Here is a 288,358-nt window from a genome sequence, read left to right as displayed (position 1 = left end):
AGTATTTCTGAATGTTTTCTTTATAAAAAAATAGACCTCAAAACTGTCTTGCCTTAAAGGAGTAGTTCACTTTAAAAAAACTTTAGCTGATAATTTACTCGCCCCCGTGTCATCCAAGATGTCCATGTCTTTCTTTCTTCAGTCGAAAAGAAATTAAGGTTTTTGATGGAAACATTCCAGGATTTTCTCCATATAATGGACTTCAATGGGGACCAAACGGTTCAAGGTCCAAATGAGAGTTTCAGTGCAAACTGTTCAAAGGGCTTTAAACGACTCCAGACGATGAATAAGGGTCTTATCAAGCGAAACACACCTTGTGCCTGAAGTAAAGCAGACGTGATTGCAGCTTCGATAGAGGAACATGAGGAATTGTGTAAATCCACTTGTTTGTCAAGTCACGTCGCCTTTATTTATATAGTGCCTTTAACAATATTTCACAGTGGCTCTACGGCGATAACAGGAGATTACAGTAACAGAGATTGTTCTGGCTTTACCGCCGCTAGAGTAAAGCTATTGTCCAGTTTTGATGGACTTCATGTGTTTGTAACCGGATTGATTGATTCTCCTGTGTTGTTAAATGAATTGATTGTGTTTTCCCGCAGGCTCTCTGAATGCCTTCGTGAAGCAGAAAGGTCAGTCGACTTCAGACGCGGGGCCGGTGTGGTCGCTCAGCGGGAACCAAGGGGACCGATGGAGACACGCCAAAATCACCATCCATCCGGTTTCATCCTTCCAGGTGCGGGAATACATCTCTCACATCATCATCATCAGTTTATTAGCTCTAGTGGTGATGAAGATGAGCAGAACTCAGTGGATGTGTGACTGGTTTTGTCCGTCCTTCTGTTGGACTCTCACACATGAATTATGTTGAATATCTGTCAGCTGTTCAATTAGATAATACCAGTTTAGCTCAACCAGTGACCAATGAACCACTGAACGTGTGTGTGTGTGTGTGAATGACAGAAAACACACTTCAGCAGAACATCATCAGCTCAGAGTGTGTGTAATGTGTGTAAATGTCACTAGGCGCGTTTCCATTACAGATTTGCGATATTTTCCAAATGTCGATAAAAAACTATTGCGAAATGACGGTGTTTCCATTAACCGATGTTATGCGAGTAAAACGTCTTTTTTTCCCTCTCGCGATAAGTCATTCCAAAAATCAAGGCAACGGACATTGGTAGGTTTATAACCTCTATCACAGCCATGCACCGCACTAGACATTATTATTATTATTAATGGACGGAGACGTGGTGTGTTATCCAAGCATTAATGGCAGAGAAAGACACAGAGTTCCTGGTGTTTCTCCCTTATTTCTGCTTCGATGTCTCGATGGCACTTCTTTGAGGTTTAGAGAGGCTATTCCTGTGATTATTGTTTCTTTTTTTTAAATGAATTTAATAAAGAACTCTATCTCGTATTATGTCCAAACGGTCAAATGAACGGTTGTTGTATTTTTAAAACAGTTGAACACCAACGTTTTAGTTTGACCACACCAATAGCTGCGTTATATACATCTCAATGGATTTTCATATATTTGTTTATGACTTTTTGCCCCCTTTAAAACATTTAAAATATTCACAAATTAATATGGGAAACATATAGATTTTACTGGTTTTCTACGGCCAAATTAGAACCTGGATATTTCTGATATTTTTCCCGCAGTGCTGAATAGGTGAGTTATTATAAATGCGTCTGAAAAAATAACGAGCTAAAAACATAATCTCCGGATGCACCTTTAGAGAGAACTGCACCTTTCATACGGATTACATAATCAGAAGGGATTAGTTTACGATTCGATTTTTAAAGTGGACATTTAAAGCTTTAGTCTATAAAGGATAGCCTATGTTTCAGTTCTCGAAGATCATAAAGCGCGCCTGATTGTTTTATGTTATTTTACAAAAGCACAACGTTTTCTTGTTATTGTGACATTACGCAAATAAAAGTAGTCGTGAATAATGTACTATTATTTTCCTTATAACCAGAAATGATAGACTATTTTAAGTTGATTCCACTGTTGATGGGAAAATGAAAGTGTTCACGGCGCGTCTGTCTTAAAAAAAAACGTCTTTAATAAAAGCGTCTTCTACATATGTAGCCTAATAAATGTTATAATAGGCTAATGATGATAATTATTATCATTATTTGCGGACACTCCGTCTTCTAAGTCAGGTGACCGTAAATGCGCAAAATCCGTTTCCATTGCAGTTTTGCGAAAATTGCCTGAAAAACCCCCTCATGCGAGCGTAAAAACTTTTTTGCGATAAACGGGAGTTTTTGCGAAATTGACGTGTTTCCATGGAGCGTATTTTCATTTCGCAATTTCAATTTGCGCAAATTGAAGGGTAATGGAAACGCAGCTACTGTAGTCTCTGTGTGAAGAATATGTGTGTGTAATATAGTGCAGTTTACTTTATTCTGCTCTCCTCACACACACACACACACACATGAACTATAGTGTCCTGATCACACTAGTGAAACATATCAGCAATTATATCTGGTGTGTGAATAATTATGGTTTGACTGTATACAGGTGAAACTCGAAAAACGAGAATATGGTGCAAAAGTTCATTTATTTCAATAATTCAACTTAAAAGGTGCAACTAATATATTATATAGACTCATCACATGCAAAGTGCGATATTTCAAGCCTTTATAATTTGTGATGATTATGGCTTACAGATATGAAAATCCCAAAGTCAAAAAGGTTTTCATATATCTGTAATCCATAATCATCACAATTATAACACATAAATGCTTGAAATATCTCACTTTGCATGTAATGAGTCTATATAATATATTAGTTGCACATGTTAAGTTGAGGTATTGAACTTTTGCACCATATTAGAGATATATTTCGAGTTTCACCTGTACATATAGAATGCATTATGGATTTGTGGTTTACAGCACATCCTGAAGAGATGTTGTCGAGGCTCGTGATGCAAGCGTGTGTGTGTGTGTGTGTCCATCACACAGGTGATATTCGAAGGCATTCGCGGCCCCGGGATCGAGGGGGATATTGCCATTGATGATGTCACGCTGGAGGAAGGGGAGTGTCCTGACCCTCCATCCAATCGTATGTATTTATCATGCATCTCTATGGTAACCAGGTCATAATTACGTGTGTGGCAGCAAACACAGCGTCGAGAGCTCAGTAATTACACCCGAACACACAGAGAAAGCAGGAGCGAGTGCAGGTAATGGGCTGGCATCGGCGAAACCGGCGCTGAGAGCGAGACGTGGCTTCACTGCTGCGGAAAATATCTGAACAAATGGAAAGCTTTCGTTCTGGAGCTGTAATCATCCAGTGAAGTTATGTGTTCATCATTATTATTAGGCTGGAATATTACACGGTTTCCATTATTATCAAAAGCTACGTGACAGTCAGAGACGCTCAGTGTGTGTGTTTGTGTGTGTCGTGGAAATATATGTACTGGAGGACGCTTGTGAATCACAGAAACACACTTTAGACATTTATGACCAGCCGTAAGGATGAAGAACAGGCGGATTTAATGCTCTTAACTGGCTTGTGAATGATTCCTCAACTCAGGGTTTTCACCCATTGGACGCCATGTGTATATTGGGTCCGTGGGTCCATCTATTCGACGTCCAAACTAGGGCTAGGACTGAAAAAATCCTGTTTGACTTCTGACACATTAGTGCTCATTGGATTGATTATTAAAAGTGATTTTCCATGTCTAAAGACGTTTCCATTTTCAACACCAGATACAGGCAAATCCACGGACACCTCACAGGCATTAGGACGAGCGTAAAGAGTCAGCGATATTCCTGATGATTTATTGGTGTGAAGTTTCGTCACAATTGCCTCGTTTCCGTCCACTTTTTGCGCTGTTATGTTATCGACAATGTGAATATGCGAAAAAAAACATGACGAAATTTGCCGTCTCCTGACTGTTTCCATTCAATTGACCTTTTACCGATAAGATTGTGTGCGTGATGACGTCACGAATGACGAAAGCGAATTGTCGCATATGTTTTGGTGTATCGCAAAAAAAAGTGACTTCAGCCGTTTCCATAAAAAAAAAAATTATTTATTTATTTTTTATCGCAAATTCTACCTTTTGAGTTTCCAGTCAGCACACCCTCAACACCGAACAAACAAGAAAATGGAGAGAGTATTCAGGCAGTTAATAATTTCACAAATAATTGCATGTGTCCGAAATATCAGAAGACGACGGCAGAATGAAGCAGTTGCTCATCTGATAGGGCTCGAAGTAACTACTCTTATGCGACGAAGCCCAAGGGTCTGGGAGAGACCACGCAATAAGGCGTTCTGGGAAGAAGTTGTGGAGAGACACTTTACAGAAAGTCCGAGTCCGCCATGGTGTTTGTTGTGACGACGACTGCACCTTGCACGTGAGGAAAATATCACGTGACACCACGTTTTTTTGCGTGAAAGCCCTTTTTCTCGACAAAAAGTGTTTCCAAACTAGTTTTTCGCGACATTTAAAATATCGGCATAACATTTATGCGCTAAAGTTAAACGGAAAAGGATTGTGTCGACATTTGCAAAAAAAATCGAGAATTGGCGTTTCCATCAGCTATATCGGTAAACATTTTGATGCGCAAAACCTTTTTTCGCAAAAAAACCCTTGGATGGAAACCTGGCTAATGACAAACAGGAGCGCAACATTCAGGGATTGAGATTAACACACTTGTGTGTGTAAAAATGAGTTTTGGCGGGAAACGCTGTCCAATCACGAGCCATTTCTGTGTCCCCTCATTTTGCTTGGGAAGTTCGTTTCAGAAAAATCTGTGCGGATTTAGTGCAAATACACAACTCATGATCTTCATGATATATTAAAATTAAATGCATCTTTGTAACAATTGCATGGAATATACGTTTAAGTGCTAAAAAATTAAGTTTTTCCAAAGTTTGCATGGCTGTAACTCAAAAAGAATCAAAGATATTTCAATGTGATTTTAGATTCTGGTTGTCAACTAACTTTTCTCTTGGACTCTCCATTTTCAAAGCCGTATCTGCTTCAGTCTCATAGATATGGAGATCTTAATGCGGCTCCATGCTCAATTTGTTGAATTTTACCCATTTTCGGTGTCCAAAATCTTTATTTTTAGCCGTGACTTCTGTCAGATTTGACATGTCAGTGAGTTTTGATATAGTTGTCCGGTTAATGTTGACGTCTCTCTGTGTTTCCCACAGCTATCAGAGGAGCGGCTCCACACACCGTCTCCAGTATATGGCCATTGAGCGTCACACTGTTTTTTACCGTATTCTTTCGTCAGAGGTGACGCTCCTCATGAGAAGAGACTCGAGATGCGTCCCGTAATATTTTATCACCAAAGATTTATGCTTTCGGATTGCTGAGAAGCCACAACACCGGGAATAACACGCCACAAACCTAAACAGAAAAGTGATAAATATTTTGTCGCGGCCGGGTGGTGGAAACCTCGTATCTCCATATTTCGTCTTTTTTTTAATTTTTATAAATCATTAGGCCTACCAAATATTTAACCAATGAAAACTCTTAAAAAGAGCTTGTGACTGAAGTGTGTAACTTAATTGGCTGTTCAAACTGTCAATCAAACCTCATAACTCCGCCCACCTCTATCATGAATGAAGTGGAGCGTCTCTGCTTGTTTGCAATGCAATGGTAAATAAAATAAAGACTGTGTTTGAATAACTAAAGCGTTTTCCTCACTCAAGAAACTCTATATATATAAACTCTATATATTTTGGCCAAATGACAGAAAAAAAACGTAACGCCCACATATAGCTACAGTAAACTTATAAAATGTAATTCGTAACACTTATTGGCTCAGATGCAGCCGTTTTAATGGCGAATAAAACATTTTACTGGTCAAAAACGTCGCACTCTAAAAAATGCTGGGTTGTTTCAACCCAAATTTGGGTCAAATATGGACAAACCCAAATGTTGGGTTAAAAATATAACTAACAAAAATTACAGTTGAAAGTGAAAGCTGAAGTTGGTTTAAAATTTTAAATTACATTTTTGACCCGACATTAGTGTTTGTCCATATTTGACCCAAATTTGGGTTAAAACAACCCAGCATTTTTAGAGTGCGACGTTTTTGACCAGCGAATGTCGGACATAACAACCCGATCTCACGGGAATTCGTACGAATTTTACGAGGCGGCTAAATCGTAACAATTCGTACGACCTCACTCGTACGAATTAGTACGATTTTGCTAAATCGTACATATTTTACGAATTAGCCAATTCGTATGAATTCGTACGAATGACCTACCCCTGACCCCGCCCCCAAACATAACCGTCACGTGGGTTTAGACAAATCGTACAAATTCGTACGAGTGAGGTCGTATGAATTAGTACGAATCAGCCACTTTTGAATCACTCGTACGAATTGGTCGTGAGATAGGGTAGGACATAATGTTTTATTCGCCATTAGAACGGCTGCATCTGAGCCAATAAGTGTTACGAATTACATTTTATGAGTTTACTATTTTATAAGTTTACAGCATTGTTTAGAGTGCATTTTGGTCAAGTGTTAATAATGTAATGACACAAGCAAAGTGTCTAAAACCACAACCAGTTTAAATATTACAGTGATTTTCCCATTTCCTGAAAATCTCGTGTTTTAGAGATACGAGGTTTCCCGCTCCGAAACCGACAAAATGCTCACAAAAACGATGCTAACAGGAGGATCTGAAAAGCACAGCGACTACTTCGCCATCTGGATGTGTGTGTGGATTAAACCGGAAGGGCAGCGACGAATCAAGGAGTGTTTCACACACACTTCCCTTTCCTTCACGATTCTCCCGTTTTTCATCTTGGTATGTTTTTTTTTCCTTGGTGATTTGGAGTACAATCAACACAACCTTTCCTCACATCTCTTCTTTGGTTTCGTTCGGCTCGGTGCTTTAAAACGCCAATAAAAGAGCGTTTACACCCCGACTCCAGTAGCAGCCTGACTCCACAAACACTGTGCTCGCTTTCCCAAGCGCAAGATGGACGCCGTTTCGTTGACGGTGAGAAACGCTGGTTAGTCGCCGTTCCCAGTACCAGTTGAGTGACAGAATATCTGCCATTAAAAAAAGAAGTGCCTTCAGGTTACAAACTGATCCGTTAGCCTGGCCATCGACACCAAACGCCAGCGAATCCAACATCTGATGGGCTATTTACTACTCGAGTCCGACGGGACGACGCAGGTGTTCGCTGAATGTCTCATGCATAACGAAACGCAAACGGGCCTCGGAACGGACCGGCCCTCCTCATGCCATTTATATACCGAACAATATGCATTCTGAGAGAACAAATGAAAGATTCATAAGTATAATAATATTTTATTACTCAATCCAGAATGTGTTTCAGCTTTTACACACAGTCGTTATACCCGAGCGCTCGACCGGCCGCTTTTTAAAAAAGGGTGTTGTAAAAAACAAACACACAAAAAAGGATATGAAAACGTTTTGACAAGAAGCTGTGTCTCGTTTCTTCTTCTTATTTACGTTGAAATGTTCCAAATTTGACTGTCTTTATTTCTCGTCGTCTCCCTTGCATTGCTGAAAATATCCGAAGTGGGCAGAAAAATGCCGACTTTGCTGGTTTGGTAAAGTGTACTTGTGTATGTAAAGAAGCTCTGTTCATTGAAATTTATATGAGATGTTTTATGTACGAGTCAAAGGAAGCACAACATCTATTACAACATTACAAATGCTGTTCGGAAAAAATCATATATGTGACCGTCCCCCTGCAAACCAGTGTGAGGTTAAAATGCACATATTTAAGAGTTTTAAAGGAATCTTACACGCTAATATGATGATCTGATGCTCAAGAAACGTTGCTCAAGTTTGTTTGATTATTGGAAAGCTTTTGATCAATTTAATGCATCCTCTCTGAATAAAAATATTCATTTCTGTTTTTAAAAAATATCAGTATATGCATATCAGATCCTCATATTAGAGTGATTTGTGAAGGGTCATGTGACACTGAAGACTGGAGTAATGATGATAAATTCAGCTTTGATCACAGGAATAAATTACACTTTACTATATAATCACATAGAAAGCTGATGATTTACATTGGAATAATATTTCACTATTTTTCCAGTATTTTTCATCAAATAGATGCAGCGTTTGTGAGCAAAAAAGACTGGAATCAGTTCAAATTAAATAAATAAAAATCTTCATTATTCCAAACATTTGAGCAGTACTGTATAATGGGACTACAATACTATAATAGCCTACTATTATGTTTAAGATGCAGGAAAGGTAAAGTATCAGAAACTGAATCCTCTCATTTCAATTCTTTACTTGAATTGCCAGAGAAATGTGTCCGTAGCTCAGTATCAGTTCATAATGCAAGCGTGCGATATTAACAACAAGAGGTTAATGAAGTCCTGTCCCGTAATCTACTGTATAAGAGACCCTAGTGAGCTTGTGGAATAGCAGGAGCCGGTTAATAATGAAGCTGATCCACTGGTTGAACTGGAGCGCGTCACATATATGTGCTGGTATATGCAGTGTCCCATAGGTCAGTGATGTAGAAGATTCCCAGAACAGTGAGTGACGCTCATTACAGGACTTCAGAAGTGTTTGAGGACGCCGGAACAGTGTTGACCGAGTCTTCGTTTCTGTATGATGTTCTACAGTAAAACAAAACCATACAAATGATGTTAAATAAGGGCTAACGCTTGTTTTAATGTACCACACACGAGCTGTTCTAGTCATGCGTGTAACTCGAGAGAACGTTTCGCTCGCATTATTTCTCGTTATTTCAACAATTCGCACCAGTGAATAAACGGCGAATAGCTAATTTGTACGAGTGACGTCGCGTGAATTCGTATATGAATTAGCCGCCACGTACAAATTCGTACGAATTGCCGTGAGATCATCGGGTTTGTTATTTCGGAAAGTTCTAAGAACGTTTTCTTTCTTAGTTATTAGAACTTTACGCAAACATTCCATTTCGCAAACATTGTGAGAACGTTACTTTCAATGTTTTCTGAACATTCTAAAAATCCTAGTTACATTTAAAAACGTTAGACGAAAATGATACAGAAATAAAACTCCTCGAACGATGTATTAATAATGTTTGTGCTGATGTTTCGAGAGCATTATGAAAGCTCGGATAACTCTGGAAGAACGATTGTTCATAACGTCGAGGGAACCTTGACACAACATGTTTAGAGCTGGGCGATTTATTGACTATTTGCGATGATTTCGCTGGTGATATTTTAAGCATTTGAAATGTTTTTAAAGCACTTTTTTTTATTTGGTGTTTTTGCGTGTGATTCACTTCAAACTGTTCATTCCAATAAACTGATTTAGCCATTCGTCTGAAAATCACTAAAGTCATTGTGTGGCATTTTTCATGCATTAAAATGATTTAGTAAATATTGCTGTTATTGTTTGTACAAAATGTTCTTTGTGTTTGTTTGGTGAGAAACAACACTTTGATTTTAACCACTTTTGTATATTGAATATTGTCCGAAAAATATCGGGATAAATATATCGCCCAGCTCGTATGCATTGATAAAATACATTTGATAAAGTAAAGTTGGATTACGTTTAAACTTGTGCTGGGTTAATCGCATCCAAAATAAAAGTTTGTTTACATAATATATGTGTATATGCTGTGTATAATTATTGTGTATATAAATATAATCATATGCACGTATAGGGTACACAGGTGAAACTCGAAAAATGAGAATATCATCCAAAAGTTCATTTATTTCAGTAATTCAACTTAAAGGTGAAACTACATTATATAGACTCATTTCATGCAAAGTGAGATATGTCAAGCCTTTATTTGTTATAATTTTGATGATTATGGATTACAGATATGAAAACTCCAGTCAAAATTAGAATATTGTGAAAAGGTTTTCATATCTGTAAGCCATAATCATCACAATTATAACACATAAAGGCTTGAAATATCTCACTTTGCATGAAATGAGTCTATATAGCCTAATATATTAGTTGCACCTTTAAGTTGAATTACTGAAATGTGTAATTTATTTATAAAATATTTATATATAATATAATTCATTTATAATACAGTATAGATACATGCAAATATTATACACAGTAGCCTACACACAAACATATTATCTAAACACAAACCAACCAGTATTTTGGATGTGATTAATCGCGATTATCCGTTTCCCGGCACTAATTTAAACTAACAAAAATATGTTCTGACAACATTTTCCCGACGTTAAGAAAATACTATTTCTGAAGAACGTTCAAAACGTCCACTTTCTAAATGTAACCTTTTTATTCTTGGTAAACAGATGAAACATGTTCGCAAACATTATAGGAACGTTACATTTGAACATTCAAACATTCTAAAAAAGTAGTAGGCCTTTAGTTGTAACATTTAAAAACATTGAACCAACTGACATGTTCCAGAAGAGCATTACATTTGCGCTGACGGTATTCATGACCAATGGGGCGTTACACTGAGAGGAAAAGTCTTGGAGAGCACGAGTGTGATCAGAGAAGTGTCCCGTGTTTCAGCGCTTCTGAAGGGCTTTCTGGCTGCAGATCATGTGTGTTAAATCACGAGATGATGATTAGAGGCTTTGACCCTGATCTGATGTCCTGTAATGATCTCTTCACTCGTTCTACTTATGTCCAATAATGCTTCCTTTTCCTGTATTTCTTTGGATTCACCATTTTTTGTGTCATTCTTGCAACTAATGATGAAAAAATAATAAAGAAAGCTATTTTACATCTGTGTCGGTGAAACGCATTGCGGAAAATCTCTGTGCCTGTTCTTGGAGGAATTTGCCTTCTAACTAGACATTATTTATCTATTTATGCTCATTTCTGTTCAGTCTCAAACATTGCAGACAGATATACTGAACATTTACGCTGTTCCTGCACACAAAACACAGTTTACTTTTTAACCGGGGCATGTTGTCACAGCGAGATTGTTTGATTGAAATATGAAATGGCCTACTATCAGGAGTTGAACAACATTTAAATGCTTTAGGCTATTTAATGTATTTTACCATGCACACACTAAAGAATAGAGAGAACTAAAACTATTTCAAATTGACTATTTTATGTTGAAAACGTTTTAAAAAATGCCGATATGGGATCCCTAAAAAAAGTTAAATATGCAAATAAAAAAACTAGGCCAATAGAAATAATTAAATGTACAGAATTTACCATTACCACTTATTCTGCTTTCTATTTTCTGCTTTTTAATTATTAGTATACTTTGTTATATTTTATGTTTCTCTTCAGGTATCTTAAAGTACAAAAGAAAACATATTTTTCAGATAATATTTAATTTCTGACAGTTTTTTACAGTACACTTGTTTACATTTATTGCTTTGATTTTTTTTCCACAGTTTTGGAGCAAAATGAGTTTTGGAAAATATTTATGAAAAAGAGTATTTTTGTGCATTTCTCATAACAATAAATTTAAACTTCTAGGCTGCAACATTTTTTTTTAAAAATAAACTTTATTCACTTCACCAATAATCTGCCTTGTGTCATCTTTAAAAAGAGAACAAGGTTTCAAGATTTATGAGAGTTTAAGTTTTAAATGTCGTGTACAGGTCTGTGCTCAAAAACTCAATGTTTAAAAACTGCAGAAATAACTTGGTACCATAAAATCCCCTAAAAATACAAAACAGTAAACAAAAAAACACATTATAGAGATTAACTTCAATTAAATAAAACAATGCAATGAGTACCGGAGGGTTTAACGCAATTAATAGACTATTATTATTAAATCTGGGTCTGTTGCACCAAAAAGTTTTTTCTTTCACTCATGCCCTGTTTGGTCCGGACTTTTCAGTTTGGACCGAATCAAAATTACAGAAGTGGTCCACGGTCGGCACCAAACTAATGAAATTTGGTCCGACATAAGGATGTAGTCTCGGTCCGGATCAAACTGAACAAAGGTTTGGTTCGTTTCTTGTGTGAAAGCATTTCTCTATGGTTCAGATCTTTTACATGAAGTTCTGGTGGTTCCCGCATGGCTGAAGAAACAGAAGACGGCACTTATTACTTCTCCTCCTTTCCTGCCAGCGACGAGAAAATATTCGCACAATGAGGACGATCATTTGGTGAATTTGATCAAGGTAATTATGCCATAAAAATAACAATATAGTTGCAACTATAAATTTTTCAACTTGTGCGTGTAACCCCTTTGAATTGTACAGTTATATATATATTTTCCTTTATTTATTTTAGTCCTAAAGTATTTATACCTGCTTTTGATTTGTAAGCCACAAAGGAACTCCTGTATTTTAGATGCAGTACTATCCTTAACCTCTAGAGGGCGATTTACGCGCTGGTATGTTGAGAGTCAGCGTATGTTGAAAATCAGATGAAGAGTACGCACGAGGTTAGCGTGTATTTTCAACTGTTATTCGGTTCAATTGTTCATATTCTTCTATAAAGAGTAGTATTAGTCATCGAAATTGTTTATTTATCCAGTTGCTGAGGAAAACAACCAGTGAAAGCTTTTGGTTACTGGTTTTTCTTTTACACGAACTCTGGTGAGTTTTGCTGCATTACTTCTACTTTTAAATTGATATTCCTTTTTCTTTATGCGTCTTAAAGCCAATCGGAGTTATATATTATGTTTTAGAATGTATTTTTTGTATGTATATGTGGTGAAATGAATACAGAGTCAAATCTGTCCGTAGTTTAACTGTTTAGTTAAATTATTTAATTTTCTTCAAGTGTTATAAATGCAGCAAATGATAAAAGAAATGTTGTACAACTGACGAAATATTCAAATAAGAGAGATATATTATTGGAATACTGTATTATGTGTTTAAGTTGTTTATTTGCACTTATATTGTCACGTGTTGAATTAACACTGGTGATAACGGACATTTTGTGCAGCTATAAGAAAATGTCAGTGTAAAAATTGTTTATATTGAGAAAAAATGTTTAATGTGACTGCATTGTTTTATGCAGATTTTTTTGAATGCTGATTCAATTTGATTGATCTTCCATTGAACAGCGAGCCAGACCCTTACCTCCCACTCACCATCACGGATGCACACAAGAGAGCTAAGCACATACACATTACCCGGGGGTAGCAACACAAAAGGCCTTTACACACAAATACATCGAAGCTCTTTACACACATACACATGACTATTGGAGCTTAACACATGGACATTTGAGGGTTTTTTTTTTTAATATGGACATTTGAGCACTTAAATTTAAACTGTTTTTTTGTTTCATTTTATTTCATTTTTTGGGTATTTACATTCAATGTCAGGTTTGTGAGAATATTGTTTATATATATCGAATGTGAATTATTTTAGATAAAATTGCCGGCTTTTTGATTTGAACTCGAGCGGAAGATTGAAGCGTCTAATTAGACTCGTTTTTGACGCTCTATTCGCGTTCGGTGTGAACACACTCGACAGGAGCGGAGTAACCCCTTCAGCCGTCACTTATTCACGATACAGCACTTGCCTAGAGTTATTGCTTTTATAAAACGGCTACCACACAATACAAATATTAAAGTAAAAAAAAAAATGCATTAGTGCAACTTTCATGAAGTAAATCACTAAAAGCCTTCCTTCCGCTAGAAAAAATAGTCCCTGACCGTGAACAGCATCAACGCTCCGATGTGTAATATATGCAGGAAAGCTCAAATAAACACAACATTGCGTCGTTGGGTGAAGTGGCCATAGCTGTGTTTATCGTGAATAAAGCGTCGCGATTGACCAATCAGAATCAAGGATTACAACTAACCCTTTTACAAGATGATACAGTTCACAAAGAGTAGTCCTAAATTCCTGCTAAATAGTCCTTTGATGCAGTAAAACCTATAAAGAGTAATTTAAACGCTTGAGTCAGCGAGACCCGAAGCTCCCTGACCCTGGTGTGTGTGTGTGTGTTTGAGGTGATCATGGGTCTTGGGTTGAGGGATTTTTAAGAGCCATTATCTGATATTTTCCTCTTGTCTGTATTGATTTTACATCAACACCTCTGTGTGAATTGATTTTATGATCTTATCAGAAACTGTTGTGCGTATTGTGCCAATATGACAGATCTGAGTGGAGCTGAAGTGTGTCATTTGATAGTATTGTGGTTTTCCAGTAACAAGCTCGTTTTCCCGTCCAGCATCACAAAACACAAATGCGTCGCTTTTTTATGTCACATTTTATTATCACGGGGTTATTTTTGTTTATGAAAACTGAAATGTAAACACACACATCAGCTCTTAACCTTCTTCCAGCATCCACAGCTTATGTTGTTGTCGTTTATGATTGTGTCCTAAAGCTGCGCTGGGAAACTCACAGTTGAGATGTAAACGCTTATTACGAGTCTCTGCAGGCGTATATACGGTATGTATTTGAGTTCGGTCATATTTCCTCACAGATGAAACTCATATTCGCTGTGAATGTGGACCTGGTGTCGCTCATGAACACACACTGATCCACGGTTCAGTCGCTTCACTGCGCCTTTAATCATGTCAATCATAATTATGATATACTGTGTCAAGTTAAGTATTACCTAAATTATAATTTAACATTTTTGAGAAAAATCTAAATTGACAAAGTTGAAATTATAGTAGATTATGACAGTTGAAATGACGACATACTAAATCTAATTTAACAAAAAGTAAAAGTAAAGTTAAAAAGTAAATTAGGAAAAAATCGAAATATGAGTCAAAACTAGGGATGGGCAACGATTAATCGCATTCAAAATAAAAGTTTGTGTTTACATAATATATGTGTGTGTAGTGTGTATAATTTTTTTGTATATATAAATACCCACACATGCATGTATATATTTAAGAAATATGTGCATGTATATATTATATATATATTTATTCACAATTAATATTTTATATAAATATAAATATTTGATATATTAATAACACATTTTAAATATATCTTAAATATATGCATGCATGTGTGGGCATTTATATATACAAATTAATTTTACACAATATATTATGTAAACACAAACTTTATTTTGGATGCAATTAATCACGATTAATCGTTGCCCAGCCCTAGTCAAAGATGTGAAATCATAATGTAAAAAGTAAATTATGATAGTCAAAATTATGAAAGTGAGTCAAAATTATGACAATCTAAATTACGATGTAAAAAGTAAATTAGGAAAAATCTAAATTGACAAAGTTGAAATTATAGTCAAATATGGCAGTTGAAATTATGACATACTAAATCTAAATTAGGACAAAAAGTTAGTTTTTACTTTTTTTACTTTTTGTCATAATTAGATAATTTAGAGCTTGTCATAATTTAGGTTTTTGTCAGTAAATTATGAAAAAGTCAAATTTATGACAAAGTCTAAATGACCAACTAAATTATGTCGAAAAAGTAAATTATGACAAAAAGTAAATTAGGAAAAATCTAAATTGACAAAGTTGAAATTATGACATATTAAATCTAAATTAGGACAAAAAGTTAAAGTTTGTACTCTTTACTTTTTGGCATAATTAGATAATTTAGAGTGTGTCATAATTTAGATTTTTGTCAGTAAATTATGAAAAAGTCAAAATTATGACAGTCTAAAAAATGACTCAAAGTAAATTATGACAAAAAGTGTAAATTATAACTTAAAAAGTCAATTATGAAAAAAATCGAATTTATGACATACTAAGTGAAAATTATGGAAAATAGTCGAAATGATGACTTGAAAAGTCGACAGCCTTCAGTAAAACCCTTCTGTGTGTGTACGATCACAGGTTTCGAGATTATAGAAATGACAACAATGATAACTGATAATATTCCAGCAGTATATTAGAATTATTTCTACACAGACTTCAATCTTGCGTCACATTTAGAAATATATTGACACAGAAGAAAACCGTTTTGAATGCAATGATCGATCCAGTCCGGTTCTGTTACACGGATCGATCCCAATCTTTGCTCGTGACGGAAATATAATAAATGTTGCACAGATGATCCGAGCGCTTCGGCACCAGTTCCCCGGTGTGTATCCGGAGGATTCTGACCCGCTTCCACTCCAGAACCGCGGGTTACTGCAGACGTTCAGGCCTCGTGATCCTCCAGGACTGATGTGCATGAACAGTGGAGCGTGAAGTTTTAATTGTATGTTGCGAGGAGATGTATGGATCGTTCAGAAGCAGTTCTCTTGGCCGATCGATGTGAGAGAGCTGTAATTAGTGTGTCAAGACAAGAGACTCGATGACAGGCTTTAATCGCTCTGTAAACACACACTCTCCATTTACTGTAGAAATATCTCTGGGGCTCTTTTTGACTGAGAAATGTTATATTTTGTTTGGTTTTATCATTTTTTTCTTCATCGGGATGGTTCGAATCTTGGTAAAGGTTTCGTCTTTTGCTGTGTGAACCCATAACTCATGGCTGTGATGTGAACAGGTTTAATGGTGCCGTGAACTCACTTGTGCTATCCCGATATTAACTTGTGTGTTTCGGTCACATTTCCTCTTACGATCTATTTTTGGCGAGGACTTTAAACTTGCGCCTCTCGTCGCTCTGCCGGCTCTGAGCGAACAAGCGTTGTGAAATCGCGTTTGCCTCGTACTTTTTGTCCCTCTCTGCTATTATAGTTTTTCAAGATGGCGGAACGAGATGGAAGCCTCGACCCGTCCCATGTATATAACGATAATAACGTCTTCGTTTACCAGGATAAGTCAAGGTATCTTTACACCACTGAGGACATATTTATGAATAAAAATATTGATTTTAAATAATAAAATACATAAAAAGTACAAATTGTCCCTTTAATATATTTTTATTTTTAGGAAAATATTATGAATTAAGCAGAAGCAGCTTGTAAACGATATCAGTAGAAAATAATTAAAATAACCAATAGAGCCAGACCGATATATCGGCCGATATTAGGCATTTTCCATAATATCGGTATCGGCAGTTATAATGGCCGATAAATGAATATTTAAAAAATAAAATAAAAACGGACGAAACGCGCTTTAATCATCTCTCCTTTGCCAGTTATATTGAAAATGTATGTTTTACAATTTGCAGTATGATGTTCTCTATTGCTAAATTATGGCTCATCATAGACTAGCTAACCACAAAGCTAGCTAACGCCACTATCATCAGTGGAAGACCGCTAACGTTAACATTAATGAGCTTGGAAACCACAATGAACTTTTTCTGCCTAAATAAAGTAATGATTACTGTATTTATAACTAGCATATCTCTAGTTACAGTCCCTGCAGTGTAAAATGTAAGTTATACTTGCGAGGAGTGAACATTTAGACATAGAGAAAAAGTATCATCAAACGTATCTTGTGCAGAAAAGTTCGCTTTTCTTTTCCATGTGTGTGAAATCCAACAATATTTAATTTAAAAAAAAAAAATATCGGCCGATATATCGGAAAAATTTCGGATTTTAAAACCCCAAAATATTTGTATCGGCCTTCAAAATCCTTTATCGGTCGGGCTCTAATAACCAATAAACATGAAAGTGTTATGTTATTATTTAAGACATTCCTCTATATAGAAAGTTTTCATTTATACAGCGCTTTTTACAACACAGCTTTACAGAGAATAATGCAATAAAGGGCTTCATTTCAGATGTAAAAAAGTTATTAATTTAGTTCACTGGAGGAAACCGTGACATCATCATCCAGCTCAGTTCAGCTCCTATTTTATAATGGCAATAATTATTATTTAGTTTAATATGAAACATTTTAATCAGCCATAAATATTAGTATTGTATTTGAACAGTTGTACAGTAAAATACATGTATTAAGTTTCTTATATATATATGAAGAGTTCAGATGCAAAAGCCTCTAAGTGCCATTTGAAATTTTCTTCTTTAATGATGATTTTTATCAAGCTTGTATATTTAAGTTCAGTAATTTCACTTAAATGGCAATGAAGATTAATTGTCATTCAAGTGAAATCACTGAACTTAAATATACAAGCTTGATAAAAAATGACCATTCTAGAAGAAAATTTCAAATGGCACTTAGAGGCTTTTGCATCTGAACTCTTCATATATATATATATATATATATATATAGTTTTACAGTGAAACATAAAAATACTTTTTATTTAGTATTTTGTTTAATACCTCTACTATACTAATGTATTAGTAGTAGGATTGTTATTTAATAGCAGCTATATTTCACTGTAAAAAAAGTAACATTAAAATATATGTAATAATATTTTTATTTAACAGTACAACAATAGAAATAAAATGATTACAAATTGTAATATAACTTTTTTTTAATACAATTATTAATGCAATTATTACTAATTGTAATATAAAAAATTATGGCTGTTTTGTATATTTTTATTTTATTTTTATTTATTTATTTTTCACGTTAAACAAAACAAAAAAAAGCTGAAAGTGTAGAAATGTAAAGCTGGATTTGTCCGAATCACGATCACTCTTTCACATGTAGATCTGAGTCTTGAGCGGCTCACTTTTCAATATGCCAAAAATAAATGTCACTTTCATACTTGTGGATTACAGGATTACGCTGCGAATCGAGTGCGTGTTTCATCTTTAATGGAGTTTAACTGAACGCACACGAAACGCCACTCGCGCGGATGCTCATGCAGCAGAATCAGTTTTATCGATAATCATTAACTTTATTTATTGTCTGCTTGAGTTTGGGGTCCAGAATCACATTACACGAACACACACTCATATATCAGCCCTGGCAGGTGTTTCCACTCAACACACACACACACACACACTAAATTCATCATGATTTCACTGTGTCCTCGCAGGTTTACACGCAGAGCAGTTTTGTGAGAAACAAAAACATTTTACAGAGTTGTTACAGACACACACACACACTTAGAGAGACAGACACACACACACACACTCACTTTCAATTTTTTCTCTCTCTCACACACACACACACACACACAGAGAAAGACACACACACTCACACTGTCCATTTTCTCTCTCTCACTCACAAGCACTCACTTTCAATTTTCTCTATCTCACACACACACGCACACACTCACACACTCACACACACACACAGTCAATTTTCTCTCTCTCAGTCTCACACACTCGATTTTCTCTTTTCTCCAATTACTTTCAATCTTGTACTGAAACATCTGAGCTCACGAAAGAAGAGCTTTATGTTTTAATAACTGTGTGTGTACATATCCGTGATTTTAACAGTAAAAAAGCTACAGTGCAAAACTGTTAATTGGTTAACAGAAAGTTTCCGTACTTTATACGGTAAATAACTGTGATCTAATTTTACAGTAAAATACCGTTAAATTTACAGTTTTTGAAAGTGAAAAAGAACAAATCGTTGTATAATTTACAGTGGAAAACCGTAAATTGACATTCCCACAATTCCCTGTGTGACACTTCACATTTGATGTTTTTTTGTTGAAATAACTATGGTTCATCGTAGTTTTATTGTTTTTTTCTAATCAGTTTGGTACATTAGGGTTTTATGTTACATTTAATGTTGTTAAATTAATGTTTATTGCATTTTTTTAATGTCATGTGTGTTACCATGATGGTGTTTAATGTTTGTGTGAATGACACTGTGCCGCTTCTTTATATAAGTATTACTTAAATAAGTAATCACTTATGATGAGCTGGGATTGCTCAAGTAACTTGATGGTTGTCGGTGGTCTAACACAGATATCAACATTTTATCAGAAAATAAAATACGGTTATTACTGTAAATTTTAAGTTAAGTCTGCAAAACCATTAACGTTCCTACCGTATTTTTAACGGTAAAGTTCTGGCATCCACAGCTGCCTTTTTTTTTTACCGTAAAATTTACGGTTTATTTTTTACAGTTATTATATTCAAAAACATTATATTATGGCAAAGCTGTTTGCGACGTAAGAGAAATGTTTGCGTTTGAGATGTGTAAAGTTCTGAAAAAGAGGCAAAGTTTGGAAAATGTGTGTAAAAGCAGTTGAAAAAAAATGTTATTGTGAAATTGTTCCACCATAAAAACCTTTATCTGACTGGAAACCTGTTTGAAAACAGTTATTTATTGTAAAAATACACAGTTCTCTCTCTCTCTCTCTGTGTGTGTGTGTGTGTTGGGAGTGTTAGTTAAGTGAGTTTTCTAATGGTTAGGTATGAATATCAAGCATGTTCAGTGTTTCAGGGATTGTGTTTCTCCCGTCAGGAGTGTGTGTCGTGTCCCAGAACTCTCTCCGGCAGTGAATGTGCACTTATAACACACCAAAAGAGGCTTTTGTCTGTAAAATCAGGCCGTAATTATCCACTGATTATAATGATCTGCTATTGTGAAGGGACAAAGACTCGTTTCAGTCTATAGTGTGTGTGTTTGGAGCGTGTGTGAACTCATACTGTGGAGTTTGATTGACAGGAGAGCTGGACACATCTGGGGAACGGCTGGATTTGGGTTCAAAGTGTTCAAATCAACAAACGTGAACATGCAAAACCAGCCGACAGGAAAACTAGAAATGAGCCTCAACATGAGACGCTTCGAGGTTCGTTTCTATTGCAGATGATCATCAGAACACACACGACCCGACTCATTATTTTTTTCAAAAAGTATTCTCGTCGCTTGATAAACTTATAGTTGAGCCTCTGTAGTCACATGGAATATTATAACATTTTCTTCATTGACTTTCTCTGGGTCGTCAAGTTTGGATCCCTTAGGAGCCTATAGCAGTGATCCAGCCCTCAGATTAATCAATATATCTTCATTTGTGCTCTGAAGACGAACGAAGGTCTTACGGGGCTGGTACAGCATGGGGGTGAGTCATTAATGACTTAATTTTCATTTTTGGGTGAACTAACCCTTTAAACAGTAGCGTTCAACAGTTTTGGGGTCAGTACAAACTATTATTAGGCCTATAAATAAAAAATCAACACTTTTATTCATCAGCGATTAATTAAATCGATCAAACGTGACAGTAAAGACATTCATAATGTTACAAAAGATTATATTTCAGATAAATGCCGTTCTTTTGAACTTTCTATTTAACAAAGAATCCTGAAAGAAAATGTAAATAAGAGTTTCCAACACTGATAACAATCATCAGATCCTCATATTAGAGTGATTTCTGAAGACTGGAGTAATGATGATAAATTCAGGAATAAATGACACTTTACTGTATATTCACATAGAAAACAGATGATTTATATTAATAATATTTCTGCTGTATTTCTGATCAGATAAACGCAGCTTTGGTGAGCAGAAGTAAGATCATTTGTGCATCTTTAGGGTTTGTTTTTCTTCCACCTTTACTTCTGAAAGCATCTGGTCAGCTTCAGGTGACGCTTGTGGACGCTCTCTTCCTCTGCACTGAAACTGATGCGGGCTGACGTCGCCAGGGGCTGCGCTTTCCCAGCATGCCTTGCACCGAACGGCATAAACAGGGCCAACCGTGACCGTCACACACAACACAGCTTTACTATTTATTACAGCTTTACCAGAAATCACTCTAATATGAGGATCTGATGATCAAGACACACTTATGATTATTATCAATGTCAAAGTCAGTCATATTTCTGTGGAAACTCTTTATTTTTTAGGATTCTCTGATAAATGGAAAGTTCAAAATAAAAATAATCTCCTGTAACATTATAAATGTTTTATGAATTTATGATGAACAAAATTAATGTTATTTTTAGCAGTAATGTGTGCACATGCTGATACTGGTTGAGTTCCCAGAACACACACACACACACACACTTCTCGATGGAAATGCCTCCGGTTAATTAGCAGACATCAGTGTCTCTCTGAACTGTCCTGCCAAACACTAATTTACCTCCTTGATCGCATGTCTCTGATCGCGAGGATCCCGATGACATGAAGAACTTGCTCTCGGCATAAAACACACACACACACACACACTTCTGTTTCTGCAAATGTGAGACATGCATTCCAGTTCGTTTTCAATTTTTGAGCACAGACCTGAAAATTAAATCTCTGGAGAATCTCTAACGCTTCAGAGCGACAGACTGAAGTTTGATCTCTTCTCGACACGACACTCGGTGGATTATTGCTGACGTGAGAAAAGTTTTAAAAAAATGCAAAAATACTATTTTCATTTTTATATAAAAATATATATTTTCAAAATTATTTTATTCTAAAACTGCAAGACAACCAAAGCCATAAAGCTGAAGTGTGTGTCCGCATGTGAGCCGATCTCTCCGTAAACGAGCGTTCAGTTCGGCTGCAGTTCCAAACGCTTCCACTAGAGGAAACTCTCCATTCATTTCTGACACGAGGAGCACAAGAGAGACTGTTGATCACAGCACCATTAAACCTGTTCACATCACGGCCATGAGTTATGTGTGTGTTCACACAGCAAGAGACGAAACCTTTAACAAGTTTTGTACCATTCCGATGAAGAAAAAAACTAAATTTACATCTTCGGACCGAAGAGCACCAGAGGATAGAACAATTCGTCAAAGTTATCTGGTCTTTAATAATGTTCTCGAAACATCAGCACAATACATTATTCAAGGAATCCGCAACACTATCTCACGACCAATTCGTACGAATTTGACGCATGATTAAAAAGTGTCTAATTCGTACGACCTCACTCGTACTAATTCCTACGATTTGTCTAAACCCACGTGATGGTTAGGTTTAGGGGCGGGGTCAGGGGTAGGTCATTCATACGAATTGGCCAATTCGTAAAATATGTACGATTTAGCAAAATCGTATTAATTCGTACGTGTGAGGTCGTATGAATTGTTACGAATTAGCCACTTTTTAATCATTCGTCGAATTCGTACGACTTGGTCGTGAGATCGGGTTGGAATCCCAGACACTAACATTAACCCTATGTTACCATCTGGGATGTTTTTTTCAGAAACATTTTAGTTGGGCATTTATCTAACATTTTTTTGTTTTTAATGTTACAAGTTTCGGAACATTCAAAGAACACATGTCAATTGACCTTATGCCCAGCTAAACTACTTCCTGAACTTCAGCCAGCTCCTTGTTTCCTGTCTGCCATTATTGGTCAAACTTGATTAATTCAGGTGTGCCTGATTATTGTTGCCATGACTACTGAGGTCAGGCACACCTGAATCAATCAATTTGACCAATAATGGCAGACAGGAAACAAGGAGCTGGCTGAAGTTCAGGAAGTAGTGCAGCTGTGCATAAAGCCAATTGCTGGTCTGACGAGCCAGGTATTACATCATCACGCTGGAAAGGTCATGCTGGACGAAGGCGTAAGCACCGCTCCATTGTTTTAAACATCCAGGATACACACACAAAAGGACCATTAACATTAACTGACACAAAGACAAAAATGTCATTCAACATACAATAAAACTTGAGCGATCCTCCTTCTCCGTGTTTGTAAACAATGGGGCGGTGCTTCCGCCTACGTCCAGCGTTTGCAAAACATTCTTTAATATTTTGTAGGTTATTAATCGGTGAGCTCAATAATTCTGTTTTTGAAAGTGAAACAACTTCATGAAGAGAGTTGAATCCACATGTACCAGATGTGGGCCGGATCTGGACCGACACCATGATGCTGTCTGGGAAACGCAACGAGACGAGCCTTTTAGATGTTTTCCCACCATTATAGACCTTATGCACCAGCGAAACATGGCCGCCGTCATCTTTAGAATATTGTCTTTGAACTTCCGGTTCTGTATATTTCTATGGCATCGCTGTCGAGGAGTAATTAGCTGGTGAAGCGGGTTAACTTATTGTAGCGTTTACAAAAGTTATCATGAGCATTGTAAAGCAGATGTCTTAACAAATGTCGACCGGGAATTTTTTTTACGAGCAGTTCATTCAAGATCGCTGTGAAAATACAGACCGGAAGTCAAAAGACAACGAGCGCAACGCTGATAGGGGCGGGGCTACATAAGGTCTATCCACAAGTTTCCGAGGGGCGCTCCTGTAAAAAATAAAGTGGGTGAAACTTCCGGTGACGCGAAGTATCATTCCAATGGTATTTTGTGTGTTAGTTAGCGAAGAGGCTAGCTGTTTTTCGGAGAATTATTTTACTATTTAAAGACGCAAATCTTTATGAGAGATGTCGTTACGAAGCTCAGGGACAACATGTGCTGTTCGCGGTTGTATGTATAACCGGACTAAACTAATTTAGTGGCTTAAACGGGATTGTTTTGAACATAAGCTGAAAACGAAATCAGAGTGATCCTGCCAACGACTGTAGTTTCCATCACCTCCCAAAAGACGACGAATCTTCCTGTGTACATTTGTTTAAATTCTTAATATTCTACAAACTCTATCAGCATGTGATTGGCTGTTCGCTACTGATGTTACACCTAAACTCAGGATCAAAGCCTGTGTTGACAGAATACCAAATGTGCCAGTTAATGTATTCAAGTAGCACATTCATTTATAATTTTGAATAAACTCCAAAGCACAATGACTAAGTGTGTATTTTTTATTTTAATTGTTTGTCAGCTCGCACAACTGTTTGTCAACATGCCTTGATGAGTATTGATTATTAATAATGTTATTATAATACTCCCAATCAACTACTGCGGAGGGTAAAGGTACTGTTATTTCACCCTTTTGAATTTCGTTGAGGTGTTCCCACATCGTTAGCTAGTTTGGATCGCTATAACTTGAATGACTGTCAACTGTTGAATGAACGAGTGTCAAGCATGTCAAGTAGCGCTTTGTTTACTTCTAACCGGAAGTCGCGCCCACTTTTGACGCAAGGCCTCATGGGGCGTAGGAAACTTGTGGATAATCCCTCCAGACTTCTTCAAAACGTCAAGATCTTGAGAAACACCAATGCGATCCTTCACTTAAAGATAGAAAAGAAAAATAGAAAACGCACCAGCTCAAACTGAAAGCCGGATGTAATTTCCGCAGCCTAATGAAGGAATGCGAGGTAAACAGCATTCGGATGATAAAGTAGATTAGCTTCAACAGCTGATCCGCATTAGTGTGTGTGATATTTGATAGTAAAAAAATAAGTGATGCAATCAGCATTACGCCACAAACGCTGACGATTGAGCTTAATTTATATGGTCTTTTTTTTTTTTTTTTTAAACGCACATAATGGACTGCTTCAGGATTGGGTTCGCACGTTCTTATCCGTGTGGAAAGTCCCTGAAGTTCCCCGTCGAAACAATCGCTCTCCATCTCCGCTCGGGAAATGAGCTTTAAATCGTGAGGAAAAGGAAGGCCGGTTTTGACAGCCGACGTGCAAATATGAGGCGATGGAATCTCAATGAGGCTCGAAAAAGGGAAATGCATAAATAGATTAGAGTGAATGTGCCCAAGCAAATCTAATTATGAAGCCGCCGGATCTCCTGATTTAGGAGAGAGAGAGAGAGAGAGAGAGTGTGTGTGTGTGTGTGTGTCCACACTCTTTGGCATGTATTTGATGAGATTTGTGACGTAGACAAAGAACTAGAGTCTCAGATTTCCATGTAAATTGGATGAGCTTCTGCTGCAGGTTTGCATGAGGAATCGTTAACAGTCTGAGATGAACAATTCAGCTTTCATCAAACTCAGGGACTCCAGACTTCACCATCACTCATCCATTACTGACGGTAAGAGTCCTCTAGTGCTACACCGTTAAACATTTGTGATCAATGTCATATTAAAATATATATATATTCATTTTTAAAAATTGCTTTAACTCTTCAAAATAATTTCACTTCACTGTAAACCCTAACCCTCAAAATAGCTAATTGGTTTGAGTAGAGCCAACTCAACTTTAGTTCCATCAAATTAACTTTTATGAGTATTTAAAACTTTATTTTTTCTTTTGAGTTCACAAAAGTAATTTGAATAGTTTTATGAACTTGTTTAATTTAATTTAGACAAACTTAAATTGAATTTCCCAGCATCCTTTGCCATGACCCTTAAAAGGAGGAGTAAACGCTAATTAAGTGTTATATAATGTTTCTGTTATGTTAGGTCTTTGGGGAGTGTTTGGTTTCGCTCATTTAGCACGTGCTATGCTAAAGCTATCATCAAACCATTGTGCTACCAATTAGCAAAGCAGCATTTATTGAATTAGCTGGTTAGCAAGCCAAGTTTCCACTACTAAATATATTTAAGTTGTTTACATGATAATCTTAAATTGTGTATGAATTAGCTTACTCAAATATTTTAAGTTAAGAGCAATTCAAATTTATGAGTACAAATAAAAATATTCAAGTTCTGCTTAAATGTTACATTTCTAATTTAAATTTCTTGATGTAAAGAATACCTCGAATTATTTGAGCTTTGTGAATTTAGCATTTAATGAACTAGCTTGTACAGCTAGCTAAGTTTTTTAAATAATAAAAATGTTCACATTGAGGTTATATGAAAATTTTAAAAAGTTAGGATTAGTGCACTCTTAACTTGAGTACAAAATAAAAATCAGTTGCATAAACTTTGAATTTCTTAATGTCATTTTTTTTTTGCAACTTATTCAGGTTTACAGTTCATGCAAGTTTAATAATGATGATTTTGATTAAACCTAAATTTTACGACAGCTGCTGAACTCAAATTTTAAAGTTGAATTAGGGGGAAATTGTTTGTTGTATTGCATGAAAAATTAAGTTTTGATGAATATTGAGTGGATTGTTCTTTCTGTAAAGAGAATATGATCAATAAGTCACGGCAACATTTGTTTTTCCGTTACTGTAACTCATCAAAATAATTTAAGCAGTTTCATAAAGTCAGGGGTTTTCAGCATCCGTGAAAAAGTCAATTTTTCAAATAAACAAATACATTATTAGTTATTATTGTTAAAAAATTATTAGTAATAAAATGTATTAGTTATTTATTCATCTTTTAAATAAATAACTCTCTCTCACACACGCACTCATACACACACAAAAGTAGTATATGTTGTATAATGTATAAATGATGTCCGGATATTTGTTTTTAATGACCCTACGACTAATAAACCCGTCAAAATATATGTTTTAAATATGAGGGAACAACAAAACACTTGGTAAAGGTATTCATGAGACAAAGAAAAACTGGCGGAGGAAATATGAACGGACTCATTTTTAGAGTCCGTGTGACAATTACAATTCATTTTACAATAATTAAATGGCATTAACTCAAGTGTAGTTCATATTGCTCACAGGCTTTGAACGACTCTACTGGACATGCATAATTAAAACGGTCCAGCATCTTAATAGGTCATGCAATTAAAATTATATTCATAGTGGCCTGTCGTAATTATTCAAGCATATTATAAACGGTCATGGAGATTATTAATGTTCACACTGACTGACTTTATCCACCCAATGGAAAAAAGCTGGTTTTAGTGAATATATTGTGAACTTGTTAAGTTTTTCATAACACATACCAGTCAGAGGTTTTGGATTGGTAAGATTTAAATGTGTTTAAAAGAAGTCTCTTCTGCTCACAAAGGATGCATTTATTTGATTAAAAGATAAAAAACACACTAAAATTGTTAAATATTATGACAAAATATTATTATTTTATTTTTGGTGGAAAGAAATAAAAGAAATCAATACTTTTTCTCATCAAGTGAAGACATTTAAAATGCTACAAATTATTACGATTAACGAAATGCTGTTCTTTTAAACTTTCTATTCATCAAAGAATCCTGAAAAAAAGTAAATAACTGTGTTCAACACTGATAACAATCATAAATGTGTCTTGAGCATCAGATCCTCATATTAGAGTGATTTGTGAAGGATCATGTGACACTGAAGACTGGAGTAATGATGATAAATTCAGCTTTGATAAATTGCATTTAAAATATATTTAAATGGAAAACGGTTATTTTAAATTGTCATAATATTTAACAATATTACTGTTTTTCTTATCAAATAAATGAAGCCTTTAAAATCATTAAAAATAGCACAGATCCAAAACTTTCGACTTTGAAACGTAAGTGAAATGACCTGAAACAATGATCAGTTGTAGAGTTTAGAGGCATTATATAGAAATATCTCCATCAAGAATCCCAGAGAATCATAATTTGAGGCCTGTGTCATAAAAACATCCTCTGATTTCTTTCCAGGAGACAGAAAATCATGTACGTTTTGGAGGACAAGAACCATCACAAACACACATTAGCTTTGGCTTTTCAAGGATGTGATGTATAATTCATTTTGGAGAGAGGAAAGGGAAGGTGTGGATAAAACATTTATTTCTCTTCCGCTCCCATAAACAGGCCTTTTAGCGTTTCAGCGAGTGTGAGGAGGATCAGCAAAGTCTGGATTCATTCTTCACGTTCAACCCTCAAATCAGAAGAAGAAAATGACATTAAATTATGTAAAAATAAAATTGATTATGCAAATGGCAAACATTTTTCTCTCCACATCGCAACATTTTAATCTTTGACTGAGTCGTAAAATGGTTTCATTCACTGACGTTGTTTTGTAATTTGTTGATTTACTCAAAGCTTGTTGCACTATTAATAAAACTGCTGTAATAGCACATCACAAAGCAAGCTGTTAAAAGTCACAACTAGGGCTGCATGGGCAACGATTGATCGCATCCAAAATAAAAGTTTGTGTTGACATAATATGTGTGTGTGTATTCTTAATTTAAGAAAATTATTAATTTTTCTTAAATTAATTATTCAAGAAAAATGTGTTAATATATAAAATATTAATATTTATATTTACTATAACTTATGTTTAAATATATTCATGCAAATATTTCTTAAATTAATTATTCTATATACATTCATGCAAATATTTCTTAAATTAATTATTCTAATTCTTAATTTAAGAAAATTATTCATTTTTCTTAAATTAATTATTTAATTATTCTTAATTTAAGAAAATTATAAATTTTTCTTAAATTAATTATTTAAGAAAAATGTGTTATTAAAATATAAAATATTTGTATTTACTATAAATTATATTTAAATATACATTCATGCAAATATTTCTTAAATTAATTATTCTAATTTTTTATTTAAGAAAATTATAAATTTTTCTTAAATTAATTATTTAATTATTCTTAATTTAAGAAAATTATAAATTTTTCTTAAATTAATTATTTAAAAAAAATGTGTTATTAATATATAAAATATTTATATTTATATTTAGTATAAATTATGTTTAAATATATATTCATGCAAATATTTCTTAAATATATACATGCATGTGTGTGTATTTATATATGCAAAATAATTATACACACGTCGCCCAGCCCTAGTCACAACAAAAATAATAGAAACATTAGGACATCTCTGCTGCTTAATTTATTCAGAACAGGGAGTTTTGATGCATTGCAGCATGAAGGTTTTTGTTGATTGTCACTCATGTTGATTGTTGGTGTCTTAATTTGAACAGTAGTTCAAAATACTTCCGATGAGATCAATAAATAAGGCCACTTCATTAAGATTTCATCATTAGTTAGTTATTGAACATTACCTTATCACATTTTATCTTGACTTTCTGAGCAACAGCGTATGTGTTTTACAGCAGGTAAAGGAGACAGAAACAAATAGTCAAGGTTCAAGAGCCCAAACAAATCAAACACTGATCACCATAAAGTGACTTCCAATAAAACTTTTAAGTCAATATGTGATGATAATTTTATCCAGACAGCAACATAGTGGATCCGGCCCACATTTGGTACCTGAAATTAATCAAGCTTTATGGTGAAAATAAGTTTTAAAAAGCTGAAAATGTATTTTATTGGCATATTTTAGCTTATCTCTAAAGAAAGCGTATTGGTTTGCCTATAAATCATCTTTTTACTTTCTATGGATGAATTTTGTTAAAATAAATTATTTTGATTGATTTTAAAAAGTGAGGTTTGAGTCAAACGACACATGTAATTTAAGGGAAAAATGTCCAAATGTGTGTGTAAGTTGGTCCACGTGATGTTTTCAGTGAAGATGCTGGTTTCTGCAACTCTTTTCTCCACGGAGATTGGTTTGAGGCCTGTGGTTATGATGAACTCAAGCCTAATCCCACATCAGAGAGTCGAGCCAATCCATCCAAACACCCACGGGGAAGGAGAAGTCTGCAGTAGATGAGGGAATCAGATCGGCACCCGAGGGCCTCGTCCTAATAACAACATTACTTATGTCTTCATGTCGAGTATGATTGATTGTTAGCAATTTGTTCATTTCAAATGTATTAGGATGCCCTGCATGCCAGCCCGAACTCAGGCTAGAGGATGCCGATGATGGGTATGAGTTTACCATGTTTATAGTTGGATATGTTTAAATTCATTATCTTGACAGGCAGGCCCGGATTGGCCATCATGCTAGAAGGGCCGGTGTGATTTTCTATTGTGTTGGGCCGAGACACAGATAGTTGCGTGTTCTGAGTCAGTTTAACACAGTCAGAGCGTAAAAAATAGCTACTTCACATGACTTCATAGGAGGCCTAGGGGAGCGCTGGGCACAATTAACGCGGGGTTAAATGTAACATGGACCGTATTAGTCAGGATCAAGCGGTCTCCTGCGAATTTGTGGAAAGTTTTGATTAAGATAGCCTACTGGACACCATGCAATAGCTACCTACATTTTTTTCATCATAGTTTTTTTTTTCGGTGTCTTGAGTTGGGTGTATATATATGTCACCAAATCTAACTTTATATTGCCTTACTAGCCTAACTGTCTTGTTGGCTAAAGCATAGCACCGTTTTGAAACATGTCAGCAAATCCCAGCAACTTTTAGATATAGGCTTAAAATATTTTTTTTATTAGCTACAGTGTTACAACTAAGCCGCCAAGTGTGTACAATGATGAAAACGGGGAGCCACACAACTTTTTAGGTTTGAGTGTTTAATTATATATTTTAACTTTGTTGGACTTTCACAAATAATGTTGGAATTATTATTTTTTAATTTACTTATAGGCTACGGGATATTTTTAGGGATGGCTGACGCGAAACAGACGTTTCGAAGCTTTGCGAGATCCCGAAGCGAAGATGATTCGAAACACGATCCGAAGCGTGATTCAAAACACCTACGTCACGTGACTACGGCTAAACGAAGCAGGTGGAGTGCTCCGCTTAATCAGGGTTGAAACCCGGTGGTGGGCCAAAGACGCTGCGCTTACAAAAGTGTTTGGGGATCCAGAAGGATGTCTTTACGTTGATCTTGTTGTTCACTCAAGGCCCTGAGCGAGAAAGACAACATGAAGCAGCCGACTGTGCACGCGTGCGAAGGCCGACGGTTACAGGGTGAACTAGGCCTGGCTATGCACTGGGACAAGCTGGAGGTACTGAGGATGGAGATGATGAGCAGACTGCAGATGAAGAATGGGATGTTGTGAACAAAACCTGCCAATCTTGCAGAAAACGTCCCATCTGTTGTTATTATGCCTCATACCATCTAATCGGACTTGGATACAAGTTTCTGTTAACTCTGTCTGACACAAGTTGCATGTGAGCGAATTAAGCTTTTCCACGCTACAATTCATCAAGAATATCACAGCGGAGGAGCATCTTGAAGCCTTTATGTTGATGGCAATCGAAAAAGAGACTCTGGTTTCTTTGGACACGGATTGCATCATTGAAAGGGTCGCGGAGAAGAGCGCGCTGATGCAACGGCTGCTGATTTCATAAGGTAGGTCATGCTTATTTTTTATCATACCCGCATTTTCCGCTCTATAAGGCGAAAAAATGTTCTAAAATTGGTCATTCGTTGAAGGTGCGCCTTAATCCGGTGCGGATTTTATTTTTTATGTATTTTAGAACATTTTTCATATGGTTATAAGGCGTGGGGTTTGACTGGGTTTGCGTTATGCATCCACTAGATGTGTTAAAGGGAATAGCGAGTGCGCGGCGCCGGAGGTGGGGCGTTTATTAGGAAGCGCGAGCGCGCTGGGGCGGGCACGTAACTTACATTCGCAGCACAGCATGTGAGCGGAGGGGAGCGCGAGCGAGCGGATCTTGGACACAGCGGCATTTTTAAAAGGACTCCGCTCACAGCACGAGAAAACTCCGCGTCTTTTCCCCGCCTGACTAAAGTTGCTTGCATTGTATTCAGCATCCCCAAGCGGGTCTGCGAGCGCAGTCCCTTTCTGCTTTCAAGAAACTACCGCATGTGTCTGAAGCCTCAGACATTGTCCAAACTCTTGAAGGTGAAATCAAAAGAACTGTAGGCTAGATAAGGACAGCAATTCTTCTTCTTCTGTCTTTTTTTTTTTAGTTTGAGACAATTTAAATTTTTTCCACGTACGTAAAAGTTCAGTTAGATATAAGTCTGGTGGCCTAATAGGCCTAGTTAATTTACTTTTTAATTTAACATGTTGATGAAGGCCTATAGCCAAATTTTTATTTATATAATTAGGCCCATTGATTCGTTTAATTTTACAGTTTTTTTTTTTTTGTGTGTAAGTACAGATGATATAGGCCTAAGCCGATTTATATAGGCTGGCCTAATAATTAATTAGCCTACTTTTAAACATTTATGTATTTATATTTTTTACGTTTTTGTTGATATAATTTTTAGTTATATTATTAGGCCCATTTATTCGTTTAATTTTACAGCAGTTTGTGTGTACAATGGTTATAAGCCCATTTACATTTTTTATTGTGCACATTGAGCAAAAGTGCAGTTATCAAAATTATGGTCTATAATTTACTTTTAAAACTTTTGTGTATATTGTTGTTTATATAATTTTTATTCATATTATTAGGCCCATTTATTCGTTTAATTTTACAGGACTTTTTGTGTATGCTACATTCCTGTTCTTACATATAGGCTAGTCCGAATTTGTAATTTGAAATGAAACATTTCTGTTTGGAAAATGTTGTTGTTGGTCTTTAGTTCTTCATAGGGTAAAGCCAAAACCCAAAAGTGAAATACAATTAGGCTAATGCAGATTTTTTTTTTTTTTTTTTTTTTACGTTTTTTGGAGCGAGGGAGGCGATTTGATAGCCTGGTTCAACCAGACTCTAGTTCATTTCATTTCCACATAGAGTCTGGAACCGCTCCATTGAGAAACGTTTCCTTCCTTGTAGGCGGGTTCACTATTAAAGTTCAAATCTATTGGATCTGCCCAAAGTCACTCACGATCTGCCATAGCCAATCGCTAACGGGGTGTCGTGAGTGACGTATGTCACGCGCCGAAATGGCTGGAAACAACAAGTTCGAATGATCAGAGGATTATGTTTACAATAGGATTTCAGTCAACGAGCGCCTCAGGTTTTGTTAATCTAGGAACAATTATTAATTCGAAATGTATATTTGACACGAAGGACAGTGATATATTCATTCACGGTGGAAGCTGTGTCTAATCATTACAAATACGCCACTGTGGTCGTTTCTGATCTGCCGCAAATGCTGTAGCAGCTAGTGAATGATCAGTCTGTCTCTATCTGCAGATGTGATAATAAACAACAATTTTTCATATTACGTCTTATTGTTTCTTAATTACCTTAATTATGGTCTTCAAAGTATGTGTTTGTACATTTTTATGTGGCATTTTTTTTTTGTAAAACAAATCAACCATTGCCATCTAAAACTGAAAATCAAATATCTTCAAAGTATGGTTTTTCACATTTTTATTTATGACAATTATTTTTAAAAAATCACAACCAATTTGTATGATTTACAACATGTAAAACTGACACACCAACCTCCTGCACGAGTGCACAAAGGGGCTCAAAATGTTCTATTCATCACAAGAATCAGTAAATATACAGTTGGGAATATGAGCGACCGACATGACTCCTGAGCCGATCTTCAACAATAGTTTAGCAGCCAGGACTAGCCAGGCTAGCGATTTGAGTGGAGTGCGAAGCAAACTGCGTTGAGCGCTGAACGGGGAGTGCTTTATGAACATTCTGTGTCGCGCGAGCGGCGCCGGGGACAGTGATTTGTACGAGGTTGAACTGGCCGTGTGACAGAGCGGGCATAAGATGGACAAGAGCGCGAGTTGGCGGGTGAATTTAATAACGCGGAGCGTTATCAACCAATTGATCCATATATAAAGCTCTCCGGATTATAAGGCGCACTGTTTTTGAGAAAATTAAAGGCTTTTAAGTGCGCCTTATAGTGCGGAAAATACGGTATAGGCTATATTCTATTGTGGTTTTGGTCATTTGGCCTTTTTCTTTATTAAGCAGTTGTGTTGTGTGCGTCCGGCCGCTGTGCCATGCTCGTGTGTGCGTGTGTTTTTGGCCGCTGTGCCATGCTCGTGTGTGCTGTGAGGGTCCGAAATAAACTTTTTGGTTCACCTGCCGGGGACTGGTAGATGAAAAAATCCACCAGCCAAGCATATTTTTTTTTACCGGCCAAAATATTAAACAGCCTTTTTGTGTCACATATACATTAATTTATGTAGGCTATAGGCTATATTTAAACATTTTTGTCATTATATTTCTGGTCTATTATTTTCCATTCTTACTTTTATATACACGCATATTACGCAATCTACACACATTAAAATAATATTTTTGTTGTTGTGGCGCCTATGAAAATAGAGCGGGCGACTTCCGGCGACACACGCGGTCGCGACAGTTGGCGACCGGAGGGGCGTGTCCAGCGAACCGACAAAGTCGAGAAATTTTTTACTTTATGCAAATTAAGAGAGATTTTCGCGAGCGACAACCAATAGGAGTGAAGTCTTTGGAGCGCGTCACTCTTCAGTGCTGATTCTGACTGAGAAGAATCATTTTAGCAGTCAGAAACTGTCCTATAATGGATGATATATCTCCGTGCACATACAGTGGTGTTCACCGTACTGACTCCGTGACTGAATGGTTTCGGGAACACAGATAGACCGGTATTTGCACGTTTGCTGCAGTTAAATAGCCGCGATGGCAAAGAGCCATGGCTTTCATATTATGCATTTTATGTACTGATTCCATTTATATTTCGACTTTTCCTTCCAAAATATTTGTTTGTAGCGGCAATAACACGCATTTGTTGTCTAACATAGAGTAACATCCGTGAATGTCACTCACAAACATTACTAGGCAACCAGTAGTGGGGAACGCCCTCCAGCGCAGACACTCGCGACCTGCAGTGACAAAGTCACATGTAGTGTTTTTTTAATTTTTTTTATTTATCTTCTGTTCATGTTCTGTAATTGTGTCCATGCAATAAGTCACATGTAGTGTGAACGGGGCTTTATGACATGAGATGATGTCATAAAATGTCAGAATTGAAATACAAAAATTTACAAAAACTCAACATTTCGAACAAATTATGAGATCAAAAGTTGAATTTACAATATAAGTCATAGTTATTAGATGAGGTCAAAATTATGACAAATCAAATTAATGATAAAAAGCCGAAAGGATAACATACATAATCGTAATTATGACTTAAGTTATAAGAAGTTATTTGACATAAAAAAAAATCCAAATTAGGATATACTCTTATATATCCTATATGAGAGTATATCATAATAATGATGACATAAAAAAAAAAGTCAACATTATGACATATGAGATGAAAAGTCAAAATTAACCTAAAAAGTCATACTTAATTTATGACACAAGACATTTTTTGAATATAATTACATTTTTGGGATTTAGCATGTCAAATTTATGAATTACGAGCCTATGTCATAATTTACCTCAGTTCATAATAATTATGATTTTTTTTAATGTCATTATTACAATTTTCCGGAGCATGATTTTACGTTCTAATAAAGGCTTCCATAAACTGCAGTTTGATGAATCGGTCAGATAAATGTCTATTTGAGATTACTTTTGGACATTTTTATATGTTTTGTGTCTCGGCTGCGTCTGATGCAAATCCTGCAGAAAGAACCGACAGTAGAGGTGCATCTGAAGCAATAGTTCACCCAGACATTATAAAGCAGATATGTCAAATTGCTGAAATCTTATTTATGGAAATGCGTGTTCAAAAATAAAGTGGTTTGAAGTGGCACATTATTGATTTGAAAAATGAGATTTCAGAGTGTTTCTCACACAAAGCAAAAGCTCACATCATTCTGTTATTTTACTGTGTATTACTATGAAGCTGCTTTTATGCAATCGGTATTGTAATAAAGCACTATAGAAATAATAAATCTGACTTGATCTTTTTAAAGATTAGGCTACGGCGTTGTGTTTTACAAAAAAACGAGTGACATGAAAGCAAGTAAATAACGAGCGACTTGTTTCTGGATGAACTAGTCCTTAGAAAAACTGTTCTTCTAAAAATAATGTTTTGTTGGACTGATTCCTGAGCTAATGACTGCATGTGTTTGAGTCTTCAACTGCTCTAATTTCTGGGACTTTATTGGAGCAAAATGAACAGGATCCCGTTGGGAAACACAGAGGCTCGCCGAGGACTAATGTTGTCTTTTGCTTCTATTATTGCACACAAATGAAAGTAATATTTCATAGTCAGAGTTGTTTTCTCTTCGCCGTGCTCCAGTTCATTCTGCAAACACCGAAACAGGACAAGATAAAAGTGCATCACAGAGGAGACGCATTTTGTTCTCAGCAATTAGGATGCACTTAACTGATGGACTGATCCTATACAGCAGCTGGAATACAGTATTTAGACTACACTCCTACAAAAAAAAAGGTTCTATATAGAATTTGATCAAATTTTTCAATTTTATAGGTCCTGTTATGATAAAAAGATTCTAGATGGATTCTCAGTTTTATAAAGATAAATATAGTTTTTATAAAGTTTTTTAAAGAACCCATCATGTCAAAATGGTTCTATATGGAACCCTTGGGTTCTTGACTCAGTTTTAAAGAATGCCAAAAAGGTCATATATTAGTTTTAATTTAAAGAAGCCATAATGTCAAAATGGTTCTATATAGAACCCTAGGGTTCTTGACTCGGTTTTATAGAACCTGTTACGGTAAAAAGGTTCTTTATGGAACCCAGAGGTTCTTGAATCAGTTTTATAGAATATGTTATGCCAAAAAGGTTCTATATAGAAGCCTAGGGTTCTTGACTCCGTTTTAAAGAACATTTTATGCCAAAAAAAGTTCTATATTAAAGAACCCATCATGTCAAAACGATTCTAAATGGAACCCTTGGGTTCTTGACTCAGTTTTAAAGAATGCCAAAAAGGTCATATATTAGTTTTAATTTAAAGAAGCCATAATGTCAAAATGGTTCTATATAGAACCCTAGGGTTCTTGACTCGGTTTTATAGAACCTGTTACGGTAAAAAGGTTCTTTATGGAATCCTGAGTTTCTTGAATCAGTTTTATAGAATATGTTATGCCAAAAAGGTTCTATATAGAAGCCTAGGGTTCTTGACTCAGTTTTAAAGAACATTTTATGCCAAAAAAGATCTATATATTAGTTTTAAAAAACCCATAATGTAAAATGGTTCTATATGGAACCCTTGGGTTCTTGACTCAGTTTTAAAGAATGCCAAAAAGGTCATATATTAGTTTTAATTTAAAGAACCCATAATGTCAAAATGGTTCTATATAGAACCCTAGGGTTCTTGACTCAGTTTTATAGAACTTGTTACGGTAAAAAGGTTCTTTATGGAACCCTGAGGTTCTTGACACAGTTTTATAGAATATGTTATGCCAAAAAGGTTCTATATAGAAGCCTAGGGTTCTTGACTCAGTTTTAAAGAACATTTTATGCCAAAAAAAGATCTATATATTAGTTTTAAAGAACCCACAATGTCAAAATGGTTCAATATGAAACACTTGGGTTCTAGAATCAATGTTAAAGAACCAGTGATGGTTCTTTAAGGAACACTGAGGTTCTTAACTCAGTTTTATAGAATATGTTATGCCAAAAAGGTTCTATATAGAAGCCTAGGGTTCTTGACTCAGTTTTAAAGAACATTTTATGCCAAAAAAAATCTATATATTAGTTTTAAAGAACCCACAATGTCAAAATGGTTCAATATGAAACACTTGGGTTCTAGAATCAATGTTAAAGAACCAGTGATGGTTCTTTAAGGAACACTGAGGTTCCTTAACTCAGTTTTATAGAATATGTTATGCCAAAAAGGTTCTATATAGAAGCCTAGGGTTCTTGACTCAGTTTTAAAGAACATTTTATGCCAAAAAGGATCTATATATTAGTTTTAAAAAACCCATAATGTCAAAATGGTTCAATATGGAACACCTGGGTTCTAGAATCAATGTTAAAGAACCAGTGATGGTTCTTTAAGGAACATTGGGGTTCTTGACTCAGTTTTAAAGAACCTCTTATGCCAAACAGGTTCTATGTATTAGTTAAAGAACCTATTAAGTCAAAATGGTTCTATATGGAACCCTAGGGTTCTTGACTCAGTTTTAGAGAACGGTGATATCAAAATGTTTCTTGATTCAGTTGTATAGAATCTGTTAAGCTAAAAAGATTGTATATGGAACCATGACTCAATTTTAAAGAACCCGTGATGAAAAAATGGTTCTTATCTGGAACTCTAGGTTCTAGAGTGAGAAATGTCTTAAATGATTGCATAATACTTCTGTTTAACAGGTTATTTTAATTTCTTCTAGTAAAAAAAATACATATTTATTTACAAATTGCTTAATTCACAAAGTTTAATGTAAAACTGGGGGGACCATTTTCAACTAAAAACTTGAAACTTTTTGTGCGTTTTGGCCGTTCGTACTTACTATAGGATTAGGGTAGTTATTACTATAGTAACTACATGTAACATGTTAAGAGTGTAGAAGATTACAGACACAGAGTTCAGAGTTTAAATAAACATTAAAGTCCAAAGACGGACGTGATGCAGAACAGAAGTGAGTCTACGCCTCCACAGGCCTGATTATACACTGAGCATTACATGTTCCTCCTCCATGACGAGGCTCATTATGGACCCTCATTAAGTCCTCCAAGCTGATCCCGTGATAACCTCGTGTGTGATCCGGAGGATAATGATGATTCCGGGAGCTTTTTCCACATTTACCGAGCGACTCGTTGGTTTAAAGATCAACCGGAGAGTTCGGGATGGCGGAGGACAATCGGTCAGCTTGTGAAACTTTAATAAAGGCCATGAATTAATCAATAAACGAGCAGGACAGATGAAGAGGAGTAAGTGTGTGTAAAGAGACTCTGTGGCTCTCCTGAATAAATCATTTCCCATGATGCTCTTGTGCTGTCCTGCTGACTGATAGCTTGTGTGTGAATACGAACCGCAGACGTTATTAGCATGTTTCACACACAGGTCAGCGGGGATATTATGTGCATGTCAATACTGCACAATTAATACTGAAATTTACAGCGTTTATTATGGGATTTAATTTGCCAAATATGTCAAAAATGAGGAAAATGTTGTTCGTTTGAAAACCTGCCATTCCTGAAGTTTTTAGAACGAGGGAAATGTGATTTCATTTTGTTTTATTTTTATTGTCAGCATTTTAATTTAGATTAGAGTATATTTGAATCACTAATCCCTGAAAAAAAAGTAATTTATTGAATTTTAATTCAAGTAAATTCACTTCAAGTTTATTTGTAAAGCGCATACGCAATGCATCACACATTGTGTATGCGCTTCACAATGCATATTGTTTCAAAGCAGCTTTACAGAAAGTGCATTACAGAAAAGTACATGGAAAATTTTTAAATATATTCCCCTTTTTAATAGTGCATTGCAAATATACTAACAATCTTTAAATATATTAAAGTATAATCATTCTTTTACCTATTTTCACAATACAACCTTTTCAACAATTGTACTTTAGCAAATTTATTATTTATTTTTTTTTGTGTGAATTTGCACTTTACTTAAATATATATATATATATATGAAGAGTTCAGATGCAAAAGCCTCTAAATGCCATTTGAAATTTTCTTCTTTAATGATGATTTTTATCAAACTTGTATATTAAAGTTCAGTAATTTCACTTAAATAACAATTAATAGGTAATTATCATCGCCATTTAAGTGTAATTACTGAACTTAAATATACAAGTTTGATAAAAATCATCATTAAAGAAGAAAATTTCAAATGGCATTTAGAGGCTTTTGCATCTGAACTCTTCATATATATATATATATATGAAATATCTCACTTTGCATGTAATGAGTCTATAGAAGACATTTCTTAGAAGAAATGGTTCTATTTAGAACCAGAAATGGTTCCATCCCCCGCTTCATATATGGAACTCCAAAATGGTTCTATATAGAACCATTTTTTTTGGTAAAAGGTTCTATTGGCAAAGTATGGAACCCCAGGGTTCTAGAACCCAGAGGAACCCTTTTTTTAAGAGTGTATTGAACCTTTTAGGGGTTCCAATTTAATATGTAGCGCTGATAGAACCTTTTAATGTTCTATATAGAACCTTTTCTTCTAAGAGTGTATATAATATATTAGTTTCACCTTTTAAGTTGAATTACTGAAATGAACTTTTGCACCATTGTTACAGCCCTCAATCCAGTTCAGCTCGTTATAAATTCTCACATAGATAAAAGACCGAACATATAGGAATCACAGACGATTTAGCGTTTCTGGCGTTAACACACCATATTTTTAATTAGACAGGCCTTGAGAGTTGAGTGGACAATAAATCATAAATTCAGCAAAATAAAGATAACACAGGTAGGGCCCATAAAGGGAAAACAGATACCCTTACTAACCCTGTACTTCAGTCAGGAGAGATCTTACCTGGCTCCCGAAAAGAAATAAAACGGGTGAGTCTTCCGGGCAGCTGCTTCCCTTCACTAAACTAAATAAATAATAAAAAGTGTACAAAGGAAAATAAAGCCACTACCTGGTTTAAACAAATAAACTAGAATCAAAAGAAAACAATCATTCGCCTCGCTCCCGCATGGCGAGACGACAACCCACAGGTGATCACCCCAGCTGGTAATTAGGCGGAGAGAAGAGGAGAGCGGGCTGTGAGAGAGCAGTGAGAGAGAGAGAGCCGTGACATCAGAACCGGCACCGCTTAAATAGCAGGAACTCCCGTGACGTCACTTTGCTTTTCGCTGTACAACTCTACCTCGCCATCTGTAACTCAAAAGAAATAGCACACACACTAATCGCTCAATAGTACACACACACACACATAACACCCTCACCCTTAAATGATTAATTGTAGGGATGAAATCAGCTTACCTCAGAATAACCTACAATTAATTCAAGTACGAGACAAAGCGTCAGCAATCACGTTATCCTTACCCCGAATGTGACGAATGTCCAACTCAAAAGTCTGTAAAAACAAACTCCAACGCATCAGTCGTTGATTATTGTTTTTCATTCGACTAATAAAAGTCAAGGGATTGTGATCCGTGTAAACAATCAGTGGGTGCGTAACAGAAGCAATGTAAACATCAAAATGTTGAATGGCAAGGACAAGGGCGAGCACCTCCTTCTCAATAGTGGAGTAACCTCGCTGATGTTTATTAAATTTGCGTGAAAAGTAGCAAACAGGATGCTCAACACCAGCCTGATCTAGTTGAAGGAGTACAGCTCCAGCACCAGTGTCACTTGCATCAACAGCAAGAAAAAACGGAGTAGAAAAGTCAGGAGCTGACAAAACAGGAGAAGAAACCAAAAGTGCTTTGATTTTCTCAAAACTCAACTGACAAGTCTCGGTCCATTTAAACGCAACTTTTGGACTAAGTAGGTCGGTTAAAGGAGAAGCGACGACAGAAAAATTTTTGCAAAAACTTCTGTAGTATCCGACCATTCCTAAAAATCGACGGAGCTCCCGACGCGTGGTGGGCATGGGAAAATTGGTGATAGCCTCCACCTTAGACTCAACAGGTCGAACCTGACCGCTACCGACGATTTTTCCCAGATAGGTGACCGTGGCGCGACCAAATTCGCACTTCACTAAATTCACTGTGAGGTTAGCTCGAGACAAACGACTGAACAGCTCCTCGAGTTGCTCCACATGTTCTGACCAAGACGCGCTGTAAATGACTAAGTCATCCAAATACGCTTCAACATTATGCATACCTTTGATGACACGATTAACCAATCTCTGAAAGGTTGCCGGAGCGTTTCGTAAGCCGAAAGCCATTACTTTGTAATGTAGGAAATGATCTGGTGTTACGAACGCACTAATCTCTTTTGCGCGATCTGACAAAGGCACCTGCCAGTAACCTTTAAGCAGATCGATTTTAGTGACGAACGCAGCATTTCCAACATGATCCACGCAATCTTCCATACGCGGCAATGGATAACTATCGGGTTTCGTTACAGCATTAACGCGTCTAAAATCAGTACAAAAACGAAATGTACCGTCAGTCTTTTTGACCAACAAGCAGGGGGAGCTCCAAGGACTAAAACTGGGCTCGGCGATATCATTTTCGAGCATAAAGTTTACCTCGTGTTGCAGCTGAGTTCTCTTTTCAGGGCTCACACGATATGCGTGTTGTTTAATAGGCAACGAATTGCCAACGTCGATATCATGCTCTATTAATGAGGTACACGAGGGAACATCAGAGAACAAATTCTCATACTTCCGAATAATACTAATCACATCAGCTCGTTCAGTTACAGTTAAATGTGAAAAATGCGAGTCCAAAGTTCGAATTATCGAAGAATTCTTCAACCTTCCCGCAACCAGTTCTGCAGCAGGAAACTCAACATCCCCTTCACAAGTGGCAACAGCAACGTTGTCCGATAAAGGACACTCTGGGCGGATGAAAGATTCAGCACTGGACAGCACCCCATCCTCAGGTACATCAGCACTGGACAGCACCGGTCCCTCGGTCACCGGAAAGTCTGTAGGTAAAACAGTCAACACAGCCGACTTCCTACCAGACCATTCTGGCGGTCTTTCGAAGTACGGTTTAAGCATGTTAATATGACAAAGACGAGTTTTCTTTCTTCGGTCATTCGTCGAGATAACATAATCAAGCTCACTCACCTTTTCTTTGACTGGGTAAGGACCATAATAACGAGCTTGCAATGCAGACCCAGGCACTGGCATCAGCACTAACACCTTGTCGCCAGGAGCAAAGCTACGAAGTTTAGCACAACGATCATAACGTTTTTTCATTCGTCGCTGAGAAATCTCCAAATTCTCTTTGGCCAACTCACATGCACGACGCAACTTGAAACGAAATCCTGAAACATAGTCAAGAATGTTAGGAGTTGGGTCACTAGTCCAATGATCTTTAATCACTTTAAGTGGACCACGGACAGTATGCCCGAACACCAGTTCAGCCGGACTAAAGCCCAACGACTCCTGCACAACCTCTCGCACGGCGAACATAACCATGGGTACCCCGTCGTCCCAATCCTTCTGAAACTCAAGACAGAACGCGCGCAACATTGACTTTAAAGTCTGATGGAACCTTTCAAGTGCGCCCTGGCTTTCAGGATGGTAACAACTTGACGTACGATGTTGTATATGCAACTGCTCCAGAGCTTGTTTAAACACACGTGACATAAAATTCGTACCTTGGTCCGATTGAATAGTACGCGGAAGACCAAACAGTGAGAAAAACTTTACAAGAGATTTCACAATCACTGGTGCAGTAATTTTACGCAGAGGGATTGCCTCTGGAAAACGTGTTGACGAGCACATTATGGTCAGCAAGTATTGATTTCCTGACTTAGTACGAGGCAAAGGACCGACACAGTCAATCATCACCCGCTCAAATGGTTCACTAAAAGCAGGAATTGGATGTAATGGAGCGGGTGGGATATTCTGGTTCGGTTTTCCCGTCATTTGGCACACATGACAACTTCGGCAATAACTCGCAACATCGGTTTTCAAACCAGGCCAGAAAAAATTACGGAGGATACGGTCGTATGTTTTATTCACTCCTAAATGACCGGCAAACGGGCTATCATGCGCAAGGCTCAAAATCTCAGAGCGGTACGAGGAGGGAACTATTATCTGCTTGACGACTTGCCACTCATCATCAGCAGATGCAGTAGGTGGTCTCCACTTCCTCATCAACACCCCATCTTCAACAAAGTAACCTTGCGATACCTGTTCGAGTTGCTCCACAGGAACAACAGCTTCAAAGAGGGATGACGTTTTCTCATCTTTCCTCTGTTCAACAATAAGCTGCTCGCGAGACAGAGACAATCCATTGAGCCCCATAGAGTGTTCATCTCGCTTATTAACGGCGAGGTCTAAACCGTCAACAAAGTCTGAACACTTAACCTGACAAAAATCTGCATTAGAGAGGAACGTATCACTCAAATCAAAATTCCACTCACTTTCTGATTCACAAAGATTGTTATCTTTCAGTCTCTGGGTCATAGCGCGAGTAACAGCACATGAGGGGAAAACCTCAGGATATGTCTGAGCTAATGCATCAATAGAAGTACCAGGTAGAGGAACATCAGTTACCTCAGGGCTAGCAAAAACTTTTCCTCCCGCTAAGTCATTTCCTAAAATAAATGTGACATCTCGAACAGGAAGACACGGTCGCACTCCAACCACAACGCGGCCAACAACAAGGGAAGACTCAATTTCAATCTCATGCAAAGGTACCTTCACAAAGCCCATTTCAAAACCCTGTACCAAGACGCTTGAACCAATAAAGCTCTCATCAGACAACGGCAATACTCCCTCCAGAATAAAACTCTGAGCAGCGCCTGTATCACGAAGTATCTTGACTGGTTTACGTAAATCATCTTTACCTGCCAAAGATACGAATCCGTCCATCATGAACGGCACATATCCCTCATCTTTCCACATGTCAGCATCAGAAGCCAACGACTGCAGTCCTTCCACCTGTGACGAGGACGTCATCAACAGACCTACTGGTTTAGGAACATTATTCTTCTTTTTGAGCACATTACACTCAGAAATAATGTGTCCACGTTTCTTACAATAAAAACAAACAGGTGAGAACACGGATTTATCAGAACTCACCGCCACTTTGTCGACAGGCAGAGGGCGTTCCAAGTTACGCTGAGAAGACCGATGACTGTTAACTGATGGAATCTTTGGTGTTACGCTAAACACATTTTTATGTGTAAGCACATATTCATCAGCCAACGCGGCAGCAGCGGAACATTTCAAAACTTTTTGCTCATTTAAATAAGTTACAACGCGTTCGGGTAAGCAGTTTTTAAATTCCTCTAAAATAATCAGTTCACGGAGCTCTTCGAAAGTTTTCACTTTCATAGAAACGCACCAACGATCAAACATTGACTCCTTCTCCCGAGCGAACTCAACGTAAGTCTCATTAGTTTTCCGAAGGTTACGAAATTTCTGACGATAAGCTTCGGGAACCAGCTCATACACTCTAAGAACGGACACCTTCACCTGATCGTAATCAAGACTCTCCTCAACTGATAAAGAAGAAAAAGCTTCTTGGGCTTTACCCACAAAAACACACTGCAACAACATGGGCCAAAATGTTTTCGGCCATTTCATATTGTTAGCAACGCGTTCAAAAAGAGCAAAAAACTTATCTACCTCTTGCTCTCGAAACTGAGGAACCATACGAATATTACGACTCACGTCGAAATCAGAAGTATCTGTTAAACCTCTTTCACGAGATTTCAGCTCCATTTCTTTCAGGCGGCACGCTTGCTCCATTTCTAACCTTTTCAACTCAAGTTCATGTCTCTCACGATTCATTTGTCTCTCTTTCTCACGCTCCCATTCTTCTCTCTCCCTCAACAAAACTCTGTCGTGCTCCTTAGCTTGCAGCTCCAATTTCTTAATCTGCAATGCAAGATCCTCTGAACCACCCTCAACTGAATCAGGATAATCCATCATCTTTTCCTCATCACCAAAAACGCCCAATTCATGCAATGAATCAAGAAGCAATATCTGTAACTCACGTTTAGTTATAGTTTTACGGAAACCAACCTTAAAGTGAGCAGCAATTTTCGTAAGATCTACCCTGTTGATTTTGAACAGCTCATCTTGCGTCGGATCTGCAATAAAGTTAGTTAATTCGAACATGGTCAGATCTAACGTTTGGGTTAAGAGAGGAAACAAAAAACGAGCACTACACGAGTAAAAAAAAAAATTCACGCCAATCGACTGTGATTATACAAAGTTACCGAAGTAACAACTACAAAGTGTGAGCAGATTAAACAAAGCCACACAAAATTCGTTCATCGATCCCGGACGAGCCCCCAAATATGTTACAGCCCTCAATCCAGTTCAGCTCGTTATAAATTCTCACATAGATAAAAGACCGAACATATAGGAATCACAGACGATTTAGCGTTTCTGGCGTTAACACACCATATTTTTAATTAGACAGGCCTTGAGAGTTGAGTGGACAATAAATCATAAATTCAGCAAAATAAAGATAACACAGGTAGGGCCCATAAAGGGAAAACAGATACCCTTACTAACCCTGTACTTCAGTCAGGAGAGATCTTACCTGGCTCCCGAAAAGAAATAAAACGGGTGAGTCTTCCGGGCAGCTGCTTCCCTTCACTAAACTAAATAAATAATAAAAAGTGTACAAAGGAAAATAAAGCCACTACCTGGTTTAAACAAATAAACTAGAATCAAAAGAAAACAATCATTCGCCTCGCTCCCGCATGGCGAGACGACAACCCACAGGTGATCACCCCAGCTGGTAATTAGGCGGAGAGAAGAGGAGAGCGGGCTGTGAGAGAGCAGTGAGAGAGAGAGAGCCGTGACATCAGAACCGGCACCGCTTAAATAGCAGGAACTCCCGTGACGTCACTTTGCTTTTCGCTGTACAACTCTACCTCGCCATCTGTAACTCAAAAGAAATAGCACACACACTAATCGCTCAATAGTACACACACACACACATAACAACCATATTCTCATTTTTCGAGTTTCACCCGTGTCCTGGTGAAAGTATACTTTTTTCCCACTAGGGTTGTTGAGAACCCTTGGTCTAGAACCATGTGATTCTTTAACTTTATAAAACACACACACACACAGAGAGAGATAAAATAGAGAGTTGGAGTGAGGGAAAAGGTGAACTAGATAAGGTTAATTTGGAGAAGCAGGAGCGTAGTCTGCACACTTTAACCTGGCCCTGGATCGCAGTTCAACGCGCTGAAGGATTTCTGCAAAGACGAGACGTGCGGTGAATGAAGATGAAGCTTATCTGCAGTCGTCAACTAATCGGCCTTTGTTGAATAATGCAGTCGTGTGTTCACTTTCACTCGGGCTCTTCTCCAGCGTCTACGTGAGCTGCTCTGCTGTTGAAATGGCTGATAGTTTAGACTTTGCAGTTAGCATCATAAATTCGTTAGGAGTTTGAACCCTTAAAGTCCCCCTGTGTTGAAAATCAAGTCTTAAATGTTGTTTATATGTAAATTTTTAATGCGCTTTAACACACACTGTGTGTAAGTTGATAAGTCGAGAGTATTTCCTCCTTAAAACTGCAGTGAACCTCAAAAACACGCTTTGAAATCGCTGGTGTTTCTGACGTCACAAACCACCTTGTAACCAATCAGATCAACGTTTCATCGACAACCAGTGGATCTCTGAGTGAGGGAGAGGGTGGGGGCGGGGCTCATTTGCATATTCATAGAACTGCGCATACTAAATGAGGCAAGTTACATTCAAGATACTGAAGGCATGAAGAATTTTTTTTTTCAAGGAAAATGTAATTTAAAAAGATTCAATTATTGACTAAAGGAGGCCTTTAGATATTATACTCATACTTTTGACAAAACTTTCTGGCAAACCACAGGAGGTTGTGGCCGCAGGGACTTATGGGAGATCAACACACACACACACACACACCTAAAGGAAAAACGCAGCTCTTCTCATGTATTCCCTGCGTCTTGCTTGATGGATTAGGCCATCAGTAAGAAATAATTACCGGCGCTCTAAAGGCCTGTCAGAGTGAATACGGCATCAGTGTGGGGTCAAAGGTCAACGACTGTTAGCAACAGTGTTTTCCCGCTGCCTTTCAAGTCTAATTGAAGTACATTCACCCGAGAGAGATGAGAACGACACCGCTGACACACATTTACACCTCAGAAGATCATGACGTCTGTCTTTAAAATCTTTATGAGTCTTTATGAGATCATGTCTGACTTTATAATCTTTGAGTCTTTATGATCTTTATAAGATCATGTCTGACTTTATAATCTTTGAGTCTTTATGATCTTTATGAGATCATGTCTGACTTTATAATCTTTGAGTCTTTATGATCTTTATAAGATCATGTCTGACTTTATAATCTTTGAGACTTTATGATTTTTAAAAATCCTGTCTGTCTTTATAATCTTTATGAGTCTTTATGAAATCATGACATCTGTCTTTATAATCTTTATGATCTTTATGAGTCTTTATGAGTTCATGACGTCTGTCTTTATAATCGTTATGATCTTAATGAGATCATGACATCTGTCTATCTTAATGAGTCTTAATGATCTTTGTGAGATTATGTCTCTTTATAATCTTTATGAATCTTTATGAGATCATGTTGTCTGTCGTTATAATCCTTATGAGTCTTTATGAGATGATGTCTGTCTTTATAATCTTAATGAGATCATGACATCTGTCTTTATAATCTTAATGAGTCTTAATGATCTTTATGAGATTATGTCTCTTTATAATCTTTATGAGTCTTTATGAGATAATGACATCTGTCTTTATAATCTTTATGAGTCTTTGAGTTCGTGACGTCTGTCTTTATAATCGTTATGATCTTAATGAGATCATGACACCTGTCTTTATAATCTTAATGAGTCTTAATGATCTTTATGAGATTATGTCTCTTTATAATCTTTATGAGTCTTTATGAGATAATGACATCTGTCTTTATAATCTTTATGAGTCTTTGAGTTCGTGACGTCTGTCTTTATAATCGTTATGATCTTAATGAGATCATGACATCTGTCTATCCTAATGAGTCTTAATGATCTTTATGAGATTATGTCTCTTTATAATCTTTATGAGTCTTTATGAGATCATGTTGTCTGTCTTTATAATCCTTATGAGTCTTTATGAGATGATGTCTGTCTTTATAATCTTAATGAGATCATGACATCTGTCTTTATAATCTTAATGAGTCTTTGAGTTCGTGACGTCTGTCTTTATAATCGTTATGATCTTAATGACATCATGACACCTGTCTTTATAATCTTAATGAGTCTTAATGATCTTTATGAGATTATGTCTCTTTATAATCTTTATGAGTCTTTATGAGATCATGACATCTGTCTTTATAATCTTTATGAGTCTTTGAGTTCGTGACGTCTGTCTTTATAATCGTTATGATCTTAATGACATCATGACACCTGTCTTTATAATCTTAATGAGTCTTAATGATCTTTATGAGATTATGTCTCTTTATAATCTTTATGAGTCTTTATGAGATCATGTTGTCGGTCTTTATAATCTTTATGAGATCATGACGTCTGTCTTTATAATCTTTATGAGTCTTTATGAGATCATGATGTCTGTCTTTATAATCTTTATGAGTCTTTATGATCTTTATGAAATCATGACGTCTGTCTTTATAATCTTTATGAGTTTTTATAATCTTTATTTACGAGTCTTTATGAGATCATGACATCTGTCTTTATAATCTTTATGAGTCTTTGAGTTTGTGACGTCTGTCTTTATAATCGTTATGATCTTAATGAGATCATGACATCTGTCTTTATAATCTTTATGAATCTTTGAGTTTGTGACGTCTGTCTTTATAATCGTTATGATCTTAATGAGATCTAGGGCTGTCAACTTTAGTCGTTTAGTCGACTAATCGGTCGATGCCGTCTTGGTCGACTGACATTCTTATTGGTCGACCAGTTGCATTTTTTTTTTTTTTTACCAATAGAAAGAATTTTTCAAAGATTTACTCCTTGATATTTATTCATTTATAAGCAGTTATTTATTACTGTATTCTAAATATAATTAGCCTATGTTTTGTTCCCAACTTTAAAATGCTTTAATTTAGGCTATTTTTGTAACTGCACCACAGTTTACCGCACACACTCGGGAACCGCACCTGTGGCTGGCTGCGCTGCTGCTCGCGCTCGGTAAGGGATCCTGTATTCATTCAGTTAGAACGCTGCTTGTTTTGGCTTTAGTCGACACAATGTCCAGGAAATCTAAATCTTTTGTCTGGCTGCATTTTAAAACAAAGACGACAAGACTGTGGAGGGAGGCGCTCGCGTTGCTCCATTATGAGCGCGCAAGTCGCGCGCCTACATTTGAAATCGAACTTGAGCGCGCAAAAGACGTGAGCAGCCTTTTAACGGCTATATCATGCTGACTCAATAGATTGTGTTTTCTTAATGTTTTCGTTTTTATTTGTACACTTGACGCATTTGAAAATAGCCTAAATAATGCAACAAAACGAAAATAAACCTATACGAGGTCCTACAGCCTATTATTAGGATTGCTTTTAAGTTATTTGGGTTTTTTTGTGTGTTGTTTAAAACGCCTTGATCGTCAGGACGAAAGTTAACCCATAGCTTTGAAAGTAAAGAAGAATATAAAGCCTGTATTTGAGCTTTTGTTGGGATTTTTCATTATGTGGCAGATAGCAGTTCTATTTTTTGCAGCGTGTGGTGTGGTCAGGTGCGCAATTGTTACTATAGACCTAGGACAGAGCTCTTCAGTTTTTGCAGTTAAAAAATCACTTAATTTTCAAAGAATTGTATTATTATTATAGTTTTATTTATTTGTGATGTTTTTTCGTTGTTGTTTTATAAATACTCAATGACAATTGTTTAAAAAATGTTTAATCAAAACATCACGTTTTTTTTTTTTTTTTTTAGTCGACTAATCATTGTGCAGGACTCGACTTTGGTCGACTAAGGATTTCTTTGGTTGAATACAGCCCTAATGAGATCATGACATCTGTCTTTATAATCTTAATGAGTCTTAATGATCTTTATGAGATTATGTCTCTTTATAATCTTTATGAGTCTTTATGAGATCATGATGTCTGTCTTTATAATCTTTATGAGTCTTTATGAGATCATGACGTCTGTCTTTATAATCTTTATGAGTCTTTGAGTTCGTGACGTCTGTCTTTATAATCGTTATGATCTTAATGAGATCATGACACCTGTCTTTATAATCTTAATGAGTCTTAATGATCTTTATGAGATTATGTCTCTTTATAATCTTTATGAGTCTTTATGAGATCATGACGTCTGTCTTTATAATCTTCATGAGACTTTATGATCTTTATGAAATCATGATGTCTGTCTTTATAATCTTTATGTCTCTTTATAATCTTTATGAGTCTTTATGAGATCATGTTGTCTGTCTTTATAATCTTTATGAGTCTTTATGAGATCATGACGTCTGTCTTTATAATCTTTATGAGACTTTGAGTCTTTATGAAATCATGATGCACGTCTTTATAATCCTTATGAGTCTTTGAGATGATGTCTGTCTATAATTTTCATGAGACTTTATGATCTTTATGAAATGATGTCTGTCTTTATAATCTTTATGAGTCTTTATGAGATCATGATGTCTGTATAATCTTTATGATATCACGTCTGTCTTTATAATCTTTATGATCTTAATGAGATCATGATGTCTGTCTTAATCTTTATGAGTCTTTATGAGATCATGATGTCTATATAATCTTTATGATATCATGTCTGTCTTTATAATCTTTTTGATCTTAATGAGATAATGATGTCGGTCTTAATCTTAACGAGTCTTTATGAGATCATGACATCTGTCTTTATGATCTTTAAGAGTCTTAATGAGTTAATGACGTCAGTCTTTATCATCTTTATGAGATCACTGGACTGTGACGCTGTGTTCTCCTGCATGGAAGAAAACTCTGTTGCATGATTTTGCTGTTACCTGTAAAGCTGCTTTGAAACACTAGTATTGTAAAACGCGCCGTATAAATAAATGCGACTCGACTCCCAACTGGAGTGTGTGTGCATGTGAACCGAGCTTCTCAACGCCAGTCGATTAGCAATTCAAATGCAGGCGGAACGAGGTTAGAAATTACGACTCTCTGACAGTTTAAGCACTCGTCAAGGGAGGGAGAGAGAGAACCAGGGCGGATTAAAACATACGCTAGTTGTAAAAGTTAAACACCCACGTGCGGTGCACTCCAGATCCTGATTCACCCACTCGCTGGCTCTTCAGAGACGAGGCATTGACGCATCTCAGGGTCCTTCAGTGTTATTATCACAGTCGGAAACGCGCGGCCACAGGCCAGCGCTGAAGCGGTTCGATGACACCATCGCGGCCACGGGGCAGATTAGCTCTGTGTGTTGGAGATTCGAGAGCTCCTCGACGGGCTAATCACCCTGCGCTTCATGCAGACGACAGCATACGAGTGCTTCGCAGACTCGTATAAAAGCGTCTGATTTTGAGTGATGATCTGTGGAACTGGAAGAGCCTGACGCCACGCATGACGTTCCTGAATCAATAGGAAAAGTTGGCTTTGGAACAACATTCCCATTAAACAACCAATCTCCGATTCTGGCATAGATAGACCTTTGACTATCGGCTTTTAGAGTGATTCTGAATTAGTTTTGTAACACAATCTGAAACGAGCTTTTGCTCTCTGTGCTAACGATTGTTTTCCAGGATTGGTTCAAAAAGGACCTAAACCTTAAATGCAATGCATGTCACCTTGAAAAAAAGCTGCCAAATGCATACAGGTGAAACTCGAAAAATTTGAATATGGTGCAAAAGTTCATTTATTTCAGTAATTCAAGTTAAAAGGTGAAACTAATTTGTGCTATGTACATTTTAGGTGCTATTATGTACATTTTAGGTTCTATTTTGTACATTTAGGTGCTAATATACATTTTAGGTGCTATTACGTACATTAAGGTGCTAATATGTACATTTCATGTGCTATTATGTACATTTTTAGGTGTTATTATGTACATTTAGGTGCTATTATGTACATTTAGGTGCTAATATGTACATTTTAGGTGTTAATATGTACATTTTAGGTGCTATTATGTACATTTTAGGTTCTATTTTGTACATTTAGGTGCTAATATACATTTTAGGTGCTATTACGTACATTAAGGTGCTAATATGTACATTTCATGTGCTATTATGTACATTTTTAGGTGCTATTATGTACATTTAGGTGCTAATATGTACATTTTAGGTGCTAATATGTACATTTTAGGTGCTAATATGTACATTTAGGTGCTATTATGTACCTTTTAGGTGCTATTATGTACCTTTAGGTGCTAATATGTACATTGTAGGTGCTATTTTGTACATTTAGGTGTTAATATGTACATTTTAGGTGTTATTATGTACATTTTAGGTTCTAATATGTACATTTAGGTCCTAATATGTACATTTTAATTGCTATTATGTACGTTTTAGGTGCTAATATGAATATTTTAGGTGCTAATATGTACATTTTAGGTGCTATTATGTACATTTAGGTGCTATTATGTACATTTAGGTGCTATTATGTACCTTTTAGGTGCTATTATGTACATTTAGGTGCTAATATGTACATTGTAGGTGCTATTTTGTACATTTAGGTGTTAATGTGTACATTTTAGGTGTTATTATGTACATTTTAGGTTCTAATATGTACATTTGGGTCCTAATATGTACATTTTAAGTGCTATTATGTACGTTTTAGGTGCTAATATGAATATTTTAGGTGCTAATGTGTATATTTTAGGTGCTATTATGTACATTTAGGTGTTAATATGTCCTCGGCTAGTGCTTCTGACGTTTGCCGCCGGCTCTGATGTCTCTAGTCTAGCGGATAAGATTGACATATCGTTCGTCTTGTGTAGAAGTCTGTCTTTGGTCTCATTAAACTATAGTTTGTTCCAAGGCAAAAAAAAATCTTTTGGCTGAGGGCAAAGAGAAGTTTCATAACTTTATATATTTAGGCTATTTAACTTTAACTTTGCCTATTAGATAGCTTACTTATGTTTGAACGGTTTGCCTTGTTTCTCATTGTAGCTTCTCTACCTTTTAGGCTAGATATTATTGATCATGAACCGGTATCGAACATTTTGTTATATGATACCCAGCCCTATTTACTGGTCACACCTGGGCGAATGGATGCTAAATTCAGTCGCACACTCTCACATTTTGGTTAAGTTTTTATAAGTGAGTCAAGAATCATTCATTCAAGAGATTGATCAGGTGCATCTCTATACAAGATCTTGCACACACAGTTGGTCAAACTCAAAAACAAACGACGCCGCATCTCATGCAACCTGTGAATTAGGATTCACACTAAACGCTGCGTTTTCACATGAATGAAGACCTTTTCAATCCGCCCGTCTCATTTGTCAGCAGGAGAACGAGGAGCGACAGGAGGAGTAAGTGAGCGCAGTTGAAATTAAACTACTCCCGCTGAACTTGATTGGGTCTGACAGAAGAAAAGGGCAGCTGTGGCGATCCGCTCTTTTCATTTCAGCTGAATATCAGTCGGCCTGAGACACACTCGTCCCCGAGCTCGCTGGAAAACAAACCCACGGTCTTCTCCCCGGAGCGGCCGGGTCCGAGTGACCTACTGTAGCTGAGGGCCAGATTCAGAGGAGGATTGTTTATTTGAAGTGATAGTGTGTGTACCCTTGGTCTCAGCTCAGATTCATCTTCACGAGGGAAAGGTCTTATTCAGTCGAGGACGGATCGCAGACGTGGAATATCAGGACTTAAAGGCTAAATATAATCATAGTTGTCGCTTGATTTATTGCCCCCTCGCCTTAAAAACATTCCTGACACCATTTCATCACATGATTTGCACAAATGCATTGATTTTCAAGTTTTCAGATATTATTTATTCATTGTAGTCATTTGTTGCCCTGCCTTTATATGGTAATTTAAAGAAATGCATTAGTCATTTTTATTTATTTATAGATAAACCCAGTCACTTACTGCCCTCTTTGCACTAAGATAACTGTTTTAATTAAATTTTACATTGTTTTTATTCTATTTTATTTATATATTTTCTTCTTTCTTTTTTTTAATGTACTGTAAGGATTAATTATTGTATTTATTGTACACACCCAGTGGAGAGCGCTCCTAATTTCGTTGTATTGTAAAGTACAATGACAATAAATGATTTACAAAAATCTGTAATACAATAAAAAATAATCACCCTTGAGAATTAAAAAACAAAATAATAAAAATTTTAATAATTAATCTACTTCATTTTTTTGATGCAACAATTTATTTTATATCTTTCAAATTTATAAGCTGAAATATTTCAGATAAACGCATTCCAGCAGAGCAAAATGACGTGCTCTTCTTATCTGATATTTGTTCAGTCATTGTGCAAAAGGAGGAAAGCATTTTTTTATCACAATGAAATCATGCGTACATGTGGAATAAAGATAAGCTCAAAAGGTCAAACCCCATCGTGAAGACCGAGAAACAGGAGCATCTTCATGTGCGTGTGGATATGAAACATGTGCAATGTTTCCATGCCAACCAACCTGGCAAGCCACATCAGAAATGTCTTGTTATCTCAGGAAGAGATGGCAAACCGAGTGAAATACGCCGGCAGAGTAAATCACACACACAAAGGGCAAGGCCTTCGTTCTGCTGCTACTGCCACACATTTAACTCTGCTTTCACTTTATGGTCATTAAAAATCCATAAATATCCTTCTACTGTACATCCATAACTGCTGTTCGACATCACTGTTCAGTTCGTTCTCCTGTAAGGTCACAGTTTGGATGATGAGGAACATTAAACCGCAGGTTACAAACCACTTTTATCGTCAGATATATAAACCAGCTTATTATGACTCACCGCCTTGTCACAATCAACCATGGATTTACTGCAACAATCATAGTTAAACCAACAATCATAGTTAAACCATAGATTTACTGCAACAATCATAGTTAAACCATGGATTTAGTGCATCAATCATAGTTAAACCATAGATTTAGTGCAACAATCATAGTTAAACCATGGATTTATTGCAACAATCATAGTTAAACCATAGATTTATTGCAACAATCATAGTTAAACCATGGATTTAGTGCATCAATCATAGTTAAACCATAGATTTAGTGCAACAATCATAGTTAAACCATAGATTTATTGCAACAATCATAGTTAAACCATGGATTTAGTGCATCAATCATAGTTAAACCATAGATTTAGTGCAACAATCATAGTTAAACCATAGATTTAGTGCAACAATCATAGTTAAACCATTGATTTAGTGCATCAATCATAGTTAAACCATAGATTTAGTGCAACAATCATAGTTAAACCATGGATTTATAGCAACATCATAGTTAAACCATGGATTTACTGCAACAATCATAGTTAAACCATAGATTTAGTGCAACAATCATAGTTAAACTATAGATTTAGTGCAACAATCATAGTTAAACCATAGATTTAGTGCATCAATCATAGTTAAACCATTGATTTAGTGCATCAATCATAGTTAAACCATAGATTTAGTGCAACAATCATAGTTAAACCATAGATTTAGTGCAACAATCATAGTTAAACCATAGATTTATTGCAACAATCATAGTTAAACCATGGATTTACTGCAACATCATAGTTAAACCATGGATTTACTGCAACAATCATAGTTAAACCATAGATTTAGTGCAACAATCATAGTTAAACCATAGATTTAGTGCAACAATCATAGTTAAACCATGGATTTAGTGCAACAATTACAGTTAAACCATAGATTTAGTGCAACAATCATAGTTAAACCATAGATTTACTGCAACAATCATAGTTAAACCATAGATTTACTGCAACAATCATAGTTAAACCATGGATTTAGTGCAACAATCATAGTTAAACCATGGATTTAGTGCATCAATCATAGTTAAACCATGGATTTAGTGCAACAATCATAGTTAAACCATAGATTTAGTGCAACAATCATAGTTAAACCATAGATTTAGTGCAACAATCATAGTTAAACCATAGATTTAGTGCAACAATCATAGTTAAACCATTGATTTAGTGCATCAATCATAGTTAAACCATAGATTTAGTGCAACAATCATAGTTAAACCATGGATTTAGTGCAACAATCATAGTTAAACCATAGATTTAGTGCAACAATCATAGTTAAACCATAGATTTAGTGCAACAATCATAGTTAAACCATTGATTTAGTGCATCAATCATAGTTAAACCATAGATTTAGTGCAACAATCATAGTTAAACCATGGATTTAGTGCAACAATCATAGTTAAACCATAGATTTAGTGCAACAATCATAGTTAAACCATAGATTTAGTGCAACAATCATAGTTAAACCATAGATTTAGTGCAACAATCATAGTTAAACCATAGATTTAGTGCAACAATCATAGTTAAACCATTGATTTAGTGCATCAATCATAGTTAAACCATAGATTTAGTGCAACAATCATAGTTAAACCATGGATTTAGTGCAACAATCATAGTTAAACCATGGATTTAGTGCAACAATCATAGTTAAACCATGGATTTAGTGCAACAATCATAGTTAAACCATTGATTTAGTGCATCAATCATAGTTAAACCATAGATTTAGTGCAACAATCATAGTTAAACCATGGATTTAGTGCAACAATCATAGTTAAACCATGGATTTATTGCAACAATCATAGTTAAACCATGGATTTAGTGCAACAATCATAGACCATGGATTTAGTGCAACAATCATAGTTAAACCATAGATTTACTGCAACAATCATAGTTAAACCATAGATTTATTGCAACAATCATAGTTAAACCATAGATTTACTAAAGTAACCAGTTAAACCATTTATTTATTTATTTTATTTCAGGTTTATTTAAAGGGACAATGCACACTAATGATACATGATTAAATGTACAGTGTGCCAGAATTAGCCAGTAGGCCAGTAGTAAGTTACAGAATTTTACATTTATTTTTATGAAAAATGTGCAAAAATACTATTTTCAATTTTGAATATTTTCAAAAAAAATGTTTTACTCTAAAAATGTAGATGGTCGTGACTCTGTGGTCATTAAAAACCCCAGGATGTCCTTCGAAAAAGAGTAAGGGTATAACCCCAAATCTGCCCATTAGCCTCTGTCCATCACAGCCTCCTAATCATCCCCATACACTGATTGGCTTCTTCACTGTCCTGCTCTCCACCAGTATGCTGGTGTGTGTGTGTGTGTGTGTGTGTGGTGGGCGTTCTGGCGCAATATGGCTCCCGACGCATCATCCAGGTGGTGGTTTAAGAGATTCACCCTTCCATGTAAAGCTTTGAGTACCCAGGAAAAGGATATATAAGGCAAGAGAAAAAGGGGACACCCCCAAAAGACTTGGAAGCAGAATCCAAAAAAATGGGACTGTCAAGGAGACAACTGGAGAAACCGGCCCAGGACCGTGAACGTGAAGTTACTAATCCGAAACTCTAACTCCAAAATTAACCATGGTTTTACTACAGTAACTATATATTATACTATTATTATTATAGATAGGTTTTGTAGTAAAATCATGCACAGAAAGTATACTGTGGAAGAAATAATAAAGCAGGATTTTAATTGTTTTCTTCATTAAAATGGCTTTTGCTATCACTTATAATTGTTATAACTCTCAGCAGTATGATTCGTCTCATAAGCACTAAGCTGCAGGCCAGTATTGGGTTTTGTAGAGGATATAAGTGTGATTGACTGTATTTTTGCAGCTGTGATGGAATAAAGCATTTCAACTCTTCAAATGTTTCACGTTTCTGCCATCTAGTGTCTGAGAACAGCTTTACAAACTGCTCTTGAGAATTCAGTTCAACATGATGAACAGTGGAATCTTTAATCTATAACTCAGTATTTCAAATAAATTGGATGAAATATTAAATGTAATTATACGCTATGCTACATATACTGTATAATTGTGTATAGCCCTATTGCATTAGATGGCATATTAAACTCAGCTAGCCTATATATTGATACCGTAATAGTTAAATATATACAAAAATTATTAAATGTTATAAAAAAAAACAGAAATGTAAATTTGTAAAATATAAATATTAAAGTAAAACGAAGATACGTTTCACACGAAAATACCATTTCAGTCTTTCTACTTAAAAACGTCATGTTTATTTCAAAGTTATTTGCTGATTCTTTATTTATTTGTGAATTTTAAGTCTATCTATCTATCTATCTATCTATCTATCTATCTATCTATCTATCTAGCTAGCTAGCTAGCTAGCTATCGCGACCTTCAAAGTCAAACAACAAAGAACTACAAACCAACATGAAGTTTGTTTTCCACAAATGTAAATCAAGTTATTTAAGATTCTATTCGTACCTTGCTCTGCTATTATTCTCCGTAACCAAGATCTTTTTTATAGATAAAAAAAATTAAATTATTTTGTCAACATTCGTGGCAAACGGTTATTCGCGCCACGAAAAATAGTTACGGTACACGAACACGACACAGGCCAAAACGGTGAAACGCGCGTTGTTCCGCAAAGGATTGAGTAGCCGAGAGTAATGGACGGTTCCCACTCACGAAAGTAATGGGAAAACAGTCCATTTGTTTGTGAATTAAGTTTATTTATTTTTTTATTTTTTACCGGTTTAAGAAAAAAAAGCATATCGAAACCCGTGTTTTCTAGCCATTTATTTCACGGTACCATCACATTGAAACAGGAAAAACTGCTTTTTTACTGGGATAAATCTGAGGTGGGGATATATAACAAATAATAATATAAATGTTTTCAGGGCAGCTTTAAATCCGCTCCTGCAGGCGTTCCTCATGAATATTAATTACGCATGATGACGGCGTCTGCGTGCCGCTCGGCGTCATTAGCCTATTAATATTCAATCATGACTCAAGAGTCGTGTCATTATGATCAAATCTTTAATATTTTTATGAAGCACCAAAAAATGTATGATAGAAGACGAGGTGGCCGAGTGGTTAAGGCGATGGACTGCTAATCCATTGTGCTCTGCACGCGTGGGTTCGAATCCCATCCTCGTCGACTGGTTTTGGGCGGGAATAATTACTGTTTATATGATTAAGATACTGTAAACTGTGTGGCCAGATGAATAAACACGGCCATTATGTTAAAACCAGCCGGGTTTGACCAACACTTAGAAGTAATCAGACGGTCACTTTACAATAAGGTTCATTAGTTAATGTATTAAACTAAGAGAACCATGAGCAATATATTGATACAGGATTTATGAATCTTAATGTTAGTTAATAAAAGTACAGCTGTTCATGGTGCATTAACTAACGTTAACAAGATTTTTTTTATAAGGAATGAACATTAACTAAGATGAATAAATGTTGTATAAGAGCAGTTCATGCTAACTAATGTAGTTATAATCAACCTTATTCTGTTGTTACCAATCAGCCTTTATTGGTATTAAATTAGACCAATCTGTGTTTTAATGTAACTGACTTTAAAATAATGATGAGCATGGATGTTTTTGTGCCACTTTAGAAAAAAAATATTTTGGCAAATAATTTTGACATGACACATCATGATTTTTTTTTTCTCATGTGGCATTAATGAGCAGTACTGCTTTATTTATTTGTATTCTATGATTGTATTATTGTGTTGTATTTAGGTGTGGAATGGAAGCTATATTAAAAACAAACAAACTCAAAATCATTAAAAACTGCAGTATAATTATATATATGGGAAACACAAACTAAGCCACCATGGTTTTATTTCATCTGCAGATGCTTGTCTATGCATTTATTTTTGTAGATTACTAATTAATAAACCAAAAGTCACTTCTGTCAGGCATTTGCTTGACTTGAGAAATATTTGATGCATTTTTCCTCAACATCCCTTTGGCCAAAATCATTTGTGTATTGATGTGCACTCTCAGTTTATATATCAAATATATTTAGAGAGATTTGCTAATATATATATAAATTGATCACAGCTTTAAATGATCACAGCTCAAGTCTCTGCAAGCAAACGCTTCATCTTTATTCCAATTATAGACACACATCATTAACTTTAATAATCTTCAGGAGAAACAGCTAGTTTATGTTGACAGAAACTAAGCACAACTACCAATAATCCCCTTTACTCGATTCAAAACGCTTCCCATTCCCTTTAAATCAACACGCATTGCAACTTTTGAACAAAAAAAAATCATGTTTATTGAACTTTCCAAGGTAACTTCATGACGTCAGGTTGATGTCGACTCCGCATCACGGAAGTTCAGCCGTCCACAGGTTTAGTCAAGCTGGATTCAGAGAGAAGACAAACCGGTCAGTTTTAGAAGTCATGCATGGGATAATGAGTAAAAATGCCAACTCCTGTCAGCTTGATCACCTTTTGAAGCGCATAGACACATTTATGCAGGAACGAAACACAATAAACATGCATGAAAAGTAAAAAAAAAAAAAATGGGGATACGGCATGATAAAAGCAGCTTGCCTTGACGAAGCCGATGTCTTTGGCGTACTGCCGGAAGCACTGGCGGCACATGTTGAGTCCGTACTTGCGGATCAGACCGTGCCGGTTGGAACACACTCGGCTGGAGAAACACAACACGTCAGAATAGAAATGCAAGCAAACACACAGTAACGTATGAATATTATAAAATAAAAATGTGCATTTCAAAACTAATTTGACAGATGACAAAACCAAAAGTGATTAGTGTAAACATACACAATCGCTCCTGACTCAAGCTTTGTGATTGAGTTTTAAAATGCATTCATAATTATTAAAAAAAAAAAAAAAAAAATTATATTAAATTACTTTTAGATTAATGATTTTAGGTCTGAATGGTTTTCTGTTTTTTTTTTATCAACAACAGAAGAATATGTAAAAGTGTAGACAAAAGACAATTTTTAACATGATAATAAACAGCTGACAGACTTTTACATTAATAACACGGTTAGATTCAGATGGAAAATATGCATTTAGTTAGGCGTCCATAAATTTTAATGAAACCACCATATTTAAATATATTGTCCATATCCTAATATATGCTTTGTTACAACTAAATCTATATTAAATTACAGGATCTAACTTGTGTTAACTTGGACATTAGCAAATGCAGCATTTCCATCAGTTTATTATCCCCATTCCTACCTCATTCATTTATAATATTCATAAACCACTTGAGAATATTTTTAACACAAAATCTGGTGCTCTATTGATGTTTAATGCAAACACACACACGCTATTTTCCTGCATTCTTCCACTATTAGCAGGATGGAAGAGCACATTGTTCTTAAACCGGTGTGCCTTCTACCCCTTTATACCCGGTCCAGTAATTTAATGACACGAAAGACGTTAGTTATACGTTGTAATCGTTCATAAAACACGTATTATACAGAAATAACGCCTTAAGGAAGCGCTGTTAGCGTTTCCCACATCTGACTAGATCCGCGAGCCGGACTCTGGCGAGCAGGAGACCCGCGGCCGCCATGTTTGTTCGCATGTGCTTCACATTCCTGAGGAAATAACAAACACACGACGGCCTGAGCGAGCCGAGCTCACGCGCACCCCGAACCCATCCCGGTAAACATGCCACAGAAGCACAACTGACCAGGATCGGGATCCCTGGCCGTATTTTCTCGGATGACTCCAGTAGAGCTGCTGATGGCCCATCTCGTCTCTCTCGATCGGGATGTCGAAAAGGAAGGAGAGTCGGTGCGCATGCGCAAAAAATACGCTCTTCTTCTACGAAATGTGAGGCATCCGGTGTAAACATCGAAGACTGCGACGCGTAGTGACCGCTTAGTGAAACCACATTTAGATTATTTTTATTATTATTTTTATTTATTTCGTGATATTCGTAAACGAGATACATACAGTAAACCATCATTATTTCAAAATAGGACATCTTCCATCTCTGCGTAAACTTTAGTGTCATGTCATGTGACAGACCTTTTTTCTTGTTTTATTTCTTTTTCTTTCTTTTTTTGTACAGACAGTGAGACCGAAATATAAACTGGAATAACGCTTGATGTATTTGTGAAGCATACTGTATAAATAATAAAGAAAAAGAGGTTTCATAATATTTTAAATTATTTTTTTTAAAATAGAAGAATAATCTATTATCCATCTGTTATGAGATACTCAAACTTTATTTTGTGTGTGAATGTGGAAAATTTAATTAGAAGGAAAACAAGTGATATAATTAAATTCCTTAATTTTGATAGATGAATTTATTATTCCAATGAAAGCAATAATAATAATAATAATAATAATTTAACTTTTATTGTACGACTTTTTATTATTTTGGAAAATGTTCATCAAAACAAGAAATAAACTATCCAAGATCCAAAACAAATTGTATTCATTTGCTCCAGGAGAGTATTGAACGGCCAAAAACGTGTAAAGTTGTTCCATTTTCAGTTGAAAACGGTGTTGTGTAAATGGGCCCAAAAAGCAATAAACCTAAATGTGCCCAAAAACAAAAACATTTCCACCTAGTGGTTGCGATGGCAAACTACACAAAAATAGACATTTATTATTAACTAATTAATTGATCTGGCGAAAAAAAATAAAATAATGTAAACTAAATATAAACTTATTTAACTCTACAGATAAAACCCCATAGATTGCATGTTTTCTGACAAGATGAAAATGTTGGTAGGCGCAATTAGACAAATTAGCGGAAGTGAAATGACTCTCATAATGATCGCTAAATATGTTTAATAGTCAACACTGTTTCAAAGCAGCTTTACATAGATAGATAACAGGAAAATAATGCGACAAAGTTTGTTTCTAGAAGAAAATAGCGTCACGCTCCAGCTTGAGTGAGTTTAGTGATGCTTCATTTTTGTTGCTAAAAAAGTTATTATTATTTTTTTAAAGTTATTAATTTATTTCATTTAATATAGCGGCTCTGGAGTAAACCGTGACATCATCATCGTCCAGCGCTCATATAATGCTGTCAATGCAGCAGATCTATAATATTGTTGAATGTTAAAATGAAATGTATGCTCTATGTATAATAATAAGAGCTTTATTGAACTATTTCTCTCAGAAGTGTAAAATGCGAATTGTGTGGGAATGTGACATCATCACGCGCGCGCTGACAGCCGAAGCCCCCCTGGAGGTTTGGTGAAACTGTGTGAGCCTGAGCAACATGACACACTTGAATTAAAATGCGCCTTTTATGTGGATATGACAGCCGCCTTACATGCCCACATCAGCGGTGAGGCTTTTATTCTCTTTGCATGTGTGTTTCGTGTGCATCTGAATGCGGCAGCTCAGTATTCTGCCTTACAATTCGATAGCAGCAAAGCTAACTAGTGTCAAGTGCATCATCAGAAATACACACATCGGCATGCATATGCACGCATCGATTATCTGCCGTCTGAAATGGGGAATATTAAGCAAATATAGACGTGTTGATGAATGCAGTGCAGTGTTTGTGCTTGTATGTGTTTTTCTGTCTCGCGCAGCTGCTTGCTTTAGCTCGAGCATGAAGCTGCAATGAATGCATGCGTGTGCACGAGCTTCCGTCATACTTTCTTATTTTTAAACTTTAACCAGGGCATATTAGTGCAGTCAAACTCGTTGGCTGTTCTGGGAGTCGCGTTAGTGAAGAGTCACGCAGATAAACATGGGCTCGTTTCTTCCGTGTTGTGCTGTTTATGCGCCTGGCCGTGTTTCCCGCAGCCGAGTTGGTCGCATAATTTGACTTCGATCAAGCACTCACTCCGTGTTTCATGCAGAAATCATCGGGTGTTTGTCCTGCTGTGCTGACTCACTGCGTCTGATTGTCTGAACTTGATTGATTCAACATGTTTCAGACACATCTGGTTTTGCCCGAGTCATGACTTGAGAGGTTTTTATGTTGCTGTTGATCACATTACATTGTTTTTTGTTGATCATAGACAGGGTTTACAGTCCAGATTAGACATTGACTGTGCAGACCAGAGTCAGTAAAGGAATGAACATAATATGAAGTATAAAATGTGGAATCTTCCATTTGCAATAATGACTTTCTATTTAATCTCTTGCCATGAGTATTGTACTTGTTCAACAGCTTAAAGGGTTAGTTCACCCCGAAAATAAAAGTATCTCATAATTTACTCATTTGAGTATATGACTTTCTTCTTTTAGCCGAATATGCAATCAGAGTTATATTAAAAAGTATCCTGGCTATTCCGAGATTAATGGTAGTGAATGGTATCTGAGATTTTGAAGCCCAAACAAAACTGCATCCATCCATCATAAAAGTGATTCACACGACTCCAGGGGTTAATAAACGCCTTCTGATGCGAAGCCATGCGTTTTTGTAAGAAAAATATCCATATTTATAACTATAATCAATGGTGACCTCTGACCCGACACATGATATCTGACCCGGTGTATGACCTCTGACCCGACACATGTCGTAGGAGTAACGTAAGCTCAGCTCATGCTTCAAACAACAAACTCAAGCCCCTCCCTCATTTCTTAAAAGACTTCTAATTTATTTTGTTTTTCTCAATCCTCTGCACTTCCACTTTCATCAGAACGTCATGTTCGGGTCAGAGGTCATGGTTTGGGTCAGAGGTCACGGTTCAGGTCAGAGGTCTTTTTTTCTGCCGGAACTAGACCGTAACCCCTGCAGCCGTACGGATTAATTTATAATGGAGGGATGCACTTTTATGGGATTCAAACACTCATATTACCCATTATAATTTTCAATGTTCTTAATATTTAATACATGTTTGGATAAATCCGTCAAGTCAAATGTTTATATTTAAAAAAAAAATTGAATTGTAGTAGAAATACAATTATGTAATCGTACAGTTAATATTATAATAAAACTTAATCTTTAATATTATAGTAATGTAGTACAAATTGACTGCCATGTATTGTTTTCGGCATTGGAGATTCTTTTCCCTCTCAGAAATAATTGTTATCGAATTGAATCGGATTCGACTGCAAGTTACTGAATCGATATCAAATTGAATCGTGATATTGTGGCAATACACAGCCCTAATAATGATGTCAATACGCAGCACATGATACAGAAATCTGTCTCAGTGTAGAGTTTAAACATTTTAAATTGTGTCGAATCTTTTTCGATTGGCGAAATTCTTCTGTATTTGAAACATGATGCTCTATATGTTATTGTCTGCAGTGTATCTATGCTGCACTGTACTGTTGTAATCTTCTAATTAGCAGCTCTTCATGTTAAATCCGAAGAGACCAGTAATTAGGTCTGGACCCCTGTGAGTTTATACTGTAGTTGCCTCAGAATCTAGGGCCACGTTTGTTATATTAATTCTTTCTTATGGCATCCTTATAATGTAGATCACAGATGTTGTTGCATTTGAAAAACCATCGTGAAGCTAGAAGTGATCTTAGAAAATGCCACTTGATTTTTCAGCAAATAATCCATTCTTGGAAGTTTTAATTGAACAATGCTTTGTAGATGCAGAGTTGTATTTTTGTGTGCACTTTGTAATTTTATGTAACGATGCATGGCTTTTCAAAGTTGCAAAATGTTTTCAAATGTTTACAATGAATAATAAAAGTCCCCCTGTAGGCAATAATTGTATCCCTTAAAACTCACCAAAATGACTTTTTTTTTTAATGCTTTAAAATATCTTGTATATAACTCAACACCCTCGCCTCATTTAGTATGCGCGGTGCTATGAATATGCAAATGAGCCCCGCCTCCACTCCCTCAGAGATCCACTGGTTGTCGATCACACGTTGATCTGATTGGTTACAAGGTGGTTTGTGACGTCAGAAACACCAGCGATTTCAAAGCGTGTTTTTGAGACTGTCTTTGGTTCACTGCAGTTTTAAGGAGGAAATACTCTCGACTTATGAATTTACACATGGTTTGTTTTAAAGCGTATTAAAAACACCACATAGACACTTAAACAACATTAAAAGCTGGATTTTCACCACAGGGGGACTTTAATATTTTGATCTTTTTTAATAATATGTTTAGAGATATTAAACTGAATTAGAGCCAGACCGATATTATCGGCCGATATTAGGCATTTTCCAAACTATCGGTATCGGCAGTTATAATGGCCGATAAATGAATATTTCAAAAATAACAAAAACAGACGAAACACGCTTGAACCATGTCATGAGTGTTGGAGTTGTATAGTTTGTCCACCAGAGGGCGCTCTACACCGTTCCTGTTGGCAACACTCGTTGAATTGTTCACGATACATACTGCTTGAATAACAATTAAAAGAACATCCCCATCAGTTCTCTTAGCTCAAATAAGCATCACAAAATTTGTGACTATCATGTCCAGTTTCAAATAAATAAAAATATCAGTGTTGTAGTCGAGACCACCTCACTCGAGACCGAGACCAGAGAGAGTCGAGTCCGAGTCAAGATCGAGTCCAGAGACGGTCGAGTCCGAGTCGAGACCGAGACCAGAGAGAGTCGAGTCCGAGTCGAGACCGAGTCCATAGACAGTCGAGTCCGAGTCGAGTCCGAGACCAGAGAGAGTCGAGTCCGAGTCAAGATCGAGTCCAGAGACGGTCGAGTCCAGAGACGGTCGAGTCCGAGTCGAGACCGAGACCAGAGAGAGTCGAGTCCGAGTCAAGACCGAGACCAGAGAGAGTCGAGTCCGAGTCAAGATCGAGTCCAGAGACGGTCGAGTCCGAGTCGAGACCGAGACCAGAGAGAGTCGAGTCCGAGTCGAGACCGAGTCCATAGACAGTCGAGTCCGAGTCGAGTCCGAGACCAGAGAGAGTCGAGTCCGAGTCAAGATCGAGTCCAGAGACGGTCGAGTCCAGAGACGGTCGAGTCCGAGTCGAGACCGAGACCAGAGAGAGTCGAGTCCGAGTCGAGACCGAGTCCATAGACAGTCGAGTCCGAGTCGAGTCCGAGACCAGAGAGAGTCGAGTCCGAGTCAAGATCGAGTCCAGAGACGGTCGAGTCCAGAGACGGTCGAGTCCGAGTCGAGACCGAGACCAGAGAGAGTCGAGTCCGAGTCAAGACCGAGACCAGAGAGAGTCGAGTCCGAGTCAAGATCGAGTCCAGAGACGGTCGAGTCCGAGTCGAGACCGAGACCAGAGAGAGTCGAGTCCGAGTCGAGACCGAGTCCATAGACAGTCGAGTCCGAGTCGAGTCCGAGACCAGAGAGAGTCGAGTCCGAGTCAAGATCGAGTCCAGAGACGGTCGAGTCCAGAGACGGTCGAGTCCGAGTCGAGACCGAGACCAGAGAGAGTCGAGTCCGAGTCAAGACCGAGACCAGAGAGAGTCGAGTCCGAGTCAAGATCGAGTCCAGAGACGGTCGAGTCCGAGTCGAGACCGAGACCAGAGAGAGTCGAGTCCGAGTCGAGTCCGAGACCAGAGAGAGTCGAGTCCGAGTCAAGATCGAGTCCATAGAGAGTCGAGTCCGAGTCGAGACCGAGACCAGAGAGAGTCGAGTCCGAGTCAAGACCGAGACCAGAGAGAGTCGAGTCCGAGTCAAGATCGAGTCCAGAGACGGTCGAGTCCGAGTCGAGACCGAGACCAGAGAGAGTCGAGTCCGAGTCGAGACCGAGTCCATAGACAGTCGAGTCCGAGTCGAGTCCGAGACCAGAGAGAGTCGAGTCCGAGTCAAGATCGAGTCCATAGAGAGTCGAGTCCGAGTCGAGACCGAGACCAGAGAGAGTCGAGTCCGAGTCAAGACCGAGACCAGAGAGAGTCGAGTCCGAGTCAAGATCGAGTCCAGAGACGGTCGAGTCCGAGTCGAGACCGAGACCAGAGAGAGTCGAGTCCGAGTCGAGACCGAGTCCATAGACAGTCGAGTCCGAGTCGAGTCCGAGACCAGAGACGGTCGAGACCGAAACCAGTGAGGTTTGATTACCTAATTTACTTTTATTTACTTAGAGAAATCCTTTTTTTTGTTTGTTTTACTGAATTTACTTAGAGTTTAAAAAATATGATCAGTTTAGGGTAAAAAGGCCACATAGTAGGTGGTGTTAAAAATTTGTCATGCGCAGTTGCGCACTAGAAAATCACCAATCACTGGGCGTGTCAATCAATTTAAAGAAATTTTATTAACATACATTAATAATCATGGAAAATATTTTAAATTGAACTCGAGTGGACTAGGGAATAAGTCCGAGTCCTAAAAAAAAATGTTCGAGTACGAGTCAATTCCGAGTCCAAATGCACACGAGTCCATGACAAGACCAAGACCATTAAAATATGGTCTCGAGACCGAGTCAGAGTCTCGAGTACTACAACACTGTAAAATATCGGCCGATATATCGGAATATCGGATATTAAAACCCAAAAATATTTGTATCGGTATCAGCCTTTATCGGTCGGGCTCTAAACTGAATGCACACAAAAAAACAGACCATGCTAATTAAATTCATTCTTTCCATGTATTTCCCTCAGGTTATAAAAGGCGACCAATTTGCCTCTGAGAAAATGCCTTATGGGAAACGCTATCATTCGAATACATTCCAGAATTAGAGGACCAAGAATAACCTGCATTTTCTATGATAACATTTTGTACCCAATCTGCTGGAGCAGACCTTTTTTGCATCGCCAACCTGCCGTCCGCGTCTCCAGAATCGCTTCACCGACCGTCCCGCTGGGCGACTGCCTATCATGAGATTCCGAATTTACAAGCGAAAGGTGGTAATACTGACTCTAGTGGTGGTAATCTGTGGATTCGCCGTCTGGAATAGTGGTAAGCCGAAGAAGGCAAGTGCCGTGTTTCCCAAGGATTCGGAGACGGGTAAGCGTAGCAGCGCCGCTGGTCAGGTGCAGGTAACGATCCCAGTAACCCGAAAACCCGTCAACGAGACTCTACCGGAAAAACAAGTAGTAGTCCCCAAGCCCGAAGTAGACAACACGACTCTCGTGTACAGAGGGATCGTGTTTCAGGTCAACTTTGACCAGACTCTAAAAAACGAGGAAAAGTTTCGCAACGTGCGCCAGAAGGACGACCTCGTCGTCGTCGTTCAGGTTCACAACCGCCCCGAATACCTACGGCTTTTGGTGGACAGCTTGAGGAAAGCGAAAGGAATCGAGAAAGTCTTGCTGATATTCAGCCATGACTTCTGGTCTCCGGAAATCAACCAGATAGTCGCGTCTGTCGACTTCTGTTTGGTCCTTCAGATATTCTTCCCCTTTAGCATCCAACTTTATCCTCAAGAGTTCCCCGGGAACGATCCCAGAGATTGCCCTCGAGACATTTCCAAGAAAGATGCCTTAACGTTAGGCTGCATAAACGCGGAGTACCCGGACTCTTTCGGCCACTACCGGGAAGCCAAGTTCTCGCAGACCAAACATCATTGGTGGTGGAAGTTGCACTTTGTGTGGGATCGAGTCCGAGTGTTGAAGGATCACCGAGGATTTTTGTTACTCATCGAAGAGGACCACTACCTCGCTCCCGACTTTCAACACCTTCTCAAAATGATGGTGTCCCTAAAGAAAGAACAGTGTCCCGACTGCGATATCTTGTCTCTGGGAAGCTACGGACACACCGGCTACTCCAGCAAAGCCAACAAAGTGGAGGTGAAAGCATGGAAGTCCACCGAGCACAACATGGGAATGGCGTTGAACAGAGATACCTACCAGAAACTCCTCAGATGCACTGATGCCTTCTGCACCTACGACGACTACAACTGGGATTGGTCGTTGCAATACCTTACCGTGGCGTGTTTGCCCACGTTCCTGAAGGTCATGGTGAGCGAGGCGCCTCGCGTTTTCCATGCCGGCGACTGTGGCATGCACCACAAGAAGTCGGCTTGCATGCCGACCAGCCAGAAGACAAAGATCGAGAACATTCTCCAGAGCAGCGGGAACCAGTTGTTCCCAAAACAGCTGCTCATCACAAAGAGACTCCCGTCTTCTGGAGCCAAAGGACTGGCTCCTCACGTCAAAAACGGAGGTTGGGGAGACATCAGGGACCATGAACTCTGCAAGAGCTACCTTCGATTACAGTGACTTCGTATTCTCTACTTTTTGTTGTTTTTGCATCCTCTAATGAAAGCCTTTAAGAGTTCTTTATGGACTACTTCTTATTGCCTGTTTTATTGAAATGTTCCAAATAAATTAAAAAAAAAAAGTATGTGACGTTTGGATTTGGTGGTTATGAGCATCATTGAAGTATTATCACTGGGGGGAAAGTGTTGTTGTTGTCACTCTTATATCTGCTATTAAAGATTAGCATTTTTGTGCCATTTCAAAGACAACATTTGTATATATGATTTTAAAATCAGCAAAAGCATGAACTTTCTTATAATTATGTATGCGTGTGTGTGTGTGTGTGTGTGTGTATAGATCTGCAGACAGTGTGCTTTGGATCATTTGGGGCTTTCGCACTAGATAGTTGTAAGAACTCAATTGTAGGAATTAGGCACCAATGTTGCCCCCCAAAAACCTAACGTTTCCCTATATGCATAAAATATATTGATATTTTTTGAGTTTCACCTGTAGTTTTTGAGTGGCAGTTCCCCAAACCGGAAGCCATAATTCTAAAGGCTCATCGGGAATAATGTGGATAGGCTATAAACCGTGTTTGTAAGGCTTTTAACAAATGGCGGGTGCCGATGTTTCGCGTGCGTTCAGCCAATCAGCGTACAGTTACGCCACTGGTAGTTCCTATTCTGCTGGGTTAGACCTTATCTCTTAGAAGAAAAGGTTCTATATAGAACTAAAAGGTTCTATCAGCGCTACGTATTTGGAACCCCTAAAAGGTTCTATACACTCTTAAAAAAAGGGTTCCTCTGAGTTCTATATAGAACCCTGGGGTTCCATACTTGGCCAAAAAAAATGGTTCTATATAGAACCATTTTGGAGTTCCATATATGAAGTGGGGGATGGAACCATTTCTGGTTCTAAATAGAACCATTTCTCCTAAGAGTGTACTCTAAAGTAGGAGTTAATTTAGTCCTCGAAAATGCGTTTCTATACGTAAAATTGTTCCCAGTTCCTGCGGTCGAACGGCACGCACCAAAAAGCGTGTATACTTCCGCCTTTAGTTCCAGGAACTTTGAAGACATTCGTCTGGTGCGAAAGCTCTTATAACTCCACCTTCTGTTCAAGATTATGCTGGGCTATTTTTGATATGCAGATGAACTATTTTCTATTTGCTTGAATGTGATTGACCGTTTTCAAGGTGTGCTTCATATTGAACATATTCCAGTATTAGAATGGTTTTGAAGATTTTGCAAGACATTAAAATTGCATTGACTATCTTGCAGTCCTCATTAGCCCCTTCTAGATGCGTTGTCCTATTTACACAAGCTTTCCAGATCTCTGGCCTCAATCTTTACAGATCCAACACTGTGTGAGAAAGAAAAGCCTTCGGAGCTGTTGGTCGTCTGGTTGCGCTAAGGTTTTACGCTTAGTCCGGTTGACCTGGGTTGTTGTTATTATCGTTAACTTAAACCATAACCATACAAAGACTTAAACCCCGTTGGCATTAAGTGTATGGACAAAACCGATTATTATTCCAAATTTGTGTGTGTGTGAGTACTTTAATTGAAATGGAACAACAGCCATAGATCTCTGCTTGTTTATTAAACATTTTAACATTTAATAATTTGATATTTTCAACTCAACTCAGATTTTATTAATATGTATTTATTAAGCACTTTCAAAACCATTAACAAAGTGCTGTCCATAAATAGTAAATAACTCTAAAATAACATCAAAATATGACACATTTTTTTTCAGCTGCCAGTAAGAATCACTTTAATACAGATTTTAAGTTCATAATGCTGTTCTCATAACTAAGATATGTTTGCAACTTTATAAATTGCAAGATAGGTTTCGTGGTTTTGAAGGGGTTCCCTCCTCCATTTGCTTGCCTTATACGAGAATCCTCTGCTTTAACGTCTTTAAACACTTCTCAAGATCAAATGAGCGTTGATTTTATAGCTCACTTCATGAGTCACAACTATTAAATCCTTTGGTGTTTTATTTCTCCAGAGGGATTTTAGGAGAAACATGACTCAATATACTCTTGAAGTAAATGCAATTAATAACAATGGAATCATCCAGTAAAAAAGGGAATATTGCACACAGATCTGTTCATAAATACACTGCAAGTCTTCTAATTACAAATGTTTAGTCCAGTGTGACCTTTGACCCGGTGCCATCATGTGCTCAACATGCACATGCACTGCCATAATACTAATGCATATAATAGATGAATGCCAATTTATATATAATCAGGGATAAATTAGTGTAAGTGTCAAGATATAATTATGTGAATGCAAATGAAATGCTCATTTAAACAGCATTGGTCCTACAAAAATGAAACGAAAAAGTATTTCGCAGGAAACTTTTTAAAAAAATTTAAAAATAAAACTGCAACGCTTTATCTCACAATTCAGACTTTTTTGCAAATTATAAACTCACAATAACTAAAGGGAGAATTGTGAAATTGTACAAATTGCGTGAAATTGTCAAAATTACAACATATAAACTTGCAAATATGTGAAAATCAGAAACTTTTGAAACTTTAATTGTGAGAAATAAAATCATAATTTCCAGAGAAATACAGTCAGAATTGCAAAAAATAAACTCACGATTGCATGACGGACAAAATTGTGAAACTCACAATTAATTGAAATAAATGTAGAATTGCAATTGCATGAAATCAGAATTTTGAAACTCACAATTGTAAGAAAAAAAGACAGAATTGAAAAATCGAATATTTGCATGGAATAAAGTCAGAATTTTGAAACTCGCAATTGAGAGAAATAGTCAGAATTGTGAAATATAAACATGAAATAAAATCAGACAAAAAGTCACAATTTCCTTTATTTTGTGGCAGAAACAAGCGCCTGGATGCCAGCCCGAACTCCGCCCACAACATTTTTGGGTCGGGAAGTTCGGTCTGGACTCGATCCATTGAGGAGTAATTATGATCAGGCAAAAAATGTTCGGGCCAATCAGATTGCCAGGGCGGGCTTTAAACGATGATGGACAGATGATCTGCAGGGATGTAATCATCACGTTATCAAAGAGCGCTTAACTGGTTTCCCTCAGAGATGACTGCAGCTGGAGAGTCGCGTATGTTTGTAAAATAAATGGACAGCGCGTTCATTTTAATAGACAAACAGAGGAATGCAATCAAGGCATTTGTCGATCGGAAAGATATTTTTGCCGTCCTTCCTACATGATTTGGGAGTTAAGAAGATGGGACGTAATGAAAAGCCTGTGGTCGTTGTGGTTTCTCAAGTAAAAGAAGTTATTTAACTTGTAAAATAAGTAAGTTCTGTAGTTGACAACTGTATGCAAAGTAGTTGACTTACTGCGTTGCTCTGATTGGTTGTAGGTTTACCGACTATCCAATTGAGTGCAGAGTTTTTTTTTTCCTGGTTCGGTTACGACACGCCTCATAATCAAAGCCCTATGGAGCAGATTAGACTCATCTTCCGACAAGAATATGAGTATGACGAAGTCAGCTAAAACACTTCAACAAGCTAACAAGCTTCCATAAAGAAAACTAAATGTTCAACGCATAAATGAGTTTGTCTTACATTTTATAAAACAAGAAAATGTCCATCATCAGTCCTGAATCAAGACCAGAACCGTGTCTTTATGGCCAAGCAACTCAAGAACATGTATCAATTTTTTGGTTTGAACCCTTGATCAAAACGCGTCTAAAATTCAAAGTAACATAAAATAACAAAAATAACATCCTCTTTGAAAAGTAAATGGTTTTTGTAGAGATGCAATACAACTATTTTTGGTTCCCCAAAGAACTGGGAAGAACTTTTTTTTTGCTACATGCTATTGGATTAATCAATGCATGCTGATGAATAGTGGTTTTAATGGACCAAATGCTTTCTGGGTTGCAGCATAAACACCTGTAATATATTAATAATCATTGCCAAGTTTCAGAATTTTCATGGATTCTGGACAGTAATTTTAATCTGTTATTTTTAAGCACTTTACAATTGAATTCTATCTATCTATCTATCTATCTATCTATCTATCTATCTATCTTTCTATCTATCTATCTATCTATCTATCTATCTATCTATCTATCTATCTATCTATCTATCTATCTATCTATCTATCTATCTATCTATCTATCTATCTATCTATCTATCTATCTATCTATCTATCTATCTATCTGTGTGTGTGTGTGTGTGTGTGTGTGTGTGTGTGTGTGTGTGTGTGTGTGTGTGTGTGTGTGTGTGTGTGTATAGACTCAACTGCATTTTATATTTACTTGGGTTATCTTTGTGTAATATTAAAATTTGTTTGATGATCTAAATCATTTAAGTGTGACAAATATGCAAAAAAAAAAAAAATCAGAAGAGGGCAAACTGTGTTTCACAGCTGCACATATAGCAACAATTTACAATAAATTTGAACATTTTAAAGCGTTTTTTTCTTCATGTTTTGTGGTACCATAACATTTTGGGAACTTTTAAACATTTAAAAAAATATTTTTAATGTTTTGCATTTTTATATTCTTGGTAACAATTAGAAAAAATTTTTTTTAACGTTTGTATATTTAAAAAAATTTTGAAAAACATTTGTTTTTTATTTACATTGAGGTTGATATACCTCGCAGATGCTTCTGGAAACTCCTCTGACACACACACACACACACACACACACACAGTCAGTCAGAGAATGTGCTGGAAAACAGTAGCGCCCTCCTCTGGTCAGGAAACCACTAGAAAGCCTCGAGAACTAGTCCGATTCATTTCCGCGTTTCAATGAATCGGTTCAAAAGAATCATTCATTCGTTTCAATGAATCGATTCAAAATAATTCCATTCTTTAATCAGCTCTACTAATTGGCAACATATATGTATGTGTATATATTTTACAATATATATATATAGTCACCTTGTGAATTCACCTTTTGATCAAACAAAAGCTGATAGTTTATTGGGGGGTGAATAAACTTGAGTGAACTTTTTTCTGGTGTATATTATAGCATACTGAGAGATAGCCTATACAAGCAATTTAAAGAGTTAGTTCACCCAAAAATGAAAATAATCCCATAATTTACTCACCATCAGAGTTACATTAAAAATATCCTGGCTCTTCCCATCTTTATAATGGGAATGGCTCTCCTGATTTTGAATCCTAAAAAAGGGCATCCATCCATCATAAAAGTAGGCTAATCCATACGGCTTTGATTTAGCAATGCGAATTGCATTGAAAACAATGTGTGTCATATTGACCCCTAAAGAGAGAAACCATTTTATTATTATTTTTTGGATCATTTCTCATGTTTCATATTATTTAGTCGCTAGCGGTGTCACTGAAGTCTTGTTAATTACTGTCGTCATGAGTTTGTTTGTCTGTTCTCTGTGTGTTTAAGTGTTTCCGTCTGTCGATCTCTGTTCTGTTGTTCTGTTCCTGCTCTTGGTTTTGTAAAGATTTGAGTTATTACTGCATTTAGATCTTCACCTCGTCTGCAACCTAAGAGGTTTATGTTTTTACATGACTAGAGTTTTTCATTGTGATGATTTTTGGCAAAACTGCACTGAACCCTAAAGAGATAAAAACTATTTTTTGTTGGAAATTTCTCATATCCCATATTAATTTAGTCATGGTTGATGATTTTTACATGACTAGAGTTTTTCATATCCTTGATTTGGTGAATTGCGTTGAAAACAACAGGTCAAAATGACCAATAAACAGATTTTAAACACAACAGTTATATATTTTTTAGTCTCTAACAACCTACATTAGAGGTTTATATATGACTATAGAGTTTGTCATAGCCTTACATTCAAAACAATGTGGGTCAAATTGACCACTAAAAAGAGAAACTATTTTTTGATTGATACTTTTTTCATATTTCATATTTATTTAGTCAGTACAATACAGGCTTATGTTTTTACATGACTAGAGGTTTTCATAGCCTTGATTTTGGGCCAATTGCATTGAAAAACAGTATGGGTCAAAATAACCAAGGAAGAGTTTTTTAAACACAAGAGTTCATGATTTCTTAAATCTTACATTTTTTTTAGTCTCTAACAACCTATGTTAGAGGTTTTATGTTTTTATGTGACTCGCAGTGTTGACATTTGCCAAATTATAACCAATTCGACACAAACGGCGTCATAAGGTGAAACTAGGCCTGCAAGTTCAGAGTTCCACCTTTTACAGAGTTTTATCTCTTGATTTCATTGTGCATTTGGGCACCTCAGTGATATTTCGCTGAATCAGCCAATGAGCTTTCGAGACTTCACTAGGAAGAAGTCACCGATGGACACACGTGCTATCCGGAACGTTCTTCCTTTGATTGACAGACACTTCTTGTGACTCCCTGCCCCAAAAAAGGACAAAAGGGGTCTAGGATAGCAAACACACCCCCTCACACACACACACACACACACACACACACACACTCGGCCTGGTGGTCTTACTTTAGCACTCCTATCTGTAGTGGGCATTCCTTCTGGAAGTTTCTCAATGGGGGTTTCGAGAAACTCGTCACAAGTATATAAAGCCCGAAGGCCTTCTCCTCGACAGATAAAGCAAAGCCAGCGACTAGAAGAAGTCAGCGTTCACTGAACTCAACCCGAACTCAAGTGGAGTAAGATCTCCATACGCCTGAGACCTTGATCTACACCCAAGACTATTATCAAGGTAAGAGGAATTACTCTCTATAAACTGAGTTTGGGATTCGCATTGATTTTAGATCATTGAGTGATTAGAATTGTGTTAATATCTGATTATTGTACAGCTTTACAGTTTCAGTCCATTTTATGACTATGCTTACTATAGGGTTAGGGTATGATTAGGGTTAGTTGCACGTAAATATGCATAATTTACTGTTATACCTACAGTAATTACATTTAACATATATAACAAAGACACTGCAAAATAAAGTGTTAGAAAATGTAATTTAAAAATTTAACCCAACGGGTGGGTTGAAACAACCCAGCATAGACTTAAATTGCTGTAAATCCTGAATGCTTTTAGAGCACATCAGAGCAATGTTGGGCCACTTTTGAAAGCAGGCGCTTGGAAGATTATTGTAGAAGTGAAAACATTTCAATGCACGCCAGTTCAATGGGTTTTATATAGAAACGAGGAGCACACGTCTGCGAGCGTGCCGACACAGCTGAGGCTTTTCAACCTGAGTAACCCAAAACAACATCCTAAAAATGAGAATATAGGTCAGATTACATTAGTAAAACTCTCCAAAATGTGCTAAAAAGGTTGCATAATTAAAGCATTTGCCTGAGGACATGTGACACTCCTCCCCCATTCTGGAGCTCATGACAGGTGCTGAACATGTGCTTTTACACATATAGAGTGGGGTTCATCAGCTGTCGCTTCATCAAAGCCTCGAGCACAGAGAGAAGAGCAAATCAAAAGTACCAAAATGTATTATTTAATATACAACTTTTTATACAAATTTTGTAAATCAAAGGAATTTAAGTGATTTAAGATGCAATTATAAAGTCGCAATTGAGTCTTTTAAAGTCTTGCAATTCTGCAAAACTTTTTTCTCGCAATTCTGACTTTTCGCACAATTGCAAGTTATAAAGTCCGAATTGCATAATATAAAGTCGCAATTCAGTCTTATAAAGTCTAAATTGCGAGATGTAAACTTGCAATTCTGCTAAACTTTTTTCTCGCAATTCTGGCTTTTTCTCAAAATTTTCGAGTTATAAAGTCCGAATTGCATAATATAAAGTCGCAAATCAGTCTTATAAAGTCTAAATTGCGAAATGTAAACTTGCGATTCTAACTTTTTTCTCACAATTCTGACTTTTCCTCACAATTGCAAGTTATAAAGTCCGAATTGCATAATATACAGTCGCAATTGAGTGTTATAAAGTGTAAACTGCGAAATGTAAAGTTGCGATTCTAACTTTTTTCTCACAATTCTGACTTTTCCTCACAATTGCGAGTTATAAAGTCCGAATTGCATAATATACAGTCGCAATTGAGTGTTATAAAGTGTAAACTGCGAAATGTAAAGTTGCGATTCTAACTTTTTTTCTCGCAGTTCTGACTTTTCCTCACAATTGCGAGTTATAAAGTCCGAATTGCATAATATAAAGTCGCAATTGAGTGTTATAAAGTGTAAACTGCGAAATGTAAAGTTGCGATTCTAACTTTTTTCTCACAATTCTGACTTTTCCTCACAATTGCGAGTTATAAAGTCCGAATTGCATAATATACAGTCGCAATTGAGTGTTATAAAGTGTAAACTGCGAAATGTAAAGTTGCGATTCTAACTTTTTTTCTCGCAGTTCTGACTTTTCCTCACAATTGCGAGTTATAAAGTCCGAATTGCATAATATAAAGTCGCAATTGAGTGTTATAAAGTCTAAACTGCGAAATGTAAAGTTGCGATTCTAACTTTTTTCTCACAATTCTGACTTTTCCTCACAATTGCGAGTTATAAAGTCCGAATTGCATAATATAAAGTCGCAATTAAGTGTTATAAAGTCTAAACTGCGAAATGTAAAGTTGCGATTCTAACTTTTTTCTCGCAATTCTGACTTTTCTCACAATTGCAAGTTATAAAGTCCGAATTGCATAATATAAAGTCGCAATTAAGTGTTATAAAGTCTAAACTGCGAAATGTAAAGTTGCATTTTCTCGCAATTCTTACTTATTTCTCATAAATAATATCTATCCATTTCCTTCGTTACGCAGATGCCTGAGAAAGCAGCACAGCCCGTGATGGAGGAAGACGTCGAGACCTTCGCCTTCCAGGCTGAGATCGCTCAGCTCATGTCTCTGATCATCAACACCTTCTACTCCAACAAAGAGATCTTCCTCAGAGAGCTCATCTCCAACTCTTCAGACGTGAGTTAATCAGAGAGATTTAACCTCATCTTTCCCTCACGGGTCAAAATGACCCGAAGCCCAACAATCCCTCTGATGAACAGTTTTTAAAACATTTTACTAAATGATTTTCAGGTCAATATGACCCGAGGGAAGGATGAGGGTTAACATCAAGCATTTGTTCCAAAATTCACACAATCCACCATAACCAAAGGCTAAATCCAATTGATTTGGTTGCCCATTTTTTAATGCATCTTCAAAACAGGCACTGGACAAGATCAGATACGAGAGCTTGACAGACCCAAGCAAACTCGATTCATGCAAGGACCTGAAGATTGAAATCACCCCCGATCTGAAAGAGCGCACACTCACGATCGTTGATACCGGCATCGGCATGACCAAAGCGGACCTCATTAATAACCTGGGCACCATCGCCAAATCCGGCACAAAGGCCTTCATGGAGGCCCTTCAGGCTGGAGCCGACATCTCAATGATCGGTCAGTTCGGTGTGGGCTTCTACTCCGCGTACCTGGTGGCCGAGAAAGTCACGGTCATCACCAAACACAACGATGACGAGCAGTACATCTGGGAGTCTGCAGCTGGCGGATCCTTCACAGTGAAGCCAGACAATGGTATGAGCTCTTAAAAGTTTTGATCCAAATCAAACAGAACTCAAAAAGTGCTAAATAACAAATCATGCTTTGCAACTATAGGTCAATCCATTGGACGTGGTACCAAAGTCATCCTCCACCTTAAAGAGGACCAGTCTGAATACGTTGAGGAGAAGCGCGTCAAGGAAGTTGTGAAGAAGCACTCTCAGTTCATCGGTTACCCCATCACGCTTTTTGTAAGTGCCTCAAAAACTCCAAAATTGTATAATATAAAGTTGCAATTTCCTGTTATAAAGTTTGGGGGAACAAATTCAGCTTTTTGTAAGTGCCTCTACTTTGGTACCTGGACGGCAAACCTTCCAATGCTTCCAGTGCCCAGATTTTAAAACAGAAAAACATTGCATGATATAAAGTCACAATTGGGTGTTATAAAGTCTGATTTGCGAGACGTAAACTTGCAATTCCGACTTTTTTTCTCACAAAACTCCAAAATTGTATAATATAAAGTTGCAATTTCCTGTTATATAAAGTCCGGGGGAACAAATTCAGCTTTTTGTAAGTGCCTCTACTTTGGTACCTGGACGGCAAACCTCCCAATGCTTCCAGTGCCCAGATTTTAAAACAGAAAAACATTGCATGATTTAAAGTCACAATTGGGTGTTATAAAGTCTGATTTGTGAGAGACGTAAACTTGCAATTCCTCACAAAACTCCAAAATTGGTAAATATAAAGTTGCAATTTCCTGTTATAAAGTTTGGGGGAACAAATTCAGCTTGTTGTAAGTGCCTCTACTTTGGTACCTGGACGGCAAACCTTCCAATGCTTCTAGTGCCCAGATTTTAAAACAGAAAAACATTGCATGATATAAAGTCACAATTGGGTGTTATAAAGTCTGATTTGTGAGAGACGTAAACTTGCAATTCCTCAAAAAACTCCAAAATTGGTAAATATAAAGTTGCAATTTCCTGTTATAAAGTTTGGGGGAACAAATTCAGCTTTTTGTAAGTGCCTCTACTTTGGTACCTGGACGGCAAACCTTCCAATGCTTTTAGTGCCCAGATTTTAAAACAGAAAAACATTGCATGATATAAAGTCACAATTGGGTGTTATAAAGTCTGATTTGTGAGAGACGTAAACTTGCAATTCCTCACAAAACTCCAAAATTGGTAAATATAAAGTTGCAATTTCCTGTTATAAAGTTTGGGGGAACAAATTCAGCTTGTTCTATGTGCCTCTACTTTGGTACCTGGACGGCAAACCTCCCAATGCTTCCAGTGCCCAGATTTTAAAACAGAAAAACATTGCATGATATAAAGTCACAATTGGGTGTTATAAAGTCTGATTTGTGAGAGACGTAAACTTGCAATTCCTCACAAAACTCCAAAATTGGTAAATATAAAGTTGCAATTTCCTGTTATAAAGTTTGGGGGAACAAATTCAGCTTTTTGTAAGTGCCTCTACTTTGGTACCTGGACGGCAAACCTCCCAATGCTTCCAGTGCCCAGATTTTAAAACAGAAAAACATTGCATGATTTAAAGTCACAATTGGGTGTTATAAAGTCTGATTTGTGAGAGACGTAAACTTGCAATTCCTCACAAAACTCCAAAATTGGTAAATATAAAGTTGCAATTTCCTGTTATAAAGTTTGGGGGAACAAATTCAGCTTTTTGTATGTGCCTCTACTTTGGTACCTGGACGGCAAACCTCCCAATGCTTCCAGTGCCCAGATTTTAAAACAGAAAAACATTGCATGATATAAAGTCACAATTGGGTGTTATAAAGTCTGATTTGTGCGAGACGTAAACTTGCAATTCCTCACAAAACTCCAAAATTGGTAAATATAAAGTTGCAATTTCCTGTTATAAAGTTTGGGGGAACAAATTCAGCTTTTTGTAAGTGCCTCTACTTTGGTACCTGGACGGCAAACCTTACAATGCTTCCAGTGCCCAGATTTTAAAACAGAAAAACATTGCATGATATAAAGTCACAATTGGGTGTTATAAAGTCTGATTTGTGAGAGACGTAAACTTGCAATTCCTCACAAAACTCCAAAATTGGTAAATATAAAGTTGCAATTTCCTGTTATAAAGTTTAGGGGAACAAATTCAGCTTTTTGTAAGTGCCTCTACTTTGGTACCTGGACGGCAAACCTCCCAATGCTTCCAGTGCCCAGATTTTAAAACAGAAAAACATTGCATGATTTAAAGTCACAATTGGGTGTTATAAAGTCTGATTTGTGAGAGACGTAAACTTGCAATTCCTCACAAAACTCCAAAATTGGTAAATATAAAGTTGCAATTTCCTGTTATAAAGTTTGGGGGAACAAATTCAGCTTGTTGTAAGTGCCTCTACTTTGGTACCTGGACGGCAAACCTCCCAATGCTTCTAGTGCCCACATTATAATACATAAAAATACATTGCAGATTGAGAAACAGAGAGAGAAGGAGGTTGACCTTGAAGAAGGAGAGAAGGTGGAGGAGGAGGTGGCTGGCGATGACAAAGACAAACCCAAGATTGAGGACTTGGGGGCTGATGAGGATGAAGACACCAAAGATGGCAAGAACAAGAGGAAGAAGAAGGTCAAGGAAAAGTACATTGACGTTCAGGAGCTCAACAAGACCAAACCTCTGTGGACCCGCAACCCAGATGACATCACCAACGAAGAGTACGGCGAGTTCTACAAGAGTTTGAGCAACGACTGGGAGGATCACCTGGCCGTCAAGGTTGGTAGTAATGTTGAGTCAGAAATATTACATACAAATTTTATTGAGAAGACCACCAATCATCTTCTTGTTGATACAGCACTTCTCGGTTGAGGGCCAGTTGGAGTTTCGCGCTCTGCTGTTTATTCCCAGAAGAGCCTCCTTCGATCTTTTCGAGAACAAGAAAAAGAGAAACAACATTAAGTTATATGTGCGCAGGGTCTTTATCATGGACAACTGCGATGAGCTCATTCCTGAATACCTCAGTAAGTGTCTCTAGAGTTCATTATAAATGATTCCTAGACATTGACCCAAGAGTTTAGGTGTTAACGAGTTAAACTTCCCTCCCAGACTTCATCAAGGGTGTGGTGGACTCTGAGGATCTGCCGCTAAACATCTCCAGAGAGATGCTTCAACAGAGCAAGATCCTGAAAGTCATCCGCAAGAACCTGGTCAAGAAGTGTCTGGATCTCTTCACCGAACTCGCCGACGACAAAGACAACTACAAGAAGCTTTACGAACAGTTCTCCAAGAACATCAAGGTATATGCGTTTTTCGAGTAGCTAATGAAACTCATAGATGGGGTATGAATGTATCCAAGACGTGTATTTTCTATTCTAGCTTGGCATCCATGAGGACGCTCAGAACCGCAAAAAACTCTCGGAGCTGCTTCGCTACTACACATCCGCCTCTGGAGACGAGATGATTTCCCTCAAGGACTATGTGTCTCGGATGAAGGACACCCAGAAGCACATCTACTACATCACCGGTCAGTAGTTGGTTAATGAACTTCATTATTTTAATTAGGGCTGGGTATCAATTCAGATGTCCCAATTCTACTCGCACGATTCGATTCTTTCGAAGCAACTCGATGAATACAGATTTAATCTAATACAAATTCTATATTTATAGGCGAGACCAAAGACCAGGTGGCGAACTCGGCCTTCGTGGAGCGTCTTCGCAAAGCCGGCCTGGAGGTGATCTACATGATCGAGCCCATCGACGAATACTGCGTTCAGCAGCTGAAGGAGTACGATGGGAAAAATCTGGTGTCCGTGACCAAAGAGGGTCTGGAGCTTCCCGAGGACGAGGAGGAGAAGAAGAAGCAGGAGGAGTTGAAGACCAAATATGAGAACTTGTGCAAGATCATGAAAGACATTCTTGACAAAAAGATTGAGAAGGTAGAAGCCGTCAGCATACTAGTCTAAGATTTAGACGTGCATACTCTTCAAAACTCTGAAATGATAATGAATATTTGGATTTGTATCCAAACAGGTCACCGTGTCGAACCGCCTGGTGTCTTCGCCTTGCTGCATCGTCACAAGCACGTACGGCTGGACGGCCAACATGGAGAGGATCATGAAGTCTCAGGCCTTGAGAGACAACTCCACCATGGGCTACATGACTGCTAAAAAGCACCTGGAGATCAACCCCCTCCATCCCATCGTCGAGACCCTGCGAGAGAAAGCAGAAGCCGACAAGAACGACAAGGCCGTGAAAGACTTGGTGATCCTGCTGTTCGAGACCGCCCTGCTCTCCTCTGGATTCACCCTGGAAGACCCACAAACACACGCTAATCGCATCTATAGGATGATCAAACTTGGTCTTGGTAAGTTTGGTGTCTACAAGCCTACAGTTCATTACACTCTACAAAATCAAACATGGACAAACCCAACAGTTGGGTTAATTTTAAAAATGTAACTGTTGGGTTTGTCCATATTTGACCCAATTTTGGGTTAAAACAACCCAGCATTTTTTGGGTGTAGCATTATATTGCACTCTACACTCTACTCTACTTTGGTTATTGGTAATGCCCATTAAAAAAGCAATCACTCACTCTTAAAATAACGATTCTTTATTGGTATTAATGGTTCCATGGAGAACCTTTAACATCCATGGAACCGTTCCATTGCACATAAGGTTATTTTTTGTTGTTGTTGTTTTTTTTTTTTTTTACAGTGCAAAAAGCTTTATTAGATTATTCAAATGTTCTTCACACTAAGAAAAAATGGTTCTTTAAAGAACCGTTCACTGAAAAGTTATTTTGGGGAACCCAAAAAATGGTTCTTCAAAACAAAAGCATCACTTAGAAAATCCCATTTTGGAACGTTTATTTTTAAAATCAGCATGAAACCTTAATTTTGTCCATTGGGAAATAATTGGATCGTTTTCATTTATTGCTGAGGTGCATTATTATTATTATTATTATTATTATTTTTTTTAAATAATGATGTTCATGATTAAATCCTCACTGCAATATTCCATTAAAAATGTAATTGTAAATTTTGATATCATGTTGACTTTAAGATTGTAGTCATATAAATGAAATTTCAGAGGAAAAAGTGGCTTAATTATATTTAATCTGTATTTTGCAGGCATTGATGATGATGACTCTACTGTAGAGGACATTACTCAACCTGCTGATGAAGATATGCCAGTTCTGGAGGGCGATGAAGACAGTTCTAGAATGGAGGAAGTTGACTAAAGAGTTTTAGTGTAAATTGTTAATGTATTTTTAATGGAATGTTTTTTTTGTGTGTGTGTGTCTACATAGTGACCAGAACATTGTATGTTCAGAGCTTTTCTAATTTAAGCTGTTTTTGTAAACATGAGTTGAACATTTTTAATAAATGATTAATAATAAAAAATGATCTGAAGTCTGTCTTTATTTCGCAGTACTTCTGATTTCATTTTCCATAAGCAGCGATCTAGAAATTTCATGTTCCTCACTGTTGGACACGCCCCCTTAATCGATGTAATGGTGACGAGCGGATGATTGACAGCCAAGCCCCTCCCCCGCGCCCATTGGAAAGCATTGAGAAGATTCGAGAGATTTGTGGAACGTACGCGTTCTCGAACTCTCTCAACTGGACGTATATAAGTAAGCGTAACGCACGCGCAAGTTTATAAGTCTCTCAAAGTGACGGTTGAGGAGAAAATTCTCACAGCTTTCGTCAGGAGAAGCGCCTAATCTATTTCACTTTAACAAATCGTTAAAGGTAAGAAAATATAATCGCAATAACGTCCTAATTCAATACCATTTCTCTTGTTGTGTGATATCACGCAAATGTTGTGAGGATATTCGACGTTTAATCCCGTTTCATTCATTCTGCTGCTGACAGTTGTGATGCTATTTAACATTTAACGTACACGGAGGTTTTTTTTTTAACTTGTAATGTTATTTGAGCAAATATGTAGTCCATTTAAGTTTTTCTTACACCTGTAAGTCGCTGTTAACGTTACTTGTATTTAAAAGGGCTTGTATTTAGAAATGATGCGGTGGATAAGGAGTCCATCTGGAGTTTTAACGTTAACTTACCTAAGAAGATTTTCATCAGATTAAACGAGGCTATTATTAAAGATTCACACTATCAATAAATGTGCTTATGAAAGCATTTGAGGACATCATTATTGCATGTGCATGTCAATAAGAGCTATTTAAAATATGTGAGTTGTATATATGAATATCGAGGATGTCAATATTAAAGCATAAATTAACGCATTGGTATTTTTCCTGACTGAAATTAATGGCATTATTCTTTCTAATTCACATATTACACGTAACGTTACAGTGATAACTGAAGTGATGTTATCCATGTTAATGTGAGATATAGAGCGTTCGGTAGGTTCTAGAAGCTTGTAATGATTCGCTTGGACCGACAGGTGGCGCTAATTTCCCTTCAGCTTAGTGTGGGAGTTAACAAATTAAATCCCTGTCTAATGAGTTTAATGGGTTAATAATAGAGTTAATATGTTATATGTGCATAACACTTTTGAATTAAAACTCGCTATTAGCCCTCATGGTTCAGGTTAGGATAAACTGAAGTATCCACATTTAAGCAGCTTCCTTTGAATTAAATACTAATGCTTTTTAAATGCTAAAATCAGTGACAAAAGCAACATCTCGTTTTATTTTTGCAATGTCTACAGGCAACATGCAATTTAAATGATTAATTTATTACGTTGTTTAAATGAATACATTTAACGTTACGTTACATTGTATAACGGATTTCATAATAATACCATTTATAATTATTTTGTATATATAAAGTCATTTCACACAAATGCATTTATATATATTTAAGAAATGTATGCATGTTTATACTGTATTTAAACATAATTTATATTATATATAAATATTTGATATATAAATAACACCTTTGCCTTAAATATATACATGCATTTTATATATATATATATTGTGTAAACACAAACTTTTATTTTGGATGCAATTAATCACGTTTGCGCTTCCTTCTACTGCCATTTCATTTGCTTTTCACACATAATAACTCAATGTCTGAGATGTGCAAATGACCCTCGTCAAATAGTGTGTGTGTGTGTATGTAATATTGTGTTTGTCCCACGCTCTCACAGATGCCGGAGGCGCACGACCAGCCGATGGAGGCCGAGGAGGCCGAGACCTTCGCTTTCCAGGCTGAGATCGCTCAGCTCATGTCTCTGATCATCAACACCTTCTACTCCAACAAAGAGATCTTCCTCAGGGAGCTCATCTCCAACTCTTCAGATGTGCGTAATCTTGGATACCCAGCACTGGAAATTACTGTAAAACCATAACAAGAATTGGTAACACTTTATTTTACAGTGATGTTACATGTAACAGTAAATTATGCATAAATTACATGCAACTAACCCTCAACCAAATCCTAATCCTGTACATAATCTCTAGAGTAAGCACCAGTTGCTTAATATTACCCAGTACTTAAATAAATAATTACACTGTAACAATGACACCTTAAAATAAAGTGTTACCCACTTACAATGTCTCATAAGAAAATTAAAGTCCCCGTTTTTGACGTATTTCCAAGTGAAAATTAATATTGAGTCGTTTCAATCTACAGTATGTTCAATGTAGGGTACAAAAGTAGGAACCTTTAAAAAGGTTGCATTCCATAAATGCATGCAAAAAACTAAACAAACACATTACAAGCAATTTATCAACGTTTTTCAGTGTTTTAATAAAACAGTGAAACGCATAAGGAACTAAATATTCTGTTTCCCATCAGGCTTTGGACAAAATCCGCTATGAAAGCCTCACAGACCCGAGCAAGCTGGACTCAGGAAAAGACCTCAAAATCGAAATCATTCCCAACAAACAAGACCGCACACTCACGATCATTGATACCGGCATCGGCATGACCAAAGCGGACCTCATTAATAACCTGGGCACCATCGCCAAATCCGGCACAAAGGCCTTCATGGAGGCCCTTCAGGCTGGAGCCGACATCTCAATGATCGGTCAGTTCGGTGTGGGCTTCTACTCCGCGTACCTGGTGGCCGAGAAAGTCACGGTCATCACCAAAAACATAGATGACGAGCAGTACGCGTGGGAGTCGTCCGCCGGCGGATCCTTCACCGTTAAAGTGGACAACTGTAAGTGGATACCTTTAAATACCAACGTCTTTGAATTGTTTGAACCCTCTGGTGTTTTTCGCTTGTCGGTCAAAAATGGGCGAAATTAATTTTTTTTATTTTAATTAAATTAATGTACTATTTTTTAGTTCGCTAAGGTTTTTTTTAAATATTTTATATTGATTTTATGGTACTAAATTAAATTTACGCTTTTTTTATAATGCATTTATTCACTTTTTTCTTGAGCGTCGACATGAAAATTGAAAGCTTTAATTTTTTAGACTAGGGCTGTATTCAACCAAAGAAATCCTTAGTCGACCAAAGTCGAGTCCTGCTCGACGATTAGTCGACTAAAAAAAAAAAAAAAAAAAAAAACGTGATATTTTGATTAAACATTTTTAAACAATTGTCATTGAGCATTTATAAAACAACAACGAAAAAACATCACAAATAAATAAAACTATAATAATAATATAATTCTTTGAAAATTAAGTGATTTTTTAACTGCAAAAAGTGAAGAGCTCTGTCCTAGGTCTATAGTACAGTCCCAATCGCGCACCTGACCACACCACACGCTGCAAAAAATATAACTGCTATCTGCCACATAATGAAAAATCCCAACAAAAGCTCTCGTTTATACAGGCTTTATATTCTTCTTTACTTTCAAAGCTATGGGTTAACTTTAGTCCTGACGATCAAGGCGTTTTAAACAACACTCAAAAAAACCCAAATAACTTAAAAACAATCATATAATAGGCTGTACCGCGTATATGTTTATTTTCGTTTTGTTGCATTATTTAGGCTATTTTCAAATGCGTCAAGTGTACAAATAAAAACGAAAACATTAAGAAAACACAATCTATTGAGTCAGCATGATATAGCCGTTAAAAGGCTGCTCACGTCTTTTGCGCGCTCAAGTTCGATTTTAAATGTAGGCGCGCGACTTGCGCGCTCATAATGGCAACGCGATCACCTCCCTCCACAGTCTTGTCGTCTTTGTTTTAAAATGCAGCCAGACAAAAGATTTATATTTCCTGGACATTTTGTCGACTAAAGCCAAAACAAGCAGCGTTCTAACAGAATGAATACAGCATCCCTTACCGAGCGTGAGCAGCAGCGCAGCCAGACACAGGTGTGGTTCCCGAGTGTATTATGTGTGTGCGCTAAACTGTGGCGCAGTTACAAAAATAGCCTAAATTAAAGCATTTTAAAGTTGGGGACAAAACATAGGCTAATTATATTTAGAATACAGTAATAAATAACTGATTATAAATGAATAAATATCAAGGAGTAAGTCATTGAAAAATTCCTTCTATTGGTAAAAAAAAAAAAAAATGCAACTGGTCGACCAATAAGAATGTCAGTCGACCACGACGGCATCGACCGATTAGTCGACTAAACGACTAAAGTTGACAGCCCTATTTTAGACCGACGGACTGAAGTTTGATCTCTTTTTAAAGACAACACGTGGCAGATTAATGCTGACGTGTAAAAAGTGAACTTAAAAGAAAGTTACAGAATTTAAAATTTATTGTTATGAAAATGTGCAAAAATACTATTTTTAATATTTTCAAAAAAATAATTACTCTAAAAATGTAAAAAAAAATGTGTAATTTAAGCAAGTGCGTGTCCGCATGTGAGCCGATCTCTCCGTAAACGAGCGTTCAGTGAGAGTGTGTTCGGCTGCAGTTCCAAACGCTTCCACTAGAGGAAACTCTCCATTCATTTCTGACACGAGGAGCACAAGTGAGACTGTTGTTCACAGCACCATTAAACCTTGGCCATGATTTTTTTTGTGTGTTCGCATAACAAGTGCCAAAACCTTTACCAAGTTTCGAACCATTCCGATAAAGTAAAAAAAAATCCGTCAAAAGTTACCAAAGAGCACCAGAGGGTTAAAGACGATTATCTTTGAATCATTGTCCTGGAACTGTAATGTGAAGTGAGTGTTTTCTACAGCCGAGCCGATGGGCCGCGGCACTAAGGTGATCCTGCACCTGAAGGAGGATCAGATGGAGTACATCGAGGAGCGGCGGATCAAAGAGATCGTGAAGAAGCACTCGCAGTTCATCGGCTACCCCATCACGCTCTTCGTGAGTCTTTCATTGTTTTAAATATGTTTTATTTTTATTTGTTTTATGTATTTACATTTATGATTAAATTATTAGCTTCAGTGTGGGGAAACCCTGGTTTAGGTTAATTAATTTAATTTACTTCCAGGAGGTATTTTGTAGAAGTTTATTTGCTTAAAAAATAAAATAAAAATTGTGGTATTTTTTTTCCTGCAATGTATCTTTCAGCCACTATTCCTTAATTAAAAAAAAGACCATATTTAATTATTTTTTTTGTATTTTGTTTAATTTAAATTGTTGCTAACATACTTTATAATTTAACTACACCTACTATATTTATTTATTTTTATTTTATTTGTAGAAAAAGACAAAAGGGACAATACATATTAATGAACATTTTTAACAAATGTAAATATGCCAGATTATAGCCATAGGCTAATTTCCATCTGCAGACCCCCAAGCATACATATATATATTTAGATCTTTAGTATTTTTTTTAAAACCTTTTCATAATTTAAAAAAATAATTTTTGTTAATTTGTTTAATGTTTAATCAAGCTAATATTCTATACTTTTATTTAAAAAAGGCATAATACATAGTTTTTTTTGTATTTTATTTACATTTTATGCCAATAAAGTATCATTTAGCTACTATTCCATAATATAAAAATAACGTATTTAAATTTTTTTGTATTTTGGTTATTTGACATTTTTTGCTGATACAATGTATCATTTAACTATTACATCATTTAAAAAAGTGAAACTTTTTCAAAAGTACATAGAAACGTCACACTCGACTAGTTACTTTTATGAAGCAATAATTACATTTCAATTGCTTTTTTTAATTTAGCAATTTATTATATGAAGCAATAATTACATTTCAATTGCTTTTTTTTAATTGAGCAATTTATTAATGTGTACAGTACACTTTTCTTCTAAGGGAATATTTGAAGATCTTACTTAAATTAACTTGTATAATTGAGGAAAATGACAATCCTATCCCTCTCATGCATGTACAGATTAGTAATTTGTAATATGAAAAAAAAAAACAACAACATGTTTTCTTTTCAGGTCGAGAAGGAGCGCGACAAGGAGGTGAGCGATGATGAAGAGGCGGAGGAAGAGGAGAAGAAAGAAGAGAAGAATGAGGAAGAGGGCGAGAAGGATGAGGACAAGCCCGAGATCGAAGATGTGGGATCAGATGACGAGGACCATGATGACAAGAGCTCCGACAAGAAGAAGAAAAAGAAGAAGATCAAGGAGAAGTACATCGACCAGGAGGAGCTCAACAAGACCAAACCACTGTGGACCCGCAACCCCGATGACATCACCAACGAGGAGTACGGCGAGTTCTACAAGAGCCTGACCAACGACTGGGAGGATCACCTGGCCGTCAAGGTGACTGTCTTGATTTGCAGAATAAAATGGTGCTGTGAACAACAGTCTCTCTTGTGCTCCTCGTGTCAGAAATGAATGGAGAGTTTCCTCTAGTGGAAGCGTTTGGAACTGCAGCCGAACAACACATTTTTTTGAGATGTCAACCTCAAATTTGGAGCACAACTTGTTAATGGTTTTGATTTTCTTGAAGTTTTAGAGTTAAACGTAATTTTAAAAATTTATTTCATTTAAAAATTTGAAAATAGTGTTTTTGTGCATTTTTCACAATGCACGTAAAATTCAAGTTTTTAAATTCATCTTTTTTTTTTTTTTTCAGTCTGTCCCTCTAAAGCATTTACAGTTTAAGATGGACATTTACTTTTCAGGTCTACACTCAAAAAGTGAATAGATGGATTATAAATATAACGTAAATATAATGTAGTATCATAAAAATACAAAATATGAAATAAAAAACAAACAAACTGACTTGTATAGTACATTAATCAAAACATATAAACAAAGTTTGGTTATTTTTAACACACGTGCAAAGGTTTAGTTTAACCGACTGATTGTGTTTGTGTTTCCAAATAGCACTTCTCTGTGGAAGGTCAGCTGGAGTTTCGCGCGCTGCTCTTCATTCCTCGCCGAGCCCCGTTCGACCTCTTCGAGAACAAGAAGAAGAAGAATAACATCAAGCTGTACGTGCGCAGGGTCTTCATCATGGACAACTGCGACGAGCTGATCCCAGAGTACCTCAGTAAGAATCAAATCAAAGTCTGATTCTGAATATACTCTTAAGACGCAAACGCCACACAGATTTCACAGTGCTTTTAGGTAATCTTAAGTCTCAGTGTTGTTTATTGTGCTGTGTTTTTAACCCTGTAAAGCGTGACATACGTATTTTGAAGACATATTTTAAAAAAAGGTAATATTTTTTTAAAATATCAAGTTTTTATGGCTCGTAAAGTATGATATAGTGAGGAAAAAACAAAAATGTATTTAAATATCAATATTTGCCAATAATGTTTTAGTCGGATGATATTGAAATGCTTTGTTTTATGACAATTGAGAGATAAACCTTCTTTAAAAGCCTGATCATATTTGATATTTTCTAATAAATGTTGTCCTATAATCAAGTTAACTGAAGCTGCTTCAGTGCACTTGAAATATTACTAACAATATAAAAGTTATTATGTTTACTTGTTAAAAATCTGCAGATTTGTTGTAGATTTTTTTTCTAAGTTTTGATTAGGGATGCACCGATGTGAAATTTTCTGATACCGATCTTGTTATGCGTTCTTTATAATTTTGTGAAGCCTATATTTCCTTTTTAAAGTGATTCCAATCATATTTCAAGCAATTCAAAACCATCATGTTGAACAAGTGCGCATCTGAAGCATCTCAGCTGAAGGAAATAATACATATTTTATCGGCTTTAATATATTTATAGGAGAATAACACTGTATAGACTTTTCAATTTTAGGAGGGATATGAAAAGTTCAGCCGATAACGGATAATTCTTTATATTTAAAAGCCGATAACTGATATATCGGCCGATAAATCTAAATATTGATTTGATTTATTTTTTTATTTTTTTTAGACCCTTTGTACAAAAACTAAAATCTCACCAATAAAAGCCATGACCTCAGCTTAAGGAAATTATCCATTATTTATCGGCTTTGATATATCGAACCGATATCAGCCGAAACCGATATAGCCGATATATCGCGCATCCCTAGTTTTGATAATTTACAGGCCTTTGAAAGAGTTGCATATCAAATATGAGACAATAGGGTTAAAATGATCCATCTTCCCTCCCAGACTTCATCAAGGGTGTGGTGGACTCTGAGGATCTGCCGCTGAACATCTCCAGAGAGATGCTTCAACAGAGCAAGATCCTGAAAGTCATCCGCAAGAACCTGGTCAAGAAGTGTCTGGATCTCTTCACCGAACTCGCCGAGGACAAAGACAACTACAAGAAGCTTTACGAGCACTTCTCCAAGAACATCAAGGTGAAAACTGATCGCTTAAAACGAGTGCTGTAATCCTTCCCTTTGGTCATTTTGACCCGAAACTCGTTAGTGTTCATCAGAGTAGGATGATCGAATGTGAGGAATGTTTCAGTACACATCGAAAAACCTAAAAATGCTAAAACTTTACCAAAAAATTATCTTATAATGTGTATCTTAATGCACACTGAAGTTTACAGACTTAAGGAACCAGAAGAACAGCTCCATATAGAGCTATAAGCCCATCTACAGTCATGAAATATCATCTTATATTATTAATTTTCTACAAGAGGTCAGCAAAGACTCCCAATGCAAGATATTTAGAGCTGAATTATGCATGAAATCGAGTTAAGTTGAAAGAATGAGGAATTTGCTTAAATTATTATTTATTATTAATTGATCAAATCTAGTAATTTAAAGGTAAATGACAAAAATAACAGCATTAAAAAATAGAAAACAATATCAAATTAGTATCATTTTAAAGGAGCCGTGAGGGAAAGATGTGTTAAAGTGTGAAGGTTAAAGGGTATTGAATGAGTAAATGAATATGTTTCCTCACACACAGCTGGGCATCCATGAAGACTCGCAGAACAGGAAGAAGTTGTCGGAGCTGCTTCGCTACTACACATCCGCTTCTGGAGACGAGATGGTTTCCCTCAAAGATTACGTCACGCGCATGAAGGACACGCAGAAGCACATCTACTACATCACCGGTCAGTGGTGGCTTAATGAACTTCATTATTTTAATTAGGGCTGGGTATCAATTCAGATGTCCCAATTCTACTCGCACGATTCGATTCTTTCGAAGCAACTCGATGAATACAGATTTAATCTAATACAAATCCTATATTTACAGGCGAGACCAAAGACCAGGTGGCGAACTCGGCCTTCGTGGAACGTCTTCGCAAAGCCGGCCTGGAGGTGATCTACATGATCGAGCCCATCGACGAATACTGCGTTCAGCAGCTGAAGGACTTCGAGGGCAAGAACCTGGTGTCCGTGACCAAAGAGGGTCTGGAGCTTCCCGAGGACGAGGAGGAGAAGAAGAAGCAGGAGGAGAAGAAGGCCAAGTTCGAAAGCCTGTGCAAGATCATGAAGGACATCCTGGAGAAGAAGGTTGAGAAGGTAATGATCAATTAATGTAGGGATGCACCCATGTGAACATTTTGGGCCGATACGATAACTGATAATCTTATTTTAAGCCGATATAGAGTGCCGAAGTGATGACGTCACTTTGTAGGACAACTCAAGCTCGGAAGGTCAATGCATTTTCCCCATAGACTTTTGGAAAATCGCTAAAAATATGATCTGTGTTTAACAAAGGGTTGTGTTAATCCAAAATTTATACATTTTGAAGCCTATATAAAGATTTTAAAAAACACAATCAGACACAATAAAGTTTAAAAAACCACAAGCAGGTTATAACTGTGTGTTCATAGGTCAAAACGTGAAAATATTTAGAGGCTCTGTTCACCACAGACCTAATTTTTAGGCGATTTAGCAAAAACCCATTCAAAAATCCCAGGGAACCGTAATGCTAAAATGCTAACTCACTTCCGCGTTTTGACGTCGTAACTTGGCACTCTATATCGGCTGATAAATCTAAATCCAAATTTTTATTTAATTTGAGAGCCTGACAAAAAAAAAACAGTCTCGACTTTTACGATTATATACTATGTTATGACTGTACTCTCCAATTAAATACAATCTTTGGCAAGTCTGCAGTCTGAACACAGACATGCAAGTTCAATTAAACAAAAGCTATAAATGTGAATTTTTCTCATTTTTTTTTTCAGTATTTTACTTTAAAAAAAATCAACCTCAGAGTGTCTAACTGATTGAGTTAATGGACTAATCATCAATATTCATCCACGCAGCTGATTTATGTAAACAAATGTAAAACGAAATGCATATTGCAGCACAGTATTGTCAGTATATACATTAACGACGATTTTAGACCAATAAAAGTCAGTTTTATGTAAAACTATGTAAGCAGCGCTCTGTGATGTGGGGGGATTGTGGAATGTGTAGATTATGAGACCAGTTAAATAAATAATATTATTGGGCTGCATTTAATTCTGATTAATTAAAATGGTAGAATAATATTTTGACTGAGAAATTAAAATTTTGAGACAAAATTAAAACGAGATGAAAATAGCTGGGCGGAGGAGAGCAAAAATGACATAAAAAAACACAAAAAATTAAATTAAATTAAATTAAAAATTTATATTAAATTAAAAATAAATATGCAATCTGGTTTGATTGTTCACTGGCATGTTTATGTTTGCGTCAGGTCACCGTGTCGAACCGTCTGGTTTCTTCGCCTTGCTGCATCGTCACAAGCACGTACGGCTGGACGGCCAACATGGAGAGGATCATGAAGGCTCAGGCCCTGCGAGACAACTCCACCATGGGCTACATGGCCGCCAAGAAGCACCTGGAGATCAACCCGGACCATCCCATCGTGGAGACCCTGCGGACAAAGGCAGAAGCCGACAAGAACGACAAATCGGTGAAGGATCTGGTGATCCTGCTGTTCGAGACGGCGCTGCTCTCCTCGGGCTTCACGCTGGACGACCCGCAGACGCACTCCAACCGCATCTACAGGATGATCAAACTCGGCTTAGGTGAGGAGTTAAAAAAATAAAAAATACAAATTATAAATCCTAACAGTTCTACTTCAGAGTTAAAAATATACCTTATTTTACAATGTTAGGAAACAAAAACAAATGTTTAAACTAACTCAAACTTGTAGTAAACACACTGAATGCGTAATCATGACATTCATTGACTTAAGGAGTGTGTGTGTGTGTGTGTGTCAGGCATCGACGAGGACGACGCTCCCACAGAAGAGACGAGTTCGGCCGCGGTGGAGGAGATGCCTGTGCTCGAGGGAGACGACGACGACGCCTCGCGCATGGAGGAGGTGGACTGAACCCTGATTATTATCATTATAAAGATGCCTGAGGACACTCTCGCTGTCTCCAGCTCTGTGTACAAAGACCTTGTCATTTCATCTTCTGTTTTTTGTATTCTTTTGAGTTGTATTTGCACATTGTTTTGTAAAAAGTCGTTCATTTTAACATTCCAATGTTTATTTTTGAGTGTTTATGGGATGTAAAGTTTGACATTGAAACTGTATTATTGACACGATGGAATCCTGAAATAAAGTTCAGCATATCGGGTTATTGATAATGGCGTCTTCATGTTTATCATCCAAAACTAGAGACGATAAGTGTCTGAATCAGAGAATGAAAACATAAACGGGTTAGTGAAAACAGCATCAGATTAATTACATGACACCATGCATTCTTATCTGACACGTGTACTTAACCATTTAAATGTATATTTTAATGGTTAATGCATCCTCTTAAAAACATCAAAATGTGTTTTAAAATACAGCCTTATTGTAAAAAAAAAACAAGACAAAACCTTTGTCTTTAAGTACTGTAAAAAACTACTTAAGAATGTTTGAAAGAAGTTTGTTGAATGTTTCCTAGAACATTTTAAAAACAAGATGTGAATAAATGTAAATAAAAAAACAAGTTTTTTCAATATATATATATTTTTTTTTACAAATGTTCAAAACCTTTTCTTAATTAGAGCATAAAAATGCATAGACTAAAAATATTTAAAGACAAAAACGTGTTTAACAGTTCCCAAAAACATTGTAAATTGTTATTTAAAAAAACACCAAACGAATGCATAATGTTTAAAAAACATTTCATTAAAAAAATATTGTTTTAAAATGTTAGGTACCACAAAACATTAAGAAAAAATGTTTTAAAATGTTACATTTTATTGTAAATTGTTGCTATAAAACATTATTTGCCAACTTCTGATTTTAAATTTTTGCATATTTGTCACACATGATTTGATCATCAAACTAATTTTATAATTTTAACTAAGCTTTCAACTGTTTAATCGCATATGACAAAAGGTTGTGTGTACAATACATAATATATATGCACACACAAACGTATTTTATACATCTATTAATATTAGATACATCTAAAAGAAAAGTTCATAAATAAACAGTATAGTCACAGTCTAGTCTGTGAAACCGAGGGTATATATCTCTGCTCATGCAGTGGGTGTCCATCAGATGGCAGCAGAATAATACAAAACACAAACTAAAACAGCGCCAACATTTCAAACACTCGAGACACACACGAGTCCAGAAAGCAGTGAAGTGAACATGAATCATAGTGTGTCTATAAAGCACACATTATTGATTATTACTGCAACACTGAACGATTAATGTCCTGCTCAGTGTAAAATATTATTACACTAATAAAATGCGTTATTTCATGCCTGCATATTTCCTCAGATGAGAATGAAAGAAGAGCTGAAGTGCAGGAGAAGTGCAGGATGAGTTCATTATCTGCTCAGTTCAGTTCAATTTAATTCAGTTCAGTTTAATTCAGTTTAGTTTAGTGTGTTAGTTTACCAGCTGCAGGAGTTTCTGACAGAGACACACACTCACTGACTGGCTGACTGGAAACACACGCTTCTGAGTGCCATGCCGAATAAAGTCAAGAAAGACAAGGTGAGATACATATTCCCGAGGTCTTATGTGGAGGAAAATCTGAGAAAATTGGGAAAAATGTGGATTTATACGCGGATCAAAGCGGCAGATTTGTTTCATCCCTCAGCTCGAGACATTAGCATTCATGCTAACTCCAGTTCTGCTCACAATAAATCAGGATATATAGGCGTGGGATTTAAAACATTCTACAGATTTACATCCCTAGATGCCAAACAGAGCACTTTAAGTGACTTTAAATGAACTGTGTGTATTTATGAACAGTTTATTTATGCATACGTTCAGGTTTCGTAGCAAAGCTAACTTTAGCTTGTTAGCAGGATAATATTGGTGGTTTCTCGTTCATGGTAAATATTGTTTTCACCAAATGCGTGATTGAATGAACAACATCCTTGCACGTAAACATAAAGTTTAGTTTTTTTTAAATAGTGTATTTGGTGTTCAATCCAGGTTTGAACATTAGGTGCTTAAGCTGGATTGCTAAAAATTAGCTGTCTCTTTCTGTTCACATAATTATTAAGTTATTATTTTATTGGGGGAAAATGCAAGATTACTTTTTATAGTCTTTATTTTCTTTATAGGATTCAACAAAATCGGCAAAAGTTGGTAAAACAGGAGGACAGGACAACTCCGAACATGAGGTAATTCTGACAGGATTTTGTTTAGCCTATCTATCTAGCTATCTCTAATGTGTGTGTAGTAAATTTATTATAATTTTGTAGTTTGTTTTTGTCAATTTAATTAATATTTTATATTAAGCACATCAATTTAAATTAAATGAAGATAAGTAGGGATGTACGAATATGAACATTTTGGACGAGAACGGTAACGTTAATTCTTTATTTTGAAAGCTGATAACCGATATATTGGCCTATAAATCTAAATCCATGAAATTTGAGAGCCTGATTACAAAAACAAGTCTACCATGTCCCAATCACACACAATTATAATGTTCTCATTATAATTTCATGTAGCCTATATGACAAAAATATAGGAAATAAGACTGTTTTCATTTTCAAAGTGATTCCAGTCATATTTTAAGGATTTCAAATCCATCATGTTGAACAGTGCGCATCTGAAGTGTTTGAGCTGAAGGAAATACTACATTATCGGCTTTAATATATCAGCCGATAACGATAGTATGACAAATAAACATAAATTGGCCGATACCGATATGGTGGGATCCATAAAAATAAGAATTGTTTAATAAAATAAGTTTACGTTTTTTTTAAATATTTTACTTTAATTCAACTAACAAAAATATTTTAATATCACGACTTTTTATCTCGCAATTGCGACTTTATATCTCGCAATTATGACTTTATATCTCGCATTTCTAACTTTAGCCTATATCTCACAATTGCGACTTTTTATCTCGCAATTGCAACTTTATATCTCGCAATTATAACTTTATATCTCACAATTATAACTTTATATCTCGCAGTTCTGACTTTATATATCGCAGTTCTGACTTTATCACGCAATTGCAACTTTTTATTACACAATGACTTTATATCTCGCAATTATGACTTTATATCTCGCATTTCTGACTTTAGCCTATATCTCACAATTGCGACTTTATATCTAGCAATGACTTTATATCTCGCAGTTCTGACTTTATCACGCAATTGCAACTTTATATCTCGCAATTCTGACTTTATCTCTCGCAATTATAACTTTATATCTCGCAATTATAACTTTATATATCGCAATTCTGACTTTATATCTCGCAGTTCTGACTTTCATCATTTTCATTCATCAGGGATCGAACAAGAAGGGTGGGAACAGCGTCCCGCCGACCACACAGCTGCTAAAGGGGAAACCGTCGGGAACTCAAACCACGCTGAAGAAAGAGAAGAGAACGAGCTCGTCCAGATTCAGCCTGAGCAACAACCGAGAACTACAGAAACTGCCTGCGTTTAAAGGTGAGACGCGAGACCTGACGCTCTGTTCATGCGTCAAACGGGATGTCCAGTTTGCAGATTGTATTTATAGCGATTTGATTGGATCATGAAACGTGTTCGGTGATATTATTGGTGCATATTATATAGCCCCGCCCACATGGCCTTGCTTACATCAGCAGAAAAGGAAAGTCGTTTCATTTTGATTTTCACGTTTGCATTGTAATGATGATAATGATTTTCCAGACAGACAGAAACCAGTGTTATTTAGTGTCATTGAGTTGCTATTATAGTTTTCATAAATATTTCAAATTAATTTTTTTAATGTAATTTGGTATGTTTGTCATTTTTCTGTCTATATAGTCATTATTTATTTTATTTCACAAATTAATCACTCATGATTCAGAAATGTAGTAAATGTCTCTCTTTATGAATGAGTCATTGAATCGTTGGTTCACCCGATTGATTCGTTCAAACTGCTGGTTCATTCAGGAATGTAGTAAATGGCACTTTATCTCGATAAACAGAAAAAAATAATCGCAAAATGAATGCGTTAACTTTGACAGCCCTAACACATTTTGAATTGCTTGAAATATGATTGGAATCACTCTGAAAACTAAAACGGTCATATTTTCAATCATATTTTGTCATATAGGCTACAATAAATTATGATAAATAATTTATAAAATAAATTACATCATTATAATTTTTTGAGACTTTTGTTTTTGTAATCAGGCTCTCAAATTTTCTATAAAAATTTGGATTTAGATTTATAGGCCGATATATCTGATATATCCGGCTTTCAAATATAAAGAGTTATCAGTATCGGCCAAAATGTTCATGTCAATGCATCCACACTTATTTTCAATTAGGTTAACTAGATTTGCTATAAATATAATATATATATATATATATATATATATATATAAATACACACACACATATATATATATATATATATTTAAACAAGTTATTGAAAATATAATTTATATTTTTATAATAAATATAATATTTTTTTAATTTAATTTAATATATGGATTGCTATAAAATCTCTCTACAATCTATGTATGTTTATATTTTACATAGATAAATAATATATTGATTTAATAGCATGAATGCATCTGAAAGGTTCCTACATTTCAAATTTTACTCTAAAAGTGTCCGACTATAGTGTAGAATATTTTAAAGCCGTGTTGGGGTGTATCCTCTGAGCTTCGAGGTTCTGCATCTGCAGGTGTTGATGCGGTTTCCTGTCAGTGTTTCGCTGCGGTTCGTCATGCGTCTGAGAAGGGCTTTTGTCAAACTGTTATGTCATCGTTTTCTCTTTATTTACCATCAGATGGTTCATTTCCGGCTGCAACCCTGCACAGGTAAAGCCGAGATATGGTGTTTCCCGCTTTAGACAGGGCAGGGTTGCTGTGCTCCTGAAGTGCTCCACATCTGTGCAGTTTTCAGGAACATGATGACGCACGAGAGCATGATGATGTAAGAGTGATGCGGATGGTTACCAGGGCGTTAAACACAAACCTTTTAAAAGCTTAAGCATTCATCTGGTTAAAACCCATTATGATTATAAATGCTATAAAATCATACAGAATCCAGAATATATAAAACAGACGTTTATTTAAAAAAGGATAGACTTTTTAAAATTGTATTTAATTAAACCATTCAAATCATAATTTCTGAAAAGTCGAGCATGGGGAAAAAATATTGTAAATATTAATAAACAATTTAAAAAGTTTTATGAATTCAGTTGATTAGACATAATTTTTGATTATTAAAATATAATTAAACCATTAAAAATGGATTCCAGAACAAAATTTCTGAAAAAGTCAAACACAAATTTCATTGGGCATAAATATTGTAAAAATTGTAATAAACTAATGCATTTCCTAAATTTTATTATTTTGAATTATTAGAAATAATTTTTCATTATTAAAATGCAATTAAACCATTAAAAATGCATTCCAGAAAAATTAAAACCGGAAACAAGAAATTTTTTTTTTTTGAAAGTTTTATGAATTCATTTGATTTAGACATTTATTTTTTGATTATTAAAATTTAATTGAACCATTAAAAATGGATTCCAGAAAAATTTTAAACCGGAAACAAGAAATTTCAGATATTTAATTTATTTATTTATTATTATTATTATTATTTTTAAAGTTTTATGAATTCAATTGATTAGACATCATTTTTTATTATTTAAATGTAAATGAACAATTAAAAAATGCATTCCTTAAAAAATTCCTAAAAAAACAAGAAATTTCAGCAAAAAATAAAAACCGTTTCATAGGCCACTGTTGTTAATGAAATGCAATGCATTGATAAATTGTTTTAAGAATTGAATTTGATTATTCAAGTTAAATTCAACCATTGAAAAAAAAAAATCCAGGAATATTTTTAAATCCGCTTCCGTTTACATTACAAACACACACTTTTCCCACAATTCCAAGCACCAGAGCGGCACAGTACAGTGCACATGTCGTGAGCGGCCGTTATCCACTGCTCCGCACCAGTGTGAAAGATCCCACAATCTGCATATACCCTGCATTTAGCCAATCAGATCCAAAGTCCCGCCTCCTCCAGCCACTCAGCAGCCTCCTCTCCTGGGTAAGATCACATGATCTCCTCCAGCCAATCAGCAGCCTCCCTTTGATGTGTGACATCACTAGCTAGCAGCTTCCCTCCAGCAGCGGAGCTTCATTTTCTGCTGAGAGTGTTTGTGCTAAAATGGAGGCTAACAGCTCAAGTTAGCCGGGCCCGTTTGGACTGATAGATGTTGACATGCTCTAAAGACGAGGCCAGGATGGTTCTGGACGCCCCCAACGCCAACGGGCCCTTTCAGCCCGTGGCCCTCATGCACTTTAGAGGTGAGGCGTGTGTGTGTTTTGTGTCTGTCTAGGCTGAGAGTGACGAGGAAGGTTCGCTATGCAGTGACCTGTGGCCGCCGTTACCAACACAGAAGAATTTACAGCGTTGGAGGCGTTTTATTTGACATTTTTTGGGGAAAACACTGATTTTCTCCAAATGTGTTCATTGCTTCCCACCTTTTTGGTATTTTTGTGCATCACAAACACATGCATTTGTGGCCGCCGTCACGAAGACAAGAATTTAAAAAGTTGGAGGAGCTTTATTTTTATTTATATATATATATATATATATATATATATTTTAAAGAAAAACTGATTTTTTTTTTTCGGTGTTGATTCCAAGTGTTGTGCATCAAAAACACGCTTTTGTGAGCCTACTGGATGCATAAAAATGCTGTTGGTGTAGCTTTTGAAACGCCTCCTCGGGTTAATGTGGAAAACTCTGTTTACAATGCGCTGGTTAAAGAGAGATTGGGGGGGGGTCTGTTTAACTAGTCCCATCCCCCCTCAACCAGACCCCTGATGTCACAGGAAGTGATGTCACAGCTTCAGGAAGAATGCATGAAGCTGCAGCTCTTGCTGGAAACGCTGTGCATTACTCAGATTCATGCAGTTTGCATGCAACTGGAGATTGCTCACTCAGAAGAATGGCGTACTAACATTTATAGTATGCGTTCTGTGAATGTTATGTAAATTAGTGCTGTTGCATCCCAAAATAAATGTGTTTGCATAATATACAGTCAAACCAAAAATGCATTCACACACATTTCTCACATCATCACAGTTTATTGGCTATAGTGGTTATATTTGACTCTCACACATGAATTATGTTGAATATCCGTCAGCTGCACAATTAGATAATACCAGTTTAGCTCTTATTTCTTAAATATATGCATGCATATGTGTGTATTTATATTGAGAAAAGTACACGCATATATTATGTAAACACACACTTTTATTTTTGGATGTGATCAATCGTTTTCCAGCACTAATAAACATGCATAGAACCAATGAAAAAGGACGGTTGCATTGCATTATTGGATGCAATATTCAATCCATGCAGAACATTACATTATTGAGTCCTCGATGCACATTCTACACAGAATACACATCGTTTTGTGCACATAAATAGACATATTGCACACACAGAAAAGCTCTGAGAATGCAACGCTCTAAAAGAGTTGATGTTGCACGAGTCGGAGCCGTGTGGCGCTGGATGAAATGTCGGTGTCATTGCAGGGAAGTTTCCGCATGTGAACCACACTCGCCACTCCCATGTGCATGAGTCGAGTTTCTCACGGCGTGACCTTTACAGACCGCGCTTCAGTGTCAGGACCAAAATCATCAAGAAACTGCAAGTTCACGTTGTTTTAGACCGGGCGTTCAGATCAGGCTCTAGTGAGTACGTTAAACACGGGTGTAAATGTGATTTTGCTAACAATCACTGTGCAAAAATAAAACTCATGTTGTGTGAACATTTTGAAAAGCAATAAAACACTAGCTTTAAATTGATTAAATTAAAATTAATAAGAGAATTAATATCATTATGCATTGAAAGCACAGCTAAAGAGTTGAACTTGAACAAAATATAAACCAATGGATCAATATTATGTAGCATTTGCACAGATCTTTAATTTCTCCGTCCTTTTAAATGCTTCGTTGTATGATCAAAACATATAATGCAACGCAGATCGTGTTGATGTAGACATTTTAAAAAGCAAAAAAAGTTTGCTCGACGTCAATGCAAACCTACTGTAAAAACCCTGACATGTGAAATAATTGTTTATTTTTATGCAACATCCGAACCCGTTTGATTGTGTATTTTATGTTTTGGATCTTATTTGATAGTTTTATGGCTCATGCAGAGGAAAAGTTTTATTTTATTCAGAGACGGAGCAAAAAATATGCAATTTGCTGCAGATGCTGGTATTTATATAAACAAAAATGCTTATGTATATCTTTATTACAGTATAGCTAGATACTTGCATAAAATGCATATAATATCAGTATCAGCCAATAATATGTTTTATTAAGATGATATTTAAATGCTTAGTTGTGATCAAAATTAAATGTATAGCTCATATAGTGTAATATAGTGAGAATATGGAGGCCAAAACTGAGCAAAAAATTTGGTGCAGATGCTGATATTCATATGGACAAATAATAGTGATATGAAATTCTGACACTTTGAATTTAAATCAATATATATATATATATATATCAGATACTTGCATAAAATGCATATACATGTCTAGAATGTCTTATTGAGATGATATTTCACATGATGCAATGCAATACAATAATGATTGACAGATGAACACATAAACCTTCCCCAAAAGCCTGATGATCATATTTAACACTCGTGAATTTTCTATTAAATGTTGTCTGATAATCGAGTAAACCGAAGCTGCCCCAGTACAGATGAAATATTACTAACGATATCAAAGTTATTCTTACGTTTACTTGATAAAATCAGCTCAGATTTGAAATAAACGTTTGTAGAATTACACTAAACGACTTTTACTTGATATAAGAGTCTAAATATGGGTCAGACACAGAAGCACTGCAGGAGATTTAGTGAAAGCGCAGCGTTTGCGTCATTACAGGCCTTAGAAATGTGTGTGTTAAATACGAAACAGGCTCGTTGTTCGGGATGCACGATGATATCAGGACAACATCGGCCGATAAAAGCTGAAAATGACCATTATCGGCATGGGCAGATGTGAATATTCCCGCCGATAGGGTGGCGTGTTTCCTGTGCGCACGTGACGACCGTGAACGAAGCATGAGCGCCGGCAACTTAAATTTAAACGATAATCACGTATTTTGAGTCTGGATACAGGCCTGCATACTGGACTAAGTTATCTTTAGAGTCTTATTGCGCTGATTTTGTCAAATACACACAAGGTTTACATAAATTTGGTTACGTCGAAAGTGAAAATCTGCTGGAGTTACTAAAACAATCTTTGTCAAAGAATACACTTGTTTGTTTAATTTCTAGATCTGAATTATCCGTAGTTCTCTTACAGCTGGAGCACTAACTGATATTCAGAGTCACATGACACGCTTTTAACAGTAAATAAAGCACATAAACAGCGCCTGAGATTAGCGTCGGCACACTTTGTGTTTGTTGTTCCAGCGCGACGTCGCAGAAAAACTCGAAAACGCTTCTAAAATAGCATCGTCACGGACAAACACTCCCATTAACCTGGAAAACTATCGTTAGTTATAGTGTATATGTAGTGTTGTGTGTGTAACCGAAGGCCGTGACTTTGCAGATGTTGCCCCGGCCGAGCAGGAGAAGCTGTTCGTGCAGAAACTGCGGCAGTGCTGCGTTCTCTTCGACTTCGTGTCGGACCCGCTGAGCGACCTGAAGTGGAAGGAGGTGAAGCGGGCGGCGCTCAGCGAGATGGTGGAGTACATCACACACAACAGGAACGTCATCACCGAGCCCATCTATCCAGAGGTGGTCCACATGGTGAGTACACACACACACACATGCACAACTTGTGTTTCAATCGGACTGGTTTCATTCCGATTGATGATTCTGAATGTAGTGTTTACGTGAACGGGTTGACGTGTGCGTTCATGAGGTTGACCAATAGGAGCACAGAAGCTTTCAAAAATGGCGAGACGATGGTGCTAACGTTAAAACTACAAGTAAAAATATATAAGAAAACAGTATTTTACCTCAAGTTCTCTTTGGAGGATTGACAGCCCATACCGTCCAGGAGCGTGTCCATGTCGGGTTTTCTTTCTTTTTTTTACTTTTTCCTGAACACAGGACAGCCAACACAACACTCACCGCTTCATCCACTGTTTGTTTACGTTCGTTTCCGGAAGTCACTCGCTGCTAGTTTAGTTTCGCCTTCTCGATGACATCACGCGCGCCGTTAAAGACGGGTCAGGAAGCAACGTGTAGTCTGACATGTTCTCATCCACAACACGACAAGATTAGGAGTCAAAATCGTGTAATCTGACAGTGACTATCGTAACAAACAAAAAAAAATCGTTTAATCTGACAGTGACTATCGTAACAAACAAAAAAAAATCGTGTAATCTGACAGTGACCATCGTAACAAACAAAAAAAAATCATTTAATCTGACAGTGACTATCATAACAAACGAAAAAAAATCGTTTAATCTGACAGTGACTATCGTAACAAACAAAAAAAAATCGTGTAATCTGACGGTGACTATCGTAACAAAAAAAAAAAATCGTGTAATCTGACCGTGACTATCGTAACAAACAAACAAAAAATCGTGTAATCTGACCGTGACTAGCGTAACAAAAAAAAAAAATCGTGTAATCTGACAGACTATCGTAACAAAACAAAAAAAATCGTGTAATCTGATGGTGACTATCGTAACGAACAAAAAAAATCGTGTAATCTGACAGTGACTATCGTAACAAACAAACAAAAAATCGTGTAATCTGACAGTGACTATCGTAACAAACAAACAAAAATCGTGTAATCTGACCGTGACTAGCGTAACAAACAAAAAAAATCGTGTAATCTGACAGTGACTATCGTAACAAACAAACAAAAAATCGTGTAATCTGACCGTGACTAGCGTAACAAACAAAAAAAATCGTGTAATCTGACAGTGACTATCGTAACAAAACAAAAAAAATCGTGTAATCTGATGGTGACTATCGTAACGAACAAAAAAAATCGTGTAATCTGACAGTGACTATCGTAACAAACAAAAATCGTGTAATCTGACCGTGACTATCGTAACAAAAAAAAAAAAATCGTTTAATCTGACAGTGACTATCGTAACAAACAAAAAAAATCGTGTAATCTGATGGTGACTATCGTAACGAACAAAAAAAATCGTGTAATCTGACAGTGACTATCGTAACAAACAAAGAAAAATCGTGTAATCTGACCGTGACTAGCGTAACAAACAAAAAAAATCGTGTAATCTGACAGTGACTATCGTAACAAAACAAAAAAAATCGTGTAATCTGACGGTGACTATCGTAACAACAAAAAAAATCGTGTAATCTGACGGTGACTATCGTAACAACAAAAAAAATCGTGTAATCTGACAGTGACTATCGTAACAAACAAAAAAAAAATCGTTTAATCTGACAGTGACTATCGTAACAAAACAAAAAAAATCGTGTAATCTGATGGTGACTATCGTAACGAACAAAAAAAATCGTGTAATCTGACAGTGACTATCGTAACAAACAAACAAAAATCGTGTAATCTGACCGTGACTATCGTAAAAAAAAAAAAAATCGTTTAATCTGACAGTGACTATCGTAACAAACAAAAAAAATCGTGTAATCTGATGGTGACTATCGTAACGAACAAAAAAAATCGTGTAATCTGACAGTGACTATCGTAACAAACAAACAAAAATCGTGTAATCTGACCGTGACTAGCGTAACAAACAAAAAAAATCGTGTAATCTGACAGTGACTATCGTAACAAAACAAAAAAAATCGTGTAATCTGACGGTGACTATCGTAACAACAAAAAAAATCGTGTAATCTGACGGTGACTATCGTAACAACAAAAAAAATCGTGTAATCTGACAGTGACTATCGTAACAAACAAAAAAAATCGTGTAATCTGACAGTGACTATCGTAACAAAACAAAAAAAATCGTGTAATCTGATGGTGACTATCGTAACGAACAAAAAAAATCGTGTAATCTGACAGTGACTATCGTAACAAACAAACAAAAATCGTGTAATCTGACCGTGACTATCGTAACAAAAAAAAAAAAATCGTTTAATCTGACAGTGACTATCGTAACAAACAAAAAAAATCGTGTAATCTGATGGTGACTATCGTAACGAACAAAAAAAATCGTGTAATCTGACAGTGACTATCGTAACAAACAAACAAAAATCGTGTAATCTGACCGTGACTAGCGTAACAAACAAAAAAAATCGTGTAATCTGACAGTGACTATCGTAACAAAACAAAAAAAATCGTGTAATCTGACGGTGACTATCGTAACAACAAAAAAAATCGTGTAATCTGACGGTGACTATCGTAACAACAACAAAAAATCGTGTAATCTGACAGTGACTATCGTAACAAACAAAAAAAAAATCGTTTAATCTGACAGTGACTATCGTAACAAAAAAAAATCGTGTAATCTGACAGTGACTATCGTAACGAACAAAAAAAAAATCGTGTAATCTGACCGTGACTATCGTAACAAACAAACAAAAAAATCGTGTAATCTGACAGTGACTATCGTAACAAACAAAAAAAAATCGTGTAATCTGACGGTGACTATCGTGACAAAAAAAAAAATCGTGTAATCTGACCGTGACTATCGTAACAAACAAAAAAAATCGTGTAATCTGACCGTGACTAGCGTAACAAACAAAAAAAATCGTGTAATCTGACGGTGACTATCGTAACAAACAAAAAAATCGTGTAATCTGACCGTGACTATCGTAACAAAAACAAAAAAAACATGTAATCTGACAGTGACTATCGTAACGAACAATAAAAATCGTGTAATCTGACCGTGACTATCGTAACAAACAAACAAAAATCGTGTAATCTGACTGACTATCGTAACAAACAAAAAAAAAATCGTTTAATCTGACAGTGACTATCGTAACAAAAAAAAATCGTGTAATCTGACAGTGACTATCGTAACGAACAAAAAAAAAATCGTGTAATCTGACAGTGACTATCGTAACAAACAAACAAAAAAATCGTGTAATCTGACAGTGACTATCGTAACAAACAAAAAAAAATCGTGTAATCTGACGGTGACTATCGTGACAAAAAAAAAAAAAATCGTGTAATCTGACCGTGACTATCGTAACAAACAAAAAAAATTGTGTAATCTGACCGTGACTAGCGTAACAAACAAAAAAAATCGTGTAATCTGACGGTGACTATCGTAACAAACAAAAAAATCGTGTAATCTGACCGTGACTATCGTAACAAAAACAAAAAAAACATGTAATCTGACAGTGACTATCGTAACGAACAATAAAAATCGTGTAATCTGACCGTGACTATCGTAACAAACAAACAAAAATCGTGTAATCTGACAGTGACTATCGTAACAAACAAAAAAAAATCTTGTAATCTGACCGTGACTATCGTAACAAAAAAAAAAATCGTGTAATCTGACCGTGACTATCGTAACAAACAAAAAAAATAGTGTTATCTGACGGTGACTATCGTAACAAACAAACAAAAATCGTGTAATCTGACAGTGACTATCGTAACAAAAAAAAAATCGTGTAATCTGACCGTGACTATCGTAACAAACAAAAAAAATAGTGTTATCTGACGGTGACTATCGTAACAAACAAAAAAAAATCGTGTAATCTGACGGTGACTATCGTAACAAAAAAAAAATCGTGTAATCTGACCGTGACTATCGTAACAAACAAAAAAAATAGTGTTATCTGACGGTGACTATCGTAACAAACAAAAAAAAAATCGTGTAATCTGACCGTGACTATCGTAACAAACAAAAAAATAGTGTTATCTGACCGTGACTATCGTAACAAACAAAAAAAATCGTGTAATCTGACCGTGACTATCGTAACAAACAAAAAAAATCGTGTAATCTGACCGTGACTATCGTAACAAACAAAAAAAATAGTGTTATCTGACGGTGACTATCGTAACAAACAAAAAAAAATCATGTAATCTGAACCAGGCATTAGATTTATGATCCAAATATATAATGATTGACAGATGAACACCTTCCTCAAAAGCCTGATGATCATATTCAACATTCGTGATTTTTCTATTAATGTTGTCTGATGATGGAGTATAGCGATCGGCTTCAGTGCAGGTGAAATGTGACTAGTGATGTGGAAGTGGTTCGGGCCGGTCTGCCCTTGTAAGGCCCGTTCCTGCGATCGCCCGGCTGGATCTCTTTGATGTGTGTCGAGTCCTCAGCTGATGCCCAGCCGTGGCCTATCCAAGTGCAAATGGACCCGCAAAAATAAGCATGATAATATGTTCTCAAGCGCAAACACACACACACACACTTTGATGATTAAAGCCGAGAACTTCAAAGTGATGCGATCGGGAGGATTAAAACCCTTTCTTAGGATTCATTGGTGCCACGTTTCATTAATCAAACCAGCGCTGGTGCGTTATGTGTATATACATGTATACAGTCAAACCATAATTATTCACACACCAGATTTAATTTTTAATGTTTTCACTAGTGTGATCAGGACACTATAGTTCATGTGTGTGAGTGAGGAGAGCAGAATAAAGTAAACTGCACTATATTACACACAGATATTCTTCATACAGAGACTACAGTAGGCGCGTTTCCATTACAGATTTGTGCAAAACTTTTGCGATATTTTCCAAATGTCGATAAAAAACTATTGCGAAATGACTGTGTTTCCATTAACCGATGTTATGCGACTAAAACGTCTTACGTCTTTTTTCTCTCGCGATAAGTCATTCCAAAAATCTGCACTCTCAGAAAAAAAGGTACAAAAGCTGTCACTGGGGCTGTACCTTTTCAAAAGGTCAACTTTTGTCCATTTTAGGTGCTAATATGTACATTTTAGGTGTTAATAAGTACATTTTAGGTGGTAATATATCAATTTTAGGTGTTAATATATACATTTTAGGTGCTAATATGTACATTTTAGGTGCTAATATGTACATTTTAAGTGGTAATATGTACATTTTAGGTGCTATTATATACATTTAGGTGCTAATATGTACATTTTAGGTGCTAATATGTACATTTTAGTAGGTATTATGTCAATTTTAGGTGGTAATATGTACATTTTAGGTGGTAATATGTACATTTTAGGTGGTATTATGTCAATTTTAGGTGGTAATATGTACATTTTAGGTGCTAATATGTACATTTTAGGTGCTAATATGTACCACTATGGTACCAATATGTAGCCTTTGGATACAAAAGTGTACCTTTTGAAAAGGTACAGCCCCAGTGACAGCTTTTGTACCTTTTTTCTGAGAGTGAAGGCAACGGACATTGGTAGGTTTATAACCTCTATCACAGCCATGCACCGCACTAGACATTATTATTATTAATGGACGGAGACGTGGTGTGTTATCCAAGCATTAATGGCAGAGAAAGACACAGAGTTCCTGGTGTTTCTCCCTTATTTCTGCTTCGATGTCTTGATGGCACTTCTTTGAGGTTTAGAGAGGCTATTCCTGTGAGCTGATGATGTTCTGCTGAAGTGTGTTTTCTGTCATTCACACACACACACACACACGTTCAGTGGTTCATTGGTCACTGGTTGAGCTAAACTGGTATTATCTAATTGAACAGCTGACAGATATTCAACATAATTCATGTGTGAGAGTCCAACAGGGACGGACAAAACCAGTCACACATCCACTGAGTTCTGCTCATCTTCATCACCACGTTTATGAGTTTTATGCGGTTTCCTTTTCAGTTTGCAATCAACATGTTTAGGACGTTACCGCCTTCATCGAACCCGACCGGCGCCGAGTTCGACCCGGAGGAAGACGAGCCCACGCTCGAGGCGGCCTGGCCACACCTGCAGGTCAAACACACACACACAAATCATGTATACAGGTGAACCTCATAAAATCAGAATATGGTGCAAAAGTTCATTTATTTCAGTAATTCAACTTAAAAGGTGAAACTAATACATTATATAGACTCATTACATGCAAAGTGAGATATTTCAAGCTTTATGTGTTATAAAGTGATGTGAATAAGTGCTAAAGTTGCCTAAAAAGAGGAATAAAAAATCATCTTTTGGATATTGATCTTAATGCCTTAATTAGAAAAATGAGGAAAACTTTAACGTTTTAAAAATAAAAATCTGCCTGACTCTATGGGAATTTAACATAGGGGTGTCCTGACTTACGCACCCTGTATTTTAAGGAAAAACATTTATTTATTTATGATACATTATTCATTCACAAAGAAAATTGGTGTCCTTAAAGGTTGGAGTTTTCCTCATTTTTCTAATTAAGGCATTAAGATCAATATCCAAAAGATGATTTTTTTATTCCTCTTTTTAGGCAACTTTAGCATGGGTGTCCAAACTTATTCACACCACTGTAATTGATGATTATGGATTACAGATATGAAAACCCCAAAGTCAAAATTAGAATATTGTGAAAAGGTTTTCATATCTGTAAGCCAATCTAAACTTCTTTAATACAAAAATGTGGGGGTAAAATGTGCATAATTGTAATGAAATATAAAGTATTTCCCCACTAATAGCGCTGTGGATGAAAGTGGTTTTAAAAGCATGCATCTGTTCCTCTTTCCGCAGCTCGTCTATGAGTTTTTCCTGCGTTTTTTAGAGTCTCCAGACTTCCAACCAAACATAGCCAAGAAATACATCGACCAGAAGTTTGTGATGCAGGTACGTTTGCGTTCATGTCAAGTTTGCCGTCGACCAATCATGAATGTACTTATTCAATGTGTGAGTTTAATTTCCCTGCATTATTATATTGCCAGTTTCTGTATTTAATGCAGTTTTGTGCGTCACCCTCAATCACAATGTTAGTTTTAAAGGCTCATGAAAGACCGTTTTAGTTTTGATAAGTGTAGTTTAGTGTTTCATGACTCTGTGCATCATTCTGCACTGTTTGCATGTTTACTGAGATTGATTAATTCATCATTTTAACGGATTGATGTGTGATTGGACTGCAGCTCCTGGACCTGTTCGATAGTGAAGACCCTCGAGAGCGGGACTTCCTGAAGACGACTCTCCACCGGATCTACGGGAAGTTCCTGGGTCTCAGAGCTTACATCAGGAAACAGATCAATAACATTTTCTATAGGTGAGACTCGCTGTTTCTTTGTTTACTTGAAACTATGCAAAATGTAACAAAAACACAATACATAATACACATCATAGTTCATACATAGATAAACACACACACAAAAAACGAATGAAGCGTTCTATGAAGCGTTCAATAGACCAACAGCCACCGACACAAATTTATTTATTTATTTTCCAAAATTGATCAATTTTGTAAAATTGAATGTCTTAATCAAAACCTGTTTATGATAAATATCAATATATACACCTATAACCTTTCCTGCAACCTTAAAGGAGTAGTTCACTTTAAAAAAAACTTTTGCTGATAATTTACTCGCCCCCGTGTCATCCAAGATGTCCATGTCTTTCTTTCTTCAGTTGAAAAGAAATGAAGGTTTTTGATGAAAACATTCCAGGATTTTCTCCATATAATGGACTTCAATGGGGACCAAACGGTTCAAGGTCCAAATGAGAGTTTCAGTGCAAACTGTTCAAAGGGCTTTAAACGACACCAGACGATGAATAAGGGTCTTATCAAGCGAAACGATCGATGAATGAACCAAATGACTCGAAAAAAGATTCGTTCATTTTGATGAACGAGTTCGAACAGGAGAGTCACGAACGCGCATCACAGAACAGAGCAAGACGAGCATTTGTGCTTATAAAACTTAAACTTTTTATTTAATAAATGAGCGATTGTTTCGCTTGATAAGACCTTTATTCATCGTCTGGAATCGTTTAAAGCCCTTTGAACAGTTTGCACTGAAACTGTCTTTTGGACCTTGAGCCGTTTGGTCCCCATTGAAGTCCATTATATGGAGAAAATCCTGGAATGTTTATCAAAAATCTTAATTTCTTTTCGACTGAAGAAAGAAAGACATGGACATCTTGGATGAGCAAAAGTTATTTTTTATAAGTTTTTTTTTAAAGTGAACTACTCCTTTAACAAGACTCTTAACAAGCCAACCCAAACTACAATACAAGAGGAACAAACTGATTCTATAAAAGACTTCCATAATAGTCATTATCTTAAAGCATTTATTGAATGTTTTCATCTTCCCTAAATAAAAAAAAACAGTCTTTGTTGAAACAACAATTTTTTTTTTTCAAACAATCGATACATTTGCTTCAAAACTTAGTTGTCCCAGATATTTAGGCTATAATTGCCAGTCATTTCAATATCCACATCATTGTGTGGTCTTAATCTATTTATCATCCAAATCATGAAATGACTGATTCATATATTATTTTGCTGCTCACATGCCCAGAAGAAATGTTGATGTTTTGATTAATTTCTCTTTGGGATAATTGGTTTTAATGACTGAAATGGAGTCTATTGTGATTCAGTGATGAGCTTGCTGTGTTGTCTGCTATAATTATCGTTCTGCAGATTATCTGATTTTTATCTCCATGCAGGTTCATCTATGAAACGGAGCATCATAATGGAATAGCCGAATTACTGGAAATCTTAGGAAGGTATGAAACGTGTGTCGGGTTTTAGTGCGTCTTAAATCTGAAAGGCTGGAGTTTGTGTGATTATTTGCTGTTTCTGATCCATGCCTCTTCCTTCCTGTTCCCAGCATAATCAACGGCTTCGCCTTACCGCTGAAAGAAGAGCACAAAATCTTCCTTTTAAAAGTCTTGTTACCTTTGCATAAAGTGAAGTCCCTCAGTGTGTATCACCCACAGGTACGGTCGCCGTGTGTCTGCGGTTTATGTCCATTGGTATTTTAAAAATAATGTTGTATTTTTTTGTAACTTAAAGTACATTTAAAATAATGCAGAAGAACAGTTTGTGTTTCATGCTAACTAAGCAAAAAAAAAAATTCACACATTTTTTTATTTTTGTGCTGTGGTTATTTCATATATATATTTGTCTATAATATCTATAATATTTAATATATGTAATTAATATATATTATCTACAAATTAAATATTAACGTGTATGTATATATATATATATATATATATATATATATATATATATAACACAAACATACATAACACATAAATAAATATTTACATATATATAGTTACATATTTATTAGGGCTGTGCAAAAATTAATTGCGATTAATCGCATCCAAAATAAAAGTCTGTGTTTACATAATATATTTGTGTGTGCTGTATATAATTATTTTGTATATATAAATACACACACATGCATGTATATTTAACAAAATGTGTTATTCATATATAAAATATTTATATTTATATAATATAGATTATGTATTTTTATATATATATTTATATATATACACAGAATTTAAGCGCAAATAATTCTTAAATATATACATGCATGCATAGGCATTTATATATACAAAATAATTATATACAGCACACACAAATATATTATGTAAACACAGACTTTTATTTTGGATGCAATTAATCGCAGTTAATTTTTGCACAGCCCTAATAATTATTTTTAAAAAAATGTAAAATGATATTTGTATTTGTCTTGTATTGTTACTTTAATTCAGCACAAATTACATTACATTCTCATTAAGAAATATGTTCATTGAGAAAAATGGGAATTACATACAAACTCAAAAGTTAAACGTCCTTTTTTATTACAATAATGTGAATTTTGGGGGAAATTGTGCTAAATTGTCATAAAAATTATGTCCTAATTTTTTTTTAAATACCTTAATGATTTTTATAAAGGCTTTAGTTTCTTTTATCCCTAAAGTTGTGTTTTAGTCTGAAGAGTGTTGTGCTTGTTGTGTTTCAGCTGGCGTACTGTGTGGTGCAGTTTCTAGAGAAGGACAGCACTCTGACTGAGCCGGTGGGTTTCAGCGCCATCTAGTGTTCACCTTATGCATTTCCTTTGTTTACATTTACATTATTTACAAGCGACTTGCATTACATTTCAAGGGTCACATTTCTTTTTTTTAACATTCTTTTACATTTCCCTGGGAATTGAACCCATGACCTTGGCGTTGCAAGCGCCAGGAAAGCTCAAGAAAAAAAGAAACATTGCTTGTTATTTTTGTGTTTAAGACCGTTTTTTAAAACGTTACCCCCAAAAACAGTTAAAGCAAAAATGTTTTAACTTAAGTCATTGCAAAGTTTATTGTTTCTTTTAAAACGCAATGAATAAAAATGTTTTATACATTCATTTGATTGTTTTTAAACACGTTTTTGATCTTTAATAACTGCAAACATGTAAATTGTTACTTGAAAAACTAAATATTTTATATATTTACACGTTTTGTTTATAAACAAATTTTTTTGTTTTTAATAACATAAATGTGAAAAGAAAAGACATCTTTAAAAATTTATAAAAACAAATGTTTCGAACTTAAATTGCTAACTTGCTGTAAATTGTTACATTTTATATATTTATATTTTTTGTTTTGATGTGTAACAAAATAAATGTAAAAATAAATCGTTAAAATGTTTTTAAACTTAAACTGCAGACTTATTGTACTTTATACAATAATCTGCAACTTTTTTTGTACTTTAAAAACATAAAAATATTTTATACTTACATGTTTGTTTTTAAACACGTTTGATGTGCTTAGAAACACGAATGTAAAAAGAAATCTTTAAAAATGTAAAAACAATGTTTTAAATGTTTTTAAACTGCACTTATTGTAAATTGTTTTATATATTAAATTTTTTGTTTTTAAACACATTTTGATGTGTTTAGTAACATGAATGTAAAAAGAAATCTTTAAAAAAAAATTATAAAAACAAAAATGTTTTAAAACTTAAACCGCAAACTGATTGTAAATTGTTACTTTAAAAACATTTATGATTTAAATTTTGAAATATATTTAAAATTTGAAATTTTGATGCGTCTAGTAACAGTTTAGTATATAACAGTTTAAAAATTTATATGAAAAATACAAAAATGTTTTTAAACTTAAACTGCAAACTTATTGTAAATTGTTGCACAAAAATGTTTAAACAAACTTTAAATGATTTCTTTAAAACAAAAGTTCAAATAAATCTTTAAACATGCAGTACATATGAAAGCGCTACATAAATGCCTCAATCATTCATAAAAAAAAGAATGTTAACAAAACCAATGTTAGAAGAAACCTTTATAAATGTTCCAAACCAGCATGACCTGGTAATGTTATCAGCTGAAGTCTGGTTAATATTTATATATAATATAATATCTCGATGTGCTGCAGGTGGTGATGGCTCTGCTCAAGTACTGGCCGAAGACTCACAGCCCGAAGGAAGTGATGTTTCTGAATGAGCTGGAGGAGATCCTGGACGTCATCGAGCCGTCGGAGTTCGTGAAGGTGATGGAGCCGCTCTTCAGACAGCTGGCCAAATGCGTCTCAAGTCCACATTTCCAGGTGCGCTCAAACTCACACACACACACGCACACACTGCCAGTCAAACGTTTGGGATCGGTAATGGTTTTATATGTCTTTAAAAGTAGTCTCTTCTGCTCAGCAAGGCTGCATTTATTTCATTAAAAATACAACAACAAAAAAACAGTAATATCGTGAAATATTATTCTAATGTAAATCATCACTATGTGAAAATACAGTGAAGTGTAATTTATTCCTGTGAATGTTCATCATCATTACTCCAGTCTTCAGTGTCACATGATCCTCCAGAAATCACTCTAATATGAGGATCTGATGATCAACACAGTTATGATCATTAACAGTGTTGAAGTGACGAGTATAGAACAGCGTTTACCCGAAATAGAATCTTTTGTAACGTTATGAATGTCTTTACTGACACTTTTGATAAATGTAATTAATCCTTGATGAATAAAAGTATTGATTTATTTTAATTAGGGCTGTGCAAAAATTAATTGCGATTAATCGCATCCAAAATAAAAGTCTGTGTTTACATAATATATGTGTGTGTGCTGTATATAATTATTTTGTATATATAAATACACACACATGCATGTATATATTTAAGAATTATTTGCGCTTAAATTCTGTATATATTTAAAAATACATAATCTATATTATATAAATATAAATATTTTATATATGAATTACACATTTTCTTAAATAAATACATGCATGTGTGTGTTTTTATATATACAAAATAATTATATACAGCACACAGAAAAATAGTATGTAAACACAGACTTTTATTTTGGATGCAAATTAATTTTTGCACAGCCCTAATTTTATTTCTTTCTCCCCAAAAAAAAAAAAAATTCTTACTGACCCCAAACTGTTTTGATTGGTAGTGTTTAATGTTACAGAAGCTCAACAGCAAACTCAGATCAACATGGAGAACACGTATTTTAACGGATGTTTCTAAAAGTGAAAACATCCCTATTTCGTGTGTGTGTGTGTGTGTGTGTGTGTGTGTGATCCTCAGGTTGCGGAGCGAGCGCTCTACTACTGGAACAACGAGTACATCATGAGTTTGATCAGTGACAACGCCGCGCGGATCCTCCCCATCATGTTCCCGTCGCTGTACCGAAACTCAAAGACCCACTGGAATAAGTGAGTCCCAGATTAACCCTTAACCCCTGGAGATAAACCCACCGCTCTTCCTCATTGGAAGTCACTGAGAGCAGAAACTGTCTGGTTAATAATATTCTTCTAAATATCAGAAAATTGTCTGAATGGATTCGAAAACGGTAAAACCCAACGGTTTAATTCTGGCGCAGCCTATTTCCAAAAAAGTGAAGTAAAGACATAACTCAGTGTTGAGCTCGTTTGGTGTGTGTGTGTGTGTGTGTGATGATGAACGTGTTCCTCTTGCTGCTCAGGACGATCCACGGGCTGATCTATAACGCCCTGAAGCTGTTCATGGAGATGAACCAGAAGCTCTTCGACGACTGCACCCAGCAGTTCAGAGCAGAGAAAAACAAGTAAGAAACACACACACACACTCACACACACACACACACACACTCTCGCCTGCTGATGCATGTAAACCTGTCCTCTCTCTGTGAACATTAGAGAAAAGGCGAAGTGGAAAGAGCGCGAGGAGGCGTGGATAAAGATCGAGAATCTGGCCAAATCAAACCCACAGGTGAGCGACTCTGGAATAGAATTATAGAATTAGCAACTTATTAATATAATCACGCGTGTAAACTGACTGATGATTATCAGCTATTGTCATCGGCCACAATATTGTCATTAATATTAATATGCGTTTGTCTTTATCATTCCTTTATTATCCCTCGTCCTTCCCTCACTGGTCAAAATCACTTCCTATTTTTTTATTTAATTTTAATTTTGATACTATTTTATGCATTTTTAAAAAGTTTATTTTATTTACCATTAAATTACTAGATTTTCTTTAACAAACAAAACAAACCAAAAACACGTAATATGTTTCAGGACATTTTTATAAATGTTTTTGTTGAGAAAGTTTGTCTATGTTAAGTAATTATCATTTCTTTTACATTTTATCTTTCAAAAACCAAGCAAATATCGGCCAAAATAAATCGGCAGCATTAATCGGCCGACCCGGATTTCAAAAGATCGGTATCGGCATCGGCCTAAAAAAAAAAACATCGGTCGACCTCTAGCTTATTTTATTTAATTTTAATACTATTTTATGCATTTTTTAAAAGTTTATTTTATTTACCTTTAAATTACTAGATTTTCGTCAACAAACAAAACAAACCAAAAACACGTAATATGTTTCAGGACATTTTTATAAATGTTTTTGTTGAGAAAGTTTGTCTATGTTAAGTAATTATCATTTCTTTTACATTTTATCTTTCAAAAACCAAGCAAGTATCGGCCAAAATAAATCGGCAGCATTAATCCGGATTTCAAAAGATCGGTATCGGCATCGGCCTGAAAAAAAAAAACATATCGGTCGACCTCTAGCTTATTTTATTTAATTTTAATACTATTTTATGCGTTTTTTAAAAAGTTAATTTTATTTACCTTTAAATTACTAGATTTTAGCAATAAATAAAATGTAAATTAGTAATTTTAGCACATTCCTTTTAACTTAAATTCAAAATAACTCACAATTTCATTCTTAAAAATCTTACATTGATATTTAGAGCTGAATTAAATATTACAAATTAATAAATTCAAATTAATGAACCAATATTCAAATATTGAAATTAATAAACCAATCGGTAATCCCCTTGATATAAGCTCTACCAAACGTGGATGTTGTTCCACTAAGAAACGAACATTGTTATTGTGTTTTGACTGATACTGTGAAGCTGTGTAAATATAGAGTGTTTCTGCCGACCTCTTATGGAAAATTAATGATATAAGATGATATTTCATAAATGTATTGATTTTAGTAACGAGTGTTTGTGCTGTAGTTCGTCATGTACGTGGACTCCTCGAGTCTCAGCAGTCCGGTGGACATGGAGACGGACGGGCCGATGATCGATGATGTCATGATGCTAAAGAAGACCGTAGAAGAAGAAGCCACTCCGGTAAATCAAGTCCTTGTTCATCAAGGCTGCGTTTATCTGATCAAAAATACTGGAAAATAGTGAAATATTATAATGATTTTCAGTGAATATACAGTAAAGTGTAATTTATTCCTGTGAATTTATCATCATTACTCCAGTCTTCAGTGTCACATGATCCTTCAGAAATCACTCTAATATGAGGATCTGATGATCAACACACAGTTATGATTATTATCAGTGTTACATTTTATTTCTCAGGATTCTTTGATGAATATAAAGCTCAAAAGAACAGCATTTATCTAAAACATAATCTGTCTTACTGTCACTTTTGATCAGTTTAATGTGGCCTTGATGAATAAAAGTGTTAATTTCTTAACAGCAGTGGACATCCTCGCCTAATTCTGAAGGATTACATTAATTGGTAAATAATGTTGAATGATGAACACTAGGGATGCACCGAAATGAAAATTCTTGGCCGAAACCGAAAACCGAAAAAGAGGAAACCAAGGCCGAAAACCGAAACACCGAAAGAAATTATGCCAATTATTAGTATCATTGCATTTATGGCTATGACTGTGTACAAACGTTACTCAAATCAAGGCATTGCAATTGCATAAATTAATATAACATTTTCAAAGAATAAATCAATTACAAATTATGCAAATATTTATTTAGCACATTCCACCGTATAAAATAAAATTCAAACTAAAATGTTTAACTTGACCCCACTCATGTGTACATTAAATAATAATCTACTGGCCTGCAGAAAGGTTTTAAAATGAAACGTTCTCTCAAAAACAAAGCCGAGCGCAAACTTCTCATCACACTAGCACCCAGTTTGCATGTCGTTACATTTTAAAAAATTAGCATACAATAGCATAAAAAGCCTTTTTAAATGAATAATAGTCCATGTTTAATACAAATGTACATGAAACTTAATGAACCATGTTTAGTGAATGTAGAAAATATTTAAGAGAGCATTCATTTAGTTCTACATGTTCCCATATACATTATTTTTTTGTAATGTCACAAGTAATAATCTCAGGGTTTACTGGGTTTTACATGATTATTTTTGTATTGGTGGTGGAATACTAAAAAATAAGCACTGTCATGTGTTTATCTTTCTTCTTCTAACCGATTCCTGATGGTTAGAGGACAGTTACTTGAGTCGTCCCCTGTCGTTTCAAGGAATAGTACAACGGAGAGCGCGTCAAGTATAAACGCCTCGACCGTTTGTCTGTTTGTGGAGACTCGCGCTGCCTTGTTTACTTTCGCCTGTCTCCGTCCGCAGCGCGAGTCTTATTTATAATTTTTAATTGTTTCATCCACCTATATCTGCTCTAAACAATGCGTTTCCGGTTGCGAGCGGGTCAAGAGCGTTGCGCGCGCTGTCTGTGGAGACTCGCGCTACCTTGTTTACTTTCGCCTCCGCAGCGCGAGTCTCCGCGTTGTTTAGAGCAGATATAGGTGGATAAACAAGGTTTCCGTCTCATCGCGGGTTCAGATACACTGAAATACGTCCACGCCACAGACATGTTGCTTCAGACAAGCACGTGCAGGTCGCGGTTTCTGTTTGCGTCATCACAACATTTCGGCCGTATTGTTTCGGTGATAAAAGTCTTTCGGCCGAAAACCGAAAATGCACTTTTGGGCCATTTTCGGCCGAAAATTTCCGCCGGCCGAATATTCGGTGCATCCCTAATGAACACGAAGAAGTTTGTGTGGAGAATTTCATATTTCAAGTTTTCTTGGCTGATTTTCCTGCTTTGAAAGGATCTGTATCAGACTGACGTGTGTGTGTGTGTGTGTGTGTGTGTGCGCTCAGCTCCAGCGAGACCAGCGTAAGGAACGGCCCCTGATGCGACGCAAGTCTGAGCTCCCGCAGGACTCCTGCATGATGAAGGCCTTAGAGACGCACCGGCGCGCAGAGGACATGATCGGCCCCCAGGACCCCCACTAGAGGACCAGAACCAAACCCAGTCTCGACCCGACGGCAGCGCGCAGGACGGTGTGGCCCCGGTGTGACACACTCGCACACACACACACACACACACACAGCCGGATCTGCCCTCCAGAAGCATCGCACCGGAGACCGTCCTCCATCCAGACCCTCTCCAGTCCTGTCTCTTTCTGCTTATGCTTTCCTTCCTTCGTTTGTTCGCTCATATATACGTATGTTCATTCGTTTGTTCGTTCATATGTACGTATGTTTGTTAGTACATACATTCATTCGTACGTACGTTTGTTCTTTTGTACATACTGTCATTCTTATATGCGCTCATTCGTTCGTATGTACGTTTGTTCATACTTGCGTTCGTATGCACGTTCGTATGTTAGATTGTTTGTACATACTGTCGTTCGTACATGCGCTCATTCGTATGTTCGTTCGTTCGTATGTACGTTTGTTCATACTTATGTTCGTATGTTAGATCGTTTGTACATACTGTCGTTCGTACATGCGCTCATTCGTATGTTCGTTCGTTCGTATGTACATTCCTTCGTTCATACGTTGTTCGTATGTACATGCGTTCGTTCGTACATACATGCTTTCATTCGTACGTTGATTCGTTTGTACATACATTCGTTCGTACATACATGGGTTCGTACCTACGTTCGTTCGTACATACATTTGTTCGTATGTACGTTTGTTAGATTGTACATGCTTTCGTTTGTACATGCGTTCATTCGTATGTGCGTTCGTTTGTATGTACGTTCGTTTGTTTGTAGTTTGTTCATACGTACGTTCGTATGTACGTTCCTTCGTACGTATGTTCGTTCGTTTGTACATACTGTTGTTCGTACGTGCGCTCATTCGTATGTTCGTTCGTATGTGTGTATGTCCGTTCGTTCATATGTACGTACGTTCGTTCGTTCATATGTACGTACGTTCGTTCGTTCATATGTACGTATGTTCGTTCGTACGTATGTTCATTCGTACATTCGTTCGTACGTACGTACGTTCGTTTGTACATACGGTCGTTTATACATACTCATTCGTATGTTCTTTCGTTCGTATGTACGTTCCTTCATTCGTACGCTGATTCCTTTGTACATGCGTTCGTTCGTACATACATGCATTCGTTCGTTCGTTCGGACATACGTTTGTTCGTATGTATGTTTGTTAGTTTGTTCATACGTTCGTTTGTACATGCGTTCATTCGTGTGTATGTTCGTTCGTTCGTATGTTGGCTTCTTGTTTTAAGCTGTTACGTGCCTGCGTCGACTGGAAAAGCAGGCAAAAGCACTTGAACCGCGACTGCATTCTGAGCGAGCAAACGATTCTCAGGTTGTTCGGAGGCCGAGAAGAGCAGCGCTGCTTTTGTCTCGCTTTCTTTCTCCGTCTTTTATCGTGTGACGTTTCTTTGGCAATGAAGAGAACTCGCTCCTTCCGTTTTTGTTATTTTGTCCAGATACTTGGCAATAAGTTCGTCCAGGAGATTTTGGTTGTTCAAACAATGGTGAACGGCCTTACGTTAGTTAATCTCTTCCTCCAATCTTCGCTTTTTAACCGGCAATATTAAACGTTAACATTTTCTGTGCGTTTTTTTTTTCTTTTTTTCGACCAAGCCTTCATTTGCATAGTGCCTTTTTAGATAAAGGAAACCTTATTTTATTTATTTTTTTGTCCTGAAATTTGCTACTTTGGCTTCACACAAATGCAAATGCTCACAAAAAAAGTCAGAAAACATTTCCTGATAAACTTGAACGACTTTACGGATCCTCTCTGAACCATTGTTTGAACTTCCACTTCTGGTTGGAGCTACGGTGCAATTTTTCTGTCCGCGTTTGTTTTCCCGTATGTACGTCACGTGATTTTTAGACGCTTGCAGGTTTTTTAATTTGAGCTTGTCGATGTTCGATTTGAATGTGCAAAATTAAATCTGGCTCTAGTGCTGAAAACGATTGAAGCTTGTTTTCCGCCACAGAATAAAAAAGGTAATTGCTCGCGATTGAAAAAAGTTATAAACATGCAAATTTTTAATTTCGAGTTTATATCTCACAATTCTGACTTTATAACTCTCAATTGGGAGAAATAAACTTGCAATTCTGACTTTTTTCTCTCAGAATTTCAGTTTATATTTCACAAGTCTGACTTTATAACTCGCAATTGGGAGAATTGCATGATGTAAAGTCGCAATTGTGTGTTATAAAGCCAGAATCGTGAGATATAAAAGTCAGAATTGTGAGTTTATACCACGCAGTTCTGAGATAAAAAGTCGCAATTATGTTTTAAAATTTTATTCTGTGGCGGAAACAAGCTTCCATAGAAAACTAAAAAGATCTAGTCTATGAAAGATTAATTTCTCCTCCGGTGTCGATAGCATAACTGGAAGCTTTTATTGTGGTGAATTTCACTTTCCGTTTCATTTCATGAGAGAAAATACAACTGCGAAGTGTCCTTTAGTACGCGTCCTTCTACTAAATGGCTTCATCTGATATTGTACATATTATGTACTGTTATGATCCATCTATTATTGAATGGTAGATCTCTTATTTTGTACAAATTTTCTTGTGTACAGATGAAAACCGTTATTAGCCACTTGCAGACAGTTGGTATTTGACAGACTTCTGTAACTGCGTTAGAAATCTTTTAGAATTTAATTTCTAATGTATTTTTTTTTTTTTTTTACTATTTGTAATTGAGAACTTTTCTGTCTCTGCATTCAGCTGTCTGATGAGATCATCATAAAATAGCCTTCATATGTGCTTTTCTCCAAATCTCAAGTGGTATATGTCTATATACAGGAAATAAAGAAAACGTGTTTTATATTTTCATCTTAGAAGAATGATGTTGGTTGTTTTCTGTTGAGTGTGTGTGTTAGTATTGTATTATTTTTACCTCTAAAGAAGCTTTTGGAAAATACTGTCTTACAATCTTTAGGTATTGTCACTTTAAGTTCGATTGCATCCTTTAGATTTTCATATATTGAAGTTTCTGAGTGCAAAATCTAAACTGAATTAATGACAAATCATTTTATAGAAGCTCTGAGAAAAATTCATTTACTTTTGTTTTTTCAACATTTCAGTGATTAAGTGACAAACATTTTACAATTACAAAAATCTTCCTTCTCTTAACATAGGCTTTTGTTGATTATTTTAGAATTTGTTATTTTAATTATGAAGTGAAGTATTTTTTTGTGAATTTTTATCTCAGAATTGCTAGATATAAAGTCAGAATTGCGAGATATAAGATATATTTTATAAGATATATTTTAAGACTTTTTTTCAAGGAAAAACATTTAAATATGTTATTGCGGTGATCAAAGATGAGTTTTAAGGGATAAAATGATTGACCACAGGGGGACTGAGTTACTAATTTTTACATGTCAATATTGTCAATAACCGGTGCCTGTTAAAGGAGTAGTTCATTTAAAAAAAAAAAAAACTTTTGCTGATAATTTACTCCGTAAAGATGTCCATGCCTTTCTTTCTTCAGTTGAAAAGAAATTAAGGTTTTTGATGAAAACATTCCAGGATTTTCTCCATATAATGGACTTCAATGGGGTCCAAACGGTTCAAGGTCCAAAAGACAGTTTCAGTGCAAACTGTTCAAAGGGCTTTAAATGATTACAGACGATGAATACGGGTCTTATCAAGCGAAACGATCGCTCATTTAATAAATAAGTAACAAAGTATACGTTTTATAAGCTCAAATGCATCAAAATGTAAGAATATTTTTTCGAGTCATGACTCGAAGGGTCCTAGATAAGACCCTTATTCATCGTCTGGTGTTGTTTAAAGCCCTTTAAATAGTTTGCACTGAAACTGTCTTTTGGACCTTGAACCGTTTGGACCCCATTGAAGTCCATTATATGGAGAAAATCCTGGAATGTTTTCATCAAAAACCTTCATTTCTTTTCGACTGAAGAAAGAAAGACATGGACATCTTGGATGACACGGGGGCGAGTAAATTATCAGCAAAAGTTATTTTTAAAAAGTGAACTACTCCTTTAAAGCGTCTGCTAAATGATTAAATGTAAATGTACATCAGACTGAACAGAAGGAAAAGCTCGGAAGAATCCCAGGAAAAAGGGCAGAAATTTTCGAGTGGAAGATCCATCCTCAAGAAAGTAGATCCGGGAAGACCGTTCGCCTTCGAAGACGCAGGGCTAAGCCCCGCCCCCCTAGTTACTGTTGCTACATCCGTCAAACTTCCTCTGGGCTCTGGTTTGGTATCAACATGGCGTATGCTGTAACAGCTCTTCCTGCTGAAATGTTATCAAACTTTTATAAAGCAGCAAATAAAGTGTCGAATAGAAGTAGGCAAAGGGGCTGCAATATGCGTACGAAGGCTATATTCAAGACAAACAGGTGAAACGCAATAAACAAGGCATCCAAAATAGAGGCAAAAGCATAACGTGACTGCTCACCGTCAAAAAATGAACCACCGCATTTCCTACTACTCGAGACGGAGGCTGGGACTAACAATATCAGGGAGCAACACTGTTCATGCAAAGCTGGGTAGGTCTCTTTTCACTTCTTTAATCGTTATTACAAAGCAAACGGACTACACGAGTAAAACGTTTTATTGATTAGCACTAGCAGTGTGTGCTAGCGTATCAACAACCGGTATGAGAACCGAAATCATACGGTGGCCGAGAGAGCTCACCGCGCTGCAACCTGACGAAGACGAATGCAAATTCAAAAAAACGTGTGCAACTATAAAAACGCATTCAAATACAAAAATACATCTGCAAATTAAGAAAAACATCTTCATCAGTTCCACAACACACCTGTGCTCCAAGTACTCACAACACATCCAAATACAGAAACGCGCTGCAAATAACACGGTCCACAACGGAAATGTTTCCGGGGAACCAAATAAGTGACGGACCCGACTGGGACTTGCTTATTGCTCGTGAGCTTCCCTATGCCCTACTCTCTTCAAAGGGCAGACGGCAAAGCTCTTCAAGTGGGAATTTGGCGTGAGCATGACACTAGTGTTCATTTTTGGAATTTGATGAAGGGAGCAACAACAGACAACGTAACAACGCAGCACTTTGTCCATCAGCTGTATCTGTTCTGACGACAGAAATATAATGATTAACATAACGGTTGCAAATAAATTATTCATTTTTTATTTTTACTTTATAAAAATCTGTTAAAATATCCGTTTTGTATATCTGTATGTCAGTGCCATACATTACCTAACATTTTTAGGAAATGTCTTATAAAATTTAAACATAAAATTAAACTATTTGTATAACTGATTAATATCTTGCCTTCATGTTCTTCTAGATCTTTTTATTTATTTATTTAGTTTAGTTTTCAGATCATTGTTCTTTTCTCATTTGTATTGTGATGACATTGAACATATTATTAACACATGTTGTATATTGTACACAAGTTGTATGTCATAATAATTTGAATCTCGGTGTTTTGCGGGGGGAAAGTCAAAAGAAATTAAATAAAGTAGAATTTTGAGTAAGCAAGGACTCCAAGGAGTATAGACGAACTTATATATATATATATATATATATATATATATATATATACAATATTACTTTACTAGTATAGTTTATTTGTATAGTTTATTTATAAAAAAAAATATATGCTTTGACTTCTTGTCAATAAAGGTTTTTTTGCTCTAAGCACGTCCGGTGGTTCTAGTCGGGTCCGTCACTTATTTGGTTCCCCGGAAACATTTCCGTTGTGGACCGTGTTATTTGCAGCGCGTTTCTGTATTTGGATGTGTTGTGAGTACTTGGAGCACAGGTGTGTTGTGGAACTGATGAAGATGTTTTTCTTAATTTGCCGATGTATTTTTGTATTTGAATGCGTTTTTATAGTTGCACACGTCAGGTTGCAGCGCGGTGAGCTCTCTCGGCCACCGTAAAATCATCACCTGAAACGGTTTGACTAGTATAACTTCACACTCAAGGTTAGAAGCAAAAAAGATGTGCTTGTTGATCTTTGAGGGGTTTAGATGACTGAGGACGTTTACAGTTTAATCCAAACACGACACTTGTCAGGATTTGACTTCGGTTTTGGGAAGGGAAAAATCGGACACCCCTCTCCAACCTCTCGGGGAAACGCGTATTTGTGTTACAAATGCCCCAGGCACAACGTGTATCCATATTTTGGATAAAACTTTTTATTTTGGTAATAGCCTGCCGAGCCCAAAAATATGAGACGCCTGTGTTGAAAGTCAATGGAGGCTGTGCTGTGTGTGAAAGAGTGTCGGACCTCTGAGGGAGCTCGTTCTCGGCTGCGCTGTGATTGGTCAATCTGCATTCTAGGGCGTGGCTTAGCCAAAGGGGAATTACTGGACTGTTCATAGATATCAGGAATAACGAGATCAAACAACACTAATCAATTAAACGCGTACAATCCATCGTTTCTGCATTAAATCACTCCGTTGTTTAAACTAACTGTGATTTTCCATATGTATATTTCTGATAACAGATCATTGTACACTGTAATGTGGACTCATGCACTTTCTGCAAAGCTGCTTTTAAATGATGTGTATTGTGAAAAGAGCTATACAGATAATGTGAATTGAATATAGGCTAAATGAAACGTGATTATGGATAAAAACTCAATATGTGTTTGATATACAGTCAAACCAAACATTATTCAGACACCAGATTTAATTTTTAATGTTTTTTACTAGTGTGATCAGGACACTATTATGTGAGTGAGGAGAGCAGAATAAAGTAAACTGTGATGACTTGAGGAGATGTCAGTATATAAACCAAAGGAAACGAGAGACGGTGTATTTTTAGGTGGTTTCTGCATAATAGAGACCACAGACACAGAATAGAAAAGTGAAGAATTTGTCCATATTTTGCTCACAATTCTCATTGATATTCCACATAAAGTAGACTTTCTCTTATTCATTTGCAGACACAGTTCTCCGGTGTGACAGAAGATGGAGCCGAAGCCCTCCGGACTGCGAGGACTCGACCCGTGACGCTCAGGTGCGCTCTCAACAGGGGAAACACACACACATATATAGTTCATTAGTTCATGTGTTGACCAATAATGACTAATTAACTTATTACACTATTTATTAATCTTAATAAAAACACAGCTGTTCATGTTCACAGTGCATTCATGTTAAAACAACGTTTGATTTTAATAATGTATTAGTAAATGTTGAAATTAAATATAGAGATAGATATTTAGATAGATAAATAGATCGAGAGATCGATGGGTGGATAGTTAGATAGATAGATAGATAGATAGATAGATAGATAGATAGATAGATAGATAGATAGATAGATAGATAGATACATAGATACATAGATCGATCGATTGATAGATAGAAGATTGCAAAATTACTATTTGAATTTCCTGGGAGAAATATCTTCCTATAACATAAAACTGGTGGAAATGACAATTTTATTTGTTTGGGATAGCAACACGCGTCAGAATCGTGTCTGACCAATCAGATTCAGGCGAGATCATCCATCATATTCCTGACGTTGAACATTTGTAAAAAGGATGCACTCTTAGAAATGTTGGGTTGTTTTAATACAATTTTGAGTCAAATATGGACAAACCCAAATGTTGGGTTAATTTTTAATTTAAAATTGTTTAAATGGATTTTTAAAAATGTAACCTATCCAGTGGGTGTGTCCATATTTGACCCAAAGTTGGGTCAACCCAGCTTTGTTTTTTAGAGTGTGTGTCCATTTTCCCTGTCTCTGGTCGTTCAGAGAGAGGCATCAAACACACAGCCTCAGTCTCTGTGTGTGTCGGGTTCAGTTGAGGTGACTGGAGTGTGTGTGACCCAGACCTGCATCAGAGAGAGAGCCTGTATCTGCAGTCAGATGAGCTTCTCTTGACCTACTTTCGGCGTGATGCGAACGCCATGGCTTTTAGACGTGCTGGTTTGGAGCTGGACTCTAACTCTGAGTCTTTCGAGGTGAACTGAGGAACGTGACTGCGACTGGAAAAACCTGCAGATCTCTGACTCATAAAGTGTTGCCGAAAAAAGGATGCGCAATTAAGTGACGCGTCATCGCTCAACACACATTAGCGTTTATGCTTCTTTTGCTTGTCATTAAATGCAGAAGACACCAGCGCATGCCTGGAGGAAAGACAAAAGACTTCTGTCATGACTCTCTGAGTGTTTGGCATGCTAGTGGATATGACAATGTTGATATGCTTGTTCTTGTCAGAATAGAGCTGATACTGCTGCTTTTGATTTGAAAAAACAAACATAAAACAGACAAAAATGAATTATCGTTGCTGTTTATTTTCACATCAAAACTAAACAAATAATTTCAAGTCTTTTTAGAAGAAAAAACAAAAAACTATCAAACAAATACAAAACAAACATAAAACAGACAAAAATGAATTATCGTTGCGGTTTCTTTTCACTTAAAAACTAAACAAATAATTCCAAGTCTTTTTTTAAGAAAACAAAAAACCATCAAATGAAACAAAAAATAAAACAAACATGAAACAAACTAATTAATTATAGTTGCGGTTTCTTTTCACTTCAAAACTAAACAAATAATTCCAAGTCTTTTTTAAGAAAACAAAAAAAACATAAAACAGACAAAAAATAAATTATTGTTGGCGTTTCTTTTCACTTCTAAACTAAACAAATAATTCCAAGTCTTTTAAGAAAATACAAAAAAAAAAAACTCTCAAACAAAAACAAAACAAACATAAAACAGACAAAAATGAATTATCGTTGCTGTTTATTTTCACTTCAAAACTAAACAAATAATTCCAAGTCTTTTTTTAAGAAAACAATAAACCATCAAACGAAACAAAAAAACAAAACAAACATAAAACAGACAAAAATTAATTATTGTTGGCGTTTCTTTTCACTTAAAAACAAAACAAAAAATTCCAAGGCTTTTTTTATGAAAACAAAACAAAAATCGATCAAACAAAAAACAAACAAACAAAAAAAAAAAACATAAAACAGACCAAAAGGAATTTAATTTGTGGCTGTTTCTTTTCACAAAACAAATAATTAAAGTCTTTTTTTAAGAAAACAAAACAAAAATCTATCAAACTAAATAAAAAAAATCTTAAAATAAACATAAACTAGACAATTTATTATGGTTGCTGTTTCTTTTCACTTTAAAACTAAACATATAATTGCTTAACACATTTTTTATACATCGTTGTTACTGTTACTCTTTTTATATTATTTATACATATTTGTTGTTACTTGTTGCATTATTTATTCAAATTTGTTACTTGTTACATTATTTATACATAGTTGTTGGTACTTTTGATTATTCTTTTTAGTATTATTTTACTTTTTATTTGAAAATATAACAATTCAATCATTGTTACTTTCTGTTGTTTGTAATTTTCAAGCAATTTCTGAGTGAAAAGTTGATCTATTATTTTTCTACTACGTACATGTGTTTGTTTTATTTCTCCTTAGGAGTTTTCCTTAAAGTCCTGAAAGAGCAATAATCTTCATGTCCGCAATCTACAGTTGCAACGGTTGGAAAATGTAACCAAAGCAATTTGGCTTTACATAATGTCTGATTAGTGAAGCTTTATGAATTCACTCATTTAGCTTTCTTTCAGGCTTGCGTCCTCTTAAATAGCTTGTCATTTTCTAATTATTTCCATTTAACCACCTCATTTCATGCACCATAGCATATTTCAGTAAATACATTTACATGCCCTGTATTTTAATTTTCTGGATGCCTCTAGTTCACGGCAAAAACAACATATTGTTAGGCCTTGAAACCCTCTGACGGAGATTTGCACAGTTGCCATCAAGTGAACAGCCTTTGAATGGATGTTGCTGTAATCCTGCAGTCTCCACTAGGAGGCGCTCCGTTAGCACCTTTAGCTCTTTATATGTCCACCTGCCTCTCAACAGTGCTGCTTTATTTTATTTTTCAGTGAAATCTACAGTTTTTCAGGCACTCGCACTATTTTCCAGAGCTGTCTCGCAATATCTCTGGGAATAATCTTCCCAGAATGCGGCATCTTCCCTGTTTTCAGTAAACTTGTGATGTGCATTACCAACAAATGCAATTTCCAAGATGTTTTGCAAAGGCATAAATGGATGTAGGTGACGTCACAATACTGGGAATGAGGCAGCAGTGAGATTGCTTTGTCTCTTATTTGTGCATTACGCCACTGGTGACCCCGATGGTGGAGGTCATGACATGTCAAATGCCAAATTAGCTTTAGAAAGATGACTAAAGACATGAGTATCGAGCAGTCCGGTGTGTTTTGGCTGTGTTTATGGGTTTTAAGAAGTGAGGAAATATAAAGCTCCTAAAATGGGTTTAACAGACTGGATAAAGTCTGAACTCAAAATCAAAAAAATATTAAATCAATCTACTTGAGAATCAATATAACTATAATATCTTCAGTTATGTTCTCAGATTTTTTATAAATACCACTTGATTTCCAAGCACACCTCGTCAGTATTTCTTTCACTCTTTTATTGATGGACAGTGTTTCATCGTCGTGTGAGAGATTATTTGCTCCAAGTGAGTATGTTAGTGTGAAACTGAACACAGTTTATGCCAATGTTGTTGACGATAAAAAACATTTGCACAAAGCAAGCCGATCCACTTTTCCATGTTGAGAAGAGCATTAAAATGAGAAAATATAATGAGACAAAAAGAAATCAAGAGACATTTAGAATAGATAAAAATGTGCGATTAATCGTGAGTTAACTAATGCGATTAATCACGATTAAATATTTTAATCATTTGACACTAAAACATATATATTATACTAATAGACATATATTATAACTAATAAATATATAAATATATATTATACTAACATTTAGAATAGATAAAAATGTGCGATTAATCGTGAGTTAACTAATGCGATTAATCACGATTAAATATTTTAATCATTTGACACTAATACATATATATTATACTAATAGACATATATTATAACTAATAAATATATAAATATATATTATACTAATAAATATAATAAATATAAATATATTTATATATATGAATAAATAAATATACTATACTAATAAATATATATTATACTTCTCCTAAATAGATTTTTTGAACTGCATCACATGTAGTGTAAGTGTAGTGTAGTGTAGCTGTGGTTTAGAGTGTGCATGGATGAGTCAGTGAAGTGTACAGCACTTAGTTTGAGGTCGTGACCTCGTGAACTGGATTATAGGGTGATGTTTGGGATCAGGCGTGATTCCCTCGTTCACAGCTGGATTACGCCGGAAAACCACCGACTGATCCCCGACGCCACAAATAAGTTTGATTTGACGTCGACGAAGAACTAATCGTGATCCTCGCCATTCCCCGGATCTGTTGGATTACTGGATATTATCGGCGTGACGGAAGTTATCCTCAGGAAACCTTCATTCCCCTCGCACTGTAATGTGGATTAAAACAGCCGGATATCCGTCTCGCTCATGCTGTTCCCAGGAAACAGAAATGATAAAATGAAGAGTTCAGATGCAAAAGCTTCTAAATGCCATTTGAAATTTTCTTCAAGAATGTTAATTTTTATCAAGCTTGTATATTTAAGTTCAGTGATTTCACTTAAATGGCAATGATAATTACCTATTAATTGCCATTTAAGTGAAATTACTGAATTTAAATATACAAGCTTGATAAAAATGATTATTCTAGAAGAGAATTTCAAATGGCATTTAGAGGCTTTTGCATCTGAACTCTTCATATATATACTTCTGATGTGTTTTTTTGTAAATCTACAGTAAAAAATACTAACATACACTCAACAAAAGAAGGTACAAAAGCTGTCAACTTTTGTCCATTTTAGGTGCTAATAATGTACATTTTAAGTAATATGTAAAATTTAATTGCTAATATTTTAGGTGCTAATAAGTACATTTTAAGTAATATGTAAAATTTAAGTGCTAATATGTACATTTTAGGTGCTAATAAGTACATTTGAAGTAATATGTAAAATTTAATTGCTAATATGTACATTTTAGGTGTTAATATGTACATTTTAAGTCTTAATATGTACATTTTAGGTGTTAATATGTACATTTTAGGTGCTAATAAGTACATTTTAGGTGCTAATAAGTACATTTTAGGTGTTAATATGTACATTTTAAGTGTTAATATGTATATTTTAGGTGCTAATATGTACGTTTTAGGTGCTAATAAGTACATTTTAAGTGTTAATATGTACATTTTAGGTGCTAATAAGTACATTTTAGGTGTTAATATGTACATTTTAAGTAATATGTAAAATTTAAGTGCTAATATGTACATTTTAGGTGCTAATAAGTACATTTGAAGTCATATGTAAAATTTAATTGCTAATATGTACATTTTAGGTGCTAATAAGTACATTTTAGGTGTTAATACGTACATTTTAAGTGCTAATATGTACATTTTAGGTGCTAATATGTACATTTTAGGTGCTAATAAATACATTTTAAGTGTTAATATGTACATTTTAGGTGCTAATAAGTACATTTTAGGTGTTAATATCTACATTTTAAGTGTTAATATGTACATTTTAGGTGCTAATAAGTACATTTTAGGTGCTAATATGTAAATTTTAAGTGTTAATATGTACATTTTAACTGTTAATATGTACATTTTAGGTGCTAATATGTAAATTTTAAGTGTTAATATGTACATTTTAAGTGTTAATATGTACATTTTAGGTGCTAATATGTACATTTTAAGTGTTAATATACATTTTAGGTGCTAATACGTCCATTTCATGAGCTAATATGTCCATTTTTAGGTGGTAATATGTACATTTTAGGTACTAATATGTACCACTAAGGTACCACTATGCAGCCTTTGGGTACAAATACCTTTTGTAAAGGTACAGCCCCAGTGACAGCTTTTGTACCAGAGAGTGTAGAGCAAAATATATTTTTATAACTGTAAATTATATGCCCATTATTTAAATTTTAAAATCACTTATTTGTGAATTATTTGCCTTTTATATATTTCAAAATACTGTACATTTATATAAATATAAATAGTTTTTAATTATATCAAACGGCCATTTTTTTGGTCCAAAATTATTTGATTAAAAATACATTTCAGGAAGGATAAATAATTCTTGCTTTTCGCTTGTACTATTCTGGCATTGTCTCATAGTTATGCTTATTTATGAGCTGGGACTCGTATTAATGACCTTGTCTTGCAATGCAAATCATCATATTAGAGGGATTTCTGAAGGAATATACTGTAAAGGAGTATTAGCTACTTATGTTATTACAATTAGATGTGAAAAATATGGAAGATGTCTGAATACGTTTAGGTTTGCCTGTATATATTTGCTCTGTGTGCTCGGGTGTCTTCTATGCAGCTATGTCATGTTAATAAAGATAATAAGCGGTGTGTAATCCTGTGCAGGCCGGAAGAAGCCACAGATGGACAGGGGTCACGGCGGGGTCATCATAGGGAATAAGCAGATTTCCTCTGAGCATTAAAGCCGTCAGAAACACACTCGTCTACAATATGTTTCGGCTCAAACTCTCCCGCGACCCTGCCGGAAACGCGTCAGCGCTGTGCACAGTAAACCTCTGCTGTGTGTGTGTGTGAGCAGCAGAGATGGGAAGCTTTGCGTCTCCACGTTATGAATAATGGGCATCATGCCGCTTCCATTAGACCAGATGCTTTATTCCTCACGGATCAGACGAATGAATAGATGCTAAAGAGCTTCCCAGAGAGAAACCCTGAACATCTGATGCTGCCAGTCCACGACTTTACATAACCCAGAATATCTCGTCTTCAAGAGCTCGCTCGCGCCCGCTGGAGAAAAACTGGATCACATTCATATAAGACGTGAAATTCTCAGAGAGAGAACTTGATCCAGTGATGAGTCTGCTCACCAAACCTGCGTTTATTTACAGTAAAATAGTCAAATATTATTCCAATGTCTGTGAATATATAGTCAAGTGTCATTTATTCCTGTGATTTTCATCATCATTACTCCAGTCTTCAGTGTCACATGATCCTCCACAAATCACTCTAATATGAGGATCTGATGATCAAGACACAGTTATGATTATATATTCTGTGGAAACATTGATATATTACCAGGCAAAGTTTGAGTAAGGAGACGGTTTCCACCAGAATTTTAAACAGCACAATCATTAAAATAATGATACTAATAATTGAGCTCTAATAATAATAGAGCATCAGATCTTCATATTAGAGTGATTTCCACAGGAGTGAGGACACACACACACACACACACACCTTTTTAACAAAGATGCCTTTCTATTATGGCACAGATAGATTGATCTCATAGCAACATGGTTGCCATGGTAACGTGGGATGCAGATGCGAGACCAAAACCGGTCCGAGTCTCTGTGTCTCTCGCCCGAAAAAAGGGAAGCTTGTTTCATTCCCTTTATTTATGACACAGTTTCAGGCTTTTTAGAGTGAGACACATTTTTCAAACCAAACAGGGAGTAAAAATGTGTTTTTCTGGGATATCTTAACCCTCATATTGCATTAGACGTACATGCAATTATTTATTTTTTAAATCCATATTTTTAGGGTAAAACAAAAATGCACAAAAGTACTATTTCCAATTTTTACAATTATTTTAATTTTTTAAGGAAAAATGCACAAAAGTACTATTTTCAATTTTTACAATTATTTTAAAATTTTAGGGAAAAATGCACAAAAGTACTATTTCCAGTTTTTACAATTATTTTAATTTTTTAAGGAAAAATGCACAAGTACTATTTTCAATTTTTACAATTATTTAAAAATTTTAGGGAAAAATGCACAAAAGTACTATTTTCAATGTTACAATTATTTTAAAATGTTAAGGAAAAATGCATGAAAGTACTATTTTCAAATTTTACAATTATTTTAAAATTTAAGGGAAAATGCACAAAAGTACTATTTTCAATTTTTACAATTATTTAAAAATTTTAGGGGAAAATGCACAAAAGTACTATTTTCAATTTTACAATTATTTTAAAATTTTAAGGAAAAATGCATGTAAGTACTATTTTCAAATTTTACAATTATTTTAAAATTTTAAGGAAAATGCACAAAAGTACTATTTTCAATTTTTACAATTATTTAAAAATTTTAGGGAAAAATGCACAAAAGTACTATTTTTCAATTTTTATATTAAATAAATATTTTTTTTTACAAATCATATTTCACTGTAAAACTGCAAGAAAACCAAAGCCATAAAGCTGAACAAGTGTGTCCGCATGTGAGCCGATCTCTCAGTAAACGAGCGTTCAGTGAGAGTGTGTTTGGCTGCAGTTCCAAACGCTTCCACTAGAGGAAATCTGTGTGTGTGTGTGTGTGTGTGTCCTCAGCAAGTGCTTAACCTTTACTATTCTGTAAATGCTCCTAATTTTGTACAATTCCGATGTAGAAAAAAAGTGAAAATGTATTGGTCAAAAATGAGGGAAAGTAAAATCAAGTTTCTAAGGAACTTGTTCCTGAGGAAAAATAAAGCCATCTTAAAGCAGCCTAAGCTGATTGACTGGTCTTAACTGGTTCCCAGGCTGTTCTTTTGTGTGTTTTTGGGGAGTATAGCGGATAAATAGAGGCTAAACAAATGAAATAATGAGAGAGATTATTAACCAACGTTCACATGTCCACACTTGCTCAATCTATTCTGGCATTACTGTTATCTGTGTTGTGTGTGTGTGTTTGCCAAACTAATTACTATATTTACTGTCACTGTAATCACACAGATCTTTGACCTGTGACCTTGTTTCAGTTGGGCAAAAGAACAGAGGGCAAAGGTCACTGATAATGACAGTTCTCCCAACAGCAGAAATATGTTTCCACTTGTTTTGCAGTGTAACATATATTCATATTGGCTTTAGATTGTGTTGAATTGATTTTTAAACACAGTACATTTCTAAAAACTAATTAAGTTTCAGGGTGCAAATAAATAAATTTTTATTTATTTATAAGAATACAAAATAAATTCTCTGCCTCGTTGACGTTACACGTTGTATGTTGATTATTATAGTTTTGAATTTAGTTTATTTTTATTTTTTTTTTCAGTTTATCGCTCTTTGCGTGTCGGACAAAAATGACTGAAATTTGTGTCAATGAAATGAACGTAATATATTTTATTTTAATGTCTTTTTATTTAATACTTATAATATTTAATTTCCATCTTAATGATTTAAAATCTCTTTTTAAAGACGACACTCGGCAGAAGTGAAAAAAAGTTTTAAAAAATGAACTTAAAGTAACAGAATTTTACGTGTATTGTTATGAAAAATGCACAAAAATGCTATTTAAAATTTGTATATGCAATACATTTTCAAAAACACGTTTTACTGTAAAACTGCTAGAAAATCAAAGCCATAAATCTAAAATTTGAGGTTGATCAACTTTTGAGTGTTCGGCTGCAGTTCCAAACGCTTCCACTAGAGGAAACTCTCCATTCATTTCCAATGCAGCATTTCTGACACGAGGAGCACCATTAAACCTGTTCACATCACGGCCATGAGTTACACTGTAAAAAATATTGTTGGTTAACTTCAAAAAGTAAGCAACCTGGTTGCCTTAAAATTGTATGTTCATTGAACTGGAAAAAGTGAGTTAATACAATGAAGGAGATTAATTTAACCATCAGAAACTCAAAATGATATGTTATCTGAACTAAATAAATTATTTAAGTTGATTTGACAAAAGAAAAAATGTGATTACTACACTGTAAAAATATTGTTGGTTTAATTTAAAAAAGTAAGTAACCTGGGTTGCCTTAAAATTTTAAGTTGATTGAACTGGAAAAAGTGAGTTAATGCAATGAAGGAGATTAATTTAATCATCAGAAACTCAAAATAATAAGTTATCTCAACTAAATAAATTATTATAAAGTTGATTTGACAAAAGGAAATATGTTGTGATAACAAATCTTGCAAATATTTTTTTACAGTGTATGTGTGTGTTCACACAGCAAGAGACGAAACCTTTACCAAGTTTCGTACCATTCCAATGAAGTAAAAAAAAAAAAAAAAACACATACAATGTTTCGGTCAAAAGTGACCGAAGAGCACCAGAGGGTAAATATATTACCAGTCTTGAAGCCAGTTTGCAAACTATCACAACTGTGATACGACTGCGGACCAGACCAATACATGCATTTGATTCTCACTCAACAACACCATCTATTTTGAGATAACAAAACACTGTCATAGTGTCAGAAAGTTTGCCTGGAAGCTCGTTGCTCAAAACCGTTATAAGTTTGTGTGAATTTGTGCCAGATTATCGGACCGTCGTACCTTCAGCGTCACGTCATTTCTTATGGTGTTCCTCAAGGCTCAGTGTTGGGTCCGCTATTATTTAACTTATACATGCTTCCTTTAGCTGGTAATTAACCAATGCAATATTTAATTTCACCAGTATTTAGATGACGCTCAACGTTAACTTGCACCAGATGCCCACAAATCAATTTCCAACCAACTGGAGGGAATAGAGAGCATATAATTGTGGATGTCTCAGAACTTTACAGCTCAACAAAGATAAGCCTTAGGTACTTGTTATCGATAATGACATGCAGAGAACATCTATTGCGCCACATCTCGACTCTCTATCACTAAAAGCCAGTAAAAAGAACTCATGAACTCATAAAACAATCGTGTATTACAGTGTCCATAGTTTTTAAAAACGTATTATCGTCGTTACAGCATATTCTCACGGTCATTTAAGGTGTCAGGCAACATAATAATCCTTCACATCAAACGCCGTCAACAGGAGCTGTAGTTTTATAAATATAAAACGCACTTGTAAATGAGTGAGGGCATGATGACCGAGTCTCTGGCATGTAATCATACAAGCGTTACCCGATTAAATGCTCTATTATGGGAAGATACGCGGGGTGGCTCAAGGTAATCATATGACTAGCGCAGGAGCCGTTCAAGATCAGAAACCTTTCAGCAAATGTAGGGCGCTGGAGTGTCTCAACACAATCCCTGAGCTCAAATCCAGCCAAAAACAACAACATCATCTGGCCCCATTTGCCACTTAATTTGTTTAGCTCATTTCAGCCAATCTGGAGTTATTCAGAGCCCGTGCTTTTATTGAGAACTTGCCCTAGTTTTTTTTGCATATGTGAACGTGAAGGCCCGAACGCATAGAGGGACCTTGTTTTCTTCAGGACGTAATCCTGCATTTGTTCAAGCCTCAGATGTTTTGTTGGTTTGTTGACCTGAGCGCGAGGTTATGTGATTGATTCTCTTGCCCTAATGCACCGAGAGCATGTTTTTGAGATGTTTTGAGCTGATCGCAATAGCAGATTCCCTTCAACGGCCCTCGCGGGACATCACCTGTTAGCAGTCGTTCAGCATAGACTTTAATCTCTACAGAAACAACAACAAAAAAACATTGCAAAAAATTTTTTTTGTATATAAAACAGACGTGGACAAAATTGATTGTAGAGCGTCACAAAATAGAAAGTGGCTGTAAGAAAATATTCCCATTTTCACCTTCAGGGTAATCCCTGCAGTCAATCATTTTATCTCTTAAAACTCATCTTTGATCACCAAGATGTCCATGTCTTTCTTTCTTCAGTCGAAAAGAAATGAAGGTTTTTGATGAAAACATTCCAGGATTTTCTCCATATAATGGACTTCAATGGGGACCAAACGGTTCAGGGTCCAAAAGGGAGTTTCAATGCAAACTGTTCAAAGGGCTTTAAACGATTCCAGATGATGAATAAGGGTCTTATCATTTAAAAAATAAATAAAGTTTAAGTTTTATAAGTTCAAATGCTCGCCTTGCTCTGTGTGATGCGCGTTCGTGACTCTCCTGTTCATCAAAATGAACAAATCTTTTCCCGAGTCAATTCGTTTGTTGAATGAACCAAATGACACGGAAAATTTGTTATTTATTTATTAAATGAGCGATCGTTTCGCTTGATAAGACCCTTATTCATCGTCTGGTGTCGTTTAAAGCCCTTTGAACAGTTTGCACTGAAACCTTGAACCGTTTGGTCCCCATTGAAGTCCATTATATTGAAAATCCTGGAATGTTTTCATCAGAAACCTTCATTTCTTTTCGACTGAAGAAAGAAAGACATGGACATCTTGGATGACACGGGGGCGAGTAAATACGTTTTTTTTAAAGTGAACTACTCCTTTAAAGTCAGCATGAAATCAAATTTGACAACTCTTCTTTTTATATGTAATATTGAAGTGTTTATTTTAAATGATTTATCTGTGCACTTCATTATTTTTTTCACAAATTCATGTACACTTATAATCTTTAATCAAATACATTACCCTTCCCTCCCCCATCGAAACGACCTCTCTTCTATTTCGGTCACGTGGAATGGCGAAAGGGTGTGGCCAGATCCGATGAGGGTGTGGCTATCGGTGCACCGCCTCTCAGAGAATCGCATTCAAATCTGCCTCCGTTTTGTTTGCAACGCCAAACCTCCAACGATCTATTCAATTCCCGAAGGACGAAATCAAGCCCCGCCCTACATTTGTTTCTAATTTCAGAAGCCGTTTCACTCGGATATATGTCACAACAAGGAAAAAATGACAATCTCAACTTCTGTTTCACGCCGACTTTAAAGTATCTTTAATAAAAGGTTGTAACTCGACACCCTTGCCCTAGTTCGTATGCACGTTTCTATGAATATGCAAATGAGCCCCACCCCCACTCCCTCACTCAGAGATCCACTGGTTGTCGATCACTTGTTGATCTGATTGGTTACAAGGTGGTTTGTGACGTCAGAAACACCAGCGATTTCAAAGTGTGTTTTTGAGACTGTCTTTGGTTCACTGCAGTTTTAAGGAGGAAATACTCAGCAATGCTGTCCACTTATCAACTTACACACGGTGTGTGTTAAAGTGGATTAAAAACACCACATAGACACATAAACAACATTAAAAGGGGGACTTTAAGAAGTTCCAATCAACTAAAGATGTTCTGGATCTGCCAGGAAGGGGGACGTGTGTTTATTTTGTCTTAATGCACAGCAATGAGGAAAGCTCAAGTGGCCAAAGACTTTTCAAGGATCACAGATGGAGAATTGCACAGATTGGTTGAGTCTCAGGGCCAGAAAGCCTAAAAAAATGATAAAACAACCCCAATATCACCATATGTTGATTGGGAGAGTTTGAAGGAAAATCCTCTTCGCTCCTCCAAAAACAAACTCCAGCATATTCATTAGGCAAATGTTGAAGATCTTCATCATGTTCAGATGAAACTAAAAAAGTAGATTTTTGGCTTCAAACCCAAACAGAGTTAAAAAGTACCCCATGCCCACGGTTAAATATACTCCTGGGTCTATAGTGTTGTGGACCTATTTTTTTGTTGGAGGTCCTGGACTTCATATTATCATGGATTCTAGCAAATACCAACAATATTGTCATTTATCTGGGGTTTGATATACAAAGAAAATAATTTAATGAGGAATATTCTAATTGCAAAATTCATGTTCATAGTTCGTATTGAGATCTTTGACTTTTGATTGCAGGCTTTTGTTTGGTCTCTTCTTAATCTGAACACAGTTTGAGAAATCAACTCATATCATCAATGGAATTTGCCACTGCAAAATGTGCAAGCTGTTATTTAATTGATCAATATTGATTGCTTTGTCATGCACATTTTTACACAAACACACACACTTACAAATGCTGGCACACACATACCTACACACAATCCCCCCCCTTTCTTTCTCTCAAACACACACACACACACAATCAGTCAAATGGCACAATCCTCTGCAGAATCAGAAGCGAGCTTAAAGTGTTACAGGCCTCCGAGGCACTGACATTTTGTTTTAATCTAGTGATCTTTTACCATAATAATTCATATTGTGTCTCTTCTGCAGGAGCTTGAGCGGATGACTCTACAAGAGAGAGAGAGATATAGACAGACACACACAGAGAGAGAGACTGTTTATGAAGCTCCTGTTGTTCTTTCCTATTAGATATGAGACTTTATGAACTTTATAATGCACATTTATCATTCACAGGGTAAAAACCTAGATATAGCAACACTAAGACGGCAATTATCAGATATTAAAACCTCATTGGCTCTTGCCTAACACGAGAATGAACCTCATTGGCTCTTGTGTAACACGAGAATGCACCTCATTGGTTCTTGCTGAAGCTCAAACATGATGCGTAATACGAGAATGAACCTGATTGGTTCTTGCTGAAGCTCAAACGTGATGCGTAACACGAGAATGAACCTCATTGGCTCTTGTGTAACACGAGAATGCACCTCATTGGTTCTTGCTGAAGCTCAAACGTGATGCGTAATACGAGAATGAACCTGATTGGTTCTTGCTGAAGCTCAAACATGATGCGTAATAAGAGAATGAACCTGATTGGTTCTTGCTGAAGCTCAAACGGGATGTGTAACACGAGAATGAACCTCATTGGCTCTTGTGTAACACGAGAATGCACCTCATTGGTTCTTGCTGAAGCTCAAACGGGATGTGTAACACGAGAATGAACCTCATTGGCTCTTGTGTAACACGAGAATGAACCTGATTGGTTCTTGCTGAAGCTCAAACGTGATGCGTAACACGAGAATGAACCTCATTGGCTCTTGTGTAACACGAGAATGAACCTGATTGGTTCTTGCTGAAGCTCAAACATGATGCCTAACACGAGAATGAACCTCATTGGCTCTTGTGTAACACGAGAATGAACCTCATTGGCTCTTGTGTAACACGAGAATGAACCTCATTGGTTCTTGCTGAAGCTCAAACGTGATGCGTAATACGAGAATGAACCTGATTGGTTCTTGCTGAAGCTCAAACGGGATGCGTAACACGAGAATGCACCTCATTGGTTCTTGCTGAAGCTCAAACGGGATGCGTAATACGAGAATGAACCTGATTGGTTCTTGCTGAAGCTCAAACGGGATGCGTTATACGAGAATGAACCTGATTGGTTCTTGCTGAAGCTCAAACGGGATGCGTAATACGAGAATGAACCTGATTGGTTCTTGCTGAAGCTCAAACGGGATGCGTAATACGAGAATGAACCTCATTGGCTCTTGTGTAACACGAGAATGAACCTCATTGGTTCTTGAATAACACGAGAATGAACCTCATTGGATCGAACACCACTGGATTGACCAACCAGAAGAACCTTTAAAATGCTTGGAATCTTTCCATCGCACAAGGTTCTTTATAGAATGTTGGTGTATTTTAAAATTGTTCACTGAAAGGTTCTTTGGGGAACCAAAAAGGTTTCCTCTATGGCATCGCTGCATAACCTTTATTATTAATAGTCTATAAACAATTCACCTTTTACTGTTCTTGATGGGTGTTATTGATGGGTGGTGAAAACTGAAAGAAATGAGAAGCCTAGTTTTTGCCTGAGCTTGTTTTTCTGATGGATCGTCGATGGCAACCGACAGGAGTGAGCAGGTGAATAGTGTTGGCGAGATGAACACGCAGTGCAGATTAAAGGACTCCTCGCCCGGCTGATAAAGAAGAGGACTGAATACATTAAATCGAGCCGTGAGGACGAGCGCCACGTGGGCCTTAATCACATCTCCTGCTGCTCTGCACTCAGAGAGACTCATTCAAAAGCCATCATGAAGCACTCAAGCCTCACGTATCCATCCATCCATCCCCCCGAAACTGGCCCAAACAATCTCTCTCGCTCTTTGTTCAAACGCAGACTAAACAATCAGCGGAGTGTGGGCCGCAGAAACGGGATCATCGCTCCAACAAACTCCATCCTGTCAGATTGCAGACGAGTGTTTGATAAGGACAAGAACATCATGGAAAATCTGACAAGACATCTTTCCTTTGTCTAAACACTGGTATAGACGTTCTTTTGTCAAACACATTGAACCGCAGCATTTTAAGGATGGAGAAGATTGGAATAATCCATGTTTTTTTTTATAGAAGTCTCTTCTGTGGCTGATATTATTTGCACCTCAGTGTATTGCAGTATATTATAAAACAGTATGCAATAATAATGGGAACACTTTACAATAGGGTTCATTATTTAACTACCTTAGTTAACATGAACTAAGAATAAATAATACGTCTACAGCATTTATTAATCTTAGTTACTATTTATTTCAACATTTACTAATACATTAATTGTATTTGTTAATAGGTAAAGTATAAGGCATATCGTGTTCAAATCGACCTTACTCAGTGCAATGGAGCCCCGTAAACGTAAAGGGTTATGAGCCATTTCCAAAAATAAAAAATACAGACTTTTGAATGCGCACGAGAAACTTTTGCTTCCGCATGAGAAACTTTTGCATGCGCTTGAGAAACTTTTGCATGCGCTTTAGAAACATTTGCATGCGCTTGAGAAACTTTTGCATGCGCTTGAGAAACTTTTGCATGCGCTTTAGAAACATTTGCATGCGCTTGAGAAACTTTTGCATGCGCTTGAGAAACTTTTGCATGTGCTTGAGAAACTTTTGCTTCCGCATGAGAAACTTTTGCATGCGCTTGAGAAACTTTTGCTTCCGCATGAGAAACTTTTGCATGCGCTTGAGAAACTTTTGCATGCGCTTGAGAAACTTTTGCATGCGCTTGAGAAACTTTTGCATGCGCTTGAGAAACTTTTGCATGCGCTTGAGAAACTTTTGGATGCGCACGAGAAACTTTTGCATGCGCACAAGAAACTTTTGCTTCCGCATGAGAAACTTTTGCATGCGCTTGAGAAACTTTTGCATGTGCTTTAGAAACTTTTGGATGCGCTTGAGAAACTTTTGCATGCCCTTTAGAAACTTTAGCATGCGCTTGAGAAACTTTAGCATGCGCTTGAGAAACTTTTGCTTCCGCACGAGAAACTTTTGCTTCCGCATGAGAAACTTTTGCATGCGCTTGAGAAACTTTTGCATGCGCTTGAGAAACTTTTGCATGTGCTTGAGAAACTTTTGCATGCCCTTTAGAAACTTTAGCATGCGCTTGAGAAACTTTAGCATGCGCTTGAGAAACTTTTGCATGCGCACGAGAAACTTTTGCATGTGCTTGAGAAACTTTTGCATGCGCTTGAGAAACTTCTGCATGCGCTTGAGAAACTTTTGCATGCGCTTGAGAAACATTTTCATGCGCTTGAGAAACTTTTGCATGCACTTTAGAAACTTTTGCATGTGCTTGAGAAACATTTTCATGCGCTTGAGAAACTTTTGCATGCGCTTTAGAAACTTTTGCATGCGCTTGAGAAACTTTTGCATGCGCTTTAGAAACATTTGCATGCGCTTGAGAAACTTTTGCATGCGCTTGAGAATCTTTTGCATGCGCTTGAGAAACATTTTCATGCGCTTTAGAAACTTTTGCATGTGCTTGAGAAACATTTTCATGCGCTTGAGAAACTTTTGCATGCGCTTTAGAAACTTTTGCATGCGCTTGAGAAACATTTTCATGCGCTTGAGAAACTTTTGCATGCGCTTTAGAAACTTTTGCATGCACTTGAGAAACTTTTGCATGCGCTTTAGAAACATTTGCATGCGCTTGAGAAACTTTTGCATGCGCTTTAGAAACTTTTGCATGTGCTTGAGAAACATTTGCGTGCACTTGAGAAACTTTTGCATGCGCTTGAGAAACTTTTGCATGCGCTTGAGAAACTTTTGCATGCGCTTGAGAAACATTTGCATGCGCTTGAGAAACTTTTACGTGAGCTTTAGAAACTTTTGCATGCGCTTGAGAAACTTTTGCATGAGCTTTAGAAACTTTTGCATGCGCTTGAGAAACATTTGCATGCGCTTTAGAAACATTTGCATGCGCTTGAGAAACATTTGCATGCGCTTGAAGCTTTTGCATGCGCTTGAGAAACTTTTGCATGCGCTTTAGAAACATTTGCATGCGCTTGAGAAACATTTGCATGCGCTTGAGAAACATTTGCATGCGCTTTAGAAACTTTTACGTGAGCTTTAGAAACTTTTGCATGCGCTTGAGAAACATTTGCATGCGCTTTAGAAACATTTGCATGCGCTTGAGAAACATTTGCATGCGCTTGAAGCTTTTGCATGCGCTTGAGAAACGAAACTTTTGCATGCGCTTGAGAAACTTTTGCATGCGCTTGAGAAACTTTTGCATGCGCTTTAGAAACATTTGCATGCGCTTGAGAAACATTTGCATGCGCTTTAGAAACTTTTGCATGCGCACGAGAAACTTTTGCATGAGCTTTAGAAACTTTTGCATGCGCTTGAGAAACATTTGCATGCGCTTTAGAAACATTTGCATGCGCTTGAGAAACATTTGCATGCGCTTGAGAAGCTTTTGCATGCGCTTGAGAAACGAAACTTTTGCATGCGCTTGAGAAACTTTTGCATGCGCTTGAGAAACTTTTGCATGCGCTTTAGAAACATTTGCATGCGCTTGAGAAACATTTGCATGCGCTTGAGAAACATTTGCATGCGCTTGAGAAACATTTGCATGCGCTTGAGAAGCTTTTGCATGCGCTTGAGAAACGAAACTTTTGCATGCGCTTGAGAAACTTTTGCATGCGCTTTAGAAACATTTGCATGCGCTTGAGAAACATTTGCATGCGCTTGAGAAACATTTGCATGCGCTTTAGAAACTTTTGCATGCGCTTGAGAAACTTTTGCATGCGCTTGAGAAACTTTTGCATGCGCTTGAGAAACTTTTGCATGCGCTTTAGAAACATTTGCATGCGGTTGAGAAACATTTTCATGCGCTTGAGAAACTTTTGCATGCGCTTGAGAAACTTTTGCATGCGCTTGAGAAACTTTTGCATGCGCTTGAGAAACATTTTCATGCACTTGAGAAACTTTTGCATGAGCTTTAGAAACTTTTGCATGCGCTTTAGAAACATTTTCATGCACTTGAGAAACTTTTGCATGAGCTTTAGAAACTTTTGCATGCGCTTGAGAAACATTTACATGCGCACAATAAACTTTTGCATGGGCTTGTGAAACTTTTGCATTTTAATATTTTTCACACATGCGATAACAATGACCCTTCATGACAAAAATAAATGATATATCGCACCTTTTCTATATCAATGCATTGATTTGCAACTAAACTAACTAAAAAACTATAGCAATAAATGTGACTATTTATTGTCTTTTATTGCAATAATCCACTCAAGGTTGTGCATTACACTGATTTTGATTATTGGGAAATTGGGTTATTTTTTCTACTCAAATCCTGTTGAACCTTTTGTGTTCTTTTTTGTGTTCTTTTTCAGTGTTTGAGTAGTTTTTGTGTTACCCAGCTACTGGGTCAGACGTAACAACCCAGGAGTTGAGTTATTTATCACGGGCTATGATCGCATGATCCAGTGCCGTTACGGTGGAAACGGGATAACAGAGACTGGCCGATTACACTTATTTACTTGTAAATGTTCAGTGGTTGTGTGGAGTATTATATAAACATTTAGAGGAGTTAAGTTCATCTGTAATCATTACGGTAATTCATGTGAGAAGTAAAAATAAGCAAGTGTTATAGTAAAAGCCCAATATTCTTGGTTTAAATAACAACCCAATTTTCTGGGTAAAATTAACCCAACATGTGTTCCGTCCTATATTTACCCAGCCCTTTACCCAGTGTTTTTTTTAGAGTGTATAGTGTGTCTCCAAGATCGCTCATCTTTCTCATGTTAAAGCTCTAAAGACAGTTCACTCCACCAGACATTCCTCGACAGCCGAGTTAGTCGGGTGTAACTTGTAAAACTTGTAACTAATATTAATAGTGATGCTTGGTTTATCCAACACCATTAAACATGGATCATTTGCATTTCGCTAACCCTTTTTCGGCATTCTAGAAGTAACTTTGCAAATGCATGTCAACTTATTTTACTAGCCATGTCAATAATCTAATGAGAGGTAGTTAGCATGTTTTTCATAATTGACATGTTTGACGTAATTTCCCAATGCCTAATTATGATTTTTGAAGCTAAAAGCATTGCTTTTACATCCCTGTAAACAGGCAATATGAGAGATATTTGACGGTACGTTTGGCTTGTTAAAATGTCTCAGATACAAAGAAATATTACAGTCAGGAAAAACAAGTATTGATGTATCTTACTTTCACAGAAATGCATTATTTACCTCACATTATATTGATATATTTCACACAATGGTTTATTTTTTTCACATTTCAGGTCCAGCCGAGTCACTTAGAAATCATGGATCAAACCGATTTAGAGGGTGCTCTACCATTTATTTAAAAAAGTGTTCAATAAAATATACACCATTTACAAAACAACATTTGGCAATATGTCTGGAGGCCATTTCTCTGTCCTGTACTCTAGTGTCAAATTACATCAGTATCGGTTTTCTGGTTAAAATCCTTTTAAAAACCGATCTTCACAATAACTCCAGAGTACAATGAAACGGCCTCCTGGCCGCACATTCACACACACACACACACACACACACACACACACACGCTCACAGGGGAAATATACCATACAAAAATAAAAATAGGATATGTCATAGATAGATAGATATACTGTTTTTGCAATATTTCAAATAAAATGCCAGGTTGGATTGACATAAAAACACAAAAAGCACAACAGCTATCATGCGGTCGCTTAAACATCTGTCTAGATAACTGTATGCGTGAAAGAAACCCAACATCTGCAGTATTGTGTGTGAGAGTCTGTAGCAGCAGCTGAAGACACTGGTTTGATGGCTGTGTTCAAAACCTGCACATTATCACAGTCCGTGAGACGCTTCGTCCTCCAGATCAAGGGTTTCGACCCACATGAGAAGCTCAAGCACTCTTTAGAACGTTCACTGAGAACATAAAGCGTCATTTAGTTCTAAACGGAATGTTTATGTCATAGAAAACCCCGGATCTGACGTTTACTCCTGTTTTGAAACATGAAACAACTTTTTTTTTTTGTGTGCGTGTAATTTTTTTCTAAAAAGCATTTCTATGATGTAAAGAATGCACACACAAAAAACACACATTCACATTAGGTTTTGAACACAGCTAATGACTTCATTATAAAGACACAAGAGATTGCATGGGAAAACATCCATCTGTCTTATATATATATATATATATATATATATAATGAAAATATATTTTAAAAAAACTATTTTTTCTCCCAGGGGTCCACACTGTAAACAAAGTGAAATGTGCAACTGTTATGAATTGTTTTAAATGACTTTGTAAATGGTGTGTGTAACCCATTTTTAGGCTACCTGAGGAGACGGCTTTACGGTGATGGACCCCGGGTTAAAAACAAGCCTGGCTCAAGCTCAGAACAAAATCCTTATCCAAAGAGACATTAGCTTATTTCGAAGAACCCAAAAAAAACACATTTTATTTCGATAGTACCCTTTAGACATTGATTTAACCATAAGTAACTTTGCAACTACATGTCGATCTGATTAATATCTGATAATGACAGTTAGTTGACATGTATTTGCAAAGTTACTTATGGTTTAATGTCTAAAATGGATTAAAGTGGAACCAAAAAACACTGATCCGTAGAAGCTAAACATTATAAAGATCCCAGTCAAACCGGACTCAATGACCCTGTTGGTAAGAGCGAAGAACAGTCACTACACTAAAAAAATGAAACAAAACAAAAAACATTTTTGGGTCAAATATGACCAAACCCGACCGTTGGGTTAAAAATGCAATTTCAACGGCTGCGTCTATCCATATCTGACCCAAAGTTCGCTTAAAACAAGAGTGCATGTTTTGATGACTTAAGGACACGAGAGAAGTGGAGAAAACATCCAAACATCCATCCGCGTGCGTCTTTTACACGTGCACAACCACCGGCGCGCCTGACGCTTCCAGCTCGTTCCGGTAACGCTCCAGCCAGTCTCTGAGCTCCGAGATCCGGTAGCCCTCCGGACCCCTCCCGCCTTGATACACGACCTTCTCGTCCTTTAATATGTACAGGCGCTCGAAATACGCGCCGTACGCCGAGTTGGACGAGTTCTCCATGGTGTCCACGACTATTGCGCACTCCGGTACTTTCTGGTTCATGAGCTCCGCGGCGCGGAGCCGGTCCTCCAGGCAGCGGTGCCGCGGGATCTGGTACGGCGCGTCGGAGCTCACCCAGCCGTCTGACGGATGCGCTTCCTCGATGTACACCAGCAGCGAGTCTGCGATGTCCGCGTACTGCCGTGCGACGCGTTGGAACGCCGACAGGCGCGTCATGAACGGCGGTCAGGAGCAGCTCCCGAAGTTGACTATGAGAGGTCTCCTCCCGCGGGCGTAGTCTAGAATCCTCCGCGTGCCTCTCAGACGCGTGCTGTCCAGCGGAACCACCTCTGTGTTGGGCGCCGCGCCGCCCAGACGCGCCGTTTTAAAGAAGTCCAGCTTCTGTCCGTACCACACGGCGCGCAGCGACTCGAGCGTGAACATCTTGTTGGAGTCGGACACGCACATCGGCGGGTCGTCAGGGCTCGCGATGTCGCTTTCCCGCATCTTCATTAAAAGCTTCCTTCGGATGCATAGGAAATCCAGGAGCCAGAGCGTCAGTGCCGCGAGCAGGAACCGCGGGAGAAGCATCAGACACACCGCCGCGTTTTTCAACGCCTTCGCCGTTTGGACACCTGCGGATCCATGCAGCATCTCCATCCCCGTCCGGACAGGTACAGATACAGTCGTGTCGTTCAACGCTCTCTCTCTCTCTCTCTCTCGCTCACACACACACACACACACTCTCTCTCTCACACACTCACTCGCTCGCTCTCTCTCTCTCTCTCTCCCTCTCTCTCTCTCTACCTATCTATCTCTCTTTTTCGAGAACCGAGTCCCGCTTTTTATAGGACTAGTAAGGATTTGAATGAAAAACAACACGCCTACACACCCGTGCCGCCTCCTCACATGGAGGGGATTACCTCCCGTCAACTCTCCTGTCTGGATGAGAGAGAGAGAGAGAGAGAGAGAGAGATGCGACCAAACGCAACATGCTGCTTGTTAGATTATTTGACAGCTCTTCTTTGGAAATGCATCGCATCAATATCCACTGTTGAAGGACGAAGGGTTATTTTTGTGTAGAGTTACTCATATTTGTGTGTAGAGTTGGTAATTTTTCCAAAAATGTTTAAAATCGTTGGGTAATTTCTAGTAATAACCCGGCTGCTGGGGTAAATAGATATGTACTTGTGTGTTTGGTATTTATGTCCACAATTACATATTTAAATTCTAGACTCCCCAATATTTAGTTTGTAATTAAAAAAATATATTTGTACATTAAAATAAACAATTTTGCGTTAAAAATAACCCAACTATGGGGAGGAAATAGCAGCATCTTCCCAACCGTGGGTTATTTATTTAACCCAATGCATTGGGTTAAAAGTAACCCAACAGTTAACTATTTATTTTAATTCGAATGAATTTTTATTTGAATGAATAGCCTATTTTTATTTGAATTAATAAAATACACTTTGTTTTCAAATACAGATTGTTTTACTTGTATAGACCTCATGTAGCCCCGCCCCTTTTCAGAGCCGCGCTCGTTGTCTTTTGTCTTCCGGTCTAGGTATTTTCACTGCGATCATAAATTAATGAACGGCTCTTTTTAAAATCTTCCCGGTCTACTGACATTTGTTAAGACAATTGCTTTAAACATTTAACTTTCGTTAACTTCACATTAAGTAAATCACTTCAAAGCGAATTACTCCTGGACAGCAATGTGATAGAGATAGCTATACAGAGACCGCAAAACCGGAAGTTCAAAAACAATATTCTAAAGATGGCGGTAAAAGGTAAAACTTCCGAAATCTCCTAAACGTCCATTATATGACTGACAGACAACACCGGTTTGACCGAAAAAATGTCAAAATTGTAAATACTGTGGAAACAAAGTCACCTACATCTTGGATGCCCTTCAGGTAAGCTAAAACATTTAAAAAAATTATCTTCAAAGTGAACTATCCCTTTAAAAATAACCCGATGTTTTTACGGTGTATTGTAAGACTTGCATTTTATTAAACTTGTCAAGTGAGATGATGAGATTGATGCATTTTATAACGCATTGTTGCCTTCAATGTGGTTCATTGTGTCAAAAATGCTTCTTAATGGGTGCAGTCAAAAGAGATGCTGAGATTGTTTGAAAAAAGGCGTTTTTTTAATGCATGTACGGCCGGCTCGATCGGCCCAATGTAGGCTTATCCGATCAGCGGGGAAGTTCTCTGTCTTTCCTCGTGGCAAAGGGATTTTTCTCATGGATTAACTCGTATTTTCATCTGTCTTTGCTGCATTGCCTTTATATAGACAAAACTTCTTTTACCTGGAAACGTGTGCTAACGATGGTAATTGTCATTCAGTGTTTACAGCTTCGAGAACAGGAGGGTTTCCCACCCTCCTTTATGTGCATGTCATCTCTAAACTCTTTAAAACCTTATTACCTTTTGTTTTATTTTTTTTATCAGTCACCCTGAGACGTTTCATATGACACCAAACATGTGTAATACTCAATGATAGTGACTCACACTAACCATATTGTTTAAACCATACCTCAAACGGTGAGTTCAAATGGTAATTTCCAACAAGTTTTGCATACATATTGCTCTATCTTCTCGAGGAGTGTTTGTTCCTCAACCAGTTCTTCCCGTTTTTCCACTCTTACATGCATTATTATCTTTAAATTAGCAAAATTAGCGTCTTTATAAACTTTATTAAAAAAAAAGGTAAATTTTTGACGCATTACTGCATTCAGTAAAGCTTTATGCTGAGAGAGATGACAAATTATTATTTGATTAGAATATTTGACAAATCATTATCAAATGAGAATTCAGTGATAGAAACAACTTGATTCTGCTTTTTCGACTATTTGAATGCATTTCTGGGTTAGGGAATGAGTAAACACTTTGTTTTACAGTGTCCTTGTTGCATATGTTACATGTACTTACCATAATAAAAACAACAGTAAATTATGCATAATAACATGCAATTAACCCTCAAACAAATCCTAATCCTAATCCTAAAGTAAGTACATGCTGTTAATCATTATTACTCAGTACTTAAAGGGGAACTTGGCAAGAATTTCAAGTTTAGAAATGATTTGGATGGTTAAATAACCCGATCCGAGCATTCCCAGACGGAAAACCAACCTTGCAACTTGGAGACTAACTTTTCATTTGGAAATAGGAAGTCTCGTGAGAAGCGAGAGCGAGCGAGAAACACAAACTGCTCAATTCGTCATAATTCTATGGTATGATCAGCGTAGAAATGGCTAGAGTTGCCAAGTTCACATTTAAATACATATACACTTTTGTTTTTGCCCCCATTTTTCATGAGCTAAACTCAAAGATCTAAGACTTTTCTATGTACACAAAAGGCCTATTTCTCTCAAATATTGTTCACTAATCAGTCTAGATCAGTGTTAGTGAGCACTTCTCCTTTGCCGAGATCATCCAGGTGTGGCGTATCAAAATGCTGATTAGACAATGATTTTTGCACAGGTGTGCCTTATGGTGCACTCACACAGGACGCGAATGATTTCAATGTTAGGTCAATGCAAAGACGCGTCACGCGCGTAAAAATTCCTGCGGCGCGAATGAGGCGTTAGAGCGTGGCGCGGTAGACTCGAATACATTTTTTTCGCTCGTCAAGTTTGTTCAGGCGGAAGTACCGCTGACATCATGGCCGTCATCCAGCGCACCTCCTGGAACTCGCCAAACGCTTCGGATCGAGTCAAATCAAATATATTTATATAGCGCTTTACATCAAATCAAATATATTTATATAACAACTTAACAGTGTTTGTTTATTACTGGAAAAAAAAGACATCCAAACTTTGAAAAAAAAGATGGCCGCCAACGGATTTTGATTCTGACGCGCGTGACTCGGGTAAATTTCGCTTCAAACTTTTTTTTTTTACACGCGTCAATTTCGCTCTTGACGTGCGAATTTGATTCAAAGTTTTCACGCGTATACCTAGATGCGGTAGGCGTGAATTTGACACGCTATTCGCGCCTGGTGTGAACGCACAGTTAGGCTGTCCACAAGAAATGTGCACTTTCACTGTATTGGTAGAAAGCTTGGTGATAGCTTTAAAGGGTTAGTTCACCCAAAAATGAAAATTCTGTCAGTATTTACTCACCCTCATGTTGTTCCAACCCCGTAAGACCTTCGTTCATCTTCGCAACACAAATTAAGATATTTAAGATATTAAGATCGCTCCTGCATACTAGTCCATAGGCTTCTTGAGGGAATGACTCGAAAAGTCATTAAAGACATCGTTAAAATAGTCAACTCAATCTTAAGTTTATCAAACGACGAGAACACTTTTTGTGCGCCAAAACAAACAAAAATAACGACTTTATTTCAACTATTCACTTCCTTCTCCATGGGCCTGTAGTCAGTTAACGTAGTGTGATTGCGTAAAGCTACGTCACACGAAGGCTCACTATTGGCCGACGCTGGTCATGTGTGTGATGCGTGTGACGTACAATAACAGAAGCTTACGCTATTAAACTAGTAACCTGACTCGTGCAGAGGGAGAAATAAACCAATAGTTGAAATAGTTAGTTTTGTTGTTTTTGCGCACAAAAGTGTTCTCGTCGTTTGATAAAGTTAAGATTGAGCCCCTGTAGTCACTTGGACTATTTTAACGATGTCTTTAATGACTTTTCGAGTCATTCCCTCAAGAAGCCTATGGACTAGTATGCAGGAGTGATCTTAATATCTTAAATATCTTAATTTGTGTTGCGAAGATGAACGAAGGTCTTACGGGGTTGGAACAACATGAGGGTGAGTAAATACTGACAGAATTTTCATTTTTGGGTGAACTAACCCTTTAATGGTGCTGTGATCAACAGTCTCACTTGTGCTCCTCGTGTCAGAAATGAATGGAGAGTTTCCTCTAGTGGAAGCGTTTGGAACTGCAGCCGAACACACTCTCACTGAACGCTCGTTTACTGAGAGATCAACCTCAAATCTTTAACACGCACTTTTAGAGTAAAACGTAATTTAGAAAATGTTTATTTCATTAAACAAAATAAATATTTTTTGTATATTTTTCATAACAATGCACATAAAATTCTGCTATAAAACTTTTTTTTACTTCAGCAATAATCTGCCAAGTTTCGTCTTTAAAAAGAGATCAAACGTTCACAGTTTAAGTTAGAAATGTAATTTTTTAGGTCTAAGCTCAAAAACGAGTTGTGCTTTTGCATTAGTTGTAATATATGTCACATGACAGCATGTTATGAAAGCAGTCCTAATGTCTGAAATGACTTAATGAGCATGCATTGATGCACACAGAGGAGTCAGTGTGACGTTTCAAGCAAAAGACGTAAGCGCAAACCATGCATGCATGAAATCTGTTATACCTGTGTTGACTTGAACATATATCATAATATTGTCTACATTCTTCTAACGTGTTTGTAATGCACTCTTGTGACACATTAAGACGCATTCTATCATCTCTGTAATATGATCTAATTACTTTATATAGAAATGCCTTAACATAAGCATGTTAAATGTGTGTCGCAGTGTGGAGAATAAACAATGTGAATACAAAGTTCTCGGGCCAACATTTCATGATCCCTAATGAATGCATTTATTTGCTTACATTTAATCTAATCAGCCTAAATCCTAACTTTACCTATTCCACAGAAACCTATTTACAGGGGAAACACTACATACCTTGTAAACACAATCCCTGGCCTTCCATGGCGCTGTAATCCTATAATTCACAGGATTGACACAGTTTTCCCTGAGAAATAGTTTTTAATCAGGTAACACACCGGTGAGTTCCTCCGACAGAAGGCAAACTAGGCCTCTGGGAATCTCATGTCTGAAGTGTTTCCTAACTTCGCTGGAACATACTGGTGCAACTGGCTAAACTCTGCTTGTATAAGCGAGATGCTCCCAACAGTGTTCAGGAAAGCTGTGTGATTTGGTTTGCTGGTGGAGCAGAGACACTAGATGCATTACACTCTAAACAATGCTGGGTTGTTTTAACCCAAATTTGGGTCAAATATGGACAAACCCAAATGTTGGGTTAAAAATGTCATTTAAAAATTTTGCCCAGCTTCAACTTTCAGATTCAACTGTACATTTTTTTACTTGAGATTTGGGTTTGTCCATATTTGACCCAAATTTGGGTTGAAACAACCCAGCATTTTTAGAGTGATACAGACCTGAAGTAAGATTATGTATTGAAACGTAACCTGCTATCTTTGCTCATTCCCGAGACATCAATGTTTTGACCCGACAACCTTAGCTGTAAATATCTTGTGACTAATGAGCCTCGAGACACAGAGAAGCGGCAGCATTGACTGACATACAGATTGTACTCTAAAAATGCTGGGTTGTTTTATATAATTAAAACATTTAACCCAATGGCTGGGTTTGTCCATATTTGAGCTAAAGTTGGGTTAAAACAACCCAGCAATTTTTAGAGTGTGTTCAATCTTAAAGCACTAAAACATCTACTAACATATGATTGTTTTAGATTTATTTGATACTAGCAGTGTGTGTGTGTGTGTGTGAGAGAGTGCATTCTAAAAAATGCTGCATTGTTTTAACCCAACTTCGGGTCAAATATGGACAAACCCAGCCACTGGGTTAAATTTTTTAATTATATTTTCAACCCAACGTTTGGGTTTGTCCATATTTGACCCAAAATTGGGTTAAAACAACCCACCACTTTTTGTGTCTGCGTGAGCTGTGTGTGTGAGAGACTGTGTATTGTAAACAAATGTAAATGTAAGCAAATAAAAGTTTACACAGGGGTATCTATTATTTATTTGTTTGTGCACTTTAATACACCATGTACGGTTGTTGTACACTCTAAAAAATGTTGGGTAGTTTTAACCCAACTTTAGGTCAAATATGGACAAATTCAGCCGTTGGGTTAAATGTTTTTATTATATTTTTAACCCAATGTTTGTTTGTCCTTGTCCATATTTGATTTGTCCATATTTGACCCAAAGTTGGGTTAAAACTAAATTTTGGGTCAAATATGGACAAACCCAAACGTTGGATTAAAAATGCATTTTAAAAATGTAACCCAACGTTTGGGTTTGTCCATATTTGACCCAAAATTGGGTTAAACCAACCCACCACTTTTTAGAGTGTGTGTGAGCTGTGAGAGAGACTGTGTATTGTAAGCAAATGTAAATGTAAGCAAATAAATGTTTACACAGGGGTATCTATTATTTATTTGTTGGTGCACTTGTTCGGTTGTTGTACACTCTAAAAAATGTTGGGTTGTTTTAACCCAACTTTGGGTCAAATATGGTCAAACCCAGCCATTGATAATTTTTTTTAGTTACCATTTTTAACCCAAAGTTTGGGTTTGTCCATATTTGACCCAAATCTGGGTTAAAACATTCCAGCATTTTTAGAGTGTATGCTCTAAACACAAGTTCGTTGCTGTTCATTGGACGACAATGACAATAAACGTGAATAATAATAATAATAATTGGTGTGAACCTTCAGAGTAACATTTTATAATTTTTATAAAGGAAAAAATTTAAAAACCTGGAATATAAAGTTTTTATAATTTAATTGGAATGTCAAGAAGCAAGAAAAATGGGTTATTTTTTTAACCCAACCCTTGGGTTACACATGCATATTTATTTAAATCGTTGGGTAATTTCTAGTTCGGTTAAGTATGCGACTTGTACACTTGTGTATTTTGAATTTATGTGCACAATCATGTATATTTACATTATTTAGTTGGTATTTCAAATAAAACATTTTTTGTATTTTATTTATTAAAACGATGTCATAAATATAAATAAATAGTTAACTGTTGGGTTGAAATAACCCACAGTTGCGAAGGTGCTGATGTGCACCCCATAGCTGGGTTATTTTTAAATGTTTTAATTTTTTTTTAAAATTTTTATGTCGAAATATGATATCCAAGTAGACTGCAGACGTCGGGTTTTAAAGCGAATTTCTGTCTATATTATTTTGTCTTTTCATGCGTTCTGACAGGCCAAATTCCTCGACGAAATCCTTGAAAACAAACGGTCATACAGTTCGACAGTCTCTCCTGCCAAGTCGAGTCCCCGTTTTATTTCAAGAAAAAAATCCTGGCCTTTCCGTCCATTACCGTAAAAATCTCCTTGACACGGAGTCCCGGGACATTCAGACATCTCGGAGATCCTGAAACCGAGCTCGCCGCACGCCAGCATAAGTGTGTGTTGGCCAAGCCAGGTATTTGTAGATTGAAAGCTGGCCAGCGCTTCCAAGAAACAGGGATGTGTGGAGTAGATTTGCGATCCTTTTGGGAAACACTGAGCCTCGGTGGGGGACGCCAGCATAACACTGGGGTCAACTGGTCCTAATAATAGAGTAAAACACAGCGTTTGTAATGCTTTTCAGGTCCGAGAGACGCTGAACTTCTGACCTCCTGCTGTGTAAGACGCTCAGGAGCGGCTGCTAATGTAAAATCCTGCTTCTGGTGATGCTAGTGTGAGGCGAGGTCAAGAAGATCAGTGCGATCTCGGGACTTTCACCTCTCAGCTTTAGGAAACGGTAAAGAGAATCAAGTTTTTAATGGTGATTATTTTTCATACGCTTTAAGAAAAACCATGTGTAAATTCATAAGTCGAGAGTATTTCCTCCTTCAAACTGCAGTGAACCAAAGACGGTCTCAAAAACACGCTTTGGTGTTTCTGACGTCACAAACCACCTTGTAACCAATCAGATCAACGTGTGATCGACAACCAGTGGATCTCTGAGTGAGTGAGTGGAGGCGGGGCTCATTTACATATTCATAGAACCACGCATACTAAATGAGGTGTTCATTCAAGATATATTTATATTTTTTTCAAGGAAAAACATTTAAACGTATAGGAAGTATAAAGTACTTTATTTACATGATTGTGTTTACATACAACATTTCCAAAGCTAAAAAAACCCCCATATATTTAAATATGCAGTATGTACACTCTGCTTTATTGCCTTAACTCTACGTGGCATTGATTCAACAAGGTGCTGAAAGCATTCTTTAGAAATGTCGGCCCATATTGATAGGATCGCATCTTGCAGTTGATGGAGATTTGTGGGACGAAGCTCCCGTTCCACCACATCCCAAAGATGCTCTATTGGGTTGAGATCTGGAGACTGTGGCGGCCATTTTACTACAGTCAACTCATTGACATGTTCAAGAAACCAGTTTGAAATGAATCATGGTGCATTATCCTGCTGGAAGTAGCCATCAGAGGATGGGGACATGGTGGCCATAAAGGGATGGACATGGTCAGAAACAATGCTCAGGTAGGCCGTGGCGTTTAAACGATGCCCAATTGGCACTAAGGGGCCTAAAGTGTGCCAAGAAAACCATTACACCAACAGCACTTGCACAGTGGGAACAAGGCATGATGGATCCATGATCTCATTCTGTGACTCTACCATCTGAACGTCTCAACAGAAATCCAGACTCATCAGACCAGGCAACATTTCTCCAGTCTTCAACTGTCCAGTTTTGGTGAGCTCTTGCCAATCGTCGCCTCTATTTCCTATGTGTAGTGGAGATGAGTGGGACCCGGTGGGCTCTTCTGCTGTTCAAGGTCGTGTGTGTTGTGTCTTCACTGCATACCTCGGTTGTAACGAGTGGTTATTTCAGTCAAAGTTGCTCTTCTATCAGCTTGAATCAGTCGACCTCTGACCTCGAGCATTTTGGCCCACAGGACTGCCCCATACTGGATGATTTTCCCTTTTCACTCCATTCTTTGTAAACCCTAGAAATGGTTGTGTGTGAAAATCCCAGTGACTGAGCACATGCCACGCTCAAAATGGCTTAAATCACCTTTCTTTCCCATTCTGACGTTCAGTTTGGAGTTCAGGAGATTGTCTTGACCAGGACCACACCCCTAAATGCATTGAAGCAACTGCCATGTGATTGGCTGATTAGATAATTGCATTAATGAGGTGTTCCTAATAATCCTTTAGGTGAGTGTATACACACACACACACACACATAAAATAGACATTAAGTTCTTAAAGTTCATATATAAAGATATTACTTTAGAAATTTTCTGATCAGTTTTCATTTTTTATAATATTTAATCCCTTAAAATTCATCTTTGATCTCCAAAATTACACATTTAAAACAGTTTCCTTCTTCCTGCCTTAAAATATCTCGAATGTAACTCGACACCCTTGCCTCATTTAGTATGTGCGCTTCTATGAATATGCAAATGAGCCCCGCCTCCACTCACTGGTTGTCGATCACACGTTGATCTGATTGGTTACAAATCCAAAGCGTGTTTTTGAGACTGTCTTTGGTTCACTGCAGTTTTAAGGAGGAAATACTCAGCAATGCTGTCCACTTATCAACTTACACATGGTGTGTGTTAAAGCGCATTAAAAACACCACATACACACATAAACAACATTAAATGCTGGACTTTAAATAAAACAATTAAAGGTAAAGATTATTGTAGTGGTAGTAGTTTTTACATGAAAATACAATGTCAGTGTTTCTACTTTAAAATTCAAAGTTCATTTCTGTGTGAAATATATTAGCAGCCATTTGCACTAAAAAACAACAATGTTATTCAGTATACTCATGATTTTGTCTCTTTTTCGCTGTGACCTTAATAGCGTTTTTTCTCCCTAATCACATATGCATGCTTCAGACTTCCTATTTATGCATTTTTAACAATCTGACAGACATGAGAAACGCTTAAAAAAAAAAAAAAGTAGATGAAATATGCTGTTGGCTCCTAACCCTGTTACCTCCAATAAACCCTGCTAAGAACTTGGCATGAGCTCGCGGGTCACGTAAGGACAGCGGAGAATAGGAAAACAGCCAGTGTCTGCAGCAAACCTGAGAGACTAGCACTGATAATAAACAATCATAAATGAGTCTTGATCATCTGATCCTCATATTAGAGTGATTTCTGGAGGATCATGTGACACTGAAGACTGCAGTAATGATGATGAAAATCACAGGAATAAATTACACTTTACTGTATATTCACATGGAAAACAGCTGATTTACATTAGAATAATATTTCATATTTTTTACTGCATTTGTCGTCCATATAAATACAGTCTTGCTGAGCAGAAGAGGCAGAGAGTTTGAAACAGAGCCTCGAGCATTTCTCTTTAAGTCTAATGTTTTCCCGAAAGTCAGTCTTTGGTTCTGGGATGCCGTCGAACTGCAGTGATTCACACATCTGAGGTGAAACACACACACACACACACACACACGGAGGATCCCTGGATCAAAAGAGATTATGTAAATTGAATGCATAATTAATGCAGGGCCCTTCTGCACCGAACCGCATGCGATGACACACACACACACACACACACACACACGTCAACAGGGAAACGTTACTGCAAATACTCTTATTAAACATGCATGACAGATATATTTTTGTAATATTATATTTAATGCTCAAGAAAAGAAGCATAGTTACCATTCACGATCAAATGTTTAATGTCATGATTATTTCTAGAGATAAATGAAACACCATGTCCTTCATCATAACCCTGTCGCCGTCACTTTATTAAAGTTTCCTCATCATTAACCGTTTCAACTTCCGAGGCAGAGAACGGGAGATTCGTGAGTCACTGAGTTCTTCTAAACCAGATCGGCCTGTGTAACACTTCCACCGAAAGACGAGTCGAGTTCCTGAATCAGAAATCACAGAACCAGCCAATCAGACGCTGAGCTTTGTTCGTAGCTGTAATTGTTTTTTATTTGATTCATTTTTACTTCAATATTTGAAAGTACATTTTACCAGCAAAACATTACCACAGTAAAAAGCGTTGGGTTATTTTTTTTTTAACCCAACCATTCGGTTATACACTATGTTGGGTAATTTTTTTAATCGTTGGGTCATTTCTACTAATAACCCGGCTGTTGGGTTAAATACGTATGTTGTATGTACATTTATGTATTTACTTTAAATTGTACACTCCCCAATATTTAATTTGTCATTAAAAATATATTTGTTGAGACATATGTATTGATTTTATACACTCTAAAAATTGCTGGGTTGTTTTAACCCAACTTTGTGTCAAATATGGACAAACCCAGCCATTGGGTTTTTTATTTTTAAATTACATTTTTAACCCAACGTTTGGGTTCGTCCATATTTGACCCAAAGTTGGGTTAAAACAACCCAGCATTTTTAGACAATCTGTGTTTAAAAACAAAGTGTATTTTATTTATTAAAATAATGTCATAAATAAAAATAAATTAACCGTCTTTTTACTCAATGCATTGGGTTAAAATAACCCACAGTTGGGAAGGTGCTGCTATACCACCCCATAGTTGGGTTACTCGTTGGGTTATTTTTAACCCAACATTATTTAGCCTGGGAAAGATAATATCCCAAAAAGCATAATAGGCGCACTTTCCGAAATAAACATTCCTATATAAAAGATTTGCATATGAAAATGAAAATATAAAAACGAAAGCAAAGAAATCATTTTAATAAAGCAATAATTAATACTAAAATAACAGATCCCAGCCATTTTAAAGGCAAAAACATAAATGTAACGTTAAGAAATGGCATCACTAATATGAATTAATACTACACTCTAAGCAATGCTGGGTTGTTTTAACCCAAATTTGGGTCAAATATGGACAAACCCAAATGTTGGGTTAAAAATGTAATTTAAAATTTTAACCCAACTTCAACTTTTACTTTCAACTGTAAATTTTTTAATTACATTTTTAACCCAACATTAGGGTTTGTCCATATTTGACCCAAATTTGGGTTGAAATAACCCAGCATTTTAGAGTGTAAGAAAATCAGAGGAAAAAAAATGTGTTAAAGATGTATAAGCAAACACATAAATGTAACTTTAAGAAATGTTATCATTAATATGAATTATTTTTAGGATATCGGAACACAAAGTAAATGTTCCCTCAGCGTGTGTGTGTGTGTGTGTGTGTGTGTGTGTGACAGCAGCAGCAGCGTCTGCTAAAGGACAGTATATACTCTTTTGAACAGGATCATCCTGACTGGACCTTGATGACAGTTGCTATGATACCGCGATCCTCCTCAGCTTCTCCAGCCAATCACGTAACGCCTGTTTTACACCGTCAGAGTCTGGGAAACAACACACGAGATGAGAGTGAGTAAATGTGCCGGTGTGTGTGTTCATTAGCCGTAGGCAGCGTTTCTGGTGCTCTCTCAGGGAAGAATTATTAAAATATACAAAATATAAGCATTTGATTAATATTATACAAATGGCAGCTTTTATATTAATGGGAAATATGTAAAATAAATACTTCAGTATCACATGATCCTTCAGAAATCACTCTAATATGATCTGATGCTCAAGAAACGTTTATGATTTGAAAGTAATAATTCTCTGTCTAATTGTACTGGAGTATTGGATCTCATCTGTGTAAATATTAATACGCTAAACTCAACTGGAATGAACTGTAAGTCGAGTCTCCGGCGTGCGTCACATGAAGAGGGTCGTTTGAGTTGCTGTGTTTCTAATCACACACTTCACTAAGCATGTCCCCTACACTGGTGATTTATAACCCAACTGCTGGGTCACTATGTTGGGTTATTTTACCAAAAAATGGTTGACAAAATGACATTTTTTTTAAATCATTTGGTACACTCTAAAAAATGCTGGGTTGTTTTAACCCAACTTTGGGTCAAATATGGACTAACCCAGCCGTTGGGTTAAATTTTTACATTACATTTTTAACCCAACATTTCAGGTTTGTCCATATTTGACCCAAAATTGGGTTAAAACAACCCAGCATTTTTTAGAGAGTAATTTCTAGTAATAACCCAGCTGTTGGGTTAAATACGTGTGTTATTTTAACCCAACTGCTGGGTTGCACATATTGGGTCACTATGTTGGGTTATTTTTCACACAAATGTTGGGTCATTTTTTAAAATCGTTTGGTAATTTCTAATAATAACCCAGCTGTTGGGTTAAATACGTGTGTTATTTTAACCCAACTGCTGGGTTGCACATATTGGGTCACTATGTTGGGTTATTTTTCACACAAATGTTAGGTCATTTTTTAAAATCGTTTGGTAATTTCTAATAATAACCCAGCTGTTGGGTTAAATACGTGTGCTGTATGTACACTTCGAATTTATGTTCACAATTAAGTATTTACATTAAATTCTACACACCCCAATATTTAGTTTGTAATTAAAAATATATATTTGTTGAGACATATTTATTGTTTTATACAAATACATTTACTTATTAACTGGGTTACTTTTAACCCAATGTTGTGAATTCGGTGCTGCTATACCACCCTATGGTTGGGTTATTTTTAACCCAGGTTTATTAAGTGAGTACTGTATGTCGACGGCTCATTAGGATTTAGAACAGAGCCCTGAGGGATATATGGTTTTTTAATGTCGGTCTAATTGAAATGTTGTACATATTTAAAGAAGTCTCGTTAATAACGAGCTGATTATTCTTGGTTCCTGATGGACAGATCGAGCGTCATGTCAGTTATCAGGCTATGGTTAAACACTAGCAGATGTTTGCTCTGGAAACACAACAGAGGCACCGCGAGTGTGTGTGTGTGTGTGGTAAGTCAGTGTTCAGGAAGTGTCAGGAGTTCTGACATCATTTACTGTATTAACTGGTTAAGGGTCGGTGTAACATGAGCATTCGCTGATTCACTGTCTAAACTCTTTAAATGGCCTTAAATGACTGTGTGTGTGTGTGTGTGTGCATTAGTCTGACTGATGAAATGATTACATTTCCATGAATTAAACATTTCCTTGTAGTTTTCGCTGCTGATGCACTGGAACTGGTTCAGTTGGCACAGTTTCCCTGCAGTTTCCCAATCATTCATTCAGACTCGTTTCTCAAAACCTGTTTTCACACACACACACACACACATTACAGCTTTTAATGTTTTCTGTCGATCATTAATCTAATTGATCTGATGTTTAAAAACTAGGGCTGTGAAATTTGTTGGCATCCAAAATAAAAGTTTGTGTTTACATAATATGTGTGTGTGTGTAGTGTGTATAATTATTTTGTATATATAAATACACACACATGCATGTATATATTTAAGAAAAATGTGTTAGTAATATATCAAATATTTATATTTATGTATAATATTAATTTTGTATAAATATATATAAAGTATATGCATGCAAATATTTCTTAAATACTGTATACACATGTATGTGTGTGTATTTATATATACAAAATAATTATACACACCACACACACATATAAACACAAACTTTTATTTTTACAGCCCTATTAAAACATATTTATTTGTTATTAGCACATTCAAAAATACTTAAACTACTTGACTGAAAAAAAAATTATTAATTTATTATTAGTAGTAGTAGTAGTAGTGCATTGATAAATCACCATTGCAAATAATAAAATAATTTATATGTATGTATTAATTAATTTATATTTTTAGTTTTTTATTATTCTATTTTTATTATTACTGCATTTAAAAATCACATTAGGAAATACTGATTTATTTGATTTTTTAAAAATTATTTCTGAATTGAAAATCACCATGGGAAATACTTGTCTTGAATTATATAAATGCTGTTTTTTATTGTTGTTTTTATTATTGATGTATTCAAAAATAACAATATGAAATAATGAAATGATTTAAGTGCTTATTTATTTTTTATAAACAATACTTTATTAATGCATTAAAAAATCACCATCAAATACTTAAATTATTTAAATACTGGTTTATATTTTTTATTAGTGCATTGAATAAGCATTGGAAATACTGAAAGTATTTTTTTAAACACTTGTTCATTATTATTTTGTATTATTATTAGTGCATTGAAATATCAGCATGGAAAAAAAAAATCAAATCATCTCTAATATAAATATGAATAACTTTGGGTGGAAAACATGCTAAATTGTTTTGTTGAGTCATAAAAATAATGCTTTCATTTACTATAAGCAAGTAAATCCTTAAACACTAGCATTAAAAAAAAGTTCCTGAAAAAAACAAATAATACCAGTGAAATATGTGTATTTATGTGCATGTTGTACACTAATATACGTTGACATTTCTAAAAAAGAAAAGTGTTTGTTTTCTTGAGGACTCCCACACATTGCTGTATAGCCACAGGTTACGAGAAACACTTGATGGACTGATATGCTAATGAGTCGCTCCTATATGTAATATTTCGGCGTACTTTGCTCCAGGGACCGCATTACTTAATTGTGGCAGAAATGTTTTCTTCCGGATTGAGTATTGATTGCTCGTGATAGAGCAAGAAGCTTGTTTGCCAAAGAAAAGCTGCGATTACTGACTGATAAGATGTGATTTTAGCGAGTAGAAAACAGGAAGAGTGAACACATGGCCTCGCTTGACCTCGCACGGGTTATCTGATGCTAAACAGCGGACTGGAATGCAGGCCTTTAGGAAGCAAATAGACTTGGTTTAATTGATCTAAATGCTGTTTTTTTAGGGCAAAGGCTCAGGAGTTGTGTGTTTTCCTCGAAAAGACGCATTGGGTTTTGAAACGAACACACTGCGTGGTTTGGCCTGCTGTGACGTCATGAAGTGCTCTGAAAATCCCTGTCTTTGATCCCTGAAATCTGAAGAGTCATGCCTTTGTTAATCGGAGCGGCCACATTTGATTTCTTGGGAAACAGACTGAAATGAGTGTGAAGTTCAGCAGCCGCGAGCTCTGAGTCTCAGATGTGACATCAGAGAGAATCACAGGGGCCGTTTAAGGTCACACACAGATTTATATCTCACACACACACACACACACTGGCTTGTGTTTTTGGTAAACATGTTGTTGAAGGCAGGGGAATGTTGTAGTGCATCCGAGCAGGAGAGATCAGGAACAAGCGACTCGGACGCTTCAAACCCTTCACACTTTTCTTGCTTGAAATCTCTGTAAATTATACGCAAATAAAGCTGATTTTGTTATTCGTTATCTCTGGATCGGTGGCCGTCAAGCACAGACGTTAATTATCACCTCGTGCTCAAAAAAGCTGCAAAAAATGGTCGTCAGTAAACTAAATTAAACTGAATGAATGGGTCCGATTGCTTTGTTTTTTTGTCGAATCGCACCAGGTTTCGTTCGTATAAACGCAACTGATTACGTGTGTTTTCGTTAATGCACACTTAGGAGATAGGAGAGATTTAATTTTTTTGACAGAATTCATTAACGGAAGATTCTATAAACTGTAAAGGCTCGTTCGCACTTATAACGATAATGAAAACGATAACAATAACTGTAACGTCAACTATAACGATAACTAACTATAATTATAACTATAACGATAACGACAACTACTACGATGACTATGACGTTAACTATAACGTTAACTATAACGACAAATATAACGATCACTACAACAAGAACTATAACGATAAATATAATGATAAATATTACGATCACTACAACAAGAACTATAACGATAAATATAACGATAAATATTACGATCACTACAACAAGAACTATAACATTAACTATAACGATAACTATAAAGATAAATATAACGACAAATATAACGATCACTACAACAAGAACTATAACGATAAATATAACGATAACTATAATGATAAATATAATGACAAATATAACGATCACTACAACAAGAACTATAACGTTAAATATAACGATAAATATTATGATCACTACAACAAGAACTATAACATTAACTATAACGATAACTATAAAGATAAATATAACGACAAATATAACGATCACTAGAACAAGAACTATAACGATAAATATAACGACAACTATAATGATAAATATAATGACAAATATAACGATCACTACAACAAGAACTATAACGATAAATATAACGATAATTATTACGATCACTACAACAAGAACTATAACATTAACTATAACGATAACTATAAAGATAAATATAACGACAAATATAACGATCACTAGAACAAGAACTATAACGATAAATATAACGATAACTATAAAGATAAATATAACGACAAATATAACGATCACTAGAACAAGAACTATAACGATAAATATAACGACAACTATAATGATAAATATAATGACAAATATAACGATCACTACAACAAGAACTATAACGATAAATATAACGATAATTATTACGATCACTACAACAAGAACTATAACATTAACTATAACGATAACTATAAAGATAAATATAACGACAAATATAACGATCACTACAACAAGAACTATAACGATAAATATAACGATAACTATAATGATAAATATAATGACAAATATAACGATCACTACAACAAGAACTATAACGTTAAAAATAACGATAACTATACCGATAAATATTACGATCACTACAACAAGAACTATAACGATAACTATAATGATAAATATAACGACAAATATAACGATCACTACAACAAGAACTATAACGTTAAAAATAACGATAACTATATTGTTAACCATAACGCTAACTACAATGATAACTACAACTACAACGATAACTATAATGTTAAATTTAACGATAACTACAATGATAACTACAGTTATAGCTAAAACTATAACTATATCAATAATTATGTTAGTGTCCACATCAGTGGACGATATCGTTCTGTTTATTATAAGTACGCTGCAGTTTTGCGGCCTGTCGAGCTCAAGCTTGTTAAAGCGGGATGGATTCTGATTGGCTGTCAATGTTTGTATCGAACAAAATCGCTCTGAACTCGTTTCTCTGACTCTGCTATTCTTTTTTTATTCGGAATTATATCTTTATATCATTATAGTTATCGTCCTCAGTGTGAACAAAGCTGTAAATAAATAAAAACATTGATTATAGGATTTATACTATTTAAGTTTTCTACTTAAAAATGTCATGTTTCATTTAATGTGGAACTCGCCATTTCCAGTGACTTACTCTAAAAAGTCATTAATTACTATCTACTAATTACATCTTCACCAGTGTCATTATATTACTGGACTAATGGCTTTCTAAATCCCAAGGATAGACATGAAACGGCTCAAATAAATATATAAACTTGCGTTAATCTTGAACTGAACAAAGTATTTACATTATTAAATCAAATCAAGTATTCGTTCGTATTAATGCAACTGAAAGTGATTATGTCATTAAAGTCACCATGATATCAAAATAGTTATTTTATGGAATATTGCAGTGTTTATCCTAAATTGTTACATCATTATTGTTTTAATATCATCTGCCTCATAATTTTAACGTTATTAAAATAACTTTTTTGCAGTGATTCTTGCGGTGAATCAACTTTTTTTTCTTGCAGCGATTGAACTTTTTGCAGGGCAACCTGTCACTCAAATGAGATCAGTCACAGACACAATCAAGCCCCGCCCACATGTGTTCTTAGTCCAGAGAAGCGTTTTATCAGTCGACATTCGGCACAATAGAGGAGAAAAGACGAGCGCAACTTCACTTTCATGAACAATAATGAGAACACTACGTGAGAAATATTCAAGCGTTTACTCTTTGACAGAACTCTGTAATCTCGTTAAGATTCTCTGGGTTTGATGCATGTAATCAGCGTTTGTAGAACATCTTAGATCAGTGTTAGGACTCGAAGTGAATGCTTAGGTATTCAATATTTTAAGAGAATTTTCCATGTTATGAATATTGCATTATGCACTGTGTTCTTTCATATTCAGCCGTATGAACAATGAAAATCACTCTAGAACTGCGAGAGAGTTGTGTTTTCTAGAAGTACGCAAAAGCTCCTAAACGTTTTTAATTTCGAATAGGCAAAATGACGGAATATATTAAGTCTGAAAAATGTATCAAAAATTAGTTTTTGCTTAAAACAAGACACAATGACAACTATAAACTTGTTTTCCATTAGAATTAAGTTTATTTTTCTGCCCCCATTCGCAGATGTTTGCTCTCGTTTAAAGCTAAACACAAGACGTAATATCGGATGTCATTATGCTCGTATGATCTTGATTTAAGAATGTTTGGATATCAGTACTGGAAATCATTAATATCAATTAAATTCACATTTATTTCTACAGCGCATTTCACAATACACATCATTTCCAATTACATTTTAGAGTGATCTGTTATCAGAGGAGACAAAAATCTACATACAAAAAATCACAGTTAGAGAATAACTAAGAGCTTTTATTGTTCTCACAGACCATTGGGCAATTCTGGATAAAATAGGCTTTTAATGAATCAGCAGTTCATCATTTTTTTCTTAATAGAATTATGTTTCTTTTTCATATGTTTCTTCTCCTTTTAAGCTAAACAAGAATAAGTATAAACTTAAAGGTGAAACTCCAAAAATCAGAATATGGTGCAAAAGTTCATTTATTTCAGTAATTCAACTTAAAAGGTGAAACTAATATATTATATAGACTCATCACATGCAAAGTGAGATATTTCAAGCCTTTATTTGTTACACTTGTGATGATTATGGCTTACAGATATGAAAACCTTTAAAAAAATTTCATAAGCTGTGCCATAATCATCACAATGATAACAAATAAAGGCTTGGAATATCTCACTTTGCATGTAATGAGTCTATATAATATATTAGTTTCACCTTTTAAGTTGAATTACTGAAATAAATGAACTTTTGCACCAATTTTGTAAAATTTCACCAGTATATAATGATGAAATATCGTACGTTATTATGCTCGTATCTTGATTTAAGAATGTTTAAGTGGAAATATACGCATCATTTTGGTGCGTTTTGTCATTGTTGTCTCAGACCGTTGGGCAATTGTGGATAAAATAGGCTTTTAATGAATCAGCAGTTCATTATTTTTTTTCCTTAATAGAATTATGTTTATTTTTCATATGTTTCTTCTCCTTTTAAGCTAAACAAGAATAAGTATAAAGGTGAAACTCCAAAAATCAGAATATGGTGCAAAAGTTCATTTATTTTAGTAATTCAACTTAAAAGCTGAAACTAATATATTATATTGACTCATTACATGCAAAGTGAGATATTTCAAGCCTTTATTCGTTATAATTGTGATGAATATGGATTACAGATATGAAAACCCCAAATTCAAAATCTCAGAAAGTTTTAAAAATGTTCATAAGCTGTGCCATAATCATCACAATGAGAACACATAAAGCTTGAAATATCTCACTTTGCATGTAATGAGTCTATATAATATATTAGTTTCACCTTATAAGTTGAATTACTGAAATAAATGAACTTTTGCACCATTTTTTTTAAATTTCACCAGTATAATGATGAAATATCGTACGTCATTATGTTTTAGTGGAAATATACGCATCATTTTGGTGCATTTTGTCATTGTTGTCTCAGACCATTGGGCAATTGTGGATAAATGGGCATCAGTCATCAGGTTGTGATGAATCAGCGGTTGATTCAGACAGTCGGAGAGCAGGGCTAAATCAGGACGGCATGAAGACTGCAGGCGCTCAGCTCTCTGTGGGTTTCTGTCGGGAATGCTGATGGGAAACAGCCTTTTAATCTCAAAACACACGCTTTCCTGGAGGTCAGACGGGGTCACCGTATACGGGCAGGTGTGTGTGACGGCTTCGAATCGGAGGCTGGTGTAAACACCTGGCCAGAGGGTGTGTTTAAGCAATGGTTCCTGTTTTTGAAAGAGGAACATCTGGAATCACTAAAAGCCAATCACACATGCAAACTGACAGCTGCGTTTCCCCGAGTGGATGCGCTTCTGGGATACGTGTGTCTTTAACAATGGAAGAGATAAATTCACTATTAGATTGGGAACCCTTACTCATTATTACTTTAAAGCATTAGTTCATCTAAAAATGATCTCATCCTCAAGCCATCCTTGGCGTATGTGACTTCTACTTTATTTTTCACCTCTGTTGCCATTTGCCTTTGGCTTGCACAGTTTAAAGGAGTAGTTCACTTTTAAAAAACTTTTGCTGATAATTTACTCGCCCCCGTGTCATCCAAGATGTCCACGTCTTTCTTTCTTCAGTCGAAAAGAAATGAAGGTTTTTGACGAAAACATTCCAGGATTTTCTCCATATAATGGACTTCAATGGGGTCCAAACGTACCCCTGATCCCCGGCATTAAAGAGTGACCCCTGACCTGACGCATGAAGTCTGACTGATGTTTTTGAACACTTTTCCTGTGGCACGCTGTGTTTTAATGTTTTAAAGGTGCTCTAAGTGATGTCACACGTTTTTTAAGCCCAAACATTTTTTTGTCACATACAGCAAACATCTCCTCACTATCCGCTAGCTGCCTGTCCCCTAAACACACTGTAAAAAAACGTGGTCTATGCAGACAACCCAAATGGCAACAAAAACAAACTGCGGCAACCCGCTCCCAAACTGTTCCAGCCAATAACTGACAAGAAGGCCCTGGGGGCGGGGTTTGGGGGGTCTATGTAGCCTCCGTTTTGTTTGAAAATACTTTAAACGTCAACAAGAAGTCACGTCACCCGACATCGCTTAGAGCACCTTTAATACAGCGAGGATTGTTTAGCGTATGATATCACGAGTCTGAGGAAATATTTTTTTCAGAACCGATAAATCGGTCGATTTATATGAGAAGTGTCCAATTGAAACTTAAGTTTAATAGTTTGACGTTTTATCATATCGCCAACCTATGGAAGCTTGTTTCCGCCACAGAATTAAAAAAAAATAAAAATGTAATTGTGCAATTCTGACTTTAAATCTTGCAATTTTGATTTTATATCTTGCAATTCTGACTTTATATCTCGCAATTCTGACTTTATATGTCGCAATTCTGACTTTATAACGCAATTGCGACTTTATATCTTGCAATTCTGACTTTATAACGCAATTGCGACTTTATATCTTGCAATTCTGACTTTATATCTTGCAATTTTGATTTTATATCTCGCAATTCTGACTTTATATCTCGCAATTTTGATTTTATATCTCGCAATTCTGACTTTATATCTCACAATTCTGACTTTTATAACAATTGCGACTTTATGTCTCGCAATTCTGTCTATATATCTTGAAATTTTTAAATCTCTCAATTCTGACTTTACATCTTGCTATTCTGACTAACAATTGCGACTTTATATCTCGCAATTCTGACTTTATATCTCGCAATTCTGACTTTATATCTCACAATTCTGACTTTATATCTTGTAATTCTGACTTTATATCATGCAATTTTTAAATCTTGCAATTCTGATTTTATATCTTGCAATTCTGACTTTATAACAATTGCGACTTTATATCTCTCAATTCTGACTCATTTCTCAATTCTGATTTTATATCTCGCAATTCTGACTTTATAACAATTGCGACTTTATATCTCTCAATTCTGACTCATTTCTCAATTCTGATTTTATATCTCGCAATTCTGACTTTATAACAATTGCGACTTTATTTCTCTCAATTCTGACTTTATATCTCGCCATTCTGACTTTATAACAATTGCGACTTTATATCTCGCCATTCTGACTTTATATCTCAATTCTGACTTTATATCTCGCAATTCTGACTTTATTTCTTGCAATTCTGACTTTATATCTCAATTCTGATTTTATATCTTGCAATTCTGACTTTATAACAATTACGACTTTATATCTGGCAATTCTGACTTTATATCTCGCCATTCTGACTTTAACAATTGTGAATTTATATCACGCAATTCTGACTTTATATAACGCAATTGGGAGGTATAAACTCGAAATTGTGTCTTATAAAGTTATCTTTTGAAATGTTTTATTCCATGTCGGAAACAAGCTTCCATAGCAACTCTTCAGTACGATCAAGAGTTATAGCGTCATTAGCCTTGCGTCGGAAACACTTACTTGTTACATATGTAAAAAGTGTTGAGTTTTGTTTTCATCCTCTCATGTTCTTTGCAGCAAACACATTTGTTCTCCAGAAGAGCAGTTTGAGTTATAAACGCTCCGCTCGGAGCTATTCCGCTTCTCTTGCCCTTGTAAAGCAGCCTTAATAAAGTTGAACCGTGCTCAGTTTAAGATCATAGCCAATAACAGCCATGCCACCAAATCCCTTTTCCTGGAAAGAGCATTTTCGAGTGGAGTCTAAACCGGAAAATGGGGGTATTGTGAAGTGTGTTAAATGCACACAAGTTAAACAATCTCAATGTGTTTTCCTTACATGTCAAACTTTCATTATGTAGCCTAACCCATGGAAGTGTTTTGACAAGTTGCACTAAATCAGACCGTTAAACATAAAGCAGACAATCCAAACGCCTAAAAATAGCATTGAGGATAATGCTCAGGATTAACTAGTTCTCGGTAAGGAAGTCTACTTCTAGTACACCCAGGATACACTCCTCAAAACTGGTGTGTGATTGAGGAGCTGTGTGTGGAAAGCCTGCGGGTTTGGCCGAGAGCACCAGCGGTAAACCCCTGTGATCGGACTGGTGTCGTTCGAGGGTACGTCCAGAACGATTAACACTTTGAGACTCGGATACCAAGAACGTGCAGACCTAATTTTGTAGACGGATTTCTGGTGAAGACGAAAGGCACAGTTCTTAGTGGAAAGTAATAGAGTACGCAATTATCCTGCACATCCAGCAAACGTTTAAAGATAGATCAGTTGAAGGAAGCTTCGTTTTGTATCTTATACTGTGTGTTTGATGCAGAATGTTTCATATTGATTGATATACCCGACAGACCATATTAAAGCACTAGATATACATTGAAAAAATAATAATAATTGCGTTAGGATTTACTTGGAAACAATTTTCACTCAAAAGTTACTAGTAAATTTCAGTAAATCAAGTCAAATTGTGAAGTAGAAGGGGTATTTAAAAACATTAATATTTCTTTTATTTACCACTTCAAAAAAATTATTATTTTTTTTTTATATTTTAGGACTGAAAGATGCACTTTTTTGGAAGTTGCAGAATGCATTACATTTTCCATTACTGTGTTTTTCAGTGCAATAAATGAACTAGGGTCTTATGAAATATTTTGTATTTATTTTGTATTTATTCCTTCATTTGGATTGGACAATGCATATTTTTTGAACGTACAACATAAATTGCCGTAAATACGCTGGATTTAGCACAATGCTAATTACTATTTGTAGTCCCAGAATGTAATCAGTCAACTGATCAAGTCCGGTGATATCGATAAGATAGTTTTTCCCTATGAATGCATACATTCCCAAATTTAGTTTTATTTATATTTTTTCCTTTTAAATTTTTCTTTATTCTGTTTTTTCCCCAGCCATTTATATTTTTTCTCGACTCTGTTTTAATGGTTATATTAAATGTTAGTTGTGCTCCTGTGAGTGAGTGGAGGCGGGGCTCATTTGCATATTCATAGAACCACGCATACTAAATGAGGCAAGGGTGTCAAGTTACATTCGCAAGTTACATTCACTTTTTTAAAGGAAAAAATTCTTAAATATGTCATCTTGGTGAATGTGATCACAGATGAGTTTTAAGGGATAAAATGATTGACTACAGGGGACATCAGATCTCTTTTACTGTAATAACAACATCCCTCAGTCTTCCTCATCATATCTCATGACAAGTTGGTGATGATCTTTGTTATGCCGTGTCATGTGCTCTTTCTGGACTGGAGATTATCAAGTAGCATTTGATTCCTCAAGAGCTCTTTCATGCTGTGTTTTCCAAAAACACTCATTTTATTTGAGAATCAGAAGGTCAGGTATAAGTATTTTGTGCCCTTGTTGTGGAAGTGTGTGTGTGATATCAGCTGTGAGATGAAAGTGAGCGCTGGTGTTTCCCTGTGGGCATCAAGCCCAGCCATGCCATTGGAGTTCCCTCTTGAAAAGCCGCCAAAACGTCAGCATTAATGAACAACGTGCTCTCCCACCACCCCTCTACACACACACACACACACACACGCTCATGCACGTTAAGCAATCAGCATTATGCGTCATGCAAATTTCAAGAGACGTGCTGTTTTTTTGTTATATTGTTGTAGTTATTTGATGTTTTGGAATATTTGCGTATGTGTTTGTTTGTGACTCTGTAAGTCTTATCTCAGTCTGATATCAATAAGAAATGATTAAGCGATTGTTATTGTTGTCCGGATTCGTTTGATACTAAATTTACGTGTGTTGACACAGTTTCAACACAAATTACGAAATGTTTTGAAGGTACATCAAGTTGCTATCTCTCTTCCAAAACTTAGCGAGTTGCTTGTTGATCTGTGGACATGCATGCCTTCCTCTCTTTATTTTCTGAAACGGGTCAAAATATTTAACTTATCGATTTTACACTGTACTTCATCAGTTGATGGATTACATTAAGAATCGCAAACATTTTTTTGTGTTACAATTTTACAAGTAAATGTTATGTTTAAATATGGCATTATTTCGTTAAGAATGCACACATTTCCAGAACAGAAATCTGAGCATTGTAGAAAGCCAGGTTGTAAAATCTTGTTTTATTTTGTTGGATTAGATTTTGGATTTCTCTTTTCATCACTCCATAAATCAAAAAATACTGTCAACAGACAGAAAAAAAAATGTTTTTAAGAATAAAATGTTAACAAACCTTCAGTATGAAAAGTATGAATGAAACTATAAAGTTTGCTGAATCTGAGTGAGACTGGTAAAACTTTTGTTTTGGTAATCAGGCTCTCAAAATTTATATCAAAATTTGGATTTAGATTTATCGGCCGATATATCGGTTATCGGTTTTCAAATATAAAGGGTTATCGGTTATCGGTATCGGCCAAAATGTTCATATCGGTGCATTCTAGAGTGAACTGTCCCTTTAAGACTTCAGTTAACACTATTTCAGTTACTTTTAGTTGAGTGTAGTTCAACGGCGTCTTCTTTAGATCACTACATTTAGCGAACAAGTTTCTGAAGAACGCTCTGATAAAGTTATAAGATACGACTTAGTGAATTGTATACACATATTTCGACATTGGAAACTATAAAGTTGGCTGAATCTGAGATTTTTGCCAAAATAGCCAAATAGCACAAAATCTGAAAAACAATGCTTTTTCAGTGTCTCGCCTTAAAGGTACAGTTCACCCTAAAATGAAAATTAAGTCATTATTTACTCACTCTGGTGTTGTTCTAATGCAATACACACTTTATTTTCAATTGCTTGAAATATGATTGAAATAACTACAAAAAAAAGGAAAATTCGGTTCAGTGCAACATGCAAATAATATAAGCTACATAAAATTATAACGAGAACATTTTAATTGTTTGTTTGGGACGTGGCATTTAATGGTGAGACTTTGGTTTTGGTAATCAGGCTCTCAAAATGTATATAAAAATTTGGATTTAGATTTATCGGCCGATATATCGGTTATCGGTTTTCAAATATAAAGGGTTATCGGTTATCGGTATCGGCCAAAATGTTCATATCGGTGCATTCTAGGGTGAACTGTCCCTTTAAGACTTCAGTTAACACTATTTCAGTTACTTTTAGTTGAGTGTAGTTCAACGGCGTCTTCTTCAGATCACTACATTTAGCTAACAAGTTTCTGAAGAACGCTCTGATAAAGCAATAAGATTCGACTTAGTGAATTGTATACACATATTTCAACATTGGAAACTATAAAGTTGGCTGAATCTGAGATTTTTGCCAAAATAGCCAAATAGCACAAAATCTGAAAAACAATGCTTTTTCAGTGTCTCGCCTTAAAGGTACAGTTCACCCTAAAATGAAAATTAAGTCATTATTTACTCACCCTGGTGTTGTTCTAATGCAATACACACTTTATTTTCAATTGCTTGAAATATGATTGAAATAACTACAAAAAAAGGAAAATTCGGTTCAGTGCAACATGCAAATAATATAAGCTACATAAAATTATAACGAGAACATTTTAATTGTTTGTTTGGGATGTGGCATTTAATGGTGAGACTTTGGTTTTGGTCATCAGGCTCTCAAAATTTATATATAAAATTTTGGATTTAGATTTTTCGGCCGATATATCGGTTATCGGTTTTCAAATATAAAGAATTATCGGTTATCGGTATCGGCCAAAATGTTCATATCGGTGCATTCTAGAGTGAACTGTCCCTTTAAGACTTCAGTTGACACTATTTCAGTTACTTTTAGTTGAGTGTAGTTCAACGGCGTCTTCTTTAGATCACTACATTTAGCTAACAAGTTTCTGAAGAACGCTCTGATAAAGTTATAAGATACGACTTAGTGAATTGTATGCACATATTTCGACATTGGAAACTATAAAGTTGGCTGAATCTGAGATTTTTGCCAAAATAGCCAAATAGCACAAAATCTGAAAAACAATGCTTTTTCAGTGTCTCGCCTTAAAGGTACAGTTCACCCTAAAATGAAAATTAAGTCATTATTTACTCACTCTGGTGTTGTTCTAATGCAATACACACTTTATTTTCAATTGCTTGAAATATGATTGAAATAACTACAAAAAAAGGAAAATTCGGTTCAGTGCAACATGCAAATAATATAAGCTACATAAAATTATAACGAGAACATTTTAATTGTTTGTTTGGGACGTGGCATTTAATGGTGAGACTTTGGTTTTGGTAATCAGGCTCTCAAAATTTATATCAAAATTTGGATTTAGATTTATCAGCCGATATATCGGTTATAGGTTTTCAAATATAAAGGGTTATCGGTTATCGGTATCGGCCAAAATGTTCATATCGGTGCATTCTAGGGTGAACTGTCCCTTTAAGACTTCAGTTAACACTATTTCAGTTACTTTTAGTTGAGTGTAGTTCAACGGCGTCTTCTTAAGATCACTACATTTAGCGAACAAGTTTCTGAAGAACGCTCTGATAAAGTTATAAGATACGACTTAGTGAATTGTATGCACATATTTCGACATTGGAAACTATAAAGTTGGCTGAATCTGAGATTTTTGCCAAAATAGCCAAATAGCACAAAATCTGAAAAACAATGCTTTTTCAGTGTCTCGCCTTAAAGGTACAGTTCACCCTAAAATGAAAATTAAGTCATTAATTACTCACCCTGGTGTTGTTCTAATGCAATACACACTTTATTTTCAATTGCTTGAAATATGATTGAAATAACTACAAAAAAAAGGAAAATTCGGTTCAGTGCAACATGCAAATAATATAAGCTACATAAATTATAACAAGAACATTTTAATTGTTTGTTTGGGACGTGGCATTTAATGGTGAGACTTTGGTTTTGGTCATCAGGCTCTCAAAATTTATATAAAAATTTGGATTTAGATTTATCGGCCGATATATCGGTTATCGGTTTTCAAATATAAAGGATTATCGGTTATCGGTATCGGCCAAAATGTTCATATCAGTGCATTCTAGGGTGAACTATCCCTTTAAGACTTCAGTTAACACTATTTCAGTTACTTTTAGTTGAGTGTAGTTCAACTGCGTCTTCTTTAGATCACTACATTTAGCGAACAAGTTTCTGAAGAACGCTCTGATAAAGCAATAAGATACGACTTAGTGAATTGTATGCACATATTTCGACATTGGACGCGATCAATCATTTAGTCACCAATAAGCACGTGTCAGTTTGCATAAGTCTTGTACCTGGGGTCAGTCGGAAAGTGATGGTCATCGTTTTCCGTGAGTCGGGCATGACTGTAACGCGGGGTCAAGTCATTACAACAACAGAAAGGCCACGTTGTCCCTGAGTTAAACAGAGTTAAACAGAAGCGAAATAATTCTGTTTGTTTATGAAAAGCAAAGTCCAGAAGTGCTTTAGTGAGGGTGGTGAAAGTTTCAGGAGTCAATCTAGGACAGGCAGGGTCATCGTGGTTCACCGCTAACACACACTCAAACTCTTCAACTCGTTCAAGAGCCGCAGATAACGCCGGGTCTTCTCTCTAAATCATTTAACTGCTGAGTTTTGAATCTTGGGGAATGTGTAAGATTATCTGAGCTGTATATCTTCAAGCCAAAGCAGGGCCTTTATGCTCAGCCCAAGGCACCTTTCTTACACGGTGAACCGCCCTTTGAGGGAAAGACCTCAGTCCTTTATCATGCAGTATCTTATTATATTGTCATGAACGGGTGCTGATAAATCTTGTGTTACGGCACCTCGGGTCGAACATACTATTTCTGGCATCTAACTCCTGGGTCATTCTCAAGAAAACTTTTTTGTTGTTGCTTAGAGGATCAGTTGATTGTAAAAGTGAATACGTTTTCATAAACAATAATACATTTTCAAAATTATGCATTTCATTATATGTATTCGCTCACCTCAAGCCCAAAATATATGTCAAAGACCACCAGTGACGACATTCATTTCAATCATATCAGCATTTTATTCATTTTCATATTATCCAGCATTTTTTTTAGCGTTTTTAATGTTTTTTTCACATAATAACAATAAGCAATGCATTCGTTTAGTAATAATTAGTAATTTTTAAAGGTTGTTTTTTATCTATCTAATAATATTCAGTATGTTGTTAGGCCTTAGTATATTCATTCGATGCCACACATACTGTAGTAAACAATTGGCACAAATGGCTGGTTTGCAGAGAATGAGCGTTGAATATCCCTTTAAGCTTGTTTAGATAATCCAATAACTGATGCTAACGTAAAGGGGATGGAAAGTGTCAAGACGGCAGGTCAGATAAGTTGAAATAATTGTGATCATCTTGTCCAGTAATTTACACATATGACAGTTTTACTGCTTTTGCTGTTATTCTAAATAAGTTTATGTTCTGTGTAAGTTTGGATCATTTAGAGCTGCGTGATTAATCGTTAAAAGATAAACACCAACCTGATCTTATTCCTAAATTACCTTTACTCAACTCAGGTTTGACAAGTACGATCAGAGAGATCTGAGTTCTGATCCAGAGAGAGAGGTTGTCATGTACAGGTATGAAACAGCTATGCAGTTGCTATGGTGTTTGTGTGTTTAGTGTGTCTCTCCAGTTGCTATAGTTTTTAGCATGTTAAGTGTGTTGCTATGCAGTTGTTATGGTGTTTAGCGTGTTATGTGTGTTGCTATGCAGTTGCTATGATGTTTAGCGTATTTCGTGTGTTGATATGCAGTTTCTAAGGTGTTGTATGTGTTTATATGCAGTTCCTATGGTGTTTAGGTGTTTGTAGTCTGTTGCTATGCAGTTGCTATGGTGTTTAGGTGTTTGTAGTCTGTTGCTATGCAGTTGCTGTGGTTTAAGCATTTGTAGTGTGTTGCTATGCAGTTTCTAATGTGTTTTAGGTGTTGCTATGCAGTTGCTATGGTGTTTAGGTGTTTGTAGTCTGTTGCTATGCAGTTGCTATGCAGTTGCTGTGGTTTAAGCATTTGTAGTGTGTTGTTATGCAGTTTCTAATGTGTTTTAGGTGTTGCTATGCAGTTGCTATGGTGTTTAGGTGTTTGTAGTCTCTTGCTATGCAGTTGCTATGCAGTTGCTGTGGTTTAAGCATTTGTAGTGTGTTGCTATGCAGTTTCTAATGTGTTTTAGGTGTTGTTATGCAGTTGCTATGGTGTCTAGGTGTTTAGTCTGTTGCTATGCAGTTGCTATGGTGTTTAGTGTTTTGCTATGCCGTTTCTATGGTGTTTTATGTGTTTCTATGGAGTTGCTATGGTGTTTAGTGTGTTGCTATGCAGTTGCTATGGTGTTTAGTGTTTTGCTTTGCCGTTTCTAAGGTGTTTTATGTGTTTCTATGCAGTTGCTATGGTGTTTAGGTGTTTAGTGTGTTGCTATGCAGTTGCTATGGTTTTTAGTGTGTTGCTATGCAGTTGCTATGGTGTTTAGTGTTTTGCTATGCCGTTTATATGGTGTTTTATGTGTTTCTATGCAGTTGCTATGGTGTTCAGTGTGTTGCTATGCAGTTGCTATGGTGTTTAGTGTTTTGCTTTGCCATTTCTAAGGTGTTATGTGTTTCTATGCAGTTGCTAATATGGTGTCTATGTGTTTAGTGTGTTGCTATGCAGTTGCTATGGTGTTTAGTGTGTTTCTATTCAGTTGCCATGGTGTTTAGTGTGTTGCTATGCAGTTGCTATGGTGTTTAGTGTTTTGCTATGCCGTTTCTATGGTGTCTAGGTGTTTTAGTCTGTTGCTGTGCAGTTTTGACAGTGTGTTAGTGTGTTTCTATGCAGTTGCTATGCTGTTTAGGTGTTTGTAGTGTGTTTCTATGCAGTTTATACATGTGTTTTAGTGTGTTGCTATGCATTTGCTGTGGTTTAAGCATTTTTAGTCTGTTGCTGTGCAGTTTCTACAGTATTTCTACTATGCAGTTGCTGTGGTTTAAGTGTTTGTTAGTGTGTTTCTATGCAGTTTCTAGGGTGTTTTATGTGTTTATATGCGGGTGCTATGCTGTCTGGGTGTTTTAGTGTGTTGCTGTGCAGTTTCTACAGTGTTTTCGGTGTAAGTGTTTTTTATGTAGTTGCTATGGTGTTTTGGTGTGTTAGAGTGTTTTGCGATGTTGTTGTTATGGCATTTTAGGTGTGTTTTTATGTAGTTGCTATGGTGTTTTAGTGTGTCATTGCGGTTGCTATGGTGTTTAAGCATTTTATAGTGTTGCTATGCTGATTCCAAGTTGTTTTAAATGTTTTTGTGTACGTTTCTATGCAATTGATATGGTCTTTAGGTGTTTTAGTGTGTGTATGTGTGTTTCTATGAGGCTCTCTGATATCCTGATCTCTTGATATGGATTAGGTTCCTTCAATGTAAGTCTGTGAGGGCTTGTTTAAATCGCAGTGACGTTACCTAGCCTTATGTGCAATAGTAACAGTGATGCTTGACTTAGCAAAAATCACATGTACACCTTGAATGCTTAACAAATCGCTTAAGATAAAAGCATCTTCTAAATGAAAGTATAATTTTTATTTGCTAAGTAAGTAGTAAGTCAGAGAAAGGAGAAAGTCGTGACTGTGGATTTGTGAACCCCTGCGGCGCCAGAGTGCAATCTAGGACACAGCGTTGCAAGCGCGTTACAGTCCCATCAGGGCTCTTTCCTTTTGTGCAGTTGCTTTTTCTTTATTATGCTGTTTACACAGGCAGCTTTCTGGCAGCGGATCCTCCTGCGCTCAGATCTGGTACGCAAAAAAACCCCCATCCTTTCTCTTCAGACGCGCTCGCAACAGGGTTTCTGCTCCACCAGTGGCTGTGAAGCTGTCCTCAGTCAAGGTTGATTACGTAATATCAAAGAGCTGACGCTAGGAACCAAGCAGCGTTTTCATTTTGACACAGAACGACCTAAATTCAGCCCGCGCTGTAGAACGAGGCAGTGCGAATCGGGTTATGTAGGGTCAGACAGTCATCTATTAAGAGGTTTCAGGGGTGTAACTTGTTTTAAAGTTCCTGGGCCACAGTATTTATAGGACGATTTACAACATTTGAAAGGCTGCTTGCTCAAATAAAATTAAAAACCCCATCTTGTTGTGCAGTCTCCATCTAAGAGCTTTTTCCTAACCCATAGAAAACCCATTTAGAATCGTTTTCTTTAAAGAGGTCGCCAACGATGTTTTCCGGCTGTCAGTCATGCACCATTTTTACTCGTTACTCTTGCATCAGCTTTAAGTTACGAATTTGCAAAATTCCCTGGATTACAAGGACCCAGGAAGTCTGATGGTCTCTTCCTGGCCATTTGCGTTTAGATCATTCAGATTAAATTGAGATTACCTAATCGCGTACTAAAGAGATTGATTGAATTTATAGACAGTTAATTAGTGGCGCAATTCACAATTAAGGCCGTTTCACACCAAAAAATGTAAATATTATTAGTGTTGACACCTACATCTGTTCTGTCCCTTTAAATCCTCGAGCTCTGAAGGCAGGCTGGATTCTGATTGGCTGTCAGTATTTTTATCTTTCATTATCTGGAAAAACTCACTCTTATTCCAATGAGGATGTTTCTCTGTCGTAGTTAGCATCAACAAGCATTTAACCTCTACACTATTACTTGTTAAACTACACTGTAAAAATTTATTATTGGAGTACGCTACTATAGAAATACTATTTCGGTTTTTTATCTTTGAATTCAACAATAGCATTTCTTGAGCAAAGATAATTTAAAGGGTAACTACACCCCTGGTCAGAGCCTGACTCCACCCACTGGCAATATTTTTGGACGAAATAGATGCTAAAACACTCTATCCTGGTCGTTTTCAATACTCACAATTCCAATTCCTGACTCCCTACAGTGGTTTTGACGACACAAGATGGTTTTTACACTGCCAAGGGTGAGCTGAAACCTGCGTACGTCACGAGGTGTGGGACATCCAACTGCAGTAGCCACCGTTCAACCTGAAGAGGGCACTAAGACGGTTTTACGCCATAGAACACTTTATAAACAAATGTCAAAGTTACTCGAATCAATGACTAGTATTAATAAAGATCCATTCTTACAGATCATTAACTAAAAAAAGTTGGTTTAGTGTTTATTTACTCTTTAAACTCTAAGAATATGAAAACTCATGAAAGCTTTGTTCTTAATAACATTATGCTTTTCATCTCGTGCTCAAGTAGGTCGAAGGTGGCCCTCATTGTAAATATAAATGTAAATGTAAAATAGCGCACAGTAAATTGCGCTGTTAAAGTCTTGTTGTGGAAAATATCTCGACAGATCCTGGAAAGGCCCCAGCTGAAATATGTGCGAGCAGTTTAATTCAATGCCGTTTTGGCATCCAGCACACATTCTGGCATACATGCCCTCGCCGACTCTCCAGGACACGCTTTGTTGTGAAAAATATTTATTGTTTTGTACTGTGTGTCACCTATTGAAATTTATGGGGCCTGAATTTCCCAATGCTTTCACAAGACCAGACCCGGTGTGGCTGGATCCCAAGATCACGGCGGGACCCTTAATTGCATCTTTCTTTTTGACTGATTTCCCAGAGCTTCCCAGCATTTTACGACCTTGCTCCCTCTTTCTAGGGATGGAGCGCATGTTTTGCCAGCGCTGTGCCACATATGCTCTCCGCTCCTCTGTGCTGACAGGATTACTGTATTTCTGCTCTTGTGGAGGCATCAGAGGAAGGCATCTTGCTAGTTTGTTTGCATATTTCATATTCAGAAACATTTTTTTTAAATGTTTAAGAATAATTGCTTTGATTGCTCTTGTGTAATTTGATTTAGCTTTATGAAATTTTTGGGTGCTCTTAGAGCCTTGACTTGCAATACTTCTGAAGTAGCTTGTTTTCATTGGAGATGGAGAGCAGTTAAAGCCGGAGCAAAAAGTGCTGCTCGATTCTGGATAAACGGAGAATCAAAAGTTTAGTGCTCACGATTCTCCCACGTTTCTGAATAGACTGAACTGAACAAAATCACATGTGATTAACTAGAGTTTTGGACAAAATGCTAATTGCTGCTGTCTATTTTAAAAATAAGAAGAGTTTGAGTGAATGATTCATTGACTGGTTCAATGATTACTGAATGAATCAGTATTTTTGAACAAATCTCTTGAGTCAATGATTCAATGACTCGCTCATTAAGAGTTCACTTGTTTTATTACTGAATGAATCAGTGTTTTTGAACGAATCTCTTGAGTAAATGATTCAATGACTCGCTCATAAAGACCTCACTTGTTTTATTAATGAATGAATCAGTGTTTTTGAATGAATCTCTTGAGTCAATGATTCAATGACTCGCTCATTAAGAGTTCACTTGTTTCATAACTGAATAAATCAGTGTTTTTGAACAAATCTCTTGAATGAATGATTCAATGACTCCCTCATAAACACTTCACTTGTTTCATTACTGAATGAATCAGTATTTTTATAACAAATCTCTTGAATGAATGATTCAATGACTGCCTCAAACACTTCACTTGTTTTATAACTGAATGAATCAGTGTTTTTGAACGAATCTCTTGAGTGAATGATTCAATGACTCACTCATAAAGACCTCCCTTGTTTTATTACTGAATGAATCAGTGTTTTTGAACGAATCTCTTGAATGAATAATTCAATGACTCCCTCAAACACTTCACTTGTTTCATTACTGAATGAATCAGTATTTTTATAACAAATCTCTTGAATGAATGATTCAATGACTCACTCATGGACACTTCACTTGTTTCATAACTGAACGAATCAGTGTTTTTGAACAAATCTCTTGAGTGAATGATTCACTGACTCCCTCATAAACACTTCACTTGTTTCATTACTGAATGAATCAGTATTTTTATAACAAATCTCTTGAATGAATGATTCAATGACTCCCTCATAAACACTTCACTTGTTTCATAACTGAATGAATCAGTGTTTTTGAACAAATCTCTTGAGTGAATGATTCACTGACTCCCTCATAAACACTTCACTTGTTTCATAACTGAACGAATCAGTGTTTTTGAACAAATCTCTTGAATGAATGATTCAATGACTCCCTCATAAACACTTCACTTGTTTCATAACTGAACGAATCAGTGTTTTTGAACAAATCTCTTGAGCGAGTGATTCAATGACAGACGGCTCTAGCAGCTCTAGCGTCCAGCAATTAATTTCTTTAAATTGTTGGTCTATGTACACATTTGCCACTGCGTTTAAAAGATGCCTAAATATAAAATTAGTTTTGATTTTGACGCACAAAGTGCATTGAATCAAGCCAGGTTTTAAATCAGTTTACCAAGCAGATTATTCATGTATTACATTTGGATGCACTTGGTTCTGCTGTACTCGTGAACGCTCCCATAAGGCCTGAAACATACAAGTGTGCAAACGCAGACTGGAAAGGACTGGTCAATGCACGTGCAATTCTGGCAAAGCATTATGAATGGCGTGCTGATGCATTTTAGAAACAGAATAACATGCAAAACCCAAGCATGAGAGTGTTTGACATACTTGTGTGGAGTTGCACGCTGTGCAAAGCAAAGCTGGAGTTGAAAAGGAGCGCTTCGCCCAAACATTACACGCATTTTATTAGAGAGAACAGAAAGCATTTCAACACGTCAGGATTAATATCTAGACTGACGTACATCAGAGGTCTTAAATATTACCATGTGTGCCGTCTTGCAGCTTTGTTTGTGTTGCCCTACAAACAGTTGTGTGCATTCTTGTTTTTTTGACGCTGGTGTCATTAATTTGGACCTCACCAGACGCTTCAGATGAAATCTTGTTAAAAGCCCTATCAACTTTTTCCCCTCTGTTATTTGTAAAAGTGTGTTCCAGAGCCGCTCGCAGTGAAGTGAGGACACGCTGATGATGGATCTCTGCTCTGGGTGGCGCATTACAAACGTGCGCATGTCATTATCCACTTTCACAATGTGTTTTTATAATGTTCTCCTCGTGTTTTGAAGACGGGTTGACGATTGCTTCAGGGATAGAAGCTTTTTTAAGGATCAGGCGTATCTTTTGTAGTATTAGGGAGCTCAGCTTGTCTATTATCGTGCGACTCTTAAGCCTCTTAAATCTGAATCCATTTTTTAACTCTAGATTCTGTAGATGTTTGGCAATGAAACTTTCAAGTGCAATAACTCGTCTTCACCAACATCTGTGAAACCGCAGACTATGAAAGAAAGCTTAGATGTAAAACGACGGACATCGTTTGGTTCCAGTTATTCCGGCAGTAAATATGATCTGGAATAATGATAGTAATAATAAATAAACTGCAGGCCCATAATTACTCAGTTCAAATTCCTGCAGTCGCTTTAAAGCAGGGTTGCATGTAAGACAAGAGAAACTTTTATGATCAACACTTTGTTTTTGGACTGTAGGTTTTGTAAATCTGTTATTCATATGCATCTCTGACACATTTGTTAATTGATCTGCTTATAGTACTTATAATATAGTAACACTACACTATCTTGTTTGTGTTACCCAGATCCTGAGTCAGACGTAACAACCCAGTGTTTGAGTAGTTTCTGTGTAACCCAGATCCTGAGTCAGACGTAACAACCCAGTGTTTGAGTAGTTTCTGTGTAACCCAGATCCTGGGTCAGACGTAACAACCCAGTGTTTGAGTAGTTTCTGTGTAACCCAGATCCTGGGTCAGACGTAACAACCCAGTGTTTGAGTAGTTTTTGTGTAACCCGGATCCTGGGTCAGACGTAACAACCCAGTGTTTGAGTAGTTTTTGTGTAACCCAGATCCTGGGTCAGACGTAACAACCCAGTGTTTGGGTAGTTTTTGTGTAACCCTGATCCTGGGTCAGACGTAACAACCCAGTGTTTGAGTAGTTTTTGTGTAACCCTGATCCTGGGTCAGACGTAACAACCCAGCGTTTGGGTAGTTTTTGTGTAACCCTGATCCTGGGTCAGACGTAACAACCCAGTGTTTGAGTAGTTTTTGTGTAACCCAGATCCTGGGTCAGACGTAAAAACCCAGTGTTTGAGTAGTTTCTGTGTAACCCAGATCCTGGGTCAGACGTAACAACCCAGTGTTTGGGTAGTTTTTGTGTAACCCAGATCCTGGGTCAGACGTAACAACCCAGTGTTTGGGTAGTTTTTGTGTAACCCAGATTCTGGGTCAGACGTAACAACCCAGTGTTTGGGTAGTTTTTGTGTAACCCAGATCCTGGGTCAGACGTAACAACCCAGTGTTTGGGTAGTTTTTGTGTAACCCAGATCCTGGGTCAGACGTAACAACCCAGTGTTTGAGTAGTTTTTGTATAACCCAGATCCTGGGTCAGACGTAACAACCCAGTGTTTGGGTAGTTTTTGTGTAACCCAGATCTTGGGTCAGACGTAACAACCCAGTGTTTGAGTAGTTTCTGTGTAACCCAGATCCTGGGTCAGACGTAACAACCCAGTGTTTGGGTAGTTTTTGTGTAACCCAGATTCTGGGTCAGACGTAACAACCCAGTGTTTGAGTAGTTTCTGTGTAACCCAGATCCTGGGTCAGACGTAACAACCCAGTGTTTGGGTAGTTTTTGTGTAACCCAGATCCTGGGTCAGACGTAACAACCCAGTGTTTGAGTAGTTTTTGTGTAACCCAGATCCTGGGTCAGACATAACAACCCAGTGTTTGAGTAGTTTTTGTGTAACCCAGATCTTGGGTCAGATGTAACAACCCAGTGTTTGAGTAGTTTTTGTGTTAGCCAGATCCTGGGTCAGACGTAACAACCCAGTGTTTGAGTAGTTTTTGTGTAACCCAGATCTTGGGTCAGACGTAACAACCCAGTGTTTGAGTAGTTTCTGTGTAACCCAGATCCTGGGTCAGACGTAACAACCCAGTGTTTGAGTAGTTTTTGTGTAACCCAGATCCTGGGTCAGACGTAACAACCCAGTGTTTGAGTAGTTTCTGTGTAACCCAGATCCTGGGTCAGACGTAACAACCCAGTGTTTGAGTAGTTTCTGTGTTAGCCAGATCCTGGGTCAGACGTAACAACCCAGTGTTTGAGTAGTTTTTGTGTAACCCAGATCCTGGGTCAGACGTAACAACCCAGTGTTTGAGTAGTTTTTGTGTAACCCAGATCCTGGGTCAGACGTAACAACCCAGTGTTTGAGTAGTTTCTGTGTTAGCCAGATCCTGGGTCAGACGTAACAACCCAGTGTTTGAGTAGTTTTTGTGTAACCCAGATCCTGGGTCAGACGTAACAACCCAGTGTTTGGGTAGTTTCTGTGTTAGCCAGATCCTGGGTCAGACGTAACAACCCAGTGTTTCAGTAGTTTTTGTGTAACCCAGATCCTGGGTCAGACGTAACAACCCAGTGTTTGAGTAGTTTTTGTGTAACCCGGATCCTGGGTCAGACGTAACAACCCAGTGTTTGAGTAGTTTTTGTGTAACCCAGATCTTGGGTCAGACGTAACAACCCAGTGTTTGGGTAGTTTTTGTGTAACCCAGATCCTGGGTCAGACGTAACAACCCAGTGTTTGGGTAGTTTTTGTGTAACCCAGATCCTGGGTCAGACGTAACAACCCAGTGTTTGAGTAGTTTCTGTGTTAGCCAGATCCTGGGTCAGACGTAAAAACCCAGTGTTTGAGTAGTTTTTGTGTAACCCAGATCTTGGGTCAGACGTAACAACCCAGTGTTTGAGTAGTTTTTGTGTAACCCAGATCTTGGGTCAGACGTAACAACCCCAGTGTTTGGGTAGTTTTTGTGTAACCCAGATCCTGGGTCAGACGTAACAACCCAGTGTTTGGGTAGTTTTTGTGTAACCCAGATCCTGGGTCAGACGTAACAACCCAGTGTTTGAGTAGTTTCTGTGTTAGCCAGATCCTGGGTCAGACGTAACAACCCAGTGTTTCAGTAGTTTTTGTGTTAGCCAGATCCTGGGTCAGACGTAACAACCCAGTGTTTGAGTAGTTTTTGTGTAACCCAGATCCTGGGTCAGACGTAACAACCCAGTGTTTGGGTAGTTTCTGTGTTAGCCAGATCCTGGGTCAGACGTAACAACCCAGTGTTTCAGTAGTTTTTGTGTAACCCAGATCCTGGGTCAGACGTAACAACCCAGTGTTTGAGTAGTTTTTGTGTAACCCGGATCCTGGGTCAGACGTAACAACCCAGTGTTTGAGTAGTTTTTGTGTAACCCAGATCTTGGGTCAGACGTAACAACCCAGTGTTTGGGTAGTTTTTGTGTAACCCAGATCCTGGGTCAGACGTAACAACCCAGTGTTTGGGTAGTTTTTGTGTAACCCAGATCCTGGGTCAGACGTAACAACCCAGTGTTTGAGTAGTTTCTGTGTTAGCCAGATCCTGGGTCAGACGTAACAACCCAGTGTTTGAGTAGTTTTTGTGTAACCCAGATCTTGGGTCAGACGTAACAACCCAGTGTTTGAGTAGTTTTTGTGTAACCCAGATGTTGGGTCAGACGTAACAACCCAGTGTTTGAGTAGTTTTTGTGTAACCCAGATCTTGGGTCAGACGTAACAACCCAGTGTTTGGGTAGTTTTTGTGTAACCCAGATCCTGGGTCAGACGTAACAACCCAGTGTTTGGGTAGTTTTTGTGTAACCCAGATCCTGGGTCAGACGTAACAACCCAGTGTTTGGGTGGTTTTTGTGTAACCCAGATCCTGGGTCAGACGTAACAACCCAGTGCTTGGGTGGTTTTTGTGTTAGCCAGATCCTGGGTCAGACGTAACAACCCAGTGTTTGGGTAGTTTTTGTGTTACCCGGATCTTGGGTCAGACGTAACAACCCAGTGTTTGGGTAGTTTTTGTGTAACCCAGATCCTGGGTCAGACGTAACAACCCAGTGTTTGAGTAGTTTTTGTGTAACCCAGATCCTGGGTCAGACGTAACAACCCAGTGTTTGGGTAGTTTTTGTGTTACCCGGATCTTGGGTCAGACGTAACAACCCAGTGTTTGAGTAGTTTTTGTGTAACCCAGATCCTGGGTCAGACGTAACAACCCAGTGTTTGAGTAGTTTTTGTGTAACCCAGATCTTGGGTCAGACGTAACAACCCAGTGTTTGGGTAGTTTTTGTGTTACCCAGATCTTGGGTCAGACGTAACAACCCAGTGTTTGGGTAGTTTTTGTGTTACCCAGATCTTGGGTCAGACGTAACAACCCAGTGTTTGGGTAGTTTTTGTGTTACCCAGATCCTGGGTCAGACGTAACAACTCAGTGTTTGGGTAGTTTTTGTGTAACCCAGATCATGGGTCAGACGTAACAACCCAGTGTTTGGGTAGTTTTTGTGTAACCCAGATCTTGGGTCAGACGTAACAACCCAGTGTTTGGGTAGTTTTTGTGTTACCCAGATCCTGGGTCAGACGTAACAACTCAGTGTTTGGGTAGTTTTTGTGTTACCCAGATCCTGGGTCAGACGTAACAACCCAGTGTTTGGGTAGTTTTTGTGTAACCCAGATCCTGGGTCAGACGTAACAACCCAGTGTTTGGGTAGTTTTTGTGTAACCCAGATCCTGGGTCAGACGTAACAACCCAGTGTTTGAGTAGTTTTTGTGTAACCCAGATCCTGGGTCAGACATAACAACCCAGTGTTTGAGTAGTTTTTGTGTAACCCAGATCTTGGGTCAGATGTAACAACCCAGTGTTTGAGTAGTTTTTGTGTTAGCCAGATCCTGGGTCAGACGTAACAACCCAGTGTTTGGGTAGTTTTTGTGTAACCCAGATCCTGGGTCAGACGTAACAACCCAGTGTTTGGGTAGTTTTTGTGTAACCCAGATCCTGGGTCAGACGTAACAACCCAGTGTTTGAGTAGTTTTTGTATAACCCAGATCCTGGGTCAGACGTAACAACCCAGTGTTTGGGTAGTTTTTGTGTAACCCAGATCCTGGGTCAGACGTAACAACCCAGTGTTTGAGTAGTTTTTGTGTAACCCAGATCCTGGGTCAGACATAACAACCCAGTGTTTGAGTAGTTTTTGTGTAACCCAGATCTTGGGTCAGATGTAACAACCCAGTGTTTGAGTAGTTTTTGTGTTAGCCAGATCCTGGGTCAGACGTAACAACCCAGTGTTTGAGTAGTTTCTGTGTAACCCAGATCCTGGGTCAGACGTAACAACCCAGTGTTTGAGTAGTTTTTGTGTAACCCAGATCCTGGGTCAGACGTAACAACCCAGTGTTTGAGTAGTTTCTGTGTAACCCAGATCCTGGGTCAGACGTAACAACCCAGTGTTTGAGTAGTTTCTGTGTAACCCAGATCCTGGGTCAGACGTAACAACCCAGTGTTTGAGTAGTTTTTGTGTAACCCAGATCCTGGGTCAGACGTAACAACCCAGTGTTTGAGTAGTTTCTGTGTAACCCAGATCCTGGGTCAGACGTAACAACCCAGTGTTTGAGTAGTTTCTGTGTTAGCCAGATCCTGGGTCAGACGTAACAACCCAGTGTTTGAGTAGTTTTTGTGTAACCCAGATCCTGGGTCAGACGTAACAACCCAGTGTTTGGGTAGTTTCTGTGTTAGCCAGATCCTGGGTCAGACGTAACAACCCAGTGTTTGGGTAGTTTCTGTGTTAGCCAGATCCTGGGTCAGACGTAACAACCCAGTGTTTGAGTAGTTTTTGTGTAACCCAGATCCTGGGTCAGACGTAACAACCCAGTGTTTGGGTAGTTTCTGTGTTAGCCAGATCCTGGGTCAGACGTAACAACCCAGTGTTTGAGTAGTTTTTGTGTAACCCAGATCCTGGGTCAGACGTAACAACCCAGTGTTTGAGTAGTTTCTGTGTAACCCAGATCCTGGGTCAGACGTAACAACCCAGTGTTTGAGTAGTTTCTGTGTTAGCCAGATCCTGGGTCAGACGTAACAACCCAGTGTTTGAGTAGTTTTTGTGTAACCCAGATCCTGGGTCAGACGTAACAACCCAGTGTTTGGGTAGTTTCTGTGTTAGCCAGATCCTGGGTCAGACGTAACAACCCAGTGTTTCAGTAGTTTTTGTGTAACCCAGATCCTGGGTCAGACGTAACAACCCAGTGTTTGAGTAGTTTTTGTGTAACCCGGATCCTGGGTCAGACGTAACAACCCAGTGTTTGAGTAGTTTTTGTGTAACCCAGATCTTGGGTCAGACGTAACAACCCAGTGTTTGGGTAGTTTTTGTGTAACCCAGATCCTGGGTCAGACGTAACAACCCAGTGTTTGAGTAGTTTCTGTGTTAGCCAGATCCTGGGTCAGACGTAACAACCCAGTGTTTGAGTAGTTTCTGTGTTAGCCAGATCCTGGGTCAGACGTAACAACCCAGTGTTTGAGTAGTTTTTGTGTAACCCAGATCTTGGGTCAGACGTAACAACCCAGTGTTTGAGTAGTTTTTGTGTAACCCAGATCTTGGGTCAGACGTAACAACCCAGTGTTTGAGTAGTTTTTGTGTAACCCAGATCTTGGGTCAGACGTAACAACCCAGTGTTTGGGTAGTTTTTGTGTAACCCAGATCCTGGGTCAGACGTAACAACCCAGTGTTTGGGTAGTTTTTGTGTAACCCAGATCCTGGGTCAGACGTAACAACCCAGTGTTTGAGTAGTTTCTGTGTTAGCCAGATCCTGGGTCAGACGTAACAACCCAGTGTTTGAGTAGTTTTTGTGTAACCCAGATCTTGGGTCAGACGTAACAACCCAGTGTTTGAGTAGTTTTTGTGTAACCCGGATCCTGGGTCAGACGTAACAACCCAGTGTTTGAGTAGTTTTTGTGTAACCCAGATCTTGGGTCAGACGTAACAACCCAGTGTTTGGGTAGTTTTTGTGTAACCCAGATCCTGGGTCAGACGTAACAACCCAGTGTTTGAGTAGTTTCTGTGTTAGCCAGATCCTGGGTCAGACGTAACAACCCAGTGTTTGAGTAGTTTCTGTGTTAGCCAGATCCTGGGTCAGACGTAACAACCCAGTGTTTGAGTAGTTTTTGTGTAACCCAGATCTTGGGTCAGACGTAACAACCCAGTGTTTGAGTAGTTTTTGTGTAACCCAGATCTTGGGTCAGACGTAACAACCCAGTGTTTGAGTAGTTTTTGTGTAACCCAGATCTTGGGTCAGACGTAACAACCCAGTGTTTGGGTAGTTTTTGTGTAACCCAGATCCTGGGTCAGACGTAACAACCCAGTGTTTGGGTAGTTTTTGTGTAACCCAGATCCTGGGTCAGACGTAACAACCCAGTGTTTGAGTAGTTTCTGTGTTAGCCAGATCCTGGGTCAGACGTAACAACCCAGTGTTTGAGTAGTTTTTGTGTAACCCAGATCTTGGGTCAGACGTAACAACCCAGTGTTTGAGTAGTTTTTGTGTAACCCAGATGTTGGGTCAGACGTAACAACCCAGTGTTTGAGTAGTTTTTGTGTAACCCAGATCTTGGGTCAGACGTAACAACCCAGTGTTTGGGTAGTTTTTGTGTAACCCAGATCCTGGGTCAGACGTAACAACCCAGTGTTTGGGTAGTTTTTGTGTAACCCAGATCCTGGGTCAGACGTAACAACCCAGTGTTTGGGTGGTTTTTGTGTAACCCAGATCCTGGGTCAGACGTAACAACCCAGTGTTTGGGTGGTTTTTGTGTTAGCCAGATCCTGGGTCAGACGTAACAACCCAGTGTTTGGGTAGTTTTTGTGTAACCCAGATCCTGGGTCAGACGTAACAACCCAGTGTTTGGGTAGTTTTTGTGTAACCCAGATCCTGGGTCAGACGTAACAACCCAGTGTTTGAGTAGTTTTTGTGTAACCCAGATCCTGGGTCAGACGTAACAACCCAGTGTTTGGGTAGTTTTTGTGTAACCCAGATCCTGGGTCAGACGTAACAACCCAGTGTTTGGGTAGTTTTTGTGTTACCCAGATCTTGGGTCAGACGTAACAACCCAGTGTTTGGGTAGTTTTTGTGTTACCCGGATCTTGGGTCAGACGTAACAACCCAGTGTTTGAGTAGTTTTTGTGTAACCCAGATCCTGGGTCAGACGTAACAACCCAGTGTTTGAGTAGTTTTTGTGTAACCCAGATCTTGGGTCAGACGTAACAACCCAGTGTTTGGGTAGTTTTTGTGTTACCCAGATCTTGGGTCAGACGTAACAACCCAGTGTTTGGGTAGTTTTTGTGTTACCCAGATCCTGGGTCAGACGTAACAACTCAGTGTTTGGGTAGTTTTTGTGTAACCCAGATCCTGGGTCAGACGTAACAACCCAGTGTTTGGGTAGTTTTTGTGTAACCCAGATCTTGGATCAGACGTAACAACCCAGTGTTTGGGTAGTTTTTGTGTTACCCAGGTCCTGGGTCAGCGGTTTGCAGGATGTGTGGCGCGTTATACACGAGTGTTGCCAACAGGAACGGTGTAGAGCGCCCTCTGGTGGACAAACTATACATCTCCAACACTCATGACATGGTTGAAGCGTGTTTCATCTGTTTTTATTTTATTTTACTTTATTTTTGCCATTATAACTGCCAATACCAATAGTTTGTAAAATGCCTAATATCGGCCTGCCCATAAATCGGTCTGGCTCTAATTCACATGCTAATTGTGAAAACTGTAGATTCTGTAATTAGCTTAGGGTTAGGGTAGCCCTTTTTTTTGAATGCATGAACAATGATCGAATGTAAACTCTGCAAATCCCTTTTGGATAAAAGCAGCGTTGGGTTTGATTTCTAGGAAATGCACGTTCTAATAAAACACAAGTAATAAATGCTCTCTGGATAACACGTTCAGGCAAATGCATTGATGTTGTTTGCACACAGAGCGATTGGAGCAGGGCTTTCTCTTCATGAATGGCATGAACTGCTCTGCATCACTTTGGGAATATTTCGTTTTAAAGCAACGCTGGAATTTTTCAAGTCAAAGTCCCTCACGTATAATAAAAGTGCAGTCCATTACAGGATATCATTGGCTGACTTTATCAACACCATCGAGTGGATGTAATTAGGGTTGTAAAAGCCTCCAGGTCTCAGACTAAAGCATGGGATCCTGGAAATACAGGTTTTTATGACGTGGCGCTGTTTGAGGACATCTGGAACACATCCAGCTCGCCATATTAATGCTCCGGTGGAGATATACATCAGCGTACATGTGTTGTGTGAATGCGGCCGGTACACATCTAATAAATCAGAAGGATTAATCAAGATGAATTCAGTGTTTCTTTAGCTCTGGTAAAGCCTCTGACATACATGCGAGGAGGAAACTTCATGCGGAGTGAACTTTGCCCTGAGAGTGTATTATTTCCACATGTGTGGAACATTATTTGTTAAAAGGACTGTATTGTTTAACGTGACAAAATACTGAACGTTTGTAGCTCTCCAACACGTCTGGTGTGCATTGTGTCTGTGTGGGGTTCATACATCATCAAAACATATTTCTTCATTTCAGTATGTTCAAAGAGGTTTATTATTATTATTATTACTTATTTTTTACTTTCAATGTTAATTTTAGTTTAATTTTTAATATTTATTTTTATTTCAATTACATTTTTTATTTCAGTTTTATAGTATTTGTGTTTTTTTCAATAATTTTAGTGCTTCAACTCAATTCATTTTCATTTCGTTTGTTTTTCAGCTAATATTAAACTAATTTAAATATATTTTCAGTTTACATGTTAATTTTGGATTAATTTATCGTAGTGCTTTTGTCATTTTATTATTTTTTTCACAAATATTGCTGTATAGGTTTAATTTAGTTTTACTGTATTTATTTATTTGTTATTATTTATAAACTTTTTATCAGTAATTTGCATTACTTCAACTTGTGATGGCAAATTTTAAGTAGTTTTGTTATGTGCTTTTGTCATTTTATTAGGTTTTATCTTTATTTATTCATTGAATTTTTTTTTTTCAATTTTGCTATTTAGGTTAAATTTTTATTTCATTTTTAATATTTTTTTTATTTATTTTGTATTTTTCAATAATTTTAGTGCTTCAACTTAATTCATTTAGTTTGTTTTTCCAGCTAATATTAATTTTTTTTAAATATATTTTCAGTTTACATGTTAATTTTGGATTAATTTATCGTAGTGCTTTTGTCATTTTATTATTTTTTTCACAAATATTGCTATATAGGTTTATTTTAGTTTTTCTGTATTTATTTATTTGTTATTATTTATAAACTTTTTATCAGTAATTTGTATTTGTTTCAACTTGTGATGGCAAATTTTAAGTAATTTTGTTTTGTGCTTTTGTCATTTTATTAGGTTTTATCTTTATTTATTAATTTATTTATTTTTTCAATTTAGCTATTTAAGTAAAATTTTTATTTCATTTTTAATATTTTTTTAATTAATTTTGTATTTTTCAATAATTTTAGTTCTTCAACTTAATTCATTTAGTTTGTTTTTCAGCTAATATTAAACTAATATTATTTTTTTTAAATATATTTTCAGTTTACATGTTAATTTTGGTTTAATTTATAGTAGTGCTTTTGTCATTATGTTATTTTTTTCACAAATAGTGCTATATATTTATTTTAAAAAAAAAATCAATATTGATATTTAGGTTAAATTTTTATTTAATTTTTAATTTATTTCTTTATTTTATATTTTGTATTTATTTTTGTATTTTTCAATCATTTTAGTGTCTGAGCTTATTTCCGTTTTATTTCATTTCTAATTTTCTATTCACTTTTTTCATCTAATATATTTATGTTTTATTTTATTTCAGTAACAGATGTTTTTTCATAGTTTAAGTTGTAGTTAATGATAATAACCCTGTTAAAGATGCTGTTTCATCAATATTCTAATATGCTTTCATATTTTCCGATGTGAAACTCTGATATCTCCATCAGCTATTGCTCTATAATCAGAGATCTCGCAGTTTTAGGAAGCTATTGATCTGTTGTTTTGCGAAGTCAAGCGTAAGCTGCTCAATCATGACGTCGATGTGTGTGTGTGTAAAATGACTTTGGAAGGGCTAATGCACCAGCGTATGGGTTTTTACACTCGCGGTGTGTGTGTATGAGTAAAACAGTCTGTGGTCAACATTACTGGAACACACTTTCATATCCACTAGATAAATTACACACAGTGGATTTCACTGCTGTTGTGTTTGTTTAAACTTAAGTTGCTATATAAGGATTACACACACTTTTGCCAAGCATATAAACTCATATATATTGCATGACTTTGTGTGATTTATGTTGTAAAATGTCTAATATTAAACTTTATTTCACTGAAAATGTCTCATATCTGCATGTCAACTAGAGTATTAGTATTTAATATTTAATAACGCTCTATTCTACTGAACTCAACTCAATTCTACAGTAACTTTTGTAAGATGTCAACTTATTCTACTTACCCGAACTCACAGATCATCAGGGTTAGTTTTATAGGGCTGGGTTTTTACTGTATAACATGGAATTTATTGATGCATTATTTTATGTCTTCAGTGTTTTCCTCACTCAAGAAACGCTATATAAAGGCTGATGTTTTATGTGTTAAAGTCACAGTCAATCCTGTGTTAAATACCTTTCATCTTTAATAACATGAGATAACATAAGAATATACAGTAAACTTCATAACCTTTATTACTTTATAATATTCCTGCCTCAAAATACCTCGTCACTCCATTTGAGCTTGATTTTGGAAAAATGTTAATAATATAGTGACACATGTGTGTATGAAACGGTTTCAACACAGTGTTAATTGTATTATTTTTAAAATACAGTGCTTTCTGACAGGGATGTCTGTATTATGCGGTAATTTGTAGATATCACTTTGTAAAGAAAGACACGCCTGTGCATATATAATCAAACTTGCATATCTATAGACTAAAAACTCTGGAGCATCGAACGCTGTTGTGCGAATGAACGAGCGGTGTCGTGTCGTGTTAGCGGCCGCTAAGCTCTAATGATCTTTACAACGGAAGCGAATCAATCAAAACCGACTTTATCTGGACACTAACTTTATTCCAATCAGTGTTGCTGTAATCTCCTGTTATCACTGTAAAGCTGCTGTGAAACTCTATACTGTTTAAAGCGCTGTAGAGATGAATTGACGTTTTTCATTTTCCTGAAAAGTAGAGGTTTTCGCTCGTTGTGACTGACAGCTTCAAAGGAAGAACTCTTTGTTCACTTTCAGTTTTATAACCCGTTTCTCATGCTATTAAACACTTCTGATAGCCACAATTAAACGTGGGATTGAATCCCAAAATGCAATGATTGAAAATGAAGTTTTCACCATTTTCACCATAAAACAGGTGAAGAAATCCCACAGACGCAGGAACTCGAACCCCGTCTAGAAATCAGATCATCTCAATAGCAATTCATAATCCAATGCATATGGTTTCAAAGCAGCTTTACAGCAAAACAAGCTGTTAATACACTCGTAATTTCTTGGCTTAAGGGGTTTGACTAGACCACGTTCTCTTTACTTGGACCAGCCACTCGTAACACTCTTGTAATATAGAATATGTGCAAAAGAAGCAACTTCTGTCACGCTGCTTTTCTTCTCAAAGAAAGAAAACATTTCGACATCCTGAAGACGCGATGCATCATGAATCTTCAGTCCCGTGAAAACCAGACTGCAATAAAAAATAATAGTTCTTAGAAAGAAAAGAAGAAAATATTTGCCTGCTGTTACTCTAAACGACGGAGTCGTTTCACAGAACAAGTAACATAATGCAAGACAAATCGCGCGACGGTCGGACCTTGACAGCGAGCCACTTAATCTGCCTCACTAGAAGTATTTTAATATCTGTAATATCTCATCTTTATTGCGAACCGTGTTTAACAAAAGGGAGTCATTGGAGAAACATTCAGTCAGTGGTCGTGTTGTGAGTTCTAATAGAATGTTCGCTCAAAGTTACTTGGAATGTTACATTTTTGAATGTTGCAACTTATTTCGGAATGTTCAGAGACATTCAAATGTTACATTCGATGTTTGAAGAATGAATGTTTCCTTAAACTTGGCATAACCACGAAAAAACACGGTAACACTTTACAATAAGGTTCATTAGGTAACATTAGTGTTAACCTCTAAAATAAGTATTATGATTTATAAGCAGTGTTGTGCAAGTTACTTCCAAACTGTAATGCATTAGGTATTACTTGTTACTGTTATTTAAAAGTAATTCATTACCTTACAATATTACTGTCCCAGAATTGTAATGCGTTACATTACTCATGTATTACTTTTGAGTTACTTTCACCAAAATAACTAAGTAGAACTTAACTTTTGGGCTGTAACGATATGCAATATGAAACCGAAATCGCGATTCGCCACATCCACGAACCTACAGAATCGCGACACACCTCTTCCAACTCCAGCGTTATTCTCCTTACCGTCCATATCCAATGCTGCCTTATCTTTAAATTAGGCTATAGTATTATTTGAAGTTAACATTATAAAATACGTAGACCTACACCACAAAACTAGTTGAGGATAAATTATTTAAAATTGGGGAAGTCCAGCATTATGGACATGATGACATTTGCAGTCAAAACTTGAAATAAAAATTCTCAGAAAATACATGTATTGAAACGTATATAGGCTACTTCCTTAAAGGACTCCAGACATTAGACAAATATCAGTCTATGTTTTATTTTTAATATTAGGGAAAAGACACACATTCATGCGCAACAAAAAAATAGGAGGTAAAATATATTTTTTGTAATTCTGTTAATTACACTGCGCAAATCGGATGAGGAAGGGTTGGCTCTCCAGTCTCCATAGAACTTAAAATATTCATTTTATTTCAGTTTTTGTGTTCGTTTATGAGGAAAAAACAATGTTACAGACGCGACCGCTCTGAACTGGCACTAAAAGACTGCTTTAAAACTTTCACATAGTCTGTTGCCTTTAAGAAGTGAAAGCAGACAATACACTGTAATACAACTGTAATACAAGCCTCACTGAACATGTAACGAGTAAAATATAACTGAAAATTGATTAGTAATGCCTTACACTACTGCGTTACAGCAAAAAGTAATATGTTACTGTAATGTATTACTTTTGTAATGCGTTACTCCCAACACTGTTTATAAGATATAATATCTCGAATTTTGAGATAAAAAGGCTCGTTTATTTAATTCTTTGGCAAACTTCCGCGAAACATTTTTCTCGAGTATTTCCTCCTTAAAACTGCAGTGAACCAAAAACACGCTTTGAAATCGCTGGTGTTTCTGACGTCACAAACCACCTTGTAACCAATCAGATCAACGTGTGATCGACAACCAGTGGATCTCTGAGTGAGTGAATTTGCATATTCATAGAACCACGCATACTAAATGAGGTGTCACATTCAAGATTTTTTAAGGTATTTTTTTAAAATAAAAACATTTAAACATGTTATTTTGGTGATCAAAGATGAGTTTTAAGGGGTACAATGATTGAGGTTTTGTGTAAAATTCACAGATCGTGTTTTCTCCGGCGATGACGACGTGTAGAAACGTCGATAAACAGCTGCTGACACTCGCGCTGATGTCCCGCGGCTCAGAACGAACCGTGCAATGAGAAAAGAGAGCAACCGAACCTGTGAAAACAAGCGGAACCAATCACAAGTCTAAAAAACAGCTCAAGAACATTTGTGCATGATGAGAAGCACGTGAGCTCTGACCAAACAAGCGAGGTCAGAAGGGGTAAACACAAAGCAAATCTGTGCGCTCTTTGTTTCATTGACCTCCTGGAATGTTCTGCTCTTTTAGCTGGTTAAAAATGACACTCGCTGTGCTCCGGTTTATACGTTTGGAGAGCTGTAGATGCTCAGAGCCTTCTTTCTTCTCCTTGTGAGAGTGCGCTCGACGTGACGTAACGCTGAATCAGGATGGGGTTTGATCTAGCCGGCTCTGGAAGGCGTTCTCCTCATTGATTGAATGTTTGTACTGTACAGTTTTCAGGGTGAACGTGGGCAACGGTCGAGCGAGCGTGACCTCGACAGACCCCGCTTGCACCTCTATCCACACGGCCCGCTTTGTTTTGTCAACAGAACATTTTTACCAGTGCTGCCGTTTTAATAGAGAGAGCAGAAACCCAGATAACAAAGAAGTTTGTTAATGTTTCCATGCATTTTTAATTTGGCAACACTTTACAATAAGATTCATTAGTTAATGTATCTATAATAAACGTGAACAAACAATCAGCAATTATGTATTAATCTGTTAATATTGGTTAATAAAAATCCAGCTGTTCGTGTCAGTTCACAGTGTATTAACTAAATACAACCTTTGATTTTAATAATGTATTAGTAAATGTTTAAATTAATATGAACTAATGCTGTTTGTTCAGTTTTAGTTCCTGTTAATAAGGTAGTTAAATAGAGATGCACCGATATGAAAATTACGGCCGATACCGATAACCGATAATTCTTTATATTTGACAGCCGATAACCGATATATTGGCAGATAAATCTAAATCCACATTTTTATATAATTTTCTGAGAGCCTGATTACAAAAACAAAACTCACACTATTAAAATCCCCGTCCCAAACACACAATTATAATGTTGCTATGAAGCCGATATGACAGATTTGTGTACCGTAGTTTCCTTTTTAAAGTGTTTCCAATCATATTTCAACAGTGCACATCTGAAGGAAATAATTTATTATTTAGCAGCGTTAATATAAATTGGCTAAATTTTCTTATCGGGCCGATAACGATAACATTAAATATGTGCACGTATTGGCCGATACCGATAATTCTTTATATTTGACAGCCGGTAACCGATATATTGGCCGATAAATCTAAATCCACATTTTTATATAATTTTCTGAGAGCCTGATTACAAAAACAAAACTCACACCATTAAAATCCACATCCACAATTATAATGCTGCTATGAAGCCGATATGACAGATTTGCGCACCGTAGTTTCCTTTTTAAAGTCATCGCAATCATATTTCATGTTTCAACAGTGCGCATCTGAAGGAAATAATTTATTAGCTGCGTTAATATAAATTGGCTAAATTTTCTTATCGGGCCGATAACGAGAACATTAAATATGTGCACGTATCGGCCGATACCGATAACCGATAATTCTTTATATTTGACAGCCGGTAACCGATATTTATTGGCCGATAAATCTAAATCCACGTTTTTATATAATTTTCTGAGAGCCTGATTACAAAAACAAAGCCCACACTATTAAAATCCACGTCCCAAACACACAATTATAATGCTGCTATGAAGCCGATATGACAGATTTGCGCACCGTAGTTTCCTTTTTAAAGTCATCGCAATCATATTTCATATTTCAACAGTGCGCATCTGAAGGAAATAATTTATTAGCTGCGTTAATATAAATTGGCTAAATCTTCTTATCGGGCCGATAACGATGACATTAAATATGTGCACGTATCGGCCGATACCGATAACCGATAATTCTTTATATTTGACAGCCGATATGACAGATTTGCGTGCCATAGTTTCCCTTTTTAAAAGTGATTCCAATCATATTTCAAGCAATTCAAAACCCTCATGTTGAACAGTGCGCATCTGAAGGAAATAATCTATTATTTATCTGCGTTAATATAAATTGGCTAAATTTTCTTATCGGGCCAATCACATTAGCTCCGGAGTAGAGATGCAGATGAATGCTAACGAACGTCTGATTAATCTCGTTCGTGCACACCTGTATAAGCGCACTACATCTGCATCACTGCTGGATACTGAGAGTGTGATTAGCGATGCTTAATAACCAGACTTATTTGGGACTCACTTGTATTTCACTTGTTCTCGTTCGGCTCCTCGTGTCGTATTTATGCTTCCCAGGGTGTAATGGAGTTTGGGATTATTAGATGGACGTCAGATGCAGGTTTATTTATTGATCTGGGAAGCGACGCACATCCGACCGGCCTTGATTTTCGTCACTTACACTGAAATGTTTTAAAGCAGTTTATGCTTGTGGGCATACAAAGTTTCCTATAATGGTAATTTGATTAATATCTGACATTTTAAAGCAAGCACGTCCAGATGGTCATGAAATATCAGTGTCTCTGAAGGGATTTCCACGTTGGGATGATGGTATGACGAGCATCTGTGAACGCTTGCCTTTGCTTACAGTGTGTGTGTGTGTGTGTGTGTGTGTGTGAGATCGTTCACTAATCACGCTAGCGAACTAGCCTGCGGGGTTCTTACATGAGCCTTGTTAATCGTGATGCAGAAGTACAACCTTTATGTGTGTTCATTGCTCATTCTGCTTGGCGTAGTGAACCTCCAGCTCTGTTTACCTTCATCTTTTCACATGTGAACTCGTGAATCATGACCGTGATTTAAAGTTCAGGCCGTTTCATGTTTCGTTGTTGCATCATTGACTCGTGTATGTTGTGATATATTAGATCTAATAAACCTCACAAATAAAATCATAGCCTTTGAAACAGTTTATTTGAACATTTAGACAGAATATTGTTTTTTATTTTGAGTATCATATTTGATATTTCAGCCTTTTAAGGCTCAATTTTATCCAAAAATATGCAATTTTCTGCAGATGCTAATTTTTATATGGACAAAAAGTGATGAAAATCAATGATGCGTATGTAAATCAATGAGATCTGTATAACAGAATAGCATAAAATGCATATAATATGTCTTAGTAAGATATATTTTTATGATCAAAATATATGTGATGAAGAAAAAAATAATAATACACTGTACAATAATACAAATAGGTGCAAAATGTTATTTATTTAGATCAAATTAGGAAAATGTGCTTTATTGCTTAAAAAATTGAGATTGTTTTAATTTTTCTGAAAGAGTCTCTTCTGCTCACCAAAGCTGCTTTTATATGATTTAAAAATACTGTAAAATAGTGAAATATTATTCTAATGTAAATCATCAGTTTTCTATGTGAATATACAGTAAAGTGTAATTTATTCCTGTGATTTTCAGCATCATTACTCCAGTCTTCAGTGTCACATGATCCTCCACAAATCACTCTAATATGATGATCTGATTATTAACAGTGATTATTATCAGTGTTGATAATGGTCATATTTCTGAAATACAATTTTTTGTAATGTTATAAATTCATTTACTGACACTTTTGATCAGTTCTATTTATATGTTAACAAAATTATGTGTTAAAACAATTCATTCTAATGTCTAAATTGTGATACGACAAAGATACAAAGATTAATGACGTACTCTCTATAAAATAATATTTCTGGCAGTAGAAATCATATTTATCTATGAATAAATACAATCCCAGAATTAACAGTCACCAGTAGTTTATAAATATTCCAAATATGTTTGATTTATACCTAGAGATAAAATTTGAAAAATTTGAATATTGTTTAAAGGTTTTCATATCTGTAATCCATAATCATCACAATTATAACAAATAAAGGCTTGAAATATCTCACTTTGCATGTAATGAGTCTATATAATATATTAGTTTCACCTTTTAAGTTAAAATACTGAAATAAATGAACTTTTGCACCATATTCTGATTTTTCGAGTTTCACCTGTATCTTTTTCCAACTGAATATCCATCAGAGTGAAATGTAATGTACGTTTGTAAGGATATTATTGTTTATGATAATATTGCTCATTAGGACTGGGTGAAATATTGTATACTATTATTATTTTTCTATATAAATTTAACCAACATCATACAAGCATTCATTTCTTTTCAGACTCCAAAGTATTGAATGCTGGTATTTATGTTTACAAAAGTATGATTTCATGTTATGTGTATGTAAAAATAATGAATATGAATGGACACAGACAGGAAGGAGTGTTCTTGAGTTTGGTCTGGATCTAAACGCGAGTCCTCTGACTCTGAAGAGCGCCGCTATTATTAGCACGAGAAGGCAAACGAGGACAGTCAGCGAGTCCATGTTTCTGTTCACATGATGAGCGGAGAGTCTCTCCTCAGACTGATGATTTGAGTCACGACTCGTGCGTTTGTAAGGAGGTCAGGCTCACTCGTAGCGCTTTTATACCAAACGAGTGATTTCATTTATTGTCAGTCCACATTACTTCGTTACAAAGGCTCCCGATGACGTGTGTTCCCGGGCCAGCAGAACACAAGTGCTTTTGTGAGAGTGCCATGTTTGTTCATTTGCCATCTAACCGCAGGAATCCCAGTGCTACATAATGTTTTTAAAGGTTTTTATACAAGCAACGGTTAGATTCAGGATCATAACCGGCATTGACGTTGTGTTTCCTATAACAGTCTGTCGATATGGCTTTTCCAATCGCTGATTCATGAGCTTTTATATTTGTCTCTTGGATATTTGGTTATGTCTTTTTGTTTCAGGTTAATTGAAAGTCACATGTATTTTGTGCGAAACTGATCGTATAAAAGCAGATTCGTAGTAATAAATGACAGAATCAGTGACGCAAACTGACGAGTTCAATTTCAATGTTCAATGTTGCAGATCATCAATTATTAAACCGATTCAATTCAGTACAATGTTGGATTTAATTCAGCTTGGTTACAATTTAAATGTTACAACATTCAAAAAATATTAAACGGATTCAATTCAGTTTAATGCATTGTCAATTTTGTAGAGTTAATCAATTATTGAATAGATTCAATTCAGTTCAATTAAACAATTTCAATGGTGCAACATTCATAAAATATTAAACAGATTTAATTCAGTTCAATATTGATTCAGTTCAGTTCAATAACATTGTCAATGTTGCAGAGATCATCAATTATTAAACCGATTCAATTCAGTTTAATGTTGGATTTAATTCATCTTGGTAACAATTTAAATGTTACAACATTCAAAAAATATTAAACAGATTCAATTCAGTTTAATGTTGGATTTAATTCAGCTTGGTAACAATTTAAATGTTGCAACATTCGAAAAATATAAAACAGATTCAATGCAGTGTCAATGTTGCAGAGTTCATCAATTATTAAAAATATTAAATTCAGTTCAATACTAATTTCAATGTTGCAACATTCATAAAATGTGAAACAGTTTTAATTCAGTTCAATATTGATTCAGTTTAATAACATTGTAAATGTTGCAGAGTTCATCAATTATTGGAAATATTCAATTCAGTTCAATAATAATTTCAATGTTGCAACATTCATAAAATTCAATTCAGTTTAATGCAGTGTCAATGTTAGTTAATCAATTATAGAACAGATTCAATTCAGTTCAATGTTGGATTTAATCCATTTCAACAATTTCAATGGTGCAACATTCATAAAATGTTAAACAGATTCAATTCAGTTCAATGTTGATTTAGTTCAGTTCATAAACAGAGTCAATATTGCAGAGTTCATCAATTATTAAACCGATTCAATTCAGTACAATGTTGGATTTAATTCAGCTTGGTAACAATTTAAATGTTACAACATTCAAAAAATATTAAACAGATTCAATTCAGTTTAATGCAGTGTCAATATTGTAGAGTTAATCAATTATTGAATAGATTCAATTCAGTTCAATTCAACAATTTCAATGTTGCAACATTAATAAAATATTAAACAGATTTAATTCAGTTCAATATTGATTCAGTTCAGTTCAATAACAGTGTCAATGTTGCAGAGATCATCGATTATTAAACCGATTCAATTCAGTTCAATGTTGGATTTAATTCATCTTGGTAACAATTTAAATGTTGCAACATTCGAAAAATATAAAACAGATTCAATGCAGTGTCAATGTTGCAGAGTTCATCAATTATTAAAAATATTAAATTCAGTTCAATAATAATTTCAATGTTGCAACATTCATAAAATGTGAAACAGTTTTAATTCAGTTCAATATTGATTCAGTTCAGTTCAATAACATTGTAAGTGTTGCAGAGTTCATCAATTATTGAAAATATTCAATTCAGTTCAATAATAATTCCAATGTTGCAACATTCATAAAATTCAATTCAGTTTAATGCAGTGTCAATGTTAGTTAATCAATTATAGAACAGATTCAATTCAGTTCAATGTTGGATTACTCCAGTTCAACAATTTCAATGGTGCAACATTCATAAAATGTTAAACAGATTCAATTCAGTTCAATGTTGATTTAGTTCAGTTCATAAACAGAGTCAATATTGCAGAGTTCATCAATTATTAAACCGATTCAATTCAGTACAATGTTGGATTTAATTCAGCTTGGTAACAATTTAAATGTTACAACATTCAAAAAATATTAAACAGATTCAATTCAGTTTAATGCAGTGTCAATATTGTAGAGTTAATCAATTATTGAATAGATTCAATTCAGTTCAATTCAACAATTTCAATGTTGCAACATTAATAAAATATTAAACAGATTTAATTCAGTTCAATATTGATTCAGTTCAGTTCAATAACAGTGTCAATGTTGCAGAGATCATCGATTATTAAACCGATTCAATTCAGTTCAATGTTGGATTTAATTCAGCTTGGTAACAATTTAAATGTTGCAACATTCGAAAAATATAAAACAGATTCAATGCAGTGTCAATGTTGCAGAGTTCATCAATTATTAAAAATATTAAATTCAGTTCAATACTAATTTCAATGTTGCAACATTCATAAAATGTGAAACAGTTTTAATTCAGTTCAATATTGATTCAGTTCAGTTCAATAACATTGTAAATGTTGCAGAGTTCATCAATTATTGAAAATATTCAATTCAGTTCAATGATAATTCCAATGTTGCAACATTCATAAAATTCAATTCAGTTTAATGCAGTGTCAATATTAGTTAATCAATTATAGAACAGATTCAATTCAGTTCAATGTTGGATTTAATCCATTTGAACAATTTCAATGGTGCAACATTCATAAAATGTTAAACAGATTCAATTCAGTTCAATGTTGATTCAGTTCAGTTAAAAAAAGAGTCAATGTTGCAGAGTTCATCAATTATTCAACTGATTCAATTCAGCTCAATGTTGGATTTAATTCAGTTTAATAATTTCAATGTTTCAACATTCATGAAATACTAAACAGATTCAATTCAGTTCAATGTTGATTCAGTTCATTTCAAAAACAGAGTCAATGTTGCACAGTTCATCAATTATTAAAATATTCAATTCAGTTCAGTAACTATATAAAGGACTGGGTGAAATGTTGAATATGGATATATTCAGAATTATTATTGTTTTTTAATATACATATAAATTTAACCAACATCACATTCATTTTAATGCACTTTTCTTGAATATTACGTTCACCAAAGCAATGGACGAGTTGAGTTTGTTCCTTGTGTCAAGAGCTCAATATTTGATATGACATTTAATATGCGACTGTTATTAAGCATTACCACTAATATACTGTAAATCTTAAAGATGCAACAAAAAGTAATATTCCTCCCTGTGTTTTTTTACATTACACTTACATTGAACTGCGTTACAATGACAATTTGACCCTTGTGAGACCTTATGGACTTTTAATGCCTGTGTTAATGCCAACTGCATATATTTTGGCACATGTGTTTATTTTTATTGGAATTTGACTATTTCACCCCCATTTCCTTTAAAAAATCTATTTTGCACCAGTAACACAAAATAGTTCCTCTCAGGACCTCAAGGACAAAAACGTCCCCATTGAAACCCATTAAAGCTGCAATTTATAATCCCAGGTCCATTTAACTACACAATTATGCACTCTTTGTTAATAGGCTTTTATTCTGTTGGCAAGGCTTTAAAATTGACCTTTTTTTACAATCTTTTACCAGATGTTGACATGCTCACAGGTTTGGTCTATAAAGCAAATACTTGCTTTATTCCTGTTTTCTGCTTCGGTATATTATAGCCAATTGGATAAATTATGCAGCTGTGTGTGTTTGAGTTTTTCTGCATCTAATTAGAATAATGTGTTCCTGCTCCCAAACACAATCTCACTAAAAGCTCATTTTTTGAGATATCATCCTCACATTTGGAACACAACTTGTTTAGATTTGTGATTTGGATTTTCTAGCAGTTTTAGAGTTCAACATGATTCATAAAATATCAATGTTATCTAAAATCATGTTCATAAACTTAAAGGGATCGTTCAGCCAAACATGTGAACTCTGTCAGTAATGACTCTCTCCCTCGTGTTGTTCAACCCATCAATTGTATCTTCAGATATTTGTGATTAAATCTGAGAGCTGTCTCGCTCCTCCATAGGCTTCTGTTGTAATCCAAACTTGCCGGAACTGAAAGTTATTAAAGACATCGTTAAATTGTGCGAGTGACGACAGCGGCTCAACCTTAAGATTATCAAGCGACGAGAACACTTCACTGTAAACCCTAACGGTCAAAATAATTAATTGGTTTGAGTAGGACAAACTTAAATTCAACGAATTAGTTCAGTTTAATTTTTTTTTTTTTGAGTATTTAGCACTTTCTTTTTCTTTCAAGTTCACAGAACGGATATATTTTAAGTACACTGAACTGTTTCATTGTTTTGAGTTTTATGAAATTATTTATTTTAATTTAGACGAACTTAAGTTTTACTGAAATGGCTGGGATATCTATTTCCCAGCATGCTTTGCCGATGGCACTCGAAAGAGAGTGTAAATGCTAAAATTAAGTGCAATATAATGTTTTTTTTGTGTAAGATTAATGTTAAGTGTGAGATTTAGTAGTGATTAATGTTTTGTTATGCTAATTTAGAAGAATTTCTGTTAATAATAGCATTTACTACGTCAGGAGATTAGCTTTTAAAGCTAACTAAGTTTATATTATTAAAAGTGATTTAAGTTCTGCCAACTCATTCGGGTTTACAGTGTACTACTGTACATAGATTTAAGTTATAGTAACTAATTAGTACTATTAACTTTATTTACCCAAGTTATCTTAACAATACGTTATTGAGTTACTTGGAAACAAATCAAATATTTTTTTATGCTTAAATTGTTTGAGTTAATAAACTTAAATGATTTAAGGCAATCGGTTTCCTCAAACGGTTTGAGTTGAACTAACTCATCAGGTTTTACAGTGTGTGCGCAAAAAAACACACAAAAATAACGAGTTTATTCAACTTTTTTTTAACGATGTCTTTAATAACTTTCTGTTCCGGCAAGTTTTGATTACAACAGAAGCCTATGGAGGAGTGAGACAGCTCTCAGATTTAATCACAAATATCTGAAGATGAAGGAAAGTCTGACGGGGTTGAACAACACGAGGGAGAGAGTCATTACTGACAGAGTTCACATGTTTGGCTGAACGATCCCTTTAAACCTAAATAATTGTTGTTGTTTTATGTTTTTAAACTTTCTGTACTTCAACAGTAACATCCCACGGGTCTTATTTAAAATGAACCACACTCAATTAAGTCTGTGCTCCCAAGATTAACATTTTTATGACAAATTTATTCCATTTTTGTCCACTTTTTTTAATGACGCACAGTGTTTAAATGATGGATGCTTTGATTGAAGACCCATATCACTCGTTATAATCCAATCAGGAGAGAGCGTTTACTCTTTTGTTTGGATCGGATGTTCCATCAGGACACAAGCGACTCTTTGTCAACATGAAGAGAGGCCTCTCCGAATCTTATCTGAGCGCCCAGAGAATCATGTTGGAGGAGCAAACAAGCTCGCACAAACCCACGAGCGCCTCGGCCGCGGCGTAGGCCATGCGTGTTCCTATCATACATGTCAAAACATTGAGCAACGCGGCCTCGGGTGGCCTTTGCCTTCTCAAACCTTCAGTAAATCAGCCCCATGCATCATTAGACATTATTCTTAAAGACACAGTTGTGCTTTAAATCATTTATCATGACATTTATATATAATATAGTTTACATGGTTTATCCTCACATCACATTTCATGCATGTATGAGAAAATACTTTTACTTAAATATTTCACGTTGTTTTCTTTTTAGTAATTATTTGTGAAATTTACCAGCATTTTCGGAGTGAAATATAATTCAATATAATAAGTAAAATATGTTTGATATAAAAATATGAATACGTTTTCTTTTATTCACAATATTAAAAACATTTATTTTCTTGTGTTGATTTGTGCAAAGGGCTTGTTCTTTGAAAATAATATTTCTTAGTTTAATATCTTTTTGGTTTTAATAGAGCTCATGCGGCTAATCTAATAATTAATTCCTGAATTCGGTTAATAACTCAACTCAACTTTATTTATAGCACTTTCAAAACCACAAGTGCTGTACAAAAGGAATAAAATAGAAAGTAAAATAAGGACATATGTAACAGAACTTTGTTTTTATACTATAATTGTGAAACATAAATTTGACACCGGTGTTATTTTAGTATCTTACAGATTGTTTTGTTTTAATATGCACTTGATATGATATTTTCAATATGAAATAAAAAATTCATATTAGTTAGTTTAGTCATTTAGTTTGTCACTGTAAAAATGATTATGCTTTATCTAATCAATAAAATTGTGGCAACAGATTACAAGCAATGTTATTTATTAAATTGAACAAATTAGAATTGAGTAATAGTTAATCTAATTAATTCTAATTTGTACAATTGAATTAATAATATTGCTTGTAATATGTTGCCACAATTTTATTGATTAGATAAAGCATGTTATTTTTTTCAGTGTACGTTTTGTCTAGGTTATATTAATTTTATTTCTGTTAATTTTCATGCATCCAGTTAAACTTAGAAATTTTGCTTCTGTAATTTACTGAAATAAAATACATTGTTTATTTTTTTGTTTTTTCAAGTACCGAAAATGAGTTAATTTGACCTATAATAACGATTTTGGACAGTTATTTCATTGAAAGGTTGATTCTGGTGACAAGATATGAGCCAATAAACGTAGTTTCTGTCCTTCTGTACAGACTGGAAGGGTTAAACCCTATACATTAACCAGCGCGCTCATGTAAAGAACACATGGGTCACAGATTGTCAGGTCATGCGCTTCAGGACACGTTTGACCTCAGCTAAGAGGTAACGCTGTGTTTGAAGAGGCTTTCTTCTGCTGATGGGACACATTTCTCCAGATATGACCCGAAACATGTTTTCTCTGCGGGTCAGAGGTCATGAACTAAACTGAGCAAATGTGCTGTCAGTGCAGATTCGCAGGATCATGGGTTAAAGACGGACGGGTGGATTAAACTGATCCATTTCTGTTCTGGGCGAGTTAATGGAAAAGCTCGTTTGGTTTTACCGGTTAATGCACTCAAACTGTAGTATAAATGTTTCACGTAAAGCTGATTAAAAGTGTTTTCAAATCATTCTAAAAATGACTTTAACACGTTTTACACCACTGAAATTATTTTTTACCTTTATTATGTGAAACATTTATACTATAGAAAACATTGTCTATATTAACACTATCACACTGTGTATATATATGCTGTGTATATAAACATAAAAAGTGTTTTAGACGGTTAACACGCAGATTGATGAACTAAAGAAAAGAGATAAAATCGTAATATTTAACGGCGTATTTAGATAATATCAGCTTTAATATTGTCCTATTGTGTGTCATGTTGTATTTTTAACATTTCTTTTCTTTGGTGAACAGAAACACTGAGCGAACACTCATTCCTTCGGCTGTTAAAGGATAACTCAGAGCGAGTTCTGCATACGTTCATGACCTGTGACCTGTGGCGTCAGTCACGTATGGCGATCACCGTGTCCTCGTGTGAACTTAACCCCTTCAGTGACATCACGTGTTTAAAACAGGTAAATCCTATACGAAACCTAAACTAATATTGACCAAATCTACATTATTTGAAAGCTTTCAATCTGTAGTTTTCACTTTTGGGGATTGATTTTCTAAATAATTTACAGAATATTTTCATACTCCTAAGGCGTGTTCGGACCTTTATTTTGAAATAGCGATGAACATGAAAATCATGAAGGAATGGTAGAAGCCTCAGTTTGTTTTCATGCCATCCGTAATTTATTTACTTTTTTCTTTTAAGTAAAAATTTTTGAAAAAAATGAAGAAAAAAGGATAGATTCACCATTTGTGATGTGGCAGCGAGCTATGACGCACGTGTGTTATTTTTATGCGATTATTGAGGTTGAATTCATATCAAAATATGCCAAATTTCCCTTACTACTTCTGAATAGGATACCTACTTCATAAATTGTATGAAAATTGTGGAAATAATGGTTCAGATCACTCAAAACTCGAGTGATTGGGAGTCACACTCATTTTTTGAGATATCAACCAAACATGTGAAACTTGGCTTTGATTTTCTTGCGGTCTACCAGGTTTTGCAAAAATATATTTGATATAAAATATGAATAATTACATTTTCATATTTTTATAAATTTAAACTTGTATGACTTTTGCTTTCTTAATTTATTTCACTTCTACAAAAATTGTTGTTTAAAACGAGACCAATCTTCCATCTATATTCCACAGCATTCTTCAATTACAAGCGTTTCAGTTCGGATTGTGCATTTCCATGATTAACAACCGTGCTGGAACACAGCGCTGACCTTTGACCCCAGTAAAGAGGCTTTCTCTTTTCACAGGCGTTCTGGGTCAACGACCCGGCGTTATTGACTCAATGATTTATAATATGATGTTAAAGATTTATGACATATGAATCATTTACTACTTAACATTATGTTTTCCATACATTTAATTTAAATAAAGTAATAATGTAGTTTTGAGTGTTCGTTGTCAAACGAAAGACTAGATTTACATACCGGTCAAAAGTTTGCAATAACTATGATTTTTTTTTTTTTTTTGTAATGCAACCCTTGCAACTTTCATTTAACAGGGGCTTGTGGCACAAATGGCATTCAAATGAACAAAAATGTCCCCAAATTCAAGTTATAAAGAGCAAAAATTGATTGACACATAGGGTCTGAAAATAACAGGCATCTGTGGCAAAAAATAGCATCAAAATGAATAAAATGTCCAAAGCTCAAGTTAAAAGGGCAAAAATTTATTGAAACACACTAGGGTGTGAAATTAACCCAACTTGTGGCAAAAATGGCATTACATTGAACAAAAGTGACCCCAAAATGATCAAATAAAACATAAATTTGTAGCAAAAATGGCATGAAAATAAACAAAAATGTCCCAAATTCAAGTTATAAACAGCAAAAATTTATTGAAACACACTAGGGGCTGAAATTAACGGTGACTTGTGGCAAAAAATTAATTAATAATTAACAAAAAAGTCTCCAAAATTATCAAATAAAATATACATTTGTGACAAAAATGGCATTAAAAGGAACAAAAATTTCTCCAAAATAATCAAATAAAACAAACTTGAGGCAAAAATGGCATTAAAATTAACAAAAATGTCTCCAAATTATCAAATAAAATATAAACTTGTGGCGAAAACGGCATTAAAATGAACAAAAATGTCTCCAAAATAATCAAATAAAACAAAGTTGTGGTAAAAATGGCATTAAAATGAACAAAAATGACCCCAAAATGATCAAATAAAACATAAACTTGTGGCAAAAATGGCATGAAAATAAACAAAAATGTCCCAAATTCTAGTTATAAACAGGAAAAATTTATTGAAACACACTAGGGTCTGAAATTAATGGCGACTTGTGGCAAAAAAAAATTAATTAAAATTAACAAAAATGTCTCCAAAATTATCAAATAAAATATACATTTGTGACAAAAATGGCATTAAAATGAACAAAAATGTCCCCAAAATAATCAAATAAAACAAACTTGTGGCAAAAATGGCATTAAAATGAACAAAAATGTCTCCAAATTATCAAATAAAATATAAACTTGTGGCAAAAACGGCATTAAAATGAACAAAAATGTCTCCAAAATAATCAAATAAAACAAAGTTGTGGCAAAAATGGCATTAAAATGAACAAAAATGTTTCCAAATTATCAAATAAAATATAAACTTGTGGCGAAAATGGCATTAAAATGAACAAAAATGTCTCCAAAATAATCAAATAAAACAAACTTGTGGCAAAAATGGCATTAAAATGAACAAAATGACCCCAAAATGATCAAATAAAACAAACTTGTGGCAAAAATGGCATGAAAATAAACAAAAATGTCCCAAATTCTAGTTATAAACAGGAAAAATGTATTGAAACACACTAGGGGCTGAAATTAACGGCGACTTGTGGCAAAAGAAATAACAAAAATGTCCCCAAAATTATCAAATAAAATATACATTTGTGACAAAAATGGCATTAAAATGAACAAAAATGTCCCCAAAATAATCAAATAAAACAAACTTGTGGCAAAAATGGCATTAAAATGAACAAAAATGTCTCCAAATTATCAAGTAAAATATAAACTTGTGGCGAAAATGGCATTAAATTGAACAAAAATGTCTCCAAATTATCAGGTAAAACATAAACTTGTGGCAAAATGGCATTAAAATGAACAAAATATCTCCAAATTATCAAATAAAATATAAACTTGTGGCAAAAATGGCATTAAAATGAACAAAAATGTCTCCAAATTATCAAGTAAAATATAAACTTGTGGCGAAAATGGCATTAAATTGAACAAAAATGTCTCCAAATTATCAGGTAAAACATAAACTTGTGGCAAAATGGCATTAAAATGAACAAAATATCTCCAAATTATCAAATAAAATATAAACTTGTGGCAAAAATGGCATTAAAATGAACAAAAATGTCTCCAAATTATCAAATAAAACAAACTTGTGGCAAAAATAGCATTAAAATGAACAAAAATGTCCAAAATTGAAGTTATAAACAGCAAAAATGTATTGCAACACACTAGGGTCTGAAATTAACAGCGACTTGTGGCAAAAATGCATGAAAATGAACAAAAATGTCCCCAAAATTATCAAATAAAATATAAACTTGTGACATTAAAATGAATAAAAATGTCTCTAAGATAATCAAATAAAATAAACTTGCACTAATGAAGTTAATGTTATTAGTAATTGTTTAAAAATGAATAGTTTTAAGTATCATCAACCAAACCCGAAGCACGTTTGATGGCACGACAGTTGACAGTCTAACACAATATCAATATAAAAACTCAAATATTGGTTGTTTTTATGACTGAATTCAGCGCATGTTGTCTCTAAACATGTTTCAGGTGATCTCATGTTCTGATGTGTGTGTGTGTGTGTGTGTGCGCGCTTGAACGCTGTAATCGACAGCAACCGTCCGTCACCATGGGAACGGCTGAATGATTATCCTCAGAGCCAGCTTGAAGCTTCACTGTTCGAGAGACGCGAGACGTGTCATTATGCAACAACCGCCAGTTTATATAAGGAAATATCATTTATTTATCATTGTGACGTTCAGGACATTAAGATTGATTGAGCTCAGATGAAGGGAAAAGCCAATCTATATTAATGTGTGGAAGGAGAGAACACGGACGGCTTTGGGAGGAAGAGTAGGGAAGCGAGCTGAAGATATATATATATATATATATATATATGGGTGATATATGTGTGTGTTGTTCTCTCCAGATCGGCTCTGTTCTCTTCATCCTCGTCCTCGGGTGAACTCGCAGACGGAGGAGGGAAACGAGGGAGGAATTACACTTCATCTGTGGACGAGTGAACGTCAGCGCCTCCCTGCTGAGAAAGCCTGAGGAGAGAGAGAGACCAAGGCCTAAACTGATACAGAGGAAATTGTGTGTGTGTGTATAGGTGTGTACAGTAAATTGACCAAAGGTGTCAGTAAAGACATTTATTATGTTACAAAAGATTATGTTTCAGATAAATTCTGTTCTTTTGAACTTTCTATTCATCAAATAATTCTGAGAAATTAAACGTATCTCAGTTTCCACAGAAAAATGACTGATAATAATCATAACTGTGTGTTGATCATCAGATCCTCATATTAGAGTGATTTGTGGAGGATCATGTGACACTGAAGACTGGAGTAATGATGATAAATTCAGCTTTAATCACAGGAATAAATGTATATTCACATAGAAAACTGATGATTTACATTATAATAATATTTTGTAATTTTAACTGTATTTTTTGAACATATAAAAGAAGCTTTGAGAAGAAGAGACTCTTTCAAAAACTGTATTCATTATATCATTACCCCAGTCTTCAGTGTCACATGATCCTTCAGAAATCACTCTAATATGAGGATCTGATGATCAACACACATTTATGATTATTATTAGTGTTAAAACAGTCATTTTTCTGTGGAAACTGAGATGCATTTAATTTCTCGAGATTATTTGATGAATAGAAAGTTCAAAAGAACAGCATTTATCTGAAACATACACTGTAAAAAAAAATCCGTTAAATTTACGGGTTTTCCTGTTAAAAGTACAGTAGCAACATTTTAGGTTTTACAGACTTTGACCGTATTTAATTTTACAGCAATAAACCGTATTTCATTATTTGATATAATGTTAATTTACTGACATTTTGAAGTATTAATATCTGTTTTGTTCAATTGCAATACACCGACAGCCATCAATCACAGCAATAATGAGAGTCAAATGATCAATCAAAGCTCTTCCACAAGAGAGTTCATATTACTATATGGAAGCGGCACAGTCTCATTCACACAAACATTAAACACCATCATGGTAACATGTTGAAATTTAAAAAATGAAATAAGAATTAATTTAACAACGTTAAATGTAACATAAAACCCTAATGAACATAACTGATAAGAAAAAAACTAAGAAAATTATGAATAAACAGTTAAAATACATTAAATGTGACCTCACACAGGGAATTGTGGGAAAGTCAATTTACAGTTTTTCACTGTAAATTATACAATGACTTCTTTTTTTTCACTTCCAAAAACTGTAAATTTAACAGTATTTTACTGTAAAACTACATTAAATGTACCATTATATATATCACAGTTATTTACCGTATATAGTACGGAAACTTTCTGTTAACCAATTAACAGTTTTTCACTGTAGCATTTTTACAGTCTTTTACTGTTAAAATCACCATCATTTTTTACCGTTTAATCTTTTGTAACATCAATTTTTGATCAATTTAACGCGTCCTCGATGAATAAAAAGTGAGGCTATATCTTCCTGTTCCCAAACAGTAACTGAATCAAAATAACGGGGAAAAAGTCTTACAAAATAAAGTAAGCGAAGCGATTAAACCTGAATTGAAAAATACAATGAATGAATGAATAAATAAATATACATTTGAATCCGAACTAATTGTGCTTGAGCTTTTTATCTTTATTCTCCAGAGTCCAGACCGAACGAGTCGATCCTCAAACAAGAGAAGGGGTTCAGTGTGTGTGTGTGTGTGGAAGCTCTGCCAAGTTCAAACCTCACCGCTGCATGTTAATTACACCATTCCCAATCATTTTAATCCGCTCTTAAACAGCCTTTATTTAAAGAGCCGTTAAATCTATTATTAGAGTTAATGCAGAACTGCAGAGGAATGTCCGAGACTGACCGGGAACATTTCTGCGGATTTAATCATGAAAACATCTCAGGAATAAATCAGGCGTCTTTGTTTCCCAGACCTGGACCCGTCGATGTTTCATAATTGCGGTGTGTGTGTGTGTGTTGCGTAAGGAGGAAAGACACGCCGGTTTAATTATGAGAAGAAGCGGAGAACAAAGGCAACATTGAGGTGTTAGTGTTGGTCCTCAGACATGTTGAGGAACTCCCGAGGAGAGCGACATTCGTCGAAGGGAACACGTCGTGTTTCGAGCTGCTGATCGTTGATTGGATCTTCTTTCCATTTGCTCGTTTTCGTGCCATAACTTTTCTCGCTTACTTTGTGCTCGGGTTGCACTTTACAATCATTTCTTTTGTTTAAATTTGATAAATCTGTTGGCTTGAGAAATCAACGTTAAAACATGCTAACAGCAATGCTAATTAAAGGAGTAGTTCACTTTAAAAAAAAGACTTTTGCTGATAATTTACTCGCCCCCGTGTCATCCAAGATGTCCATGTCTTTCTTTCTTCAGTCGAAAAGAAATTAAGGTTTTTGATGAAAACATTCCAGGATTTTCTCCATATAATGGACTTCAATGGGGACCAAATGGTTCAAGGTCCAAATGAGAGTTTCAGTGCAGCTTCAAAGGGCTTTAAACGACACCAGACGATGAATAAGGGTCTTATCAAGTGAAATGATCGTCATTTAAAAAATAAATACAAAAGTTTTATAAGCTCAAATGCTCGCCTTGTTCTGTTCTGTGATGCGCGTTTGTGACTCTCCTGTTTGAACTCGTTTGAACTCAAAATGAACGAATCTTTTTTCGAGTCATGACTCAAAGGGTCCTAGATAAGACCCTTATTCATCGTCTGGAATCGTTTAAAGCCCTTTGAACAGTTTGCACTGAAACTGTCTTTTGGACCTTGAACCGTTTGGTCCCCATTGAAGTCCATTATATGGAGAAAATCCTGGAATGTTTTCATCAAAAACCTTCATTTCTTTTCGACTGAAGAAAGAAAGACATGGACATCTTGGATGACACGGGGGCGAGTAAATTATCAGCAAAAGTTTTTTTAAAAAGTGAACTACTCCTTTAATGCTAGCAATGTTAAAACCTGGGAATTCATGCTAGCAACATGCATAGATAGATAGATAGATAGATAGATAGATAGATAGATAGATAGATAGATAGATAGATAGATAGATAGATAGATAGATAGATAGATAGATAGATAGATAGATAGATAGATAGATAGATAGATAGATAGATAGATAGATAGATAGATCTTTCCATTTGTCTATCTATATATCTGTCTATCCATTGAAACGTATTCAAACTTTCTGATCAGGCTTTTTCAAACCAAAGTCAAAGTTTGTCTTGTGAACTTTTTGTATTTAGTAACTCTTACATGCATACAGCTTTGTAACAGCATGTAATATTGCTCTAAATGAATGCAAAATGCTCTAATTGTATACTTTTGTATGTGCTTGGGATTAACTGGGTGGTATTTTGAACGGTTTAGCTCAAGAGATTTAGATTTTATTCCCTCCCCTAAACTCAACAAAAGCTACTTTCACCTTTAGTCCAGTGGAAACATCACGCCGGCTCGACACAAACACAAGTAAAGTCCATCAAAACTTTTCATGTGACGGCTTAAACAGTGGAATCAAGACAGACAGAGGTGTGTGTGTGTGTGTGTGTGTGTGTGAGACCTGTAGAAGCCACTAGATGGCGCCATTAACCAGCAGATGAATATTATTAAGTAGCCCTATAGTTAGATGGAAAGAACAGCATTTATTGTCTCTAAATTGTCAAATAGTTTTATATATTATTAACTCGTGCTTACTTTCACAGAAACCGTCAGAGCCCACAAACATTTCAGGCAATGCAACTGATACGACTTTATTATTTAAGAATGTTATCTCTTATTTCACTTGAAATAGTCTCTATATAAATGTGTTTTACCTCTTTAACCATGTGAAGCCGTATAGACGTTTGGACTGGGTCACCTCGACTCCAAAAAATACACAAAAATGATGGATCGACCCGTAATAACTCAGAGAATGATGGTGTTTATTTACACACAAGTGCACCGAAAATCCAACAATCCAGTAGTGAAGAAATATGTACAAGTAAACCGTCCCAGAAACAGTATAAACACACAAAAACAAAATAAACCAAAGATATACAATTATCCACAATATACAGATCCCAGCAGCATATAACACAAACCATTTACAATAAACCACAAAACAAGTAAACAATGAGTACGCTTGATATGTTCATTCATAAATGTGCCGTTAGATTTATTCTCATTGGGGAAATACAGCAAAAACACAATATTCTGAGTCTAAAGCGTTTATTGTAATTTTTGTATAAAATCGATATCAGATTTACACTCTTGCTCGTATCTTTTTAATGATTAAATATTAATACTTTTTGGATTGTAAAGTCAGCACATAATAATGCGTCATGCATCTTATTTAAAGATACAATTTCGGGGTGCATTGAGAGATTATATTGGTGACAATTGTATCTCAATTTCTCATTATTATTGCTTTATGAGTTTTAGAGACATTTTAAATACTCTCCATTAATGGGAATACAGTTATTGTTATTCGTCACAATGACATAATACTATATCATGCAAAATATCTTAATAAAAAAATATTTTTCCTGATTTGAGGTAAAATATAACTAATTCTAGCTTTGTTTTTTTTTTTAAATACATTGTGCAAAATATTGAACAAAACAATTGGTAACACTTTATTTTAAGTTGGCGTAGTTAATACATGCATATATAGTAATAATTAGTGCATAATTTGAAGTAATTTACCCTAAACCAAACCCTAACCGTAACTATAGTAAGTTCATGATTAATTAATATTACTCAGTACTTATTTGAATAAGTGCAACGTAACTACGGCATATATAATTACACTGTAACAATGACACCTTAAAATGACGTGTAACCTCATTGTTACAATGTAATTATATATTTAGTACTGAGTAATATTAAGCAACTACATGTGTACTATAGGGTTAGAGTATGATTAGTGGCATGTAATTATGCATAATTTACTGTTATTACTGTGATAAGTGCATGTAACATATGTAACATGGACACTGTAAAATAAAGTGTTACCCATAAAAAATCAAATTTCAAGCAAATAATATCTCATCTTCGTGAGATTCAGTCCTCTGCATGATGTTACTGCACATTAAATACAGTAAGAAAATAATGTGATCATGAGAGCCGATCCAGAGACGGGGTCCGGAGCACACGGACACTGACCTCGTACACGGCGAAGACCACCATGTTCACGGGAAACGCTCGCAAACAGTTTATTCCCAGACTCCTGAAGAAAACCCCGGGGCCCTCGTTCCTCAGGGTCTCTGTGATGCAGTGGACGAGTCCTCGATATCTCCTGTCCATCTGAAGACGAGCTTTAATCACGTCCATCGGCGTCCCGACAGACCAGCCGGCCATTCCTGCGACTCCACCGGACAGCAGCACCACAGTCCAGTCTGACAACACAAACGCAGACCGGATCAGACTAGAGTTAACCAGATCAGACCAGACTAAACCAGGTCAGACCAGACTAAACCAGATCAGACTAGACTAAACCAGATCAGACTAAACCAGGTCAGACCAGACTAAACCAGGCCAGACCAGGCTAAACCGGGTCAGATCAGACTAAACCAGGTCAGACCAGACTAAACCAGATCAGACTAAACCGGGTCAGACCAGACTAAACCAGGTCAGACCAGACTAAACCAGATGAGACTAAATCGGGTCAGACCAGACTAAACCAGATCAGACTAAACCGGGTCAGACCAGACTAAACCAGGTCAGACCAGACTAAACCAGATGAGACTAAATCGGGTCAGACCAGACTAAACCGGGTCAGACCAGACTAAACCAGGTCAGACAGACTAAACCAGACCAGACTAAACCGGGTCAGACCAGACTAAACCAGATCAGACTAAACCGGGTCAGACCAGACTAAACCAGATCAGACCAGACTAAACCAGGTCAGACTAAACCAAGTCAGACCAGATCAGACTAAACCAGGTCAGACCAGACTAAACCAGATCAGACTAAAACGGGTCAGACCAGACTAAACCAAATCAGCTCAGACTAAACCAGGTCAGACAGACCAGACTAAACCAGACCAGACTAAACCGGGTCAGACCAGACTAAACCAAATCAGCTCAGACTAAACCAGGTCAGACAGACCAGACTAAACCAGACCAGACTAAACCGGGTCAGACCAGACTTAACCAGATCAGACTAAACCGGGTCAGACCAGACTAAACCAGATCAGACCAGACTAAACCAGGTCAGACCAGATCAGACTAAACCAGGTCAGATCAGACTAAAACGGGTCAGACCAGACTAAACCGGGTCAGACTAAACCAGGTCAGACCAGACTAAACCGGATCAGACGAAACAGGGTCAGACAAGACTAAACCAGATCAGACCCAACTAAACCAGATCAGACCCGACCAAACCAAATCAGACCAGGCTAAACCAGGTCAGACCATACTAAACCAGATCAGACAAGCCTAACCCAGACCAGCCGGCCACTCTCTCAGTTTGACCCCCTTAGGAATTAACAGAATGCGAGGAATGCTTCAGTTCACATGGAAAATTCAAACTAAAATGCTAAAACTTTACCAAACAATGATCTTATAATGTCTACATGTGTATCTGAATGCACACTGAACACAATTGACTCTAGGACCCAGAAGAACAGCTCATCTGCTCCATATGTTTTTCCACAAGAGGTCGGCAGAAACACTCAACGCAAGATATTTAGAGTTGAATTAAAAGGGTTATGCACGAAATTGTGAGTTATTTTAAATTTAAAGTTGAAAGAATGTGAGGAATGTGCTTCAATTATTTATTGATTGATTTATTACTCAAATCTAGTAATTTAGATAAAAAGGTAAATAAAATAAAACTAACAAAAAAATTGCAATAGATTTTTTTTTTTATCGAATTAAAATAAAATAAGCTTTCTGGACAAAAAAAAAATTAAGTGTAATTTTTAAGGGTTTCGGGTCATTTTGACTCACGAGGGAGGGATGTGTAGAGGCCCTTGCACACGGAGTCCGAAATTTTGCACATTTAAAAATAAATACGACCTCACGTTATATCGATCACGCTTGCACAACGCCTCCGAAACTTCATAAAAATTTTTTTTTTTTAATTCATCCGTCATAAAAAAATCGTATCGGGTTAAATTTTCTGTGTTTTCCGCATCCGTAGCTCAAGCAGTTTGAACGGTGTTTTGACGATTCAGAGCCAGCGAATCACAAACACGGAAAAACGCATTCGAAAATGTCAGTCTCAGTGTGCAAGCGCCTTTCCAGAGAGTGAGGGAAGGATGAAGGTTTAACCGGCTCGAGTGTGCTGAAGTGCGCTCTCACCCGGCTCTGTCTGTCCCGCTGGTGTGAGTCGGGAACACAGTGTGTTGTAGGTCAGGAAGTACGTGGCGAACGAAGGCCCGTCTCTGAAGGCCAGAGGAAGCGCTCCTCTGTAAAGCCCCGAAACGCCCTCGTGTTTAGCGATGCTCAGCAAACAGTGGACCGGCCCGCTGTATCGGGGCTTACCGTGACTCAATCCACCGCGCCGGCTCTCGGTCTGACACTGCAGACGCACTTTCACCAGGTCGCCCGGTGACATCACAGAGATCTGAGGGAAAACACTATATTAAAAGACAATACAAATATAGTTTTAAAAATCGTAACAAGGCAGCTGTAGTATAACGGCACAGAGGAAACTACAGTACAGTCAAACCAAAGTTTACTCGCACACCTTCAACATCTCTCACATCATCACAGTTTATTGGCTCTAGTGGTGAGGAACATGAGCAGAACTCAGTGGATGTGTGACTGGTTTTGTCTGTCCTTCTGTTGGACTCTCACACATGAATTATGTTGAATATCAAACATTATTACTGGTGTCTGAATCATTTTTGGTTTGACTGTATATCGTTAAATGTAATACACAAAATTTACCAACAATACACTCATTGTTCACAGAATATAGAAGAAAAAAAACATTGGAATCACTTTTAGAACGATTTTTTTTCAGCCGATGAAGGATAAAAACATTGACAGCCAGTCAGAGCCCATCCTGGATTAGGGGTGGGGTTTGGGATCAGGGGGTGGAGATTGGTAGGATTAGGGGTGGGGTTAGGGATCCAGGGGCAGAGATTGGTAGGATTAGGGGTGGGGTTTGGGATCAGGGGGCCGAGATTGGTAGGATTAGGGGTGGGGTTTGGGATCAGGGGGTGGAGATTGGTAGGATTAGGGGTGGGGTTTGGGATCAGGGGGTGGAGATGGGTAGGATTAGGGGTGGGGTTTGGGATCAGGGGTGGAGATGGGTAGGGTTAGGGGTGGGGTTTGGGATCAGGGGGCGGAGATGGGTAGGATTAGGGGTGGGGTTTGGGATCAGGGGGTGGAGATAGGTAGGATTAGGGGTGGGGTTTGGGATCAGGGGCGGAGATGGTTAGGATTAGGGGTGGGGTTTGGGATCAGGGGGTGGAGATTGGTAGGATTTGGGGTGGGGTTAGGGATCAGGGGGTGGAGATAGGTAGGATTAAGGGTGGGGTTTGGGATCAGGGGGTGGAGATTGGTAGGATTAGGGGTGGGTTTTGGGATCAGGGGGCGGAGATGGGTAGGATTAGGGGTGGGGTTTGGGATCAGGGGGTGGAGATTGGTAGGATTAGGGGTGGGGTTTGGGATCAGGGGGTGGAGATAGGTAGGATTAAGGGTGGGGTTTGGGATCAGGGGGTGGAGATTGATAGGATTAGGGGTGGGGTTTGGGATCAGGGGGTGGAGATTGGTAGGATTAGGGGTGGGGTTTGGGATCAGGGGGTGGAGATGGGTAGGATTAGGGGTGGGGTTTGGGATCAGGGGGTGGAGATTGGTAGGATTAGGGGTGGGGTTAGGGATCAGGGGGTGGAGATAGGTAGGTAGGATTAAGGGTGGGGTTTGGGATCAGGGGGCGGAGATGGGTAGGATTAGGGGTGGGGTTTGGGATCAGGGGGCGGAGATTGGTAGGATTAGGGGTGGGTTTTGGGATCAGGGGGCGGAGATTGGTAGGATTAGGGGTGGGGTTTGGGATCAGGGGGCGGAGATTGGTAGGATTAGGGGTGGGGTTAACCCTAACCGTAATTACTGACAGAGTTTACATTTTGGAGGAACTATCCCTTTAAGCTCCTGGTGCTCTTCTTGACTGAAGAAGCTCATCTGACCTGAGCCACACCGCCCGCCATGCCGGACAGGAAGATGTCCAATTTGGAGTTGTGCGCGCCGGTCCCGTGGAGCCGAGCGAGACACTGGAGACAGTTCCGGTACGTGCCGAACACCACGGACGAGGTCATGGATATAGTGGTGACGGGCAAAGCCATTCCCTTAAAGAAGCCCTGGACCTGGAGCAACATCCGGACAGAAATACACATCTCTGTTAGTATACGCAGAAACTTGAACATTCATCAGTACTAGCAAACTATAGTCGTTGTAAAGCAGCGTCTGTTGCTCATTAATATGCTATATAAGTAAAGTTGCTGATACATGACAAAAATTGTAGTTAGTAACTGGATCTAGATTACTTATTTAACTCTCTGGTAGTGCTCTCATGGAGCTTACCGTGCACTTACCATTGTAATAACAGTAAATTATGCATAATTACATGCAACCCTCAACCAAATTCTAGTCATACACCATAAAATAATGTGTAACCCACAAAATTGTTACTTTAAATGTATAAAACAATTAAAAACTAATAAAAAAGACCAAAACAAAATTACTAAAATTCAATTGAAATTAATTCAAAATGTAAATAAAAAACTAATATTATCTGAAAGATACTTTAATAACACTGCATCACGGGAATGACATTAGGATGGTGCATTAAACATTGAACACAGATGTAAATTTCTCACCCCTTCTTTCTTGAGGGTCATTACGATGCACTGCCAGATTCCCGTGAACTGTTTCTGAGTCTGGATCCGGACCTGCAGAAGTCCAACACACACACACTCAAGTGTGGAGGACACGCTAAAACAGTAACAAGTTTGTGAAATCTGTGAAATATGTTTGATCGCTTAAATGTACATTATTTTATTATATTCTATTGAAACAGGCTAAATTATTAATTCATGTCACTTTGTTTGATAAATTTAAATAGTTGGGTCTTGGGTGAGTTTCCCTCGATCAAAACAATCATGCTAAAAAATACATGCGAGTGCGTTGAAAGTCTTGTTGCACTTTGCACCAGGTCAATATTAGAATATCATATTAATAAAAGCCGAATGACTCTGTTGTAAAATGAATTGCATGCCATTTAACAACATTGGATTATTGTTACCACAAATAGCCTACAGCTTTCTGATTTACTTTTTGGGTACAAACGTAATTTGCGGTTAAACAATAAACAACAAAATATTCAAAAAATAACTTTCTTGAGCTATGATGATTAGTTTTGCTCATCTGTCTAATAAAACACGCAAGCGTTTTGATGGTTTCTACAAAAGTGTAAATCGAGGAGGTCAACGTGGATATGACATCAGGGCCGTTTACTCGTTAAAGCGGCTGATTTCTCTGGATTGTTGGAAACATTAGTGAAAATGTACAGTTAGTACACAACTCAACTAAATATATAACATTGTTCCAGTGGTTTTTGGATATTGTAAGCCAAACAGTTCAATAGTGCAGGTGAAATGAGTTTACTTTGACCGTGTCCAGTGGATATCCGACCGCAACGCCACACGCTCCTGCAAAACAACAGATCATCAACAGGACCGCTTCGTATCGCCTTACACGAGAAACACGAAAAATCAGAATATGGAGCAAAAGTTCATTTATTTACGTAATTCAACTTAAAAGGTGAAACTAATAGATTATAGACCCACATGCAAAGTGAGATATTTCAAGTGTGTTGTATGTGTTGTAATTGTGACGATTATGGATATATATTCATGAACAGATATGAAACCCTTTTCACATTATTCTAATTTTTAATTTGGGGTTTTCATATCTGTGAGCCATAATCATCACAATTATAACACATAAAGTCTTGAAATATCTCACTTTGCATGTAATGGGCCTATGCAATATATTTGTTAACGCTTTTAAGTTGAATTACTGAAATAAATGAACTTTTGCACCATATTCTGATTTTTCAAATTCCACCTGTATGTAATAATAATGCAAGTTTAACCCAATCCCAATAAGAACAAGTTTAACCCAATCCTGTTCAACATGTTCAATCTCTTGATAAACACACGCACACACACCTAAATCAGCTCATCAGATCATTAGTGGGGGCTTAAGACCTGAAGTGAATTATTTTGGATGCGATTAATCGCGATATTGATATAGGCTATATATATATATATATATATATATATATATATATATATGAAGAGTTCAGATGCAAAAGCCTCTAAATGCCATTTGAAATTTTCTTCTTTAATGATGATTTTTATCAAACTTGTATATTTAAGTTCAGTAATTTCGCTTAAATAACAATTAATAGGTAATTATCATTGCCATTTAAGTGAAATCACTGAACTTAAATATACAAGCTTGATAAAAATGATCATTCTAGAAGAAAATTTCAAATGGCACCTAGAGGCTTTTGCATCTGAACTCTTCACACACACACACACACACACACATATATATATATATATATATATATATATATATATATAATAGCCTAGATTCCATGCCAAACTATTGAGATGAGAATAGTTTCACTAGTTTTAACTCATTCATTGCTGTAAATATTGCATCCATGAAATGGTTCAATTGAGGCACTTTATGTGTAATGAAACTCTCCAATATACATTTGCAATGGTGCATTTTCTTTCATTCATTCATCAATTGGGATATTAAATTCTCTTCTGCGTCACGCATTTACATATTTTTATTGGTTTCTCTCTCTTTCCCATGGATCATATACTGATAATGTAGGCTATTATTCATTCCTTTAATGCAACAACAAGTTATGCTATAGTCTATATAGCCTACATTTTCTCATTGTCTCAAAAACAAAACACCGATCCCAAGAGCATTTAACATACATTATCTCAAATCATAATTTCTAATACATAACTGAGAATTGAACAACAGTCTTTAAACTTTATATAGCCTAAGTTACCTCCCACTGATCCTGCGAGGAAGTCGGCGAAATGCATCGTTGAAACTGCTGTACCTGCAGCCTATGACATTATTGCTGCTTCTGTCCTGATGGACACTTGTGTAATGCGCTGACATGATCGCGTAGAGGTCGCAGATCTGCAGTCTAGCGAGTCCTTTTGTAACAGTTCCTCATTCTCACGTGGTTCAGCAGACACATGCAGCTTCTTCATGCATGTTCCGATTTAACAGCAATAATGAGAAACTTGCTTTTTATTTACGGTCGTGCATGTTAAATACGCTAACTCTATTTTATTCTTCAACTTTATTTGACTTTACAACTCGTCATTTTGTTATTTTTATCATGAGAGTTCATTTACATTACAGGTGATTAGTTGCATTGTTGCGAATTTGATGAATAAACCTTTATTTCATTAGTTACAGACAGAGTGAATTCATTCGTACACGCATTGCACCATTCGCCTTTAGAAGACATAAACACATGCTGATGCAACGCGGAAGAGAAATTACGAGTCCAATGAGTCTTTTTGACGTGATTCTTTTCGAAAGATTCTATTGAATCGATTCGCAAAGTGTTCGCACGAAGTGCGCAAGCTAATAGACGAACTACGATCTAGAAATATATCGGCCACAATAGAAGTATACCACATATTTATTTATCTTTAAAAAAGGAAACATTTTATTGAGTTAAAACCGAATCAGTCGAGCGATTCACTGAAATGAACCGTCCGAACGAACCGACTCCCAAAAAGCCTAGCGCTACTACGGCGAGGGCGAGAGCGTGAATATTAATTACGCAACTTACTATTGCGAAGGAGTGGCTTCTGAATATTAAAAACCTAGTGATGACGTATTTGTTAACCATCCAATAGAAATGAACTGACTGTGAATATTTAGGCTACAACACGCCTTCGCTCTAGCAAAGAGTCACCGGAGGAACAGGAATTCTTTTTTAAATCCGCGGGTGGCGATTGGGCGCGCGCACACACACCTCCTGCAGCCATCAGAAGCCCGGACACAAATAGACAGGGACGCCAGCAGGCTGTGGTCAAGCGAGCAGGTGAAATTTTCCACTACGACCTGATTAGAGAGCTCGAGTCAGCGCAGAGCTCGTGCCCGACAGCGAGTTTCTCTCACAGGACAGGCCTGAGCACAGTACAGTAACTCACACACACACACACATCTCTGAGCTCGTCTGTGGAAGCTTTCTGCCAGCTCGAAGCAGTGATGGACTTCCTTGCTGGCTGTTTAGGAGGTAAGATACATCACTACTAGCACAGGAGACAGTCGAGTACATTCATGTCATGTCTGTGGTGTGAATCAGTAGATTAAGACTCGGTTAAGCTCGTTAAGAGGGGCTGTTAACCCTCGTCCTGTGCGCGAGGGCTTGTGGCCAGCAGATGGGTCAAATTAGATAGACTTGTAATCAGATCCGGTGATGTGCAGAAATTAATCATGCGTGTGTATTAAGTTTATTTTGAACTTCAGTAATGTCACTCACGGATCGATTTATTCACACATGCTGAATTATTTGTAGTGTGGCGGGATGCCACGTCAAACAGGACACGTGATACGGTTGAGTTTTTGTTTATTGTATTTCTGAAATGCCTAGTATTAAGATCTATAATGTGCTAAAGAGCTAATATAATTAAGGAATTAATATTCTGTCATCTATCTGCCTATAACTTAATATTTGTTTAGCTATCTAAACAAACAACAACAACAACAACAACAAGTATTGACCGTTAGTTTATGTTGAAGTAGTTGATGTCACGTGATGGAATTCTGTTTTGCTGCGTTCGAAGGAGTGGAATGTTACATTGTGACAGATTGATTGTGACGTTCTAAATCTGGTTACAATGTCAACGTTCTTCTGAAAGGCTGTTTACATTTAAACCTTTGATAAGATGATGTCACGTGTAATGTAATGTACAGTGCATAGCTGAACGAATATACACAAATTCAAGGAATCAATCAATGTGTTTCATTTGCTACAACAAATAGAACATTAATTTTAAACGCTACTGTAACGTAAGCGCATCATAAAGCGTTGATGGCTTTGATCATGAATATATGTCTTCGGGGTCATGGATAACTAATTGTCTGAATATGGCATAGTCCAAGTGAGAGCTTATGATTGATTTCTGAATGACTATGTAACCTACAAGCCTCCTTGAAGTCCTTCTATTCTCTTGTGCAAATAACAGACATGCTGTGAAATGTTTCCCAGAACATCCCAGAATAACCCGTCCATGTCCAGTTAAACTCCCGGGACACACACACACCCCTGCGTGAGCCAATCCAGCGGCGGGACGAGGGCTGCGCCTTCATATCGGCTTGTGTTTCATTTCACAGCGCTTCAGAAGTGCTGGAACACAGTAGGGTGGATCAGCACAGCGTTCATGTTTTCCTATGTTTATAAATGATGTGCAGATCATGTACGATATAGATGCTAACACAGCTTTCCTGAAGCTCAAACAGTACAGCGATGGCGCTCGCAACGCCAAGGTCATGGGTTCGATTCCCTGAGAAAGTCAGAACCTTGAAATACAATGTAAGTCGCTTTGGATAAACGCATACATGTAAATGTAAAACCTCTGTGAACGCGCAGTACGCAAATCAATGATAGAGAGTTCGACCAATCACAGCATTCGCTTCATTCCCCAAATAGCAAGCAGAAATGTTTGATTAATACATAAGGCCAATCATTAAAAAGAGACTGTAAATGGAGTACAGTAATCACGAGTAAACCGGTCGGGTGGATCATGTTTTACCTGTACTGTTTTCTGTGTTGTTGTTGTTTTTGGCCGAATGAAGAAATTAAATATAGACATACAGCGAATATGAGTTATTATCTTTGTTTTGGTTTGATTATGACCAGTGTTTATACTAAAATACTGCCTTAACAGGAGTTCAGCCATAATTCAGATATCTATATCACTGTCAGTGTCCAGTCGGATGCCTTAACACTTTCAGCACAACATAAGCAAAGATTTTAATATATATATATAAATAATTATATACTATTTATAATATTAAGTGTGTGTGTGTATAAATATAATATAATTATAATATAATTAAAAAATATAATATACTTTTATGTACACTGTAAAAAATGCTGGGTTGTTTTAACCCAATTTTGGGTCAAATATGGACAGCCATTGAGTTACATTTGTAAATGACATTTTTAACCCAATGTTTGAGTTTGTCCATATTTGACCCAAAATTGGGTTAAAACAACTCAGAATTTTTTGTATATAAATGTGTATATAAATGCATAAAAAACATACAAGTTAATGTGTGTATATATATATATATATATATATATATATATGATAAATAATTGGATAATTTATATTATATATAAATGCATGCCATAAACACACAAATATATTACAAATAAAATCTATTTAAACAAATTGCAAATTTGCACAGTTTTTTACTCAATTTAATGCTATATTTAATATTTTTTTATGTGCACCAATACAACAATACACAATACTAAACCCCTATTTACCTGCACATTTTTAAATATATTTTTAACATAAAATATTCCACGCACACAGAGACTTTCGTGAACGCGTGATTGATTCGGGTAAATGGACTGTAAATGAATCACATTTCCGATTATGTTTTAATTTTCGTAGCAGCAGCAAATATTTAATGAACATCACCGTCATCACACTGTAACCCTGATGAGGTGAGTGTGTAGTGAATGCTGCGTGCTGATTGGTCAGGCCTGGCCGACGCCTTTGGTTTTGATTGTGCGTGTGTGTGTGTTTGTGTAGTACTGAGAGTAACTCGAACCTCATGTGAGATTTCCAGTCCAACAAGTGTGGCTCTAAAACACAGATCTAACTCTGTTGTCCATGTATAGCTGTGCTCATGACCAAAAATAAAAGTTTGTGTTTACATAACATATATATATGTATGTATATATGTATATGTGTATATGTATGTGTGTATGTGTATAATTATTTTGTATATATAAATACACTCATATACATGTATATATTTTAGAAATATGCATGTATATACTTTATACATCATATAATATTTAATATATAAATAATAAAATTTTTGTTAAATGTATACATGTATATATTACAAAATAATTATACACCGTACACACACACATATATTATGTAAACACAAACTTTAATTTTGGATGTGATTACTCGTTGTCCAGCGCTAATAGTTTCATAATATTGTTTAACATAAATATCCATTGTTTTGTCATGAATCCAATCCTCTAAACTCCTGTATGTGTGTGTTTGTTCAGGAGCTGCCGGTGTTCTCGTCGGACATCCCTTCGACACGGTGAAGGTACGTCCTCCCTGTTGACTCCTCAGAGCAAACGCTCATCATTGGTATTTCTGTCTGGCGTTAGCGGCTCGAGGTTGTTGTCCGCCATGACACTTTACTCGATCATATCCGTTTCTGAACCCTGTGACTTAAACATAGATCATTCTGTGAAAGCACATCATACCCGCGGTGTGCTACTGGCTAAACACAGCGATGTTGATAACTTAGGGCGAATGTGTTGTGAAATCTGAATAATTGCCTTGTTTATGTTGCAATATATATATATATATATATATATATATATATATATAATAAAAAAAATATATATATATATATATATAAGTATTTTATATTTGTATATATATAAGTATTTTATATTTGTATAAATTTGTATAAATATATAAATGAATATTAGTTATGTAATTTCTATATGATTATTGAGAATATATATTATACTATTTTATCCAATATTATAAATTATATATTTTCAACTGTACATTAAATGCATTGTATCTAATGCAAATACATGTTTTTTTAAATTTGGATTATACAATATGATTATTAATACTGCTGTTAAATACCTAAAAAAAAAACACTCTTTGCTTCATTTGTAATTTGTTTTAATTGTTCATGTATTATTTGTTATGAAGCTTTTTTTTTTATTTTTTTTTTATTACGGTCTACTTGCTTGTCTTGAATATTCAGGCCCTACTTGGAAAAAACCTCCTTGGCACAAAATAATAAGTGAACGATTACATTGTTTTTAATGTATACGGCAGCATATTACCTTCTTTACAGATTCACACATGTCTTTTTATCCAGTGACAGTAAGTTTTTTGTGGGATTTCTTCTTACAAAGTTTGAAACTGCAGCTTTTCCTACAACCCGGCGTGTTTCGAGTGCTCTGCGTTTCATCTGTTGTGATAAACACTGAAGGTGTGTGTAACCAGACTGTGTGTCCTGTAGGTTCGACTGCAGGTCCAGAGTGTGGATAAACCTCTTTACCGAGGAACCTTTCACTGTTTCCAGTCCATCATACGGCAAGAGTCTGTGAGTCCACACTTATATTCACACTATATATATATACACACTTATACTTACATTCTTCTGTTTACATGTTCATGTGTTCAACACTAAGCTGAATAATGACACTAGTATCCACAGCTCAATTTCAATCAGTCTCATATTTAATGCAGTGTTTTTTCACTGTGAAGCTGCTTTATAATATTATATATTTATACTATTTCTATATTTTTGATGTATAAAGTACTAAATGTGACCATAAGGCATATATATTAAGATATTATACACATTTACTTTATGATTTCTGTATATATATATATATATATATATATATATATATAAAGAAATTAATATTTTTATTAAAAAAGGATGCATTAAATTTATAATAACATAAATGTGTCTTGATCATCAGATCCTCATATTAGAGTGATTTCTGAAGGATCATGTGACACTGAAGACTGGAGTAATGATGCTGAAAATTCACAGGAATAAATTACACTTTACTGTATATTCAGCTTTTTACATCTGAATAATATTTTGTAAATTTTATAGTATTTTTGATCAAATTAAAGCAGCCTTGCTGTCTTATAAAAAGTTTTTTTTTTTTGAAAAAAAAACAACAACTTTTGAACAGTGAACCCCAAACTTGAACCCTTTTGAACCCCAAACTTTTGAACAGTAGTGTATATATAAATTAAATGTATTATTATATTGCTCAGGAATTATTCAGTATTTTTTAGTGAATTAAGAAGCTCCATTTTAGTAACTTTTTCCCGCCTTTTCACTCTGACACCAAAACCCAAATCTGTGTGTGAGAACATGTTCAAATCTAGGTCGCATTCGACCGCAGTGGAAGAAGCACAGCCGCAACATTCACCTTTATTTCTACATTCACCTGTATTTCTACAGAGCTTTCTACTGTTCAAATGCTCTCAAAACAGCATCACAGTAATTAACAGGGAAAAACAGCATCAATGATTCAACCTTCACAAGACTATATGAGAGTTATTTAAATTCTGCTGTAAAGCGTCTCTAAAAAGGCTATAGTGTCATTGAGTTTCCCAGAGAGAGCGTAGTGTCGGCCCACATCCGGCCCACATCTGGGACATGTGGACTCGCACCTCAAAAAAGGCTTTTCTTACTCAGCATTTCTGTCTTGTTTCCAGTCCAAATATCTAAGTCTTGTTTTCTGGGGCGAGAAATCAAATTGAAGTGAGTTTTTTTTTTTATATAAACAAGCTTAATTATCTGCCAATGAGGTCAGAAAAATCATCTTAATTCAAACGGAAACAAGATTATTTTTCTAACCCCATTGTCAGATCATTTTGCTTGTTTTAAGCAAAAACTCACTTGTTTTTTATTTCCCCCCAGAAAACAAGACATGATATCATTTGTCATTTCACTTTCTTATATAATCCATCTTGATTTAAGAATTGTTTGATATTTGGACTGGACCCACACTACAGTATGTTGCTGTCTGCAGGGTTCATTAAAGGAGTAGTTCACTTTTAAAAACAACTTTTGCACATAATTTACTCGCCCCCGTGTCATCCGAGATGTCCATGTCTTTCTTTCTTCAGTCGAAAAGAAATGAAGGTTTTTGATGAAAACATTCCAGGATTTTCTCCATAAATGGACTTCAATGGGGACCAAACGGCTCAAGGCCCAAAAGACAGTTTCAGTGCAAACTGTTCAAAGGGCTTTAAACGACACCAGACGATGAATAAGGGTCTTATCAAGCGAAACGATCGCTCATTTAATAAATAAATAACAAAGTTTAAGTTTTATAAGCTCAAATGCTCGCCTTGCTCTGTTCGTGACTCTCCTGTTCGAAGTTGTTTATCAAAATAAACAAATCTTTTTCTGTGGCAATTCGTTCATTTCGTTCGTTGAATTGAGCAAATGACTCATTTTGATAAACGAGCTGTCATCCAGCGCAGCTCCTGGAGCGAGCAAATGGTGAAACTCGCCAAACGGTTCGCCTCCGAAGGGTCCGGTGGACACAAATACGCCGACGATGATCCCCACTCTCGATGAATGCTTGAATAACATAAAAAGATGGCCGCCAACGGGTTTCGACTCCGATGCGCGTAAATTTCGCTTCAAACTTTTTTTTTTACACGTGTCAATTTCGCTCTTGACGCACGAATGAATTCAAAGTGTTCAAGCGTATAACTAGACGCCTCTTTTGTGAACGCACAGTTACACTACGTGAATTCACTCGAGAAGATGAAGAGTTGAATAAAGTCGTTATTTTTGTGTGTTTTTTACGCACAGAAAGTATTCTCGCCGCTTGATAAACTGAAGGTTGAGCCGCTGTCGTCACTCTGACTATTTTAACGATGTCTTTAATAACTTTCTGTTAGTCATTCTGGAAGTGATCGCTTGCGCACCGACGTCACTCTTTGTTCATACATGATTTCGGAAGTTTTACCTTTCACTAAACATATTTAGATATACGGGAAACCGCAATGGAAGACGATTTCGGTATATCTAAATATGTTTAGTAAAAGGTAAAACTTCCGAAATCTCCGTGTAAATACTGAGTGACGTCACACGCAAGCGATCACTTCCGGCGTAACATTGAACTGATTCAGTTCGGTTCAGTTCGGAACAACTGATTCAGATCACTGTGATTACACGAGGTAAAAACGATATAAATACTGTTGGTTTTCTCACACAAACCGCTCGTTTCGTGTCTTAGGCCATCAGTGTGTACTTACATTTACGAGTCATTAAATCATGTTTAATTTGGACTTCTCTGTGCTGCTCTTTGGTAGACCCCCTTAGCCTCCAGTCTATGACTGATAGACAACAACGGTTTGACTGAAAAATGTCAAAATTGAAAATACTGTGGAAACAAAGACACCTACATCTTAGATACCCTTGAGGTAAGATAAAACATATCAAAAATTAATTTCAAAGTGAACTATCCCTTTAAATATCTGAAGATGAAGGAAAGTGTGACGGGGTTGAACAAGTCATTACTGACAGAGTTTACATGTTTTCTTTTAGAGTCGTGTTACGTTAATTACTAACGATCTTTACAACGGAGGTGAATCAATCAAAACTAACTCTATCTGGACAATAACTTTATTCAAGTTCTCTGGATAACAATCAGTGTTACGGTAATCTCCTGTTATCATTGTTAAAAGCGCTGTATAAATGAGACGTGACGTTATGCTCACCCTTTCCCACAGGTGTCTGGCCTTTATAAAGGCATTGGTTCGCCCATGATGGGTCTGACCTTCATCAACGCCATCGTCTTCGGCGTGCAGGGCAACACCATGCGCAGGTTGGGCGAAGACACGCCCCTGAACCAGTTCCTCGCCGGAGCGGCGGCCGGCACCATCCAGTGCGTGATCTGCTGCCCGATGGAGCTGGCCAAAACCCGGATGCAGATGCAAGGGACGGGCGAGAAGAAGTCATCCTCGCGGAAAGTGTATAAAAACTCTTTGGATTGCCTCGCTCGCATCTACCAGCGCGAGGGAATACGTGGCGTCAACAGAGGAATGGTCACGACTCTAATCCGCGAGACGCCAGGATTCGGCGTTTACTTCCTAGCGTACGACCTCCTGACGCGCTCGCTTGGCTGCGAACCGGAGGATCCGTATATGATTCCCAAACTCCTGTTCGCCGGCGGGATGTCGGGAATCGCGTCTTGGCTTTCCACGTATCCCGTGGATGTGATTAAATCGCGGCTCCAGGCCGACGGCGTCGGGGGCAAGTACCAATACAGCAGCATTATGGACTGCACGAGGAAGAGCATCCAGCGCGAAGGCTGGCGAGTTTTCACTCGCGGACTGACTTCCACTCTCCTCCGGGCTTTCCCGGTCAACGCTGCAACGTTCGCCACGGTCACCCTCTTCCTTTTGTACGTACGCTCGGACGAAGCTCCTAAAGATTGCGAGACGGCTCCTCATCACGCGCCGATACAAACGCAGCCGTCCAGCCTGTGAGTAACTTTCTCGGGTCACTCTCATCTCTGACTTAGTCTTGAAGTAGAGCACTTGTTACTAATCAAACAGTTCGCTGCACGTCTGTCCACTGTTAACCCTGTAAAATGACTTGAGATCTGCATTTGTAAATATATTTTTTTATATATTTAAGAATCGTTCCCTGTTTCTGCCTTACGAGAACGGCTAAAGTAAGAGTCCGACGTCTGAAAGTCTGTCACTGTTGGCACCTTTGATTTTTTTCTTGGCAGAACTAGAAAAACTTGCTTTGAATTGGGTATTTTTTTGCTGTGTTGAAGGTCTGAACTTAACTTTAGTCTGGTCGGACCGCATTTTTAGGTCCATGCAAGTGAAAGCAAGACTGTAATGGCTTAGGTCATAGTGTAATGGGTCATTTGATGTCATCTCATTGTACTCTAAATCCCACCTAGACATTGATTGACAAATGTGATTCTGTCACTGGGGAATTTAGTCTTTGTTATTAAGGCCTTTTTTATTCTTTTAGTTATTCTTTTACTCTTTCTAGTTGAAGCTGCTGGTGAAAAGGTTGGGATATCTTGGCCCAGAGTTAAACTGATCTCATCTTGTGCAATGAATATGGTAGACACACCCCCAGTTATGTTTGCTGATCTTACCCCAAAGTTTCTTACTGTCTACTTGAATTGTATTAACTTAAAACCTAATTTGGTTGGAAAAAAAGAGAAAGAACTAAAGGTTTTGGTCCGTGCGTCTCCTCCCCAATGGTTTATGATGTATGATCTACAAAATGACTGCAATATTTGCATGTTTTCTGTAACTTATTAAATTGTTGGGATATCTGGCCCAGTGTAACCATCTATACTGCTGTTACTATGAAAAACAAACTGCTGTGTTTTAGTCACGTCTTTTGATTTACTGAAGTTTGTCAGTTTGTAAAATCAATAGATATTTTATGTTTGTATGTATATACAGAGGCTTGAATTTTCTCTGCATATTGAAAGATGTGTAAATATGTCAGACTAAAACACGCGATTGGAAAGGAAGCGTATAGAACGGCTTTTAAAGAAATGCTGCTCTTTTTGTAACGGTAATGGATTGTATTAAATGTAAATATGTAGCGTTTGATAAAAAGGGAAGTTTATAGAGAGAGATGCTTTGAAACGTGATATCTTCTGTGAGAAATGTAAATAAGTTGTTTTTGAGTTGCAGAAGTGTTGAAATGATTTTAATTTGAATAGTTGTAGATTTTTCTTTTTCCAGTTTGTCGTCACTGTTGAAGAGATGGTCACATGTTTGTCCTATTTTTGTATGAAATGCTGCTCCCATTTGAAATGTGGTTGGCCTGAAACAGTTTTTCAATTGCTTTTGGTCAGATAAAATAAAATGTGAAAATAAACGGGATAACTGATGTGTATTGTCTTTTTTTTTTTGTCTTCATATATAAGTTGTTGCCTTATATTCTAATGTGATGAACAAGAATAAGATTTGTGATTTAAAAGCATTTTCTTTTATTTTGGTTTTAACATGTAAGTGCATTTCAAATTCTATGCAAAAATTTCAGTCTTGAGTGATTGTGTAATGTTCTTGTTCAATCACATTTGGGTCAAAGACGAAAAGTTCTTCAATAATCAAAATTTTTTCATGCGTTAAAATATCTTGAAAAATACCCTCACTCAGAGATCCACTGGTTGACAATCACACGTTGATCTGATTGATTACAAGGTCGATTTCAAAGCGTGTTTTTGAGAGTCTTTGGTTCACTGCAGTTTTAAGCAGAAAATATGTTGTCGACTTATGTACTTAAACATGATTTGTATTAAAACGTATTAAAAAGACCACATAAACAACATTAAACACTTGGTTTTCACCACAGGGGGACTTTAAATCTCTATTCTTTTTAACACTATCCGTAAAACCACTAGATTTTACCCATTTGCCAGCAAGATGTTTGTGTAAGAAAGTGAAAAACGTTTCAAAATATATTAATTTAATATGATCACATATTCTTTTATATCTATTTTAATAACTACAGGTCAGAATAAGTATATTGTACATAAATGTATATAATTACTCTGAATAACCTTTTACCAAAAAGAGATAATTGCAATGTTTTTATTATCAGTCTGTATCATCCAAATAGTTTTAATAATATTCCTGGGTAAATGACGGCAGAAGCGGATGTTAAAAATTATAAGCATTTTATTTTTCTGTTCTGATGCTCCCTGCCATGCTTGCATAGCTTTCACTTTGTTTCTGACTTGCTCAGCCACAAAATGACTCCTTTTAGCTATATTTATGAATACTTTTTGTTTGCCAACATTATCAAGATGGGTATTTTGGGTGAAGAATCGAATCTATGGCCTCTCTATTTGTGGGCATCTCAAACAAATCAATAAGATAAATAAAACAATACAAAAATGCATTGAAAGAGTAATATTTATTAAGTTTTACTCATAAGTGCTAATCCAGACAGTAATAGTCGGCCCAGATCCGGCCCACATCTGGTACGTCTGTAAATTATTTTAGAACGGCTACTTGTTTCTTTTAATACTGAATGACCTCTTACTGCATGTTCAGGACAAAAGTCCCCTGGTTATTTCAATATAAAAAAAACAGCAAGCCACAGTCCTTGTAATAAAACACAGCCAACATGTATTTGAAAATGCCAAGAAAACAAATGATACCTTTTTTTGTATGGAAAATTAAATTTTACGCGGACACCAAAATTCGTGGCCATTTATGGTTTGACTAATATTTAAAGCTTTACAGGTCTCAAATAAGGTGTATTTGTAGATGTGCTAATCTTAAAACAAGTGAACAAACAAATCTAGGTACTCAAGACTGAACATTACTCATCCAGGGATTTCTTCCCAGGTACTCCATCTCTTGTTTTAGCACGCAGTTTGTTTACTTGAGATTCTGCGATGTCTGCGCGCTCTTCTGCCTCTTCTAGCTCGTGCTGCAGTTTTCGTAATTTAGCCAAGTTGGCATTAGCCTGTTCCTCGGCTTCCTCGGCAGAGCGCTTGTAGGATTTTACTTTCAGTTGCAGCTTGTCCACCAAGTCCTGCAGCCTTGCCAAGTTCTTGCGGTCCTCGTCTGTCTGATAAGTCAGCTCCTTGATTCGTCGATCATACTTTCTCACACCTTTAATGGCCTCAGAGCCTCGCTTTTGCTCTGCGTCCAACTCATTCTCAAGGTCACGGATACGTGCCTCCATTTTCTGTAGCTGCTTCTTCCCTCCTTTCATAGCGACTTGCTCGGCTTCATCGAGACGGTGCTGTAAGTCCTTAATGGTCTGTTCCATGTTCTTTTTCATCCTTTCTAGGTGTGCACTGGTGTCTTGCTCTTTCTTCAACTCCTCAGCCATCATAGCGGCGTCAGTGATGGCTTTTTTCGCCTTTTCATCTGCATTGCGGTTCTCTTGCACCAGCTCCTCCATTTCATTTTGCAGCTGAAGCAGATCTGACTCTTGCTTCTTCTTTTGGTTGATGAGGCTAGTGTTTTGGGAGTGCAAGAGTTGCATCCTCTCAGTTGCTTCGGTTAGTTCTTGCTCTGCTAGTTTGCGAACCCTCTCTGTCTGTTCCAGCACGGCTCTCAGCTCTTCTAGTTCTGCTTGAATCAGGTTGTTCCTCCGCTCTAACAGGGCAATGTTTTCTTTGAGATCATCATTGCTGTGAAGGGTGTCGTCCATCTGGAGTTGAGTGTCTTTTAGGCAAGACTGGACCATCTTCAGCTGCTTCTGGGCATCAGATGCCTGTCTGTTGGCCTGGCTTAATTGAATTTCCATTTCATTAAGGTCTCCCTCCATCTTCTTTTTTACTCTCAAGGCTTCGTTACGGCTTCTCGTCTCTGCCTCGAGAGAAGCCTGCAAGGACTCAACCATGCGTTGGTAGTTTCTCTTAGCTTGTTCCATTTCCTCATCCTTCTCAGCCATCTTACGCTCCACATCTGCCTTCATCTGGTTGAACTCCAGCTGAGCTCGTAGGATCTTACCCTCCTCGTGCTCAATCGAAGCATCGGCTTCTTCTAGTGCGGACTGCAACTCGGCTTTCTCCTGTTCCAACTGTTTCCTCAGTTTTTCTAACTCATGGACACTCTTTCGTCCTTCCCCCACTTGATCCGTCAAGTCAGAGATTTCCTCCTGTAGATTCTTGTTTTCCCTCTTGATGGTCTCGAGGTGATCCAGAGTTTCTTCATAGGAATTCTTTAGCTTAAAGAGCTCGGTACTTAAGCTGCGAGCTTCCTTTTGCGCTGCCTCGAGCTCACATTGTGACTCTTCATACTTTTGCTTACACTCTGCAATGACTTTGTCGAATGACCTCTGTTTTTTGTCAAGGGCGGCAGACGCCGCATTTGACCGTTCGAGGTCTAGCATCAGATCTTCGATCTCATTTTGTAGCCTATGTTTTGTTTTCTCAAGAGAAGAACACTTTGCATTCACTGCTTCCACTGCGTCCTCTGCTTCTTGCAATTTCTGAACAAGTTTCTTTTTGGCTTCCTCCAGTTCCTCAGTCTTCTGAATGCCGTCAGTCTCATACCTCGCCCTCCACGTTGCTACCTCTGTGTTGGCCTTTGATAAGGCTCGTTGGAGCTCAGCTTTTGCTTCTTGTTCCTCTTCGAATTGCTCTCTTAGCAAGTCACAATCATGACGGGCTGACTGGACAGCGTGAGCAAGAGCATTTTTTGCCTTCACCTCTTCCTCAAGTTGCCTCCTCAGATCTTCAAGTTGCTGTGTGTAGGAAGTCTTTCCTCTAGTGAGTTGGGAAATCAGACATTCCTTCTCCTCCATTTGTCGTCCAAGTTCCCCATTCTCAGTCAGCAGCTTGGCTTTCTGGGTAGACAAGTCATTAAGAGCTCTCTGGGCTTCTTCAGACTTCGACCTATGCTCATTCATCTGATCTTCCAGTGAACGGCACATCTTTTCAAGATTTACCTTGGCCTTTACAACGCTCTCCATGTTTGAGGAAAGGTCGTCCAATTCCAGCTTCAATTCAACTTTGTCTTTCTCTAACTTTTGTTTTACCCGTTGCAAATTATCGATCTGTTCCCCTAGTTCAGCAACACTGTCTGCATGCTTCTTCCGAAGAGAGGCGGTAGTGGTCTCATGCTGGAGGGTGGATTCCTCGAGGTCCCGCCGTAACCTCTGAAACTCAGCCTCCCTTTTTTTACTGAGTTCTACCTGAACGGATGTTGCCCCACCTGCCTCCTCCAGGCGCTCGCTGATGTCTTCCAGTTCTCGGGAAATATCAGATCGCTGTTTCTCCACCTTCGCACGAGCCGCACGTTCCGCATCCAGCTCCTCCTCCAGTTCTTCGATTCGAGCTTGATTTTCTTTTAATTTTTTCTGCAACTGCACTGAAGCCGTTTGCTCATCTTCAACCTTTCCATTCAGCTGATTTATTTCAAAGTCTTTCTTTTTAAGTTTTTCCTCTAGCTGCTGTTTGTCATTCTCTAAGTCCATTGCATTCTCCTGAGTCAGTTTTACATCTCCTTCCAGTTTTCTCTTGCTGCGCTCCAAGTCCATCCTAACTTTTTTTTCCTGTTCCAGTGAGCCCTCAAGGTCATCCACCTGTTGTTCAAGCTTAGCTTTAGCTTTTGTCAATGCATTGACTTTGTCCTCCTCACTTTGAAGGTCATCCAGTGTTTGCTGGTGAGCCTCTTGTAGAGCTTTTTTCTCTTTGGTGAGTTTCATTATGTTTTCATCAAGGGATGCCATTTCCTCAGTCAGATTCTTTACTTTGTTCTCAGTGGCATGTTTTTCCTTTTCCACCTTGGCCAGTGTCAACTCCAGGTCATCTATATCTCTCTTGAGCTCAGAACATTCATCCTCCAACTTGCGTTTCTTAGCTGTGAGGTCTGCATTTACCTCTTCCTCGTCATCTATACGTTCTGACAGCTCTTTGACTTTGGCTTCTAGCTGGATCTTGCTTTTTATGAGCTGTTCGCATCGTTCCTCGGCGTCAGTTAGGGTGTCTTGCTCAGATTGCAGCTGAAGGAACAAGTCGTTCTTCTCTTGGAGCAGACTGACCATTTTCTCTTCTAACTCTTTCCTCCTGGCCTCAGATTTCTCCAAAGCTTCCTTTAACTTATTGAATTCGTCTTTCATGTTTGCCATCTCCTTTTCAGACTCGGCACTCTTCAGCAAGGGTTTGATCTTAAAGAATAATTTCATCCACGGCCAGTTTTTCACACCGAGGAAGGACCGAAGGTTCCACTGAATGACCATGAGGGCATCTCTGCGCTCCACCAGTTTCTGGTACTCGACTCTCATCAGTAATCCACGAGTGTAAGCTTGGATCCCAGTGAGGATACGAGCGAGTTGGTCATCTCGCATCTCCTCTAACGTACCGAGCAGGCCAGCTTTAAAAAAGACTTTTGTGTTGCCAAATTTGTATTGGGTGTGGTCAATGTCTAGTGACCCCAGTAGCTTCTCGGCACTCTTCTTGTTCTCAAGGAACTGGCCTTCTGGGATGGCAGATGCGTTTAGGATTCTGTACCTCTGCTTGAAATCCCCATAGAGGATTCTGTTTGGGAATCCTTTTCTGCAAATCCTAATACCCTCCAGTACACCGTTGCAACGAAGCTGGTGCATGACCAGACAGTTGTCCATGATTCCAGGAATCTTGCTCTCATTTGGAATCAAACAGCGAACAAAGTGTGGGTGTGTGGTCTTCAGATTGGTCATTAATTTGTTGAGGTTTTCTCTGTGCAGGGCAGACACTGTCTGAAAAGATGACCCCTTCTTCTTGGCCCCTTTCCCACCTGACTTTTCAGATGCATCTCCTGCATAACTCGAGAATAGAAGACTCAACAACTTCAAAGAAGACTTCTGATAGAGCCCAACCACTGTTTCGTTCAACGGGTCTCTGTTTTTCACCAGCCAGCCGCTAATATTATAGTCAACAGTACCTGCGTAATGGGCTAAGGCAAAGTGTGCCTCTGCCTTTCCCTTCACAACTCGTGGCTTCTGGAAAATGTTCGTCTTGCCCAGGTGGTTGTCATACAGCTTTGCTTTGAAAGTCTGATCGCTGGCCTTTGGAAACATGCACTCTTCCTCCAGAATGGACATGATCCCTAGGGGTTTCTCAATCAATTCGATGCAAGCTTGCAGATCCATCCCAAAGTCAATGAACTCCCAATCAATTCCCTCTTTTTTATATTCCTCTTGTTCCAAGACGAACATGTGGTGATTGAAAAACTGTTGCAGCTTCTCATTTGTAAAATTGATGCAGAGTTGTTCAAATGTGTTGAAATCAAAGATCTCAAAGCCTGCTATGTCTAGCACACCAATGAAATGCTGGCGATGTTGCTTTGTGTCAAGGGAGTGGTTGATTCTTACCACCATCCAGTTGAACATTTTCTCATACACTGACTTTGCCAGTGCACCAATAGAGTAGTAGACTTGGTCCACGCTCTGTCCTTTAGTAACATACTCATTGCCCACCTTGACCCTTGGATGGCAGACTCCTTTGAGAAGGTCAGCAGAGTTCAGCCCCATTAGATAAGCTGCCTTATCTGCATCTTCAGTACCGTCAGGCTCTGCCTGCTCTTCACGCTGTTTCTGCTTGAATTTCAGATTGCCATAGTGCATGATAGCACCTGTCAGCTTGTAGACGCCCATCTTTTCTTCAGATGTGAAGCCAAGGACATCAAACGCCTGGTCAGTAGCAATCAACTCCTCGTTGTCATTGATGGATGCGACGGTTACTTCTCCTTGGGAGATGTAAGAGTAGTCATATGGATTATTAGTTATCAACAGCATGTCCAGCAGTTCAGGCTTTTCATTGGACAGGATTTGGAAGAAAATGTGGTAGTTCCTCTCGGACTTCAGCTGAAAGGTCACCCGAGACTTCTCCAGCAGGTATGTTTCGACGTCTGCCGAAGCGAGTTTACCGCTTGTCCCGAAATGAATGCGGATGAATTTCCCAAAGCGAGATGAGTTGTCGTTTCGGACTGTTTTAGCATTGCCAAAAGCCTCCAGTGCAGGATTAGCCTGAATAATCTGATCTTCCAGGGTCCCCTTGCTAGAGTCTTTCTTTCCAGTCGCTCCACCAGCGGCAGCAATGCTTGCAAAATACTGGATGACCCTCTTGGTGTTGACGGTCTTCCCAGCACCGGATTCTCCAGTGATGAGGACCGACTGGTTCTCCCGATCGGTTAGCATGTATTGATAAGCGTTATCCGAGATGGAAAAGATGTGAGGTGGGGCCTCTGTTCTTTTCTTACCTCGGTAGGCAGCGACTACCTCCGAGTCGTACACGGGTAACCACTTGTAAGGGTTGACCGTGACACAGAACAGCCCTGAGTAGGTGTAGATCATCCAGGCTGCGTAACGCTCTTTGAGGTTGAACAGCACTGCAGGCTCGTGAAGGAAAGTGAGCATCGCCATGTCTTCGATTTTATCGAATTTAGGCGGGTTCTGGGGATGGACGTCTCCATCCTTGACGGTCACTGTTCGCCCATCCTCAGTGTTAACAGTAGCCTTCCCTCCTTCCTTGCTGAGAATTTTCCCCTTCACAAACTCCACCTTTTCATCCACAACAAAGCATTCGGTCTTGATGTCAAAGGCTCTTGTCTGAGCTTCGAGACGCTCTTTATCCGACTTCCTCAGGAAGGGAGCAGCCTTTCCGAACTGTGCCATCAAAGCATCACCCATAGTGTCTGCTCGGTAATCTCCAAGTACAGCGAAAGTTGATGAACACGCCTCGGCTGAGGAAACTTTAGAGTCACAAACCGCTAGTGCTTGGTTTTTATAGAGGGTGACGGAGATCCAAATAAGGATGTGAAGGAAGGAACACAGGGACAGCGATTATCAAGAGCTAAAAGAAGTGCGGGGTCAGCAACACAACCTTTAGTTGTTGATATCCTTATATAGAAAACCGTGGTTGTTTCCATCCTTTAAATATATCAGACATGCCTCGAACATTAGGCATGATCCTCAAATTTTGCTTGTAATTAATGTGGTTACTTTAAATTAGCATTGTTTTGTGAATTATTATGATTTTAACGCAGAGGGGTCCAAATTCTGAGACCATGCTTCTTCTTTTTTGTCAAATTGTCATATAATTTGTAAGACAAATATGCAAAACAGAATTTTTTTTTTTTTTTTGCACCCCATTGTGTTTTCATTCATGCAAGATTTGTTTTTCTTTGAAAGAATGTAAAACTAGTATTCAGCAAGGATGCATTATATTTATCAAAAGTAACAGTTAAGACATTTAAAATTCCTGGAAAATAAAAAAATATGAAGAAGCACAACTGTTTTTCAAAATTTATAAAATATTATTTGAGCATCAGATTCTCATATTAGAGTGATTTCTAAAGGATAATGTGACACTGAAGACAGCAGTAATGATGATAAATTCAGCTTTGATCACAGGAATAAATTACACTTTGCTCTATATTCACATAGAAAACAGATATTTTAAATTGTAATATTTCACAATTTTACTGTTTTTTTTATTTAATAAATGCAGCCTTGGTGAGGAGTGACTGCTTTCAAAAACATTCAATATTACCCCCCCCCCACACACACACACACACACACATATACACATATATATGCAATACTAATATAAGATTGTGCATGCAATGCTAAACAAAAAAAAAAAAACAGATCACGTAATGTTAAAGTAAGACAAAGCTGTTGTGCTTTAATGGGAGTTGAAAGTGTGGAATCTGTTTGGCTTTTATCAGTGTTTGACTGCATAGCAGGGACTTTATCAAAGGTACTCAGATAGACACCTCAACATGAAGGACATCTCGACTCATCTCCACTCAAAAACACCCTTGAAATAGAATGCAAGAATGAAGTCGTTCCTCTTCTATTATCTGCCTTCCCTGTGCCTCACTTATCAAACAAGAAACAGAACAGAGCATCTGTAACTTCAATTCCCCTTTCAGCTCAATTCAAAAACTGTTTTATGAATGACGTACGCTCTTATTTCATGAATGAAGGCCAGTGCTCCTTATAAAATGATGCAAGCAAAAACATTTTACTGTAAATATTAACTTTTCTTGATAAACACAATTTAAGTAAATGTTACTGCTCTGTACAACTTACCTGTTATTATCAATTAAATCTGCTTACTTTTGAACTACTTAATTGAAGTAATTAAGTAAATATTACTATAATATTCGCATTTAGAATAAAGTAACATCTACTTAACTAAGTTAACAAACTCGATTAAACCACATTTTAAAGTGTATGCTTTACTTAGAAACATCTAAGTAAATAACACAATAGATATTGAAGTAATATGATCCCCGAACACTGAGACCTTGAATACTTGACGGTAACATTCGATAGACCGTTTATGAGTATGAATGTGTCGTTTTGAGTAGGAAATGAATCCAGATGTCATAAAATGGCAAGTTACTAAACCTAACAACAACAGAAATGATGAAACGGTGTAAATACAGCTGGAAAACAGTGAAAAATCAACCGTGTTTATTATTCATGCCCCAGTGGATGATGGGAACACCAGTATTAGAAAAGTTGAGTAGGTTTTACTTAATTTTATGTAGTTGAGATTTACACTTTAATTTCTACAAGCTTGAACTGAGTACTAATATATGATTTACATTCTTGCCTGAACTGCTACATGTTTTTTCAGTAGCAATTACGTTTTTAGCATGACAAACAGGCTTTTGTAAAGCATGCATTTACAGGTTTGTCCTCTCAGTAGCGAGCTTCAAGAATGTAAGTGCTACATAAGTAACTAACAAGCTTATCAGGTGGAAGATTAGCTGACATACCGCCACCTAAGTGTGTATGCTCACACACTTCATCCCTTACATGTTCATGCAACACCACAGCCGATTTAATCAGTGTGTGGTCAGAACGATTGCCACGGACCACACAATAATAATAGCTGGAAGGCGATACACCTGTGAAAGATATTTTGCATGAACAGCTCTCGATATAAAGTACTATAATTATGAAACGACACTCTTATTAAACAGACATCAATCACCCAACATCTTCCTGTAGCTGTACTGTGGTTTAGTTCACACGCCAACCATGCAAGAATACAATAAAATGCATTGCTTGCTTCTAGAAAATTAGTTTTTGCATGCAATTAAGGAAATGTTTGCAAGATGTGCTGAATTATAAAAATCATTTATTTTCCTTTTACATCTTGGAAGACCAAAACATCATTCAGTGTCTGAAAGTAGGGGTTTAGTTTTTACAAACAACAATTGAGATCCCACGTAGCATTTATGCCATTATAAATATCTCAATATCTCAGCTCTGGAAGGGTCTAGAGCCTCCATTTTTGCACTCAGGTCTAAGTCTCATGGCCATCTATCAGAATCCAGAGTTTCAAGAAGATCAGAGCAACTAAAAATTTCGAACCCAAAAAAAAAAACGACAGTGGTACCCCCTTTCGTTTTTTTTTTTTGTGCGAAAAAAATAAGTTTCTCCAAATTTCTTGAAACTCTGGATTCTGATAGAGGGCCATGAGACTTAGACCTGAGTGCAAAAATGGAGGCTCTAGACCCTTCCAGATCTGAGATATTGAGATCCCACGTAGCATTTATGCCATTATAAAAATAGTGGGTTTGTGGGATCTCAATATCTCAGCTCTGGAAGGGTCTAGAGCCTCCATTTTTGCACTCAGATCTAAGTCTCAGGGCCCTCTATCAGAATCCAGAGTTTCAAGAAGATCAGAGAAACTCAAAATTTCAACCCCCAAAAAAATCCGACAGTGGTACCCCTTTCGTTTTTTTTACGGGTCGAAATTTTTGAATTTCGATATCTCAGCTCTGGAAGGGTCTAGAGCCTCCATTTTTGCACTCAGGTCAAAGTCTCACAGCCCTCTATCATAAGCCAGAGTTTTGAGAAGATTGGAGAAACTAAATTTTTTGCCCAAAAACGAAAAAAAACGAAAGGGGTAACACTGTCGTTTTTTTTTTCGGGTCGAAATTTTGAATTTCGATATCTCAGCTCTGGAAGGGTCTAGAGCCTCCATTTTTGCACTCAGGTCAAAGTCTCGTGGCCATCTATCAGAATCCAGAGTTTTGAGAAGATTGGAGAAACTTAATTTTTCGCCCAAAAACGAAAAAAAAACGAAAGGGGTAACACTGTCGTTTTTTTTCGGGTCGAAATTTTGAATTTTGATATCTCAGCTCTGGAAGGGTCTAGAGCCTCCATTTTTGCACTCAGGTCAAAGTCTCACAGCCCTCTATCATAACACAGAGTTTTGAGAAGATTGGAGAAACTTAATTTTTTGCCCAAAAACGAAAAATAACGAAAGGGGTAACACTGTCGTTTTTTTTTCGGGTCGAAATTTTGAATTTCGATATCTCAGCTCTGGAAGGGTCTAGAGCCTCCATTTTTGCACTCAGGTCAAAGTCTCATGGCCATCTATCAGAATCCAGAGTTTTGAGAAGATTGGAGAAACTTAATTTTTCGCCCAAAAACGAAAAAAACGAAAGGGGTACCACTGTCGTTTTTTTTTTCGGGTCGAAATTTTGAATTTTGATATCTCAGCTCTGAAAGGGTCTAGAGCCTCCATTTTTGCACTCAGGTCAAAGTCTCACAGCCCTCTATCATAATCCAGAGTTTTGAGAAGATTGGAGAAACTTAATTTTTCGCCCGAAAATGAAAAAAAACGAAAGGGGTAACACTGTCGTTTTTTTTTCAGGTCGAAATTTTGAATTTTGATATCTCAGCTCTGGAAGGGTCTAGAGCCTCCATTTTTGCACTCAGGTCAAAGTCTCACAGCCCTCTATCATAATCCAGAGTTTTGAGAAGATTGGAGAAACTTATTTTTTTGCCCAAAAACGAAAAAAAACGAAAGGGGTAACACTGTCGTTTTTTTTTCGGGTCGAAATTTTGAATTTCGATATCTCAGCTCTGGAAGGGTCTAGAGCCTCCATTTTTGCACTCAGGTCAAAGTCTCGTGGCCATCTATCAGAATCTAGAGTTTTGAGAAGATTGGAGAAACTTAATTTTTTGCCCAAAAACGAAAAAAAAACGAAAGGGGTAACACTGTCGTTTTTTTTTTCGGGTCGAAATTTTGAATTTTGATATCTCAGCTCTGAAAGGGTCTAGCGCCTCCATTTTTGCACTCAGGTCAAAGTCTCACGGCCCTCTATCATAATCCAGAGTTTTGAGAAGATTGGAGAAACTTAATTTTTCGCCCGAAAATGAAAAAAAAAACGAAAGGGGTAACACTGTCGTTTTTTTTTTTCAGGTCGAAATTTTGAATTTTGATATCTCAGCTCTGGAAGGGTCTAGAGCCTCCATTTTGCACTCAGGTCAAAGTCTCACAGCCCTCTATCATAATCCAGAGTTTTGAGAAGATTGGAGAAACCAAATTTTTTGCCCAAAAACGAAAAAAAAACGAAAGGGGTAACACTGTCGTTTTTTTTTCGGGTCGAAATTTTGAATTTCGATATCTCAGCTCTGGAAGGGTCTAGAGCCTCCATTTTTGCACTCAGGTCAAAGTCTCACAGCCCTCTATCATAATCCAGAGTTTTGAGAAGATTGGAGAAACTTAATTTTTCGCCCAAAAACGAAAAAAAAACTAAAGGGGTAACACTGTCGTTTTTTTTTCGGGTCGAAATTTTGAATTTCGATATCTCAGCTCTGAAAGGGTCTAGAGCCTCCATTTTTGCACTCAGGTCAAAGTCTCACAGCCCTCTATCATAATCCAGAGTTTTGAGAAGATTGGAGAAACTTAATTTTTCGCCCAAAAACGAAAAAAAAATAAAGGGGTAACACTGTCGTTTTTTTTTCGGGTCGAAATTTTGAATTTCGATATCTCAGCTCTGAAAGGGTCTAGAGCCTCCATTTTTGCACTCAGGTCAAAGTCTCACAGCCCTCTATCATAATCCAGAGTTTTGAGAAGATTGGAGAAACTTAATTTTTTGCCCAAAAACGAAAAAAAACGAAAGGGGTAACACTGTCATTTTTTTTTCGGGTCGAAATTTTGAATTTCGATATCTCAGCTCTGGAAGGGTCTAGAGCCTCCATTTTTGCACTCAGGTCAAAGTCTCACAGCCCTCTATCATAATCCAGAGTTTTGAGAAGATTGGAGAAACTTAATTTTTTGCCCAAAAACGAAAAAAAAAACGAAAGGGGTAACACTGTCGTTTTTTTTTTTCGGGTCGAAATTTTGAATTTCGATATCTCAGCTCTGGAAGGGTCTAGAGCCTCCATTTTTGCACTCAGGTCAAAGTCTCACAGCCCTCTATCATAATCCAGAGTTTTGAGAAGATTGGAGAAACTTAATTTTTCGCCCGAAAATGAAAAAAAAAACGAAAGGGGTAACACTGTCGTTTTTTTTTTCAGGTCGAAATTTTGAATTTTGATATCTCAGCTCTGGAAGGGTCTAGAGCCTCCATTTTGCACTCAGGTCAAAGTCTCACAGCCCTCTATCATAATCCAGAGTTTTGAGAAGATTGGAGAAACCAAATTGTTTGCCCAAAAACGAAAAAAAAACGAAAGGGGTAACACTGTCGTTTTTTTTTCGGGTCGAAATTTTGAATTTCGATATCTCAGCTCTGGAAGGGTCTAGAGCCTCCATTTTTGCACTCAGGTCAAAGTCTCACAGCCCTCTATCATAATCCAGAGTTTTGAGAAGATTGGAGAAACTTAATTTTTCGCCCAAAAACGAAAAAAAACTAAAGCGGTAACACTGTCGTTTTTTTCCGGGTCGAAATTTTGAATTTCGATATCTCAGCTCTGAAAGGGTCTAGAGCCTCCATTTTTGCACTCAGGTCAAAGTCTCACAGCCCTCTATCATAATCCAGAGTTTTGAGAAGATTGGAGAAACTTAATTTTTCGCCCAAAAACGAAAAAAAACTAAAGGGGTAACACTGTCGTTTTTTTTTCGGGTCGAAATTTTGAATTTCGATATCTCAGCTCTGAAAGGGTCTAGAGCCTCCATTTTTGCACTCAGGTCAAAGTCTCACAGCCCTCTATCATAATCCAGAGTTTTGAGAAGATTGGAGAAACTTAATTTTTTGCCCAAAAACGAAAAAAAACGAAAGGGGTAACACTGTCGTTTTTTTTTCGGGTCGAAATTTTGAATTTCGATATCTCAGCTCTGGAAGGGTCTAGAGCCTCCATTTTTGCACTCAGGTCAAAGTCTCACAGCCCTCTATCATAATCCAGAGTTTTGAGAAGATTGGAGAAACTTAATTTTTTGCCCAAAAACGAAAAAAAACGAAAGGGGTAACACTGTCGGTTTTTTTTCGGGTCGAAATTTTGAATTTCGATATCTCAGCTCTGGAAGGGTCTAGAGCCTCCATTTTTGCACTCAGGTCAAAGTCTCACAGCCCTCTATCATAATCCAGAGTTTTGAGAAGATTGGAGAAACTTAATTTTTTGCCCAAAAACGAAAAAAAACGAAAGGGGTAACACTGTCGTTTTTTTTTCGGGTCGAAATTTTGAATTTCGATATCTCAGCTCTGGAAGGGTCTAGAGCCTCCATTTTTGCACTCAGGTCAAAGTCTCGTGGCCCTCTATCATAATCCAGAGTTTTGAGAAGATTGGAGAAACTTAATTTTTCGCCCAAAAACGAAAAAAAAACGAAAGGGGTAACACTGTCGTTTTATTTTCGGGTCGAAATTTTGAATTTCGATATCTCAGCTCTGAAAGGGTCTAGAGCCTCCATTTTTGCACTCAGGTCAAAGTTTCACAGCCCTCTATCATAATCCAGAGTTTTGAGAAGATTGGAGAAACTTAATTTTTTGCCCAAAAACGAAAAAAACGAAAGGGGTAACACTGTCGTTTTTTTTTCGGGTCGAAATTTTGAATTTCGATATCTCAGCTCTGGAAGGGTCTAGAACCTCCATTTTTGCACTCAGGTCAAAGTCTCACAGCCCTCTATCATAATCCAGAGTTTTGAGAAGATTGGAGAAACTTAATTTTTTGCCCAAAAACGAAAAAAAACGAAAGGGGTAACACTGTCGTTTTTTTTTCGGGTCGAAATTTTGAATTTCGATATCTCAGCTCTGGAAGGGTCTAGAGCCTCCATTTTTGCACTCAGGTCAAAGTCTCGTGGCCATCTATCAGAATCTAGAGTTTTGAGAAGATTGGAGAAACTTAATTTTTTGCCCAAAAACGAAAAAAAAACGAAAGGGGTAACACTGTCGTTTTTTTTTTCGGGTCGAAATTTTGAATTTTGATATCTCAGCTCTGAAAGGGTCTAGCGCCTCCATTTTTGCACTCAGGTCAAAGTCTCACGGCCCTCTATCATAATCCAGAGTTTTGAGAAGATTGGAGAAACTTAATTTTTCGCCCGAAAATGAAAAAAAAAACCAAAGGGGTAACACTGTCGTTTTTTTTTTCAGGTCGAAATTTTGAATTTTGATATCTCAGCTCTGGAAGGGTCTAGAGCCTCCATTTTGCACTCAGGTCAAAGTCTCACAGCCCTCTATCATAATCCAGAGTTTTGAGAAGATTGGAGAAACTTAATTTTTTGCCCAAAAACGAAAAAAAACGAAAGGGGTAACACTGTCGTTTTTTTTTCGGGTCGAAATTTTGAATTTCGATATCTCAGCTCTGGAAGGGTCTAGAGCCTCCATTTTTGCACTCAGGTCAAAGTCTCACAGCCCTCTATCATAATCCAGAGTTTTGAGAAGATTGGAGAAACTTAATTTTTCGCCCAAAAACGAAAAAAAACTAAAGGGGTAACACTGTCGTTTTTTTTTCGGGTCGAAATTTTGAATTTCGATATCTCAGCTCTGAAAGGGTCTAGAGCCTCCATTTTTGCACTCAGGTCAAAGTCTCACAGCCCTCTATCATAATCCAGAGTTTTGAGAAGATTGGAGAAACTTAATTTTTTGCCCAAAAACGAAAAAAAACGAAAGGGGTAACACTGTCGTTTTTTTTTCGGGTCGAAATTTTGAATTTCGATATCTCAGCTCTGGAAGGGTCTAGAGCCTCCATTTTTGCACTCAGGTCAAAGTCTCACAGCCCTCTATCATAATCCAGAGTTTTGAGAAGATTGGAGAAACTTAATTTTTTGCCCAAAAACGAAAAAAAACGAAAGGGGTAACACTGTCGTTTTTTTTTTCGGGTCGAAATTTTGAATTTCGATATCTCAGCTCTGGAAGGGTCTAGAGCCTCCATTTTTGCACTCAGGTCAAAGTCTCGTGGCCATCTATCAGAATCTAGAGTTTTGAGAAGATTGGAGAAACTTAATTTTTTGCCCAAAAACGAAAAAAAACGAAAGGGGTAACACTGTCGTTTTTTTTTCGGGTCGAAATTTTGAATTTCGATATCTCAGCTCTGGAAGGGTCTAGAGCCTCCATTTTTGCACTCAGGTCAAAGTCTCGTGGCCATCTATCAGAATCTAGAGTTTTGAGAAGATTGGAGAAACTTAATTTTTTGCCCAAAAACGAAAAAAAACGAAAGGGGTAACACTGTCGTTTTTTTTTTCAGGTCGAAATTTTGAATTTCGATATCTCAGCTCTGAAAGGGTCTAGAGCCTCCATTTTTGCACTCAGGTCAAAGTTTCACAGCCCTCTATCATAATCCAGAGTTTTGAGAAGATTGGAGAAACTTAATTTTTTGCCCAAAAACGAAAAAAAACGAAAGGGGTAACACTGTCGTTTTTTTTTCGGGTCGAAATTTTGAATTTCGATTTCTCAGCTCTGGAAGGGTCTAGAGCCTCCATTTTTGCACTCAGGTCAAAGTCTCACAGCCCTCTATCATAATCCAGAGTTTTGAGAAGATTGGAGAAACTTCATTTTTTGCCCAAAAACGAAAAAAAACGAAAGGGGTAACACTGTCGTTTTTTTTTCGGGTCGAAATTTTGAATTTCGATATCTCAGCTCTGGAAGGGTCTAGAGCCTCCATTTTTGCACTCAGGTCAAAGTCTCGTGGCCATCTATCAGAATCTAGAGTTTTGAGAAGATTGGAGAAACTTAATTTTTTGCCCAAAAACGAAAAAAAACGAAAGGGGTAACACTGTCGTTTTTTTTTTCGGGTCGAAATTTTGAATTTCGATATCTCAGCTCTGAAAGGGTCTAGAGCCTCCATTTTTGCACTCAGGTCAAAGTTTCACAGCCCTCTATCATAATCCAGAGTTTTGAGAAGATTGGAGAAACTTAATTTTTTGCCCAAAAACGAAAAAAAACGAAAGGGGTAACACTGTCGTTTTTTTTTCGGGTCGAAATTTTGAATTTCGATTTCTCAGCTCTGGAAGGGTCTAGAGCCTCCATTTTTGCACTCAGGTCAAAGTCTCACAGCCCTCTATCATAATCCAGAGTTTTGAGAAGATTGGAGAAACTTCATTTTTTGCCCAAAAACGAAAAAAAACGAAAGGGGTAACACTGTCGTTTTTTTCTCGGGTCGAAATTTTGAATTTCGATATCTCAGCTCTGGAAGGGTCTAGAGCCTCCATTTTTGCACTCAGGTCAAAGTTTCACAGCCCTCTATCATAATCCAGAGTTTTGAGAAGATTGGAGAAACTTAATTTTTTGCCCAAAAACGAAAAAAAACGAAAGGGGTAACACTGTCGTTTTTTTTTCGGGTCGAAATTTTGAATTTCGATTTCTCAGCTCTGGAAGGGTCTAGAGCCTCCATTTTTGCACTCAGGTCAAAGTCTCACAGCCCTCTATCATAATCCAGAGTTTTGAGAAGATTGGAGAAACTTAATTTTTTGCCCAAAAACGAAAAAAAACGAAAGGGGTAACACTGTCGTTTTTTTTTCGGGTCGAAATTTTGAATTTCGATATCTCAGCTCTGGAAGGGTCTAGAGCCTCCATTTTTGCACTCAGGTCAAAGTCTCGTGGCCATCTATCAGAATCTAGAGTTTTGAGAAGATTGGAAAAACTTAATTTTTTGCCCAAAAACGAAAAAAAACGAAAGGGGTAACACTGTCGTTTTTTTTTCGGGTCGAAATTTTGAATTTCGATATCTCAGCTCTGGAAGGGTCTAGAGCCTCCATTTTTGCACTCAGGTCAAAGTCTCGTGGCCATCTATCAGAATCTAGAGTTTTGAGAAGATTGGAGAAACTTAATTTTTTGCCCAAAAACGAAAAAAAACGAAAGGGGTAACACTGTCGTTTTTTTTTCGGGTCGAAATTTTGAATTTTGATATCTCAGCTCTGAAAGGGTCTAGCGCCTCCATTTTTGCACTCAGGTCAAAGTCTCACGGCCCTCTATCATAATCCAGAGTTTTGAGAAGATTGGAGAAACTTAATTTTTCGCCCGAAAATGAAAAAAAAAAACGAAAGGGGTAACACTGTCGTTTTTTTTTTCAGGTCGAAATTTTGAATTTTGATATCTCAGCTCTGGAAGGGTCTAGAGCCTCCATTTTTGCACTCAGGTCAAAGTCTCACAGCCCTCTATCATAATCCAGAGTTTTAAGAAGATTGGAGAAACTTAATTTTTTGCCCAAAAACGAAAAAAAAACGAAAGGGGTAACACTGTCGTTTTTTTTTCGGGTCGAAATTTTGAATTTCGATATCTCAGCTCTGGAAGGGTCTAGAGCCTCCATTTTTGCACTCAGGTCAAAGTCTCACAGCCCTCTATCATAATCCAGAGTTTTGAGAAGATTGGAGAAACTTAATTTTTTGCCCAAAAACGAAAAAAAAACGAAAGGGGTAACACTGTCGTTTTTTTTTCGGGTCGAAATTTTGAATTTCGATTTCTCAGCTCTGGAAGGGTCTAGAGCCTCCATTTTTGCACTCAGGTCAAAGTCTCACAGCCCTCTATCATAATCCAGAGTTTTGAGAAGATTGGAGAAACTTCATTTTTTGTCCAAAAACGAAAAAAAACGAAAGGGGTAACACTGTCGTTTTTTTTTTCGGGTCGAAATTTTTAATTTCGATATCTCAGCTCTGGAAGGGTCTAGAGCCTCCATTTTTGCACTCAGGTCAAAGTCTCGTGGCCATCTATCAGAATCTAGAGTTTTGAGAAGATTGGAGAAACTTAATTTTTTGCCCAAAAACGAAAAAAAACGAAAGGGGTAACACTGTCGTTTTTTTTTTCAGGTCGAAATTTTGAATTTCGATATCTCAGCTCTGAAAGGGTCTAGAGCCTCCATTTTTGCACTCAGGTCAAAGTTTCACAGCCCTCTATCATAATCCAGAGTTTTGAGAAGATTGGAGAAACTTAATTTTTTGCCCAAAAACGAAAAAAAAACGAAAGGGGTAACACTGTCGTTTTTTTTTCGGGTCGAAATTTTGAATTTCGATTTCTCAGCTCTGGAAGGGTCTAGAGCCTCCATTTTTGCACTCAGGTCAAAGTCTCACAGCCCTCTATCATAATCCAGAGTTTTGAGAAGATTGGAGAAACTTCATTTTTTGCCCAAAAACGAAAAAAAACGAAAGGGGTAACACTGTCGTTTTTTTCTCGGGTCGAAATTTTGAATTTCGATATCTCAGCTCTGGAAGGGTCTAGAGCCTCCATTTTTGCACTCAGGTCAAAGTTTCACAGCCCTCTATCATAATCCAGAGTTTTGAGAAGATTGGAGAAACTTAATTTTTTGCCCAAAAACGAAAAAAAACGAAAGGGGTAACACTGTCGTTTTTTTTTCGGGTCGAAATTTTGAATTTCGATTTCTCAGCTCTGGAAGGGTCTAGAGCCTCCATTTTTGCACTCAGGTCAAAGTCTCACAGCCCTCTATCATAATCCAGAGTTTTGAGAAGATTGGAGAAACTTAATTTTTTGCCCAAAAACGAAAAAAAACGAAAGGGGTAACACTGTCGTTTTTTTTTCGGGTCGAAATTTTGAATTTCGATATCTCAGCTCTGGAAGGGTCTAGAGCCTCCATTTTTGCACTCAGGTCAAAGTCTCGTGGCCATCTATCAGAATCTAGAGTTTTGAGAAGATTGGAGAAACTTAATTTTTTGCCCAAAAACGAAAAAAAACGAAAGGGGTAACACTGTCGTTTTTTTTTCGGGTCGAAATTTTGAATTTCGATATCTCAGCTCTGGAAGGGTCTAGAGCCTCCATTTTTGCACTCAGGTCAAAGTCTCGTGGCCATCTATCAGAATCTAGAGTTTTGAGAAGATTGGAGAAACTTAATTTTTTGCCCAAAAACGAAAAAAAACGAAAGGGGTAACACTGTCGTTTTTTTTCGGGTCGAAATTTTGAATTTTGATATCTCAGCTCTGAAAGGGTCTAGCGCCTCCATTTTTGCACTCAGGTCAAAGTCTCACGGCCCTCTATCATAATCCAGAGTTTTGAGAAGATTGGAGAAACTTAATTTTTCGCCCGAAAATGAAAAAAAAAAACGAAAGGGGTAACACTGTCGTTTTTTTTTTCAGGTCGAAATTTTGAATTTTGATATCTCAGCTCTGGAAGGGTCTAGAGCCTCCATTTTTGCACTCAGGTCAAAGTCTCACAGCCCTCTATCATAATCCAGAGTTTTAAGAAGATTGGAGAAACTTAATTTTTTGCCCAAAAACGAAAAAAAAACGAAAGGGGTAACACTGTCGTTTTTTTTTCGGGTCGAAATTTTGAATTTCGATATCTCAGCTCTGGAAGGGTCTAGAGCCTCCATTTTTGCACTCAGGTCAAAGTCTCACAGCCCTCTATCATAATCCAGAGTTTTGAGAAGATTGGAGAAACTTAATTTTTTGCCCAAAAACGAAAAAAAAACGAAAGGGGTAACACTGTCGTTTTTTTTTCGGGTCGAAATTTTGAATTTCGATTTCTCAGCTCTGGAAGGGTCTAGAGCCTCCATTTTTGCACTCAGGTCAAAGTCTCACAGCCCTCTATCATAATCCAGAGTTTTGAGAAGATTGGAGAAACTTAATTTTTTGCCCAAAAACGAAAAAAAACGAAAGGGGTAACACTGTCGTTTTTTTTTCGGGTCGAAATTTTTAATTTTGATATCTCAGCTCTGAAAGGGTCTAGCGCCTCCATTTTTGCACTCAGGTCAAAGTCTCACGGCCCTCTATCATAATCCAGAGTTTTGAGAAGATTGGAGAAACTTAATTTTTCACCCGAAAATGAAAAAAAAAAACGAAAGGGGTAACACTGTCGTTTTTTTTTTCAGGTCGAAATTTTGAATTTTGATATCTCAGCTCTGGAAGGGTCTAGAGCCTCCATTTTTGCACTCAGGTCAAAGTCTCACAGCCCTCTATCATAATCCAGAGTTTTAAGAAGATTGGAGAAACTTAATTTTTTGCCCAAAAACGAAAAAAAACGAAAGGGGTAACACTGTCGTTTTTTTTTTCGGGTCGAAATTTTGAATTTCGATATCTCAGCTCTGGAAGGGTCTAGAGCCTCCATTTTTGCACTCAGGTCAAAGTCTCACAGCCCTCTATCATAATCCAGAGTTTTGAGAAGATTGGAGAAACTTAATTTTTTGCCCAAAAACGAAAAAAAACGAAAGGGGTAACACTGTCGTTTTTTTTTCGGGTCGAAATTTTGAATTTCGATTTCTCAGCTCTGGAAGGGTCTAGAGCCTCCATTTTTGCACTCAGGTCAAAGTCTCACAGCCCTCTATCATAATCCAGAGTTTTGAGAAGATTGGAGAAACTTAATTTTTCGCCCAAAAACGAAAAAAAACTAAAGGGGTAACACTGTCGTTTTTTTTTTCGGGTCGAAATTTTGAATTTCGATATCTCAGCTCTGAAAGGGTCTAGAGCCTCCATTTTTGCACTCAGGTCAAAGTCTCACAGCCCTCTATCATAATCCAGAGTTTTGAGAAGATTGGAGAAACTTAATTTTTCGCCCAAAAACGAAAAAAAACTAAAGGGGTAACACTGTCGTTTTTTTTTCGGGTCGAAATTTTGAATTTCGATATCTCAGCTCTGAAAGGGTCTAGAGCCTCCATTTTTGCACTCAGGTCAAAGTCTCACAGCCCTCTATCATAATCCAGAGTTTTGAGAAGATTGGAGAAACTTAATTTTTTGCCCAAAAACGAAAAAAAACGAAAGGGGTAACACTGTCGTTTTTTTTTCGGGTCGAAATTTTGAATTTCGATATCTCAGCTCTGGAAGGGTCTAGAGCCTCCATTTTTGCACTCAGGTCAAAGTCTCACAGCCCTCTATCATAATCCAGAGTTTTGAGAAGATTGGAGAAACTTAATTTTTTGCCCAAAAACGAAAAAAAACGAAAGGGGTAACACTGTCGTTTTTTTTTCGGGTCGAAATTTTGAATTTCGATATCTCAGCTCTGGAAGGGTCTAGAGCCTCCATTTTTGCACTCAGGTCAAAGTCTCGTGGCCATCTATCAGAATCTAGAGTTTTGAGAAGATTGGAGAAACTTAATTTTTTGCCCAAAAACGAAAAAAAACGAAAGGGGTAACACTGTCGTTTTTTTTTCGGGTCGAAATTTTGAATTTCGATATCTCAGCTCTGGAAGGGTCTAGAGCCTCCATTTTTGCACTCAGGTCAAAGTCTCGTGGCCATCTATCAGAATCTAGAGTTTTGAGAAGATTGGAGAAACTTAATTTTTTTCCCAAAAACGAAAAAAAACGAAAGGGGTAACACTGTCGTTTTTTTTTTCGGGTCGAAATTTTGAATTTCGATATCTCAGCTCTGAAAGGGTCTAGAGCCTCCATTTTTGCACTCAGGTCAAAGTTTCACAGCCCTCTATCATAATCCAGAGTTTTGAGAAGATTGGAGAAACTTAATTTTTTGCCCAAAAACGAAAAAAAACGAAAGGGGTAACACTGTCGTTTTTTTTTCGGGTCGAAATTTTGAATTTCGATTTCTCAGCTCTGGAAGGGTCTAGAGCCTCCATTTTTGCACTCAGGTCAAAGTCTCACAGCCCTCTATCATAATCCAGAGTTTTGAGAAGATTGGAGAAACCAAATTTTTTGCCCAAAAACGAAAAAAAAAACGAAAGGGGTAACACTGTCGTTTTTTTTTCGGGTCGAAATTTTGAATTTCGATATCTCAGCTCTGGAAGGGTCTAGAGCCTCCATTTTTGCACTCAGGTCAAAGTCTCACAGCCCTCTATCATAATCCAGAGTTTTGAGAAGATTGGAGAAACTTAATTTTTCGCCCAAAAACGAAAAAAAACTAAAGGGGTAACACTGTCGTTTTTTTTTCGGGTCGAAATTTTGAATTTCGATATCTCAGCTCTGAAAGGGTCTAGAGCCTCCATTTTTGCACTCAGGTCAAAGTCTCACAGCCCTCTATCATAATCCAGAGTTTTGAGAAGATTGGAGAAACTTAATTTTTCGCCCAAAAACGAAAAAAAACTAAAGGGGTAACACTGTCGTTTTTTTTTCGGGTCGAAATTTTGAATTTCGATATCTCAGCTCTGAAAGGGTCTAGAGCCTCCATTTTTGCACTCAGGTCAAAGTCTCACAGCCCTCTATCATAATCCAGAGTTTTGAGAAGATTGGAGAAACTTAATTTTTTGCCCAAAAACGAAAAAAAAACGAAAGGGGTAACACTGTCGTTTTTTTTTCGGGTCGAAATTTTGAATTTCGATATCTCAGCTCTGGAAGGGTCTAGAGCCTCCATTTTTGCACTCAGGTCAAAGTCTCACAGCCCTCTATCATAATCCAGAGTTTTGAGAAGATTGGAGAAACTTAATTTTTTGCCCAAAAACGAAAAAAAACGAAAGGGGTAACACTGTCATTTTTTTTTCGGGTCGAAATTTTGAATTTTGATATCTCAGCTCTGAAAGGGTCTAGCGCCTCCATTTTTGCACTCAGGTCAAAGTCTCACGGCCCTCTATCATAATCCAGAGTTTTGAGAAGATTGGAGAAACTTAATTTTTCGCCCGAAAATGAAAAAAAAAAACGAAAGGGGTAACACTGTCGTTTTTTTTTTCAGGTCGAAATTTTGAATTTTGATATCTCAGCTCTGGAAGGGTCTAGAGCCTCCATTTTTGCACTCAGGTCAAAGTCTCACAGCCCTCTATCATAATCCAGAGTTTTAAGAAGATTGGAGAAACTTAATTTTTTGCCCAAAAACGAAAAAAAAACGAAAGGGGTAACACTGTCGTTTTTTTTTCGGGTCGAAATTTTGAATTTCGATATCTCAGCTCTGGAAGGGTCTAGAGCCTCCATTTTTGCACTCAGGTCAAAGTCTCACAGCCCTCTATCATAATCCAGAGTTTTGAGAAGATTGGAGAAACTTAATTTTTTGCCCAAAAACGAAAAAAAAACGAAAGGGGTAACACTGTCGTTTTTTTTTCGGGTCGAAATTTTGAATTTCGATTTCTCAGCTCTGGAAGGGTCTAGAGCCTCCATTTTTGCACTCAGGTCAAAGTCTCACAGCCCTCTATCATAATCCAGAGTTTTGAGAAGATTGGAGAAACTTAATTTTTTGCCCAAAAACGAAAAAAGACGAAAGGGGTAACACTGTCGTTTTTTTTTCGGGTCGAAATTTTTAATTTTGATATCTCAGCTCTGAAAGGGTCTAGCGCCTCCATTTTTGCACTCAGGTCAAAGTCTCACGGCCCTCTATCATAATCCAGAGTTTTGAGAAGATTGGAGAAACTTAATTTTTCACCCGAAAATGAAAAAAAAAAACGAAAGGGGTAACACTGTCGTTTTTTTTTTCAGGTCGAAATTTTGAATTTTGATATCTCAGCTCTGGAAGGGTCTAGAGCCTCCATTTTTGCACTCAGGTCAAAGTCTCACAGCCCTCTATCATAATCCAGAGTTTTGAGAAGATTGGAGAAACTTAATTTTTTGCCCAAAAACGAAAAAAAACGAAAGGGGTAACACTGTCGTTTTTTTTTTCGGGTCGAAATTTTGAATTTCGATATCTCAGCTCTGGAAGGGTCTAGAGCCTCCATTTTTGCACTCAGGTCAAAGTCTCGTGGCCATCTATCAGAATCTAGAGTTTTGAGAAGATTGGAGAAACTTAATTTTTTTCCCAAAAACGAAAAAAAACGAAAGGGGTAACACTGTCGTTTTTTTTTTCGGGTCGAAATTTTGAATTTCGATATCTCAGCTCTGAAAGGGTCTAGAGCCTCCATTTTTGCACTCAGGTCAAAGTTTCACAGCCCTCTATCATAATCCAGAATTTTGAGAAGATTGGAGAAACTTAATTTTTTGCCCAAAAACGAAAAAAAACGAAAGGGGTAACACTGTCGTTTTTTTTTCGGGTCGAAATTTTGAATTTCGATTTCTCAGCTCTGGAAGGGTCTAGAGCCTCCATTTTTGCACTCAGGTCAAAGTCTCACAGCCCTCTATCATAATCCAGAGTTTTGAGAAGATTGGAGAAACTTCATTTTTTGCCCAAAAACGAAAAAAAACGAAAGGGGTAACACTGTCGTTTTTTTCTCGGGTCGAAATTTTGAATTTCGATATCTCAGCTCTGGAAGGGTCTAGAGCCTCCATTTTTGCACTCAGGTCAAAGTCTCACAGCCCTCTATCATAATCCAGAGTTTTGAGAAGATTGGAGAAACTTAATTTTTTGCCCAAAAACGAAAAAAAACGAAAGGGGTAACACTGTCGTTTTTTTTTCGGGTCGAAATTTTGAATTTTGATATCTCAGCTCTGAAAGGGTCTAGCGCCTCCATTTTTGCACTCAGGTCAAAGTCTCACGGCCCTCTATCATAATCCAGAGTTTTGAGAAGATTGGAGAAACTTAATTTTTCGCCCGAAAATGAAAAAAAAAAACGAAAGGGGTAACACTGTCGTTTTTTTTTTCAGGTCGAAATTTTGAATTTTGATATCTCAGCTCTGGAAGGGTCTAGAGCCTCCATTTTTGCACTCAGGTCAAAGTCTCACAGCCCTCTATCATAATCCAGAGTTTTGAGAAGATTGGAGAAACTTAATTTTTTGCCCAAAAACGAAAAAAAACGAAAGGGGTAACACTGTCGTTTTTTTTTTCGGGTCGAAATTTTGAATTTCGATATCTCAGCTCTGGAACGGTCTAGAGCCTCCATTTTTGCACTCAGGTCAAAGTCTCGTGGCCATCTATCAGAATCTAGAGTTTTGAGAAGATTGGAGAAACTTAATTTTTTGCCCAAAAACGAAAAAAAACCGAAAGGGGTAACACTGTCGTTTTTTTTTTCGGGTCGAAATTTTGAATTTCGATATCTCAGCTCTGAAAGGGTCTAGAGCCTCCATTTTTGCACTCAGGTCAAAGTTTCACAGCCCTCTATCATAATCCAGAGTTTTGAGAAGATTGGAGAAACTTAATTTTTTGCCCAAAAACGAAAAAAAACGAAAGGGGTAACACTGTCGTTTTTTTTTCGGGTCGAAATTTTGAATTTCGATTTCTCAGCTCTGGAAGGGTCTAGAGCCTCCATTTTTGCACTCAGGTCAAAGTCTCACAGCCCTCTATCATAATCCAGAGTTTTGAGAAGATTGGAGAAACTTCATTTTTTGCCCAAAAACGAAAAAAAACGAAAGGGGTAACACTGTCGTTTTTTTCTCGGGTCGAAATTTTGAATTTCGATATCCCAGCTCTGGAAGGGTCTAGAGCCTCCATTTTTGCACTCAGGTCAAAGTCTCACAGCCCTCTATCATAATCCAGAGTTTTGAGAAGATTGGAGAAACTTAATTTTTTGCCCAAAAACGAAAAAAAACGAAAGGGGTAACACTGTCGTTTTTTTTTCGGGTCGAAATTTTGAATTTTGATATCTCAGCTCTGAAAGGGTCTAGCGCCTCCATTTTTGCACTCAGGTCAAAGTCTCACGGCCCTCTATCATAATCCAGAGTTTTGAGAAGATTGGAGAAACTTAATTTTTCGCCCGAAAATGAAAAAAAAAAACGAAAGGGGTAACACTGTCGTTTTTTTTTTCAGGTCGAAATTTTGAATTTTGATATCTCAGCTCTGGAAGGGTCTAGAGCCTCCATTTTTGCACTCAGGTCAAAGTCTCACAGCCCTCTATCATAATCCAGAGTTTTGAGAAGATTGGAGAAACTTAATTTTTTGCCCAAAAACGAAAAAAAACGAAAGGGGTAACACTGTCGTTTTTTTTTTCGGGTCGAAATTTTGAATTTCGATATCTCAGCTCTGGAAGGGTCTAGAGCCTCCATTTTTGCACTCAGGTCAAAGTCTCGTGGCCATCTATCAGAATCTAGAGTTTTGAGAAGATTGGAGAAACTTAATTTTTTGCCCAAAAACGAAAAAAAACCGAAAGGGGTAACACTGTCGTTTTTTTTTTCGGGTCGAAATTTTGAATTTCGATATCTCAGCTCTGAAAGGGTCTAGAGCCTCCATTTTTGCACTCAGGTCAAAGTTTCACAGCCCTCTATCATAATCCAGAGTTTTGAGAAGATTGGAGAAACTTAATTTTTTGCCCAAAAACGAAAAAAAACGAAAGGGGTAACACTGTCGTTTTTTTTTCGGGTCGAAATTTTGAATTTCGATTTCTCAGCTCTGGAAGGGTCTAGAGCCTCCATTTTTGCACTCAGGTCAAAGTCTCACAGCCCTCTATCATAATCCAGAGTTTTGAGAAGATTGGAGAAACTTAATTTTTTGCCCAAAAACGAAAAAAAACGAAAGGGGTAACACTGTCGTTTTTTTTTCGGGTCGAAATTTTGAATTTCGATATCTCAGCTCTGGAAGGGTCTAGAGCCTCCATTTTTGCACTCAGGTCAAAGTCTCGTGGCCATCTATCAGAATCTAGAGTTTTGAGAAGATTGGAGAAACTTAATTTTTTGCCCAAAAACGAAAAAAAACGAAAGGGGTAACACTGTCGTTTTTTTTTCGGGTCGAAATTTTGAATTTCGATATCTCAGCTCTGGAAGGGTCTAGAGCCTCCATTTTTGCACTCAGGTCAAAGTCTCGTGGCCATCTATCAGAATCTAGAGTTTTGAGAAGATTGGAGAAACTTAATTTTTTGCCCAAAAACGAAAAAAAACGAAAGGGGTAACACTGTCGTTTTTTTTTCGGGTCGAAATTTTGAATTTTGATATCTCAGCTCTGAAAGGGTCTAGCGCCTCCATTTTTGCACTCAGGTCAAAGTCTCACGGCCCTCTATCATAATCCAGAGTTTTGAGAAGATTGGAGAAACTTAATTTTTCGCCCGAAAATGAAAAAAAAAAACGAAAGGGGTAACACTGTCGTTTTTTTTTTCAGGTCGAAATTTTGAATTTTGATATCTCAGCTCTGGAAGGGTCTAGAGCCTCCATTTTTGCACTCAGGTCAAAGTCTCACAGCCCTCTATCATAATCCAGAGTTTTAAGAAGATTGGAGAAACTTAATTTTTTGCCCAAAAACGAAAAAAAAACGAAAGGGGTAACACTGTCGTTTTTTTTTTCGGGTCGAAATTTTGAATTTCGATATCTCAGCTCTGGAAGGGTCTAGAGCCTCCATTTTTGCACTCAGGTCAAAGTCTCACAGCCCTCTATCATAATCCAGAGTTTTGAGAAGATTGGAGAAACTTAATTTTTTGCCCAAAAACGAAAAAAAACGAAAGGGGTAACACTGTCGTTTTTTTTTCGGGTCGAAATTTTGAATTTCGATTTCTCAGCTCTGGAAGGGTCTAGAGCCTCCATTTTTGCACTCAGGTCAAAGTCTCACAGCCCTCTATCATAATCCAGAGTTTTGAGAAGATTGGAGAAACTTAATTTTTTGCCCAAAAACGAAAAAAAACGAAAGGGGTAACACTGTCGTTTTTTTTTTCGGGTCGAAATTTTGAATTTTGATATCTCAGCTCTGAAAGGGTCTAGCGCCTCCATTTTTGCACTCAGGTCAAAGTCTCACGGCCCTCTATCATAATCCAGAGTTTTGAGAAGATTGGAGAAACTTAATTTTTCACCCGAAAATGAAAAAAAAAAAACGAAAGGGGTAACACTGTCGTTTTTTTTTTCAGGTCGAAATTTTGAATTTTGATATCTCAGCTCTGGAAGGGTCTAGAGCCTCCATTTTTGCACTCAGGTCAAAGTCTCACAGCCCTCTATCATAATCCAGAGTTTTAAGAAGATTGGAGAAACTTAATTTTTTGCCCAAAAACGAAAAAAAACGAAAGGGGTAACACTGTCGTTTTTTTTTCGGGTCGAAATTTTGAATTTCGATATCTCAGCTCTGGAAGGGTCTAGAGCCTCCATTTTGCACTCAGGTCAAAGTCTCACAGCCCTCTATCATAATCCAGAGTTTTGAGAAGATTGGAGAAACTTAATTTTTTGCCAAAAAACGAAAAAAAACGAAAGGGGTAACACTGTCGTTTTTTTTTTCGGGTCGAAATTTTGAATTTCGATATCTCAGCTATGGAAGGGTCTAGAGCCTCCATTTTTGCACTCAGGTCAAAGTCTCGTGGCCATCTATCAGAATCTAGAGTTTGGAGAAGATTGGAGAAACTTAATTTTTTGCCCAAAAACGAAAAAAAACGAAAGGGGTAACACTGTCGTTTTTTTTTTCGGGTCGAAATTTTGAATTTCGATTTCTCAGCTCTGGAAGGGTCTAGAGCCTCCATTTTTGCACTCAGGTCAAAGTCTCACAGCCCTCTATCATAATCCAGAGTTTTGAGAAGATTGGAGAAACTTAATTTTTTGCCCAAAAACGAAAAAAAAACGAAAGGGGTAACACTGTCGTTTTTTTTTTCGGGTCGAAATTTTGAATTTCGATATCTCAGCTCTGAAAGGGTCTAGAGCCTCCATTTTTGCACTCAAGTCAAAGTCTCACAGCCCTCTGTCATAATCCAGAGTTTTGAGAAGATTGGAGAAACTTACTTTTTTGCCCAAAAACGAAAAAAACGAAAGGGGTAACACTGTCGTTTTTTTTTCGGGTCGAAATTTTGAATTTCGATTTCTCAGCTCTAGAAGGGTCTAGAGCCTCCATTTTTGCACTCAGGTCAAAGTCTCACAGCCCTCTATCATAATCCAGAGTTTTGAGAAGATTGGAGAAACTTAATTTTTTGCCCAAAAACGAAAAAAACGAAAGGGGTAACACTGTCGTTTTTTTTTCGGGTCGAAATTTTGAATTTCGATATCTCAGCTCTGGAAGGGTCTAGAGCCTCCATTTTTGCACTCAGGTCAAAGTCTCACAGCCCTCTATCATAATCCAGAGTTTTGAGAAGATTGGAGAAACTTAATTTTTTGCCCAAAAACGAAAAAAAACGAAAGGGGTAACACTGTCGTTTTTTTTTCGGGTCGAAATTTTGAATTTCGATATCTCAGCTCTGGAAGGGTCTAGAGCCTCCATTTTTGCACTCAGGTCAAAGTCTCACAGCCCTCTATCATAATCCAGAGTTTTGAGAAGATTGGAGAAACTTAATTTTTTGCCCAAAAACGAAAAAAAACGAAAGGGGTAACACTGTCGTTTTTTTTTCGGGTCGAAATTTTGAATTTCGATATCTCAGCTCTGGAAGGGTCTAGAGCCTCCATTTTTGCACTCAGGTCAAAGTCTCGTGGCCATCTATCAGAATCCAGAGTTTTGAGAAGATTGGAGAAACTTAATTTTTCGCCCAAAAACGAAAAAAAACGAAAGGGGTAACACTGTCGTTTTTTTTTTCGGGTCGAAATTTTGAATTTCGATATCTCAGCTCTGAAAGGGTCTAGAGCCTCCATTTTTGCACTCAGGTCAAAGTCTCACAGCCCTCTATCATAATCCAGAGTTTTGAGAAGATTGGAGAAACTTAATTTTTTGCCCAAAAACGAAAAAAAACGAAAGGGGTAACACTGTCGTTTTTTTTTTCGGGTCGAAATTTTGAATTTTGATATCTCAGCTCTGGAAGGGTCTAGAGCCTCCATTTTTGCACTCAGGTCAAAGTCTCGTGGCCCTCTATCATAATCCAGAGTTTTGAGAAGATTGGAGAAACTTAATTTTTTGCCCAAAAACGAAAAAAAACGAAAGGGGTAACACTGTCGTTTTTTTTTCGGGTCGAAATTTTGAATTTTGATATCTCAGCTCTGAAAGGGTCTAGCGCCTCCATTTTTGCACTCAGGTCAAAGTCTCACGGCCCTCTATCATAATCCAGAGTTTTGAGAAGATTGGAGAAACTTAATTTTTTGCCCAAAAACGAAAAAAAACGAAAGGGGTAACACTGTCGTTTTTTTTTCGGGTCGAAATTTTGAATTTCGATTTCTCAGCTATGGAAGGGTCTAGAGCCTCCATTTTTGCACTCAGGTCAAAGTCTCACAGCCCTCTATCATAATCCAGAGTTTTAAGAAGATTGGAGAAACTTAATTTTTTGCCCAAAAACGAAAAAAAACGAAAGGGGTAACACTGTCGTTTTTTTTTTCGGGTCGAAATTTTGAATTTCGATATCTCAGCTCTGGAAGGGTCTAGAGCCTCCATTTTTGCACTCAGGTCAAAGTCTCACAGCCCTCTATCATAATCCAGAGTTTTGAGAAGATTGGAGAAACTTATTTTTTTGCCCAAAAACGAAAAAAAACGAAAGGGGTAACACTGTCGTTTTTTTTTTTCGGGTCGAAATTTTGAATTTTGATATCTCAGCTCTGGAAGGGTCTAGAGCCTCCATTTTTGCACTCAGGTCAAAGTCTCGTGGCCCTCTATCATAATCCAGAGTTTTGAGAAGATTGGAGAAACTTAATTTTTTGCCCAAAAACGAAAAAAAACGAAAGGGGTAACACTGTCGTTTTTTTTTCGGGTCGAAATTTTTAATTTTGATATCTCAGCTCTGAAAGGGTCTAGCGCCTCCATTTTTGCACTCAGGTCAAAGTCTCACGGCCCTCTATCATAATCCAGAGTTTTGAGAAGATTGGAGAAACTTAATTTTTCGCCCGAAAATGAAAAAAAAAAACGAAAGGGGTAACACTGTCGTTTTTTTTTTCAGGTCGAAATTTTGAATTTTGATATCTCAGCTCTGGAAGGGTCTAGAGCCTCCATTTTTGCACTCAGGTCAAAGTCTCGTGGCCCTCTATCATAATCCAGAGTTTTAAGAAGATTGGAGAAACTTAATTTTTTGCCCAAAAACGAAAAAAAACGAAAGGGGTAACACTGTCGTTTTTTTTTTCGGGTCGAAATTTTGAATTTCGATATCTCAGCTCTGGAAGGGTCTAGAGCCTCCATTTTTGCACTCAGGTCAAAGTCTCACAGCCCTCTATCATAATCCAGAGTTTTGAGAAGATTGGAGAAACTTAATTTTTTGCCCAAAAACGAAAAAAAACGAAAGGGGTAACACTGTCGTTTTTTTTTCGGGTCGAAATTTTGAATTTCGATTTCTCAGCTCTGAAAGGGTCTAGAGCCTCCATTTTTGCACTCAGGTCAAAGTCTCACAGCCCTCTATCATAATCCAGAGTTTTGAGAAGATTGGAGAAACTTAATTTTTTGCCCAAAAACGAAAAAAAACGAAAGGGGTAACACTGTCGTTTTTTTTTCGGGTCGAAATTTTGAATTTCGATATCTCAGCTCTGGAAGGGTCTAGAGCCTCCATTTTTGCACTCAGGTCAAAGTCTCACAGCCCTCTATCATAATCCAGAGTTTTGAGAAGATTGGAGAAACTTAATTTTTTGCCCAAAAACGAAAAAAAACGAAAGGGGTAACACTGTCGTTTTTTTTTCGGGTCGAAATTTTGAATTTCGATATCTCAGCTCTGGAAGGGTCTAGAGCCTCCATTTTTGCACTCAGGTCAAAGTCTCACAGCCCTCTATCATAATCCAGAGTTTTGAGAAGATTGGAGAAACTTAATTTTTTGCCCAAAAACGAAAAAAAACGAAAGGGGTAACACTGTCGTTTTTTTTTCGGGTCGAAATTTTGAATTTCGATATCTCAGCTCTGGAAGGGTCTAGAGCCTCCATTTTTGCACTCAGGTCAAAGTCTCGTGGCCATCTATCAGAATCCAGAGTTTTGAGAAGATTGGAGAAACTTAATTTTTCGCCCAAAAACGAAAAAAAACGAAAGGGGTAACACTGTCGTTTTTTTTTCGGGTCGAAATTTTGAATTTCGATATCTCAGCTCTGGAAGGGTCTAGAGCCTCCATTTTTGCACTCAGGTCAAAGTCTCACAGCCCTCTATCATAATCCAGAGTTTTGAGAAGATTGGAGAAACTTAATTTTTTGCCCAAAAACGAAAAAAACGAAAGGGGTAACACTGTCGTTTTTTTTTCGGGTCGAAATTTTGAATTTCGATTTCTCAGCTCTAGAAGGGTCTAGAGTCTCCATTTTTGCACTCAGGTCAAAGTCTCACAGCCCTCTATCATAATCCAGAGTTTTGAGAAGATTGGAGAAACTTAATTTTTTGCCCAAAAACGAAAAAAAACGAAAGGGGTAACACTGTCGTTTTTTTTTCGGGTCGAAATTTTGAATTTCGATATCTCAGCTCTGGAAGGGTCTAGAGTCTCCATTATTTTTTCACTCAGGTCAAAGTCTCACAGCCCTCTATCATAATCCAGAGTTTTGAGAAGATTGGAGAAACTTAATTTTTTGCCCAAAAACGAAAAAAAACGAAAGGGGTAACACTGTCGTTTTTTTTTTCGGGTCGAAATTTTGAATTTCGATATCTCAGCTCTGGAAGGGTCTAGAGCCTCCATTTTTGCACTCAGGTCAAAGTCTCGTGGCCATCTATCAGAATCCAGAGTTTTGAGAAGATTGGAGAAACTTAATTTTTCGCCCAAAAACGAAAAAAAACGAAAGGGGTAACACTGTCGTTTTTTTTTTCGGGTCGAAATTTTGAATTTCGATATCTCAGCTCTGAAAGGGTCTAGAGCCTCCATTTTTGCACTCAGGTCAAAGTCTCACGGCCCTCTATCATAATCCAGAGTTTTGAGAAGATTGGAGAAACTTAATTTTTCACCCGAAAATGAAAAAAAAAAACGAAAGGGGTAACACTGTCGTTTTTTTTTTCAGGTCGAAATTTTGAATTTTGATATCTCAGCTCTGGAAGGGTCTAGAGCCTCCATTTTTGCACTCAGGTCAAAGTCTCACAGCCCTCTATCATAATCCAGAGTTTTAAGAAGATTGGAGAAACTTAATTTTTTGCCCAAAAACGAAAAAAAACGAAAGGGGTAACACTGTCGTTTTTTTTTTCGGGTCGAAATTTTGAATTTCGATATCTCAGCTCTGGAAGGGTCTAGAGCCTCCATTTTTGCACTCAGGTCAAAGTCTCACAGCCCTCTATCATAATCCAGAGTTTTGAGAAGATTGGAGAAACTTAATTTTTTGCCCAAAAACGAAAAAAAACGAAAGGGGTAACACTGTCGTTTTTTTTTCGGGTCGAAATTTTGAATTTCGATTTCTCAGCTCTGGAAGGGTCTAGAGCCTCCATTTTTGCACTCAGGTCAAAGTCTCACAGCCCTCTATCATAATCCAGAGTTTTGAGAAGATTGGAGAAACTTAATTTTTCGCCCAAAAACGAAAAAAAACTAAAGGGGTAACACTGTCGTTTTTTTTTCGGGTCGAAATTTTGAATTTCGATATCTCAGCTCTGAAAGGGTCTAGAGCCTCCATTTTTGCACTCAGGTCAAAGTCTCACAGCCCTCTATCATAATCCAGAGTTTTGAGAAGATTGGAGAAACTTAATTTTTCGCCCAAAAACGAAAAAAAACTAAAGGGGTAACACTGTCGTTTTTTTTTCGGGTCGAAATTTTGAATTTCGATATCTCAGCTCTGAAAGGGTCTAGAGCCTCCATTTTTGCACTCAGGTCAAAGTCTCACAGCCCTCTATCATAATCCAGAGTTTTGAGAAGATTGGAGAAACTTAATTTTTTGCCCAAAAACGAAAAAAAACGAAAGGGGTAACACTGTCGTTTTTTTTTCGGGTCGAAATTTTGAATTTCGATATCTCAGCTCTGGAAGGGTCTAGAGCCTCCATTTTTGCACTCAGGTCAAAGTCTCACAGCCCTCTATCATAATCCAGAGTTTTGAGAAGATTGGAGAAACTTAATTTTTTGCCCAAAAACGAAAAAAAACGAAAGGGGTAACACTGTCGTTTTTTTTTCGGGTCGAAATTTTGAATTTCGATATCTCAGCTCTGGAAGGGTCTAGAGCCTCCATTTTTGCACTCAGGTCAAAGTCTCGTGGCCATCTATCAGAATCTAGAGTTTTGAGAAGATTGGAGAAACTTAATTTTTTGCCCAAAAACGAAAAAAAACGAAAGGGGTAACACTGTCGTTTTTTTTTCGGGTCGAAATTTTGAATTTCGATATCTCAGCTCTGGAAGGGTCTAGAGCCTCCATTTTTGCACTCAGGTCAAAGTCTCGTGGCCATCTATCAGAATCTAGAGTTTTGAGAAGATTGGAGAAACTTAATTTTTTTCCCAAAAACGAAAAAAAACGAAAGGGGTAACACTGTCGTTTTTTTTTTCGGGTCGAAATTTTGAATTTCGATATCTCAGCTCTGAAAGGGTCTAGAGCCTCCATTTTTGCACTCAGGTCAAAGTTTCACAGCCCTCTATCATAATCCAGAGTTTTGAGAAGATTGGAGAAACTTAATTTTTTGCCCAAAAACGAAAAAAAACGAAAGGGGTAACACTGTCGTTTTTTTTTCGGGTCGAAATTTTGAATTTCGATTTCTCAGCTCTGGAAGGGTCTAGAGCCTCCATTTTTGCACTCAGGTCAAAGTCTCACAGCCCTCTATCATAATCCAGAGTTTTGAGAAGATTGGAGAAACCAAATTTTTTGCCCAAAAACGAAAAAAAAAACGAAAGGGGTAACACTGTCGTTTTTTTTTCGGGTCGAAATTTTGAATTTCGATATCTCAGCTCTGGAAGGGTCTAGAGCCTCCATTTTTGCACTCAGGTCAAAGTCTCACAGCCCTCTATCATAATCCAGAGTTTTGAGAAGATTGGAGAAACTTAATTTTTCGCCCAAAAACGAAAAAAAACTAAAGGGGTAACACTGTCGTTTTTTTTTCGGGTCGAAATTTTGAATTTCGATATCTCAGCTCTGAAAGGGTCTAGAGCCTCCATTTTTGCACTCAGGTCAAAGTCTCACAGCCCTCTATCATAATCCAGAGTTTTGAGAAGATTGGAGAAACTTAATTTTTCGCCCAAAAACGAAAAAAAACTAAAGGGGTAACACTGTCGTTTTTTTTTCGGGTCGAAATTTTGAATTTCGATATCTCAGCTCTGAAAGGGTCTAGAGCCTCCATTTTTGCACTCAGGTCAAAGTCTCACAGCCCTCTATCATAATCCAGAGTTTTGAGAAGATTGGAGAAACTTAATTTTTTGCCCAAAAACGAAAAAAAACGAAAGGGGTAACACTGTCGTTTTTTTTTCGGGTCGAAATTTTTAATTTTGATATCTCAGCTCTGAAAGGGTCTAGCGCCTCCATTTTTGCACTCAGGTCAAAGTCTCACGGCCCTCTATCATAATCCAGAGTTTTGAGAAGATTGGAGAAACTTAATTTTTCACCCGAAAATGAAAAAAAAAAACGAAAGGGGTAACACTGTCGTTTTTTTTTTCAGGTCGAAATTTTGAATTTTGATATCTCAGCTCTGGAAGGGTCTAGAGCCTCCATTTTTGCACTCAGGTCAAAGTCTCACAGCCCTCTATCATAATCCAGAGTTTTAAGAAGATTGGAGAAACTTAATTTTTTGCCCAAAAACGAAAAAAAACGAAAGGGGTAACACTGTCGTTTTTTTTTTCGGGTCGAAATTTTGAATTTCGATATCTCAGCTCTGGAAGGGTCTAGAGCCTCCATTTTTGCACTCAGGTCAAAGTCTCACAGCCCTCTATCATAATCCAGAGTTTTGAGAAGATTGGAGAAACTTAATTTTTTGCCCAAAAACGAAAAAAAACGAAAGGGGTAACACTGTCGTTTTTTTTTCGGGTCGAAATTTTGAATTTCGATTTCTCAGCTCTGGAAGGGTCTAGAGCCTCCATTTTTGCACTCAGGTCAAAGTCTCACAGCCCTCTATCATAATCCAGAGTTTTGAGAAGATTGGAGAAACTTAATTTTTCGCCCAAAAACGAAAAAAAACTAAAGGGGTAACACTGTCGTTTTTTTTTCGGGTCGAAATTTTGAATTTCGATATCTCAGCTCTGAAAGGGTCTAGAGCCTCCATTTTTGCACTCAGGTCAAAGTCTCACAGCCCTCTATCATAATCCAGAGTTTTGAGAAGATTGGAGAAACTTAATTTTTCGCCCAAAAACGAAAAAAAACTAAAGGGGTAACACTGTCGTTTTTTTTTCGGGTCGAAATTTTGAATTTCGATATCTCAGCTCTGAAAGGGTCTAGAGCCTCCATTTTTGCACTCAGGTCAAAGTCTCACAGCCCTCTATCATAATCCAGAGTTTTGAGAAGATTGGAGAAACTTAATTTTTTGCCCAAAAACGAAAAAAAACGAAAGGGGTAACACTGTCGTTTTTTTTTCGGGTCGAAATTTTGAATTTCGATATCTCAGCTCTGGAAGGGTCTAGAGCCTCCATTTTTGCACTCAGGTCAAAGTCTCACAGCCCTCTATCATAATCCAGAGTTTTGAGAAGATTGGAGAAACTTAATTTTTTGCCCAAAAACGAAAAAAAACGAAAGGGGTAACACTGTCGTTTTTTTTTCGGGTCGAAATTTTGAATTTCGATATCTCAGCTCTGGAAGGGTCTAGAGCCTCCATTTTTGCACTCAGGTCAAAGTCTCGTGGCCATCTATCAGAATCTAGAGTTTTGAGAAGATTGGAGAAACTTAATTTTTTGCCCAAAAACGAAAAAAAACGAAAGGGGTAACACTGTCGTTTTTTTTTCGGGTCGAAATTTTGAATTTCGATATCTCAGCTCTGGAAGGGTCTAGAGCCTCCATTTTTGCACTCAGGTCAAAGTCTCGTGGCCATCTATCAGAATCTAGAGTTTTGAGAAGATTGGAGAAACTTAATTTTTTTCCCAAAAACGAAAAAAAACGAAAGGGGTAACACTGTCGTTTTTTTTTTCGGGTCGAAATTTTGAATTTCGATATCTCAGCTCTGAAAGGGTCTAGAGCCTCCATTTTTGCACTCAGGTCAAAGTTTCACAGCCCTCTATCATAATCCAGAGTTTTGAGAAGATTGGAGAAACTTAATTTTTTGCCCAAAAACGAAAAAAAACGAAAGGGGTAACACTGTCGTTTTTTTTTCGGGTCGAAATTTTGAATTTCGATATCTCAGCTCTGAAAGGGTCTAGAGCCTCCATTTTTGCACTCAGGTCAAAGTCTCACAGCCCTCTATCATAATCCAGAGTTTTGAGAAGATTGGAGAAACTTAATTTTTCGCCCAAAAACGAAAAAAAACTAAAGGGGTAACACTGTCGTTTTTTTTTCGGGTCGAAATTTTGAATTTCGATATCTCAGCTCTGAAAGGGTCTAGAGCCTCCATTTTTGCACTCAGGTCAAAGTCTCACAGCCCTCTATCATAATCCAGAGTTTTGAGAAGATTGGAGAAACTTAATTTTTTGCCCAAAAACGAAAAAAAAACGAAAGGGGTAACACTGTCGTTTTTTTTTCGGGTCGAAATTTTGAATTTCGATATCTCAGCTCTGGAAGGGTCTAGAGCCTCCATTTTTGCACTCAGGTCAAAGTCTCACAGCCCTCTATCATAATCCAGAGTTTTGAGAAGATTGGAGAAACTTAATTTTTTGCCCAAAAACGAAAAAAAACGAAAGGGGTAACACTGTCATTTTTTTTTCGGGTCGAAATTTTGAATTTTGATATCTCAGCTCTGAAAGGGTCTAGCGCCTCCATTTTTGCACTCAGGTCAAAGTCTCACGGCCCTCTATCATAATCCAGAGTTTTGAGAAGATTGGAGAAACTTAATTTTTCGCCCGAAAATGAAAAAAAAAAACGAAAGGGGTAACACTGTCGTTTTTTTTTTCAGGTCGAAATTTTGAATTTTGATATCTCAGCTCTGGAAGGGTCTAGAGCCTCCATTTTTGCACTCAGGTCAAAGTCTCACAGCCCTCTATCATAATCCAGAGTTTTAAGAAGATTGGAGAAACTTAATTTTTTGCCCAAAAACGAAAAAAAAACGAAAGGGGTAACACTGTCGTTTTTTTTTCGGGTCGAAATTTTGAATTTCGATATCTCAGCTCTGGAAGGGTGTAGAGCCTCCATTTTTGCACTCAGGTCAAAGTCTCACAGCCCTCTATCATAATCCAGAGTTTTGAGAAGATTGGAGAAACTTAATTTTTTGCCCAAAAACGAAAAAAAAACGAAAGGGGTAACACTGTCGTTTTTTTTTCGGGTCGAAATTTTGAATTTCGATTTCTCAGCTCTGGAAGGGTCTAGAGCCTCCATTTTTGCACTCAGGTCAAAGTCTCACAGCCCTCTATCATAATCCAGAGTTTTGAGAAGATTGGAGAAACTTAATTTTTTGCCCAAAAACGAAAAAAGACGAAAGGGGTAACACTGTCGTTTTTTTTTCGGGTCGAAATTTTTAATTTTGATATCTCAGCTCTGAAAGGGTCTAGCGCCTCCATTTTTGCACTCAGGTCAAAGTCTCACGGCCCTCTATCATAATCCAGAGTTTTGAGAAGATTGGAGAAACTTAATTTTTCACCCGAAAATGAAAAAAAAAAACGAAAGGGGTAACACTGTCGTTTTTTTTTTCAGGTCGAAATTTTGAATTTTGATATCTCAGCTCTGGAAGGGTCTAGAGCCTCCATTTTTGCACTCAGGTCAAAGTCTCACAGCCCTCTATCATAATCCAGAGTTTTGAGAAGATTGGAGAAACTTAATTTTTTGCCCAAAAACGAAAAAAAACGAAAGGGGTAACACTGTCGTTTTTTTTTTCGGGTCGAAATTTTGAATTTCGATATCTCAGCTCTGGAAGGGTCTAGAGCCTCCATTTTTGCACTCAGGTCAAAGTCTCGTGGCCATCTATCAGAATCTAGAGTTTTGAGAAGATTGGAGAAACTTAATTTTTTGCCCAAAAACGAAAAAAAACGAAAGGGGTAACACTGTCGTTTTTTTTTCGGGTCGAAATTTTGAATTTCGATATCTCAGCTCTGGAAGGGTCTAGAGCCTCCATTTTTGCACTCAGGTCAAAGTCTCGTGGCCATCTATCAGAATCTAGAGTTTTGAGAAGATTGGAGAAACTTAATTTTTTTCCCAAAAACGAAAAAAAACGAAAGGGGTAACACTGTCGTTTTTTTTTTCGGGTCGAAATTTTGAATTTCGATATCTCAGCTCTGAAAGGGTCTAGAGCCTCCATTTTTGCACTCAGGTCAAAGTTTCACAGCCCTCTATCATAATCCAGAGTTTTGAGAAGATTGGAGAAACTTAATTTTTTGCCCAAAAACGAAAAAAAACGAAAGGGGTAACACTGTCGTTTTTTTTTCGGGTCGAAATTTTGAATTTCGATTTCTCAGCTCTGGAAGGGTCTAGAGCCTCCATTTTTGCACTCAGGTCAAAGTCTCACAGCCCTCTATCATAATCCAGAGTTTTGAGAAGATTGGAGAAACTTAATTTTTTGCCCAAAAACGAAAAAAAACGAAAGGGGTAACACTGTCGTTTTTTTTTCGGGTCGAAATTTTGAATTTTGATATCTCAGCTCTGAAAGGGTCTAGCGCCTCCATTTTTGCACTCAGGTCAAAGTCTCACGGCCCTCTATCATAATCCAGAGTTTTGAGAAGATTGGAGAAACTTAATTTTTCGCCCGAAAATGAAAAAAAAAAACGAAAGGGGTAACACTGTCGTTTTTTTTTTCAGGTCGAAATTTTGAATTTTGATATCTCAGCTCTGGAAGGGTCTAGAGCCTCCATTTTTGCACTCAGGTCAAAGTCTCACAGCCCTCTATCATAATCCAGAGTTTTGAGAAGATTGGAGAAACTTAATTTTTTGCCCAAAAACGAAAAAAAACGAAAGGGGTAACACTGTCGTTTTTTTTTTCGGGTCGAAATTTTGAATTTCGATATCTCAGCTCTGGAAGGGTCTAGAGCCTCCATTTTTGCACTCAGGTCAAAGTCTCGTGGCCATCTATCAGAATCTAGAGTTTTGAGAAGATTGGAGAAACTTAATTTTTTGCCCAAAAACGAAAAAAAACCGAAAGGGGTAACACTGTCGTTTTTTTTTTCGGGTCGAAATTTTGAATTTCGATATCTCAGCTCTGAAAGGGTCTAGAGCCTCCATTTTTGCACTCAGGTCAAAGTTTCACAGCCCTCTATCATAATCCAGAGTTTTGAGAAGATTGGAGAAACTTAATTTTTTGCCCAAAAACGAAAAAAAACGAAAGGGGTAACACTGTCGTTTTTTTTTCGGGTCGAAATTTTGAATTTCGATTTCTCAGCTCTGGAAGGGTCTAGAGCCTCCATTTTTGCACTCAGGTCAAAGTCTCACAGCCCTCTATCATAATCCAGAGTTTTGAGAAGATTGGAGAAACTTCATTTTTTGCCCAAAAACGAAAAAAAACGAAAGGGGTAACACTGTCGTTTTTTTCTCGGGTCGAAATTTTGAATTTCGATATCTCAGCTCTGGAAGGGTCTAGAGCCTCCATTTTTGCACTCAGGTCAAAGTCTCACAGCCCTCTATCATAATCCAGAGTTTTGAGAAGATTGGAGAAACTTAATTTTTTGCCCAAAAACGAAAAAAAACGAAAGGGGTAACACTGTCGTTTTTTTTTCGGGTCGAAATTTTGAATTTTGATATCTCAGCTCTGAAAGGGTCTAGCGCCTCCATTTTTGCACTCAGGTCAAAGTCTCACGGCCCTCTATCATAATCCAGAGTTTTGAGAAGATTGGAGAAACTTAATTTTTCGCCCGAAAATGAAAAAAAAAAACGAAAGGGGTAACACTGTCGTTTTTTTTTTCAGGTCGAAATTTTGAATTTTGATATCTCAGCTCTGGAAGGGTCTAGAGCCTCCATTTTTGCACTCAGGTCAAAGTCTCACAGCCCTCTATCATAATCCAGAGTTTTGAGAAGATTGGAGAAACTTAATTTTTTGCCCAAAAACGAAAAAAAACGAAAGGGGTAACACTGTCGTTTTTTTTTTCGGGTCGAAATTTTGAATTTCGATATCTCAGCTCTGGAAGGGTCTAGAGCCTCCATTTTTGCACTCAGGTCAAAGTCTCGTGGCCATCTATCAGAATCTAGAGTTTTGAGAAGATTGGAGAAACTTAATTTTTTGCCCAAAAACGAAAAAAAACCGAAAGGGGTAACACTGTCGTTTTTTTTTTCGGGTCGAAATTTTGAATTTCGATATCTCAGCTCTGAAAGGGTCTAGAGCCTCCATTTTTGCACTCAGGTCAAAGTTTCACAGCCCTCTATCATAATCCAGAGTTTTGAGAAGATTGGAGAAACTTAATTTTTTGCCCAAAAACGAAAAAAAACGAAAGGGGTAACACTGTCGTTTTTTTTTCGGGTCGAAATTTTGAATTTCGATTTCTCAGCTCTGGAAGGGTCTAGAGCCTCCATTTTTGCACTCAGGTCAAAGTCTCACAGCCCTCTATCATAATCCAGAGTTTTGAGAAGATTGGAGAAACTTAATTTTTTGCCCAAAAACGAAAAAAAACGAAAGGGGTAACACTGTCGTTTTTTTTTCGGGTCGAAATTTTGAATTTCGATATCTCAGCTCTGGAAGGGTCTAGAGCCTCCATTTTTGCACTCAGGTCAAAGTCTCGTGGCCATCTATCAGAATCTAGAGTTTTGAGAAGATTGGAGAAACTTAATTTTTTGCCCAAAAACGAAAAAAAACGAAAGGGGTAACACTGTCGTTTTTTTTTCGGGTCGAAATTTTGAATTTCGATATCTCAGCTCTGGAAGGGTCTAGAGCCTCCATTTTTGCACTCAGGTCAAAGTCTCGTGGCCATCTATCAGAATCTAGAGTTTTGAGAAGATTGGAGAAACTTAATTTTTTGCCCAAAAACGAAAAAAAACGAAAGGGGTAACACTGTCGTTTTTTTTTCGGGTCGAAATTTTGAATTTTGATATCTCAGCTCTGAAAGGGTCTAGCGCCTCCATTTTTGCACTCAGGTCAAAGTCTCACGGCCCTCTATCATAATCCAGAGTTTTGAGAAGATTGGAGAAACTTAATTTTTCGCCCGAAAATGAAAAAAAAAAACGAAAGGGGTAACACTGTCGTTTTTTTTTTCAGGTCGAAATTTTGAATTTTGATATCTCAGCTCTGGAAGGGTCTAGAGCCTCCATTTTTGCACTCAGGTCAAAGTCTCACAGCCCTCTATCATAATCCAGAGTTTTAAGAAGATTGGAGAAACTTAATTTTTTGCCCAAAAACGAAAAAAAAACGAAAGGGGTAACACTGTCGTTTTTTTTTTCGGGTCGAAATTTTGAATTTCGATATCTCAGCTCTGGAAGGGTCTAGAGCCTCCATTTTTGCACTCAGGTCAAAGTCTCACAGCCCTCTATCATAATCCAGAGTTTTGAGAAGATTGGAGAAACTTAATTTTTTGCCCAAAAACGAAAAAAAACGAAAGGGGTAACACTGTCGTTTTTTTTTCGGGTCGAAATTTTGAATTTCGATTTCTCAGCTCTGGAAGGGTCTAGAGCCTCCATTTTTGCACTCAGGTCAAAGTCTCACAGCCCTCTATCATAATCCAGAGTTTTGAGAAGATTGGAGAAACTTAATTTTTTGCCCAAAAACGAAAAAAAACGAAAGGGGTAACACTGTCGTTTTTTTTTCGGGTCGAAATTTTGAATTTTGATATCTCAGCTCTGAAAGGGTCTAGCGCCTCCATTTTTGCACTCAGGTCAAAGTCTCACGGCCCTCTATCATAATCCAGAGTTTTGAGAAGATTGGAGAAACTTAATTTTTCACCCGAAAATGAAAAAAAAAAACGAAAGGGGTAACACTGTCGTTTTTTTTTTCAGGTCGAAATTTTGAATTTTGATATCTCAGCTCTGGAAGGGTCTAGAGCCTCCATTTTTGCACTCAGGTCAAAGTCTCACAGCCCTCTATCATAATCCAGAGTTTTAAGAAGATTGGAGAAACTTAATTTTTTGCCCAAAAACGAAAAAAAACGAAAGGGGTAACACTGTCGTTTTTTTTTCGGGTCGAAATTTTGAATTTCGATATCTCAGCTCTGGAAGGGTCTAGAGCCTCCATTTTGCACTCAGGTCAAAGTCTCACAGCCCTCTATCATAATCCAGAGTTTTGAGAAGATTGGAGAAACTTAATTTTTTGCCAAAAAACGAAAAAAAACGAAAGGGGTAACACTGTCGTTTTTTTTTCGGGTCGAAATTTTGAATTTCGATATCTCAGCTATGGAAGGGTCTAGAGCCTCCATTTTTGCACTCAGGTCAAAGTCTCGTGGCCATCTATCAGAATCTAGAGTTTGGAGAAGATTGGAGAAACTTAATTTTTTGCCCAAAAACGAAAAAAAACGAAAGGGGTAACACTGTCGTTTTTTTTTTCGGGTCGAAATTTTGAATTTCGATTTCTCAGCTCTGGAAGGGTCTAGAGCCTCCATTTTTGCACTCAGGTCAAAGTCTCACAGCCCTCTATCATAATCCAGAGTTTTGAGAAGATTGGAGAAACTTAATTTTTTGCCCAAAAACGAAAAAAAAACGAAAGGGGTAACACTGTCGTTTTTTTTTTCGGGTCGAAATTTTGAATTTCGATATCTCAGCTCTGAAAGGGTCTAGAGCCTCCATTTTTGCACTCAAGTCAAAGTCTCACAGCCCTCTGTCATAATCCAGAGTTTTGAGAAGATTGGAGAAACTTACTTTTTTGCCCAAAAACGAAAAAAACGAAAGGGGTAACACTGTCGTTTTTTTTTCGGGTCGAAATTTTGAATTTCGATTTCTCAGCTCTAGAAGGGTCTAGAGCCTCCATTTTTGCACTCAGGTCAAAGTCTCACAGCCCTCTATCATAATCCAGAGTTTTGAGAAGATTGGAGAAACTTAATTTTTTGCCCAAAAACGAAAAAAACGAAAGGGGTAACACTGTCGTTTTTTTTTCGGGTCGAAATTTTGAATTTCGATATCTCAGCTCTGGAAGGGTCTAGAGCCTCCATTTTTGCACTCAGGTCAAAGTCTCACAGCCCTCTATCATAATCCAGAGTTTTGAGAAGATTGGAGAAACTTAATTTTTTGCCCAAAAACGAAAAAAAACGAAAGGGGTAACACTGTCGTTTTTTTTTCGGGTCGAAATTTTGAATTTCGATATCTCAGCTCTGGAAGGGTCTAGAGCCTCCATTTTTGCACTCAGGTCAAAGTCTCACAGCCCTCTATCATAATCCAGAGTTTTAAGAAGATTGGAGAAACTTAATTTTTTGCCCAAAAACGAAAAAAACGAAAGGGGTAACACTGTCGTTTTTTTTTCGGGTCGAAATTTTGAATTTTGATATCTCAGCTCTGGAAGGGTCTAGAGCCTCCATTTTTGCACTCAGGTCAAAGTCTCACAGCCCTCTATCATAATCCAGAGTTTTGAGAAGATTGGAGAAACTTAATTTTTTGCCCAAAAACGAAAAAAAACGAAAGGGGTAACACTGTCGTTTTTTTTTCGGGTCGAAATTTTGAATTTCGATATCTCAGCTCTGGAAGGGTCTAGAGCCTCCATTTTTGCACTCAGGTCAAAGTCTCGTGGCCATCTATCAGAATCCAGAGGTTTGAGAAGATTGGAGAAACTTAATTTTTCGCCCAAAAACGAAAAAAAACGAAAGGGGTAACACTGTCGTTTTTTTTTTCGGGTCGAAATTTTGAATTTCGATATATCAGCTCTGAAAGGGTCTAGAGCCTCCATTTTTGCACTCAGGTCAAAGTCTCACAGCCCTCTATCATAATCCAGAGTTTTGAGAAGATTGGAGAAACTTAATTTTTTGCCCAAAAACGAAAAAAAACGAAAGGGGTAACACTGTCGTTTTTTTTTTCGGGTCGAAATTTTGAATTTTGATATCTCAGCTCTGGAAGGGTCTAGAGCCTCCATTTTTGCACTCAGGTCAAAGTCTCGTGGCCCTCTATCATAATCCAGAGTTTTGAGAAGATTGGAGAAACTTAATTTTTTGCCCAAAAACGAAAAAAAACGAAAGGGGTAACACTGTCGTTTTTTTTTCGGGTCGAAATTTTGAATTTTGATATCTCAGCTCTGAAAGGGTCTAGCGCCTCCATTTTTGCACTCAGGTCAAAGTCTCACGGCCCTCTATCATAATCCAGAGTTTTGAGAAGATTGGAGAAACTTAATTTTTTGCCCAAAAACGAAAAAAAACGAAAGGGGTAACACTGTCGTTTTTTTTTCGGGTCGAAATTTTGAATTTCGATTTCTCAGCTATGGAAGGGTCTAGAGCCTCCATTTTTGCACTCAGGTCAAAGTCTCACAGCCCTCTATCATAATCCAGAGTTTTAAGAAGATTGGAGAAACTTAATTTTTTGCCCAAAAACGAAAAAAAACGAAAGGGGTAACACTGTCGTTTTTTTTTTCGGGTCGAAATTTTGAATTTCGATATCTCAGCTCTGGAAGGGTCTAGAGCCTCCATTTTTGCACTCAGGTCAAAGTCTCACAGCCCTCTATCATAATCCAGAGTTTTAAGAAGATTGGAGAAACTTAATTTTTTGCCCAAAAACGAAAAAAAAAACGAAAGGGGTAACACTGTCGTTTTTTTTTTCGGGTCGAAATTTTGAATTTCGATATCTCAGCTCTGGAAGGGTCTAGAGCCTCCATTTTTGCACTCAGGTCAAAGTCTCGTGGCCCTCTATCATAATCCAGAGTTTTGAGAAGATTGGAGAAACTTAATTTTTTGCCCAAAAACGAAAAAAAAACGAAAGGGGTAACACTGTCGTTTTTTTTTTCGGGTCGAAATTTTGAATTTCGATATCTCAGCTCTGGAAGGGTCTAGAGCCTCCATTTTTGCACTCAGGTCAAAGTCTCGTGGCCCTCTATCATAATCCAGAGTTTTGAGAAGATTGGAGAAACTTAATTTTTTGCCCAAAAACGAAAAAAACGAAAGGGGTAACACTGTCGTTTTTTTTTCGGGTCGAAATTTTGAATTTCGATATCTCAGCTCTGGAAGGGTCTAGAGCCTCCATTTTTGCACTCAGGTCAAAGTCTCACAGCCCTCTATCATAATCCAGAGTTTTGAGAAGATTGGAGAAACTTAATTTTTTGCCCAAAAACGAAAAAAAACGAAAGGGGTAACACTGTCGTTTTTTTTTCGGGTCGAAATTTTGAATTTCGATATCTCAGCTCTGGAAGGGTCTAGAGCCTCCATTTTTGCACTCAGGTCAAAGTCTCGTGGCCATCTATCAGAATCCAGAGTTTTGAGAAGATTGGAGAAACTTAATTTTTCGCCCAAAAACGAAAAAAAACGAAAGGGGTAACACTGTCGTTTTTTTTTTCGGGTCGAAATTTTGAATTTCGATATCTCAGCTCTGAAAGGGTCTAGAGCCTCCATTTTTGCACTCAGGTCAAAGTCTCACAGCCCTCTATCATAATCCAGAGTTTTGAGAAGATTGGAGAAACTTATTTTTTTGCCCAAAAACGAAAAAAAACGAAAGGGGTAACACTGTCGTTTTTTTTTTCGGGTCGAAATTTTGAATTTTGATATCTCAGCTCTGGAAGGGTCTAGAGCCTCCATTTTTGCACTCAGGTCAAAGTCTCGTGGCCCTCTATCATAATCCAGAGTTTTGAGAAGATTGGAGAAACTTAATTTTTTGCCCAAAAACGAAAAAAAACGAAAGGGGTAACACTGTCGTTTTTTTTTCGGGTCGAAATTTTTAATTTTGATATCTCAGCTCTGAAAGGGTCTAGCGCCTCCATTTTTGCACTCAGGTCAAAGTCTCACGGCCCTCTATCATAATCCAGAGTTTTGAGAAGATTG

General features: G+C 36.8%; 11 protein-coding genes, 1 long non-coding RNA gene and 1 other non-coding gene across 20 annotated transcripts in view; 9 read left to right on the top strand and 4 right to left on the bottom strand.

Annotated features, from left to right (window-relative positions):
- Positions 1 to 5,796, top strand: part of LOC120492054 (MAM domain-containing glycosylphosphatidylinositol anchor protein 2) — a 133,748-nt gene extending 127,952 nt beyond the window's left edge. For all 4 annotated transcript variants that reach the window (XM_089118986.1, XM_089118988.1, XM_089118985.1 and 1 more), the window contains exons 15-17: positions 603 to 736; positions 2,977 to 3,076; positions 5,183 to 5,796. In XM_089118986.1, the coding sequence (XP_088975112.1) occupies positions 603 to 736; positions 2,977 to 3,076; positions 5,183 to 5,271 (323 nt within the window). In that variant the 3' untranslated portion in view covers positions 5,272 to 5,796. The remainder of the gene's footprint in view (positions 1 to 602; positions 737 to 2,976; positions 3,077 to 5,182) is intronic.
- An 18,664-nt stretch (positions 5,797 to 24,460) lies between these two features.
- On the top strand, positions 24,461 to 28,330 carry LOC120492001 (uncharacterized). Its single transcript, XR_016146110.1, has 4 exons — positions 24,461 to 24,744; positions 24,929 to 25,411; positions 27,859 to 27,873; positions 28,012 to 28,330. It is a non-coding gene; the product is annotated as an uncharacterized LOC120492001 (long non-coding RNA).
- A 31,042-nt stretch (positions 28,331 to 59,372) lies between these two features.
- trnas-gcu (transfer RNA serine (anticodon GCU)) lies at positions 59,373 to 59,454 on the top strand. Its single transcript has one exon. It is a non-coding gene; the product is annotated as a tRNA-Ser (tRNA).
- A 1,117-nt stretch (positions 59,455 to 60,571) lies between these two features.
- rps29 (ribosomal protein S29) lies at positions 60,572 to 62,157 on the bottom strand. The gene is made up of 3 exons (XM_039690058.2): positions 61,997 to 62,157; positions 60,877 to 60,976; positions 60,572 to 60,682 (listed from the first exon to the last, which is right to left on the bottom strand). The coding sequence occupies exons 1-3, from the start codon at positions 62,056 to 62,058 to the stop codon at positions 60,674 to 60,676; spliced, it is 171 nt and encodes a 56-aa protein (XP_039545992.1). The 5' UTR covers positions 62,059 to 62,157; the 3' UTR covers positions 60,572 to 60,673.
- A 1,317-nt stretch (positions 62,158 to 63,474) lies between these two features.
- Positions 63,475 to 70,559, top strand: mgat2 (alpha-1,6-mannosyl-glycoprotein 2-beta-N-acetylglucosaminyltransferase). Its single transcript, XM_039690056.2, has 2 exons — positions 63,475 to 63,613; positions 68,764 to 70,559. Exon 2 carries the CDS (start codon positions 68,980 to 68,982, stop codon positions 70,321 to 70,323), a length of 1,344 nt encoding a protein of 447 aa, XP_039545990.1. The 5' UTR covers positions 63,475 to 63,613; positions 68,764 to 68,979; the 3' UTR covers positions 70,324 to 70,559.
- A 5,667-nt stretch (positions 70,560 to 76,226) lies between these two features.
- LOC120491996 (heat shock protein HSP 90-alpha 1) lies at positions 76,227 to 85,087 on the top strand. The gene is made up of 11 exons (XM_039690055.2): positions 76,227 to 76,955; positions 78,984 to 79,136; positions 79,381 to 79,747; positions 79,829 to 79,962; positions 82,151 to 82,450; positions 82,530 to 82,695; positions 82,781 to 82,971; positions 83,051 to 83,198; positions 83,342 to 83,610; positions 83,705 to 84,038; positions 84,805 to 85,087. Exons 2-11 carry the CDS (start codon positions 78,984 to 78,986, stop codon positions 84,912 to 84,914), a joined length of 2,172 nt encoding a protein of 723 aa, XP_039545989.1. The 5' UTR covers positions 76,227 to 76,955; the 3' UTR covers positions 84,915 to 85,087.
- A 155-nt stretch (positions 85,088 to 85,242) lies between these two features.
- Positions 85,243 to 96,451, top strand: LOC120491995 (heat shock protein HSP 90-alpha). Its single transcript, XM_039690054.2, has 11 exons — positions 85,243 to 85,428; positions 86,804 to 86,956; positions 87,454 to 87,820; positions 89,759 to 89,892; positions 90,942 to 91,268; positions 91,839 to 92,004; positions 93,069 to 93,259; positions 93,822 to 93,969; positions 94,113 to 94,381; positions 95,550 to 95,883; positions 96,079 to 96,451. Exons 2-11 carry the CDS (start codon positions 86,804 to 86,806, stop codon positions 96,189 to 96,191), a joined length of 2,202 nt encoding a protein of 733 aa, XP_039545988.2. The 5' UTR covers positions 85,243 to 85,428; the 3' UTR covers positions 96,192 to 96,451.
- A 1,042-nt stretch (positions 96,452 to 97,493) lies between these two features.
- ppp2r5cb (protein phosphatase 2, regulatory subunit B', gamma b) lies at positions 97,494 to 125,439 on the top strand. Of its 4 annotated transcripts, XM_039690060.2 has the most exons (17): positions 97,495 to 97,805; positions 98,384 to 98,443; positions 99,565 to 99,727; positions 105,855 to 106,054; positions 111,983 to 112,093; positions 112,838 to 112,930; positions 113,221 to 113,351; positions 114,749 to 114,808; positions 114,913 to 115,021; positions 116,062 to 116,115; positions 117,473 to 117,643; positions 118,641 to 118,768; positions 119,038 to 119,139; positions 119,231 to 119,303; positions 120,568 to 120,684; positions 121,043 to 121,084; positions 122,489 to 122,626. In XM_039690060.2, exons 1-16 carry the CDS (start codon positions 97,779 to 97,781, stop codon positions 121,079 to 121,081), a joined length of 1,638 nt encoding a protein of 545 aa, XP_039545994.1. In that variant the 5' UTR covers positions 97,495 to 97,778; the 3' UTR covers positions 121,082 to 121,084; positions 122,489 to 122,626. The 4 variants fall into 4 exon arrangements, with proteins under 4 accessions (XP_088975108.1, XP_039545994.1, XP_039545993.1 ...); XM_039690059.2 differs by lacking the exon at positions 121,043 to 121,084 and having other exon boundaries at positions 97,507 to 97,805; positions 122,489 to 125,439; XM_089118982.1 differs by lacking the exons at positions 120,568 to 120,684; positions 121,043 to 121,084 and having other exon boundaries at positions 97,494 to 97,805; positions 122,489 to 125,439.
- Positions 125,440 to 126,807: 1,368 nt separating this feature from the next.
- LOC148976892 (uncharacterized) lies at positions 126,808 to 220,269 on the top strand. Of its 2 annotated transcripts, XM_089118981.1 has the most exons (5): positions 126,808 to 127,125; positions 129,511 to 129,584; positions 164,358 to 164,481; positions 214,703 to 214,863; positions 218,586 to 220,269. In XM_089118981.1, exons 1-5 carry the CDS (start codon positions 127,044 to 127,046, stop codon positions 218,619 to 218,621), a joined length of 477 nt encoding a protein of 158 aa, XP_088975107.1. In that variant the 5' UTR covers positions 126,808 to 127,043; the 3' UTR covers positions 218,622 to 220,269. The 2 variants fall into 2 exon arrangements, 1 of the variants encoding a protein (XP_088975107.1); XR_016146109.1 differs by lacking the exons at positions 126,808 to 127,125; positions 164,358 to 164,481 and adding an exon at positions 128,277 to 128,379.
- Positions 149,628 to 152,295, bottom strand: dio3b (iodothyronine deiodinase 3b). The gene has a single exon (XM_039690067.2). The coding sequence runs from the start codon at positions 152,050 to 152,052 to the stop codon at positions 151,225 to 151,227; it is 828 nt and encodes a 275-aa protein (XP_039546001.2). The 5' UTR covers positions 152,053 to 152,295; the 3' UTR covers positions 149,628 to 151,224.
- Positions 220,270 to 222,562: 2,293 nt separating the features above from the next.
- On the bottom strand, positions 222,563 to 231,146 carry slc25a47a (solute carrier family 25 member 47a). The gene is made up of 6 exons (XM_039690065.2): positions 230,687 to 231,146; positions 229,252 to 229,295; positions 228,465 to 228,536; positions 227,775 to 227,951; positions 225,943 to 226,207; positions 222,563 to 224,034 (listed from the first exon to the last, which is right to left on the bottom strand). Exons 1-6 carry the CDS (start codon positions 230,721 to 230,723, stop codon positions 223,754 to 223,756), a joined length of 876 nt encoding a protein of 291 aa, XP_039545999.2. The 5' UTR covers positions 230,724 to 231,146; the 3' UTR covers positions 222,563 to 223,753.
- A 414-nt stretch (positions 231,147 to 231,560) lies between these two features.
- On the top strand, positions 231,561 to 241,356 carry slc25a29 (solute carrier family 25 member 29). The gene is made up of 4 exons (XM_039690064.2): positions 231,561 to 231,940; positions 234,968 to 235,011; positions 235,957 to 236,040; positions 239,214 to 241,356. The coding sequence occupies exons 1-4, from the start codon at positions 231,913 to 231,915 to the stop codon at positions 239,970 to 239,972; spliced, it is 915 nt and encodes a 304-aa protein (XP_039545998.1). The 5' UTR covers positions 231,561 to 231,912; the 3' UTR covers positions 239,973 to 241,356.
- A 1,440-nt stretch (positions 241,357 to 242,796) lies between these two features.
- On the bottom strand, positions 242,797 to 248,604 carry myh6 (myosin, heavy chain 6, cardiac muscle, alpha). The gene has a single exon (XM_039690063.2). It carries the CDS (start codon positions 248,602 to 248,604, stop codon positions 242,797 to 242,799), a length of 5,808 nt encoding a protein of 1,935 aa, XP_039545997.2.
- Positions 248,605 to 288,358: the final 39,754 nt, after the last annotated feature.

This window comes from Pimephales promelas, chromosome 13, assembly GCF_988280905.1.
Source record: "Pimephales promelas chromosome 13, fPimPro1.hap1.1, whole genome shotgun sequence".
Lineage (NCBI taxonomy): Eukaryota > Metazoa > Chordata > Actinopteri > Cypriniformes > Leuciscidae > Pimephales > Pimephales promelas.
This window is presented reverse-complemented; position numbering and strand designations above follow the sequence as displayed.

Bases quoted from the DNA above. Each gene is read 5' to 3' on its own strand.
- LOC120491995 (XM_039690054.2), top strand. From the start codon at position 86,804: ATGCCGGAGGCGCACGACCAGCCGATGGAGGCCGAGGAGGCCGAGACC. The intron at 87,821-89,758 runs GTAAGTGGATAC...TGTTTTCTACAG, and splicing joins CACCGTTAAAGTGGACAACT to CCGAGCCGATGGGCCGCGGC. The intron at 92,005-93,068 runs GTAAGAATCAAA...CTTCCCTCCCAG, and splicing joins GCTGATCCCAGAGTACCTCA to ACTTCATCAAGGGTGTGGTG.
- LOC120491996 (XM_039690055.2), top strand. From the start codon at position 78,984: ATGCCTGAGAAAGCAGCACAGCCCGTGATGGAGGAAGACGTCGAGACC. The intron at 82,451-82,529 runs GTTGGTAGTAAT...TTGTTGATACAG, and splicing joins AGGATCACCTGGCCGTCAAG to CACTTCTCGGTTGAGGGCCA. The intron at 82,696-82,780 runs GTAAGTGTCTCT...CTTCCCTCCCAG, and splicing joins GCTCATTCCTGAATACCTCA to ACTTCATCAAGGGTGTGGTG.
- ppp2r5cb (XM_039690059.2), top strand. From the start codon at position 97,779: ATGCCGAATAAAGTCAAGAAAGACAAG. The intron at 98,444-99,564 runs GTAATTCTGACA...TTCATTCATCAG, and splicing joins AGGACAACTCCGAACATGAG to GGATCGAACAAGAAGGGTGG. The intron at 106,055-111,982 runs GTGAGTACACAC...TTTCCTTTTCAG, and splicing joins ATCCAGAGGTGGTCCACATG to TTTGCAATCAACATGTTTAG.
- slc25a47a (XM_039690065.2), bottom strand. From the start codon at position 230,723: ATGCATTTCGCCGACTTCCTCGCAGGATCAGTGGGAG. The intron at 226,208-227,774 runs GTCAGATGAGCT...GTTTTCCCTCAG, and splicing joins TGGCGGGCGGTGTGGCTCAG to ATCTCTGTGATGTCACCGGG. The intron at 224,035-225,942 runs GTGAGAGCGCAC...TTGTGTTGTCAG, and splicing joins AGCGGGACAGACAGAGCCGG to ACTGGACTGTGGTGCTGCTG.
- LOC148976892 (XM_089118981.1), top strand. From the start codon at position 127,044: ATGAACCACCGCATTTCCTACTACTCGAGACGGAGGCTGGGACTAACA. The intron at 164,482-214,702 runs GTGAGTAAATGT...TTTGGTGAACAG, and splicing joins AAACAACACACGAGATGAGA to AAACACTGAGCGAACACTCA. The intron at 214,864-218,585 runs GTAAATCCTATA...TGTTCTCTCCAG, and splicing joins ACATCACGTGTTTAAAACAG to ATCGGCTCTGTTCTCTTCAT.
- slc25a29 (XM_039690064.2), top strand. From the start codon at position 231,913: ATGGACTTCCTTGCTGGCTGTTTAGGAG. The intron at 231,941-234,967 runs GTAAGATACATC...GTGTTTGTTCAG, and splicing joins CCTTGCTGGCTGTTTAGGAG to GAGCTGCCGGTGTTCTCGTC. The intron at 236,041-239,213 runs GTGAGTCCACAC...CCTTTCCCACAG, and splicing joins CCATCATACGGCAAGAGTCT to GTGTCTGGCCTTTATAAAGG.
- rps29 (XM_039690058.2), bottom strand. From the start codon at position 62,058: ATGGGCCATCAGCAGCTCTACTGGAGTCATCCGAGAAAATACGGCCAG. The intron at 60,977-61,996 runs GTCAGTTGTGCT...GTGTTTCTCCAG, and splicing joins GGCCAGGGATCCCGATCCTG to CCGAGTGTGTTCCAACCGGC.
- mgat2 (XM_039690056.2), top strand. From the start codon at position 68,980: ATGAGATTCCGAATTTACAAGCGAAAGGTGGTAATACTGACTCTAGTG.
- myh6 (XM_039690063.2), bottom strand. From the start codon at position 248,604: ATGGGTGATGCTTTGATGGCACAGTTCGGAAAGGCTGCTCCCTTCCTG.